Source organism: Notechis scutatus, chromosome 6 (genome assembly GCF_049901735.1).
Source record: "Notechis scutatus isolate UNSWTSFEM ecotype Mainland chromosome 6, rNotScu1.2, whole genome shotgun sequence".
Classification (NCBI taxonomy): domain Eukaryota; kingdom Metazoa; phylum Chordata; class Lepidosauria; order Squamata; family Elapidae; genus Notechis; species Notechis scutatus.
In genome coordinates, this window is record NC_142014.1 from 28,877,029 (window position 1) to 29,129,265 (window position 252,237).

A 252,237-nucleotide genomic window follows, 5' to 3' on the forward strand; every position below is an offset into this window, starting at 1 on the left:
AGCATACTTTCTTCTTTTTGATTCCTTCCCTCCCCCCCAAAAAAAAATAAAAAAAATAAAAAAAATGAGCATAGAGACATTTTCTTGTGTGGTTAATTTTGTGTAACATACCAGGGAAATATTAGAAGGCTGCATATGACTGTTCAGGATTGAGTACAGTGCTTTAAAAAATTCATTTTATGTAGAAGAATAGATACCAAGTCATTACAGAGGTTTATTTATGGCCACGGACCATCACTACTTTAGATTTTTAAATCATTTCTTCAAGTCTTCACGGACACACACACCCCCGTGACGACCATGTGCCCCAACACCGGGGCCCACGGACCACAGGTCAAAAACTACTGACTTAAAAGTACATTTCCCAACATAAATTCATTCTGAAATTAGTGTGCCCAGAAGCCGTTTTATCACGTTGTGAAATCCTGTTTTCACATAGGTGCAATTTGAAGCAGAGACCTTGACCTATGAGACGGAGATGGTAAAAGAACAAGCAACTTGTTACTTTCAGGAAGACTTCAGGTTTCTGTGTTGCCATGGGTTTCCTTTTTCAACATTTAACACATGCCATTTTTATTTTTCCAGCAACCAAGCCTATAATGTATATTTTTTTAAAAAGTGGTGTATTTTATTTTAATTTTATTTGGAAAGTGTAGTGCTCTGAAGTTGACTGTTTTTATGTTCAAATTGCTTTTTGGACCATTAAGTCTCTCTCTCTCTCTCTCTGTATGTATGTAAAGATAAATATCTTTTAAAAACGGTCTGACAATAGTAAAAATGAACAAAATAAAAGATAAATTGATTACAGAAGCTTTTGTGGCGTTTTGTTTTGCAGGTCAGGGCAAGTTTAATTTTTGAGCTGCTTGTTCAAGGTGTGGTCTCTGAAATGCAAAGGGTACCTACCTCATAAATTTTAATACATAGTCCTTGACTTATGACCACAACTGAGCCCAAAATTTCTGTTGCTGTGTGAGATATTTGTTGAATGAATTTTGCCCCCTTTTTATGACTCTTTTTATGACAACCATCGTAAATATGAGTCCATTGGCAACCGTCTAAATTTTGATCATGGGGATGCTGCAGCGGTCATAAGTGCGAGAAATGGTCATAAGTCACTTTTTTCAGTAACTGAAGGATCAGTGTGATGACTCAGGGCGTGACACAAAAGTAACAAAGTCACAAAAGTAGCATAAATTCCCTTTAATGCCTCCAACTTGGCCCCAGTGTCTAATTATCCTCAGCTGGATAACAAACTCTTCCAAAAACAGTCTACGAAGGGCAGAAATACAGTCCGAACTCAAAGTAAAGATAATTAGAAATTTTTAAAAAAATTAAACCACACTGAAGTAATTAACACGGCAGGCCAGGTTGATAAATTGCACACTTTCAAAGGATAATGCAGCACCCACAGTTGGGAGGACGCCAAAACCCAGATGAGGCTCGACCAAGATAATGTACGCTTTGCTTCTAGCAAGGAGCTATGTGCAAATGCCCCTCTTATATCCTGTTCTCCCAGCTATAACTAATGAAAGGGATCAGGGCCTTTTTCTCTCCCATAAGCCATGCTGCTCCCTTCTCCGTTCCTCCCTGCATGCCCTAGGATGAAGAGGGGGTGGCCCTGGGTCTTCCTCTGAATGACCAGCCGGACTGTGCCCTTCCCCCGTTTCTTCCACCGAAGCCACACTCCCACTCCCTGTCAGCTGCTCAATCTCCCCCCTCAGAATCAGACTCCAACAAGGGCATGACAGGTCACTAAATGAACTGTTGTAAGTCGAAGATTACCTGAACTCTGTAATATTAATACAATGCAAAAAGGAGAAGCTCTTAGAAGTATTACTGACTAATTCCCAGTTCTAGAATAATGTTGATTAGACCTATAAACTCATTTGATTCCCATAGCCGCTAGCGGTAAGACACTAGCAATCTGATCCATAGGGGGCCATTAGTGTACCTTCACAAGACTGTTTGCCAAGCCATTGGCTGACAGTGAATGAAATAAATTCATATTAACGTAATAAAAAGAGATTTTGTGCCGGGACTCAGAATTGACTTAGTGCTTTTGGGGGGAGGCCTAGGACAGAACAATTAGCTGAAAGCTAAGAGTGACCTGCTGGTTTGCATGCAAACAGGAAAGATTTTATAATTAAAAGTAATCTAAACATAACCACAAGCGGTGCAAGCAATTTTCTTCGGAGCCTGACACAGAAATCTCACATGCTCCAGGCTGCTGGTTTTCAAATATCTCTTTAGGAAAATTGGTTACTGGTCTGCTGGGGTCCTTGCAAAAAAAGAAAAGCTGTGGTGTGCAACCCAAATAACTCCAAAATGAGATCATCTCCACACCATAAGTTCTGGCAACCCCTAAATCCCTCTCGTAAAGCAGTAAATGTGGTGGGGTTTTTTTTTTTCTTCATTCTATCATTTGCATATCTTTAATGAAGGCAGACAAGCCCCTGTATCGTGGAGGAAAGGTGTTGCTTGCGAAAAAGAAATTGATTTAGTAACTAGCTGGATGAAAAAAGCAGAGCCAGTAGGCCGAAGTCTCCTAGGAAACAACCCCTGGATTTGCTGTTATCTTCAAATAGGCTTATAAAATTGGTCTCTCCTGGTGGTGCATAAAAGAGAGAGAGGTTGATGGGAGATAGAAGCCTGTGGCTGCAAATGTTGGATTATCAAATAATGAAGATCAATCTTCCATCTGAAAGAGTAGGAACAAAAACAGTTTATTTTCTTTCCCTAATTACCGAATGTTATCACATAGAGAATAGAAAGATGCGTATCTCCATAAGAGAGAGAGAGAAAACCCTGGATAGTCATGATTGCCAATATTGCAAAATATTTATGAAAAAAATCAGCACACAGCTACTGCAGAACAAGCCTGAAACAACCCCACGGACCATTTCCACAGATAGGGATTGCCACCATACACCCAACTTGCAGCCAGCGCTGTGTGAAATGCAGCACATAACTACCTTGGATGTTCAAATAATGTATCTGGCTCAAGTGATATATTACGAAGAGGCCTTGTCGTTACATTTCCACCCTTTGATGAACACTCCAGAAACATTAGAAGGATTTACCCAGGTAAGCATTGTGGGGTCCTTGGTGCTCTCTGAAGTTGGTTCATTGAGAACACTGATGATGTTACCTAGTTTGGTAATGAAACATTGGCAGGAAAACCACTAAGCTCAGAGAGCACCACCGTTAGTTCAACCCCAAGCTACACATTTATTCATTGATTTATTATTAAATTTGTTGACTAACCATCTTACCACTCTGGGAGGTAATATTCTCTTCTATTGGGTTAACCATTGACGATCAAAGGATTTTGGCAGAATTTTCAACAGTGAATTAAACTGTAAAAGACCAACTATGGGGCAGTTGATCCTGCCATACCTCAAAAACATTTCGGGAGCAGTAGAACGCAGCTGGCGAGATCTGCAAGTGGGCATCGCACAGTGCCCTGAGGCTACCATACGAGGACAAATTAGATCGTTTGGAAGTGGGAGATAACTTCCAAGGTAATCTACCAGATTCCCTGGTTGGATTGCCCCTGTGACTGTGTAGGACAAATGGGGAGGAAGCTAACTCCCAGATTGCAAGAACACAAGCGTGGGGCGAGACGAGGAGACCCGAACTCATTGGTAACCTCACATTGAAATGAACGGACGCACACTGAATTTCGCAGCTACTAAGCTGAATTTCGCAGCTACTAAGATTGTTGGCTGAGCAGGGACAAAAACAGCCGGGAAAATTATTGAAGCCTGGGAAACGGGACCATTGTCAGTTAACAGGAGTGCTGAATTACCGCCAGCCTATCAAATACCTAGGAGCCAAGGGTTTGGCAGCACAGGGAGATGACAGCCAATCACCAGCCATCAACACACCAATCAGCCAATAGGAAGGCACTACATAAACACGACTCACAGAACAGCCCCAAACACGTATTTCAGTAGAGAGAAATTCCCTGAAGATGGGCTCCAGCATGGGTCCGAAAGCTCAGAAGAATAAATCTGTGGTCTCGTGACTGACCCAAATTCGATCTCGCATCATTATCCTGGGACACGTATATTTGCCTTCATTAGTGAATAAACTTTGGTTTGAATTACGCCTATTGTCTGCCTGGACTGGTATGTCCTTTGCTAACCTATTAATTTTTTTCTTTGTTCTTTTGCTATTTTACTTTCTGTTGCTATATTCCCAGATAGACTTCTCACTGTTCTGTGATTCGAAGTAGTCCTAGAGATGTTCATGAAAGAAGCCGCTATTAGATACTAATAGTTCACAAACTGCTTCTTTTTTTTTTTTTTTTGCCTCCCACGGAGGGCAGCTACTTCAAAGCCCTTGTGGTGGCATTTGGTGGGTGATTAGGAAAGGCACACAATTGTCTTCACTTGTATTTTTGAAAGCATGAATGCCCTTTTTGAGATCACCAGCGCAGCTGACGAGAGCGTGTGTGAACGTGCCCTGCAAATCTCATCATCTTGCAAGGAAATTGAATTTCAGAAAAGGATTATTCAGTTAGGTGGCTTCCTGCTGGAGAATGATTCTGTATTTGAGCAACTTTCATTCCCCAAATTATATCACTGAACACTGACAAACTCTCTTGCATCGTATTGCCTATTTTTTTTTTTTTGATAACACACCTGGAAGAACTAGAGCAGGGGTCGGTAACCCAGGGCTCTGGAGCCGCATGTGGCTATGTGGCTCTTTCATCCCTCTGCTGCAGCTCCCTATTGTCGGTCAGCTCCACAATTGATAGGGTTTTTGGTAAGGATAGGTTGTGATGACCCAAAGGGGCATGGCACAAAGGCAACACACTCAGATAATCAGTAGGAGTCCCTTCAACTTTGTCCCCAATGTTCTGGTTACCTTCTGGGCTGGAGAAAAACTCTCCCAGGAACAGCCTTGGGCTGCAGAGAATCAAGTCCAAAACATGGTCAACAAAAAATGTAACTATAAGTCCAATCAAGGCAAAATGAGGCAGGGCAGGAGCAAGAATTCCAGATGTGAAGGCATGGCAATAACTCAACACAGTTGGAAAGATGCCAGGAACACAGATAACTACAGTCAACACAAGATAAACTCACGTTTGCTCCCAGCAGCTGCCACACTCAGCATGCATCTCTTTAAAACTCTCTTCCCAGGTATGGCTAATGAAGGGAATCAGGGCCCTTTCCTCCCCCGTAAGCCAGGCAACCCACGTTGCTCCCTTCTCCATTCCTCCCTGCGTGCCCTAGGATGAAGAGGGGCTGGGCCTGGGTCTTCCTCTGAATTCCCACTCCCTTGTTCTACCTCTTCCTTTCTCTGTCCAGCTGGACTTTGCCCTTCCCCAGTTTCCTCCACAGCCAACAGAGCCACACTCTCACTCCCTGTCAGCTGTTCGTCTTCCTCCTCAGATTCAGACTCTGACAGGGGCATGACAGGTAGAGGAAAAAGGACATCACGCTAGGAGGAGACTCTATGGTGGGTGAACCGGACTTCCGGTTGGCTCTAGAATTGAAGGGGGGCACTTCTGTTTAGGACCTTGTGGCTCTTTTGAGTGTTTAAGGTTGTTGACCCCTGCAGTAGAGTAATTGTTTAAAGAGCTTTTGGGTCATGTGTTTCCTTTTTTTAAAGTTCAATTCTGAATATATAACATACACAATGGAGCCCAAAATTTCTGTTGCTAAGTTAACCAGTTGTTAAGTAAGTTTTGGCGCATTTTACAACCTTTGTTGCCACGGGGTTAAGTCAATCACTGCAGTTCTTAAATTAGGAAGTTGTTGTGGTTCGTCGGCAGCCGGTGCAGATGGCAGTGGAATCGGACAGTGGGGAAGAACAGGGACCAGTCCAGGAGTCTGGGGAGGACTCAGACAAGGATCCTGCATCTGGTGAAGAAGTGGGGCCAGGACCATCTGAGAGTGGGGTGCTGACTCCGGAGCCTCCAGAGTCTGGCAGCAGCAAGGCAGAGGAACAAGGGGGAGTCTGTTTCCAGTGTGCGTGTGTACAGAGCTGCCAGAAGGCAAGAGCAGCTAAGACGAAAGGGGTGACTCGGGAGTAAGGCTTGGAGGTGATTGCCCCTCCCATAAAGGTACAAAGGACAGGCAAAGGTAGAGAAACCTTTGCAGGAAGCAAAGTCATTCATTCTGTTCGGATTAAACCCTGAAGCTCTGTGTGGACCTTGTACTTCGGTTGGTTTTTTTATAATTCATTTGGCATTCTAGTTGCTGGCAGCAATTCAAAGGAAAAAAAGGTGAATACTTATCTCGAAGGGACTGTTTGGGACTTATTACCAGCTGGGAATGAAAATAATTCCCAGCATTGAAATAAAACAAGAGTTGTTTGGACTAAGCGTGTGCTTAATTATGGTCTCAGGAAACCTTGGTCAGAACAGAAGTGAGTCTGGCTTGTTAGAAGACTGCAAAATGTGATCACATGACCCTGGGACGCTGCCAGTTTCATAAATCCATGCCAATGGCCAAGTGGCTGCATTTTGATCACGTGATCTTGTGGGGTGTGTGTGTTGCAACAGTTGCAAGTGTGAAAAATGGTCTTAGTTCACTTTCTTCCGGTGCCATTGTAACTTTGGTCACTAAATGAAAACTTGTAAGTTGGGAACTACCTGTAAATACATATTGCTTCTTTCCCATTCCCTTCACTAGCCATCCATCCCTCATCCTCTTTCTCTGAGTTTTCAGAAAAACAGTTTTTGGTTATTCCTTCCAAATTCTGCATCTGCCAAGAAGCTAAGACCTGTGAATTCCATAAGTAAGAATTACAACAGGTTGGTTTTCTGCTTGAGAAACTCCTAAAAAGAGCCACAGTTCAGCCAAGAATATACTCTGGGTGTGGATTGAATGCTTCGTTCAGCAGACCAGCACACTTAACATTTCCAATAAGAAACAATTACAAGTGTTCCTCAACTTATGACCACAATTGAGGCCATCCTTTATGCTGCTAAGTGAGACATCTATTAAATGAGCTTTGCCCCCATTTTATGACCTTTCATGCCACCGTTGTTAAGTGAATCACTGCAGTTGTTAAGTTAGCAACTTGTTAAGTGAATCTGACTTAAACTGGTTGACTTTGCTTGTGAGAAGGTCACAAAAGAGGATCACATTTATGACACTGCGACTGTCATAAATGTGAACCAGTTGCTGAGCCTCTGAATTTTGACCAGGTGACCATGTGGGAGGCTGCAACTGTCGTATGTGTGAAAAGCGGTCATTAGTCACTTTTTTCTGTGCTGCTGTAACTTTGAGCAGTCACCAAATGAACTAAGTCGAGGACTTTTCTTTAAAATTGATGTTTATTTGAGTGAGATGCTGGTACTTTAGGACACAATTTGAAAAACACAATTCTTTTAAGTCATAAGGTCTTCCAGATCGAAACCAGCCATCGAGTCTGCTACATTTTCCAATAACATGCTTCAAAGAGGACAAAGATAATACATAGCAATCTGCTCAGCCATTTTTTTCCTTTAATAAGATTTAGTATCTCTCCCTTTGCTTATCCGGTGGAGTGATATCGACAACACTAAATCTCTTCCTTAAAATCAGATAGGAAGCTCCTTTTCAACTATGGCTAGTCCAGGCTGACCCACAAGGAATATGGCACACCAAAGGCAGGAATGGTTTAGGAAGTGCCTACCTTGGCACAGAGGTTGTTCAAACAGTAAAAAAATAAAGCAGGCTGCCATTCCTGAGTTTACAGGCAACATGCTGTAACTCCAAAGAAAACGATAACAAATGTCAAAATCTCTTAAACCAGAAGATGTTCAGTATAAAAGCAAGAACTGGTGAATCCAATCCCTATCTAAAAGGAGATCTGAAATAGAACTATTCATGAGCATTCTTAAGACTCCAAATTTATCTTCTTCATTTCTAATATAGCATCTGATAGTCTAGGGGTTTATGATAAAATGGAAATCTATGGATCCAATCCCTCAATCTTTGATCCAATCCATTTACAATGGGAAACCTGCTTCTTGACCTATGAATAAAGAACAGGATGAGGCATGCCTCCTTCTCTTCCTTCTTGCATGCTTAATCATAGATTAACCAGGAAACTGGTTTAAAGATGGTTTAAAAACAAAATATCAAATGGACTCTGGGTGGGGCTCTTCAGTCATAATTTTCTGGTGCAGACATCGTTTAAAAACGAGGATTCCTTTCCTTCTGTTCCAAGCTCAGCTGAAGAGGACAAAATGAGCTTGCCAACTAATTCTGGCCTGCAGGAGCTCATTGTGACAGAACTGGGCCACTGTGTATTGGCTTTAGGAAGGGAAGGACAAAATGCAAACATATTAAGTGTTGTTTTCACAGAGGCATTTACATTAAACTACGTTAACCAAAAAATGAAAGAATTAGGAAGATATATAGTCAAGGCATGGAGAAAACACTTACTGAGAAAATAAAGTTGCTAAACCACCAGAGTGACAATGTTATATATGTTGGTTTTAATCGCTGTTATTATAGCTGCTTAATTTCCTACCGTTATGTGACACATGTATTTAAGTATCCCTCAATCTGTGTAATGAAACACAGCTGGAAAGTATGTATGTCAGATGGAACACATGAATTTAAGCTCTGTTCTTGACTGCACTGACAATAAATATGTACGATCGGGTGCAATTCCCCCCCCCTTTTTTTTTTTATCTGTTAGGCTGAGCTAGGCTGACCTTGCCAATATAAAACCGTCTGTTTTGGGAGACAAATTCTTAGTCGACAAAGAATTGCTATTTGGAGGCTGAAGGACTGCACTATCTGCTGGAATGTTCTGCCCTCCAGTGGCCTCTACCTTGCTAGTCGAAGTCACCATTTCAGCACTGTGGGCAGAAGACAGCTCCTTTTTACAGGGGCAGCTCTGGATGATGTCACACTGCACAGCTGCATTGGATTTTTCTACTGGCTCAGCACACGCATCTGTTTGAGACGAAGCATGGTGCTTCCCCTTATCGTTCATGTCTGACAACGCCAGTCCAGCTCTGTGCAACATATTCTTTCTCGGAGTTATGGCAGGTTGAATATTAGTTTTATTCCAGGGCCTGCCATCGAACTGGCAAACACATTCTGATCCTAAGCAGGGATTGCTGGAAGTCCTTGAAAAAGAGCCTTGAGAATCAGATGATGCTCCTTCATCACACTCCTCTGGTTTAGACTGTTGAAATAAATCGGAGTCAGTGTAATTCTTTGACAGCGGCCGATAAATCACCCTGGTTGTTATGAAACTATGTGGTCGGGCTTAGTTTTTTGGGAGGAAAATAAGGGGGAAAAATTCTGCCTCTTCCTACCAGCATCTATCAGTATCCATCTGGCTAGCGTCCTGTCAGTGTGTGAAAGAGTTGAGGGCTGTTTGGAAACTGAAACAGTATTTGCTGTTGAACAAGAGACAGCAAGGAGCCTGGGCGTGGCTTAGCTCAACTGTTCTGTACTAAAGCTGCTTGGTACTGTGAAACTAAAATTGAAACTGAAACTCCTCTCCTCTGCTTGTGTTTTGCATTTGGAAGAGGTTTCTTTTCAGGTGAGAGGGGGAGTAGAACTCCTTAGCATCAGAGCGTGTTAATAATAACAATATATGAAATATTAATGCTCTGATGGTCATTTCAAAAAATCCTTTCTTAGTGAGACCCTAGAAGCCAAGAGGAACATAGGGCCAAATTTCAAAGGCTTTACGGTTCTGGAAATTTTGTGATGATGCGTGAGGGGTATTTCGCTTTTATGTATATAGATAAATAAAAGATAATATAATAGAAGAGAACTGCCTGATGGAAAAGGAACGATAATATAATGGAAGAGAACTGATTCCAGCTTCAAAGCCCTGTCAATAGTTTGTGTTTTCCATTAACCCATTAAGTTAGCTAGAAGTAATTGTCGATGATGCTATTAGCTATTCCACTTTCATATGAATTATAGAGAGGGCTTCTATGCATTAAAATAATTTGCAGGAGGATTCAAAATCTGCAGTGTGCAAGTATTTGAACAACGGACTTGTGTAACTTCAAGGAAACTGTCCTTACCTCGTCAGAGGAAGAACTGGTATGTCTATCTGCTTGCTCTGAATAGGTGGGTGACTGGCTGCTTAACTGGGAATCATCACCTGAAAAACAACAACAAAATTGTTTAGTTTGTTTTGAGAAACTCTTAAACAGTAACACAGGTAGTCCTTGACTTAGAACCACAACTGAGTCTAAAACGTCCATAGCTAAGCAAGGCAGTTGTGTCATTCCCCATTTTGTGACCTTTTTACCACTGCGGTTAAGAAATCACTACAGTTGTTAAGTGAATCATGGAGTCATTGAGTGAATCAGGCTTCCTCCATTGACTTTGCTTGTCAGAAGCTCCCTAGGAAGGTTGCAAAGGATAATCCCAGACGGAATGGGCCAACTTGCTGCGGCCAACTCTCCAGAGCCAACTCTCCATAGCCAACTCCCTGCAGGATAGCTTGCCATGGCCAAGTGACTGCGGAACAATTTAACAATCCTGTCTTTAATTATTTAAAATAAATAAATACAATTATTTTAATTTTGGCCATTCACATTTCATTCTGTCCCTCCTTTTGCATCCTTTAATGATTCTATTCCACCATTTCTTTAATATTAAGGAAAAACTTGTCCTGTGGTGAGTTGGCTGTGGCGAACTGACCATGGCGAATTGTCATAAATCCATTCCAGGATCACAGGATGCTGCAACCATTGTACATATATGGTTATACACCATATATGTACAATGGTTGCAGCATCCTGTGATCCTGGAATGGGTTTATGACAATTATAAACCCATTATACAAGCACCCAAAGTCTGATCACGTGACCATGGGGATGCTGCAACAGTCATTAAGTGTGAGAACTGGTAATAAGTTGCCCTTTTTTCAGATACAGATACATATACAGATACAGATAATCAGAGTTGGAAGGGACCTTGTAGGTCATCTAGTCCAACCCCCCGCCCAAGCGGGAGACCCTACACCATTTCTGACAAATGGCAGTCCAATCTCTTCTTGAAAATCTCAACTGATGGCGCTCCCACAACTTCCGAGGGCAAGCTGTTTAATTGGTTGATTTTCAGTGATGCTGTAACTCTGAATGGTTATTAAATGAATGGATGTGACTTGAAGACTACAGAAGGTCTCTTTCTTTCTTCATTATTAAATATTAAATATGAAACCATTTAAACAAGATAGCAGTTAATGAATTTCAAGTTACAACTAACCGTTTTGCCTGCTTTGCTTCCAATGCTGGTCAAAGTCACTGTAAACTTCCTTATCCAGCTTTAAAAAAATTAAAAAGGACATTAGTATCATTTATTTTTAACAAAGCTACTTTTATTTAGCTTTTCTTTCAGGTCTTGGCATCATGATATAACCGATTTGCTGAAAAATGTTCTGTTGTTTACACCGTAAGACAGAAATAATTCTTTTATTTCTAATAATAATTACATGAAGGAAAGAATGCTCTGTTTCTCGGTGAATTAGTTTAACTACAGGTAGTCCTCGACTTACGACCACAATTCAGTCCGAAATTTCTGTTGCTAAGCGAGACAGTTATGAAGTGATTTTTGCACCATTTTACCACCTTTCTTGCCACAGTTGTTAAGTGAATCTCTGCAGTTGTTAAGTTAGGAACCCCGTTGTTAAGTGAATCTGGCTTCCCCATTGACTTTGCTTGTTAGAAGGTCACAAGAGGGGATTCACATGACCCCTGGGACTCTGCGACCGTTATAAATATGAATCAGTTGCCAAGCGGCTGAATTTTGATCACATGATCATGAGGATGCTACAACGGTTGTAAGTGTGAAAAATGGTCCTGAGTCACTTTTTTTCAGTGACATAACTTGGAACGGTCACTAAACAAATGTTTGTAAGTTAGCACTATCTGTACGCCCATTGCAAGAATAGATTTTTCTGATGTCTTCATTAATGTAATTACACAACCATTCCATTACGAGAACCCAATCCTACTTGGTTTAGGATTAAAATCTTATGAAGAAAACCCTCCCTTACTGGCACCTCTTACAATACTAGACAACACAGTATCAACAGTAGAGGCCTTCAAATTTCTAGGTTCTATCGTATCTCAAGACCTAAAATGGACACCTAACATCAAAAACATAATCAAAAAAGCACAGCAAAGAATAACTGTCTGGTTTGGTTCTGCAACCCAACAGGACAGACATAGACTCCAGAGAGTAATTAGGACTTCAGAAAAAAAACAATTACTACCAACCTGCCTTCAATCAAGGACTTGCATACTGCACAAGTCAAAAAGAGGGCTGTAAAAATATCTACAGACCCCTCACATCCCGAACATAAACTGTTTCAACTCCTTCCCTCAAAATGACACTATGCACTGCACACCAGAACAACTAGACACAAGGACAATTTCCCCCCGAACGCCATCACTCTGCTAAACAAATAATTCCCCCAACATTGTCCAACTGTTTACAAAGTCTGCACTACTATTACTATTAATGTTCTCATCACTCCTTATCACCCATCCCCTCCCACTTGTGGCTGTATGACTGTAACTTTGTCGCTTGTATTCTTACGATCTATATTGACTGTTTTCCTATGATTTGTTTGCCTATTTGTATCCTATGACTATTATTAAGTGTTGAACCTGATGATTCTTGACTCTTGACGAATGTATCTTTTCTTTTATGTACACTGAGAGCTTTTGCACCATGACAAATTCCTTGTGTGTCCAAATCACACTTGGCCAATAAAGAATTCTATTCTATTCTATTCTAAAATGGGTGCCCCATCTGGTTAGAAAGAAAAAACAGCAAATGTGTCTTTTATGCTTAGTTTACAAATGATCTTTTAGCCTGCAAAGGGCAGATTGTTTGGCGTCTGCTGTGTAGCTGCTGACTGCTCATATGTTTGCACGCAAATCAGCTCCAGAGGTTATTTGTTTTATATAACTCAGCCTTGTTCCAGTGGCAAGCTAACAAAATGTAAAACGAAATCAGAATGTAAAAGAGGTATTGAAAGAGTACAGATAAGAGCAACGAAGACAATAAGGGTTTCTTTTACAATTTTCTTGTAAATAGGAATAATTATTTTAGAAATAATTACAAGCAGCAGGGAAAATCGCTTCTCATCCAAAGAAGCTTCTTCAGCTCTGGACTGGATGGAAGGGTTTATATTCCTTGCAGACAGCTGGTGATTTGCATCCTTTTAGAGAGTTGTTGAGGCCACTTGGAGGTTTTATCTGTGTCCTCAGGGTCACTGAGGAGTGCAAATAGGTGTGGTCTGAGAACATAGACAAATCTCCAAGTAGCCTCAACAATTATCTTAAAGGATGCAAATGACCAGCTGTCTGCAAGGAATATCAATCTTTCCATCCCCCACCATCCAGTCAGAGCTGTAGAAGCTTATTGGATGAGAAGTGAAATGTCTTCAAAAGAAAAACCAGAAAGTCCAGTTGCCTCTTGATAAAGAAGTTTTGGGACACAACTATGACCTGGATGACTGAGAATCTCCATAGACATTTCTCTGAAGAACTTGTATCAAATTTTACCGTTTCATGCTCGAATATCTTCAAATAATCCATATCGGAATCTGAATGGCCTTTCTTCTTGCTGGAATATAAGCCAGATTTATTACGCTAGTTAAAATGATCAACGTTAGTGTACAGTATAGTTTAGGAAATGTAAGTAAATGTGGTAAGGATAATTCAATCATTGTTCTTAGCAAGCATTCATTAGGTATCTGACATCTTTTAGGACTAGGAAAATCTAATGATAGGAACCTATTCTAATATGTTCGAAGAATACAGCAGCCATGCCCAACCCCTGGGCCACGAACCGAACTGCAGGTGAGCAAGTGAAGCTTCATCTGCATATCTGTGGGATCTATGTTGTGCGTTAAACCATCCCTCCCCACCGCCAGTCCATGGAAAAGCTGTCTTCAATGAAAACCTGGTGCCAAAAAGTTTGGGGACTGCCACTTTACAGTGTAAAATATAGCACAAAAACATAACAGTAAAGCTGAGATAAATGCTTAGGCCCTGATCTAATACACAACAACGTATTTGCTTGCAGTAGCCAAATCTATTTTCATTTCTTATATTTAAAGCATTGCTATTTTCATCCTGGATGAAAATGTTGTTGTAGCAGAAGACCCAGTGTTGTCCTTAATACAACATACTAATGGATATCATTCAGGTCCCCTAACTTTTTTGTGGTTCAGGGCACATTATCCAGGCCAATTGCACAACGACTGCAAAGTTGCCTTAGAAAACTAAATCAGCACTGAAGAACAATTTTCTTGCATAACAGGTGCCGGTAATTGCTATCATAGATACGTCTCTCCTCAGCTTCTTTCTTTCTTTCTTTCTTTCTTTCTTTCTTTCTTTCTTTCTTTCTTTCTTTCTTTCTTTCTTTCTTTCTTTCTTTCTTCCTTCCTTCCTTCCTTCCTTCCTTCCTTCCTTCCTCTCTTCCTCTCTCTCTCTCTCTCTCTCCTCTCCTTCCTTTCCTTTCTTCTTTATTTCTTTGTATCCTACTTTTATGATTTTTACAAATAATTCAAAGCAGCAAACAGATCTTCTTCCACCGCTTAGTTTCCCCACAACAACAATCCTGTGAAGTGTTTTGGGCTGAGAGACAGTGACTGGCCCAAAGTCACTTAGTTGGCTTTTGTGTCTAAGGCAGAACTAGAACTCACTGTCTCCTGGTGATTGGCCCAAAGTCACCCAGCCGGCTTTCCTGCCTAAGGCAGGACTAGAACTCAGAATCTCCCCATCATTAGGCCAGTACATTAACCACTAAACTGGATCTCTTTATAATAAGCAAGTTGATAAATGTTCATCATAGAACTCTTGCTGATTGCTTTGACTGTAACTAATCAAAGCTAGTCACAGCCAATGAAAATAAAGACGAAGCTGTAATCGTTCAGCCTTACTTTGAAGTTTACCCTCAGCTGGGAAAAAAGGAACAATATTTTTAGAAGACAGAAATTCTGTGCATGTGGGCATAATAGAGCTGCTTTCCTGTAATCGGTGTTTGATCATGCTTCCCTCTTATCCATCTTATAAAAGTACTTTCTCATGAACTATGTGAAAAATCCTCATTCTGTAATACCATTCTTTATGTGAATGAAACACTTAAAAAAAAAACCTTACCTTTTCTTTAAGTAACTATTTATAGGTTTTGGTGCCTTAGTATATTTCTTTTGGTTTTTAAAACCTGCAAAACAAAACAAAGCAAAAATCTTAAAAATAAGTTTACATGATAACATTAAAAAGAAAACACGGTCCATAATTCAGTGGTGTGTTTTTCCTCCTTCAGCAATTTCTCCATTGATTTCATTTACTCATAAGTTTACTACCCCACTGCTAAAATTAAAAGGGAATCTCCCCCAATTTCTACAGAAGCATTTATTTTTTATCATCATTTATAGATTAAATCATAGCCATTTAATTTAACATGGTACTAATTAACCAGTTGGGCCCTCCATATTATAAGGCATGTTTTTAATTCTGCTTTCAAATATGCCTATACGTACACCAATGTTATTGGAGAGCCACCATCCCAGCCAAAGAGGAGGGATCAAAAAGCAGATTAGCATGGACTAATTATGTAAACACAAGAAGGCGAAGTCACCCTTATCTGGTCTCTCTTAGGCAAATCTGCCAGTGTGGGAACATTCCTGTATTATAGGCAGGGAACAATAAAGTGGCTACTTTGAACTCTACATTGATCTGATTATTGGTGCCTGACAGACATAGTCAAAACATTTTAAAAGATAAGGTCCTCCAACCTCACCTGGAGAAGAATGAGAACCAAGACATAAAAGGGATGGTATGGTTTTCTTCTCATTCAGGTTTTGTGGAACAAACAGGCTGATTTTTGGGATACAGAAAGAGATTCGTTTCACTAGGCTGAATCGTCAAGATCCAACCACAACTGCATTCTCTCTTTTCCCTGATTAATCACGGTTGCCATTTACACACTTGGGAAATCATATATACAGTATTGCTCCTATGGCTAGTGGTATTATTTGAATGCAATATATTGCAAATGAGTGCAATGAGGCAACATTTGAAGCCCATTAAATGGCTGGTATGAATGTATATTGTCGGTGGGGTTGGGAGGGTGGGACTTATTGTTTTATTATTTTTTATTATTTTTACTTTTATTTCTTTTATATTGTGCTTTTACGTCCTCGTAAGCTACCTTGAGAGTAGGCGACAATATAACTTTTTCTAAATAAATAAATAAAATACAGCCCAGCAAGACATCCCTGCAGCGTGTAACTCTTTTCCCACCCACATTAAATGCCTGCCTTAATAAAATTTAAAAAAAGAATTAATTAAATGTTAATCAATCCCTTAAGCATAAACCCTCCTCATTACATTTGCTAATTGCATTGTGGATATTTACCTTTATTATCAAAGAACATAGTAAGTTTTTGCTGATCAGAAAACTCTACAGGATTTCTTTTCTGGATACTGCAGTGTTTGAACTGATTCCAGTTTGGATTCTGGTTTATTGCATTTAACCTTTGGCTGTTAAGGGAGCAAATCATCTCTGGAGTAGTGAGAATGCTTGTGAGGTCCCTCTCAGCTGCACAGTGGATAGGAGGTATCATCTGATGCGTTTCTTCACCATCGTACAGGCTGGGTTTACTGAATATTTCATTTGCATCTCCAAAATCTGTGAATAGCTGGTCAATATGGCTTTTGTTAGCAAAAGAACAGTAAGACTGAGAAGAAGGAAACGCCAGAAATTGATTTTCTTCTTCAAACAAACTTGCAATTGGCTGGAAGTTTACATCTTGGTTAGTCTTCATCTGGTCATTTACAGTATGAAACAATGATATTTCTCCATTTGCTTGACTGTTTCCAGAATCCTTATCAGTGGAATAACTGTATCCTGGACTTGGGGGTTAGAAATGGTAAAATGTGAATTGCTGGTATGTTACAGACAGTATCAATGTATAAGGTTTTAAAATTTATTTTTTACTTAATATGAAAGACGGACTTCTTGCTCACATGACATTGTTTTGGGGTTTAGAATATTGCAATAATCTTAATATAGATTTTTATCCTTAAACAAAAACTGGAAATCTGAGTTTCCTATATTTTACTTGAAATATATTGTTCAATAACTGTGATTAACCAGTCGAACCACTGTATGTCACTGTGGCTCCATTAATGTGAGGAAAAGAGGGGTAATAAAAGTCACAGGAAATGAAATCAAAGCACAAAATACCTAATGAAACCTCTTAAGAGTTGGGAAATGTTCTGATTTGGGCCATTGCTCATTTTATACCTAATATTTTAAGCAAATCAAATAGAAGCAGCAATGCTGTATTTAATCATCCATTCATTTATCTGAATGTGTACATTTCAGAAAAAAAGAACTACCATACTCTGTCACATTTGATAATATTCTCTTTAATTTGATATTACTTAGGTAGTGCTCAAATACATTTAGCTTTAGGTACTTAAGCTCATTTGTAAACACGATAGTCCAGCGAAATGAACAAGATAGCTGGAAGATTAGCACAATTCTGATTTCTAAATCAGGCATGGATGCAAGTGTCTGCTTATTTTCAATAAAACAGGTCATTTTGGGAAGACTGAGGAGAACTACAGTGAGATAGATATAAGCTTGAACTGTTTCTTGCTATCTCAAACAATAGCATAAGATTTCAACAATCTAATTTTATATGTATGTGAAATAAAATGAAATAATAATTGATTAACCCCTGCTTTTCATAAGAAATTATAACTTTATTAAAAATTCACATGGAAAAATCAGTGCTACAAAGCAAGGGGTTTTCCCCACAAAAATGACACATTTAAAAATACTGTAACACAATTAATAAATAATCTATTTTTACCTAGTCAGTTGCTGGAAATATAAACCAACTGGTGCTTCTGAATCTGATGTAGATAATTCTTCTGGCCTGTAGGCTGTTGTAGAAAGCCAAAGGTCTTCTTTATTATTTAGTGGCCAAGAAGATCCTAACTCCTGTCAATACATTAGAAAAGACTTCATGACAAATTAGACATTTTCTAAGAAATTTATTCATTTTATAAACTTAACTTCAATGTTAGGAATATGTTTTTCTTTGGAGAAGAACTGGCCAACAAACAGTTTGTTCTTTTACATCATGGAACTGTCTAGTAATATACATTTATTTGTTTTACAATGCCTGTATTTTATTGGGGTCTTTTATTATACTGATGGATTTATATATCATTTTAGTATTGTTTTGGGAAGGGTGATTTAGAGCTATATAATGAAGAAGAGGCTTATGTTAAAAGCCTTCTATTCTACAAGCTGATGTTAGAATTGCTCTAAAATTCATTCCATAAATACAATCCCTTGTGTTACATCTGACACAGAGATACAAGTGATAAATCTTTACTGAAAAGACCTTACTTCAGAATGAACACTGTTTTTTTCATAGAGGTATTTTCTTCTACTATCCAAGATTTCTTCTTGTATCCTATGAAGAAAACAGATTAAAAAGCAAAACAAATCATTGGTGTATTAAAAAAAAACCAACATATGATTTATGCATTTTCAGGTAGAGGAAAATTTGTTTTGAAACAAATTTTAAAAATGTACTTCTGTAGGATAATCTTATTCAGGTCTACCTAGATTTAAGTCCTGTTGTCTCCAGTTTTAAATAAATGTGCATACAATTCTGCTAATAGTTAACAAATCCAATGCACCTTTAGATCTGATATAATAGGAAGAGTCTTGGAGTAACTTCAAGACTAACAACCATGTTGTGGTTCAAAATCCATTTTGTGAGAGGGTTATCTAAATTAACTATTGCATACATTGCCTGAAATATAGAAAGGAAACAGCATTTAATAAGCAGGAAAAAAGTTTTTATCAGTGCAAAAGTGAGCGAATTATCCTTTTATTATATTAGTAGTACAGACTAGGACAGAGTAGTAGTACAGTAGTACAGACTAGTTCTTGACTTACAACCTTTCATTTAGTGATTGTTTGAAATGACATGGAAAAAGTGACTTATGACCATTCCTCATACTTATACTGTTGCAGCATCCTCATGGTCATATGATCAAAATTTGGACACTTGGTGACTGACTCATATTTATGATGGTCATAATGTCCTGGGGTCATATGATCACCTTTTGCTACTTTCTGATAAGCAAAGGCAATAGGGGAAGTGTTTTATGTAGAAATTACATATTATGAGTTATACCTGTGGAAATGAAGAACAGGAGGGAAACCATACTTATCCGATATTTGAACAATGCAATGATTATGGGACAGTTATATAACTATATCTAATAAACATGTACTGTTTTTGTAACTTGTTATGTTCTAAAGTAAATGTCAGGCCTTTGGGTAGAACACGGGCCTGTACTTTTTGGCATAAGGATATGTGTAGGAGATACTAGGTTATCCTGACTCAAAAGGAACTGGTTAATGATCTATTGTATTACAGATGGTCATAACAGGACCATAACAGGAAGAAGAAGCCATGAGAATGAGAGTAGTTTCCAAGGACAAGGAAACAGGTATTACGCTACAATCATATGGGTGTTGCGTAGGGAGATACATAGCTTGGATAGCTTGTGAACCCAGGAAAGGGGCAGAGACTATATTTGAACCTGTATATAAACCCCAGCCCTCCTGGGAACCATGTCTTCTGCCATGAGCAGAATTCCCTTTTGCAAAAGCTTAATAATAAAGCTCTTGTTCACATGTCTCCAAGTTGTTTTTTGATTATTATCACAGGAAGCCAGATTCACTTTGCAACCATGGTACTAATTTAACAAGTACAATGATTCACTTAACAACTGTGGCAAGAAAGGTATGGAGTAAAATGGAGTAAAACTCACTCAACAGCTGTCTCGCTTAGCAATGGAAATTGCTACAGGACTACCTATCGCCTAAATGGGATGGTTGAGTAAGATAATCAGCAAATTATATGCAAGAATTTAGTTAGGAATGTATAGCTATTTTTTATAAGTTTCATAAAGAGAAATGAGGTTGAAAGTTCTGAGCTAGCAAGTTTTCATTTAACAACTTGATGCCCTGTAATCTACATTCTCATGAGCTTAGGAACATGGAAATGTTTGGAGATCTTAAACTATGTATACACTTATACTTATTATCTTGTAAACAATTGGCAAATCAAATAAATAAATAAATAAATAAATAAATAAATAGTACAATATGTACTTATGGATATCAACTGCCCTAAAGATTTCATTACCTTTCATCACATTTTTATATATTCACATCAATTTTAATGTAAGGCAATGCCTGCAAAAAGGAAATGATAACAGAAATCTTAATACTTTTAAGCATATGATTGGAAAATAGTCAGCGATGACATCTAAAAAAATTGCACCTGAAAATGTAGCATAGGAAAGAAATAAACGCATTTCACTAAAATGTAAAAAGTTGATATTTTATGTACCTGTGCTGGATGTCATCAAGGGACAACTTAGTTGGTTTCCATTCTGGTGACTTGGGAAACTCTACATTTTGTTTTCTCAAAGGAATTTGAGTTTCTCTGTTAATATCTACATGAATTGGCTTGCGAATATTCTCTGTAATTAAAATGAAGATTAGCAGAATTACAGTGATATACTGTATGTATATATGTATATGTATGTATATATATATATATATATATGATCGGTGTATGTATCGTTGGCCCGGTAGATTGGAACAACGATGAAGACAGAACTGAAGATGATGAATGAGACACACACAACACGAATAACAAGATCGATCAATCTATCTATCTATCTATCTATCTATCTATCTATCTATCTATCTATCTATACAACACACACACACACACACACACACACAGCAAGATGTTTTGTTCAGCATATTATCAGAACTGAATCCAAACTATTATACAGTTTTAATTCTCTCTAGCAATTCTATGAGTTACAGTTTTTTGTGAGAATTTCCACTTCCAATTACACTAGTTAAGTTGTAGTTTGGAGGAAAAATGCAATTTAAATTTGATGAAATGAATACTATAGTTACAGGGCATCTAGGACTTGGCAATGTGTCTTGTTTTTTGAAAGCTAAGCTGCATTAAATGCATTCTTAAACTTACCAGCATTTTCTTTCTTTGTAGAGATCTGATTAACAACGTAGAGATTGAGAAGGTCCAAACTGACAGCTGAGCTTTTTAAAGAGGATACTCCCAGTAGCTTCATCTTTGACTTAAGTTTTTCCTTTTCAAAAAAATCCTATTGCATTGAGAAGAGGCAGCAGTTATCATACAATTGTTCATATAGGACATTTTGCGTACCTATATTTTAACCAAGTTTGTTTTCTCTGTATATTAACAAAGTGTCTGTCTGTCTGTCTGTCTGTCTGTCTGTCTGTCTATCTATCTATCTATCTATCTATCTATCTATCTAATCTATCTGCATGGCAGGGGAAGGATACTGTAAAATCTCCATTCCTCCAGGGGAAGGTTACTGCAAAATCCCCCTTCCCTTCCCTTCCCTTCCCTCCCCACCCACTAACCTGCTTTCCAGCTCCATTCTCCTCTGCAGGGCAACAAAAGAAAACCCAGCCGATCATCTGGGATTCAGAAGGCAGACAATAGACAGGGTTGGGGCCAGTCAGAGGTGGTATTTGCCGGTTCTCCAAACTATTCAAAATTTCCACTATTGGTTCTCCAGAACTGGTCAGAACCTGCTGAATGCCACCTCTGGATGGATCCAAAATCACTCAGGATCTTACAGTGGATTATTGAGTCTGCCCAAATCTAGCTAAAAATCTGCATACCAGTGATTGTGAACAATGAATGCTTTTAAAATAGCATTCAATATATCTGAAAACAGCTACCATATAACTCCACTGTTATATATTAGGCAAACTTACACATTCTAGTTATAAAAACTATTATGATGATAAAAATGACGGTGATGAAGATTTCTGGATACCTTGAGTATATTTTGAGAGCTTACTTACCTTCTGTTTTCTTTTCTCTTTGGTAAGCATGATTCTTCGACTAGAAGTTGGAAGAGAGAAAAGAATAAGCTTTTTTAGAACAGTTTATAAAATTAATGAATGTACAGTATAATATTGACGCCACATTTATTCAGCCACTAAATCAGAAGGGATTATTGATTAAATTTCTTGCCGAATTAATTCAAAATTATGAAGACTTAAAATTAGTGGGGTGAAAGGGAAGATTCCAAAGAAGTGAGAATATTTGAATAATGATGTTAAACATTTTTGGACCTGTTCTATTTATTGCATCATTTTTTTCAGGTCTTCCCTTCCTTTATTGCTGTTACTGTTATTATTAGATTTTTGTCCCACCTTTCTCTCTCTTTCTTCCTCATCTTTATACTCAAGGGATCAAATATATTCTCAAATTAAATTCTCCTGCCTCCCATTTTCCGCAGAACAACAACCTTGAAAGGTGGGTTATGCTGACAAAGAGACTGGCTCAAAGTCACTCAGCCACAGACGTGGTACTCAGCCAGTTCTGACCAGTTCTAGCGGGAATTTTTAGTAGTTCAAAGAACTGGCAAATCCCACCTCTGACTGGTCCTGCCCCCATCTATTCTCTGCCTCCCGAGTCCCAGCTGATTGGCTGGGTCTTCTTTTATTGCCCTGCAGAGAAGAATGGAGCTGGAAAGCAGGTTAGTGGGGTGGGGAGGAAATGGGATTTTGCAGTAACCTTCCCCCAGGAGTGGGGAGGGAATGGAGATTTTATAGTATCCTTCCCCTGCCATGCCCACCAAGCCACGCCCACCAAGCCCACAGAACTGGTAGTAAAAAATTTTGAATCCCACCACTGCTCAGCCAACTTTCACAGCCTACCTGTTAATTACCAAATTGCCTTCTATTATTATCATTACCATTTTTCATCACATGTAATCCCTTATGATAAATTTATGTCAACTATTAGCACAATCAATATTGCATATTATCAGCATATATTATTGCAATCATCGTCACGTGTTAATTCACTATTAAATCCTGCATAGCGTTATCATAATTCATTATTCTATATCCCTATTTATGATGATTGGTTGGCCTGCACAGCATAATAAATATTGCACCTTATCTATGTTATAGTAATCATTTGCTATTAATATATCCATGACATCATCAGAATTCATTATGATTTATTTATTTGATTTATATATCGTCCATCTCAAGAATAACTCCAGGTGGTTTACAATTCAAAAAATATATAATGCAATTAAAATAATGAAAACATTTTAAAAACAATAAAAAAACTAAATATAAATATGACATGAAAACATTTATCTGAAATAAATAGGCATTTGTATCCCGATTTATGGTTATTGACTGGCATGATTACCATAATGCGGTAAATTCTGCATATTATCATATTAATTAAATCATCATTTGTCATTAATGTACACATAATTCATTATGATGTATTTATTTAGTTAATTATTCAATGTATACAGCCACCCATCTCAATCAATGACTCTGGATGGCTTGCAATTAAAAAAAAACATACTACAATGAAAAAATAAATAAAAATAAAAAACTAAATAAAAATTGTTTTATCCAAAATAAATAGGCAAATGTGTCCCTATTTATGGATACTGACTACCATGATTAGCATCCCAGAGCTTATTATCATCATATATTTTTATAAATACATAAATTTTAAATATCTGAGGTAAGGTTTCCACTAGTATTTTTGAGGAAAGGTAATATTAAAAAAAGAAGAAGGAAGAACTACTCAAAACATGGCTGTATCATCTCTAGCATTATAGTTTTCTGTTTTTAATTTCCTCATGATACTGAGAGATGCTCGGTTGTTTTTGGACAATTAACATTTTACAAAAATGTTGATTCTTTGGGATTTAGGACAGAGAAGAATATCCCCATAAAATAGACCATAATGGAGGCCACGAGGTGTTAATCTGACTTCAAAATGAAGAAATCTGATGCCTTCTTCCCTCATGCCAATATTTTAAAATATTTCTGGAATAGAAATAGAATAGAATAGAATAAAATAAAATAAAATAGAATCAGAAGAGGAAGAAAGGCATATTGGATTCATTCACGGCCTTAGATTGTTTGTGTCATCAATAAAGGCTGGATACAAATTAAATTAAAATAAAAAATAAAATGTAAAATAACCCAGCCTGGAAGTAGAGTGTCAACCTTAAAGCAGACAATATGTCCCCTCACAACAAAAGGGGGAACAGTTGTGTCATTGTGAGGCCTTTTTGGCGTTACTCACCGGGACCCCCCAACCCAGTTCATTTTTCCTTCGTCCTGCCAACGCCACCACTGACAGGAAGGCCACCCAGACGCCACGCCCCCCCGCCTGAAAAGGAGGAAAAAAGAGGAAAAAGAAAAAGAGGAAAAGGAAAAAGAGGCAGCCCTTGAGGAGAAATGTCGGCCCCCACAAGGGGTGACCACAAGAATGGCTGAGGGGAAGACTCTCCCAGGTGGGTTAGCTTCTTTCTGAACCCGGGGCCTCAGTGGGCACCTCGGGAATGAAAAATTATTAAAATAAAATAAAACAGAGGCAATGAAATAAGGAGCAAGATGGGTGGTGGGAAGGAAGAGGGGAAATAAAGATTTGGGGAAGGGCTTGCAAAAGCGAGGTGCGTCAGCCAAGTTTTGGCATTTGCAAGCAAAATCCCTCCATGCACATGCATAAAATTGCAAGGGTTGAACTCAAATCCCTGTTAATACCCTTCCCTGCCTTTGGGGTCCTTATGGAGAGGCTGCTGGCCCCCACCCCACCCCAGAGAAAATCCAGGGTCCCTTAAAGCCATCCCCCTTTTAACAGAACTTTAACAGATAATCAGAGTTGGAAGGGACCTTGTAGGTCATCTAGTCCAACCCCCTGCCCAAGCAGGAGACCCTACACCATTTCTGACAGATCCAGTCTCTTCTTGAAAGCCTCCGGTGATGAAACTCCCACAACTTCTGAAGGCACCTTCTGTTCCATTGGTTGATTGTTCTCCCTGTCAGAAAGTTTTCTCCTTATTTCCAGGTTGAATCTCTCCTTATTTATTTATTTATTTATTTATTTGATTTGCCAATTGTTTACAAGATAATAAGTATAAGTGTATACATAGTTGTGAATACATGAAATGGGTACATATAAGAAAGATAAAAGAAGAATAAGAGAAACAATAGGACAGGGACGGTAGGCACGTTGGTGCGCTTTATGCACGCCCCTACAGACCTCTTAGAAAAGGGGTGAGGTCAATAGTAGACAGTCTAAGGTTAAAGTTTTTGGGGTTTGGGGAAGAAACTACAGAGTCGGGTAGAGTATTCCAGACATTGACCACTCGATTGCTGAAGTCGTATTTCCTGCAATCAAGTTTGGTGCGGTTAACTTTGAGTTTGTATCTATTGTGTGCTCTTGTGTTGTTATGGTTGAATCTGAAGTATTCATTGACAGGTAGGACATTGCAATGTATGATTTTATATACCATGCTTAAATCAGACCGAAGACGGCGTAATTCAAGGTTTTCTAGTTCTAGAATTTCAAGTCTGGTGGCATAAGGTATTCTACAACGAGTAGAGGAGTGGAGAACTCTTCTTGTGAAATATTTCTGGACTTTCTCAATTGTGCTAATATCAGATACGTAATGTGGGTTCCAGACTGATGAACTGTATTCGAGTATTGGTCTAGCAAATGTTTTGTATGCTCTGGTTAGTAGTGTGATATTACCAGAGAAAAAGCTATGTAGGATTAGGTTAACAACTCTTAATGCCTTTTTGGCTATGTAGTTGCAGTGGGCTCTAGCACTTAGATCATTAGAGGTGAGTATTCCAAGGTCCTTTACAGAGCTTGGGTCATCAACAAGATCTTGACTATTCAGCTTGTATTTTATTTTCTGATTTTTTTTGCCAATATGTAAGACAGAGCATTTATTTGTTGAGATTTGAAGTTGCCATTTGTTTGACCATTCTGATACATAGTCAAGATCTCTTTGAAGGGTAGCAATATTGTCTGTGGTATTGAACAGCTTTACATCATCAGCGAAAAGAACGCAATTGCTTTTAATATGATCACAGAGGTCGTTTATGTAGAGTATGAAGAGAGTTGGTCCTAGAACACTGCCCTGGGGGACACCACTATTGACAGGTACTGGATTTGATAGGACGCTCCCGATTTTGACCATTTGTTGTCTGTTTGCCAGGAATGCTTCTATCCAGTTATTCAGTTGTCCAGAGATACCATAGGATTTTAGTTCCCATCCATTATTCCTTGTCTGGCCTTCGGGTGCTTTAGAAAAAGCACCCGAAGGCCAGACAATTTTTAATTTAATTTAATTTTAACTTTACATTTTTTAATGTAAAATCTGGGTGGATTCCTCCCCAGGGGCATGGAGATCTCTCTGGGGCTGGCAAGAGGGTGTGATTGATTCATTGGTCAGATTCCCTAAATGCCAATATGGCTGGAGCTAATCTCACCTACAGGGGGAAAATTGTATTTTATTTTATTTAATTTATTTATATTCCGCCTTTTATTATTTTTACAAATAACTCAAGCTGTCAGACATAACACACCTTCTTCCATATATGTTTGTGTATGTGTATGCATATGTATGTATGTTATGTTATTGTATTATTTATTATTATTGTATTATATATTATATTATAATCTTATGCTATTATGCTATTCTATATTGTATTATATTATGCTATATTGTATTATATTGTGCTATATTATGTTATAATATATAATATCTATTATATTATATAATGCTATATTATGCTAAAGTATATTAATTATATTATTTTTTACTATATTATACTATACTGTACTATACTATAGTATTATATTAATTTATATTACATTTATATTTATATTATTATATTTTTATATTTAATATATTTATATTTCTTATTTTATATAATGCTATATAATGCTGTATTATATTATAGTATATTAATTATACTATTTTATACTATACTATACTGTTGTTTTTTGTTATGCTATGTTATGTTATGCTATGCTATACTATATTATACTATACTTACTATACTATAGTATACTATATTATAGTATACTACACTACACTACGCTATATTATAGATGTGGAAGGCTCCTCCTGGAATAGGCCAGGCTGAATGCTGTCTCTCAGGTCAATAGCACTTGCTGGATGTTAATTTCATGCCTCTGGAGTTTTCATATAAAAATTCCCACTTGATTAAGCCAAATGAATGCATGGCAAAAAGTGTACAGGTGGTCCTTGACTTACGGCCATTCATTTAGCGACTTTTCAAAGTTACAACGGTGCTGAAAAAAGTGATGTATGACCAATCCTTGCGTTTACAACCATGGAAGTCAGAGGTGGCCTTCAGCCGGTTCTGACCAGTTCTGGAGAACCGGTAGCGGAAATTTTGAGTACTTTAGAGAACCGGCAAATCCCACCACTGACTGGCCCCGCCAACCCCATCACTTCTCTGCCTCCCATTGAGCCCCAGCTGATTGGCTGGGTCTTCTTTCGTTGCCCTGTACAGGAGAATGGAGCTGGAAAGCAGGTTAGCGGGGTGGGGAGGAAATAGGGATTTTGTAGTATCCTTCCCCTGCCATGCCCACCAAGTCACACCCACAGAACTGATAGCAGAAATTTTTGAATCCCATTACTTGGTGGAAATGTCCCCGGAGTCATGTGATCAGAATTTGGGAACCAGGCACTATTTATGGCGGCTGCAGCGTCCTGAGTCACATGACTGCCACCCTCCCAGGGGGCTTCTGACAAGCAAAGTTAATGGGATCATCAGCTGGATTTACTTAATGACCATGTGACTCACTTAGTGACTGTGGCAAAATTGGGCGGGGTCGCATGATGACTCACAACAACTGCATTGCTTAGTGACAGAGGTCAAAATTAGTGGTGGTAAAGTCAAGAACTCTCTGTAAGTTAGTATGTATATTGCTAAATCTCCCCACTGTCCCTATCTGCACCAGAGCTGTACAAAGGAATGGGTAAGATAGGAATAAAAAGAGAATTGTTTAATTGGATTTTTAAAAATTTATTTATAGTACTTTATAAATGCACTCTCTCCTTTCTTAGCTCCCGTAGTTTGGACCAGCCTGTAAAAAATGAAATACTCTGTTCTTGATGCTCCTGACTCTTCCCAAACCAATTACCCTTACCAGTGTAAGTTTTTCTTTTTTTTTTTCTTTAAATGCTGCTACACCCCACCCCCCAGGGTTTAATTTTTAAATAGGAGGAAGCTAAAGATCACACTTAACTGGCATCAATCCTTTTTTTTTTTCCAATTCCCATTAGTCGTAATTCTATTCCAAATGCAGGAGGCATTATTGATTATTCAATAAAAAAGGAAGGACAACCAAGTATACATGCTTACACGGCTGATTTCATAAACAGATGGAATAAGGAGGGCTTTATCTTTGATAACATTTTAAACAGAAATGCAGATGAAAAGGTAAAAAAATATGAGACAGGATCATACAGTAAATAGGATCGGCATGTATTCATTTATGCACTTATTTTGTAAATGAATATATTGTCCACCCCTAAATGACTTTGCATAGATTAAAAAATAGATAGATAGATAGATAGATAGATAGATAGATAGATAGATAGATAGATAAGAGATGGTAGATAGATAGATGATAGATAGATATAGAGATAGACATAGATAGATAGCTTGCTAGATAGCTAGATGATAGATTCTGATAGCTAATGTTGTGGTTCGCCAGCATCAGGTGCGGACAGCTGAGGTCTCTGACAGCAAGGACTCGGACAAGGGATGGAGTCAGGACTATCAGAGTGTGGGGTGCTGCCTTCAGAGTTTGGGGACTCTATCTATCTATCATCTACAGTATCAATATCTGTCTGTCTGTCTGTCTGTCTGTCTGTCTGTCTGTCTGTCTAAATATCTATCTCTGTCTATCATGTTCAGTGTCTGTCTGTCTATCTATCTATCTATCTATCTATCTATCTATCTATCTATCATCTATCTATCTATCTATCTATCCATCCATCCATCTACCTACCTACCTACCTACCTACATCTATCTATCTATCTATCTATCTATCTATCTATCTATCTATCTATCTATCTATCTATCTATCTATCTATCTATCTATCTATCTATCTATCTATCTATCTATCTATCTATCTATCTATCTAATCTATTATCTACCTACCTACCTACCTACCTACCTCTATCTATCTATCTATCTATCTATCTATCTATCTATCTATCTATCTATCTCTATCTTCTACAGTATCAATATCAATCTCTCTCTATCATCTACAGTATCAATATCAATCAATCTCTCTATCATCTACAGTTTCTTTCTTTCTTTTTTTTCTTTCTCTCTCTCTCTCTCTCTCTCTCTTTCTTTCTTTTCTTTCTTTGTGGCAGAAAATAAAAAAGCATGTTTCTCCTCCCCCAACGCTTCTCTGTTTCTGAGTTCTGAGCAGGATAATCCCTTGTAGCTTCTGAATACAAGGCTCCTAATCCCTGGCCGGAAATAAGCAGCTCAAGGGATCAGAAATCCATTGTATGATCAGGAAGAGGAAACTCTTATTGAAAGCAGAAAGACAGAGAAAGGAGGTTGGGTTGGTAGCAGTGGCAGATTTATCAGCTTTAGAAGTGTCCCAGAATCAGAAGAGTGGGTGATGATGACCCCTCTCTGTCTAATAATATACGTTGTATGATTTTTAGTCTTTCTGTACGTCTGCATTTTTCATTTATTGTATTGTATTTATAAGTCACTGAGCCACCAAGACTCTATTGAGGCAGGTAAAAATCTGATTAGAAATCATTAAAAATAAATCAGCAATGCATGTCGCTAAAAGTTTTTTTTTGTTTTAAATATGGTTTTACATTCTGTAAGCCGCCTCAAGTCGCCATGGGCGAATAGGTGACACTAAATTAAATAAATAAATAAAATAAAATAAAATTAAATTAAATTAAATACACTTGTCCGTTAGATAAACCAGAAGAAAAATATTTTCATTACGAATAATCAGATGAAACAATCTAGAGAGCTAGCTTTTGAGATGTACAGGAAGTCCTCGAGTTAGGATCACAAGGGGCCCCAAAATTTATGTTGCTACGCGAGAACAGTTGTTGAGCGAGTTTCGCCCCTGTTCTACGACCTTTCTTGCAACAGTTGCTAAGTGAATCACTGCTGTTATTAAATTAGCAACACGATTGGCCTATGAATCTGGCTTCCCCGTTGATTTTGCTTGGTCGGAAGGTTGCAAAATCACGTGACCCTGGGACACTGCGACCGTCATAAATATGAGCCAGTTGTCAAGTGTCCAAATTTTGATCACGTGACCACGGGTGTGTGTGTGTGATTCAACAGCCGTTAAGTAAGAAAAACGGTCAAATGGCCACTAAGCAAAAAGTTGAGGGCTTTTTGTGTTTGTGCGTTGTGTTAATCGGTCCTCAAATGATAAATTGACGAAAGGAGACAGGGTTAAGCTTTGACATGGATTCTTACTTAGCTCATTATTTAGCTCACAAAGCACAATAGATGTTTATATGTCTGCATCGTTTGCGAAAGGAAATATACAGATATATATCTTTTTTTTCTGATGATAATTATCACCCTGGGGTATTGTTAACACCTGAGCCTTCAGTGAACTATTTGATGAGAGTCAGAAGTTCCAGGTAGGTAAATGCCACGTTGTATTCATGTCAGAAATAATTGCTTTGTCCCGTTTTGTCCTGAAAAAAATCTTGATTTCCTAATTATTTCTTCCAGTCCCAATTTCTTTGATTGCAGCTGGACCAAAAGCACAGCCAGTCCTCGAGTTACGACAGTTCATTTAGTGACCATTCAAAGTTACAATGTCACTGAAGAAAGTGACTGATTATTATTATTATTTTATTGTGTTAAACATTTTATTAGGCTATAGGATAAGATACAAAATACAAAAGTCAGTAGGAAGGCAGTGGGAGGAAACGGGGGGAAGAGAAGTGAGGAAGGGTTTTTTAAAAAATTATTATTTATTTTTTAAAACTTTTTATTGGGTTATAAGAGAAGATACAAAGGAGTGGTGTGGTGGCCTAGAGGTGGCCCTCTCGCCTCACAATCAGGAGGCTGTGAGTTCGATCCTAGATAGAAGCAGATATTTCTCTCTGTGGGCACAATGAGAATATATCTGCTGAACAAAACTCCGCATTGGCGACAGGAAGGGCATCCGGCCACTAAATGCTCTGCTAGAGCCCAGACTCCACCCCGCAAGGAATTATGGGGTTGTTAAAAGAAGATGATGATGACAAGATACAAAATACAAAAGTAAATAGGAAGACTGAAAAAAAGTGACTGATGACCATTTTTCACACTTACGACCACTGCAGCGTCAAACAACTTCCCATCTTTTACAATGCCTTCTGGACTGACTTGCTGTCTGGAAATATCTGTGCCGTTAATGTGGCCTGGTACTGGGCTAAAGTGATATAAATCTATATTTTATTCAAGCTTTTCCATTTTTAAAATATTAAATTAATAAATAATTTCCCCTTTCCTAGTTCCTGCATTTCAGACATGAGACAAGACAAGGAAAGGCCAATCAGAACAAAGGATTACGGTGAGAAGAAACACAATCAAAAGGAATTTTTGAGGAGTCACCACTAAGATGGCCTTGTACTCACCGCTCAAGTCTTCTTTAACCTTCAGACAGGTGAGCCACCTAAGCCAGCTAAGTACAGGCTATGATTGAAGAGCCACCTGCAGTGGAACACAGAGGCCTTCCCTTGAGGGATCCTTGGTGCTCTCTGAGCTTGGTTGTTCTTTCCCAGACGTTTCATTACCCAACTAGGTAACATCATCAGGGCGTCCTCTGCCAACGTCCTCTGCAGCTGCTGCTGTCATCACAGAGTTACTTTGCAGCCAGGATAGATAGACAGACCAGCACCTGAGTCCAGCTAGGGAGCACAATTAACCAAGGGCTGTCATTCGGTCTTTCTCAACCTTGAAGATGACTGGACTTCAACTCCCAGAATTGTTCATTCAGCATGCTTTTCAGATTGGTGGACTTCAAATCCCAGAATTCCCCAAGTCAGGATGCTTCCAGATGGATGGACTCAACTCCCAGAATCCCACCAGCTAGCATCCTTTAAGATGGGGTGGATTTCAACTCCCAGAATACCCCAGCTGGCATGCTTTAAGAGGGGAGGACTTCAACTCCCAGAATCCCACCAGCTAGCATCCTTTAAGATGGGTGGACTTCAACTCCCAGAATTCCTCAAGTCACGATGCTTCCAGATGGGCGGCCTTGGAGTTGAAGTCCACCCATCTGAAAGCAGGCTGGCTGGACTTCAACTCCCAGAATTCCCTAAGTCAGGATGCTTCCAGATGGGCAGCTTTCAACTCCCATAATTCCTCAAGTCACGATGCTTCCAGATGGGTGGACTTCAACTTCCAGAATTCCACCAGCTAGCATCCTTTAAGATGGGGGTGAATTTCAACTCCAGAATTCCCAGAATTCCCCAGCCGGCATCCTTTAAGAAGAGGGGAGGACTTCAACTCCCAGAATTCCTCAAGTCAGGATGCTTCCAGATGGGTGGACTTACTTCAACTCCCAGAATTCCCTAGCATGTCTGCCTGAGGAATTCTGGGAGTTGAAGTCCACCCATCTTCGCGTTGCCCAGGCCGAGTAACCCAGCTGCAAAGCAACCAGGCGGGCTAGCTGGAAAGGACCCCGGGAGCCCTCCCGGCAGAAGAGGCAGCCCGCAGCTCCGCACGGCATCCGCCGGCTGGGGCTCTTCCCACGGCCAGGCCCGCCGCGAGTCTCAAGCAAGCCGCCCAGCTCTGGAGGGAGGGGACGGGGACCGGCGACCTTGCCCGGTGCAAGGCGGGCGGCCAATGAACGGCGGAGGTGGAGCTTGGCGGCGCTCTCCCCGGAGTGGGATCTTGCAGCCGGGCCGGGTTGCTTCCCTGACGCTTCTGCGGCTCTCCGGACGGGACGATGATCCCGGCGTTGCAAAGCGTCCCCGGCCGAACTGGACGCTGGAGCCGGGCGAGCGCCGCCAAGAGAGCGGCAGCTTTGCTGGCGGCGGCTTACGGGCTGAAAATCCTCTGGCCGCTGCTTTGCAAGCGGCTGCGGAGGCGGCGGGCCGGCTCGGTGCAACGGACCGGCCGGGCGTCGGAAGATGCTGCCGAGCGAGAGGAGGAGGAGGAGGAGGAAGCGGCTGGGTCGATGCACGGCCCCGGCCCCGCTGGAAGCCGAGCCTCGCCGGCAGCCAATGCGGAATTCCTCCGCCAGCTCTTGGCGTTGCGCAAGATCTTTTTCCCGCGGCTGGTCAGCGCCGAGAGCGGCTGGCTTTGCCTTCACTCGGTGGCGCTGGTCTCGCGCACCTTCCTCTCCATCTACGTGGCCGGCCTGGACGGGCAGATCGTCAAGAGCATCGTGGAGAAGCGGCCGCGGAGCTTCGCCTGCAAGCTACTCAAGTGGCTGCTGGTCGCCATCCCGGCCACCTTCGTCAACAGCGCCATCCGTTACCTGGAGTGCAAGCTGGCCCTGGCCTGCCGCACCCGCCTGGTGGATCACGCCTACCTGACCTACTTCGACCACCAGACCTACTACAAGGTGACCAACATGGATGGCAGGCTGGCCAACCCCGACCAGTCGCTGACCGAGGACATCACGGTGTTCTCCCAGTCGGTGGCTCACCTATACTCCAACTTGACCAAGCCCATCCTGGATGTGGGGCTTACTTCCTACACGCTCATCCGGACGGCCCAAGCCAGGGGGGCCAGTCCCGTGGGACCCACGCTGCTGGCCGGCCTGGTGGTCTACAGCACGGCCAAAGTGCTGAGAGCCTGCTCCCCCAAATTCGGAAAGCTGGTGGCAGAGGAGGCCCACCGCAAGGGCTACCTACGCTACCTTCACTCGCGGATCATTGCCAACGGGGAAGAGATCGCCTTCTACAGAGGCCACAAGGTAAGAGGACAAGAAGAGGGATGGACGGAGAGAAAGAGAGGGACCTAAGGTGGTTTTTGTTGCTGCTGTTGTAGTTCTTGGTAGGTTTTTCCCTGGAACGTCTGCCGGAATGGTGCGGTGGCCCAGAGGTGGAGTTCTCACCTCACAATCGATCCTAGGTAGAGGCAGATATTTCTCTCTGTGGGCACACTGAGAGTGTATCTGCTGAACAAAACTCTGCATTGGTGACAGGAAGAGCATCCGGCCAGTAAAAACATTCTGCTAGCACCATTCAGTTGCCCAGACTCCACCCCGCAAGAGATTGTGAGGTTGTTAAACAAAGATGATGATCTGGAACATCTGCTCAGAGCAAAAAAACAACAACAACCCACTGAATTAATGGGGTATCCTAGATCTAAAGCAAGGCTCTTCAAACTTGGCAGCTTTAAGACTTGTGGACTTCAACTCCCAGAGTTCCTGAGCTAACATGACTGGAGGAGGAATTCTGGGAGTTGAAGTCCACCAGTCTTAAAGATGACAAGTTTGAAGACCTCCTAATCTAATCTTATCATCCATCCATCCATCCATCCATCCATCTATTGTTCTATCTAATCCAGGGGCAAACTTTTTGGCTCGGGGCCTCATTGACTTTTAAAATTTGACAGACGGGCCGCTACCTGGTGTCGAAATGCCTGTCCTTACAAGTCAAAATCAAATGAATGCAATCATTCAATCATTCACATCAAACCTTAATTCTGTACCAATCTTGGCGGGCGGATTAAAAAGACCAACGGGCCGGATGTGGCCCTCGGGCCGTAGTTTGCCCACCCCTGATCTAATCTATGTATCATCCATGTATCTATCTATTGATCTATCTAATCTAATCTATCATCCATCCATCTATCTATTGTTCTATCTAATCTATATATCTAATCTATCTATCATCCATATATCTCTCTCTCTCTCTCTCTCTCATCTATCTATTTATCTAATCCAAGGGTCTTCAAACTTGGCAGCTTTAAGACTTGTGGACTTCAACTCCCAGAATTCATGAGCTAATATGACTGGAGGAGGAATTCTGGGAGTTGAAGTCCCCAAGGCTTCAAGCTGTCAACTTTGAAGACCTCCTGATCTAAAGCAATGCTATCAAACTTGGCAACTTCCAAGGTGTATGTCTGTGGAGATTCTCAGTCATCCAGGTCATGGTTTTCCCAAAGATGCTTTATCAAGAGGCAACTGGACTTTCTGGTGAAATCTCAAAGAAAAACCAGAAAGTCCAGTTGCCTCTTGGAAAAGCACCTTTGGGACTTTCAGGGAGTGTGGACTTCCAACTCCCAGAATTCCCCAGCCAGCGTGTCGAAGGCCACACAACTTAAAAGTTGCCAAGTTTGAGAAACGCTGATCTAGACAGAGGTTGCCAAATTGGCTCTTCTTTCTGCTTGGTTAACAATATTGTGGGGTGTTTTTTAAAATTCCTAGTAAAGTTCTCTGGAAGAGGGCAAGAGAAGGCAATCGTAGGTTAGAATTTGTTAGATAACACACACACACACACACACACACACACACACACCAAAATGTATTTCTTTTCTTTGCAGAAATTAAATTTACTCGCAGGATGGATTTCTGTTCTGTCAGCAGTTGTAGCTATAAAGCAGCTGTGTGGACTTTTGAGTGAAGAATATACTGTAATCTGTTATCTTCCTATGGGTACCCTACTGATTATTCTTCCTCCACCCATCACTGTGATTTTGCACATTAATCTAATGTAGACTATTTAATTTATTACAGAGGCTCTTTAAATCCTCCCCCAACCAATAAAGTCAGTGGACATCCTGTATCTTTTTACTTCAAGATGAACACTTTACTGAGCTGACTGCAGTGAGAATTTCTTTTTATGCAATAATAGTAATGTCATGTGATTTTAAACAGGGATATTCTATTATTTAGAAAGCTTAAAGTATTGAAAATAAGAGGAAAACAGTAAAAATTATATCAATACTGGACATCACTAATGCAAACATGACATTATTTAACCTTATCCAATGATTGTAACATTAAAAAAAGCCACTGTGTAGCATATCAAAACAGCAGCTATCAGGAAACGAAATACTTAGTATTAAGATCTCCATCGTATTATTACGTAGTATGTATGTCTCTCTCTCTCTCTCTCTCTCTCTCTGTGTGTGTGTGTGTGTGTGTGTGTTTGTATGGTATTCAGCTTTGTTCAGGTATTTTCCCACGTCATTATAGTTGTGCTTTTAAAGTTTCTGAGATTCTGCCGAAATGTTGCTACAACTTTAAAAGCACAACTATAATGACGTGGGAAAATACCCAAACAAAGCTGAATACCATACATGTAAGTACCTGCGAAAACTTAAGAAAACATATATATATGTATATATATATGTTATGTCTCACCTGTATCCACAGGTGAGAATACAAAGTTCCAGAGTTCAAAATATTCAAACAAGAACAAAACTAGACTCAAAAGAGTTAACTGTACTGTTTTCCAGTCCTTGGCAGTCTGCCCGGAATCTGTCTGGCACAAAGCACTTTGCTCCAAGCAAAGATTGAGAGTCAGCACGCCTCCTTAAATCCCCTGGATGGGCGTGTCAATCTCTCTAATCAATGTCTGGCTTGACGCCTCCTTTCAGATTGTGATTGACGTTTCAATCTTCTCCTAGTTCTAGCGTCAAGCCAACATCCGTCAGTGTCCTCGCTAGAAACCTCTGGCTCATTTTGTGGATCAGCTGCTTGCATGAACGAAGTCGAAGGTTCTGGAGAGGATTGTCTCTCCGACAATCTCTCATCCTCCTGGCTCACAGCTGTGTCCTCTGATAATTCACACTCCACATTCACAGCAGGCTCAAAGCTTCCATCTTCAGAGGTATCAGAGTCAAAACTCCCAGCAGGGTCAATCCTTCCAGTCACAACATATATATATATATGTGTGTGTGTGTGTGTGTGTGTGTGTGTGTGTGTGTGTGTGTGTGTGTGTTTATATATGTTGATCTACATTTGAAAGTATTCCTTCCACCCCCTAAAAATAATGAGTTTATTTGCCTCTGATAAAATGCTCATTGAGACTGATGGATTTCAAATCCTTTAGGATTGTAATATGTATTGATACCTAGAATATATGAAATGTTTGGATCAGATATCGTTAACAGATAAACAGATAATCAGAGTTGGAAGGGACCTTGTAGGTCATCTAGTCCAACCCCCCCTGCTCAAGCAGGAGACCCGACACCATTTCTGAAAGATGGGAGTCCAGTCTCTTCTTGAAAGCTTCCAGTGATGAAGCTCCCACAACTTCTGAAAACGACTTCTGTCCCATGGGTTGATTGTTCTCACTGTCGCCCCCTTACCTGCACTGTGCCTCACAGCTGATTTTTGGCCAGTTTGAAGCCTTTTTTGGCCTCCCAGAGGCTTGAGGAAGGTTCTGCAGGCTTTGCAGGCCGAAAACTAGGCCTGTTTTGTCACCTTTGGTATTTTCGGAAAAACAGTGACGAAATGGGCCTAGTTTCTGGCTTGCAAAGCCTGCAGAAGCCTTCCTTAAGCCTCTGGGAGGCTGAAAAAGGCCTCAAACCAGCCAAAAATCAGCTGTGAGGCATGCACATGCGCAGTGAGGTAAGTTTGCCTGCAGCTCGCGTGCCGGCACAAGTGGCTCTGCGTGCCACCTGTGGTACACGTGCCATAGGTTCGCTATCACGGTTCTCACCATTGGTGCAACAAATCCCAAGTTCAAAAGTATGGTGTGTCTTCTTATAGATGACATTCTTGAAGCATTCAGGGGTTTGATTTGTTTTTGTTTTGTTTAAATTCACAGGTGGAAAAGAACCAACTTCAGAAAAGTTACAAAGCTTTGGAAGAGCAGATTAACGTCATTTTATCCAAGCGCTTATGGTACATCATGCTTGAGCAGTTCCTGATGAAATACGTCTGGAGTAGCAGCGGCTTGATAATGGTGGCGGTGCCCATCATCACGGCAACAGCATTTGCAGACGGCGGTAAAAACCCTTGCCTTTTTATTTTGAATTTTTGTGAAATAGGAGCCTGGGAAGAAAAGGCATAGAAGAGAAGAGATCTCTTCTAATTTATGCCATAACAGGTAGTCCTCGGCTTAAAGCATCATTGAGCCCAAAATTTCTGTTCTTGCGTGAGACACTTAAGGGAGTTTTGCCCCATTTTGCAAACTTTTTTTTGCCTCGGTTGTTAAACAAGTCACTGCAGTGGGTAACCCGATCGTTAAGTGAATCTGGCTTCCCTGTTGACTTTGCTTGTCGGAAGGTTGCAAAAGGGGATCACAGACGCAGCAATGGTCATAAGTAGGAAGCAGTTGCCGAGCATTCTGAACTTTGATCACATGACCATACTAATAATCATAATAATATTTTATTGTCATTGTACGTATATACACAGTATACACATACAATGAAATTCACATAACACCCAGAGACCAGACCCAACACACACACACACACACACACACACACACGACAATCCCCAAATACCCCTCCACTCGCCAAAATTCCTCGCCCCCTAAAAACACACAAGCTCTTGTGGTTTGCCGGCAGCAGGTATGGATGGCTGAGGTTTCAGAGAGTGAGGACTCGGATGAGGGCCCTGCGCGTGATGAAGGGATGGGGCCAGGGCCATCAGGGAGTGGAGCGCTGCCTTTGGAGATTGTGGAAGCTGGCAGCAGTGAGGAAGAGGTCCCCGAGGAGCCTGTGCCCAGTGCATGTGCACGCAGGCTGCTTGAAGGAAAGAGCAGCTGCAGCAGCACGGGCGACTGAGGAGTAAGGCTGCAAGGCAGTGGCCCCTCCCTGAGAAGATAAAAGCCAGCTGAGAAACTGCAGTTCTTTGCAGAAGGCAAAGAAATTTGATACTTGAGCCTGGTGGACATTAGGAATATCTGAGTTGGTGTTTGGACTCTTTGATTTATTGTTTAGGAATCTGTTGTTCTTGGCAGCCTTGCAAAAACTTGGCAAGGCTTTTCCTTATTGGAGCTAATTAGTTGGACGCAGCCTTTTATCTGTGAAGAAACAGGATTCGTAAATGAAACAGTAAGAGGTTGTACTGTTACCTTTGTCTTGTGTTTACTCTCTTGGAACCCGGTTTGGGTCAGAACACAAGCACCCACACAACAGACCAAGTAATACTGTCCAAGAGCTCACTGATGGTGGCCCTTAATTTCATCGTTAAGTGCAATTATAGCTCTGGGATAAAAACTGTTCAGAAAAACGTGTGGTCCGAGTTTTAATTGCTCTGTATCTTCTGCCAGAAGGCAACAGTTCACAAAGATTGTGAGCAGGATGGGAAGAGTCTTGAGAATGTTGTGCAACTTCCTCAAACAGCGAGATACGAAGATGTCATCCAGGGCTGATAGCTGAAGCCCAATGATATTCTGGGCAGTTTTAATGATTCTCTGTAGAGCTTTTTTGCCCGCTACAGAGCTGCTCCCATCCCATGCAAGAATCCCGTATGTCAGGACACTCTCAATAGTGCTGCATTAGTAGGACAGAAATAGATGCTGAGATAGATTTATTTTCCTGACCATTCTCAGGTATGGGAGTACAAGTACTTAACAACCATGGGGATAGTACAAAGGTCGTAAGTGTGAAAAACGGTCATAAGTCACTTTTTTCCATGCTGTTGTAACTTTGTCACTAAACAAACTGTTCTAAGTCGAGGATTACCTGTAGTTACTGTTCCAATAAATTTAATACTAGTATTCTGTGAATGAGTTGAGTTTTAAACCAGTGATTATAACCTGATATCTTGGTAAGAGTGGAGGGTCTTTATTGTTTATTGTAATTTGGCAGATTAATTCATGCCCCTCACCTAACTTCCCCTGTGGTATGTGAACAAGACCAGGAAGTCAAAAAAGAAATCACCAAAATAAAATATTGAAAATATTGAAAATATCGCTTCCGAATGAAGGCGAAAATACGTGTCCCAGGATAATGTTGCAGGATCCAGTTGCTTCCATTGACTGTTTGTCTCTTCGATAGATTTGGACAATGGCCAGAAACAAGCCATGGTCAGCGAACGAACGGAAACCTTCACTACCTCACGAAATTTATTAGTTTCTGGAGCAGATGCCATTGAGCGGATTATGTCTTCCTACAAAGAGGTACTCCGTTAACTTGGTCTTGATTAATAGAAAGGGTAATATATTGTAAACATCATAAGACACTCCAAACATAAAGTTTGTATCCTGGGTGACTGTGAAAATGAAAACTGAACAAAATTTAAATTATGTTGTCAATCTTCTTTTAATGACCCCATAATCCCTTGCAGGGTGGAGCCTGGGAAACTGAATGGAGCTAGCAAGAGTGTTTAGTGGCCAGATGCCCTTCCTGTCACCAGTACGGAGTTTTGTCCAGCAGATATATTCTCAGTACCCAGAGAGAGAAATATCTGCCTCTACCGAGGATCAAACTCACAGCCTCCTGATTGTGAGGCAGGCGAGAGCTTCACCTCTAGGCCACCACACACACACACAGCACACACACACACACACACACACACACACACATATACACAGATACATACACACACACACACACACACACACACACACACACACTGGCCCATTGCTATTTGTGCAGTGTGAAAATTTCCACCAATTCTTCTTTCATCTTGTACTGGATTGCATACTACATGTGTAACCTTGAGTCACAGTAGTTCATTTAGTGACTGTCCAAAGTTACAACGGCACAGAACAAAGTGACTTATGACCATTTTTCACACTTCTGGTTGCAGCGCCCCCCTCTGAAGCAGGTTGTGTGCTGAAAATCCAGATACTTGACAACCGGTTCGTAACTTATGACGGTCGCAGTGCCCCCGGGCTCTTGCGATCCTCTTTTACGACCCGACAAATAAAGTCAATGAGGCTCACGTAACGACTGTGTTATTAAGTTAACAACTGTGGCGTTTCACTTAAACAACTGTGGCAGGAAAGGTTTTAAAACGGGAGAAAACTCACAACCAACGTTTCACTTAGCAACGGAAATTTGGGCCTCCGTTGGGGTTGTAACTCGAGGACTGCCTGGATTTCGAAGGATTTGAACGTCCGCAGAAAAGTTGTAGATTGTAAAGAAGAATTGGAAAAGAATTGGGGAGGGGGGAAAAGGCTCCTTAAACTTTCCAGGCTGGTCACCAGACACTGGCTGACCTCGCTTCCTCTTTGTAAGGTCAGTTGTGCCAAAATGAGAACGCTTATTCTTCGTTTGAGATGATCTATGGGGAGCCTGATCCCTCCCTCAGAAATTGTGCTGTTTTCTGCAGAAACCCAGGCCTGGGCACTCAAGCTAGACAACAAGGTTCACTAGTCACTTATGGTGCTCTTAATTCAATTGAAGCGGGGTGCCACGGAAACGGGATTAAGTGTCCAGTGGTTCCGATGGCCGATCTCCATCGTGTTTTTCCAGGTGCATTTTGTGCAACATTTGCAAAATAACAACAAGCATGGCAAAACGTTTCTCAAATCCAGTGACATATTAGAATAAAATGACCACTCGATTAAATAGACAATATTTTCTTAACTTCCTATAGGAGCATGAAAATTCACTTTTTTACAATTGGGCCTCTCTCTCTTTCTCTCCCCCTCCCTCTCCCTCTCTCTCTTCCATTCCTTTCCATTTCATTCCATTCCATTCCATTCCATTCCAAGGAAGCTTACTACATGCCCTTTTGCCAGTCACTGTCTCTCAACCCAACCTACCTTACAGGGTTGTTCTGGTGAGAGATGGGAGCAATATGCAGGCCACCTTGAACTTCTAACAACAGGAAGAATGTTGAATGAAAGAATAGAATGGAATGGAATGGAATAAAATAGAAATTAGAATAGGAATAGAATAGTATAGAATAGAATAGAAGAATAGAATAGTATAGAATAGAAGAATAGAATAGAACAGAACAAAATAAAATAAAATAAAATAGAAATTAGAATAGAATGGAAATTAGAATGGAACAGAATGGAATGAATTTTATACAATAGAAATTAGAATAGAGTGGAATGGAATGGAATAAAATAGAAATTAGAATAGAATAGAGAATGGAATGGAATGGAATGGAATGGAATGGAATAGACTAGACTAAGAATAGAATAGAATAGAATTGAATTGAATTGAATTGAATTGAATTCTTTATTGGTCAAGGGTGATTGGAAACACAAGGACTTTGGTGCATAAGCTGTCAGTGTACATAAAAGATATAAGTGATAAATCATGATCATAAAAATGCATTCATCATAAATCATAAGATACAGCACTTAGTGAAGTAATTTCATTAGATCTTATAGCTCAAGAATTTGTTGCTGCCGTTTATATGATTGGAGAGAAGTGCTGAAGATTATTTGTCTGCAAGCAGAATTTATTGCCATCTGAGGCAAGCAATCACTTCTAATCGAAGGGGAATTACATTTCCTATGCGTTTCTTGCTTTTCCTATAGCCAATTAAACTCTACTTTTCTTTGTAAAGTCAGAGTTCAACTGCTACATTTCTGCAGCAAAAGAAAGTGCATGAATAATTTCAAATTAATATTCTGCCCCAGAACCTGTCTGAATATTTTAATACCAATTCAGCCATCTAACTAATGGAAATATTGTACCGTATATTACTTTAATTGGAAACTTGGATTTCATGATCTTCTCTTGTGAACAAAAAAGTATTTGATGATGTATCAAGATGGGATTCAGAGATCTGCTTCAAAAATCAGATTACAAAACGCAAATTCAACACAAGCCTTTGCAATAATGAACAACGCATTTCTTTCAGCGCTCAATTCACACCACTTATCACTATGGCTTTAAAATTGTGATCGTTTGTTGTTTTGCAGGTGGCAGAATTAGCCGGCTACACTGCCCGTGTTTACAACATGTTTTCAGTCTTCGATGAAGTAAAGAGAGGCATTTACAAAATGTCAGAGCTTACTCCGGAACGGGAAAGCAACAACAAGAAAAGGAATAAAGCCAAAACATGCATTAATGGTCTCTTAGAAATAAAAGGTAATCGATACATTTCTGTTCCTTGATTTCTTTTTAATATTTTGCATCTGGGTAGAATTCAATGCGGAAATGGTGGGACAGCTTTCTATCATCTCTTCTTAAATATGGATGTTCTTTTTACTAGCTTTGTGCTACTTTTATGATTTATTAAGGGACAATCTATAAGTTCTCTGTCATTGGACAGTGGATCCAACAGGAAAGGAACTAATTAATGCTACCACTTCTAGCCAGTAAAATTGGCAAAGTTGACAGTTCTTTAAAATAAAAAGTTCATTAGCCTAGAGTGCCTTTGTCCAAAATAGCCAGAAGATATCCGAGCCAGAAAGGTAGATTAGTATTTATTTATGTACTGTCTTAGCAAGGAGAGGCCCTCATAAATACAAGCAAGGGACCCTTAAAAGGGTAAAGAATATACTATTCTATACAATTCAAACATCTATAGAGATTCTCAGTCATCCAGGTCATGCTTTTTCAGGAGGCAACTGGACTTTAGTTTTTCTCTTTGAAGATGTTTCTCTTCTCATCCAAGAAGCTTCTTCAGCTCTGACTGGACAGTGGGGAATGGAAGGATTTCTATTCCTTGCAGACAGCTGGTCATTTGCCTCCTTTTTCGAGGGTAGTTGAGGCCACTTGGAGGTTTATCTGTGTCTTCAGGGTCACCTGAGTAGTGCAAATGGTTCCTGTAGCCTGCAATTTTTCCAGCTGCCTACAAGGAATATCCATCCCTTCCATTCCCCACTGAAAGTCCAATTGCCTCCTGAAAAAGCACCTTTGGGATACAATTCAAACATACTGTATATTTTGGAACATGTTCTTTCAAAGGTTAGCATCATTTGACTCGTTGCTGATGGCTATTATATGAAAATTCATGAAATGTAATATTCTTAGGAGGATCTGCATGAAGTGTAGATCATAGCATGAAATGTAATATTCTTAGCATGATCTTGTTAATGCCTAATTGCATATTTATCAGATGTGTTTTTTTACATTATAATGAGGCATAATGAGTAAAGAGCAATTGAATGGGCTTTAATGCAGCATTAAAGCTTTGAACTCAGCCAATGGGCTGATTTCAGTATATGTGAGAGAGAGAGAGCAGCTGCCAGATTAATTTTGTGAAACATTGAACAGGGTAGGGTAAAAGGTCTTTTTAATCCAATACCATTAGAATAAATGAATAAATAAATAAGTGAAAGGCTAAAACATATCAAAAATGACTGCAGGAATAGGGTATGTCTAATTTAATGAAAAGAAGGACAAGGGGTGAGATGATATCTGTCTTCCAATATTTGAGGGGCTGCCCCAAAGAAGAGGGAGTCAAACTATTCTCCAAAGCACCTGAGGGCAGGAGAAGAAGCAATAAAGATGGAAACTAATCAAGGAGAGAAGCAACTTTAGAACTAAGGAGAAATTTCCTGACAGTTAGAACAATGAAATCAGTGGAACAACTTTCCTCCAGAGGTTGTGAATGCTCAAACACTGGAAGTTTTTAAAAAGATGTTGGATAACCATTTGTCTGGAGTGGTGTAGGGTTTCCTGCCTAGGCAGGGGGTTGGACTAGAAGACCTCCAAGGTCCCTTCCAGCTCTGTTATTCTGTTAATACTTAACAAAGCATACTATTACCATTGGTATAACGTTTTATTTCAGCTAAGGCCCATGCTACATCTGCCAACATTTTAAAAATAGCCCCACTGTGCTTGAATGCTATCTACCTGCCTTTAATACAGTCTCTGGGTTTTGAGGGTATGGGGATGAAGTCAATATACACTTTTAAATGAAAAATCAAAAGAAAGAGACTGTTTGGATGATTCAAATAAACATCCACGCAGACTTTCCCTTACCTAGTGGATATATCAACCTGCAGCTACCATCCATTTGAATGCACGATGACCATTTAAAAGCATAATGATCGATGGCAGATAGCAATTTGCAGGATCATCAATATGCTTCGTGCCAAGGTACTTTCAGGGCAAGAGGAAGGATGAGGAGCAAGAATGAAATGACAAAAAAATAAAAATAAAACCACGGTGCTGTTGTGAAGCAAATTCAGCCCTCTTTTGTACAACTCAACATTTCTATTCCTAAGCCAAGCAGTTGTTGAGTGTGTTGTGCCCCATGTGCATGGGTTGTGAGTTATGCATGGCTGGTTGAGGAATTCTGGGAGTTGAAGTCCATATGTCTTGAAAGTTGCCAAGATTAGAAACCCTGTCCTAGGGTGATATCAAGGGTGGAGTAGTTGGGCTTTGGAAATCATGAGATAGATAGGTAGATAGATAGATGGATGGATGGATGGATGGATGGATAGATAGATAGATAGATGGATAGATGGATGAAGGGAGGGAGGAAGGAAGGGAGGGAGGGAGGGAAAGAGAGAGGGGGGGAGGGAGGGACAGAGAGAGAGATAGAGGAGGAGGAGAGAAAGATGTATGTGGGAGCATGAATTCAGCCTAGTCTCTGCTGTTTTAAAGAAGCCTTGTCTTTTCCTAGGTTTATACCACTGGCTTTTGAAGTCCTACATGATGCTAGGAAAAGATTTGGCTGCTTGAAAAAGTTCTAGAAGGGCCTATGTTTGGACTGGCTATCTATTACTTCAGAATATATTTGCTTATATTCTGAAGCAAATTCTTAAAACTGAATCTGGAGTATTTTGTAGACTTATCAAGAATCAAGGGACGTGATGGCTCAATGGCAAAGATGCTGAGCTTGTTGATCAGAAAGGTCGGCATTTCGAATCCCCAGCGCCGTGTAATGGAGTGAGCTCTTGTTACTTGTCCCAGCTTTCTGCCAACCTAGCAGCTTTGAAAGCATGTAAAAAAATGCAAGTAGAAAAATAGGGACCACCTTTGGTGGGAAGGTAACAGCATTCCATGCGCCTTCGAAGGCGTTTAGTCATGCTGGCCACATGACCACGGAGATGTCTTCGGACAGCGCTGGCTCTTTGGCTTTGTAACGGAGATGAGCACCGCCCCCTAGAGTCAGGAACGACTAGCACGTATATGTGAGGAGAACCTTTACCTTTATCTATCAAGAATCTATTCTTTAAGTGTTGAATAAAACATGACACAAATATAACAGATTTGTAGTGATTATTACTTATCCTGGTCTGTTGGTCTATGATTGGTGGAAGTGGCTCTCTCACCTCACAATTCGGAGGCTGTGAGTTCTATCCCAGGTAGCAGCAGATATTTCTCTGGGTGCAGTGAATTATATTGTCTGCTGTGAACACGGCATAGAAGTCCAGAAGAGCATCCAGCCAGTAAACTCAGCTCCATTCAGTCCCCCCGATTCCACCCCAATGCAAGAGATTACAAGGTCATTAAAAGAAAAAAAAATGCTCGGTTTACAATGGAGACTGGTGCAAGTTCTTAACATAACCGAAGACTAAGAATCTTTTCCCTAATCCCATCTAGAATTTAGGATGGCATTTTCATGTGAAACTAACCTGGTAACGAAGGTCTGTTTGCCAAAAAAGCCTTTCACAAACCAATAATTTTCTGTCTGTGCCTGCGTGTCTGCTTGCTCTATTAACATACCTTGTGCTTTTTGTCTTTTTTTTTTACTTATAGGAAAAGTAATAGATATTGATCATGGGATTATCTGTGAAAATGTCCCTATAATTACCCCCAATGGAGATGTGGTGGTTTCCAAGCTAAACTTCAAAGTAAGATGCTATGCAGGAATCTTCTGATTGTTGTCATCACAGTTAGCACAAAACGAGCGCAGAGTTCATGTCCCATATGTTAAATACTTGGACAAGCATATGGAAAATGGGGAGATCAAGCAAGGTAGGCACAGCAGCTGGACGGCAGAGGCAGAAATGTGTGCAGGTAGTCCTCAAGTTACGACCCCCCAACATTTAGGTTGCTAAAGGAAACATGTTAAGTGAGCTTTGCCCCATTTTACGGCTTCTCTTGCCACGGTTGTTAAGTGAATCGTTGCCTTTGTTAAATGAGTAAGTGTGATGAGGCGGAGTGTAACACAAACGTAACAAAATCCAAATGTCCTTTAATGCCTCCAACTTGGCCCCACTGTTCAATAATTCCCAGTTGGAGATGAAACGTACTCAAAAATAGTCTTCAAAAGAAAGTAATACAGTCCGAACTTAATGAGAAGATAGAGGTGAAATAAAAAACCAAACAAACTACAATGAAGGAATTTCCACAACAGACCAGGATAAGTAATTACCAACTTCAAGGAGATAACAAGGCACAGTCTGTTGGAAGGACGCCAACTAAGATAACTTCAGCCCAAAATAAAACACGCTTTGCTTCTGGCAACGCTGTGTTTTAACCATCTCTCTTATATACTATTCTCCCCAGCTGCAACCAATGAGGGGGTTCATGGCCACTTCCTCTCTCATAAGCCAAGTTGTTTCCTTCTCCATTCCTCCTTGTGAGTCCTAGGATGCAGAGGGGAGGGGCTTGGTTCTTTCTCTGAGTGCCCAGCTGGCCTCTGCCCTTCCCCAGCCTCCTCCGGAGCCACACCTCCACTCCCGGTCGGCTGTTCCTCCTGTCCCTCAGAGTCTGACTCTAACAAGGGCATGACAGTAAGAGAGTTGTTAAGTGAATCTGGGTTTCCCCATTGACTTTGCTTGTCAGAAGGTCGCCAAAGGGGATCGATCGCATGACCCCGGGACACTGAGATCATCATAAATACGAGTCAAGTTTCCAAGCATCTGGATTTTGATCACGTGACTACGGGAATGCCTCAATGCCATTTAAGCTAAGAAGCGTAGCTGCTTCTTTAAAAGTATCCAGAATTGAGCTTTGTCATTACAACAGTGTAATATTTTGGGATGTAGTTGTAATGACCCGGGCCATGCCACAAAGGCAACACAGTCAGATAATCAGTAGGAGTCCCTTTATTACCTCCAACTTTGCCCCCAATGTCCAGGTTACCTTCTGGCTGGAGAAAAACTCTCCCAGGAACAGCCTTTAACTGTAGAAAATTCAGTCCAAAACAAGGTACACACAAACTGTAACTTAAATCCAAACAAACCAAACTGAAGTAATTAGCTTGAAAGGACAGGAGAAGGAATTTCAGACTTGAAAGCACAGCAAACTCACAAAGTTGGGAAGACAGATAAGCCACGACAATACAAGATAAAGTCACGTTTGCTCCCAACAGCTTGCTGCATGCAGCTTCCTCTTTTATATGCTGTGTTCCCAGCTGCAGCTAATGAAGGGAATCAGGGCCCTTTCCTCCCCCATAAGCCACGCAACCCACGTTGCTCCCTTTTCCGTTCCTCCCTGCATGCCCAAGGATGAAGAGGGGGTGGGCTTGGGTCTTCCTCTGAACTCCCTCTCCCTTGTTCTACCTCTTCCTGGCTCTGCCCAGCTGGACTTTGCCCTTCCTCAGTTTCTTCCACAGCCAACTGAGCCATACTCCCACTCCCTGTCAGCTGTTCAGCTTCCTCCTCCGAGTCAGATTCCAACAGGAGCATGACAGTAGTTTTCCCTGCCTTTACACGGAGACAGCCATTCCTATTCTTTTAAAAATAAACGGATTTGTTTGTAAGTAAAGTAGGAAGCAGTAACAAGATGCAGACTGTAACGCACAGTCCTGCATCATAAATTTATGTTTCAACGGGCAAGAATAGCTTGGAGGTTGATATTTATGTATAAGCTGATATCCATAATGGATGTCAAAGTAGAATTGGGTACCATGAGAGATACAAACGATGTATCGTGAAACGGTGTTTTGTGAAAGCTACTTTTGGAGATAATTTGTTGCTTTGGTGCACTTCAGTTGTGCTTGGATTTCTTAACACAAGATCCAGACTGGGAACAGGGACACAAAACTAACTGGATCTTAGGGGTGAATCTAAGTCACTGAACCAGCTTGTTCGGGGAGTATGTGTGGATGGTGTCAATCATCATCATGAAAAGGAGCCCAGGTGGAGCAGTGGTGAGAATGCAGTATTGCAGGCTGACTCTGCCCACTGCCAGGAGTTTGATCCTGACCAGCTCAAGGTCGACTCAGCCTTCCATCCTTCCAAGGTCAAATGATGACCCAGATTGTTGGGGGCAAAAGGTTGACTCTGTAAACCGCTTAGAGAGGGGCTGTAAAGCACTATGAAGCAGTATATAAGTCTAAGTGCTGTTGCCCTTCCTTCCTTCCTTCCTTCCTTCCTTCCTTCCTTCCTTCCTTCCTTCCTTCCTTCCTTCCTTCCTTCCTTCCTTCCTTCCTTCCTTCCTTCCTCCTTCTTTCCTTCCTTCCTTCTTTCCTTCCTTCCTTCTTTCCTTCCTTCCTTCCTCCCTCCGTCTTTCCCTCCCTCCCTTTATTCCCTTTCTCATTCTCCTTCCTCATGCGCAATGGTGAGAATGCATTATTGCAGGCTGACTCTGCCCTCAGCCAGGAGTTCGATCCTGACCGGCTCAAGGTTGACTCAGCCTTCCGTCCTTCTGAGGTTGGTAAAATGAGGACTCGGATTGCTGGGGGCAAGAGGCTGACTCTGTAAACCGCTTAGAGAGTCCTATAAAGCACTATGAAGTGGTATATAAGTCTAAGTGCTGTTGCTGTTGCTATCAAAAGCCAGGTGAAAATAACATCTCTCTCCAAAGTGATTGTGTCTCTCACTCCACTTTGCAGGTTGAGGAAGGCATGCATCTCCTAATTGCCGGCCCCAATGGCTGTGGGAAGAGCTCTCTGTTTAGGATTTTAAGTGGTTTGTGGCCCGTCTACGAAGGGGTTCTTTACAAACCACCTCCTCATCATATGTTCTACATTCCACAAAGGTTTGGATTTTTTTTTTTCTTACAAAACAGGGTCATAATAAGGGGTCTATGGCAGGGGTGTGATTCAACCGTTGTAACAACCGGTTTGGTGAGCGCGCACGCTTTGCTACTTTGCTTCGTGCGTGCGCAGAGAATTTGCTACTGATCTTCTCCAACAATCTCTGTGTGTTAAACAGCTGGCAGGCGGCAAATCTGCTGTGCTGCATGAATCAGCTGAGCTTGAAAAGCAGGATATAAAGCACAGAATAGAGCCAGGGTCGGCGCAACAGCTGATTGTCTGAGCGAACCGTTCACTCACAGCTTGTTCTGACCCAAGCCTTGTTCAAATCAAACAAACACAAATTGTTCAGAAAAGCAAACCTCTTTTAATGCGGCACTGTGAATTCTGTGCATTCACAGCCAAGTCTAAATGCCCCAGATAAGAGCAAGCCCTTTCAAGGTTGCGAAAAGTTGCCAAGAACAAACGACCAATGGCAGATCAATATCCAAAGCCAGAAGTTTCCAAAAACAATCTGGAGTAAGCAGGGCTTCAACGAGGACTCTGAGTAGAAAGAACTTCCTTGCTTCCTGCAAAGAAGCCAACCCCGAAGGCTGGCTTTTATCCCTTATGGGAGGGGCCATCACCTTGCAGCCTTATTCCTGAGTTGCCTGTGCTGCTTCAGCTGCTCTTTCCTTTGAGCAGTCCTGCACGCACGCGCACTGGGCACAGGCTCCCCAGGGTCCTATTTGTCACTGCTGCCAGACTCCGCAACCTCCGAAGGCAGCACCCCACTCTCCAATAGTCCTGGCCCCATCCCTGCATCACACACAGGTCCCTCGTCTGAGTCCTTGCTGTCAGAGATCTCAGCCATCCACACCTGCTGCCGGCGAACCACAATACAGCCGATCCTCGGAGCTACAGGTTCGTCTGAACCAAGCCGAACTGGTAGAATCCCACCCTTGGTCTATGGGCTACCACAGAGCTTAAGTTAGACTTCTCCACCACCCCACCAACACCACCTGGAACTGGCCACAGAGCCTTTCCAGAATAAATATTTCTGCTCTTTTCTGCAGCAGAGCAATTGTTGGTCATTTTGTTTTCATTCCCGTGTGAGCAGGTTGATTTCTAATTATAACCTCCTGCTTATGGAAATAAATCCACTAAGCTCTGCATTGGGTAAGCTGTGCTAATGGGTGTAAGCTAATTAAACCTAGTTGTAGTAACGGAGCTCTTTGAAATATTTAAGAGACCCTGCTGGATCGCTAGACAGAGTGGCTCACTGACAGTTATTTGAAGACCATTTCAATTATTTATACCTTAAAAGAATTGTGGAAACTATAGCTTGGCCTGGAATACTATTGAGCTAATTTAGGCGGAGAAAATAGCATAAAAGTTAAAAATAAAGAACCATTAGTAGTGGTTTTGTGTGTGTGTGTGTGTGTGTATAATATGATTTATGGATTTGAGGATTAAAAAATAAATATGAACTAAGTGAGGGTTTGAAGGGACGTGTATAAATCTAAGAGAGGCAGAGAATTATAAGATTGTCACTGTTATAGAGAAAAGCAGGAAGCTTGCCTATATTTTCTTCTTTACTTCTATCTTTTCTTTAGATTTGAGTCTTGCTGCGTTTAAAATTCTAAATAATAATAATAATTTTACAAAACACATCAAGAAATTATTATTATTGTTGTTGTTATTGTTATTATTATTAACGCTCGGGAAGTGTTCAGCTAGTGATTTGTGATATGAAATCCAGCATAGTTATCTCATTTGTTGTGTGCACTGTCGTTTTTTGTGAATAATAATAATAATAATAATAAAAATATAAAAAATAAATATAATATAAAAATATTTTTAAAAAAGTGAAAAAAGAAACTGAAGGCTTTATTTTGGTTGCTCAAGAACAAGCCTTAGCCACAAATTGCATGAAGGCAAAGATTCAGCATGTCACCACCAACAGCAAATGCCGCCTCTGTAATGAAAAAGATGAAACAGTTGACCATTTTAATCAGTGGATGCAGCAAAATTGCACAAACTGACTACTTCGACTACGTCATAACCAAGTTGCTAAAATCATTCACTGGAAACTGCGCCAAAAGTTTGGATTTGAGTATAGCAACAACTACCGGGAACATCAGGCTGAGAAGATTCTGGAGAATGAAAAAGTCAAGATCTTGTGGGACTTCAGATGGACAGGTAAATTTGGCCCACAACACACCTGGCATAACAATAGTTGAAAAGAAAAGGGTTTGGTTCATTGACATTGCAATACCTGGTGATGCACGAATTGAAGACACGCAGCAAGAAAAAAATCACAAAGTACCGGGACTTACACATTGAAATTGAGCGACTTTGGAAAAAGAAATCATGTGTTATCCCAATTGTAATTGGAGCCCTTGGAGCAATACCTAAAGGGCTGCCTCGCTATTTGGAAATCCTGAATTTATCAGACTTGAATACCCTGATTCTACAAAAAACCACTACTTGGAACAGCTTATATCCTCCGATGCTTCCTGAACAGTTGCTAGGTTCATGGTTAGGACTCGAGCTGTTGAGCTACCAACCATCCCCAACGGTTGTGAATCTCACTAAAGATTAACCAGTAATAAGAAGGAGGAGGAGGAGAAGGAGAAGAAGAAGAGGAGGAGGAGGAGGAGGAAGAGGAAGAGGAGGAGGAGGAGAAGAAGAAGAAGAAGAAGAGGAAGGAGGAGGAAGAGGTAGGGACTTGACAAACGAAACTTGGACAGTAGATTGTACCAAGGACATATTCCACCTGTATGGAACACAGGTAGTCCTCAACTCATGACTACAATTGAGCCCAAAATTTACGCTGCCAAGCGAGACAGTTGCTAAGTGAATGTTGTCCCGTTTTTGTGACCTTTCTTGCCTCCGTCGTTAAGTGAATCACTGCGGTTGTTGAATGAGTAACCTGGTTGTTAAGTGAATCTGGCTTCCCTCATACACTTTGCTTGTCAGAAGGTCACAGAAGAGAATCACATGACTCCAGGATGCTCTTACCGTCATAAATATGAGTCAGTTGCCAAGTGAATTTTGATCACATGACTCTTGGGAGGCCTCAATGGTCATAAGTGTGAAAAACAGTCAAAAGCTACTTTTTTCAGTGCCGTCATAACTTCGAACAGCCACTAAAGGAGCTGCTGTAAGTCGAGGACTAAGTGGCAATGCTTATAAATCCCTTTGATACATATAAATTCGTAATTCCCATTTTTATCCCCTTTTGCGACCTTCCGATGAGCCAAGTCAATGGGGAAGCAAGATTCACTTAACAGCCGTGGGACTGATGTAACAACTGTGTCATAAAACAGGACAAGGTGGTAAAATGGGACAAAATTCATTTAGCAACTGTCTCGCTTAGCAACCCAAATCTTGGGCTCCATTGTGGTCGTAAGCCGAGGAACTACCTGTGTTCTCTTCCATGGGGGATGATTTTTCTACATTTTTCAAGGAAGACTGTCCTCAGTGATTTAACCAAGAGAGTTACTGCAAGGGTGCCATGGAAGCTCTCTTGTCTTTTTTTCATGCACACAGTAAAAAATAAAGGAGCAACATTTAAATTATGGCTTGAACATTTTTATTCCAACCATCCTTTCCCTCCCACAGATATTCCACCAATTGCCAGAATGGAATCCAGAATAGAATAGAATAGAATAGAATAGAATAGAATAGAATAGAATAGAATAGAATAGAATAGAATAGAATAGAATACAATACTTTATTGGCCAAGTGTGATTGGACACACAAGGAATTTGTCTTGGGGCAAATGCTCTCAGTATACATAAAATAAAAGATACATTCGTCAGGAGTCGAGAATCATAAGGTATGACACTTAATGATAGTCATAAGGTACAATAAGCAATCAATCATACTAGGAAACAGTCAATATAGATCGTAAGGATACAAGCGACAAAGTTACAGTCATACAGTCACAAGTGGGAGGGGATGGGTGATAAGGAGTGATGAGAAGATTAATAGTGATAGTAGTGCAGACTTAGTAAATAGTTGAACAGGGTTGAGGGAATTATATGTTTAGCAGAGTGATGGCTTTCGGGGGAAAACTGCCCTTGTGTCTAGTTGTTCTGGTGTGCAGTGCTCTATAGCATCATTTTGAGGGTAGGAGTTAAAACAGTTTATGTCCGGGATGTGAGGGGTCTGTAAATATTTTCACAGCCCTCTTTGGGACTCGTGCAGTATACAGGTGTACATGTAAATGTAAAACATGTCAGGATTACAACTCGCTAGGCAAATGAGAGGCAACCTTTGAGAATTTTTGCTGTCTTAATTCGATTTATTGACCAGTTTAACATATTACTAGTAAAGCAACCAACCAACCAACAAAACATTTCTAAAACATATCCCCATCTCTACATTCATGACATAATTCCAGGCCAAAGGTATTCAGATGATCAGATTTGGGGATACCTAGGAATATTTATTAAAGACAAGAGGCAGTGTGGATTTGAAGAAAGAACCACTTTCAAATAGTCCATGAAAATTCTCCCATTCCTATCAACTTGGAATAGAAGACAAAACTGTATTTATTTATTTATTTTACACTTGTTTGCTGCCCACCTTGCATAGATATAGTTCCAAATCAATACGATTTTCTGTTTGGTGTGAATTTTCATTCAAAGGCATGAGATAAATTCTTCTTTACGGAAGCATTATTCTTCAGCCAGAGTTATCCCTGCTAATAAACTCTAAATTATTTCTTCTGTAAACAATGCATTGTTTTTTCTGAGCAAGTTTAGGAAACAACCGTCCTCAAATAATTACAGTATTTAGAAACGTGGCATTTAAAGCATTATCTGCTGCTCAAAGAACAGCAGCCCGAAATAGCAGGGTGGAGATGGGACTTCACACAAGGCAAGAGGGCAAATCCAATTATCTTTTTTTTAAATTTCTTTTCAGGCCTTACATGTCCCTGGGAACACTACGGGATCAAGTCATCTATCCCGATTCAGTGGATGACATGCATGAAAAAGGGTACCAGGATCAGGACCTGGAATTAATCCTGCAGATAGTTCATCTGAATCACATTATTCAGAGAGAGGGAGGTATGCATTTTTTTTCTGGAAAATCTGGCATGTCATCAGAAAGTTGGGATGGATGGATGGATGGGTGAGTGGGTGGATGGGTGAGTGGGGGGGTGGATGAATGGATAGGTTGGATAGATAGGTGGGTAGGTAGGTAGGAAGATAGGTGGATGGATGCTAGATATAGATTCTAGATAGATGAATAGAAATAGATAGATGATAGATAGATAGATAGATAGATAGATAGATAGATAGATAGATAGATAGATAGATAGATAGATGATAGATAGATAGATAGATAGATAGATAGATAGATAGATAGATAGATAGATAGAGGTAGGTAGGTAGAAGGTAGGTAGGAAGATAGGTAGATGGATGCTAGACAAAGGTACATTGTAGATAGATGAATAGAAATAATTCGACAGATAAATAGAGATGGGTGGGTGGATGGATAGGTAGGTTGGATAGGTAGATAGGTAGGTAAATAGGTAGATGGATGCTAGATAAAGATAGATTCTAGATAGATAAATAGAAATAGAGAGAGAGAGAGAAGACAGAAAGAAAAACAGACTGACAGATAGGTAAGTAGGTAGGTAAAGAGAGAGAGAGAGAGAGAGAGAGAGAGTGAGAGAGAGAGAGAGAGAGAGAGAGAGAGAGAGAGAGAGAGAGAGAGAATAAGTAAAGTTAGATAGATTGTAGTTGAAAGTCAAAGGCTATCCATATTTTACTCACGCAATAAATATTTCTTCATAGCCTGAGCCCCTTTTACGGTTTTCAGGGAAATCTTCCTTTGAGTTAACAAACATTGTCTTACAAAGGATGAAAAGAATTTTCAAAATAAACACCAAGGCCTTGTATCTTTTATGTGACTCTCTGAAGGGTGGAATGCCATGATCGATTGGAAAGACATCCTGTCTGGAGGAGAGAAGCAGAGAATGGGGATGGCTCGGATGTTTTATCACCGGTAAGCCTAATCCTTTGGTTTCAGTACAGATAGAATAGTCATTGGTTTAATGCCGCTGATAGTCTGAATAGCAATAGCACTTAGACTTATATACCGCTTCACAGTGCTTTACAGCCCCTCTCTATGCGGTTTACAGAGTCAGCCTATTGTCCCCAACAATCTGGGTCCTCATTTTACCGACCTCGGAAGGATGGAAGTCAACCTTGAGCCTGGTGAGAATCAAACTCCTGGCATTGGGCAGAGATTAGCCTGCAATACAGCATTCTAACCACTGTGCCACCAGGAAGGAGAATGAGAAAGAAAATAAGAGGAAGGAAGGAAGGAAGGAAGGAAGGAAGGAAGGAAGGAAGGAAGGAAGGGAGGGAGAGAGGAAGGCAGGAAGAAAAAAGGAAAGAAAGAAGGAATAGCAATAGCACTTAGATACCACTTTACAGTGCTTTACAGAGCCAGCCTATGGCTCCCAACAATCTGGGTCCTCATTTTACCAACCGCGGAAGGACGGAAGGCTGAGTCAACCTTGAGCTGGTCAGGATTGAACTCCTGGCAGTGGGCAGAGTCATCCTGCAATACTGCATTCTCACCACTGCGCCACCAAGACACCAAAGCAGCATGTCCCCACCTTGGCAAATTGAAGATGGGTGGATTTCAACTCCCAGAATCCCCCCAGTTATCCATGGCTGACTGGGGGGATTTGGGGAGTTGAACTCCACCCATTTTCAAAGTGCCAACGTTTAAAGACGCTGAGCTAAGAGACTTGATACTGTAGAGCCAAGGTAAGCAAAGCATTCACAACAACAGGATCCAAAATGAATGAGATCTATCAAATCGCCTCCTGGTGTGGAATTTCATTCAGAAAGACTCTGAAAAAGAAAGAAATGCAGGGGTAGCAACTCGGTGACCTTCGGAAACTGTGGACTCCCTCCAACAGGGTCTGGCATTACACAGTTGCCGTCTGCAACTTTCCAAGGTGGCTCCGTTACACAAGTGTGCTCTCAGGTTCAATTTATGGTCACATACTCACAGGCCTGGACAATTCCCACCCTCAACCCCAAATCAACTGAACACGGAGACACAAATGGTTCTTTAAAAATACACAGAGACCGAGTGAATTTAAAACAAGAGCAAACTTTTACTGATATATTTTTGTGTCTCACACACACGCATCCACACTTACCCATCATCCACTACTAGGCTGACAGGCACTAGCCAGAGGGATGGAAGCTGCCAAGTCTGGGATCCAAAAAGGACTCAAAAATAAAAACAGGGCAGACTTTAGGATCTCTTTTTAAACCCCAAGAGTTGGTGGAGAGCAGCTTCCCATTCAGGCTCAACTCTGTTGGTGAGACTTGTGGAGGGGCTTCCCATGTGCCTAACTTTTGTCACATTGTTCCGTTGAGGATTTGCTTCCTTTCCCTGAGGGAGCTTTTCCTGGGTTTTCTCCTCCCTGCTTCTGTGCCTTCATCACTTTTAGGTATGGTGGTGTTGGCCTTGTCTCACAGCTTCCCCTGGGCTTTATGAAGGGGAATGGGACAATTCACCGCGGCCAACTTACTACAGCCAATTCACCACAGCCAACTCATCACAGCCAACATCATGGCCAACTCATCATGACCAACTCCCTATAGCCAACTCCCCATGGCTAACCTGTCATGGCCAATTCACCACGGCCAACTCACCACAGCCAACTCATCATGGCCAACATCACGGCCAATGCATGACCAACTCACCATGGCCAACTCACCATGGCTAACCCGCCATGGCCAATTTGCACGGCCAACTCACCACGACCAACATCACGGCCAACTCATCATGACCAACTCATCACGGCCAACTCACCATAGCTAACCTGTCATGGCCAATTCACCACAGCCAATTCACCACAGCCAATTCATCATGGCCAACATCACGGCCAACTCACCATGGCCAACTCACCATGGCTAACCTGTCATGGCCAATTCGCCACAGCCAACTCATCACGGCCAACATCACGGCCAACTCATCATGACCCACTCATCACGGCCAACTCACCATAGCTAACCTGTCATGGCCAATTCACCACAGCCAATTCACCATAGCCAACTCATCATGGCCAACATCACGGCCAACTCACCACGGCCAACTCACCATGGCTAACCTGTCATGGCCAATTTGCCACAGCCAATTCACCACGGCCAACTCATTATGACCAACTCACCACAGCCAACTCACCATGGCCAACTTGCTGTGGGACAACTCACTGTGGAACAATTTAACAATTCTATTTGATTATTCAAAAGAAATTTAAAAAATATTTACATTTTTGCCATTGACATTTCATCCTGTCCCTCCTTTTGCATCCTTTTCTTTCATGACTCTCTTCCACCATTTCTTTGATATTAGTGTAACTCTTGTCCCGTAGTGAGTTGTCCTGTGGCGAGATGCCGGTGGCAAGTTGTCCCGTGTGAGTTGGCCACGGCCAGTTGGCCGCAGTGAATTGTCATAGACCCCTATGAAGAGCACTCAGTCAACTGAAACGAGGTAGTTGAAAAGACAACATTTCCAACCTATCTTCCTCTGGAGATCTGCCAGAAGGAAAAAGCAGGAGTTCTTAATGAGAAATACGTGGGTTGGAAACGGCATGGATTAAAAAAATAAGTCGTGGTACTAATGGACAGCATATTTATAAATTGAGTGGCCTTTCTTTGAGAGAAGATGAAACAGGATCCCTGTAGACTCTTACTCTGGCAATCCAGTTGCTTCCCTTGTGGCACCAGTAGAAAAGTGAAAAAAATACAGGTGGCCCTTGACTTAATGACCACAATTGAGCCCAGAGTTTATGTCGCTAAGGGAGACATTCGTTCAGTGGGTTTTGCCCCATTTTATGACTTTCCTTGCCATCGTTGTAAAGTAAATCACTTCAGTTGATTGGTAAGTTAGCAACATGGCTGTTACATGAACCTGGCTTCCCTGTTGACTTCGCCAAAGGGGATAGTGTGACCTTGGGACCAGGGGTGGGATTCAACTGGTGTAATAACTGGTTTGGTAAGCGTGCGCAGCGTTTGAAAACTCAGCGTTTCAGCTCTAATACTTACCTTCTACTGCAGCCCCAGTGAGTAAAACTGAAGCGCAGCAACCCACTCTGCCGTGCGAATCAGCTGAGCTCAAAAACAAGGAAATATAGGTCAGAGTGTTAGGATTCCGGCAGTTACCCTCATTTAAATCATGAGTCTCAAGCCAAACTTTCAAAGCTTAAAAAAGGATTTATTGGGAGTTAACATGCCGGCATTGCCTGAGTGTAGCCGACTCTGAGACACATCATTCTTGACCCAGGTTTCCCTCCCACCCTCTGGGTGTATCGTAATTCACATTCTCCAATGGGACACCTCCATAGCCAAGAGTTCTCAATCATGCTCTCTAGTTAGAATTTTGCACGGCAGAAACTTCGGTCACCTAGTTACTATCTTTGAAAACATTTGTGGAATGCAGTTTCGTTTTGCAAGCTGTCACACTGCTCCCCCCTCCCTTTCTGTTGGCAACTCGAAAAAGACCACAGAAACATTTTATGAGTTGACAAAGACTGGGGCGGGAGGTGGGGTGGACAGGGCCAAATGATCACCATAACTACCAGTTCACTCGAACTGGTCCGAACTGGTAGAATCCCACCCCTGCTTGGGATACAACGATGGTTGTAAGTATGAGTCAGATGCCAAGTGCCTAAATTTTGATGGGGATGCGGCGAGAGTCGTAAGCATGGAAAACAATCGCACGTCACTTCATCCATGGCCATTGTAACTGGTCACTAAACGAAAGACTGTAAGTCAAGGATTTACCTGTACGATATTCAGAGGAACAGCCAAAAAAGGGGAGGGAAATAATAATCATGTTTCTCGTCTTTGCAAGGCCGAAATATGCACTGCTCGATGAATGCACAAGTGCCGTCAGCATTGATGTGGAAGGAAAAATATTCCAGGCTGCTAAAAGTGCCGGCATCTCTCTGCTTTCCATAACTCACAGGCTATCTCTCTGGTGAGTCTGCATTTAAAGGGCAATACACACTTTCCTCTTCCCTGTCTTTCAATGGGGCATCAAATAATGGGGTTGATAAAGCCTCTGTTGCTTAAATCTTAAATATCTATATCATCTATCTATCTATCTATCATCTATCTATCTATCTATCTATCTATCTATCTATCTATCTATCTATATCTATCTATCATCTAATTATCTATCTATCTATCTATCTATCTATCTATCTATCTATCTATCTATCTATCTATCTATCTATCATCTATCTATCTATCTCTATCTATCTCTATATTTATCTATCTATAATCTATCTATATCTATCTTTATCTATCTATCTCTATCTCTATCTATCTAACTATCTCTGTCTCTATCTATATCTATATGTATCGATATCTATATTGATAGATATAAATGTGTGTGTGTGTGTGTATGTGTGTGTATACATATGTTGCAGCATAACTCTGGAAGGCCTTGAGCAATTTCAATCAAACGTGGTACACAGATGACTTGCCCTCTGGAAACAAATACTGTGGGGGTAAGACACCCCTAACACCCCTCGGGGTGGTTGTTCCTTAAAATGGATTCTACTGTACAGCACAGTGGACTTGCCATGGTAATGGCTTCACAGTACTCCAGTACTCCACAAGGGGGCTCCCTCTCAGCCCTCCAAGGAAACGTCAGGCAATGGGCCAAGTGCAATTTAAAAAATGAAACACCACCGTAGACAACAAACTCCCGAGCAGAGGAATAGAAGACTTGTGATGCTGTGCAAGAGAACAGTACAACAGCATGAGTCCCGAATACAGGATTTTCCTGTACAGGATTGGGATAAATAAAAACCCAGGCAACGCTGGGTTATCGACTAGTAAAGAAATGCACTTATTCCAGGTCCCGCTGCTCGATTTTATAGCGAGGATATTTTCTCTCTCTCTCTCTCTCTTTATTCTTTCAGGAAGTACCATACGCACTTGCTGCAGTTTGATGGGGAAGGAGGTTGGTGTTTCGAAGAGTTGGACACTGCTATCCGCTTAACTCTGAGCGAGGAAAAGCAGAGACTCGAATCGCAGCTTGCAGGGATGCCAAAAATGCAGCAAAGACTAAATGAACTTTGCAAAACCTTAGGGGAAGATTCCGTGTTTAAAACAGCAGAGAAAGGAGAATAAACCCTTTAGGTTCCTCCTCTCCCCAGCCCAAATAAATATACACATGCACTTTGGATCCTAAGATGCTACGATTTACATAGAGGATTAATTTAGATTTGCAAGGTTGACCCCCCCCCCCCGTTTGAACGGCCTTTGGATGGGTTGGGCTTCACCTCTTGTAATCGGTGCTATCGGGGGGGGGGATTCTGGGAGTTGAAATCCAACTGAATTGGCTAGAAACTGTATGCTTCAGAAAATGTGTTGCGTTGGGAAAGAAAAGTACTGTCGTAATGAATCTTAAGTGAGGTTTGTTTGTTTGCTCAGTGTGAAAATGGGTCTTGAAGGAGTGTGAAACAGTTCAAAGTGATTTTTCTTCTTTTTATCAAGGGACAACTGGGTTTTCTTTGTTTTTCCTTGAAGATGTTTCTTTGAACCAGAGGTCTCCAAACTTGGCAACTTTAAGACTTGTGGACTTCAGCTCCCAGATTTCTCCAGCAAGCATAGAGAATTCTGGGAGTTGAAGTCCACAAATCTTAAAGTTGCCAAGTTTGGAGACCCCTGCTTTGAACCTTCAAGGGAAAAAAAACCCTTAAAATTCCAGTTGCCTTTTGAAAAAATAAAATAAAATGCCCCTTTGAGACAACCATGAAACTTGGATGACCGAGAATCTCCTTAGAGGAATAGCTGAATAAAAAATTGTATGCATTATGAATATAATTCTTTTTATATACATATAATACACTTGCACACCAACACACCTACAGATTTCAAGGGCAATCTGTTTTAAGACATTTTTAAAAATAGAAACATCCCTCAGTTTATGCATTGATGCTAACGGAGACCTGCAGAGTTTCCCTACTAACAATTTTAGGGTTTACTAAATGCAAAATTCATTGTTCTTTGCTTTTATGGACTTTTCCCCAAATATGGCTCAATTTCTATGACCCTCTAGCTATTTACTTAGTCTGTCCAATTTAGAAGGATGTGTTGTGACATTCTTAAGCTGTCTTAACAACCGTTCATTTAGTGACCGAAGTTACAAGAGCATTGAAAAAAGCGACTTACGACCGTTTTTTACACGACCATTGCAGCATCCCCATGGTCACATGATCAGAACTCAGATGCTTGGCATCTGGTTCATACATGCATGACCACTTATATAAGGGAGTCTTAGTATATTTAGACGATATCCTAATCTATTCCAATGCTATGAGTACTCATATACGACTCGTGCAACAAGTTTTAAAAAAGTTGTTACAGGCATAGTTATATGTCAAACTGTCTAAATGTGAGTTCCACTGTAATCAGTTAAGATTATTTAGGATATAGGATTTCTGGTAAAGGGATAGAAATCGACCCAATTGCGGTCATAAGTTGAGGACTACCTGTAGGGACCTTTTACACCTGTTCTATGTCTGTTTCCTCTTCCTGACGCTGCTGCTTTGATGCGAGAATTGTTTCTACGCTTTTCGTGGTCGCATCCTGAGCCTGGCAATGTCAGAGCCATGTTACTCCATCATAATGTCATAATTTATCAAGGCATCATAATATTAAAGTCACTTGGAATAATATGACAGAAGGCAAAAGTCTCCCATCTCCCTTTATATTTGCTAGATTAATTGAAAGCTGGGCAGGTAGTTCTCAATTTACAACTACTGGGTTTTGCTGAAAATAATATTAATTTTTGCTCCAAAAGATGCATTAGGGCTTATTTTCAGGATAGGTCTTATTTTTGAGGAAATACGGTACTAAATGCATCCGTCTGGCTAACAATCTTAACTGGCTTATTTTTGGGGTAGGGCTTATATTACGAGCATCCTGAAAAATCATGCTAGGGCTTATTTTGTGGTTAGGTCTTATTTTCAGGGAATATATGGTACTAAATGTGTCTGCCTGACTGACAATCTTAACTGGGGCTTATTTTTGGGGTAGGGCTTATATTATGAACATCCTGAAAAATGTTAGGCTTAATTTCAGGGTGGGTCTTATTTTCAGGGAAACAAGGTACAATGAAGCCCAAAATATCTGTCGCCAAGTCAGACTTTTCTTAAGTGAATTTTGATCCGTGCAAGTTGGTAACCTGGTTGTTAAGTGAATCTGGCTTCCTTGTTGTCAGAAGGTCACAAAAGTTGACCCAAAAGTGTCTATGCCAGTTGCCAAGCCTCCGAATTTTGATCACGTGACCACGAGGATGGCTTCAACCGTCTTAAGTGTGAAAAACGGTCATAAGCCGCTTTTTTCACTGCCGTTGTAACTTCGAACGGTCCCTAAATGAACTGTTGTAAGTCGAGGACTACCCGTATTTCATAGATTCTCGATCCAAGGCTAGTTGTGCATTACCCTTACAGATTTTTAGGGTAGATATACTGTAGATACAGTATGCATCAGGTGCAAAATGAAATTTGCGACTTTTTATCGGGCGCGCCAGCATTCACGTTAATTTGCAAAACTGAAGCAAAGGATAAATTACAGACATTCCTCGACTTACAACTGTTTGTTTAGTGACCGTTTGAATGGCACTGGAAAAGAAAGTGACTTTATGACTGTTTTCCCCATGATTGTTGCAGCATCACGTTATCAAAATTCAGACCCTTGGCAACTGACTCACATTTACAACGGTTGCAGCATCCCTGAGGTCTTGCAATCCCCTTTTGCGACCTTTTGACATCCAAGCCAAATTCACTTAACAACCATGTTACTAACTTAACAACTGCAGTAAAATATTTCTCTGGTCTTTTAGAGTTGCCAGCAGAAAAGGAGGGGGGAAAGCAGTGCATTCCTTAAATCCTTCATAGATAATTGCTAGGCGGCTGAAGCTTCTGGCGCGCAAGATTATTATTGGAGAGCATGATTGATGACTCTTGTCTATGGATGTGTCCCATTGGAGAATATACATCCAGGGGGTGGGGGGAAGACCAGGGTCAAGTGTGAAATGAATGTTGTGTCTCAGAGTCGGCTGCACCCATGTTCCCTCCTAATAAATCTTTAAACTCTGAGAGATGCAGCATCGGAAATTTAGGACTTTGATACTTTAAAGTTGGATGTCTGCACTGTATGATTGTATCTTGTTTTATTCCATGTCTGTAGAGGTTGATCTACGAATGCCTGTTCCTTGCATTAAAGCTTTGTGGCATTTCAAACATGGTTAACCCAAAGAAAAATAAACACTCTTGCCTAATCAAGCCAGGATTTAGAAACAAAATTAAGCCAGCTTACAAATTTCACCTAAATAATCACGGATCATGTTGTAAGTCAAGCTTAAGGAGAATTGAGTTTTGCCAAGATGAATGAAAGAACATTCATTAGTTATAAACTTTTTTTCTTTAATTGAATGTATTTTCCTCCTTGATCATCTTATTCAGGTTTTTAAATGTACATGTTCTGAGACTTTTTGAATGTTGCTTTCAAGTATTATTCTATGTTCCTGTTTAACATTCTCATTCAAATTGGTAAGAAAATATATCTCGACCTAATCAAGGTATCAAACTGATTCAACGTGAGACCGAAGAGTTATTTGATCTCATCCCTAATTTGATGAAATGTGCTGAAGAATTGGAGTGTCGGTTAGCTTTATGAAATTAAAATGAGCCAATGTGACTTCACAATTAACAATTATATTTGTCTATAAAGTTTAATTGCATCAACAAACTTGATTGAATATGCTCTTGATAAAGTGGCATGTTTGGAAGCAATAAATTTTGCATGTTTTATTAAAGTTATAATTCTGCATTAAATAAATTATTTTACTTTGTCAAAGTTTCTCAGTTATTTGAAAAACACAAGATTAAAACATTTGACGATGCTTTTGCTGGCATGACAATTGAAAATTGTTGGCATATAACCTTGAAGAATACTGGATGCTTTCAATATTTGTTAAAATGAAGGTAAGTGTAGCAGTGATGTAAATTATAGTTGGACAACCTTTAGTCAAAGTGAAAATAATAGATATTTTTAAACATATGTTTTTTCTGTGGAAGTATCAACAAGAAGTCAAAGAAAAAACAGAATATCAGGGATGGGTGACTGTCTGTTTTATTTTAGCCACTGCTTAATCCCATTATAAATTGCATTTTCATGTCATGCAAACTAATTCTAATATAAGTGTTTTTCTAATATAAGCATTTTTCCAAGCACTTTTCCAATTCTACATTTTTGTCCCTTTCCCCACTTTGAGGTAAACTGATTTTGCATCCATTTCTCATTAATATGCAGATTTTTTAAAAAATTGAGATTTACATAGACAATTTTTTAAAACTGCAGATTTTTGTACTGCTTCAAGTATAGCAAATATGAATTATTTAGCTAATGTTCTGATTGGATTGTCTCACAAAACTCATTTAAGTCAATGAGTTAATCTTGTAACTTGAGTCGTCTCTCGGTCTTTCTCTTTGTCTTTGTGTCTTTCTCTTTCTTTTTCTTTATCTGTCTTTCTCTGTCTCTGTGTCTTTTGCCTTTCTCTCTTTCTCTTTTCGTCTTCTTTCTATCTGTCTTTCTCTTTGCCTTTCTCTCTCTCTCTCTCTTTTTGTCTCTCTTTCTCTTTGTCTTTCTGTCTCTCTCTGTCTTTCTCTTTGTCTTTCTCTCTATCTTTCTCTTTCTCTTCTGTCTTTCTCTTTCTGTCTGTCTCTCTGTCTCTTTGCCTTTCTCTCTTTCTCCTTGTCTTTCTTTCCCTTCCTTTCTCTTTTCTTTGTCTTTCTGTCTATCTCTGTCTTTCTCTCTCAGCCTTTCTCTCTTTCTCTTTGTCTTTCTCTTCTCTGTCTTTCTGTTTCTCTCTCTCTCTCTCTCTCTCTTTGCCTTTCTCTCTTTCTCCTTGTCTTTGTCTTTTCTTTGTCTTTCTGTTTATCTCTCTCTGTCTTTCTCTCTCAGCCTTTCTCTCTTTCTCTCTCTGTCTTTCTGTCTTATCTATCTCGATCTCTCTCTTTGCCTTTCTCTCTTTCTCTGTCTTTCTCTCTCTCTCTCTCTTTGCCTTTTTCTTTGTCTCTCTCCACTTGTCTCTCTTTCTTTGCCTTTCTCTCTCTCTCTTTCTCTTTGTCTTTCTCTCTCCAACAGACGGAGTTGAGTCTGCAGAAGGAATGGGACCATGGCAAACACCTCAGAAGGGACCTTCTCCAGTGTCTTGGACTGTAAAGGTGAGTGAGGAGGGAGAGATGAACTTTCAGGATTGCGAGATTCTCTTAATGTAACCTTACAATCAAGTTAGAGCCTTGTACTTCTGGGTAAGCTGCTCCTGTGCACTACCTCCCAAAGGCGACCCTAGGATGAGAGGTGGGATGGGCAGATCTTTCCTGACAGGTGACTGTGATTCCCTGGTCCCGTGTGAACCCCAGGCCTGAAGAGGAATCAGTTCTTCAGAGATGACCTTGACAGAATTGTTAGATCTCTCCTTATTAATCAGGACTATTGTTTGGATCAGGACATGGGTATCTTCCTTCCGTGGGGGTCCTCGGTGCTCTCTGAGCTTGGTTGTTTTCTTGCAGACGTTTAATTACCCAACTACCCTGTTTCCCCAAAAATACGACCTACCCTGAAAGTAAGTCCTTGATTGATTTTTTTACATATGTACCCAATATAAGCCCTACCCCCCAAAATAAGCCCCAATTAAGGTCCTGCCCACTCCAGAGTGGACAGATAAAAATTAATCTTGGATAGGGATGGTGGGTTGGAGCTGCCCCACTACTTACCTTTGGACAGTTGTAGCCAGGCCTTGCACACCCCAATACCTGCCTTGCTATCCCATTTCTTCTGCAGCCAGCAAGGCTGGCAAGGCTTTCTTGAAGGCCTCCGTAGCTGATAAGAAAGGTCTGGATCGATCCAGAGCTCTTATCGGCTGCAGAGGCCTTCAGGAAAGCCTTGCCGCCCGCAGAAGAAGAAGTTCCTGAAGGCCTCTGACAGCGAAAAGGAGGCCGGGGGCGACATGCGCAATTGAGTTAATCAATGGATGACGTTCCCTGAAAATAAGCCCTGGTGCCTTTTTTGGTGGCAAAAAATTTCTAAGACAGGGTCTTATTTTTGGGGAAACACAGTAGGTAACATCACCAATGGTAGAAGGGAGTAGGGTTCGCAGAATTGAGAAAGAGGAGGAGGGGGAGAGGATTGTGGGGGTCCTTGGTGCTCTGAGCTTGGTGATTTTCTTGCAGACATTTCATTATTCAACTAGGTAACATCACCAGTGCTAGAAGGGTTTGTAGATGGAAGAGAAGGATAAGGGGGGGGGGGAGGAGGACTTTGGGTCCTTGGTGCTCTCTGAGCTTGGCTGTTTTCTCGCAGATGTTTCATTACCCAACTAGGTAACATCATCAGTGGTGGGTTTCCAAATTTTTCCTATCACGCTTCTCCGAACTAGTCAAAATTTCCAAACTGGCTGAATATCACCTCTGAACATCATCAGTGTTTGTGGAGAGGAGGATAAGGATAAGGGGAGGAGGAGGTAACTAGGTAACCTCATGACAATGTTGGCTCTTCTGCTTCTGGTGGAGATCCCTTTGAACATTCCTTGTGTCCAGAAAATAACGTACCAGATCCCTTGGAAAGGGCCTTCTCCTGCACAGCCCTCAGATTGTGGATCAGGACCCTGGAGAGCGGCTCTTTGGCCTCCCAGCCAAGGATTTAAGAGTAGGTAGGATCAACACACATCTCTTTATCAAACTTCACTTTGAAATTGATATCTTCATTTTAACTGACTTTCAATGTTGTCCTTTTTTTTAAACCAAACTAAGCATTGTGATGATTTAACAAACCAGAGCATTGGTCTTGCAAGCTACTCTTCAGGGAGGTTTAGGGTGAAATTTAGGGCAACATTTACCATTTCAGTGATTTTTCCCAAGTTTAGGTTACTGGCGCGTTTATTAGTCGTTTATTAGTTTTGGTACATCGCCCCCACCAATGCTGTCATCTTTAAAAGGGAGGAGGCCAATCACCCCAGCTACTCCAACTTTTCCCCGCACACTGGCAGAGTGGCAATCTCTCATTGTGTATACCTCCCTCCCCACCATCCAGTCAGAGCTGAAGAAGCTTCTTGGAGGAGAAGTGAAACGTCTTCAAAGGAAAAAAAAAACCAGGAAAATCCAGTTGCCTCCTGAAAAAAGCACCGTTGGGACAACAACCACAACCTGGAAGAATGAGACTTTTAGCTATTTTGCAATTTGGGATGAACCCCCTTTGAATGGTGTGGGAGTGTGAACAGATTTCCAGAAAAAATTGCAGACTGCAGGAACCATTTGCACTACACAGATGACCCTGAGGACACAGACAAACCTCCAAGTGGCCTCAACGACCCTCTAAATGGATGCAAATGACCAGCAAGGAACCTCAATCCTTCGGTTCCCCACCATCCAGTCAGAACTGAAGAAGCTTCTTGGGGGAGAAGTAAAACATCTTCAAGCAAACAAACAAAGTCCAGTTGCCTTTTGAAAAAGCAGCTTTGGGACAGCCATGACCTGGATGACCGAGAATCTCCATAAACACTGAGCAACCTACTAACTAGTATAATTGGTGGGTAAACAAAACAACCACTTCACAAACGCAGGGCACAACATAGGAGAAGAAACCCATCAGGAAAAGATTCAGCAGTCCATTTGCATTTAATAGACAAAGGCCCCTCTTTTGAAGACAGCAAAGTCCACATTTTGGACAGAGAGGACCTTTGGTTTGAAAGAGGGGGTCCAAGAGGCCATTTATACCAAAATTGAACAGACTTCTCTCAACAGAGAGTGCGGGATACGAGATCATCTACCTCCAGTCTACAATATAGTCCTTTCAGCAGTTCCAAGAAGGCTCCACACCCATTTGCACCACTCAGGTGACCCTGAGGACACAGATCAACCTCCAAGTGGCCTCAACGACCCTCTTAAAGGATGCAAATGACCAGCTTTATCTGCAAGGAATATAAATCCTTCCATTCCCCACCATCCGGTCAGAGCTGAAGAAGCTTCTTGGGATGAGAAGCGAAACGTCTTCAAAGAAAAAAAGAATGAAAGTCCAGTTGCCTCCTGAAAAAAAGCAGCTTTGGGTCTTCCATTGTATTTCCAACTCTCCCACTTTGCAAAAATGCACTTAACCAATGTCTCACTTCGCAACAGAAATGTGGAGCGTAAGGTGAAGACGACCTGCATGTCTTCTTCTACATACATACATCTTGCTCCAATCCAAAAACTTAAGCTGGGTCTACAAGGGATTCACGTTGGGCTTAATTCTGGTCATAAGTCGGGGGGGGACTACCTTGTATTCTCTCCTGGTTTCCCAATTGCAATGCCAAACTGAGCCACCAGAGGGCTGTCCAGCTCTTGTAACAATAGCAACAACAGGATGCAATAGGGAGCAGTAGAAATGGGAGGGAGAAAAAAACAACAACCAGCAGGCGGACATGATAGGGGCTGGGAACGAATGAGTGGCACTGGTGGGCATGGGGGGCGGGGAAAGGTGGGAAAGCGGAAACTGTCAGGAACAGAAAAAGGACACTTAAAAGAGAAGGACAGGATGCGGGGTTGGTCATGCTACAAATCTATCATAGAGAAGCTAGGAAGAACTAAGCAGCCATGTTAGGGGGTTCTTGAGTAGAAACCATGCCGAGAGGGGAGCACCAAGCTGGAGGACTGCCATTGAGACAGGAAGAAGCAGATAGCCATGTTAGGGGAGCTGAATGGGAACCGGAAGAGTACTGTGAGCAACTGTCCCACCATTCCCATTAGGCTCTATTGAAGCGCATTAGCACAGAGAGCGGGTAACTTTTGCATCCATCCCACACTTCAGGGATTATTTCTGGGGACTCGGCTGTCATAGACTGTCATGTAACAGATAAGATAGCAGATAATCAGAGTTGGAAGGGACCTTGTAGGTCATCTAGTCCAAACCCCTGCCCAAGCAGGTGACCCTACACCATTTCTGACAGATGTTTCTTCTTTGCATGCACCGTTCGTGGTTGTGAGGTTTTTCCTCACCACAAGATCTCCAGGAATACGTTTCAGGATTTGGCCTTGAAATTATTTTTACTTCCCTGGCCCGCTTTGCATTGATTTGCACAATTTGCACCACCCCAAATTTCTTGAGTTGAGTTGCAACTGGCTGGATTAATTCAGAAAGCGCATTTGCTGAACCTCACTGCAAAGCAGGAAAGCTGTATTGTGGCTTAATGCGATATGCTAGTCTGGTCTAACCCAGTTCCTCGACTTTAACCAGGTTCCTTGAATCACCCGAAATGCCATTTTATTTGAAATATACAATTTCAATTTGTGAGGCTAGCAGAGTGGGAAGGGACATTGAAGGTCATCTAGTCCAGCCCCCTGTTCAAGCAGGAGACCCTATACCAGTGGAGACAAGTAGCTGTCCAGTCTCTTCTTGAAAGCTTCCAGTGGGGACAATTTCTTCTTCTTTTTAATAGAATTTTATTTCAGTTTTCCACATTTTAAAAACATCTTTTTTTTTAGTGAACAGCATGATTCCAGATTTTCACATTTCCATACAAACATGACTTTCATTGAATAGTCATCTTTCACATTTGGTTTCATATCTCACCATTACTTTACATATTTTCTATGACTTTTCTCAAATACTTTCCTCCAGCTTATTTTATACATTTTTCAATTCATTTCTTCACCTATTTCTTTTAACTTTAAATAACTCTCATAATCTTCACATTCATTATACTTTATACTTTTATCTGTCAGGTTTGCAATTTCATCGCGTATTCTTATTCAAACATTTCAAAAAAGTTTCCCGCCCAATTACCAATTAGAGTGTGCCACTGTATAGTTTATATATCATTTAATTAATTCCACTTTAAATAGTGGGGACAACTTCTGAAGGGCCTTGATTTCTGACCGCAATTCAGCCTAAAACTTCCTTTGCTAAGCGAGACCGTTGTTAAGTGAGTTTCATCCCACTCTATGACCGTTCTTGCCACCATTGTTAAGTGAAACGCCGCTAGTTTTTAAATTAGGAACACGGTGGTTGAGTGGCTTCCCCGTGGACTGGGCTTGGCAAAAAGTGATCACCCCTTGCAACCGTCATTAATATGAGTCAGTTGCCAAGAGTATGGATTTTGATCACGTGACCCTGGGGATGCTGCATTGGTCATAAGTGTGAAACAACGGTCATTTTTCAGAGCCGTTGTAATGCTAAGCAAATGATTGTAAATGGAGAACTACCTGTATTTTCGTGCCTATTGTCTAAAAACAATTTGGGAAAATTGACCAAAACAATGTATTTATCATTCATTTGTAATCTGCTTTTTTTTTTTTAGACAGACAGATTAATAGAGTTGGAAGGGACCTTGTAGATCATCTAGTCCAACCCCCTGCCCTAGCAGGAGACCTTACACCATTTCTGACAAATGGCAGTCCACTTTTGTAAGTGAAAACAGTCAAGGAAACATGCAATATAAATCATTTTAATTTGGTTCTGAACCTCATACCAGCAACTCAAGCAACTCAGTTTAGTTTAATTCTTGCTTTATATGTTTTGTTTTTAACCAAAATGATAGATTGTATAGTCCATTTCTTGTACCTAAAAATACTTATTTGAGTTCAGCACACGTGTACTCTGAACTAGTCCCGATTCTGTGGCTCAGAAATTAAAACCCTCGAGAAAAAAATAGCATATTCTTAATGTTTATTTTTTTTAAATTGAAAATAGAGAATACTTGCTTTGGCATCCAAAGACGTTATGTAGTTACTTCTAACATTTTGTTCCTCGGCAGATTTTTTTTTTCCTCTGGAAAGGAAAATGATGGAAGAAATGAGAAAAGCTGAGTGATTTACATTATGAAGAATGTGACATAAAGCAATTAAGAGAGTAAATTATATATAAAAATCTTGTGTGGAAGCATCTTCCTGAATTTGTAATTTCTATTTCAAATTCAGCATGAAAGGTGATAGGATTCTAATTTTTTTTTAAACTATTGCCTTTTTATTTTCAACCTAGTTCCTCCATCAGGTTATTTTTTTTTCCTTTATACCTTCATCAATTTTTTTCTTTCAGATTTAAAATCAATTCTAAAAATTATAATTCAGTGGGAAGGGAGGCTGCGAAGTTTGTGGCCAGCCTCCATTGTCAGCGTTTATTTCAAAGAATGCTTCCGTTATTCCACGCTGATCCCGCAGATATCTTTAGAAAATTTTAAAAGTCCACAGCTCTCCTCTCTCAAGGAAAGGAGGGAGGGAGGAAGGAAGGGAGGAAAGGAGGAAGGGAAAAAAGGGAGGGAGGAAGGGAGGCAGGAATAGCAATAACACTTAGACTTACATACCACTTCACAGTGCTTTGCAGCCTTCTCTAAGCGGTTTTACAGAGTCAGCTCTTGCCCCCAACAATCTGGGTCCTCATTTTACCAGCCTCGGAAGGATGAGGTCAACCTTGTTTAGCGTTTAGTAAATGTTAAAATTGTTAGCTGGAAACTATCTAGGCCACCATTAGCATCAATGACTAAACTGAAGGGTGTTTATGGTTTTTTAAAAAAATTTCTGAAAATAGATTGCCTTTGAAATCTGCGGGTGTGTTTGTGTATGAGTGTAATTTATATATATATATGTGTATGTATGTATGTATGTATGATATATATATAAAAAACACTCACACATAAACACTCCCATTTCAACATTTCAAAGGTGATAGATAGATAGATAAATAAATATATGATAGATACAGATAGAAATCAATAAAAGAAAATATTTGTCGCTCAGGGTTGAAATGAGAGATCCTTGCTGCTCCCTGAACTCGCTTCTTTTCTCGCAGACGTTTCATTACCATACTAGGTAACACCATCAGTGCTGGTAAGGAGTGCTGTTTGCTGTCAGTTTCAATAAACAGTGACTGCAAATAAATGATAAGAAATAAAGTAATAATAAACTGACAGCAAGCAGCTCTCCTTACTAGCACTGACGATGTTGCTTAGTATGGTAATGAAACATTTGCAAGAAAACCACCAAGCTCCACAGTTGTTGTTCTCCTCCTCCTCAAACCCTCCTCCCTCCTAGCTCTGATGATGTTACCTAGTATGGTAATGAAACGTTTGCGAGAAAACAAGCAAGCTCAGAGAGCGCCAACGACGCCTTACTACAGTATATGTGTCTGTGTATGTCTGTATGGTGCAGAGAGCACCAAGAAATATGTGCGTGTGTATGGTGCAGAAAGCCCCCAAGCCCCCTTATTATTATTGTGTGTGTGTGTGTGTGTGTGTGTGTGTGTGTGTGTATACACACAGAAACATATAATTAGGGGTCCTTGGTGCTCTCTGCACCACACATACACCATATATATCAAATTAGCATGCACAAGGTCCCAGATGTTACCGCATGATGACAGCTCCTCTTTCTAGATTTGCCTTGTGTGCAGTGATAACACTCTACCCACAAAGACAAGGCTGTTGGCAAGCTTGTTAGTTTCACAACGTTTAGAATTGTACCAGATGCCTAAAGATATATTTAAAAACTCTGCCCTGCCATGAAGACATGGTCGAAGCTGCTGCTGGGAGGGGAAGATTCTCCGGGGCTCATTTTGAACACTGTAATCAAGCCTTAAAAGATAGCTGAAGGCGTTCCACGCCCACGCAAGTCAACCACAGTGGAAAGAAAAGTTAAGAAAAAGGATACCGGGTCTTTGCTTGCGAGTCGGGAAGGCCACAAAAAGGCCATGAAAAAGAAGGTTTCAAGGGACTTGAGATTTAACTTAATTTCTGCAAACGATAGATATATCTGTAGCATAAATAGACTATATAAATATACTAGCTCGATACCCGTGGTTCGCTACGAAACTATGTGGTCGGGCTTAGTTTTTGGGGAGGAAAATAAGGGAAAAAATTGTGCCTCTGCCCACCAGCATCCATCGGTATTCACCTGGCTAGCGTCCTGTCAGTGTGTGAGAGAGTTGAGGGCTGTTTGGAAACTGAAACGGTATTTGCTGTGTGAGCAGGGAGACAGCAAGGAGCCTGGGTGTGGCTTAGCTCAACAGTTCTGTACTAAAGCTGCTTGGTGCTGTGAAACTTCTGTTCTATTCTATTCTATTCTATTCTATTCTATTCTATTCTATTATGGCATGCCTGCACACACACAACTGTGAATAAATCATAACCAGTAACTTCATATGGCAAGTCCTCGACTTACAACGGTTTGCTTAGTGACCATTGGAAGTTACAACGGCACTGGAAAAAAGTGACTTATGACCGTTTTGCACACCTACGACCGTAGCAGCATCCCCAACATTTGATCAAAGTTCAGATGCCTGACAACTGCTTCATAACACATGCAATGATTCATTTAACAACTGTGGCAAGAAAGGTTGTAACGTGGGGGCAAAGTCACTTATCCAAGGTCTCACGGAGCAAGATAAGTTTTGGGCTCAGTTGTGGTTGTAACTCAAGGAAATACCTGCATCTATGACGGCTGCGGGGTCCTAAATGTGACCGCCTTTTCCGAGAAGCAAAACTCTGGGAAAGCCAGAATCATTTAACAACCATGCTACGAATGTAACAAACATCATGGATTCACACAACAATGGTGGCCACAAACAGGGAAAACGCCACTTAACAATTGCCTTTCTTGGCAACGGGCTGAACCATGGTCATAAGTCGAGGACTACCTGTAGCCCAAGCATGGTTATCTTATACACATTCAACACCCGGTGGATAAAGATCTTTAAACACCATTTTTTATTCCTATTTTCTTGTTCTTATTTTCCGGTGCAGCGTGAGAAATTGGGAGTAGGATTTGCCGATGGTGCTTTGATTTTGGAGACAACCAATGAAATAGACATCCAATAGTTGTTTGCAGAAGAGATTCCAAGCTTTGCATTTGGTAAAGGATTCTTTGGGTTTTTTTTCCCAATTCCAATCCAGAAATGACTAGTACTAGAATACGTTGCCTTGGACTGAAATATACACGAGACTATTAGTAACCATGGGCGGGCTACGTAATTTGCCATGATTAATGGTTTACATATGCTCAGGAGATACACAGGAAAAGAAAACTAACAACAGGCAATGCATTACATCCCAGCCTTCAAAGAGTAATCCTTAAAAGCATTAACGGAGTCCACAAATACTTCCATATTTAGGATGAGTGAATATAGCACAACCTTTATCAAGATACATTCTTTTTTTAAAAACATTGTAATTTCCACCTAATTAATTGGGAATTGTGGAAATTAAAGGCAAATGCATCAGAAAGGGCACCATGTTTTGAGCTATTTCAATACAATAAATTTTTCCAATCTAATTCTGTTTATAACAAAAAAAAAAAAAAAGTATCTTGGTTTTTAGCCTGGTGCTTAACATCTAGAGCAGGGGTCTTCAAACTTGACAGCTATAAGACTTGTGGATTTCAACTCCCAGAATTCCTCCTCCAGTCATGTTAGCTCAGGAATTCTGGGAGTTGGATGTCCACAAGTCTTAAACTTGCCAAGTTTGAAGACTCTTGCACTAGAGTCTAAACCAAACTGGCAACTATCACCTTCACTTTCTTCCTCCTCCTCCTCCTCCTCTTCCTCCTCCTCCTCCTCCTCCTCCTCCTCCTCCTCCTCTTCCCCCTCCTCTTCTTCTCTCTCTGTCTCTCTCTATCTATATATCTCTCTCTATATATCTCTCTCTCAAAATACCCCTCATGCATTATCACAAAATCTCCAGAACCATAAAGCCTACAAACTTGAAATTTGGCCCGTATGTTCCTCTTGGCTTCTAGGGGCTCACTAAGAAAGGATTTTTCGAAATGACCATCAGAGCATTTAGAGTATTTCCTTTATTATTATTATTATTATTATTATTATTATTATTATTATTATTATTATTATTATTATTATTATTATTCTCTGATGCTAAGGAGTTCTACTCCACCTCCCCACCTGAAAAGAAATCTCCAAATGCAAAACACAAGCAGAGGAGTTTCAGTTTCAGTTTTAGCTTCATAGCACCAAGCAGCTTTAGTACAGAACAGTTGAGCTAAGCCACGCCCAGGCTCCTTGCTGTCTCCTTCTTGCTCACACAGCAAATACTGCTTCAGTTTCCAAAGAGCCCTCAACTCTCACACACTGACAGGACGCTAGCCAGATGAATACTGATGGATGCTGGTAGGCAGAGGCAGAATTTTTTTCTTCTTATTTTCCTCCCCAAAAACTAAGCCTGACCACATAGTTTTGTAGCGAAGCACGGGTATCCAGCTAGTCTAGTATATGCCAATATACTGAATTTCCATCATGTACTATTCATCTATGTTCTATTGATCATATTTGATTGATCTAGTCCAATCCAGCTACAGCAGCCTAAAATGTAATTTTACAACACTTTTCTAAGTGAAATTAATGTAACCTCTTCTGAATTATTATCTTCGATTTAAGGGCAAAAACACTTCGCTAGGACATCTTGTTATTCCCCATATATGGTAGCAAATTAAGACCCCAGATTTATTCTTAATTGTAATTTCTGGACAGCAAAGCTGTCCACCTTACATCCTGATTCCATTTCCTGTTTACTTTAAATAATTTCGCCTCTGCATCATGAAAAAAATCACGTCAGTTGGCTTCTTGGGAAGTCCGCCTATACTTCCTTCTGCGTCTCCAGGAGAAATGGCCAGCTGTTGCACTTTCAGAAGACAAAAAGAAAAAAGAAAAAAACCCAAACCCAAAACATTTGGAAAACTGTCAGCTGGATTCATGTTTGGCATCAATAAGATTGAATTTAAAAATGGTTTAGTATCTGATGCAATAGAAACCCAGTTGTTGTGGCTTAAACATCCATGATATATGTGCTAGTTTGTTGCGTGAGCCTAAAGTAAAGGTTCCCCTCGCACATACGTGCTAGTCGTTCCCGACTCTAGGGGCGGTGCTCATCTCCCTTGCAAAGCCGAAGAGCCAGCGCTGTCCGAAGATGTCTCCGTGGTCATGTGGCCGGCATGACTAAATGCCTTCGAAGGCCCACGGAGCGCTGTTCCCACCGAAGGGGTCCCTATTTTTCTACTTGCATTTTTTAACGTGCTTTCGAATTGCTAGGTTGACAGAAGCTGAGACAAGTGACGGGAGCTCATTCAGTTACGCGGTGCTAGGGATTCGAACCACCGAACGGCCAATCTTTCCAATCGACAAACTCAGCGTCTTAGCCACTGAGTCACCATGTGTGACTACCCAATTTGCAATCTGTAAAACCATGGGTAATAAGTCCTCGGTGCTCTTTGAACTTGGTGGTTTTCTTTCTGCAGATGTTTCATTACCCAACTAGGTAACATCATCAGTGTAGAAGGGAGGGAGATTTGCAGAGGAGGAGGAGGAAGAAAAGGAGGAGGAGGGGAGGGGAGGAGGGGGAGGAAGAAGAGAAGGAGAAGCGGTGGGGGGCTGTCTTGGTGCTGAGCTTGGTGGTTTCCTTGCAGACGTTTCATGACCCAACTAGGTAACATCATCAAACAAAACATCAGTGAAGGGAGATTTGGAGAGGGGAAGAGGAGAAGGGAAGGAGGAAGCGGAAGGGGAGTTGAGGGAGGAGGAGGAAGGGGAAGGGGAGGGGAGGGGGAAGAAGAGGGGAAAGAGAGGAAGGAGGAGAAAGAAGACAGTTGTGAGGCTTGGTTTGAGTTTGGGTGTGAGTTTGGTTGTGCTCTTGCAGACATTTCATGACCCAACTAGGTAACATCATCAGTGCTAGAAGGGAGTGGGATGTGTGGATGGAAGAGAAGGATCAGGAGACGGGGAGGAGGACTAAGGGGTCCTTGGTGGTCTCTGAGCTTGGTGGTTTTCTTGGCAGGCGTTTCATGAACCAACTAGGTAACATCATCAGCGTTAGGAGGGTTTGTGGAGGGAACAGAGAGGTGTTGTATTGTATACAGAGGAAGAGCAAACCTCACTCTCTTCTAGCATTGTTACCTCGTTGGGAAACGGAGCTCACAATTGAGCCCAACGTTTTTGTAGTTAAGTGAGACATTTGTTTAAGTGAGTTTTGCCCCGTTTTACGACCTTTCTTGCCGTCGTTAAGTGATTCGCTGCAGTGGTTAAGTCGCAACCGTCATAAATACGAGTCAGTTGCCGGGGGGGGGGGGTCTGAACGTTGATGGTGGGACCATGGGGAGGAACACTGCAATGGTTGTAAGGGTGAACAATAAAACCCCGTCATAAGCCCCTTTTCTTTCAGTGCCGCGGTTCAGTTTGAACTGCCACTAAACGAACTGTCATAAGTCGAAGACTGCCTGTGTGTCCCCTTTTAGACCTGTGCAAAAGGTGGGGTGTGACCCCAGAACGTGCATAAGAAAGAAACCAAGATCTCCTCCTGTGCATTGCATTAAAGCCTTCGCCTGCCTGCCAGGCTGACTGAAAAATGTATCGTTGGTAGCATTCACACAATACCCTTGACCCGGGTTGGCAGGGAACCTTCAGGACTGGGCTGCATGCAACAAGAGGGCAAAATCAGACCCTCAGGAGAGCTCAGCCCTTGTCAGAAATGGCTGCTTGGGCGGGGTTGGACTAGATGACCTCCAAAGGTCCCTTCCCGCTCTGTTCATCCGTGTTGTTCTTTCTGTTCTAAGGTTGAATGACAGATCTGGGAAGATGCAACCATCCCCATTTACAGCCTCCTTGTATTTCCAAAGGTTCTCTTAGCCTCCTCTTCTGCCCCCAAAACCTCAATGGTACATCCCAAAGCACTCGATCCGAAACCGTAGGACGAGCCCATTCCCAGGGAATCATTTACGGATGAGGGGGGGAGCAAAAAAGAAAAAAAAGGAAGCTCTCCCGCGGTACGGAGAGGAGGCGGGACTAAACGGCCGAGCCAATCGCCCAGGGCTCGCGGACCCCGCCGAGGGGGCGTGGTCCGGCGGAGGACGTGGGGAGGGCTGCGCCTGCGCGCGGGCAAAGCAGGCCAGCGGGGAGGGAGGGAGGGAGGGAAGGAGTGGAGGCGAGCGGGGTCGCCGCCGTTTCGTCTCTCGGCGTTGGCGGAGAACGAGCGAGAGGGCGGGAGGGGAGGGGCGGGGAGGAAGTCGGGGGCCCTCTTCGGGAGAGGGGGAAGAAGAAGGCTCGCTGAGGAGGGGCCGGAAGTCTGGGCGGCGGCGGCGGGAGCGGCAGGAAGCCGGGCGGCGGCGGGGCGGCTCCTCCTCAGGCTGGGTCGCCGGAGCGTCGGCGGAGGATGGAGCAGCAGGAGGAGATCCTGAGGCGCTTCATCCAGCGCGTGAGGGCCATGAAGGACGCCGCCGAGCGCCACGGGGAGGACAACTTCGCCGCCGACTTCATGGTACGCCGGGCTCTGGGTGTCTGGGGGGGGGCGGGGAGAAGGGCGGGGCTGCTCCCTCTCGGGAGGAAGGGGAGGGGGTTCCTGCGCAGGGATGCTCGCGGCCCCCCTCACCCGGGGAGGGAGGGGAGAAGGGGCGGAGGAGCCTGGCAGGAGGTGGGGGGGACGCCGCCTTTTGTGTGGCCCCGCCTGGGAGAGGCCTCAGGGGCGCCCCCTTCCTTTCCCTCCCTTCCCTTGTCCTTCCTTCCTAGTCTTTTCTCCTCCCTCCCTCCACCTTCCTCCCATCCTTCCTTTCCTTTCCTTTTCCTTCCTTCCTTCCTTTTTCTCCTTCCTTCCTTCCTCCCCTTTTCTTTTTCTCCTTCCTTCCTTTCCTTTTCCTTCCTTCCTTCCTTCCCTTTTCTTTTTCTCCTTCTTACTTACTTTCCTTTTCCTTCCCTTTCTTTTCCTTCCTTCCTTTTCTTTTCCTTCCTTTCCTTTTCCTTCCTTCCTTCCTTCCTTCTTCTTCCTTCCTTTTCCTTCCTTCCTTCCTTCCTTCCTTCCTTCCTTCCTTCCTTCCTTCCTTCCTTCCTTCCCTCCTTCCTTCCTTTTCTTCCTTTTCCTTCCTTCTTTTGCTCTCTATCTCCTTCCTTCCTTTTTTCCTCCCTCCCGCCCCTTTTCTTTCTCTCCATCCTCCCCTACCTCCCTCCCCTTTTCTCTCCCCTCCCTTTCTTCCTCCATTCCATTTTTTCCTTCCTCCCCCTTATCCACATCTCCTTTTCCTTCCCTTCCTTTCTCCCCTTCCCTCTCTTCCTCTCCCTTCTCCCTCCTTCCCCGCATTCTTTTTCCCTGGGGATTGCAGTTTTCATCAAGGTGGGCAGATTCACAGCCCCCCCCTTTTTTTGAAACCCTTCTTCTGGACTGGTGATGTAATTCTTCCTTTTTCCTCTTTCTCCACACCGGCCTCTGTGTGTGTGTGTGAGAGAGAGAGAGAGAGAGAGAAAGACTTTCCAGGTCCTGCCCACCATCTTCTCCCCTTGCTTTAATGGGGATGGTGGCCTTTTCTCTCTCTCTCTTCTCACTCTCTTTCCTTTTCCCTCCCTCCCTTTCTCTTTCTCTTTCCCACTCTCTTCTCTCTCCCTCCCTCCCTCTCTCTCTCTTTCTATCACACTCTCTTTCCATCTCTCTCTCTCTCCTCCCTCCCTCCCTCTTTCCCTCTGTCCTCCCTCCCTCCCTCCCTCCCTCTCTTTCCCTCTCTTTCTGTCACACTCTCTTTCCATCTCTTTCTCTCTCTCCCCTTGCCTTCACCGGCCGTATTTTCCTCATTAGATCTTTTTAAGGAGCCTGGCAGCCTTTTTTTAGCTGGTAGCCTTAAAGGGGCCCGGGCTTCCCCCGTATTTAGCCTAACAACTGGTTCCAGCTCCGTCATCTTTGGATGTATTTTTACATCCCCCCCACCAACCCCTTGGCTAGATGGACAGACAGGATGGGGCGACATCCGTTTGTGGATCGCGGGGCTAGTTCCTTTTAAGGATCGGTCCGAGGGCATCCTATGGAAGCCTGAGCAGAAAACAACCTGTGTGGAGAGAGCCGGCGCTGTTTTGGGTTGGAAACACAGACAATTTTCCAAGCCAGGGTCAAACCGATGGACAGGGGAAGCGGCTGCGCGGGATGTTGTGAAAGATCCAGGAGGCTGTCCAAAGTTGGGCCGGGTTTGAGGCCTGGGAAGAGGAAGTGGATATAGGAATCGTTTTCCTCTTGCTGATTTAGAAAAGCCTGGAAATAAAAAAAAAAGAAACTGAGACTCTTCTGGCTGAAAAAATCCCATTGTTCCTCACAGGGCAAATTAAAAAAAACAATAACTAGAAATCTAGGTTGTTTTTTTTTCTCCCCGGCATACTTTGAGGTTACCTTGGTGCACATGCTCTAAGCTGCTGTCAGACTCTTTCATAAATCTGGAATATACATCGTGAGGAAGTTAAGAATGTGATCCTTGTGCGTTTCATCAGAGCTCTTGCGCTTTGCATGTTGTTGTGAAACAAAGGTGCAAGTCCTTGTGTTCTAATAGGAGAGGATATAGTGAGAAGAGAATGAATGAAAGAGCTGGAAGGGACCAGGGAGGTCTTCTAGTCCAGCCCCTGAGCTCCTGCCTGAACCTATACAATTTCAGATAAGAGACTGAAATATTTGTCCTGGTTGTCTCTGAGCTTGGCTCTTCCCTGGCAGACATTTTATCACCCAACTACATAATGTCATCGGTGATAGGGAATAGGTGATAGGGTTTTGTTCAGTGGTGGGATTCAATTTTTTTTTTACTACCGGTTCTGTGGATGTAGCTTGGTGGGCGTGGCAGGGGAAGGTTACTGCAAAATCCCTCTTCCCTCTTCCCACCCCACTAACCTGCTTTCCAGCTCTGTTCTCCTGTGCAGGGCAACCAAAGAAGACCCAGCTGATCAGCTGGGACTCAATGGGAGGCGGAGAAAAGACTGGCGGGGCCAGTCAGAGGCGGTATTTTCCAGTTCTCCAAACTACTCAAAATTTCCACTACCGGTTCTCCAGAACTGGTCAGAACCTGCTGAAGACCACCTCTGGTTTTGTTCCCTGTGTACACTTGCAGGTCCTCAGAAATCCTCAGAATTGAGCTCAACGTTTTTGTTGCTAAGGGAGACGTTTGTTAAGTGAGTTTTGCTCCCAGTTTACCACCTGCCTTGCCACGGTTGTTAAGTGATTCTGGCTTCCCTGTAAACCGATAGGGGCTGATCCCATTTCCCCCGGGACACAGCAATGGTCATAAGTACGAGTAGGTTGCCAAGCATCTCAATTTTTGATCACGTGACCATGGGGGATGCTCCAAAGGGTGAAAAAAATGGTTCAAAGTCACTTTTGTCGTTGCCTTGTAAATTGGAACGGTCACTAAATGAACTGTTGTAAGCTGAGGACTACTTGTATGCTGCTTACTGTCAAAAGCTACGTAAATGAACCTGGAAATTGCAGGAAATCTGTAGAAATCGTAGCAAGATTTGATCCTAATCATGTCTGAAATACAGAGATCTTACCTTGTTGCCAGAGCAGCATATGCTAGAAAATAATTTTGATAGGAAGTTTGTATTTTTAATGGATGAATTTATACGGTGATGAGTATTTTTGAAAGGGAATTTTGTTTAGCCTCGGCACCTGAAATTTGCTTTGTCCTGTAAGTTACTGCAGTTGAAATGTAAGCTTTTGAAATATGCAGTGAATATTACATATTTTACTGTAATGAAAATTTTCTTTTTAAGAGACCTGCTACAAATAAAATGCCTTTATAATACGTCTTCTAATAAAGTAAAATGTAGTTTCTATTTATATGTGATGGGGGGAGGGGAAGAGGGCGAAATATTTATCTGTGTTGACTATCAGTTGGTTTCCAGCTGTATTAAGCTTATGCAGGAAAAATCTCAATTTCATGGACCATTCAGAGGGCTTGTCCATTAAATCCAAATTTATTTCTCTTACATCAGTTTGCATCAATTACACAATTATGTAATTGACATTAATGGCACTATTTGCAATAAAGCCTCTATTTAATGGACAGGTCTTTGATTTAATGGCTATTCATCCATGAAAAACAGATGAAGTTTTGAATGAAAGATTTATCTTTGACTGCAAAACTGGGGTCTGGTCTAACACATGGGGCTTGTGTTTTTAGTCAGTCTAAATTTCTAATATTCAAACAGTAAGATTTGGTAAGGTAGGTTTGTTCCCGTTTGCCTGCCTTAGGTAAGGCCCAAGGAGTTGAGTCTTCTCTGTTGCAGCTTACTCTCCAAGATTAGTCTTCTATGCTACTAGTACTAGGTAGTCCTCAATTTGAAACAGTTCATTTAGTGACTGTATATCTAATCATCTATCGGTCTGTCTGTATCCATATCTAATCTCTATATCTGTCAATATGTAATCATCTATCAGTCTGTCTGAATCTGTATATCTGTCTGTCTGTCTATGTCTCTCAATATCTAATCATCTATATATCAGTCTGTCTCTGAATCTGTCTCTCTGTATATCTATGTCTATCTAATCTATATATCAGTGTCTGTTTGAATCTGTCTTTATATCTAATTATGTCTGTCTATATCTCATCTATATATCAGTCTGTCTGAATCTCTCTGTCTTTATATCTGTCTATCTATCTATCTATCTATCTATCTATCTATCTATGTCTATCAATATCTAATCTACATATCAGTTTGCCTGTATCTGTCTCTCTGTCTTTATATCCATCCACCCCCTCTCTCCTCTTCTTTCCCCCTCCCTCCCTTTTCCCCCTCCCTCCCTCCCTATCAATCCACCTATGTGGTTTTCTGTAGTAGCTGAGATACAGGTTAGTCTAGGCTCCTTTCTGGCAGAGTTTGGGGGAGAGAAAGAAAGACTTCTGTTGCTTTCCTTGCATGCAGTCAAAAGCAGAAGAAGAAAGAAGTGGGCCATGTGGGCGACGCAACCTTGTGTTCCTGTGCAGCCTGGATTAATTGCTTTGGAGGTGACATTTCTCTGCGGACCACCAAAATGTTCTCACGGACCACCAGTGGTCCCCGACCCACTGATTGGTGACCACTGGGATAGAGCGTACGGCTTCTGTTGGGCTCAGTGATGGTCGTAATTTGAGAACTACCCACACTGGATGGCCTTGTCTTTTGCCATGGGGGTGGGATGTATCTCAGATTGGTAGTCCAGTTCAGCGCCTTTATTGCATTTACACAAATACCAGCCTGGAGTATCAAGAACTTCAGCATTAAGTGCTGATTTTTTTCACCGGCTCTGGGAACCACCTCCTTGTGTGGAAATTGGCCTTGGTTTTTGTTGTTGTGAGAAGGCTTTGAGACGATCTCAAATGCGCCTGGTTTTTATTTTTGTGTGTGTAAGACGGTTGTGTAAAAAGGATGTCGGTCATCCTCCCATTGTTCTCCTCCATTCTAACTTGCTGAAGTTCGCCGGATGTCTCCAAGAGTCTGTTCCAGTGAGAACATACAGTGTATTTGTTTTAGTTGGCTTTCGACAATCCGTGGCCCGTTCAGCTGCTCTGGTACTCCATAATGGCTCAATTTTTCTCGCCTGCATAAAACCTCCTTAACAGCAAACATGGATATTCAACGCTTGACGATAGACAGTCACGATACAACATGGTTGCTGGACAGTGGCTGCCTTGGGGGTTCCAGATTTTTAGCAAAGTTACTCTGGTTATTTGTTTCTCTGGTTATTATTTGTTTCTCGATTTGTCTGTGTGTGTGTGTGTGTTTTAAGTTTAAATTACAGGACCCCTTGACTCTATACAGGTAGTCCTCCTGAAAGATTTATCTGTTGTATCCTTGACAGCAAAATTAAGTTGGGGTTAACTGGGGGTTTTCTACATGGGCTTGTATTTTTAGTCAATCTAAATCTATATATATAAAAGCGAAATACCACTCATGCATCATCACAAAATCTCCATAAAGCCTACAAACGTGAAATTTGGCACTTATGTTCCTCTTGGCTTCTAGGTGCTCACTAAGAAAGGATTTTTCCAAATGGCCATCAGAGCATTAGTATTTCCTTTATTCTTATTATTCTTAACACACTCTGATGCTAAGTTCTATTCCCCCACCCCATCTGAAAGGAAATCTCTTCCAAATGCAAAACAAGCAGAGGAGAGGAGTTTCAGTTTTAGTCTTAGTTTCACGGCAGCAAGCAGCTTTAGTACAGAACAGTTGAGCCAAGCCACGCCCAGGCTCCTTGCTGTCTCCTTGGCTCACATAGCAAATATCGTTTAAGTTTCCAAACAGCCCTCAATTCTCTCTCACACACTGACAAGATGCAAGTCAGATGAATACTGGTAGGCAGAGGCACAATTTCTCCCCCTCCCCCTTATTTTCCTCTCCAAAAACTAAGCCTGGTCACATATTTTCATAGCAAAGCACGTGTATCGAGCTAGTTTCTAATATTCAAAAGTAAGATTTAATAAGAAAGGTCCACTCCAGGTTTCCTGCCTTAGGTGAGGCCCAAAGAGTTGAGTCTTCTCTGTTGCAGCTTACTCTCCAAGATCAGCTTCTATGCTACGAGTAGTAAATAGTCCTCAATTTACAACAGTTCATTTGGTGACTGTGTGAAGTTACAACAGCCCTGAAATAAAGTGACTTACGTCCGTTTTTCATGCCTCCCCAGGGTCACATGATCAAAAGTCAGAGGCTTGTCCACTGACTCATATTTATGACCGTTGCAGTATCCCAGAGTCACAGGATCCCCTCTTGTGACCTTCTGACAAAGTCAGATTCACTTACCCATGTTGCTAACTTAACAAGTGCAGAGAGTTACTTAAGAACCGTGGCAAGGAAAGTCATAAATTGGGGCAAAACCCGCTTAACAACTACATCACTTGGCAATCTAAATTTTGCACTTGATTATGGTTCTACCTTGAAGACATTGTTTAATATTTTGAAATCTTTCAAGTTCCATATCTTGCTTTCGTGTAAACGATAACGGATAGGACTTGTGGGTAAAGCCAAGCCTGAGAAAAAGCGAGGTGAGAATTCTCGCTGCCTTTTGCTTACGAAGCCTTATGCCACTCACAAATCTGCAGGGCCTTTTCCTAGACCAATAAATGCAGTTATTTATTTAGATCAGATCTCCAGTTTGTCATGGATTGGTGATGAAGAAGAACTACCGACTATCGTTGATTCATAATTTCTGCCCTGCCAGTGTCTCTGTCAAAGAACCTTTGGCTCACCACGATATAAAACTGCAATCCAGTTTGTATTAAATTTATACAGTATTTGCCGACAAAGAAATAAAGGGAGACTAGTATAGACCTACTTCAAGCTATTTAGCTCTCGTCAGCTAGACATACCCTTCCGGGATTTGAACCCGGAAGGGTACAGCTCCTGGAAAGTGGAAGCAGTATGCGCTTTCCAGAGGTGGACTTCACGTAATTTAACAACCAGTTCGCCAGAATTGAAAATGTGAGCGCGCAGCTTCAAGCACACGGCGATTTCATGCGCTTTCTTGGGCAGCCGCAGTGAATTGAGCGGGCGAGACGTGGAAATCAGCCGGGCTGTGGTGGCGGGGTGAGCAAGCGAGCCAGAGAGTGAGATATATAGGACAGGATAGCACTGGGGTGGGTGGGCCCAGCTGGTGGTCGGAACTACCGGTACGGGCGAACCGGTCCGAACCGGCTGTAGCCGACCACTGGATCTGTCCCATATTGCGTAGATCAGATTGCCCTGATAGGGAAAAAAAACACCCTCACTGCAATCCAGTTTGTTCTGGGAAGGACGTGTCAATATTTTATACGAAGGTTGCACGAAGCATCTGAACGTAACATCTGAGCATTGGGCCAAGGCTGCTAAGGGATTCAATGAGGGCCTGGATGGGAGGGGAAATGGGACCTGTGGGAAATGGGGGCAGTTGCTTGGAGACTTCCTGGTGATCACATATGTGGATAAGACAACTTCGCTCTGCGATTGTCAGAGAGGTTACCAGGGAAGACCTTGTGGGTAACGGATTCAGGTTTTGTGGAAAAAGGAGCTTGCTCGTGTCCATTTACAAAATTCCCTTTTTCGACTACATTGATTGGCCTGATCCAAGCAGTGCTCGTATCAGGGCTCTGGCATCCACTCCCATTCAAATCATGAGTCTCTAGCCACATTTCTCAGAGTTAAAACAAGATTTATTAGGAGGGAACATGCTGGCGCTAGCTGGGTGCAGTTGACTCTGAGACACATCATTCATTTCCCCCTTGACCCTGGTCTTCCCCCACTCCCTGAATATATATTTTCAAATGGGACACATCCATAGCCAAGAGTTATCAATCAGGCTCTCCAGTAATAATCTTGTCCACCAGAAGTTTCAGCTGCCTAGCAATTATCTATGAAGCATTTAAGGAATGCACTGCTTTCCCCCCTCCCTTTCTCAAAATGTTTTTGAGTTGACAGCTCAACTTAGAGGCCAAAATATCTGCTGCTAAGCTAGACAGTTACTAAGTGAGTTTGGTGCCGTTTTAACGACCTTCCTTGCAGCCGTTGTTCAGTGAACCCCTGCAATTGCCTAAGTCAGCAATACGGTCGTTAAGTGAATCTGGCTTCCCTATTGACTTCGCTTGTCAGAAGGTCACAAAAGGGGAATCGCAGGGCACTGCAACCGTCGTAAATGTGAGTCGGGCTGGCAAGCATCCGAATTTTGATCACATGACCCTAAGGGATGCTGCAATGGTCGTAAGTGTGAAAAATGGTCATGTTACTTTTTTTCAATGCTCTTGTAACTTTGAACAGTCACTAAATGAAATTTGTAATTCAAGGGCTACTTCTGTGTGCTTCTGTTTTTATTCTGTATTGATGTAATTTACAAAAATGTAAAGGAGGATACTCTTGGGGCTGAGTTTAAAATTTCTGCATTTTTGTCTAGTGTCCCACTGTATAAATGAGAGAAGAAACGGATTTTGTTATGCGGCGCTATTTCAGAATATATTCTCAGGCGCATAAATTAAGGCATTGTTTTAGCCGTCTTGCTGAACGTAGTTCAGTCAAACTTTCCTGTTGGCCTAGTAAAAAAATAGATCCTCTACTTTTGGAAGTTCCCTCATCCCATGGCAACCAGATGAATTTACATTTAGAAAAATTGAGGACAGAGAAGCTAAGGTGCAAAAAAATTAATGCTAGCTAAACAAGGATTATGGTAAAATACCAGTCAAAAAGGACAGCTATGAATTATTACTTCGGTTTGGGTGATACTTGGATGAAAATCTCTGAGAACGGGAAGGGAGGGTGTGTTTAATTTTATTATTTTGCACACTAAAGTGCAAAGTGTGGAAAGAAGTTGTCTGCTGCAGTCATCAGGGAAAACTACGTTCATAGTTGTCAGCGGCAAAAAATGGAAGATAAATTCTATTTTTGGCATTTTGTGGCGACAACACTGATTATATGACTTTGTGAGTTGTACATGGAGTGACAACTTGAACTAATTTTATTTAAATACCTTTCTTTGAATATGTGTGTATGCATGTGTGTGTGAATGTGAAAGAAACTGAGCCTTTACCTCGTGATACTAGAGATGTTGCAGTAGCCGTATAAATCACTGGCTTTCAGTCTATATATATATATCACGTTTCAGCAGAATCTCATCTGCCATCATCAGGCTTCTGTATTGTGTCTGTCTGTGGGTCAGACTTTTAACAGTGGTTTCAGATTTAAATTTGGGGCAGCCTATTGCTGTGCCAGAATGGTTTTTTATATATATATATAATATGTTTCTCTTGGCTTCTAGGTGCTCACTAAGAAAGGATTTTTTGAAATGACCATCAGAGCATTAGTATTTATTATTATTATTAACATTAGTCCAAACAGCTCTTGTTTTATTTCAGTGCTGGGAATTATTTTCATTCCCAACCCGTAATAAATCCAAAACAATCCCTCGAGATAAGCATCCACCTTTCTCTCTTTTGAATTGCTGCCAACAACTAAAGTGCCAAATTAACTGTAAAAAACCAACCGAAGTACAAAGTCCACACACAGCTTCAAGGTTTAATCCGAACAGAGCGAACAACTTTGCTTTCTGCAAAGGCTTCTCTACCTTTGCACTTCCTTTATACCTTATGGGAGGGGCAGTCACCTCCAAGCCTTACTCCCGAGTCGCCCCTTTTGTCTCAGCTGCTCCTGCCTCTGGCAGCTCTGCGCACACATGCACTGGGAACAGGCTCCCCTTGTTTCTTTTCCTTGCTGCTGCCAGATTCTGGAGGTTCCAGAGTCAGCACCCCACTCCCAGATGGTCCTGATCCCATCTCTGTATCGGATGCAGGACCCTCACTGGAGTCCTCTCCAGATTCCTGTACTAGCCCATGTTCCTCCCCACTGTCTGACTGCTGCCGTCTGCGCAGGCTGCCGGCGGACCACAACATTTTTAATCTGAATTAATTCTAGCGGAAAATGGATGTAGAGAGGGGGCATTGCAGATTCTTCCCTCCTCGACTCTCCGGGGGAATTAACCAAGACTGATACTTCAGTTGTTACTTCTGCCTTCCCATGCCCATTAGCTTCAAAACAACTCTGTGGATGCTTTTATCATAAATATTGATGAATATTCTGCAGAGTTTCTACCCTTGCTGATTATCTGGTCCAGGGGGACCTTATCTATGAACGTGTCCTGTTGGGGGGCTGCTAGCTGGATATATTGCAAGACTTCTGCCAATACATTCTTTTGATCTTTCCTGAATAAAGCATTTTTCCCTCTTGAAGTTTAATGAAAACTCACACTACTCTGAACCAGTACCGAACGTTTTGTGAGCCAGTGAGAAAACTTTTATCATTTATATTGATTTAAATATAAGCCAGACTCTTCTTTTTTTTTCCCAAAGTGGTTTTAAACACAATCAGGGCTTTGAATTTTCTTTCTTTTTAAAAAAATAAATTTTATTAAAGTTTTACAGTTTATGGGTTTTGAATTTTCAATGAATTCACACCTGCAGCTCTGCAATGGATTGCAATTCCCCTAACAAGAAGAAAGCAATTCTGTCTATTCTAGGATCCAATGACATTTCAAACAACAGTTTATAGGTAACATAATAAGATGGCCTTACTGCCCATAAGGACCACTCTTCATTATTACTAATTTTGGTTGGTGATTTAATTGTTGATTTTTTTTAATTGTTAGGGGTTTTTTAATGTATGCTGTCCAGATTCAAGATTTAACAGAATAACAGAATTGGAAGGGGCCTTTGAGGTCTTCTAGTCCAACCCCTTGTTCAAGCAGGAGACACTATCCCATTCTAGACAAATGGTTTTCCACTCTCTTCTTTAAAACAAACTTCCAGTGATGGAAGCACCCACAAGTTCTAGAGGCAAAAATACGATAAATAAAAAAATACCGTTAACAATCAGGAAATAAATAAAAAAATACCTAACTTCAAGCAAGTCAGCTTTTTAGTTTTGATTATCTGATAGGGTAAGGTGGGAAGAAAATTAGAAGAGAGAATTTTGTTTGTCAAGCATCCATCCATCCTTCCATTTGTGATGTTATCTGGCAGGTTTTGCAATATTCCTGTTCAACTCTTGTGGCTCTGGGGGAAATTGAGAGAATTTGCCCTGTCCTTTTTTTTTAAACAACCTGTAATTTGTGTAAAGCTCTTGAAAGGACACAACCCCCCCTTTTAAAAACTAAATGCACCCGGTAGTATGGACGATTTTTACGCCCACTTTTTTCTCTGAGACGCAAACCGCATAACCGCCTACACAATAGCCAAGCTTATTATCGCAGCAATTAAAACAAGGCAACAACCAACATCAAACACACACATTCCTCCTTCTCTCTTTCCTTGTCTTTGAACTCTTTTTTTGGCTTTTATTGCTCGGTGATCTCTGACTGTGATAATTTGAAATTGAGTAAGTCCGTGCCTTTTGCTGCGGAGCATGTGAAGAATTGTCACCTGTAATTTATTGCTGTCTCCATGGGACTCCAGAATTAAAATCCTTTAGGAATAAAGCAGATTCTTAAAATCTGAAGCTGCAGTGGGTTTTCCCTGTAATTATTAGTATTTTGTCTAACAAGGCAAGCCAAAGTTTCTAGAACCAAATAAGAGAGGATGGAAAGGATATTTTTTTTATTTTTTTATTTTTTAAAAATTATATACAACAGATCCATTCCATTTCAACCATGCGTCGATTAGGTATATTTTCATGTGCTTACAGTTTATAATTAATACTTTTCTTGTCAACAAAACAACAATAATCATATATCCCTATAACTAATATCCAATATATCTGTTTTACAATCTTTTCTTATTGCATTATATATACACATCTAATCCATTTTAATTTGTTTTATTCTCTTAACAAATTCCGTACCGTATAGTATTCAGATTCTTCTTTTTCGTTAATTTCCAGTGTTAATTTCTGCACATTGTGCAAAATATTTTTTTCAATTACTTTTCCCTCTATCGGTATCTTGTCACCTTTCCAATTCTGAGCAAATATAATTCTAGCTGCTGTTAATATACATGTATGATTAGATATGTTTTTTCTTTGCTATAACCTTCAGATACCATTCCTAATAAAAATATTTCAGGTTTCAAATCTATATGTTGTTTAATCATTTTTCCAACCATGTGTGGATTTTAGGAAAGGATGTTCTTGATGGCTCTGTGATAATATCTTAATTGACGGAGAAAGAGAGATAGTCCTCGTCTTAACAACCACAGTTGAGCTTAACATTTCTGTGGTTAACTGAGTCCTTTGTTAAGTGAATTTTGCACCTGTATTAAGGATCAAGGATTCTTTTCTGGTTGTCTGTCAAGACAGACAGACAGACAGACAGACAGATATATAAATGCTGTATTTTAAAATATGATAAATACACTCCTGCATGAACAAAGCAACTTGGAAAATATTATATTTATTTTCGGAGCAGTGTGTTTGCAACTTTGTAGTACAATCTTACAGAAGCTGATTTATGCATAAACATTGCAAATAACACTTTCTCTTTAGAGATAAATCCCTCCCTTTCTAAGAAATCCTTCCAAACTTTTCCTCCACCAATGAAATTAATTGGTTTAAGCAAAGAGATTCTTTCACTTGGGGAAAAGAGGGGTGGGGGGAGAATGTACCAGAAAAAAAGAAAGAAAATAAAATACCAAAGCTCCTTAAAAAATGGCTTAGCCATGGTTTGGTGAGCAGGAAGTTCAGTTTTTACAAATCTGTTTTTGGTGGCGTAATCCCACTGAATCCTGTCGGCGATTGCAAATGTACCGTATGGTTGGCTCCAAACATGTCTACTGCAGATTACCCCTCCAAATTGTTGGGCTTCTCTTTATTATGAGCGATCAAAAGGAATGTTCCCCAATTAATCTGGGAGAAAGTTTCTTCCCAAAATTAGACACGACTTTTCATTCTGTCCCTAGCAGTAATTGTGACAAGTGCCCATTTTTTTTCAGAAGCTGTTCTGTTAACTGCTTATTACTAAACCAGTCCTGTGTTGTTTTGAACACATAATTTGACCTCTGGTCCTAAAATACGAGGAGCCATTGCAACATTACATTCCTTTAATTTTTTTTTTTTTTAAATGCAGTATTCCACCCGTGGTGGGGTTATTGAAGTTGAAGGCCCCAAGTACAAGGGGGTTTTCTAGGCTGTTTGTTTAATCTCTGCTGAGCTCTGCCACAAATGGGCCTTTTGTAGGAAAACAACTGTTCCTTGGTGCTTAGCAGACGGCAAATTGGAAGAGGGCACATTTTACATGTTTTTGGCCATTAAGAGAGCTGAGTTTTTTAAAGGGTTTTATTTTTTATTGTTTGTGGATTGAGATTGTGACCTTAATAGTCTCATACATTAAGCTTGCATTTTATCTTCACTTTTTCCTTTCTTTTTCCTCCTCTCCTCTCTTTTCTCTCTCTTTTTTCTTCTCCTTCTCCTTTTCTCTTTCTCTTCTCTCTCTTCCTTCTTCTCTTCTCTCTCTTCTCTTCTCTTCTCTTCTCTTCTCTTCCTTCCTTCCCTTCCCTTCCCCTTCCCTCCCCCTCCCTCCTTCCCTCCCCTCCTCTATTCTCCCTTTTTCTTCTCTCTCCTCTCCTCTGTTTTCTCTCTTCTTTTTTCTCTTCTCTCCCCTTTTTTCTCTCCTCCCCTCCCCTCTTTTTCCTGCTCCTTTCCTCTCCTCCATTCATGCAGAAGGAAACCATATTCTGTCTTTAAGTGGAGATTCCAGGGTCATTTAGACCTGTTCATACAACTACTATACTCACCTGATCCTTTTAGATCAAGGCCCTAGACTTCGCCATAATGGGAGCCTCTGACTTGTTCTTTAGAAAGACATACCCTTACCTAGGAAAGAAGGTTTCCTTAAAAGCATTCAATCAAAGCCAAACCTAAGAAAGACCAGGCTTAAAATGCTTCCACCACTACTGCTTAACTCTCACAACACCAATACACTTTCTCTGGAGTGTGGCCTCCGGGGATGAGTCAGGAATAAAGCAACTGACAACAACTTTTAAGTATTTTATTGGTCTCCAGGAATTGCTAATAAAGAAATCGTTGATGAAGGGCAAGAGTAATATAAGTTCTACGGACACAGTTGTGGTGAATTACTTTCATAATTTAAGAAATTCTTTTTTTCTGGCACCTTCCTAACGGGCTAATGGGCTGTCCATATTTATGACCTTCAATAGTTCTTGGCAAGTATAAAAGTTGCTGCCTTATGCGAGTTACAAATTATTATTTTAACACTAGGTTGTTAAAGTTTAATTTGTTTTACAACTTATTCATGAAAAGTGTATTTCGTTTAATAATACTGTCTCTACTCCAGGTAGTCCTTGACTTAACAAACATCCATTTAATGACCATTCAAAGTTATAACTGCAAGAAGTGGTTTAAGAGTTAAATGATCATCAGAACATTAGTATTTCCTATATTATTATTAACACGCTCTGATGCTAAGGAATTCTACTCCCCCTCCCCACCTGAAAAGAAATCTGTTCCAAATGCAAAACACAAGCAGAGGAGAGGAATCAGGGAAGCCATCGAAATAGAGAAACACCCCCATAACATGAATAAATGGGACGATGCCTCCCGCCTACCAGACATCTGGAAACTAGCCCTTATCAACAAACGAGCCCCAGCCACGAAAAACAACACCGGACCCAAAACAACACATGATACCACCACCATTCTCCCTCACCAGACTCAAACCCAAGCCCATCCCATAGACGAAAGACAACCACCATCCAGAAACCAAACCACGGCTGCATCACCAGCTGCCACACACCCCGACCCCCAAACCAAGCAAACGGACACATGCCATGAACACATATCCAGGCCTCAAACTCGGAGCCAAACAAAAACCCAGAACGTCACATCACAACCACCCGCTCAGGATATCACATCACAGAACTCAGGAGGTTACACCACAAAACCTCGGGATGTTGCAACACAGCCAACGACCTAGGAGATTACAGCACAAGACCCAGGATGTCATAACAATAGAACTCAGAAGGTCATCACACAGCCCATGACCCAGGTCATTACGACCCAGGAGATTACAGCACAAGACCCAGGATGTCACAACAATAGAACTCAGAAGGTCATCACACAGCCCATGACCCAGGTCATTACGACCCAGGAGATTACAGCACAAGACCCAGGATGTCAAAAGAATAGAACTCAGAAGTCATCACACAGCCCATTACCCAGGTCATTACAACACAGGAGGCTGATGGACACACAGCCAATACCTCAGCCACACATGTTCTTACGAAAAAGCCAGCCAATCTGCAAACATCAACTACATCAACCAATCAAGAAATGACAACACAGCCAACCTCCTCACCAGTATATATAGGGAGACGGCAGTTCCGATCACACTTTGCTTGAACAAGCACGAAGCCGAAAGCACCAGCCTGAAGATGGCGAGTGGGACCTCGTCGAAACGTTGCCAAGATGCTCTCAATCTTACACGGGAAAAGACCCGAATATGCCAAGACCTGCATGTATGTATGTATGTATGTATGTATGTATGTATGTATGTATGTATAGAAATAATAATGTCTGTTGTAGCATTTTTCAATAGGAATTGTATCTTGTGCTGATTTGGCCACTGATTCAGTAGAAAAATAAAATATACAGATACGGAAAAGCTGAGCATTTGTGGAGAAAAATTAACGTAATGCACAATGTGTTTTATTCCTCATTCTACATGGTATTAAAAAGGGGTTTATTTTCACGATTGGAAAGACTTGTCCCATTTAAAATATTCTAATGCAGTTGGCAAGTAAGTGATAAATGTAGGTTAATTAATCTGTCTTTTGTAAAGACATTCCTTCAATGGGTTGTGTGTACAATGAGTGTACGAGAGGCTCATTTTATGAAACCAGCCTTTTTAGCATTTCCTGTTACGGCGTTCAGAACCACTTTGAAAAACTGGCTACTGATGTTAACGTGGGTGCCTAAAAGCCACTTGAGGCTGGATTTTGAGAAACAACTGCCCCCAATTACACAAACTGGATTAGGATTTCTCTTTACGTGCCTCAGAAATTTGTCTCAGGGTGCCTCTAGAAATGTTGGGTATGTATTCTCTGATGGAGAGAGAGATACAGTAAATAAATTCCACTATACGGTGGTGAACTTAATCTCAGAGATAACATTGCTATTGCGCTAGTTTTAAATCGGGAATTGTATTCTTGCGGTTAAAAATAATCCATCCTCTGTTCATATATGTGTCATTTTTTTCCCACCCTTCACATATCGTGTGCTTCACAAGCAGAACTCAAAATGGGTTTTTAAATGAATGTAATGTGGGAGAAAAGTTAGCTGTGTGCTGCTTTGAGCTGCTGGAGCAATGGCAGATGTCCGAGGAAATCATGGGATGGGACGTTGCCTGGATTCCCAGGAGGGAAGGAAAAAGAACATTCTAGAGCAGGAAGAGACAACGCAGTTGTGTGAGCGAAAGAGGGTGAGGACATCTCCTCCCCAATTGTTCCCAAACTACAGGTAGTCCTCGACTTGCGACACCAATTGAACCCCCCAACATTGTTGTTAAGTAAGACATTTGTTAAGTGAGTTTTGCCCCATTTTACGACATTTCTTGGCACAGTTGTTCAGTGAATCACTGCAGTTGATAAGCTTAGTAACCAGTTGTTAAGTGAATCTGGCTTCCCCATTGACTTAGCTCGTCAGAAGGTCGCAAAAGGGGATCACATGACCCGCGGATACCACAACCGTCATAAATATGAACCAGTTGTCAGCAATCTGAATTTTGATCACGTGACCATGGGATGCTGCAATGGTCATAAGTGTGAAAAAATGATCATAAGTCACATTTTTTTCCGGTGCTGTTGTAAATTTGAACAGTCATTAAATGAACTCTTGTACGTCAAGGATTTCCTGTATGTGCTTTATGGGGCTGATAGCCTGCTTTAGTTTGGCAAGATTCTGTCTATAAGTGAGGAACGGTAAAGAGATCTGCCTTTCTTGGTTTTTGGAGCCTGACCTACATGATGATGTATAAAATTCTTTAAGGTCTAGGTCAGTGATGGCTAACCTTTTTGGGCTCTTGTGCCAAAAATTGTGTGCTCGTGTGCCAGCATCCAGAAGGCAATGCGTGCGCAACCCCCCCCCCCACACACACACCTACACTGCACTTCCCCGCTGATTTTCGGCCTGTTTGAGGCCTTTTTTGGCCTCCAAGAGGCTTGAGGAAAGCTTCTGCAGGCTTTGCAGGCCGAAAAATGAGCCCATTTTGTCACTTCCGGTATTTCTGGAAATACAGGAAGTGATGAAACGGGCCTATTTTTCGACCTGCAAAGACTTTTCTCAAGCCTCTGGGAGGCCAAAAAAGGCCTCAAGCAGGCTGAAAATCAGTGGTGAGGTATGCGCATGCGCAGTGAGGTAAGTTTGCGTGCGGCTCACGTGCCAGCACAAATGGGTCTGCGTGCCATAGGATCACCATCACGGGTCTAGGTGTAAATGAGACATAAGTCACTTAAAATAAATTTCTTCTGCTTAACCTGAAAATAAACGTGTCCCTTTTACCAAAATTCATGTTGTCTGTTCACCAGCAATTTACTACTCTTGTTCTAGCAGTGCTTGATTGTTTATTTATTGAACTTCTGTTGCACAAAATAGTATTTATCATTTTCTTTTTTCTTTTTTTATATGGTTCCCCTTAGCAAACAATGTTGTATATGTTTTTGTGGCTTAGAATCTATGCCAACAGTTACAGCTGATAAAACGAGAGCTAACAATGCCGTAAAAATTCTTCTCTATTATTAGGCTTTACTGTATTACACGACTGCATTCCTCTTAGAAGCTCAGCAGATTGGAAAAAAAAGGAACAAGTGTCAGAAAATTGTGTACATTCCTGTATCTTAAATCTTACTCTCATTTGGCTCCAAGTTACACGGCCAATTTTTAATCAACAATAACTCTGGTCATTTGTTTCTGAACACAACTAACCAGTTGGATAGCTAATACTAGAATACTTTTTCCCCTCCCTGTATAACTCGTCCCTACTTTTGGAAATAAGTGGTTCATGGTGTGTATGTGTTTATTATGGTTTATGTAAATACATGGGAAAAAGTTGTAGAAGAAAGTAGAGAAAAATATTCCTTTTGAAGTACACACTACATGGAAAGAGGTTTTGGAGCCGTTAAATAAGTAACAATTTAGAATATTTTAATTATAGAGACTGAGGAGGTTGTCAACAAAATATAGAACAGAAAAGATCTACCCAACCATCACTGGGGAGAAAGAAGAAAATGTGAAAAAGAACAGATATAAGGATATACTGCCATGTAAGTCTGAATCTCTTTTCTTTTTAATAACTTTTCTATCTTTCTGTTAACCTTTACAGTGTTGTACGTAGGTGAATTAGTTGGTAATTATTTATAGAAAAGAATATTTTTTCCTAAGATGTTCCATCTGACTGAATTAATCCTTATTTTTCTGTTTGCCATGTTTGCATCTTCTATTTAAATACTCTAGTGGTTTTTTTTAAATATTAAGTTTCATAGCGAAACTAATGTAGCAAAACTTTTTTTTGAATCATCAAATATTGGTAGATATGCCCACCTAGTTTCAAAAAGTCACATTTCTTACAACTTAGGGAAAAAAGAGAGAAAAGCTGGAATGAATATTCACTGTGCACAGTATATAGTTTCTGATCGTATTTTATTTGAACGTACGTGATATTTAAGTGATAACTTCAAAGAAAGCAAGAACCACATTTGTGAACGTTTCACTAGAATGAAAATGAAAGTTTAAATATATAGGTAATAATTTCTGTTCTGTAGTATTGGCATTTTAAATAATGACGCTTGCCTTGTTTTTCTTGGCTGCTTTTTATCTTCTAAATGCAAAAAAATAAAGAACTATCTCTCTTCATTGCCTGTTGTGGCAGTGAAGTCCTTGACTTATGACCAGCCTTTTAATGACTATCCAACTGTTACAATGTCCTTGAAAAGATTATTGTACAAGCTTGTAAAGCGCTTCCAGCTGTCATAACGTGGCACGTCCTTACAATGTTATGATTTGCATCTTTACAGCCGGTTGCCAAGAAGGTTTGTAATCTTCTTTAGTGACTTCCCCGGAAGGTCAGTTGGGATGCCAGCACAGGGGAGGGAGCGGAGCTGAAATTTCCCATGGGTTGCAGGAATGGAGCTGAAATCTTCAGCCTGCTGCCACATAAAGGATTTCCCTTCATGCACAAGGAATGGGGGGAAACTTACTGTGGGGATGCAGGAACAGAGCTGAATTCCTGAAGATTTTAGGTCTGTTCCTGTAGCTCCTCCCACCCTCCCAAAGGATTTCCCATCTGTGCACGGAAGAAAGGAAATGAGGCTGTAGCAACATTTAAGATCAATAGGGCTGCCTGCTGGAAGGATTTCAGCTCCACATGGAGTTGAAATCCTTTGGCAGCAGCACTTCATCGGATTCATGACCTGGGAGACAGCTTAACAACTGCAACCAGAAGGGCCGGGATTGTGGTTGTTGAGCGAAGGAGTCACGTGTCCGTTTTGCCTAACCGTTTCTTTGCTCCATGGCTGAGATCCCGGTCTCAATCATATGTGTAATTTGAGGACTATTGGCACTTACACCTAGGTAAAGGAATTGAGTTGTTATTTAAGAGGACTGCCTATCGTTGGTATTTCTTTGCTAGCTTGCAATGTCATTTTTTCTCCCCAAAATCTGTTGTCTTTCAGTTGACCACAGTAGAGTTAAACTGACGTTAAAAACTCCCACCCAAGATTCTGACTACATCAATGCAAATTTTATTAAGGTATGTAATCATTTTTTTACCTTGGGTAACGTGTGTGTGGTTCAAAAGACTTGACTTAAATTTCTCCCTGGAGATCCATTTTTGGTATGGAAATATTGTGTGTGGTTGAGCTTGAATGCTAAGAAGCTAACCCCTCCCCTCCAAAAATACCCAAAACAAGTAAAGATGACCCCCGTAAACCATTAGTTCAGGAAACAATAATTGCCAAACTAATAGAGCAAAATTAGTCACAAAACCAAAGAAAACAAAATCTCTAATTTTAGCGATGTGCAAACAACCTGTTTAACTGACTGTGGTAACTTGGAACTGAATAAGAGGCTTTGGTTAAGAGATTTGAATATATTAGTAAATGAATAACAATCAGCTATTAGCATGTGATATGTTTGTTGCAAAGTACAAGCAAATTTTGAAACCTTTTTATTTCTGCCTTTGGAAATATAACACGTTAATCAAGAATTAACATATAATTCTTCTAGAAGGCAGAAGTAAATTAATGTCATTTGTTCTGTTTGTTTATATTGCAGAAGCAATCATGTGTATTATTCCTGCAATGGAATAGGATCCCCAAAGCAGCTTATTATTTTTCTCTAACAATTTTCTTAAGAATTATAAATGAAAAAAAAATCAAAGCAAATACTAATTACTGGTACTATAAAAATGCAAACAATAAAATACAAAAGAAAGTGTAAGAAAAAAGAAAGTGTAATTTTCCCCTTTACCCCGTAAGTAAATACAATTTTAATAGCATATCATCTCTAAATACAATACAATCTCTCAAAATAAATAAATAGAATAGATTATAATAGAATAGAATAAAATCCAATCCAATCTCTCTTCACCCCATAGCACATCTTTTAAGTAAAAAAACAAATCTAAACATTTTGTCAATCATTCATTGTCAGTAAAATGCAGTAATACATAATTTTTTTCTTTTAGCCCTGCTTGAATAAGCTGACTTTGTATTCCTTCTCAAAGTTTTTAAGGATCTTATTTTTTAATCCCTTCAAAAAAAAAAAAAGTCCCAGAGCTCTAGGTTTTCTGTTCATTTGTTTTCTTAAGCGAGAAATCATTCAGAATGTTAACATTCCTTTTCGTGTATCCAGTATGTAAAAAAATTCATTTTGCTTGTTATTCTTCAAGATTTTAACAGAAATCTTTTGTTTATCCGGTAAAGAAAGTTATCCAACTCAGTTTCCTGGTTCACTAGCAATGCATCTCCTTTAGGGAATACCCTACGTCATCCATCAGGTCCATTTGTGTATCTATGAGCAGCTTATATAATGGAAAATAGTTATTATGGGTTAGATTTTAGGGCTCTGGATCCTTGCATCGGTAAGCGCCTTTCCCTCAAAACCAGATTAGGCGATTCTTAATAGCGTCCCTTGTCCTTTAAATGAAATCTCAAAATTGGATGTTGGTTTTGTTGACTTTTTTAAAAAAATAAACTTTCAACTTTGGGAAAAGGAGGCCAATAGGAAGAGAGATCAGTTAAAGAAAACAATTCCTACGTTTTGCAGTCTGCAGCTGGGGGTGGGGTGGGGAACCATAATGCTCCCTGAGCATTTGGGCTGTAAACAGTGCTTTTTTTTAATGTGAGGGTTTGTTATGAACTGGTATTTTCATTAATAAAAATTGCTATTTGTCTAGGATTTCTTTACATGCTCCTTTCGGTTTGAAAAGGAGAGTTTGTTGACATTTTGCATCCATTTTTAAAAATTGAGCTACTTTTGATCGCATCTAGCCTGTTTCCCCGAAAATACAACCTACCCTGAAACTAAGTCCTAGCTTGATTTTTACATGTGTAAAAATCACCCCCCAAAATAAGCCCTAATTGAGATCCCACCCACTCCAGAGTGGACGTGTAAAAAGCTACGGTGGGGATGGGGGGTTGTGGAGCTGCCCTACTACTTACCTTTGGACAGTTGTAGCCAGGCCTCACACACCCCGACACCTGCCCTGTCTTCTGCAGCCAGTAAGGCTTTCCTAAAGGCTCTGTGGCTAATAACAGAGCTCCAGATCAATCTGTTATTGGCTGCAAAGGCCTTCAGGAACGTTCAGAAGAAGCTCCTGAAGGCCTCTGACAGCGAAAAGGAGGCCGGGGGCGACGCACACAAGTGAGGTTAGTCAGTGGATGGCATCCCCTGAAAATATGACCTGGCGTCTTTTTTGGTGGCAACCCCCCCCATAAGACAGGGTCTTATTTTTGGGGAAACACGGTATCTTTGGAACAATCTTGTTTGGACCTTTTTATGCATAAGAGCAATCTTCAAATGCACCTGGGTCTGTAATAATACTCCTGTGCGTGTTGCAATTTCAGGGAGTACATGGACCAAAAGCGTACGTTGCAACCCAGGGACCACTAGCAAACACAGTCCTTGATTTCTGGAGGATGATATGGGAGTACAATGTGGCAGTAAGTATCTTAAAAACAGATTGCTCTTGACTTAACAACAGTTCAAAGTTACAACGGCGCTGAAAAAAGTGACTTACGCCCGTTTTTCACAGTTGCGACCTTTACGACCATCCCCCACGGTCACCTGATCAAAATTCAGGACCCCCCCCTTGGCGACTGACTCATATTTATGACGGTCACAGCATCCCTGTGGGGGAAAGTATCACATGAATCCCCTTTTGGCGACCTTCTGACAAGCAAACTCAACGGGGGAGCCAGATTCACTTTGGCAGCCGTGTCCCTAACTTAACCGCAGTGATTCGCTTTACAACGGTGGCAAGAAAGGTCGCAAAAATGAGGCAAAACTCAATTGCCTTAAAAAAATTAGTTGCTTAATTTGCTTAGCAAAGGAAATTTTGGGCTCAATCATGGTCGTAAGTCCCAGGACTTCCTGTGGCTTTTAAGTCCATAGGGCTGAAATTTACATTGGAAGCTTCGGTTGAGTCTGTCATCTGCACCTCTATAACTCTCTGGTTTGGTTCTGCAACCCAACAGGACAGACACAGACTTCAGAGAGTAATTAGGACTGCAGAAAAACAGTTACTACCAACCTGCCTTCCATGGAGGACCTGTATCCTTCATGAATCAAAAAGAGGGCTGTGAAAATATTTACAGGTCTCTCACATCCTGGACATAAACTGTTTCAACTCCTTCCCTCAAAACGCTGCTATAGAGCCCTGCACACCAGAACAACTAGACACAAGGACATTTTCCCCCTGAACACTATCACTCTGCTAAACAAATAATTCCCTCAATACTGTCCAACTATTTACAAAGTCTGCACTACTATTACTATTAATCGTCCCATCACTCTTTATCACCCATCTCCTCTCACTTATGTCTGTATGACTGTAACTTTGTCGCTCGTATGCTTAGGATCTATATTGACTGTTTCCTAGTATGATTTGATTGCTTATTGTATCCTATAACTATCATTAAGTGTTGTATCTGATGATTCTTGATTCTTGACGAATGTATCTTTCCTTTAATATACACTGAGAGCATTTGCACCAAATTCTTTGTGTGTCCAATCACACTTGGCCAATAAAGAATTCTATTCTATTCTATTCTATTCTATTCTATTCTATTCTATTCGCTGATACAAAATGCAACCTACCCCACATGTATTGTATTGGCAGAGAATTTTGGCAATGTTTTGTATACACATTTGGTTTTTTTCCCCTTTCCTCCCCAGATCATTGTAATGGCCTGTCGGGAATTTGAAATGGGAAGGGTATGTATGAATCCCATTCGTTTCCTTGCCAAATTTGCTACGGGTGAGAATGAAATTAAAACTCAATGAAATGGTTTGATATTTACTTAGTGACAAAAAAAATCCCTAGAGAAGACCACAATTAGTTTATTAACTTCATTTACTGGTGTCTCAAGAGTCTGTTTTAAATCAAATAGCATTGAGTATTTTATTGTGCTGCGTAAATCAACCAGTTTATAAACATTTGTAAGGCTGAATTTTCAGACGCCAAGGCCAATCCTAACACTGCTCTGAAATTTCAAGTTTCAGAAACATTTAAATGTGAATAAACCAATAAAGTAGACTGTGAACTAAAAAGATTAGGAGGGTTTTATCCAGTTAAAGTCTAAAATGTATGCGTTTCAAAGTGTGCATATTTTAAAAAAACTGTTCATTCTATTATCAGAAAAAATGTGAACGCTACTGGCCGCTGTATGGAGAAGAAAGCATCTCATTTGGACCATTCCACATTTCTTGCGTAAGTGTTTTTATGATCGGTTGCCTTTTAATGAAGTTGTAATTTGTGCTTAATGTGCATAGTTGTGTGAACATTGAACACATAAACCTGTTTTGCATTCTTCTGCAGTTACATGAATTAGTCACTCGTGGCTCTGAAGTGCTTTTACTTTGAATAGATTAATGAGAAACAAAAGCATGGTTTTTTTTAAGACTTGGTGATGCTACATCGATACCTTGTTCAGACAATAAATTAGAATAAAAATGTGTGATTAATAATGGAGCATTTTCCCTCAAAATTATACTTCAAAATAAATTGTATCTTAACCTTATTCAGATTATAGTTCAACAAGAAATCATGCTATGGGTATCTCTTGACATTTCCCTTCTTGTCAATTTTGATGCAATTAGATGATTGGCAGATCTTCCTCCCTCCCTCCCTCCCTCCCTTTCTGCCACAGTTTGATGTTTTGCACAAACCTGGATAGACTGGTCAATCTGAGCAAAATTTACTGCTGCTTCCATCAAGCTTTATAAATCATGGTTTGTGGTTGACTTTTTGGCGAGTGTATGTAAGGCTAAGTAAAATTGGGTGAAATTTTAATCTGCCCTCTCTCTGTTTAGGAAGCTGAACAGGTCAGAGAGGATTACTATATTAGAACCCTGCTGATCGAATATCAGAATGTAAGTAGATAAAACACTCTTTCCCCAATCAAGCTAAACGTGATATGATGCTTATTTTGAATTGTTTTGTTTTTGACAGTTTTTGGCACTTTAATAGAACAAAGGAATGGCTCTCAGTTTGGGAGAGTCGGCAGGTAAATTCTGTTTAGCTTAAATTAATGAGAATTTGAGGATTTAGGAATCTTCAGAAGTTGTGAGTACTCCATCACTGGAGGCTTTTAAGAGAAGAGACTGGACAGCCATTTGTCTGGAATGGTCTAGGGATCTCCTGCTTGAGCAGAAGGGGTTGGACTAGATGACCTCCAAGGTCCCCTCCAACTCTGTTATTCTGATGGTCTCAGACCCCTGACAAAAGATTAAAATGTTCCCTTTTTGTTCTTTGTTACCTGTTAGGGTTTTTTTTTTCTTTTTCATTTTTATAAGCAGTTGTGCTTTTAGCTGTGCAGTGTCCCCCTTTTCAGCTAAAGGAAGTCCGAGAATAGGGCAGTGAGCTGTTTGACTTACTTATGTCCGATAGTTTGGAAGGACTAATGTAAAACATCCCATTTTTCATTTGGAAACAAGGCAGGAAGAGTCTGAGCAAACTGTTTTTAGCTAAAGAAAGGCTTAATGACTAGCAGTAATAGCCTTAGGGCAAAAAGCCAGTGTTAGTCACTGGTCTAATAATAAGAATGAAAAGCCCTAGTCAACAGCAATGGGGAGATGGTTCTTGATCCCACAAGGGTGATGGAAACAGAGCTTCCAAATCACGCAGAAGGTTCACATCAACCATCTGGATCCTTTTTGGGATCTTGGCTTTCAGACAATATGCCTTCCGTTACTTATTTTTTTGCATTTAAGGGGTGTTTGTTGCCATGTGAGGCCATCCGATGCCTTTTCCAACTGGATTTCCCTTTGTGATCAGCTCTAAAATACCTTGGAATCCGGACTAAGCTTGCTGTGGGTTTTGCAAATAGGATTTGGATCGTGTGTGGGTGTGTCCAACCTTGGCCAACTTTTAAGACCTGTGGACTTCAATTCCCAGGATTCCTCAGCCAGCATGAATTCTGGGAGTTGAAGTCCACAGCTCTTAAAGCCGCCCTTGATTTTAGATTTTTGATCTTGCAGATTTCCAGTGCATTAAAATCTAAAGTCTACAGAAGTTGAACATTAAACCTTGTACTTTTACCAAACGCAAGGTTATTTTTCCCCCCAAGTGCAATTCTTTATTTTCTTTAAAGTTTTAATTGATTTTCTATTAAATAACATTTCTTAGTGCTTAATCAAGGGTCTTCAAACTTGGCAAGTTTAAGACTGGTGGACTTCAACTCCCAGAATTCCTGAGCTAACATGACGGGAGGAGGAATTCTGGGAATTGAAGTCCACAAGTCTTAAAGCTGTCAAGTTTGAAGACCCCTGTATAAACATCGTGTTATCTGGGTATTCAATTTAATACAAATTTACATGCTTAATCTCCACCCCTTTTTTCCAACCATTGGTAAAATAAATTCCATATTTGATTATATTCTACATCTCCTTTCTGTTTAATTTTCAATGTAATAATTTATCCATTTCTGCACAATCTAGTATCTTCCTGACTATTTCTTCATCTGGTGGTATATCTTCATTTTTAATTTATTTTGATAGACTATTGCATAGTAGTATCCTAAATAAATAAAGGTATATAAGTTGGAAAGTTGGATTGCTTTAGGTTCTGCCTTTTCTCCCATTATTGTAAAACTCAATAGAAGCTCCAGTAGGTCTTCCAAATAGACCAGTCTTAGCAATTCACGCAAATATATTTATATGAGTTCCTTTAGTGTGGTACAGTTGCTCATCACTAATGAGAAATGTGAGAAAAAGCAAATTCTCATAAGGAACAGTTTTATAAATAATGCAACATTCTTCTTATCGTTTTAGGAATCGCGTAGAGTACATCAGTTTCATTATGTAAATTGGCCTGATCATGATGTTCCTTCATCCTTTGATTCTATTCTGGACATGATCAGTTTAATGAGAGAATATCAGGAACACGAAGAGGTTCCCATCTGTATACACTGCAGGTATGTTGTTTTTTAAATCAGGATTATTTCAGGAGTTCAGTGAGTCACAATTGGAGATATTTGAGTAGTTTTTCTTCTTGTTTATAATGTGGGAAGAGCATTTTCTGCTCCTTTTAATATTTTTAAAGAGTGATACACTGAAAAAAATCAAGTTCTACATATAAATCAAAGGAATATAAATTAAGTTTTATTAGCTGGGTGCCTTGGAAGGCCACAAAATTAGAAACATTTTTGGCAATCGATTTGTTGGACAGTTCGTATGTATTTTCTACCTATTTTATCCTTTGATAGTAATTACTTTATAAGAGTAATTGATAGCAATTACTTGATAAGGCGAGACGAGTGGCTAGAAGAGAAAGGGTGCCTTTATATAATTTGTGTGTGTGTGCCAGTTGAATGGTTCTTTTATATGTTTCCAGTTACTTTAAAAGCCATTTTTTAAAATGCGTATTTGTTTGGCTTGCAGCTTGTTTCAATTGTGAAAGGCTTAAGTGGCATTCTTCCCAACCGTATTAAATAAATTGAGCTAAAAACAATACAGTATAAATTAAGAAATAGTCACATAATACAGCAGGGGTGTCAAACTGGATTTTTTGGATTTTTTGGATCAGCATTGTAGTTGTCCTTCGTGGGCCGGCCGGGGGGAGGAACGGAGAGATGGGGTGACTGGCCTCCTGCAGCATCATGCCGGCCAAAATGGGGCGTGGGGGGGCACAGGTGGGGCTGGGGGCAGCCCTACCCATTTTCACTAGCCGAGGCACCGCGGGCCGGTCCTTTGCTATTTCCAGGCCAGTCCTGTGAGCCAGATGCAGCCCACAAGTCTTTAAGTTTGACACCCCTTTAATACAGGGTAGTATAGACTTAGAAGAATCACCAAACCTCAGTACGAGCCAATTTGGCCTGGTGGTTAAGACACCAGGCTAGGGACCAGGGAACAATGAGTTTGATTCCCGCCTTAGGCATGTGAATGGCTTGGGTGACTTTGAGCCAGTCACCAGGAGACGGTGAGTTCTAGTCCTGTTTTGGTTTGCCGGGCAGCCTGTGCAGACAGCAGTGGAATCGGGACAGTGGGGAAGAACAGGGACCAATCTGAGAGTCTGGAGAGGACTCGGATGAGGGTCCTGCGTCTGATACAGAGATGGGACCAGGACCATCTGGGAGTAGGGTGCTGACTCCAGAGTCTGGCAGCAGTGAGGCAGAGGACCCAGGGGAGCCTGTTCTCAGTGCATGTATGCACAGAGCTGCTAGAAGGCAAGAGCAGCTGAGACAAAAGGGGCGACTCGGGAGTAAGGCTTGGAGGTGATTGCCCCTCCCCTAAGGTATAAAGGAGGTGCAAAGGTAGAGAAATCTTTGCAGGAAGCAAAGTTGTTACTTGATACTTCGGTTGGTTTTTTTACAGTTCATTTGGCACTCTAGTATCTCGAGGGACTGTTTGGGACTCATTACAGGCTGGGAATGCACATAATTCCCAGCGTTGAAATAACACAAGAGTTGTTTTAACTAAGCGTTGCTTAATTATGGTCTCCGGAAGCCTTGGTCAGAACAAGTTCCACCTCTGGCATGCTGGAGACTTTGAGAGAGACCAGTCGCTCTCTCTCAGCCCAACCCACCTCACAAGGTTGTTGTTGTTGTGGGGGAAATCGAAGGAGGAAGGAGGAATGTTGGATATGTTGTCTGCCTTCAATTATTTGTAAAAGTAAGAAAGGTGGCATAGAAATAAATATTTTTTTTAAAAAAAGACAGAGGGTACAAGCTCATCACATTCCAACTCCCAAAGAGTTGATGGAGGGTAAGTATTCCTCGACTTATAACTGTTGATTTAGTGACTTGTGGCCATTTTTCTACACTTAGGACCATTAGCAGTGATGTACATTCGGGTGTTTGACAACTGTCTCCCTCCCCACCCCCCATTTTTTTTAAAATTTAATTATAAGAATATAACACGGTGTAGCCATTCTGGCATTACAATTGTTATACATATATATAAATGTCACTTCACCATTTACAATCCTCTTATTTGATACGTTGTTTACTAATTATTCTGATCATCATAGCTACTTATGTTCCGCCCTTGCCTTCTTCTATGCCGCCACTGATAGAATTTATTCCATGCTTCATAGTACTCAGATCCCCCCTTGTTTTTTAATTTCTAGAGTTACCCTATCTGATTTCTGCACAGGCCATAATTTTCCTTATTGTCTCTGTTTCTGGCGGTATGCTTTCCTTCTTCCAGTATTACGCATATATTATTCTAGCTGCCATCAACACATGTACTATTAGATAAATTAAATCCTTCCTATATCCTTCGGATACTATTCCTAGGAGAACTTTCTCACTTTTACAACGGGTTGCAGTGTCCTGGGGTCATGGGATCGCCTCCTGACAAACTCAGCGAGGAAACCAGATTCATTCTAACAACTGCGATACTAACTGAGCAAGTGCAGCGATTGGCTCAACAACTGGGGCAGGAAACGTCGTAAAATGGGGGCAAAGATTCATGGAACAAATTTCTCCCTGAACTACAGAAATGTTGGGCCATAAGTAGTAGCCATAAGTTGAGGACGACCTTTTGTGTGTGTGAGAAAATATATATTTATACAGATAATCCTCAGCTTACAACGGTTGAGTTTAGGGACCGTTCAAAGTTAGGACGGCACTGAGAAAAAGTGACGTATGACCGTTTCTCACACTTAGGACCGTTGTGGCTTGGCAACTTGACTCGTGGTTATGATGGCCGCATGTCCCAAGTTCCCACATGATCCCCTTTTGCGACCTTCTGACAAGCAAAGTCAACGGGGAAGCCAGATTCACTTAATGACCGGGTTACTGACTTCGATTCACTTAACAGCTGTGACAGAAAAGGTCGTAAAACCAGGCAAAACTCCCTTCACAAATGTCTCACTTAGCAACATCAAATGTCGGGCTCAGTTGCCATATCTTGAGGACTACCTGTATAACTGTATATCACAAGCATGGATGCACCTAGGTTGGTACGTCTTATAGCAGTGACGGCGAACCTTTTTGTTGTGGTGTGCCAAAAGTGCATGTGTGCCAGCACCCACAATGCAATGCGCCCTGCCACCCCCATGCATGTGCATGCAACACCCCCGCCCCCTTACTTGCACTGTGCATGCGTGCCTCCCAGCTAATTTGAGGCCCATTTGAGGCCGTTTTCGCCTTCCTGGAGGTTCATGGGGAGCCTCTGGAGGCTGAAAATGGGCCCGTTTTGGCACTTCCAGTATTTCCGGAAGGCCCATTTTTCAGCCTCCCGAGGCTGCAGAGGCTTCCCTCGAGCCTCCAGGAGGGCAAAAACAGCCTCAAATGGCCTGAAAATCAACTGGGAGGAGCACACATGCGCGGTGCAGGTGAGTTTTGCTAGGGCTCGCATGCCCACACAAATGGCTCTGTGTGCCACCTGTGCCATGCGTGCCATGGGTTCGCCATCACTGTCTTATAGTTTATTTTAATAGGTTAGAATTCCATATAACAGGAATTCTCTGATAGAACAAAAACGCAATACGCTTACAAAGGGAACATGTGGATTTTTTATTTAAATCTCCATCCCATAAAGTGTATGTGCCTCTTTTTTTTCCCCCTTTTTTTTTTGTTACAGCGCAGGATGTGGAAGAACTGGAGCCATCTGTGCGATAGATTACACATGGAATTTGTTGAAAGCCGGGGTAAGGAGGCTTTAGCGCCATCAACATGCTGGAAAAAAAACTAGGCCATCTTATGCAAGTGATTAGTAGCTTTTATAGAAAAGAAGAAAAATCAGTTTTGTTACAGCCAGGGGCAAAACTTGAAAACGGTTTGGAGGAAAAGCAGACGACTTAGCTGCTGTCGGGGGAAAAAAAAGGAAATTCTAATTGTTTGAAGTGTGCATGGGAGAGAGAGAGAGAGAGAGAGAGAGAGAGAGAAAAGAGGAGAAAGAGATGAGAGAGAGAAAGAAAGAGAGAGGCAGAGAGAGAAGAGAGACAGAGAAGACAGAAGAGAAAGATAGGAGAGAGAAAAGAAAAAGAAAGAAAAGAGAAAGAGTCGAAAAGGGAGAGAGAGGCAGAGAGAGAAGAGAGAGACAGGAGACAGAATAGAAAGACAGGAGAGAGAATAGAGAGAGAGAAAAGAGAAAGAGGGAAAGAGAGAGAGAGAGAGAAGCAGAGAGAGAGGAGAAAGAGGCGAGAGAGAAAGATGGAAAGAGACAGAGAGGGGGAAAGAGAGAAACAGAGGCAGAGAGAGGAGAGAGAAGAGAAAGACGAGAGAGTGAGAAAAGAGAGAGAGAGAGAAAATGAAGCCATTTGTAAATGCTTGATGGAACGTAATATAAGTTATGCTGAAATGTAAGTTTCTTCAGTGGGGAAAACAAAATCTCATGTTCTGTTGCAGAAAATTCCAGAGGAATTCAACGTGTTTAATTTAATACAAGAAATGAGGACCCAAAGGCATTCTGCGGTACAGACTAAGGTAATCTTGTCTTTGGGAGCCTAAATGAACGGTGTGGCAGGATGGTTTTTGGGGGGCAACAGCGTCTTTTCGAACGATCTAAGCTCATCCTTGTCTCTTTATCCCGCGCACATAGGAGCAGTATGAACTGGTTCATCGAGCCATAGCCCAGTTATTTGAGAAACAGTTGCAAAAATATGAGAGCTGTGCGGCGTGGAAAATTGCAGATGGCTTGGTATGTGGCTTGAGTCAGAGTTTTCTTTTCTTTTAAAATATTCTGAAACCATATCATTTCCATGAGTTGAGTTACCTTTCCTTTGTTTAGCCTGGTTTGCCTTTCCTAGTGAGCAAGCAGTTTTTGAAATGCTATGAGTGCCAGAATAAACTTCCAGCTCCGTTGGACCCGGTTAAAGCACAATTTTGAGTCCTGCATAACGTTAACCTTAATTTCCTCTTAGATTTTTTTTTTTTGACATTTCTCGTTAAGATCCTCCGCATGGCTCTTTTGAACTCGGCCTGCAGCAATTGTGTGATGTGATCTTTCTGAGACACCCAAGGTTTTGTTACTGACACAGCCAATGCTAAATAATCATCCAGTTATTTAGATGGGGGCTCTTCGAACATGGAAGCTTTCAGAGTTGTGGACTTCAACTCCCAGAATTCCCCAGCCAGGAATTCTGGGAGTTGAAGTTCACAAGTCTTAAAAGTGACCAAATTGGGATACTCCTGATTTAGATCACCCAACCTACTTATCTTACTGCTCTTTGTCTTGAAGGCCTCTTTGTGTAGAAACTGGCCTGGATACTAAACACAATCTTTAATTTGTACTTTGGGTTTTTTTGTTTTTTGTTTAAATATTTTATTAAACAAATTTATACAAATACAATAAAACCAAACATTCCACTTATCGCAACGTAAGCAAGACAGTGTTCACTCAATCTGACATCTCTCAGATTATTGTAGAATAACACTTACAGAATAACACTTAATATTCACACTTGTTCCATTAATATATAGCACAAAATTTCATCTAATTATATACTACAAACATAGTTACATATAGCATTACCAATTTCCATCATAGCTTTTTATTTGAGTTTAATTTGTACTTTGTATTGAGTAGGTCAAAATAAGACCAGGTATAGCTTTTGCCGTCCTTGCCTGGCTGCCAGTTTTCAATATTTTTTGGGGGGGAGGGACAAATTGCACATCCAGAACAAAGTTCAAAACGCACAGATCGGGTATGCTGTAATTGTCAAGGTATGTTCTGGTCTGTCTCTTTTTACTTGTGTTTGCTCCAATTTCTTAGATTCCTTTTATTTCAAAGGCAGTTGTGCAATATCCAGTTTCAGTGAGTAACACCAGCAAACCTCAGGCAGACAAAGCATTCATCGCTGCATTGGCAACGATTTGACTTTAGGAGCGACCACATGAACGAGTTCTTAATTTCCTGAATTTCTCTAGTCTGAGACATGAACAGTTGGAATTCCAAGGAAGGCTTGAGTCACAAGATAAACATGTTGATGCCATGCTGAAATTTCCCATGATGTTCTTTAATCCTAGGGAGTTTTAAAAAAAAAAAACTGAGCAATTTTTCCCGTGGCTGAGACTTTTTTTTTTCTAGAATTCCTCTGTCTCATCCACGCTGCTCCTGCATTGTTAAGTCATTTTCGCTTCTTGGCAGCAGAACAATATAAAACATACATACAGGTGTATATTTTATGTTGTTCCGCTGCCAAGAAGCAGGGTGACTCAATGACCTCAGTTGAGGCCAACGTTTTTTGTTTGCTAAATGGGATGGTTGTTTTAAGTGAACCTTGCCCCATTTTGCGACTTTTTTTGGCTATCGTTGTTTAGTGAATCACTGCCATTGTTCACTTAGCAAGACGGTTGTTGAGTGAATCTGGCTTCAGTGCAGACTTTGCTGGTCAGAAGTTTGCAGAAGGGATCATGTGACTACGGGGGGATAGCACAATGGTCATAAATGTGAAAAACAAGTTACAAGTCACTTTTCCCAGTGCTGTTATAACTTTGAGCAGTTACTAAACAAACAGTTGGAAGTCAAGGACTGCTTTATACTCAGATTTTAGTTTTAGGCCGGCCAGTCTCACCTTGTGTGGTGATGGGCAGCCTAAAACATTAATAAATATAAAATAAAATAATAAAATAAAATAGTAAAATAAAATGAAATCTTCTATCTATATATAAAAGTGAAATACCACTCATGCATCATCACAAAATTTCCAGAACTGTAAAGCCTACAAACTTGAAATTTGGAACATAGGTTCCTCTTGGCTTCTAGGGGCTCACTAAGAAAGGATTTTTTGAAAGGACCATCAGAGCATTTAGAGTATTTCCTATATTATTATTATTATTATTAACACACACTGATGCTAAGGAGTTCTACTTCCCACCTGAAAAGAAATCTGTTCCAAATGCAAAACACAAGCAGAGGAGAGGAGTTTCAGTTTCAGTTTCAGAGCAGCACCAAGCAGCTTTAGTACAGAACAGTTGAGCTAAGCCACGCCTAGGCTCCTTGCTGTCTCCTTGCTCACACAGCAAATACTGTTTCAGTTTCCAAACAGCCTTCAGCTCTCTCTCACACTGACAGGATGCTAGCCAGATGAATACCGATGGATGCTGGTAGGCAGAGGCAGATTTTTCCCCCCTTATTTTCCTCCCCCAAAAGTAAGCCCAACCACATAGTTTTGTAGCGAAGCACGGGTATCGAGCTAGTACAGAATAAAAACAAAATAAAATAGTAAAGTAAAATAAAATACAAAATAAAATAAAAAAATAAAACTTCCATAACATTTTGCATTCTGGTTTTGTTTCTAGAACGTTAACTTAATCTCTTGTTTGTGGGGGAGGCAGTTTAAAAGTCTTGAGTAATTAAGTTCCTCCGGCTCTTTATTCCTACGACAGAACGAAGTTAACGCCGAGAACGCCGTCGGTTCTGGAGACCTGGAGGAACAGGGTTCCCCTCCCCCGAAGCCACCTCGAACTCGCAGGTACCTTTTCAAATCAACTCTGGTTCAGTCGCTAGGGATCAACTCCATGGGGCTTCATTTCGGTTTTCCGTTGCTGCCTAAACTGGAGTCCAGGCCTTCTGCTCGGGATGGAAAGGAAGGAATGCGCCAGCCATCCTGTTGGGGAAACGCCCAGGCAAGCAGGGAGCAGGGCTCCCAACAGAGGATTCTACTAGATCCCTTGTGCAGCCACAAGGGATTCAGGATTGATCCATTCCTTCCGCTCCCCCACCCAGGCTCCATAGAACCTTAGGCAACTCTAGGTAGGTTATCCTCAACTTGCGACTGCAGCTCAGCCCAACATTTCTGTTGCTAAGAGAGGTGGTTGTTAAGCGAATTTTGCCCCATTTTGTGACCTTTTCAGTGCCCCCGTTGTTAAGTGAATCACTCTACTCTCGTTAAGTGAATCATGCTGATTACCCAAATCTGGCTTCCCCCCATTTGTATCTTTGGTGGAAGGATACAAATGGAGATCAGGTGACCATCATAAACACATAAAATGCCTAAATACATAGTTGCCAAGGGCTTGAATTTTGGTCATGTGACCCATGGGGATGCTGTGACGGTCGTTAAGTGTGAAAACTTAACATCATTGGTCACTTTTTTCCAATCTCCTCGTAACTTTGAATAGTCCCTAAATGAACGATTATAACTTGAAGACTACCAGTATAGCAATAGCACTTAGACTTGTATATTGCCCCATGGTGCCGCAGGGGTTAGAATGGAGTATTGCATTCAAACTTTGCCCACTGTCAGCAGTTTGATCCTGACCGGCTCAGCCTTCTGTCCTTCTGAGGTGGGTAAAATGAGGACCCAGTGTCAGAATTCCAGCGATCGCCCTTATTAAATCATGGGCCTTCAAAAAGCTTCAAAGAATGCCATATTGGCATGACCTTGATGTAGCCGATCCCGAGACACATAATTCACTGTCACCCATGACCCTGGTTTCCCCCCACCCCTCTGGGTGTATCATACTTTATATTCTCCAAGAAACACATCTGTAGCCAAGAGTCATCAATCATGTTCTCCAATTAGGGATTTGCACGGTGGAAACTCCAGTCGCTTAGTATATAATCTTTGCAAGATATGCATGGAATGCACTTTCAGTTCCAAATTGTTGCACTGCTCCTTCAGACTCCTTTCCTCCCCTCCTTTCTGTTGGCAAGTATAAAACGGGCACAGAAAATGTTTTATGAGTTGACACCCAGATTGTTGGGGGCAAGAGGCTGACTCTAAACCGCTCAGAGAGGGCTGTGAAGCATTGCGAAGAGATATATGAGTTTAAGCGCTATTCTTCCCTTCCTTTCCCTTCCCTTCCCCTCCCTCCCTCCCTCCCTCCCTCCCTTCCTTCCTTCCTTCCTTCCTTCCTTCCTTCCTTCCTTCCTTCCTTCCTTCCTTCCTTCCTTCCTTCCTTCCTTCCTTCCTTCCTTCCTTCCTTCCTTCCTGTTAGAATTCAGTATTGCAGGCTAACTCTGCCCTCTGTCAGAAGTTTGATCCTGACTGGCTCAAGGTTGACTCAGCCTTCCATCCTTCCGAGGTGGGTAAAATGAGGACCAAGATTGTTGGAGGCAAAAGGCTGACTCTGTAAACCACTTAGAGAGAGGCTGTGAAGCATTGTGAAGCGGTACATAAGTGCTATTGCTATTTATAGCCCTCTCTGAGCATTTACAGCAAGGGTCTTCAAACTTGACCGCTTTAAGTCTTATGGACTTCAACTCCCAGAGTTCCTGAGCTAACATGACTGGAGGAGGAATTCTGGGAGTTGAAGTCCATAAGACTTAAAGCAGTCAAGTTTGAAGACCCCTGGTTTACAGAGTCAGCCTCTTGCCCCCAACAATCTAAATCCTCACTTTACTCACCTCGGAAGGATGGAAGGCCGAGTCAACATTGAACCGGTCAGGATCGAACTGCTGGCAGTCGTCAGAACTAGCCTGCAATACTTCATTCCAACCCACTGCGCCACCACGGCTCTAATCTCTTTCATCTCATCCATGTGTGTCATTTACAGTCTTCTCTTATAATTATTCCTAGCTGCCTTGTTGAGGGTGACGTAAAAGAAGAAATCCTGCAGGCCCCTGAGCCTCATCCGGTCCCACCCATTCTAACCCCATCGCCTCCTTCGGCCTACCCAACCGTGACGACGGTTTGGCAAGACAGTGACCGATACCACCCCAAGCCTGTTTTGCACATGGTGTCTTCAGAGCACCCGACAGACCTCAACGAAAATTATGGTAAATCCAGGGACTATTCAGGGAAGCATGAATTCTCAGACCCCGCCGCCAATAAAAAGCTGGAACACAACTTGAGCTTCGAAATTAAGAAAGTGCCCCTTCAGGAACAACCACGCAGCTTCGATGGAAACCCTCTCCTGAGTCGGGGAAATGCACTTAAAATTAAAACGTGCCCGCCGGACGCAGCGGAGATGACCTTGAAACTGCAGGAGTGCGGCTCCGGCGATGCGCCTACGGAGCCCGTGCAGAACCCTTGCAATGAATGCAGTCTGCAGCCAGTCACTCCCATTGCAATATCCTCTCTGGAAGGACACCTGGGTCTTACTACAGATGCTCCGCCACGGCCAGACTGTTTGCCCCTTAATAAAGAGAAGGGCCACGCCATGTGGTCCTTAGAAGAGACTAAAAACAAGCAGCCCTTCTTTGAGGAGGCACCTTTACCCGTTTTATGTCACGAAGTCACAAATCTGTCCGTAGACTCAGGCGTGCCAGGTCAAAGGGACACCCCTCCCAGGGAACCGGCAGGCCGCTGCCACGGTGGCCCGCTGCCGGTTCAGGCCCCTCTGTGTTTCACCAATCCCCTGCACTCGGATGACTCTGACACGGAGGACAGAAACTCTGAGGGGGGCGTGGCCCATAGCACGTCGAATAGCGTCTCCGTGGCCAGTGCCACGGTTTCAGCAGCGACCAATACAGAAAACGCTGCTAGAAAAGTGTTGCCGATGTCCATCGCGAGGCAGGATAATCCGCCCCTAATGCATTCCGAACCTGATAAAGGTAAGTTGTGCTAAATTTTATGGGAATTAGGAAGGAAACAAAATGAAAGGAGAGCGAATTGTGCACACCAGGAAGTGGGGGGGGAGTGTTCATCGGTGCTCTCTGAGCTTGGTTTTCTTGCAGACGTTTCATTACCCAACTAGGTAACATCATCAGTAGTGGAAGGGAGGGAGCTTTGCAAAGAGGAGAAGAGGAAGAAGAGGAAAGAGGAGGTGGATTGTGGGATCCTTGGTACTATCTGAGCTTGGTGATTTTCTTGCAGACGTTTCATTACCCAACTAGGTAACATCATCAGTAGTGGAAGGGAGGGAGCTTTGCAAAGAGGAGAAGAGGAAGAAGAGGAAAGAGGAGGTGGATTGTGGGATCCTTGGTACTATCTGAGCTTGGTGATTTTCTTGCAGACGTTTCATTACCCAACTAGGTAACATCATCAGTGTTAGAAGGGAGTGGAGTTTGCTCTCTTTTTACACTAGTGGCTTGGCCTTTCCGTGTAGCTTGGGAGTATTTTTGGTGGTTCATTGATGAGGCTGTTTACTCTTTGTTTTGAATTAGTAGTTCCTTGATTGGGGTATTGTTTACTTCTTGATTATTGGCGTAGTGTTAATTTTGGTATTAATTTCTGCTCATCTGGGTATTGATTGCTGGTGAGGAGGTGTTTTGGTCTGTTTATTTCCTTTTTGGCTTTTCGAAACAAATCAGCAATCAACAGGCACATAGAAATAAACAACACCTACATGCCATTTGAATAGAGATGCCCACATTAGCCACTAGTATATAAAAAAGAGCAAACCTAATCAATCTGTCACCATATCAGATAACTCACGGCAGTTTATAACAGCAAAAAATAAGTGTACACAACCATGAACTGTGAAATAAAAAATATTTTAAAAAAGAAAATGTAAAAATACACCAGGTACAGGTTCTACCAACACAGGTAATTTGTACTAGTAACAACTCTCTGGAATAGCTCAGCTTTTACTGGTTTGTGGATTGATGTTAATGTCTTTGGGACTGGCTAGGGGGTATTCCTCCATAACGTGGAATGCACTTTATGTTCCATCCTTCAGGTTTAGGATAATCTCTCCTGCTGGGCGCTGAGCCCATGAGGCAGGATTGTTACCGCAATTCCCCTTCCTTGCCAGTCTTAAAACATGGCTAAATCCTTTGCTGATTTGTTGATTAGCTTGGTTGAAGGCCCATGTTCCTTTGCGATTAAATCATGATAGTTTTAGCTGTGAAGTGGTTATCTTACAAAGTGAGTTAGTAAATTGCACAGTAGCAACTATTACAGGCATTGCTCTAAAGCAGGGGGTCCCCAATCCCCCAGCCATGGCCCGGTACTGGGCTGTGGCCCATTCGAAACTGGCCCCACAAGTGGTGGGCGAGTGTGCACAAAGCTCCCCTTGTTATGCCCCTTTCACAAATGGAATTGCGCCAATGGTGGAAAGTTACCAGTTCGCACCGGTTCTAGCGATCTGGTTGCTCTGGTCAGCAGTTGGCTCCACCCTTTCCTGTCCTATATTTCCTTTGTTTGTAGCTCAGCTGATAGGCGCGGCAGAGTGGATTGCCGCGCCTCAGCTGTTTTACTCACCAGTGCTGACAGTAAGGTAAGTTTTCATGCTTAAAATTACCCATTTTAGAATGTTCCGTGCATGCCCACAGAACTGGTAGTAAAATATTTTGAATTCCGCCACTGAGCTGCGCGTGTGTGCACATGCAAAGCCCCCACTGCTCACACGTGAACCATCTCTCTTCTGCCCCCACCCACCCCCAGCAGTCCTGTTGCCGCTTCACCAAACTGGCAAAGTTGAGGAGCACCGCTGCTCTAAAGTTTATTTCATTGGTACTTGATAGAATCCCTTGCTTCAATATTTAAGCGGTCTGAATAAGGTTTCCTAGCCATTCTGCTCCCTGTCGGTTTTTATTCAACTCAAAACTCAGGTGCAAATGATGATTTTTCTCCCCTCTTGCCAGAAAGAACTCTGGAATTGCTTGTGCTTGCAAGTCCACAGGGTAAGTGTGTTTTTTTCTTTCTTGCACATGTACCAAAATGAGGGGCTGGGGTCAGATACCAATCTGTTGTGTGTGTGTGGAGGAGGGGGGAAATGACCCTTGCATATTCATTTACAGGCAGTCCTCAGCTCACAACCCCAATGGCGCCCCAGATTGATGTTGTTAAGTGAGTTGGCTCCATTTGACGACTTTCCTTGCCACATTTTGTTAGCGAATCCCCCGCAGTTCTTAAATTAGTAACACAGTGCTTAAGCGAATCTGGTTTCCCCGCTGACTTGGCTGGTCAGATGGCGCAAAAGAGGAATCAGCGACCCCAGGACACTGCGAGCATCATAAATGTGAATTGTCAAGCATCCGAATGTAAATCAGGCGGCCCTAGGGTCGTAAATCGGTCATAAAAGTGTCACGAGTCCCTTTTTGCCAGTGCCGTGGCAACTTTGAACGGTCACTAACCAACAGTTGTAAATCGAGGACTGCCTGGGTTTAGGTTGCTGGATGGTTGCTTCTGTTGAGTAGATCACCTGGGGAATGAATCTCTGTAGGCTCCCTCCTGGTTCAGCTGATCGAGCCTTTCCTGCAGCTACTGAGCTGGGAAAAGTTGACTTAGAAGCCAGAGCTCCATGTCTGGTCTCCAGAGCTCCATTTTGTTCTAAAATGCCATTGCTGATGTCTGCTATTGAGGTTATTTTTTGAATCTAGGTTTACTTTTTTTTTACAAATACGTTGTCAGGATTCCAGCAGTTACTCCAATTAAATCATGAGCCTCGAGCCACACTCCCAAAACAAAAAAGGATTTATTTGAAGTTAACATTCTACATCCGGCATTAACCTAGGCGTAGCCAACTCTGAGATATGTAATTCACTGTCACCCTTGATCCTGCTTCCCCCCCCCACCTCTGGGTGTATCATCCAATGAAACACGTCCATAGCCAAGAGTCATCAATCATGCTCTCCAACTAGATTTTTGCATGGCAGAAGCTTCAGTCATCTAATCAGTCTTTGAAGAAAATATGAATGGAATGTACTTTCAATTCCACACTGCCACCTGGTCTTTGAAAAAAAAAACCCTTCTTTCTGTTGTCAACTATAAAATGTGTGTACAAAATGTTTTATGAGTTGACATATGTGTTTTTTTAAATTGTTTTAGTCACAGCTTTGCCAAAAAGTCCTGCTCTTCTACAGTCGGCCGAATGGAATTTGTTACAAGATCAGAACACCTCCGAACAACCAAAATGTACAGTAAGTACGATAACACAGAGAAAGAATAGGAATAAGATACTTATGAGCCGCGGTGGCACAGTGGTTAGAGTGCAGTACTGAAGGCTACTTCTGCTGATTGCTGGCTGCCTGCAATTTGGCAGTTCAAATCCCAACAGGCTCCAGGTTGACTCAGCCTTCTGTCCTTCCGAAGTGGATAAAATGAGGACCCAGATTGTTGGGGGCAAGAGGTTGACTCTGTAAAACCGCTTAGAGAGGGCTGGGAAGCACTGGGAAGTGGTATATATTGCTATTGCTATTTTGGCCATTGGGAATACGCTGTCTGGTTTGTGTGTGTGTGTGTGTGTGTGTGTGTGTGTGTGTGTGTATAAATCATTGTTATTTGACAGCTTCCTAAGGAATCACTTGATTTACAGAACCAAAATGTAGTATGTAAGCTGTGGGGTTTTGTTGTAGGTAATTGTGCATACCAGAATATGTCTTCTGTGGAATAATCAATCATTACCACTTGGTTCTTGCTTTGGAATCTCATGAACGGAATGGAGAGGATAGTCTGTCCTTCCTCTATTGTGGAAACGTGTTGAAGAAGTTCCTTTTTGAATGTGTTTAAAGTGTTTTAGGGTGAAAGGACAGGAGAGCAGAGTTGAGTTAGGATCACTGCACCTTTAATCCAGCGATGCTAGGATAAAACGTAGTTTTCATGTGGAGTGGTGTTGGACTTCAATGTTGACTTGATGTCTAGGAAACAGCTTTCCAGGTGTTTTGCCAACATTTATGCCTGCACACTTCACAGGAAACTGAGCAGGGACTGACTAGGTTACTGTCTTTAAAGCTGGGTGTCTTGAAATCTATTTTCTAGATCAAGGGTCTCCAACTTTGGCAACTTTAAGACTTGTGGACTTCAACTCCCAGAATTCCTCAGCCAGCTTTGAAGTCCACAAGTCTTTAAAGTTGCCAAGGTTGGAGACTCCTGTTCTAGATCATGATCACTGTGACCTGTGATCATGGCAGATACTGGCCATTAAAGCCCTTTGTTGTAGCTTTAATTTCAAACATTCACCCATCAGTTGGCTCAACAACGAGGGCAGAAATACATAATGGGTGCTTTATTTTATTCTAGCTTGTTTGCAGGTACTTGTCTATTTTTTTTTTTTTGCAGATGTTTCATTATCTAGCTAGGTAATATTATCAGCAGGAGTTAAGTGTAGTTAAGTCAGCACATTGCCCCCAACATTCTGGGTCCTCATTTTACTGACCTCGGAAGGATGGAAGGTTGAGTCATCCTTGAGCTGGTCAGGATTGAACTGCTGGCAGTGGGCAGAGTCAGCCTGCAATCCTGCATCCTAATCACTGTGCCACCAGGACTCTTCTTCTCTGTTACTTAGTTAGATAACAAAATATCTGCAAATAACCAAGTTCAGAGAACACCAGGGACTCCATAGTTCAAAGCTGAGCTACAGAGATTCCGTTATTTTGGAATATATAACTCTTGTCATTCCAGTGTGTGCCTTTAGATCTCTTATATGAAACCACAGTTCTCATATGTACTTTTATGTTAACAGGGAATGAACATCACTGGGTCTTCACAGCTTGGTAAGCAACCTAAGAACTTACAGAATATACTGTTGCTAATCAAATTCAATTCAGACTGTACTTTATATATATATATCTTTGGTTATTCGGGTTTTCTCCCGCGTAAGATTGGAAGTATCTAGGCAACGTTTCGATGAAGTCTCATTCATCATCTTCAGGCTTCTGTCTTCAGCTCTGTGCTTCTCAGAGTGATGTGAGCTTGCAGCTGCTTCTTCCTTTTAACTGCTAGTGGGGGTGTGACTTGATTGGGTGGGGGCTTGGCTGTGTTCTGATTGGGTGGGGGTGTGTTCTCATTGGTTGGGGGTTTGGCTGTGTTCTGATTGGTTGGGGGGTTGGCCATGTTCTGATTGGCTGGAGGTGTGTTCTGTTCAGGTGGGGGCTTGGTTGTGCTCAGGTTGGTCTTAGTTACTGGGGGATTTGAGATATATATATAGTTATAGTTATAGTTATAAAACTATATGAAGTCTCCCAGGCTCAGATTAATTGCGTTCACTCAGATTTCTTATTATATTTGCATTTTAGTAGGCTTTCCTGTTCATTACTCATTCAGGACTCCTGGTTGTAGTTGGCATTTACAGAATAACAGAGTTGGAAAGTACCGTGGAGATCTTCTAATCCAACCTCCTTTTTTTTATGAAACTTACATTGACAAATAGAAAATTACATTCAAGTTAGCTATGAGATTTTTTTAAAAAAAAGATGAGCAGACCTCCCAATGACATCATTACACATACCCTCCACAGGAACCATTGCTCTAAAACTGGACATCCACCTATTTGAAATGGTAGAGGGTCTCCTGCTTGAGCAGGGGATTGGACTAGAAGACCTCCAAGGTCCCTTCCAGCTGTTCTGATTGAAGTTTCTTGTGCACAAGCCTATCCACTTTTCAGTGCTATCCATTTCTCTCAAAATTGGTACTTAACTTCCATGGTTACGGCAAGAAATGATGTTTTGCTTGCAGAAGCTCCGCATATTTTGTGGCTTCTCGTGTGAGATTATAGGATGTGCTTGAAATGCCTTAGTGTTTATTAACCAGAATTTTCCTTTGTAGGAAAGGAAATATTTTTGCAACCGAAAGGGATACATTTTTCAAAAAGCTACATTGTTCATTTGCACTAAATTTCACTAACCACCTTACTAGTCCAATGCGTTTTTTTACGTAAGAAAATTTTGCTTGCATGCAAGCTCTAGATATCTAGATATTAAAATCTAGATGACTGCAATATCTGGAATGTTAGATCTACGAATCAAGATATTAAAATTCAGCTACACTTCATTAATGGTTTCTTTTCTTACAGATAACTCAGAGCTGGGAGACAAATCTCCAATGGATACAATACCTCAACCATCTTCCACCAGTCTAACTCCTAAAGGACAGCCCTTACCAGAGATTGCAATTGAGACTACAGATATTGGTAAAGTGTTGATTACTATCCTACCCAAACCCCCGTCGAACGTAATGAAAAATAGCTTTAACCTTGCTTGTGTCTGTTACACAAGTTAAATTGTGCTGTTTTCTGATTGGCCTCAAAAGTGGGAGATGTTTAACATCTACGCCGTTTGCAGCCCAAACAGCTGCATCATGTTGGCCCCTCTGACTGTATCTTCTTGGGGGATGGAGTCCAAATAAACATACTAAATATATAGATTTTCAGAAAATTTTTAGGCAGCATTTAAAGCAGGAATATTGTCGGGTAATCAGTTACTCCAGGGGATAATACTTTAAATATTAGGTCCCCCCCATCAGACATAATAAAGTGAAATTAACCTGGATGTGGTTTAGCAAGAATTGGAATATTTGCTTAATTTTAGAAATCACTGCCTTTTAACAAGTCCTTCGTATTTTCCAAATAATAGTAAATGTAGCTTTTTCTTAAGATGACCCTATTATAGTTTTTAAGCTCCTCTGCCCTATAGACATTCAGTGAAAAAAATACTGATGTTCACGAGTGTGATTTTTTGGGGGGTTGGATTTATTAGAAAAGCCACCCATGTAAGTTTCTAAGTGAACAGATGTGTTGGGTTGTGCTGCTTCTGTTCCTTTTGTTCTTTTGGTTATTAACTTTTGGTTGAGGTCTCCTACACCTCATAGCTCTTTGAAAATTATACCATCAGTTAATAGCATGTGGTAAATTGGCTGAAATCGTGTGAAAATTTGTGAACATTTTGTTAAATGCATGTTGTTAGTGAGGTACTTCCTTTCATGGATGTGTTCTCCTTTAGGGTTTGGTAGCCGCTGTGGAAAACCAAAAGGACCAAGAGACCCTCCTTCAGAATGGACATGATGCAAGAACCAATGGACACATATTAAATTATACTGGAAAATTCAAGTGCCACTGAACAAGATTCGTAGTATTCCAACGCTTTATTTTTTTTGGAACGATCTGTGTACATATAGCTACAAATGGTACACTTTTGTATACATCTACACAAATATTAAAGATTCAAAATGGTGGATTCTATAATTCAAACTTACCTTTTTGCTGGGGCCATCAATCTGCCTTATTACATTTTTTAAAAAAGTATTACTTATGGTTTGTTACTTCAAGTATTATTGCCTTAATGTCTTTTAAACCTGTTAAAACATTGTTTATAGACATGTTAATATGGTGAAACTTTTGACAAATTTGAGTTTATGGACTTTTTTTTGCAAATGTTTGATTACCATGTACATTTTATTTTATGTATGTATAGGGCAAGCCAGGTATATAATTTGATAAAGCTGCAATCATAAAGTATTAACAGAAGGTGTAAGAAATCTCTGCATGAACTAAAGTTGTGTACCTTGTAAATTATTTGCCCTAATGTTTTAGAAAATAGTTTTTTTTAAAGAAAATGTTGGTGCACATTCAGAATTACAGAATAGCAGAGATAAAGATTGTAATACATTTTGTAAATTGTAAGCAAAAAGTTATTTTTATATTATATACTGTTTCAACTGTCAGTCCTAATTTGTCCTGGTTTTCATCTAGTCACTGATATTCCATAAGTGCCTTGAAAGACCAGATTTTTTAGCATGAACAAGTTACCTATAGAGACTAGTGTTATCAACATATTTGAACTGTCAGTAAAAGAGAATATTTTAAAATCCTTTAAGTTATCCTTTATATATTGTATTTCAATTTAAATCTTTAGAATTTTCAAAAGGAAAACCTTGGTAAGTATCATCAGGATTAAAATCATGACTAATAATGCTAGCAAAAGAGTTTTATGTAAACATTTGAAAGTACCAAAATTCTTACTGCATCACTTTTTCTCAACAAACTTTACTGGCAAATTCCAAAAGGCCTACCAATTTGTTTCGGTTTATATTGGGGATTCTTCAAGAAACAAATTAATGATTATTCATATATATTCTAGAACAGGTAGCATTACTGAAGGGCTTAAATGTCCTTCCAGTTATAAAATATTTTGTTCCAAGTCCCTTCCCTGCCCCTTTGATTTGCATGCTAAGTGGTCGCACCCTAAGAATAGCAATTAAAACTAGAGTACCTAGAGTAGACTCTTACCCTTATTCATTATAAGCCCATGGGAATTTCTGAAGGCTGCTAACCCTCAAAAAATACAATGGTCAAGATTTCTAAAATTGTTACTTGGGTTAGCAAGCCACCCTTTCCCCTCACATAGGTTGAACTACAATGTTCAAATTCTTTAGGAACATGTATAGTTCTTATATGATGGCATTTTTATTTGACTTTTGGTCTGCTGTAGTAGTTACTAACCTGATGATTCAAAACCAATTATTTTATTGAAATATCCAACAATGTGTATGTATATATCTCCCCCTCCCTCTCTCACACATACACACACAAAGTTGGAATATTAGCCTAAACAGAAAAGGCTATGTTGTGTAAGGAGAAAACAAGAGCAGAGTTTACAGAATATTACTAAGATGAAATACTCCTGTATAAATCAATGTGTCTCTGGGGCACTTAGTCTTTTGCTGGTAGTGGAAGATTGGGTTCTATCAACTATAATTTCCACAGTGGACTCAGTGAGCAAAGGACTCTGTGAGCAAAGCAAAGCTCAGTAAGCAGAATGGTTCTGCCACTGGAAGGACTGGCTTAAGCTACTCTACATGAAGACAGATACCTGAATTTAAGTGTACTAATACAGGGTGTGCCACATTTTGTCGCTGAAAGCTGTATTTCAGAAAATCAAAAGGGTGCTTAAAACCAACTTGGGTGCAGATGGTATATGCTATGACCAAGCAATGTGGGTTTCTTCCCTCAAAGTTCTTGTATTGAGGCTAATGTGCTTATTTTTTTTTCTCCAGCAAAACCCGGTGGGAGATCATGATTCCCTTTATAGCAATTTGCTGCTAAATTAGTGCAGTTCCTGCTTCCAGGAAAAAAAAAGGTATGGTGTGGGATCTCGATGTGTCTGTCCACCTAAGGATGCAACTGAGGTTTCAGAAGATCGTTATACGAGTTTTTAAAAACATTCATTGCTCGCTTGCCTCGGAAATATATTCTGGAAAAGCACAATATTGTCACAAGAGTATAGTGCATCTGTCAGAATAACATGCTAATTTATTTACCATTGCCCAAAGTCCAAGTAAAGGTAATTTAGTCTACCATTTTTACTGAATTTTCAAACAAGAATTAAAAAAGTTATTGGGAATATATTTACAGCAGTGCTTTCGACCCCATTAATTTTGCCCAAATATGACTTATGTCATCTGTTTTCCCCATTGTCCTAAAATTGGATAAAGAGAACCTAATTAAACAGTCAAAACCCCTTTCTCCCCATTTGCCTTGAATGCTAAGATAATACAGTCTGGAAAACTACCCAGTTCTGTTTGCTAACTTTTTATATTGGCACTACAGCTCAGTTTGAAAATATCCACTATTATACTTACAAAAATAACTCTTTTTTAGAATATGAAGCATACTAAAAGATGGTATCGTGGACATTGTGTGTTTAGAGCAATGTGCCTTTTCAAAAGTGTTGATAATAAAAAAATCTCGAGTTTTAACATTAAAATTACTTCCTTATGAATTACCATGATTAGCTTTAAATGATTCGATGTAATTCTTATTCTATTATTATTCTAATGCTGAGTTTCAAAGATATCCTCAAAACTTTTTTTAAACAAAAGGTTATTTTAAACAAAACTTTTCTTTAAGCACCATGAGTTCAAATAGTTCCTGAAAATGTACCAGAAATTTAAATTTAGTTACTACTGTTCTTACACTATTAAAATAACTAAAGAATGTGAAATTTAATCTTGCAACAAAAAACAGGGCATGTTTAAAAACAGGAATAAGAGGAAATAAACAATCAAGATTGTGAAGATTAAATAAAATATTGAGCAGTTGCAATACTTGCACTATTATATAAACACGACATCACAAAGCTTAGAGTTCTTGGAAGAATTTGTGTTGATGGACCATAAAGTGTATACGTAGGATTTCCAGTCTTTAATACTTCCAAATCATTCCTTTATAAATGTGGTGTTTTTGCAATCTGAAGGAAAATGGTGGTTCAGTACTCATTGCTTGATACTGTTCAATTTATTATGATACAAATCTTAGTAGATTTCACGTAACAATGAAAGTTTTGTAAAATTCTATAAAGTTTTACACAGTAATGCAGTTAATAAAAACTTGTATTATATAATGCCAGATTCATCTGACACATTTCCAAAAAAACCAGGAAATATTGGAAATGTTCATGTAATATAGTCTAATTTCCCAGGTCTCACTTTTCAGTTAATACATTTGTTCTGATAGTATTTTTTTAAAAAAAAAACCCGTTAAACTAGTTTGTCTGTTTACACAATACATTTCTGTCAAGGTACAACTTCAAGTTTATAGTTTTTTGTCTTGGTCCTTGAAAATTCAGCATATTTTTCACTTCAAACATTTAAAAAAGTCTTCTAAATCTCAACATTAGGGCTGCTACAACGGCTTCAGCAGGTAACATCCTACCTGAAGTCTCAAGTATCATTAATTACTTGGATATCTCAAGGGATCTTTAATTGGGTCAGGACCTTATAAAGTGGTTAACATCTATGGCTCTTACCCCTGGGAAGAAAAGCAAGAACAGGAAGTCATAGAACACAGAATAAGGAGGTTGGCAGGGACCTCAGAAATCTTCTAGTCTAGCAGTCGCCAACCGGTGGGCCATGAGAAAATTTTGGTGGGCTGCAGAGAAATCTCACCCCCACAAAGCAATTAATCCAGGCTGCACAGAAACACAAGGCTGCGCTGCCCATATGGTCCATGGGAACCCTCACTCCTTACCTGGTAAACTTGCCTGCTAAATTGCTATTTTTCCTTTTTCTGACCATCATCTGTTCTGCTGTGCCAGGAAATTTAAATTAGCTAAGAAGCAGGAAATGGTTGGACTTCTTGCTTTCTAGCTAGTCTTTAGATCTTCCGCTCAGCACAGCTGAACCTGCCTTAGGACTGAAGGTTTGCTTGCAAGCAAATTCAGTGCAGATTCAGGGGAAGCAAATTTGAGAGACTGAGCTAGCCAATGGCAGATATAGATCACTGAATGATTCTGTGAACAACTCAATCTGCCGGCTTTGCCTGAGTTTGGGTAAAAGTTGCTCTTTTTTAATAAAAAACTCAATATTTATATACATATATTTACATACAAGCCATGCTCAGCCAGTCATATGACCAAGCCACACCCACAGAACCGATTAGTGGTCCCTGGGATTTAATATTACGAGTTTGGTGGTCCCTGAGGTACAAAAGGTTGGCGACCCCTGTTCTAGTCCAACTCCTGCTTGAGCAAGAGACCCTGTACCATTTTAGACAAATGGTTGTCCAGTCTCTTTCTGAAAGCCTCCAATGATGGAGCACCCACAACTTCTGAAGGCAAGCTATTCCACTGGTTGATTGTTCTCACCATTAGGAAATTTTTCCTTAGTTCTAGGTTGCTTCTCTTCTTGGTTAGTCCTTAATTTGGGCCTTCTAATGGGGTGATCGAGGAGGGGCAACGGTTAGGTCATGTTGCTCTGGATCTCCAAACTTGTCACAGGTGAAGAGATAAGGCCATGTCTGTCTATCTGTCACCAGGGTGTCAAAAAAAGAAAAAAAATCCAAGAGGGCAGGTCAACATAGCTCAGGTAAGGTATGAAGAAGCTGATCAGCATTATTGGACAACCATTTGTTTGAAATGGTATATGGCTTCCTGCCTGAGCAGTGGGTTGAATTACAAGACCCCCCAAGATTCCTTCCAATTCTAGTTATTCTATTGACTTAACAGCAATTGTTACTCTGGACACAGGCCAATTCTCAAAGGCTGGATGCTCTATGGCCAAAGAAACAAAAACGCAAAGCAAGTCAGACTTATTTTCAGCCTGCTTAAAAGTTGCTGGCTATTTAGAGAAATTCTGGATGACCAATCTCAAAAAAACAAATCTCAAGGGCAATAGAGCAACAGGTGCACTCCCATTTCTACTGTCCCTGCAGTCCCCAAGACAAGCCCTTTATGGAAATGGACAGACCATTCAGGAAGCAGACTCAATCACAATGTTAATTTAGGGGACTTTACCTATGCATAAAATCTCTCAGTCCCACACCTTGCTAAGGGAGTTTTGAAAGAGGATGTCATCAGAAACTGACCCACAAAATTGAACTTGCTATAGCATGCAAGTTAAAGGGGCCATAGATACATAGTAAGCCTCAAAGTTTCAGGACACCAGACTGACCGAACTACATAGTAACTTGCAAATGCAGCCTGTACTATCCTGCCAAGATTTCAATGCAATTCTCAATTTCCATAGAAGAAGATCCATTATTGCAATTCTCAATTTGTATAGAAGGATCTTCTATTGCAGTTCTCAACATCTATAGGATCTTTTATTGCAATTCTCTATACAGAAGAATCTATTGCAATTCTCAATTTCCATAAAACGATTATTATTGCAACTTCCATCTTCTGCAATTCTCAACATCTATACAAGGTCCTTCTATTGCAATTCTATAAAACGATCTTCCCTTATTGCCATTCTCAACTTCCACAGAATCATCTTAAGCTTATGAGGGTTTTTTGTTTTTTTGCATAGCCTCGGCTAGCGACGCCCTTTCTTTCCAAAGACCGACCGAAGCAAGCGCGTCTTCTTGCTCTCACGTTCACTTAACGCTTTCCTTCAAAAAACACACACGCACTACATTCGCCCAAGGTAACTTTTACTCCGGGTCCGCGCTCCCCGGGCCTTTATATGTCAACCTTTCTTCCATTCACACGACGACGGCCGAAAGCAAAACCGGGCCCAGCGACGCGGTATATATTTTCCCCACCTTTGCAAAGCGGAAAAGAGTTTACGCGCTTTGCCGACGGAGCCGGCCTTCAAACGGCCCAATGAACCCTGGCCTTTTCCCTCACCCCTCTTCCGCCCAGATTCCTCCCCGCAAGCCGGCCTCAGAGGACTGCGGAGAGGCCCTTCACCGCGCTCTCCGGGCTTTTCCGGGGCGGGCCGCCGCCGCCCCCGCCGCTCCTCCCGCGGCTGAGGCACCATCATCGCCCAGGCGCCTCTTCAAGATGGCGGCCGCGGACGGTTGGGCATCGGGGCCCCTCCGGCGGGGCTCTGAGGAGGGAATCTTCTCCTGCTGGGGGATCTTTGGCGGGGACGGGAGGAGAAACCCTCGGCAACTTTCCCCTCAGCTCCGGCTTCCTCGCGTCCTGCCGGCAAGCGCAAACCGAGCCTCGCCCACCTTTCCCGCCTCATGCTTTCCCCTCACAGAAATCGCTTCAGCGAACAACCACTTCTTCTCTCCCTCCCTCCCTCCTTTTCACTCCCTTCCCGCCCTCGCGCGCCCCTCTGACATTGGCGGCGCCGGGCGTCTCTCCGAGGCGCGCCGCCTTCCTATTGGCCGCCGAAAGTGGCGCTTGAAACGCTGGGCCCACCCCCCTTCGTTTCCCCGCCCCTCCCGTCTCTCTCTCGCTCTCTCTCTCTCTCCCCAGCGACGGGCGCTGTGAGGTAAATAGAAGCAGATCGCAAAATGGCGGAGCTGCCCAGTCCCTTGCGAGGGGCGACGGTGGCGCCTCTACCGCCTCCGCCGCTGCCTCCTCCCTCGGCTCTGGCCGTCGACGCCCGCGGCGTCTCCCCGCGCGGGCTCCAGCCGCCGGCCGCCAAGCGCCTGAAGGGGGACGAGCGCGGCTTCAAGGAGGCCAAGCGTCTCAATGGCGAGGGCCACAGGCAGCCTCCGCCTCACATCCCCGTGGCGTCTTCCCCGGCAGGCCCCGCCGTGTGGAGCCTGGCCGCCTTCTCCTCTGGCGGTGGAAGCGGCCCGACCGGCGGCGGCGGGGGTTCCTTCGTCTTCCAGCCTCAGCTGCCCCCCAAGTTGCTTCTTCCGCCGCCTCCGCCTCCTCTTTCCCTCTGCCTGGCCGGCGTGGAGGGCCCCAGCGGGGCCAAGAGCAAGAAGCCCAAGGAGAAGCGCGAGAAGGAGAGGCGGAAAACCCTGCCCGGGACGGCGATGACGGCGGCGGCTCCTCAGGGAAGCGGCCGGGAAGAGAACGGCGACCTGAAGATGCTCCTCCAACAACAGCACTACCATCGGCATCACCATCGCCCGGGCGGTGAGGAAACACCCCCCTCCCGGACCCATAAAAAGGGGTGGCGTGGCTGGAAAATGGCCTTCCCCTCTGGGGATGGGGGGGGGGAAGAGGAGGATGAGGACAAAAGTGGGGCGGGCAAGGAAGAGATTGGGGGTTGGGGGGCTGGCCTGCACCCCGTTTTCCTATTGGGCCACTTGCGGGGGGGATGGTGGTGATGGTTGGGGCTGCCAGTGTCTCCCATTGCAAAGCCAGGCGGAGGAGGCCGACGGGGGCGTGAGAGCTGCCTTGCCTGGCAGCAGCCCCAATATAGGTGGGTGGGAAAGGCCCATTGAGGGTTGACACGTCCAGATCTGGGGTAACCTCTGCCCCCCCTTTCTGCCTGGGGAGTCCCAGGGCGAGATAAGTGGCCAGCAAATTGACCGAATAAATAAATATGAAGAGCACGGTGTGGAAAAGCATATGTGCCTACCGAGAGTCTCCCATCATCCAGGTCGTGGATTGTCCCAAAGGTATCCTTGCATATTGGGATCCGAAGAAAGGTCTGGGATAACAAGCCGAAATGTTTGCAAAGAAGAAACCCAGAAAGTCCAATGGCCTTTTTTTTTTTAAAAAAAAATATCAGTTTATAATATAAAATACAAAAGCACAAAAGGAAATAGGAAAATAAGGGAAGGGGGAAAGTGTAGGGCAAAGGGGAAAAAGAAAGAAAAGCCTTGACTTCAGACTCCCTTGGGTGCAGTAGAATAAGGTAATAATATCAAACCTAAACTTTTGACTTTTGCATTGTAGCATAGATTAACCATTTCTAGAACGACAAACCTGTCTGATTGGTAAAGGCCAAAATTGAAAGTTTCATCCCCCCCCCTTCAAGTCCAGTTGCCTTTTTTGGGGGGGAAAGCATTTTTGGAATTTGGAAGCATATGGACAGCCGTGTCCCCTAATTGTGCACTGGATGCTTTTGGGTTTAAAATACTATTTCTGGTGATCAAGAAAGGAGCGACTTGTATTTCTTGATATAAGATAGTTTAGCAACATCAGGTTTTTAAAAAGTGATTATTTGCTATTGGAGTCCACAGTGGTTTTGACATTCTAAAGGGGGCGTTTCTATAGAAGCTGGGAAGAGTGAACTTAAGTTCGGTGCTGTCTGATGTGAGGATTTAGCTGTATGAGAGAGGATGTAAAAGCCTTAAATTTTCGCTTTTTTATTCAGAAGTAAGATCTACTGAATATGCAGGTCTTTGTTATTAAATAAGTCTGAAGCTAGCTGGGGTTAGCTTGAAGAGCTGCTACAAATTTACCTTCAGTATGGATGCAACTGAGAAACCTTTTTCGTTACCACCGCAGCTTAAGGAATTTGGGCAATCCAACTGAACATTGCATCAACCTCAGATGAAAAGAAACAAGATTTGATACTTTTGAACTTGATGAGGTTTGAAAGTTTAAAAAAAAACTATAAAAATGGGCCCTGTAATGTAATCTTAAATAATATGCGTGCTCTTTTCTTTTTAAGTGGCAAAAGTTCCAAGAATGTCATGTGGATCCTTATACTCAATCAATTATTGTTGAACAGAAAATGAATTGAACCTTGTTTTAAGTTGATGCCAACTGGTTTATGCAGGTTTAAGTCAGGATGTTAATGGCAGCCATTTTAGCTGGAATAGAGAAATTGGTGGTAATTTTTAACATGTTAGGACGTCTTGAAATTCTGTACTTAAACTTTTGAATTTCCATCCAAATATTTCTTATAACTTTTCAATATGACTTGGCAAGGAGTAATCAAATTAGATGCTTTTGCCAAAGAGTATCCTAAGGATAACTTATTAAAACATCATGGTATTTATCAGTGAAACATTTAATATAGAATGAAATAAATAAGTGTTGACTAGTAATCATGTACACTATATTTGTATGGTAGTATAGTTTACCTAAGATTGTTTATCAACGTGAATTATCCATTATTCATCCTGCTCTTAATGCCTTTTTAAAAAACCCAGATTTATAGTAGAAAGGATGGAAAGGTAAAATTTCCTTCAGGGGAAAAATGCTTTAAAAAACAGCAAAATAATGTGAGGAAGGTTTTACCTTCCCATATGTTTCTTTCAAGAAAATAGTGAATGCTGCTTTATTGGTGAAATAAACAGATATGGGGAAGAAACATATGGTTCTCCTATTGCATCTGGTTTGGCTCAGTAAAACTATATACTCATGAAATCAAGTTGGAGTTAGAAATGAAATGTACTTTTCAAAAGTAAAAACACTTCTCTAACCTTTCCAGAGTGCTATTAATATTTTTAGGCTTATAGAAATCTAATCTGAATACAACAAATCTGCTGGCTTTTTAAATCATTACTGTTGTTTTGCATCTAGTAATGTTCAAGGCTGTTTGGAAGTTTTAATTTTAACAAGTCAGTGTTTGCAAAGCTTGCAAGAACAGGAGGTAAGAGGGGACATTGCTTTGAAACAATCACTGGAGCAATTTAAAGGAATATCACAGCCGTATGACATGACTAAGTTTTCTTTTAGGTAAACTGAAAAATAATGTAATGGTAAAACTTCTTGGCCTTCTCAGTATCTGTCAGTTTTTGGCAGGGCCTGCCTTCATAGCATAGGGCTCACCAATGAGTGTGTGTTTTCAACAGCTGCAACTTCTAGTTTCCTTGGCTGGATTTTACAGTGTGTAGGGTTTCTCTCACAGCATCTTTGTAGTGCTTGCATGGCCAGCCTCAAGGTCGCTCTAGTACTACCAGAGAGCAACTACGGTAGAAAGTCATAAGGCAGTCAACCATTTTCATGATACATCCATCCACTCATTTCTTCTGAGCTCTGATAACCAAAGGCTGAATGCTGGTGATCCCCATATTGGAGATACGATCCTGACAGTGAATGCCTAGGATGGATCAGAGAGGGTCCTTGTGAAATTTCTCCAGCTGTTTGATGTACCTTCAGTACAGAGTCCAGAATTCGGCATCCATATAGGAGAGATAGTACCACAGCTGTGTAGAGTTTCAGCTCTGTGGAGATACAGGTATTAAATCTTGATTGAGCACTCTAGTCTACAGCCCCCCAAGTGCCTGGCTGGCCTTGCTAATCAGTTCATCTAAAGACCCATTGCTTGAGCTGATGCTTCCCAAGTAAGCTGTTTACATTTGTCCTTCTCACCCTGACACACGACCACAGGAAAACAAAGAACAGATTGAATAGAATTGAAGTATTCTATTTTCTAGCTGGGGTGTGGATCACTTGTTCTGATACTGTGTTACCTATTGAGAACTTATGAATGCTGTATGGATAGATGACTATAGGCCACAACATGCTAGATTACATATTAACATGCACTTAGGTTTATTAGAAAGATTGATAGTTTCTTAGTAATAAGGGTATGGCCAAGGTGACCACTTAAAGTAAAGTAGCATTTCCTTTCACATTATGAGAAAGTTGATTATTTTAAAGTATTGTTGTCATTGATGTTTCTATCAACGTTTGCCAATTTTGTATGTACTATACTTAAGAACAAACCATAGAGAAAGTTTTGAGATTTTTAAACATGTCTCTGTTTATTTACCTGACATATTGATGTGCCAGGATGTTCCCAGCAAGCTTAGCCTGTGGTATCTTATATCAATCTAAATACCAATTAATCCAAGCAGTAAAATATCAAAACTAATAACAAGAATTAAAACCAGTGTCTTATTGAAAAGCGGGAAAGTTTCTTTTCAGGGTAGCATGAATAACAGGCCTTGAAGGATGCCATGTGTCCAGTAAATGCAACCCATTATTCTAAGCTCATAACAGTACTTGAAATTCATTGGCTTTGCTTGGATTACTACTCTTTTAAAAAGATCTTTCAGTTCCTCCTAATCCGATAATATCTTGCTACTACTTCCTCCAAAATATATGCTGTTACTTTAACATACTAATCTAAAAGAAGGCAGAGGAATCAGAAATGCAACAAGGACATTCAATTGAATTTTTAAGAATTTTTGTGCCGATGGAAAATGAGAAGATTAAGTTCTGATATGTTTTTATGCTTGTTGGATGGCCATGACTTTTTTTTTGTCTCTGAACTATTTTCCCACAGTGACTTGTCTGAAACTACAGTTTCACCATTGCTATCTCAAATACTTAATGTGAGGATATATTTGTCTTTAAATGTCTAGCATCCGACAAAAGAAAAGAAGCATCTTGTAATAGATGCTTTAGGAAGCAAATGTAGAGTCCTGCTATATTTTCCTAAGAATACATTCAATACCTGAGACATTTGTAGAAGGTTGTGGCCTATTTTATTATATTTTACATTTTATTTTCCTGAGACAAATCTCAGTTTTTTACCTTTACATGCTTAACTAGTTGGGTAGAAATTCTTGTCACATGTAAGATGATTGTCATACAGGACTTTGCATTTTGAAAAAAAAGCAGTTGAAGTTATATGGAAAGCAGATGCTATTATGCAGCAGTCTAAATAACATTAGATTTCAGGGAATACTTACTATTATGGCTAAGAGGAAACTACATCATTTCAAAACAAAGGATACATAAAATAGTTTAATTTTATATACAACAGTATGAGAATTTAGAAAATTTAAATTACAAATGTATTTCTTTCATTGAATGTAAATAAACACTTATGCATTTATTGTGGCTAAAATTTTACATTATTTAAAATGTTCATATATAGTCACTGCTTTAAGACTTCCAGAAGTTTTAGTCAAACAGTTGTGATTGAAGTTGAAGTTCAGCTTTGCTATAGATCTGTGGGACTCATAGAATGCTGCAGCCCTCAAGGCAAAAGAAATATAACAATATATCCTATTTTACTCTTGAAATCATCAGTTGTTCAGTGTTTGACTCTGAACATTTGAAGTTCAGCATGTGCAAGGGGAACTGGGACATGCAGGAAGGTGCTGATTTTTCTTTTGTTTACTCATCCAGTTTAAAACAGTAAGCAATCATTAAAGTCAAAAGTAGCACATAAGAAATAACATAAGGATACAATGTTGATCATACTTTGTCCTGTAGCAATTTTTGGAAAAGAGTACAAGTTAACATTTTAATAAATACCTAGATGGCTTAGGTATTTCTTCAAAGGCTGTAGACTTTTCTGAGTTCAGAATAGGCTTATAAAATCTATGTATTTGAAGTATTTGAAAGTGAATTAAATGTGTTTGGCTAGCAGTAGATTGCCTTGGACAGAGGAAGAATTGTTGTGACAGTGGCTGATCTAATGCCCTATGATTAGAACTCTTGATGCAGTAATTTCATATGCCTTTTGACAATGCTTCAACTTCACAAGCTGCCCTAGATCTCAGTGGCTTCTTTTATAGTCTGGTGTGGGATCCTCTTGGAAGTTTGTGCAAAAAGTATTTGCTTGCTAACAGAAAACCAATATAACATAACACCCATACTATAGGTGATCAAGGTTGTAAAAAGATTAAAATATATGATTAATTGGAAAAAAAATCAATCTAAAGATTAAAATTTCATCAAGATTACTAATAAAACTTCAAAAGGCTCATCATTTTATAGCTTCAGCAGATTATTCTGTCATTTTTATGTGTGTTATTATTTTAGGGATTAATTAGCTATTACAGTAGTATTTCTTAATTCAGAGTATTGGAATATTACTGTATGGTCTTTTACAACAGGAATTTGAAATATATTGGTCATAGAAGTTGTATAACTTTTAAAAGTTTGTATTTTTTATCTCTTAAACTGAAAGGTTAAGAATTATTACATTTTTCTATGCAAGAGTGGACTAAAAGGCTCTCAAGTGATCCTTAAGAAGTGGAGAATGTCAATTTACTTAGTAAATTTATTTTTTTGAAAGTTGCTACTGAGAGTAGAGTGCTATTTATTTATGTATTTGTCGATGTTTGTAGATGACTCCATATGATTCACTATTAGCTATTGGCCTCTTTTTTGAATACCAATAAAACTTAAAGGAAGGTCTTGCCAACTTGATTAAAAGCTTGAAGAGAATAATATTACAAAACACAAATAAGTGCTCCTTTTAAGGAAAAGGAGCTATTATAAGGGGGTGTATTAACTAGTTGATCCAGTTTTGAAACTTCTAGATTAAGCTGTTTTCCCCATCAGGATTCTGAATTGGACAGTTTTCAAGCGTTCTTGGTTGGATTGCAGTTGGACAGATTTATGAAATACTGACCTTTGCCAAACAGCAACTTCTCTTCTGTCAAGGGGATAAGCAGACTTAATTAGTGGAAGAGATATAAAGTAGATTTTTTCCCCTCATTTTTTTTCCTCAGGATATTATTAGGAATCTCCCAAACCTCAGTGTTTGTTTGGCTTTTTGAAACAAAAGGGATTATTGAACCAATATTTCAAAATAATGAGGAAGGGGAAATATATAATAACAATATATAATATATAATGACAATATATAAGGTGCTTTTCAAAAGACAACTGGACTTTCTTGGTTCTTTTCTTTGAAAGCATTTCATTTCTCATCTAAGAGCTTCTTCAGTTCAGAACTGAAGAAGCTTGTTGGATGAGAAGCAAAATATTTTCAAGGAAAAAAATTAAAGTCTGGTTGCCTTTTGGAAAAGCACCTTTGGGACAACCATGACCTGGGTGATTGAGAATCTCTACAGATATAATGACAAGGATATGGAACTCACATATTTTTGCATTCAGGGTATAGGCTTGGAAAGTTATTCTCAAACCTAATTTACCTGCTGTAAATTGGAACATATATTGGTCAGGCACTTTGGTTGAGGTAGCATGCTGAAGATTGTGAGCACTTTGCGTTTTAAAAGTGGTATGTTAATGTAATTTCCATTTCTTGTCACTGCAGTTGCATTTTGTGAAATTAAATTGTGGTTTTAAGAATAACACTCTGTAGATTATTAAAAAAAAACCTAAATACTGGTACATGTAAGAGAGACCTATAATATTTTTGCTTATCTTTGGAAACATTAGGAACAAAACTAGATGGCTATGATGAATCCTGGTTGTCAGTTTATTTCTGAAGTGTGGTCTGGTTAATTATATCTTTGTATTCATATACTGTTTAACAATAATCTGAGTGTCAAACACTCTAGAGTGAGAAGAAAGGCATTCAATTATTGATTTTGGAAGTTGTGCTAATCTAAGACCTATTTCGGTTCTGCTGCTTAAAACTGTAGTCCATCCCCCAGTCACTGCAAATGAATAATTGTGTCAATTGTGGGTAAATTCTTTTTAAAACTTTCTTATCTTTATTGAATATGAACATACTTCCTTTTCAGATGAAATAATCAGAGAGAAAAACACAGAACGAGACAAGGAAAAGCAGAAAGAAAAAAAGAAGCACAGATTAATGTCTGAAATAAAAAAAGAGAATGGAGAAATGAAATTATTTCAGAAAGGTGAGCACAATATTGTCCACACATGATGATAGTACATACATGAAAGAAGATTTTTTTAAATGAGTATGCTCTTAAATATTTTTAATTCTGATTTGTTCTAGTTTCTTTTGATAGGAGGCCGTATGACTTGTGGTTTTCATTTCAGGTTTGTACTTAAGACAAAGAGTATCATGTTTATCTAGTTACAGGTCTGAAAGCTTTTACTTACAAACAGTAATTTGAATACCAAAACAATTATGTGCGAATTAAAGGCAAGTGCATAATAATTGTCTGAAATGTGAATTTGTGGCACCTTTCTAGGATCGCATTCTTACATGAAACAAAATGTTTCTAAAATGGGTTATATATGTTTTTTTTTCTTTTCCTCTTCTGTTGGGTTTCTGTAACAGTGACCACAGTATTATTTTGGATTGCCTGTTAAATTGGTTTTCAGTTGTTGTTATATGGTGGCCTAGATTGTGCTTTGGAGATTAATTTCAGAATTAATCTGAAATTGGAAATTATTGGGGATGAAATTTGTGGGAATCTTTTATTCTGCCATACTACATTGATGAATTCATACTTTACTGCCATGAAAAATGCTTTGCAAAAGATAACCTAACAATTAAGCTGCAGATATTCACCCCGGAAAGCTCAACATGTGTATAAAGATTATTTTTCATGGTTAATGGCCAAATTGAAGATAATATATCCAAACTTAAAATGCAGTTAATCCTTTAGGATGGCAAGGAAGGGATGACTACTGTTAAATATGTAGTCATATTAGAGCTAAGAGCCAATGCAGCCACAGCCGCAACAAAACAAGGCACCATCATCTTACTTCCAAACTGAAAGTTGAAAACTATTAAATTGAAAATCAGTGACGGTAATATAATAATATAAATGGTCCAAACTCCTATGATTTACAAAAGACTCTGTTATATGTAGGTTTTATCCAAACATCAGACCAGTCCACCAAGCCAAAATCCACAAGTATTTGTTCATCAAGCCAAAATCTGGTAAAACATTGCTAATCTGGATAGAAGGGTTTAATTAGTGTTGGTTTTAACCCCCTAAAACCTTGACTGAGTCCATCTTATTTGAAAAATTAGTCTTACATGTTTTTCATTCTGTATGTGTGTACATTTATACCCAGCTGATATAAGCATGTAAGACAGCTTACAACAACAATAGAAAAAAATCTTAAATGCACTGAAATGAAAAATTGAAAGCATTACAATAATTGCAATGAAAATAAGTTAACAGTTAAAAACTTGATACGGTTGAAATATTGGGACAGAAGGAGCCAAATGAGCCTATTTGGAAAAACCTCCAGTAGCCTGAGAGCTACTTAGGAGAACAAGCCCTTTCTCCAGTTCACCAGGCAACTGAGCTTCTGCCAATGATGGAAGCGTCTTTTGAAGCTGCTCACTTGTGATCTAAATACAGGGCTGGTTCGCAGCAGGAAAGGCAATCCCTTAGGCCATAAGTCATTTAGGGTTTCCAAAGCCAATATCTTACAACATCTTTCATAACTTGGTAGATAATTGGCAGTTCTAATGCATGCCAGGATTGTGCTTTTATTCAGGGTTAAGTCCATATAGCAGCTGTTTTCTCACAGGTTGGCCTGGCAATAGAAGGCAGAACTTTGAGGCTGTAGAGTCCACCTTTGCTGAACCCTTGACTTCCTTGTGTGGGCTGTCACTTGAAAGACAGGAGGGCAACTAACTGCCTCTGACTTTCTTATCCTGCAGCAGCCAGGTTGCAGTCTCCTCTGATATGTCCTTATGCAAACAATACTTGGCTTAAAATCATCCGTTTAGTGATGATTCAAAGACACAAGGGCATTGAAAGAAGTGACATGACCGTTTTTTACACTTACCATCACAGCATCCCCTCATGGTCATGTGATCAAAAATCCAGGCCCTTGGCAACTGACTCACATGATGCTAGGATACGGTTGCAGTGTCCCAGCATCATGTGATGCCCTTTTGAGACCTTCTGACAAGCAAAGTCAATAGGGAAGCCAGATTCACTTCACATGTTACTAACTTAACAACTGCAAAATGGGGCAAAACTCATTTAACAACTGTCTCCACTTAGCAACAGAAATTTTGGGCTCAGTTACAGTTGTAAGTCAAGGACTACCTGTACCAATTCTGCCATCAAAATTTGTTCCCAGGACATGCTCCATTCCCCCAGGACTGCAAAAATCCAGATGACCACTACGTGGCAGCATGTTTTCTGTATTGCTTGGTCACCATTGATTGGCTTTTCTGATTTTCCACTTTCTCCCATCTCCTTCATACATCTCATAACACCATGATCAATAAAAGAAGGATTCTCTCCCATTGTGTCTGCATAAAGGCAAACACAACAACCTACCCAAGGAATCTGTGTCAAGAGTTTCCAGAAGAAACTTCTCCTCTGACAGCAGTCTCACTGTTACAGGAAGTAGATGGTGTAACTTTTGCAAACCTTTCAGCTAGTAAAATTTAAGCAATTGAGGTCCAGCAAAAAAAGTGAGAAGCATCTTTGCGGCTTCTCTCCAATAATTGGTACATGCTGATATTACTGTTTTCAGGTTTAGCCTGCAAAACTCCAGACCACTATTTGATGGTAGCGAAAAGATACGGAAACCATTACCTTTTTCCTGCCGTAAAGTGCTCATTGGAATATTTATTTAATCATCCATTATGCTACTCTGTCTTCAAGCGTCTTACAGATTTCTGAAACAGTAATGAGATAAGCTAAAAAAGAACAAATATAATGGTAACATTTCCTACTGCTGATGAAAAACTTATTCACAATTGCCTCCACCTCCCCTCCCCTCACCCATCACCACCATCAGGAAAACAAGAACAATCCCTCAGAGTCCAAGGACTCACTGAAGCAGCAGCCTAGTCTTAATGGCAACTTAATAGGGTTGGGTCCTGTCTGCCTTCAGGGGGATCCTATTCTGGAGAAGGGAACCAACCATTTAAAACAGCCGATTCCAGGAACCCTGCGGGTAATATTTGTCTTTGACTAGGAATCCCAGATCTTTTTGTAATCCTGACCTGGTAGCTTAACTATATTAATGATTGAAGGTAAAAGTGATATTGCTGTTCTTCAGGATTCATGTGTAGCATGTTTTTATTAACTTTGCAACTTAAATCGGTTTACAGTACTTGGTATATTATTGCACGGGATATTTTTCATCTTCATGTAGCTCCAGTTTTTGATAAATTAAAGCAAAACCCTTTCTTTCTTTCTAGACATAAAAGAAAAAGTGAAAAGCAATGCAGACGATCTACAGATTAAAAAAGTAAAGAAGAAAAAGAAAAAGAAACATAAAGAGTGTGAAAAACGGAAGCGTCCAAAAATGTACAGTAAATCTATTCAGACCATCTGCTCAGGATTGCTTTCCGATTTTGAGGATCAAGAAGCCAAAGGCATTGTGGATCACCACCATCACCATCATTTCAATGAGAAACATAAGAATCCCAAGAAGGACTCTGAGTCCAAGAGAGTGGACAACAGTGAGTTTCCCTTTGTCTCGTTAAAGGAGCCACGGGTTCAGGACAAACTACAGAGGTTGGATGCGCTGGAGTTCAAAGAGTTCATTCATGTGGAGCACCAGCCTAACGGAGGTGCCTCAGTGGTTCATGCCTACACGAAGGAGCTCTCCCACTTGTCTCCTGTGGAGATGGAGAGATTTGCAGAGGAATTTCTGGGCTTGGTTTTTAGCGAAAAGGAGAACTGCACCGCTTACTATGTAATGGGAATTGTTCATGGGGCAGCTACTTATTTACCTGACTTTTTAGACTACTTTTCATTTAATTTTCCCAATTCGCCAGTGAAAATGGAGATTTTGGGAAAGAAAGATATAGAGACTACAACTATGTCCAATTTTCATGCTCAGGTAAGAGGTTATCTTTCATATTTCAAAAAACATTTTGCTTCCTATTCAATGTGCCTGTTGTTGCTCCTTTTCTCTAAAAAAAATAAAATAAATTGGTTAAACAACACAGTCAGCTTTCTAAAAATATGTATTAAATACTAGTGCTTTTTCTCTTTACACCGTGTTATGTAGAGAACAAAAATGATAGCAGTAATATCTATTTTTGATAAGGCAAATAAAAAGGTCCTGTGAACTACCTGCTCACAATTGGAAATTCTGCCTTGTATTCCTTGTTGGCTCTGGAGTAGGAGGTGCTAGTTTTGTATATTCTGAATGTCTGTGGACCTTTCTGTTTCCATTAAGGCTGAAAAAACAAAACAAAACAAAAAATAGAATAGAAACAGTAGGGGAAAGAACAATTCTTAAAAATGGTTAATGAAAATCAAAGCAAGTCAGTGGCTATGGAAATTCTCAGTCGTCCTGGTCAAGGATGCAAATGACCAGCTTATCTGGAAGGAGTATAAATCCTTCCACTGCCCACCATCCAGCCAGATCTAAAGAAGCTTCTTGGATGAGAAGCAAAACGTCTTCAAAGAAAAAACCAGAAAGTCCAGTTGCTTCTTGAAAAAGCACCTTTGGGTCAAAACGAGTCATTTTGTCCAAAAGTGAAGTGGCTGCAGTCTTGTATATGCTTATCATGCCGGGACCCAGTGAAGCCTTGAGCCCACCTTAAGGTGTAGCTGTGTAACTGAAGGAAAAGAAATGCAACATATCTAACCCTTCCATTGCAAAATTAGAATAATAATAATGCTTGTTTTATGCCTGCAAGTGGACTCTGTGTAATAAAAAAAATAAATTATTGAGTTTTTCGTATATTAGTATTTGCCACTTGCCTATAAAGAAACATCCAGCAACGTCCCTCTTGATTAAAAGAATGTGGAGACGTTTAAAGCAAAATGGAACTGAAATAGCATGTGGTATAAAGCTATTTTCATGTTGCAGAAGCTGTATGGTATGGCTGATGTTTTGAGTTCTCCTTTGGACCACCGTTGTTTTGAAGCGTTTAAAATTCAATGTTAGGAGCAAGATTTTTACATGTAATTAATACGTTTTGCTGTATATGGGATGGGGGGAATAGGGAGGGAGGGAGACACAGAGAGAGAGAGAGAGATCAATATCAATAATCTTAATCTTTATCTTATCTGTAGTCTAAAATAGTAAAAGAACATAGATGAATAATGAAGTTCAAAATCCAATGTCAAAATATTCATTAAAGGGTTTAAAATATTTTCCAACTATGGAATTGGAATGATGATGTTATCATTATAAAAACATTTATGCCATCTTCAGAAGGAGTTAATTACATGTTTATACAATACAACGAACATAAGAAATACCTTAAAATGCAATTTGAAAGAGGCATTAACAAAGCAAGTTTAACAACCAATTAAGCTGTTTAAAGCCTGTAAAATAAAAATTTCTTGGCTGCTTATCTCAAAAGTATCAAGGCAGGGCCAAGTCAGATTGAAGGGCTGCATTGAAAAAAACAGTGTACTGTCGCCATCTGGCCTGCCTTTTCTTGTAAAGAACAGTTTTTCAATGGCCCCAGCTGTCAGGGCAGATTCTTTGGGAATAGATGGTCTTTCCAATATTCTTATCCCAGGAAATTTAAGATTCAGATCAGTTATATGCAACACTTTGAATTGGACTTGAAAACCATCCCCTAGCAAGCTATAAAAATTATTGAGTGAACACAACTTGTTCTATCCTCCTTTTGTATACTCCTTAAGGAGAGTTTCATGTAGAATATGTTACAGTAATTTAATTTGGGCATTGAATTACCCAGCTTTGTCAAACCTGGGAATATTCTCAGCAATGGCCATGCTGATTGAAGAATTCTAGAATTCCATACATGTGAAAGTGACTTATTGTAGAAAGCTGACCTCGGATATGTAATCATACACCCAGATATATATATTTTAGAGGAAAGGATGTAATAGCAATGGCTGGGGTTGACAACGGCATTCATAGTCACAGCAGCTACCTTGATATTGAGGTGTAATGTCCAGAACATATGGAAATCACAAATCTCATTCTTCACAGGGAATAGAACCCCAACCAGAATAACTGCTCTTTTTGTATGTATGGCCACCCAGTATTGATTTTTCTGTTTTGTCAGAATCTTAGCCTCTTTGTTAACATCCAGCCCATCTGTGGAATTATGATACTTTGTGTTGTTTGAAAAAAAAATAATTAAAGAAATTGTGAGGAGAATTATGTAAGGTGGAAAACTTTTGTAGAATTTTATGCCAATATCTACATTGTGATTTATTTTGGAGAACTAGCTCAAAACAACTCCTTTGAAATCTATTTACATATATTGCCTTCTAGGTATTCTTCCTGTGAAAAAGTTTGTATCAGTTTTGGCTTGTATCAAATACATGTTTAAATATTTGCAAGTTAGTTGCTCTCTTCCTTGTTTTCAGAGGAATTATATTATGAAACGAATATTGCTGCTAGGATGAATTAAGGGACTTTTTTGGGCGGGCGGGGGCGGGGGGGGAAACCAGTTGCACTTTTCACAAATTGGAGTAATTCATTTTCATTCATTCGTGCTCTATTTCTTGTTTGATTTTTTTTTAAATGAAAGTTTTGTATGTTTGAGGAATGTTGTTAAACTGTTTATCTTTTGGCAAAAATATATTGCTTATTATATTAATGAATGGAGGATTTCTGAATGACAAAGGGAGAACTCTATTCATATTTGTGTAGATGTAATGGAAAATGTGGGAGAGATGCTGGCTAGGAAATAATCAGAGAAGAGAGGCAGGAGCCCCCAGCTGCTTACTGTCAAAGGAAGAAACTTAGGAAGGATTTCCCCTAATGGATCAAGCGGCTCAAAGTGGCAGCCAGGAAGCTTGTACTTTCAGACTTGCAAGATTGACATCTGCCCCCCTAGGTAAACCAGACAGGAAACATGAACTGATTCTATTTTGTTGTAAGGCCACCTTGACAGAATCTTGCAAGTCTGAAAATACAAACTTCCTGCCAGCAATTTTAACTGCTTGATCCATTGGCGGGGGTGGTGGTGGTTGGTGGCTTCATAAGTTTCTTTTTTTTTGACTGTCCTTTTATTTATTTAGTTTTTTATCCTGCCTTTATTATTTTATAGAAGCAGGTATGGGGACTCCTGGCTCACTTGTCTGATAGTTTCCTAAGGAGAAAATATTATCTTCCTTCCCCAGTCATCCACACATTCCATTATAGCAAATTTCACAATTTTATCTCTTGCATGGAGAAGTAGAATTTCACTCAGTTCCATTGTTTGTATTAGAATATAATTTGCTGCTTGTTAAACTTGTTCATTTCATTCTTGCTCTCAAAATAGAACAGGTTCAGTCACAGCATGTGTAATCATTCTCTTTCTATATTTAGAGAGCTGAACAAAATGCCTGCTAGACTTAAGAGCAGAACTTCTCCATTCTTGATGCACCAGGATTCACTCTCCAACCATATCATGGACCCATTATAAAACAACTTGAGATTATTAAATTTTGAGATGGTACCTTTTAATGAATAATTAATTTAATTTAGAATGTACTCAGCTGAAGCTAAAAATAATACAGTGGCATAAAAAACTGTCCTAATTTTTTAATGCCACTATAATTTTACATAGTCCTATGCCCCAAGTCCTAAAACTAAATTGAGAGAACCCAATTTAAACAAATGAATCAAAACATACTTATTCCTGGATTTGAGAAAAATGATCCAAAGCTACATATTTGTGTATGACAAAAGTTATGTGAAATAAAGATGTAGTGGGAGTCACAACTCATTGTATCAGGTGATGTGACAAGACTTAATCCTCTCTCCCCCCCCCCCTCCAGATTTGGCGTTGAAATAAAACTTGGGAGGCCTCTGGAAGAAAAAAACACTACTATATCCGTGTTCAAAAGGTCCCAAGAAATCCTGAAATCATGAATTTAAGCCGTAAAATGGCTGAATGTGGTGATATGGTCTCTGATGAGGAAAGGTACTTTATCTCCCAGAGGTCTTTCATTTCTAGTTCCTTCTTTGTTTTTAATGAGGGATTCAAAAAATAAAAGTAAAAACCCACCCAAAATTACACTATAACAATACCTATGGCCATTTGGCTTTTGAATTTTGATAGTGTGATCGTGGAATATTGGTTGCAGATAAACAGGATTTTGAGAGAGATCGTATTTTGTGTGAGTCCTGCTATTCAGTAATTGCTGTTAAACCAAAGAATTGTTTAGTGCAATATAACAAATCAGGCTCCCCAGTTACTCTCCTGAAAATAATTGTTTGCATTTATTCGCAGAAGGAGTTGCAAGGCTGTTATGAAAAGGAACTACAGGTAGTCCTTGACTTATGACCACAATTGAGGCCAAAATTTCAGTTGATAAATGAGACATTTGTTAAGTGAGTTTTGCCCAGTTTTACGACCTTTCTTGCCTCAGTTGTTAAGTGAATCATTGCAGTTGCTAAGTTAGTAACACGGTTGCTACGTGGATCTGGCTTCCCTCATTGACTTTGCTTGTCAGAAGGTGGAAAAACACTGCAATTGTCATAAACATGAGTCAGTTGCCAAACATCTGAATTTTAATCACGTGACCATGGGGATGCTGCATATCACATCCTAAGTGAAAAATGGTCATATGTCACTTCCCCCACAGTGCCGTTGTAATTTGGAATGGTCACTAAACAGACTGTTGCAAATTGAGGACTACCTGTGTTACATTTAGGCTTTGTAAGTTAGGTGTGTGTCTGCGTATGCAACATGTCTCTTTTGAGTCTTAGAAGAAACGTATTGGACAAATTTCTCTGCTTTAGAAATCAGATATAATTTGGCATGCCAAGTAAGCCACTGTAGCCTAGTTCATACATAATACTAGGGCATAGATCATGGCTTGGAAACTAGAAAAACTAGACTCCCTTCATTTAGCGAAAACCAAACAAAGTACATTACAATTTATCAAGAGGTTAACTAAATCATTTTCTCACAATGTAAACATTTGTATGATATTGTATTTATTAAATGGCATTTGTTTTCATTACTTTCCCTCAGAGAGAGTCAGGGTGGTAGAAGCAGAATTCTTAATTCTCTCTCTCTCTCTCTCTCTCTAGAGAGAGAGAGAGAGAGAGAGAGAGAGAAAGAGAGACTTATCTATGCGGTTTTAGATTTCTCTGTTCTATTTATTGTCTATTGACACAGAATATATGAGACAATTAAAAGCCAATTAACCACTTCCTGACGAGCCAGCAACAAAGCATCAGAATATTGCCTCAGAAGAACTTTCAGTTGAGAAGGGGGAGGAGAAAAAGGAAGTGAAAACAGAATTGCTTAGCTGTGGAAAATCATTCCAAAACGGTCCCTCATTTTAGCATATGACAACAATGCATGAAATGGCATATTTACAGTAGCCTTTTAACTTCAAACTTTACACTAAAGACAACAAAACAGGGAGGGAAGAAAATGGAAACAAAGGGCAACAAATTAAATGGCACAGGTGGTCCTCAACTTATGACCACAATTGAGCCCAACATTTCTGTGGCTAAGTGCAAGATTTGTTAAGTGAACTTTGCCCTGTTTGACGACTTCTCTTGCCACAGTTGTTAAGTGAATCACTGCAGTGTTAGTTGTTGAGTGAATCTGGCTTCCCCGTTGACTTTGCTTGTCAAAAGATTGCAAGATGTGATCACATGACTCTGGAACACTGCAACCGTCATAAATATGAGTCAGTTGCCAAGCATCCGATTTTTAATCACGTGACCATGGAGATGCTGCGATCGCTACGCGTGAAAAGCGGTGATGCATCACTTTTTTAATGCTATTATAACTTTGAACAGTCACTAAATGAACTTGCAAGTCGAGGACTACCTGTATTAATCGCAATGCTCAGTGGAAATGAAAACAGTTCAGGGAGAGGAAAAGATAGTATTCCACTATTTAAATCAAGTTTTGATAAAAGTTCATGCATTTTTCTTATAATACTGTATAGCAAGAACAGACAAAATAGGGCATTAATTATATATTGCATTGAAATATATTGCATTTTCTACCATCTATAAATATACCTGAGTGTTTTGTGTGATAACTTTCCATACCATATGATAAATTCATGTTAAAGTTTTTATAATCACCACTGTGAAAACATTTGGCCCCTAGCATGCTTTTTGAGAGTGTATTTAATGTCATTTGTGGATGCAGTAAAATGTAATTTAAGAAATAATAGAATAAGCTTTAACTACATTTATTGGCTCAAAATTTTAAACCAAAATTGTTATAAAAATGCTGACTGGTTTTAAAAAAAAACCAGAGTGATTACTGCATTACTTACATAATCAGTGCCAATGTCTTTAATTTTAATTTGGATACATTATTTTCCACAATCAGTTTTAGAGCAATTATCTTGCAGTACACTTTAAAATGCTCAGCAAGTTAAACCAAATGGTTCTTAGCCTTTAAGACCTGGTCCATTAGACTGTTTTAATGATGTCCACTGTGCTAATTGAGTGTTCTTGTGGTTTTGGTTTTGTATCAGTAAGATGCCCAGAGTTTGTGGAATTGGGTCTGTATATGAATTATGCAAAATAAAGAGATTTAATCTCCCAAATATCTTCATAAATTTTCCTCATGCATTGTATGAGTTTGTGTATAAAAATATAGGGCATCCAACTTTGATTGCTGTATTAAAGTTGTCTATAGGGGTTTCTGTGGAAGTAGTATGCTTAATGGATTAGGACCGTATTTGGCTGCCAGGCTGCTAGTGAAGGGTTTATTGAATTTTGTTTGTGGGAATAACACACATTGAAATTCCCCCATACACACATATACATGAAAAAAAGCATTCTAAAGCCCAGAAAGTTGAATCTTTGACTAGAGAGATGTAAAAATTAGCACTGTTGCATTAGTGACAACTGTACAATCGGTTATTTTAGTGGGTTGAATGTAGGAACTCTGTGTGCGTTAGATCATCTGGTAATTTAAAAAACCATTACTGGATTGCTGACTATTCAGCTGAATAACCTTGAAAGTACAGCCGTGATGACAACTTGATTGACTCCATCATTCAAAGCAGTGTTGGCAAAAAAAACGTGAGAGCAACTTAGATGAGAAAGCATTTTCTGCCTCTTAAAAATGGAAATGCATTCTTGAAGTTATACCTTGACAGAGAGAAGTCATCAAGTAATAAGTAAAAGTAATAAAAAGTAAACAATTATTCTCAATAATTTTTTATAAAAATAGAATATTGTGTATGAAATATGAATATTTTCCTTTTTCAAAATTAAGAATATATTTGTCTGCTTTCTTTAGCTGACCTGAAAACGGAAATTGATACTATCTGATTGCTCTTATTTGCTACTTTTGTTTAAGTTTAATTTTTACAATAATGTATTTAAGATTATATCTTTTCATTAAACATATATTGATGTGGTAATTTAACATTGCATTTGACAGCAATTTATCTAAAATTATGTTGATTGTTTTGTGAACATTTAATACCAAGTACTGCTTGGGTTTCAGAAAATATTTAGGATATTTTTACATATTTAAATAATTTTGCACATTATGCTGGGTATAAGTAAACTGATGATTTCTTTTTTTTACTTTAATTCGCTTTTGTTCAGGTAAAAAGAACATATTCCCATGGTACATACAGAGCTGGCGCGATGAGACAAATTAGCTTGGTTGGAGCAGTTGATGAGGAAGTTGGGGATTATTTTCCAGAGTTCCTTGATATGTTGGAAGACTCACCTTTGTTAAAAGTAAGATGGAAATTAGAATGTGTTGGAACCTTTATTTCAAATAAAATCAATAGTTCAGTAATTTATTTCTTAATCTAATGAGAGTGTCAAAATAAATTATTTAAAACTAAGAATATAAATATATATATTTTTGTTAACTTGCATGCTACATTCATATTTTAAGAGCTTATACTTTAATTTCTTAAACTTCCGAAGCTCATAATATGTAGGTAGTAGTTTGTCTCTTGCAGAAATTGGCACATTTGCAATGCTCACCATTTTGATTTCAAAATATTGGGAATGTACAAGTTTCTGTCTGGGTTTCAATCTCAGTTCAAATTGAATGTTTCAATGCTTTCCATTAATCAAATTGCCAATAATGTTATCAGTTGTAGATGGATGCACAGTACTTTTTCACTTTGTAAAATAAATAAATAGTTTAAAATACTATCAGAAAATAACATAGATTTTAAACGCAAGTGTTTCATTTTAGTGTACTTTACCATGGGGGACTCTTTCTAGTCTGAAACTAGAAAGTCGGAAGGACAGTGATGATGGTCCCATCATGTGGGTACGTCCAGGAGAACAGATGATTCCTGTGGCAGATATGCCAAAGTCGCCTTTCAAAAGGAAAAGGTATGTTGTAATATCTGGTTGACTTTAATATTCAGTAATATTTAATACTCCATTCCAGGATTGGTGTAGCAGAAGGAGTGGCAGAATCTGGGAGGTAGAGTTAAAAGAGAGCTCAGTCTAGAATCCTATGTAGCCACAAGCAGACTAAGTCCAACCTCCCTTGAATTCCCTTGACTTTTATCTAACTCTAAACAGATACCTGCCATTAATTGAGAAGATTCTGGTGCATAAGTTATAGCAATACAACAGTTTAGTGGGACCTTCACATGTGGACCTGATCTTTCCTGTCTAACAATTGGCAATGCAGTGATTGTGTATTGTCAGTGTGTAGAGGGCACACCCTAAAGAACTGGTTTCCCAGTTATCGCATATTTTGCTCTAAACGGCAGCTAATGTCCAAAAAGAGATCCATTGTCAGATAGCTAATTAAAGATTCTGTTACTGTTAATATTCCTGCTTGGTTTCCCCACCTCTTACTCTTAAATATGCTATTTCTTGCCAAAGAAATAAATGTATTTAATAATTATTCCCTTTAAGGAAATAAGCAGGCCACATTTTCATGCAACATGTATGCCAAGTTTGATTTTATTTGGGTTCCCGCCCAATTATTTCAGAAATTGTTAAATAAAATAGATAAATTCATCAACCTAAAGGATGGGGTCCCTTTCCCCAAATAGTAAAAAAGAAACTTACAAGAAAGAGATGGAAATAATGGATTTACAAATGGAATTGGATGATCATTTAAAAAAATAAAATAAAAAAATGAGTATACAAATAATATATCAAAAGTATGATGTGAAAATTTAGGGTAAATCTTTCTGTGATTTAATTTCATATGTAAAATACTCATTTTTGTAGAGTTTGATCCAGGGTATGCTCATATCCATGACTCCAGCCTTAGTGTTTTTATTTAGTCATTAGGCAGACCTATCTCAGTGTTGAGAACTCTGCCTCAGGGCTCATATTTTGACCATGTGGTGGAGGTTCTTTTATGGAAAGGGATATTCAGTTATGGCTATGTTAATTAAAGAGTCAGGTATGGTCCAGTGATCAAGGTGTTGTGGTTTAGGGCAAGGAAAATCCCAGGATCTCATCCACTTTTAGTTATAGGAGCACACTTGGTGCTCTTTGTACTAATTGCCCTTTCTCAGCCCCTCCTACTCCATGGAAGAATTGGAAGAGGGTGTGATATATATGTGTTGGGACCGGGTTATTTGTAGGACTGTCTCTCCCCACTTGTTATTTCCCCATTTTATGCTGTGAGTGAAATTAAACCTATGAAGCCAAAATCTTTAAAATGTGACTTACGCGTACCCTTTCTGTTATTTTGCTTAAACAGAACTACCAATGAAATAAAAAACCTGCAGTACCTACCTCGTACTAGCGAGCCTCGTGAAATGCTTTTTGAAGACAGGACGCGAGCACACGCAGATCACATAGGACAAGGGTTTGAACGGCAGACTACAGCTGCTGTCGGAGTGTTAAAGGCAGTGCATTGTGGAGAATGGTATGTAATTGCTGGTCAGTTCAGGAAAATATCTGCAGAATACTAGACGTGTTTAGCAATGAGAAAATTGTCCAAAAGTGGGTTTTGATAGCATATTTTTTGAAGGGGTGTCCCACAGAAAAAGATCAAGTCTTGTTTTCTGTCCTTCAAAAGTGCAAAATATGGCACATGGATGTTATAGATAGAATATTTATAGCTCACGGTTGAATTGGGGGCTACTTGGTGTTCTCTGAGCTTGGTGGGTTTTTTGCAGACATTTCATTACCAAACTAGGTTACACCATCAGTACTAATAGGGAGTGGAATTTGCTCTTATTTTTATATCCTAGTTGCTTGCCCTGTCAGTACAAGAGCAAAACCCATTCCCGTCTAGCAATGATAAAGTTACTTAATTGGGTAATGAAATGCCTGCAAGAAAACCACCAAAGTCAGAGTACCAAAGGCCCCACATAATGATTTTTAATTATAGATCAAAGCAATTTTGGATTAAGGAAACATCCTATTGATAAGAGCAGGTTGATAGTGGAACCAATTAAACCAAGAGATTCCAGAAATCTTTTTCACTGGATATCTTCAAACATACTAGTCTGGGTGGTTGGATTAAATATCCTTTTCCCAGTTTTTTTCTAGATATTTATCAGTAGACATACCATTTAGTAAGAATTTTCATATTAAACAGCATTCAGCAGCATTTTGTTTCCCTATTTATCAATGGGGGTAATCCACACACAGTTATCTAGAAAAATGAAAATTATATCTTGATTGGAGAACTGCTAATTGCCTGTCACTTAAAGAATAGAAGAATGGGACAATAATATTTAATTTTTTGGTTTGAAATTGGATTATGTAGTTAGCAGTAGTAAAGCCTCCAAGTTCTTGTGACTTTCCATTCTCCGTGTAGTTTTCTTGATAATATTACTCTGCTTCTGTCTGTTTCCCTAACTAGCCAACAGCAGTAAGAATAATCTGAAGGTTTCTCTTCCCTCAGCATAGCTTCCAACCTCAGGCTGTGCTAGCCAGATGCTGCCCTCTACTGAGCCAGTGGCTTGTCTGACCTGTGAATCCTTACTGTTTTACTCTCTTCTCATAGCTCAGTATAAAAGTAAAACATTTCTTGAATTTATTTCTGTGAGTCTGTTGCTGAACTGTTTGGTTCTCTCCTCACTAAGAAACAATTGAGGGATGGTCCTGTTCAGAAACTAAACCCTAATACAAGAGGCAGAACTTTGGCATCGATTACTGCAATGTATTCCTTATGTCTGTTAAATTTAAATTTAAAAATATACCAAATGAGCTTTACTTCCACAGTATACTCAATACATGGGACAATATTCAATAGGCTTACTTTACATTTTGTACAGTTACAAAAACAATACTGCTGTATGACATTTAATTTTTTAGTAATTGCATATCGGAATCAACTTTCTTTTAGTTACAGAATACAATAAGAAAGCAAAGCCAACAAACATATACGGAGACGTACCTACACAGAGGGAGGGGGGAGAGAGAGTATTAGAGAGGGGGGGTATTAGAGAGTTGGGAAGAGGAGAAAAAGTACTTTTCTTTTTCTGATTGGCTTGAAGAAAATCTCCAGTTTTAATAATTTTGGAAATACGATGTTCCTATATGTTTTCCTCTTGAAGAGCATGTACAAATGGATAGTACCACTGGACATCATGATGGGATGAGAAACCAATGATAGAAATCATGTTATTGAGGTGGATCTCTCAATGTCAGTAATTTTATTCTGGGATTTCACAAGATTTCTTCATTGTCATCTTGATTTCTTGATCCGTGTAGTTTCTGCATTTCACTCTCTGATATCTCCTTCCTCTTAGTCACTATGAAATAGAACTTAACAGCTTTTTGGGTGGCTTTGCAGCATTCATGGCCTTCCAATCCTTCAAACTGCACTTATCAACATTGTAAGGCAATTTTTTTCCCTAATGAAGACATTTTATTTGCATTTTTTAAAGTTGTAAATTGATTATTTTTAAACATTGATGGAATTCATTAGAATAGCCATCCTTCAACTGTTTTACCTGTTTCATTTTCCAATATAGCTTGTTGCCTTTTCTTGATTGCAAGAATAGTTCATTGGCTGGTTGACCGAATTAAATATTAAATTTTTCAGCTTCATTCTCAATGTTTTTGTCTGATAGATGAAAGAACTTTCATTTGCTAAAGTGATGTTTTCAGCATCCTCTTCTAATCCTTCCTATTTTGGGCACAAAGAAGAAGAGCTATTTTTTAAAAAAAGATAATGTAAATTATACCAATCATACATCAGTGAATTGCAATATAGGATTGGCAAGTGGTCCGTGATGCCTTTCAGCATTACTGGTTGATGCAATTTGCATACTGCATTCAGCTGGGCACTCCATCTGTGATTGTGCAGCCCGATGCCAAGATCTTCTGCTGGCTGATTATTCCCCCCCCCCCCCCCTTCTATTCATCTTCCATCCTCAAATGTTTGAATGTTTTAGGAACGGTGCGCCAGAATAAACCAGACTCATCTGCATTGCAAATCCGACACAGTATGAGGCATTCATTCTGGGTGATGTTATGTAACCTATTCCTTAAAGCCTAACTTTCCTCCATTTGGACCAACATTTGCCATCTGTATGTTTACAGTTCCAAGATTAAACAGATCAACAAACATACAAATCTAGGTGTGCCTTTGCAGTTGTATTAGCTGCTAATTTTTAATTTTATTCCCCATAAATTAAGATCACCTGAACATAGTGCTCCACCACTGCTTCTTCGCTAAGTGGGGTTTCATGTCCCACTTTAAATGTTTTTTTTACCCCAAGTGCAATTTATGTACTGCTGTGATTTATATTACACTGAAGACATAATTCTGTACAGGTAGTCCTTGACTTACAACCACAGTTGAGTCCAAAATTTATGTTGCTAAGCAAGACAGGTGTTAAGTGAGTTTTGCCCCATTTTATGACCTTTTTTGCCACAGTTGTTAAGTGAATCATCACTGCAGTTGATAAGTTAGTAACCCGGTCATTACGTGTATCTGGTTTCCCCCATTGACTTTGCTTGTCGGAAGGTCTCCAAAGGGGATCCCATGACCTCAGGACACTGCAACCGTCATAAATATGAACCCGTTGCCAGTAGTCTGAATTTTGATTGCATGACCATGGGGATGTGTAAGTGTGAAAAATGGTCATAAGTCACTTTTTTCAGTGCCTTTGTAACTTCAAACAGTCACTAAACAAACTGTTGTAAGTCGAGGACTAACCTGTACAGCTCTTTGTATTTTTAAAAATAGTTTTGCTTAACTTGCTTATAAATATCTACATAGTAACAATGTTTAATAATCCTGAATGGCAACTTTGGTTATTTCTCCCCCCCCCACCTGTAGGGTTGAACAACCTCGCATAACCAAAGACGTAATTTGTTTTCACGCGGACGATTTCTTAGAGGTAGTTCAACGGCTGCAGCTAGATTTGCACGAGCCTCCACTTTCCCAGGTAACTGTCTCGATGGCCGGATGGTGACGTTTTAAGAACGTTCTGAATCTTGGAAAAGGGAATTTATTTTCTCTCTTTTTCCTTCTAGTGCGTCCAGTGGGTGGACGACGCGAAACTAAACCAGTTGCGAAGGGAAGGCATCCGATACGCCAGGATTCAGTTGTATGATAACGATATTTATTTTATCCCACGGAATGTTATACACCAATTTAAGACGGTTTCAGCTGTGTGCAGTTTGGCGTGGCACGTGCGGCTCAAGCTCTACCACTCGGAGGCGGAAAACCAAACTGCCTATGACACAGATTCCCCAGCCGATGGCGCGTCTCCTCTGACGGGACTTCAGACGGAGGGTGCCCCCCACCCCGTGGACGCCCACGCCTCCGAAGGAACCAAATTCTTAAGTAGCCTTCAGACTCAATACGTGAAACAAGAGGTTTTGGGCCCCCCACACGAACCCAATTTATCTCTCCGGAATCCCGAGGAAACCCTTCCCGCCGACCTTCCAGAAAAGACAGCGCCCCCCTCCAGCGCTGCAGAATGTGCGAAAGCGAGACTGGATCACGCTTACTTGACAGGGTGGAGACTTGAGACTGACCCGAACCCCGAGCCCGGCCGCAGATATTTACAGGACGCCGTGTGCCCCGGGGGCCATGTGGACCTGGACGACACGAGACAGAGGAGCTCAGCTTATCCAAGTCTGCCTGGCAAACCAGAAGATGATTTTTTGTGTTAAGTGTGCGCGTGCGCGTGGGCGTGCGTATATGTTTTTAAAGTACTTTTAAAATACAACGACACAATGTAAGGGAGGCTTTACATTCTGTGAGGCAGGATGTCTGTTTTTTTTTTTTTTTTTTTCCTGACCTGCCCTTGCAGCTGTTGCAGCATAAAATAGTACATGTAGCTTTGTAACATTCCTCAGTGCCTGTCCGTAACTGTAAACTGTTTGAAAGCACTTAGGGCCAGATGCACTGTAAACACTGCAGGTATAACATTAAAAAAAAAGTCTTTAAATATGAGTTGTAGGTTTTAGAATAGAGCTGACATTTAACATATATATTTTTTGTAAGATAAAGCCAGAATTCTTTTTGACAATTCCAGGCTTTTCCATAGAGCTTATTTATACCATTTTTTCCCCCTTTTTAATGTGTCAGCACTGTAGTGTAAATAGCTTTTTAAAAAACAAACAAAACGAAAACAAAAAAAACTTTTTAGTGTGATTTATATTAAAATGTGAGCCGCTTAATAAAGGTTCATAATAATTATTTTTATTTTGAAAAAAAAATCTCAGTCCTGGTAAAATAAAAAAAGGAAAATATTCTTATATTAAAAATGCATAGATGTATTAAGTAAGATAGAATTTGTTGTTGAATTTCACAAAATCTTACCTGGAGAAGAATAGGAAGGTTCATTTCCTTTTGGTTGGATGCTAGACGGTATATCGTACGAATGTTAGACTTCAGCAAGGATTGAACATTTGAGTACTCTTGACAGACATATCACTAAAGTGGAGTCCTAATGAGTGGCAAATCATAAATAAATACAAAAAAGAGGGTTACAAAAAAGAATAGTAGTACACTTTGCCAGTTATTTGAACAAAATATATAAGTAGATCATCTACTTAATCCCCCCCCCCCTCCGTCCTTTGGCTGGGCACTTAATTCTGTAACGGCAACAAGCAGATGACTAAAGACAGTTTTACAATAAATTTAAGAAAGGGGGTGGGGAGCATTTCATTTCCAACCAAGAATATAGTGCCGGATCAATGTGAATTTTCCTCATGCATCTGGCTAAATAAAGTTAGGAACACGCTTAGTTTAATTCCTTCTGTGCCAGAACGTAAAAGCTTTCCTTTATGTAACAGAACACAACAACAGTTCTCTCTTTCTGACCTCTTTTATGGCACAAACTATGACTTCTGTTATTCCCAGTGGGGAGTATAATATGAAAAATATCCAGTAAAATATCCACTCATCTCGTCAATCATTTTGAGCCTTCAGCTTTGCCATACAGGCGATGACTATCTTCGCAGCAGCCCTGGCCCCCACAATTTGGTTGAATACACAGTAAACCCTCGCCTTGTCATATTACTTGAGTTTCTTAGTTCGCGTTGCTGTAATTGTGATAATTTTAGAGATCAGCAAATCATTAGACTTCCTTTGTGGGTGGGATTGTTTTACAGTGAGGTTTAATAGGTGAGCCTGCATCCAATTGGTCAGGAAAGCTGGTACCAGAAAAAAGGGCTTGAGAGTCAGCTAGCCTTCAATGGGACCGGGGCGTCTCTTAATTTAAGATAGATCTGCAGTAGGGAATATATACTGCCCTGTCTCCATACAAAAGACACAATGAAAATACCTGGCTGGCGTGCTTTGCTATACTGAGTATACGTGGAACTGCCTGGGGTAAGTTTGGAGGCATACATTGCAATTGTAGAACCGTCAACATTTAAAGAAAAGGCAGATATGCAGAGAGGTTGGATACAAAGAGGGAGAATAATTCACCTGTGGCAACCAAACTTTGGGTAGAATGTTTGATTCTTGACCTGTTTAAAAAAAAAAAAAAAGCACAGCAGGAAAAAAAATGCCCTTGGACCTTTAAAACATATTAAAACCAGATAATAATAATTGCTGTGAAATTATAAGCACTCGGGAGGATTTCTAGAAGGCTCTTGCTATGAATATGAGTCAACATGGTTTTCTATACGAAGGGATGGTCATAGCCCTTTCAGATTGCTGATGTCAGCAAATGCCACTATTTTCGTGGTTTTTTCCTCTTTTTTTTTTTTTTTGGTACACAGTTTGATAAACATGTCTTAACAATGTCAGGCAGTTTCTGTTAAAAGGCTGCTTTTGTGTTTCCCCCTTTGAGGTTTATGCGGTGTGCTGAAAATGTTACGAAGTGCGGGAACCTTTTGTTTAAACCAATGGTTCACCTGAAACTAAGCTGTCATTGGATATTGTCATTTCTATCTTTTGTATGGCTATTATATCTGGCATGTAAAAACCCAGATGGCCCCTAGAAGGCAGCAACGAGGAAGAGTTTTCTAATTCTCTCTGCTGGCATTTAGTGCTTATCTCCCACGTTTGCATCCCAAATATATTAGCCTTAATCTTTCTTTTTGTTTTTTTCCTCCAGAAATATGTCCTTCCTAGTCTCCTTCCACTTACCTGCTTTGATTGATGCAACAACACATAAATGCTACTTTTTTTAAAAAAAAAAAAGTGCTCTGAGCTTCTTCATACTCTCCACCTCACTCTACAATTTAAGAAGAAACTATTTTCAATTTGTATAATTTAATCTTCCCCAACTAGGATCTGAATTGTTGGGGTTAGGTCAGTTATGACACCCTGCCCTCCCTCTAATTTTTTTTAACATACAAGTAGTCCTCCAACCTCCAACCACAGTTGAGTCCAAAATGTCTGTTGCTAAGTGAAATGCTAAGTGACTTCTGCCCCATTTTACAACCGTCCCACAGTTGTTATGACGCTGCAACCGTCATAAATACAAGTCAATTGGCAAGCGCCTGGATTTTGATCACATGACAATGGGAAGGCTGCAATAGTCGTAAGTGTGAAAAAATGGTCATAAGTCACTTTTTTTCAGTGCCAAATGGTCAGTAAATGAACTGCTGCAAGTCAAGGATTACCTGTATTATGTAATAGGCCAAGAAGAGCTTCAGCAATTAGCAATTGGGTTGGAGAGATTTATGCTTAAACATTATTTCCCCCCTGATTTTGGAATTTGAATAACAACTATATATAACATTCCCTGTTCAGTGAAATACAGAAAAATATGGCTTAGTGTTTCTGACAAAATGTAGGATTTGCCACATTTTGGTCCCCGGACCTATTGTTTTGCTGGAATATAATGGACTACAAAATTTGTTTTGAAGTGAAAAATGTTTGTACTATGCATCCTAGACAACAATAGAGCATTCCAAAACTTTTAAAATCATGGATTATGCTTAAAACTTGGTTTAATCATAGCATGCAAATCACATTTGCTTCATTGAGAGGGTGATGAATGCTATTGGCACTTCCTGATGAAAGAGTCCCATAACTTATTATTTATACCGAACCAGTCAAGCAAAATTGTAATTCTTCTGAAGAGTTGGGAAAGCATCTCTGGGTTATATCTAGACACTTACTACCAAACCGAATGGCTCTGGTCCAAAAGCCAGTTCCTTACTACCTGGTTAGTCAACTAAGCAATGGGAAAGAAAGAAAGAAGTCATAAAACATAAAAATCTACCTTCCAGATTTCTATCAATATAAACTTGCAGAAGCTAGAACAAGCAGGAATCAGACTGCGGCTGCAATATTCTTCCTGTTAACAGTTGCCTGTACGCTTCCTTCCAAAAATTCTTCTAAACATCCCATTAAAAAAAGGCCATGTTGCTTTGCTCTCAGTAGAAAACTAAAACCCTGCTGAGTTGCTACATTTTTCCTTCGTGGAATACTATTGGTGTACCTTTATCAAGAACAAACAACTCTGTTGAACAAAATAAGTGAAATAGCACATAAACTCATTGTCCAATGTCATTGAATATTTCATTGTATGTAAAGCTATGTTGAAGTGTGCTAAGCTGATTTGGCTTAAACATGGTTTAAATACGCCACAATGGTGGGATTTGCATTTTGCTAATATGTACAGAAACAAACCAGGTTAATATGATGTATGAATGCTGGGTGTGAATGGAAAAGTTAATAACGAGGAAGCAATATATTTTCAGAATATCTTATCACATAAGGTACTTTAATGTCAATTGCTCTTTTTTTTATTCATTGAAAAAGGGGAAGATTAGAGAAAATCTTTTTTTTACACAAAACTAGTCGCGACATGTCAGATTATATATATGTGTGTGTGTGTGTTTTATACACATGTATATAATACAAACATACACATATAATATACATACACATACACATATGTAGATTTGTGTGTGTGTGTGTGTGTACACAAAATTTTAATGAATTACATTGAACAATACAGAGGTTTCTCGGTGGAATGGGGCATTTCCACAGAAACTAGCAGAGGCATCTTGCACAGAGAGACCTCACTTGTCCAAACTGCCTCCATCACCGTTTTTATTTTTTTTATTTTTATTTTGTAGTATAACACAAAGCGGTTTCCACTAACTGAAGGCACCTCTTAGTTTTCCCTGGTAGCCTGCATCCGTTGATCAGCTGGCCTCTGTCACATTGAATTATGGTTTATTTAATAAACTGCAATTGGTTAGACTAAAATATAAATCTCAATGATGTATTAATATGTATCAAGAGTATGCACTATGGGCCTCATTAGGCTTCAAAACTGATTTAAAATCTAGCATGAGCAAAGCACATCTCGGCTGCTAATTAAAGCAGCTTTTCCTTGGGCTGCTGTGGGAGCCTGGAAGCTGTGCCTGCGCATGTGAATCAACTCATTAAAATGACCTTCAAAAGCAAGCACGTGGCTTAACGGTGGGGCCTGACCAAAATTGTGGCTGCCTTAATGAGGCTCAGGGAAGTCTTATGCTCAGGTGAGGTGTAAAGCACTGCCACGTCATTTTTAAAGCATCCGCAGCCCTCATTTTAACGTTAAGGCTCAAAACAAAAACCACGGGATGGCTTAATCCTGTCACCCACACGTGATGTGTAGCACGACGTAAACTTAGCATTTTTTTTTCCTCCAGAAAACGAGCCAATAGCCACCCTTCTGGACCATTCCCAACCTATGGTCCAGAAGATACTGATCTAGGCATGAAAATATTTGCAGGTTCATTAGGTAAAGACTTGTGACAGTATCTTGAGGCGAGCTCACTGCTCAGGAGTTCCTCCCATATAATTTCGAGGTGCTGAGTTGAAGGCCATTCTCGGCTTGGTTACTACTGTATAAGTAGCCTTGTACCTGGACAGGCCTTCCTTGCCATCTCCAGTTTGAAGAAACCAGTCATCTCCAGAATGAGTAAGGGGTAAATTAGGATGACCTGTGGGCCATCCTGGAAAACAAGTCCTGCGGTCAGGGTGATGTCGATGTCTATTGCCATTGTTCTGCTATCTTGAAAGAGGAAAAAGCGCTAGATCCATTAGTTGATGGTCTTCAACGGGTCAGCTTGGAAGAGGTGGCCATTTCTCTTGAGTTTGCTGGCATTTGTGGGGGGTGTTTTAATGTCCATCCTCCAGTTGTCTATGGAGATTCTCAAGTCATTCAGGTCATGGTTTGTCCCAAAGGTGCTTCCTTCTCCCACCCACCACCCACCCCCAAGAGGCAACTAGATTTTCTGGTTTTTCTTGGAAGACGTTTCGCTTCTCACCCAAGAAGCTTCTTCAGCTCTTCATTCTCTGCGAGTTGAAATGCTTTCATATTTGCTGCCACTGTTAATATCTTTCTGCTATGAACTCCTGGGGCTCTAAAAAGAGGCTATTATGAAGCTGTCTAAGGGAAGTGTCGTATCGGGACTATGATTCTGAATGATGGTTTCCCAACCCTCCAAGCTGACAATTATAGTATTCTGCTTATCTTTGATCAGATCCCCAAGCAGTGTTTTTTTTTTTTTTATGGTAGATCTATCAATGTCGGCCGTCTTTGTTGTGATTGATTGGGCCAGATCCTGGAGTAGTTTTAGCTGAATACATTTTCTGTCATTGTGAATGCTAAAGAAGAAATCAGGTGTAAAGTCTGCAGGGCTTGGTTTATGATTGTGATCACAGTCTGGGTACAGGCCAACTTTATATAGGTTTGATACGCTGATTTCAAATTTCTTGATCCCTTCCTCTGTAATCTGTCTGTTGTGATTGATATCTGGGAAAAGATTCTTTTAGTCACGACTTCCAGATGCAACCTGTCCCTGGTCTCTTGGCCTAATTCATTATGAATCCTTGCCTTTCTAGATCAGGGGTCGCCAACCTTTTGGACCTCAGGGATCACCAAACTCATAGTTCTAAATCCCACGGACCACTAATATGAATTTTGACTGAAGGTGGCTTGCTGATGTTGGTGGGAAAGTCGATCCTATATTCCAGAGCTTGCAGTAGTCACAGGACTGGCCCTTTGGTCATCCCAGAGCAGCTGCTCCTCCACCCGGGTGCACCGGCCTGCCATGGACTGGAGGAGCAGCTTCTCCGGGGTGACCGAAGGGCCAGTCCTGTGACTCCTGCAGCTCTGGAATATGGGACCGACTTTCCCACCAATGTCAGCAGGCCACGCCGGGGCAGATTTCGCTCCCCTGCCGTTGGTCTTACCTTCCAGTTCCTGGTTTGCGCTCGCCTGAAGGGTGGGGTCCAGCGGGTGGGAGGGCCATGTGGGTGGCGCAGCCTTGTGTTCCCGCGCAGTTTGGAATAATTGCTTTGGGGGGCATTTCTCTGGACCACCAAAATTTTCTCGCAGACCACCAGTGGTCCATGGCCCACTGGTTGGCGACCACTGTTCAGGATGGCGGCTTTGTCCATCAATGTCTCCCTAGTCAAAAGGTTTTTGGAATCTATGTTTACTATGCCTATGGCCCTTGTCTGAGAAATGATCTGCTACTGCAGTTGGGTAAAAACAGTTGAAAGCTGCCAGACCTGAAAGGGAACTGGTTATCAGGAGGGAATTTCAGATCTACTAGTTTGAGAGGAATTTCGAAATAAGCCTTCATTAAATTTACTGATGTCAACGGATTGGTTTCGTTGGATGGCTCTTTTAGCCATCCTAATAAGAGTCAGGATCTCATCCCTGAATCTTAAATTGTTTCACAAATTTGCTTTATAGGCCTGAGGTTTTGCATCCATGCTTGTCTTGGATGAACTGAAGACTTTCCTGTGCTTGTGCTCCATACTGATGTTTAACAAACAGCCTGTAGCTTAGATGGTTATTTAATGCTATCCCCTCATCCTTGTATGCTGTGATAATAGTAACGTGTCTGGCTGGCTACTTTGGAATCCTAGTTAAACTGTGTTGGCAGTCTCCTAACATGTTTTCACTCAGAATGGGTTGGGATGCAGGTGTTGTGGCCCACCAGTGGCCAGCAGAGCTGGCAGCAGACTCAAACAGTGAGGAGGTTGGGGAGGAACATGGGCCAGTCCTGGATTCTGGGGAAGGCTCTGATGAGGGCTCTGCGTCGGAGGCAGAGATGGGGCCAGGGCCGTCTGACAGTTATCAGCTGCCTTCGGAGTCGGAGATCAGTGGGGAAGAAGAACAGCTGGAGCCTGTTCCCAGTGTGCGCATGCACAGAGCTTCCAGGAGAAAGGAACAGTTAAGGAACAAGGGTCGACTCGGGAGTAAGGGCACAGGTGGACGGTGAATGGCCCCTCCCATAGGGAATAAAGTTTAGTTTAGTTTATTGTCATTGCACCTCGTACAACAAAATCAAACACCATCTTCAGTGCATATCATGACCATGAAAATAAACACAAACACGCATCCTTCACACTCCACACATTGAATAGAAAACCCCTAATATTGCATTCATATTGCATTAGACAGTATAATTCAATAGAGTTACTGCCCTGGGATAGAAGCTGTTTTTCAGCCTATTTGTCCTTGTTTTTATCATTATCCTGTACCATCTGCCAGATGGTAATAGTTCAAAAAAAGGGTGCCCAGGATGAGATGGATCTTTGAGAATGTTTTGAACTTTCTTAAGGCAGCGGGAGCTATAAAGCTCTTCCAAAGACGAGTGAAAGGGGAGTGGTGTTTGCAGGAGACAATTAGTTTATTTAATTAGGGTGAAGATTTGTTCCTGACTCCTTGCCAAGTATTTTCTGCTACAGTGTTGTGCTTGGAAGCTATAGGCCTGGCAACTCTCCAAGCCTGACAAGGTCTGTGGTTATAAATCACTGTTGAAAGACTGATGGGACTTTGCTGGATATGAATGATAGGAATTCACATTAGCCTAAATGGGTTTTATTGGGACGAGGAGTTTGCTTCGTGATTTTGTGAATCCTAGGTCAGAACAGCAGGTATGGCTTTGGGTTGGGAGTCCTTTACTCCAGATCAACACTCCCAGACCCATAAACCTGTGCCAAACCAGAAAAGTGTTCATATTCAAGTGTGGTAAGAGTGGTTCAAGCTAAGGAGAGAAAGAGTCGGAGAAGATTGGTGGGCATATTTCTTGCAGACCAGGTAGAAGAGAGGGGTAAATAAGAGGTTGAGACATGGCCTAATGCATCCCTTTTGATAAGTTTTAAGCAACTATTCCAGGTTTTGGGTAGTGTTTATTTTTATGTTCCAGGTATTGGGTAGCGTTAATCATCCATTGCACCTTCTAATAAACATACCTGATGACATCATAACATGCGTTTTTTTGTAGCCCAGCTGTGAAGCTGATTTGTAAGCTGATTTGTAAGTTTATGACTCAAGCCAGCCAAAGGTGGTTTAATAAACCCTGCATGGGACAATGACTCAATGCTGTCAGGAGATTTGGAGGTGGTTTTCCTGCTCGTGAGAGCTTCCCTTTTCTGTAATGATAATGAGAGTGCATTTGAGACGCGCTCCTGGTACTCTTAAGGTGAAATATAGGCATCCCAATCTATTTTATTTATTTTTATTTATTTATTGGATTTGTCAATTGTTTACAAGATAATAAGTACAAGTGTATACATAGTTGTGAATATATGAAATGGGTACATATAAGAAAAATAAAAGAATAAGAGAAACAATAGGACAGGGACGGTAGGCACGTTGGTGCGCTTATGCACGCCCCCTACAGACCTCTTAGGAAAGGGGTGAGGTCAATAGTAGACAGTCTAAGGTTAAAGTTTTTGGGGTTTGGGGAAGAGGCTACAGAGTCGGGTAGAGTATTCCAGACATTGACCACTCTATTGCTGAAGTCGTATTTCCTGCAATCAAGTTTGGTGCGGTTTACTTTGAGTTTGTATCTGTTGTGTGCTCTTGTGTTGTTATGGTTAAAGCTGAAGTATTCATTGACAGGTAGGACATTGCAATGTATGATTTTATATACCATGCTTAAGTCGGACCGAAGACGGCGTAATTCGAGGTTTTCTAGTTTTAGAATTTCGAGTCTGGTGGCGTAAGGTATTCTATAACGGGTAGAAGAGTGGAGAACTCTTCTTGTGAAATACTTCTGGACTTTCTCAATTGTGTTAATATCACATACGTGATAAGGATTCCAGACTGATGAACTGTATTCGAGTATTGGTCTAGCAAATGTTTTGTATGCTCTGGTTAGTAGTGAGATATTACCAGAGAAAAAGCAACGTAGGATTAGGTTAACAACTCTTAATGCCTTTTTGGCTATGTAGTTGCAGTGAGCTCTAGCACTTAGATCATTAGAGGTGAGTATTCCCAGGTCCTTTACAGAGCTTGGGTCATCAACAAGATCTTGACTATTCAGCTTGTATTTTATTTTCTGATTTTTTTACCAATATGTAAGACAGAGCATTTATTTGTTGAGATTTGGAGTTGCCATATGTTAGACCATTCAGATACATAGTCTAGATCTTTTTGAAGGGTAGTAGTATTGTCTGTGGTATTGAACAGCTTTACATCATCAGCGAAGAGAACGCAATTGCTCTTGATATGATCACAAAGGTCGTTTATGTAGATTATGAAGAGAGTTGGTCCTAGAACACTGCCTTGGGGAACACCACTATTGACAGGTACTGGATTTGATAGGGCGTTCCCAATTTTGACCATTTGTTGTCTGTTTGACAGGAATGCTTCTATCCAGTTATTCAGTTGTCCAGAGATACCATAAGATTTTATTTTTAGGAGTAGTTTGTCGTGTACCACTGAATCAAAGGCTTTGCAGAAGTCTATGTAGATTGCGTCTATTGCTTTGCCCTGGTCGAGTTGAGTAGTCCATATGTTTTTGCAGTGTAAGAGTTGCAGATTACAGGATAGTTTTTTCTGAAACCAAATTGTTTATTGGAGAGTAGGTTGTTTGTCTCTAAATGGAGGATGATGGATTGGTTAATAATTGATTCCATGACTTTACAGGTGACGCAGCATAAGGAGATTGGTCTGTAATTTTCAACTAGGCTTGGGTCTCCCTTTTTGAAGATGGGAATGACTGTGGCTTGTAACCATAGGTTGGGCAAGGAGCTGGTTCTGAAAGATCTTTCAAAGATTATGCTTAGAGGTTTGGCTATGGCAGCGGATAGTTTTCTTAAGAAGTAGGCACATATTCCATCCGGTCCAATAGATAGAGATGGTTTTAGGTTGCGTAGTGCTTTTTCAACGTTGTCTACTGTAAAATCGATATGTATTAGATCATTATTGTTGTCTGTGGTACGGCTAGGAAACATTGGGCATGATCCATTACTGTTTATAAACACTGAGCCGAAGAATGTGTTAAAGATGTTGGCTTTAATGGTGTCGTCGCTGCAGTCTTTACCATCAGGTCCTATCGAGGGAGGGATGGACCTTGAGTCTTTTAGTTTGTTGTTTACAAAATTGTAAAAAGCACGGGTGGAATTGGTGCTTAGAAGGTTTTCCTCTTGTTTAATGTGGTAATTGGTGCATTCGGTCTTTATCTGGTGGCATAAATTTTTATATCGGTTTTTGAAATTAGCAACGTGACCAGATTTGTTTTCCGCCAGAGTGATCTCTTTTTGGATTGAAGTTTCCTTATTGATATGGGTAATCTGCTTTTTGTTTTGTTTTTGGAGTTGTTGTTGGAACATATAGTTTGATGACTCTTTTGACTTCAAGTAAAAATATGTTGTAATGATCTTCAACAGTATTGCATCCAGTGAATAGAGATTGCCAATCGAGGGATGAGAGATCGTTATCTATAAGATCATAATTGCCTTTTTGAAGTTACAACTAGGGATGACATCGTTGTGGTGATTTTTGCGTGGACGTATGTTGAGACAAAAGTCAATCATATTGTGATCACTACTGGAAAAGGGTTCTTTGGTTTGTATTCGGTAAATTAAATTCAAACTATTGCAGAAGATGAGATCGAGGCAGTTGTTCAGTCTAGTGTTGTTGGTTACTAGTTGTTCAAGACCTAGATTTGTAATAGCATTGAAGAAGGTTGTGTGTATGATTTCAGTTGTACAATTATTTAGGGTCCAGTCAATATGAGGTAGATTGAAATCTCCAAGAAAGATAAAAGGGTATGGGCAGGATGTAGCCCATGTTAGTAGTGTATTTAGCTTGTTTATATGTTCGATGTCATAATCAGGTGCTCTGTAACATAGTAAGAATCGAATTGTGATATTTAAGGATAGTTCACAGATGATGGTTTCAGGAAGGGCAAGCTCCTGGGTAACTTGGATATTTTTTAGATGTAAGGATTTTTTATAGAATATAGCAACACCACCTCCTCGACGATTTTCACGATCTGATCGGTAAACATGATAGTCTCTTACTGTGGTAATGGAGTCGGGGAGAGATGCATTGAGCCATGTTTCACAGACAAATATAATGTCGAAGTTAGCCATGTTCTCTCGGAGAACAGGGCAGTAAACTGAGGTTAGAGGTATCCAACCCTTAGCAGCTTTTAAGACCTGTGGACTTCAACTCCCAGAATTCCCCAGCTAGTCCTACTGGCTGGGGAATTCTGGCAGTTGAAGTCCACAAAAAGTTGCCAAAGTTGGACGCCCACATGTTCAGCAGGCCAGCAGATGGCAGCCTTTTCCTGTTGCATTTGGACAAGGAAATGGCTCCTTGGATTGCAGGGGTCAACTCAAGCAACCCCTTCCCTGGAATTAGTTCAGTCTCCTCTCTTTAACAGGAAGTTAGTAATTCTTGAGAAAGGAGTTTTATTTATTTTATTGAAACCATGACTAAAGCGTGCTGACTTAAAAGTGAGTTCTTCCACAGACTGGGCATTTGTAGCACACTTTCTCTCGAGTAGAGCACCGGGCCTTCTAAGACAGAAATCTAAGACCTCCTGTTTCTAAATTCCTATGGCCTTCTTTGGCATTTCCTTTAAAACCATTTTCCTTTGTATGAAAACCAGGCTTATTCGCGTTCTCGAAGTAATTTTGTTTTATTAGTTTCAGCTTCCTGGCCTTTTCTTCTTGGGAATTTAAATTTATTTAGTGTTTCACCAGATTTAGTTCTCTCTTAATTGATTCATTACTCGGGTCTTTGTGCAATTTGGCTTTGAAATTTTTCAATTTCTCCTGTCTTGCGATCTGTTGCTTTTTCCTGTCTTTATTTATTTATTTTGCTGCATAAGCAATTGTCAGACCCCTCAGGTAAGCCTTTGTTGTGTCCCACAAATTTTGGATCGTCTGTTCATTCATATTGATTTCCAGAAATAGCTCTAATTCCTTCTTTATCATTTGAGTGTATTCTTTGTCCCTCAGTAAGGCCTTATTAATAGTCCATCTACCTGTCTTTTTCTTTCCTCTCCACTTGATTTTAATTGGATTATGATCGGCCCAGGTGTTTGACAGTATTTCCACTGTTTCTACTTTTTCCAATAGTCCTGGGTCCATCCAGATCATGTCAATCCTGGACCACGATTTGTGTGGGTCAGAAAAGAAGGTAAATTCCTATGGCCATCCCCTTTGGCATTTCCTTTAAAACAATTTTCATTTAGGCCTTATTTTGAAGAGACGGTTGGAAGACAAGATACTCATCTGCTGCAGTTAAATTTCTTTTGTCACCAAAATTAGGGGACGGGGAAAATTCCTTCATCTTTATCAGCTTTTTTTTCATTAACAGCCTGAAGAGATCTTATTAGCTGAATGGTTTATAAAGAACATCTTATGCCTGTTAGCTGTCCTGTAACCAATATTCTCATGTTTATTTTTTTTAATTAAAAAGCAAAACTTGGAGTAGCATAAAAATTGGGAGTGACCTAAACTGGACAAGATGGAATAGTTAAAGCTTGGTTGACATGCAGGGTCACATTTTCATAATGGCAAAAAATGAAAGATCTTCAGATAATTATAGAGAAAATGATAGAGGTGAACTGGTTCCCAGTTTGAAACCCTGTTATGTACAGCAACACAGAGGTGAGCTTCAGCAGGTTGTGACCAGTTCTGGAGAACCGGTAGCGGAAATTTTGAGTAGTTGAGAGAACCGGAAAATCCCACCACTGACTGGCCCCGCCAACCCCATCACTTCTCTGCCTCTCATTGAGTCCCAGCTGATTGGCTGGGTCTTCTTTTGTTGCCCTGTACAGGAAAACGGAGCTGGAAAGCAGGTTAGCAGGGTAGGGAGGGAATAGGGATTTTGTAGTATCCTTCCCCTGCCATGTCCACCAAGCCACACCCACCAAGCCATGCCACACCCACCAAGTCACACCCACAGAACCGGTAGTAAAAAAAGTTGAATCCCATCACTGGTTGACATGCAGGGTCACATTTTCATAATGGCAAAAATGAAAGATCCTCAGATAATCAGAGAAAATGGTAGAGGTGATACTTCTGATTCACAGTTTGAAACCCTGCTATGTACAGCAACAAACTGGTTTTTTATTACCCTTGTATACTGCTCAGTAACTTCTCTTAAATGGAAGCGTGTAACGGAAATACCTACAACTAAATATACAATCCTTTGTAAATGGAGAAGCATTTTAATTTTGGCTTAGTGTCAAAAGCTTCCAACAGTGATGCCGCAGTGTGCAAAAATTGAGCATTGGTGATCATTGAGTGCTTCTGAGGTTACTTAATACCGAATTTACTACTTGTTGAGGAAGGAAGATTGCAGGTGTAGTTTGGAAAGCAGAAAGGCCCAAGTACAACGATAAAATCTACAGATTTTGGTGCACAAAGAGAAAGAGAACCTGCTCGAATCCTTTAGATCTATTTAGCTGTAAAATCTGTCACGTCCTCTTCCAGATCCTCCACAAATCCAGGAATTTTTATGGGACTTAAAAAGTCCTACGACAAGGGTAGAAGTTACAAAACGTACCCCATGCAGTTCAATTTTATAATCTTTGAGTAATTTTACTGCTTCTTTCAAACTGATTAAAAAAAATATGCTTGGCTATGAAACCATCCATTTGGTCTTTGGACTGCTTTCCATTTTGCTATTGGAATTCCCCCCCCGCCCCCAGTCCTGAATTTAACTAATACCTCTGTAAATCAATTTCAACAGAAACTCTCGGTGAATATCTGAGTTACTCAATGAGGAATTGCCAATTGCTGTAGGAAGCCTGTTTCAGAAAATGTTTAAGTCATCCAACTTCTCTGGCACCGCAATGTGCAATTGTGAGTTGTGTACACAGGCATTTTTTCCCTCCAGTTCTTTCAGCTGCTGCCAATTCTCTTTTGCCCCTTTTCCCACCGAGGCAAGTATAATGGAAACTGGGAACTCCGAAAAGTTTCCCTAGGATGCAGCTTCTGTCTTAGAAGCGGGAAGGGGGCTGTTAATAATTTGATAGTTTGCACGGCGTAGCTGGGAAAGGCTTAATCAGCTCTAGAACTGATTGTTTCAAGTTTGTTACAAGCTACACACCAATCTCTACCTTGACCCAGTGAAATATGTTGTGCAATTACAGCTGAGTGTTCATTTTTCAATAGCAACTATACGTAGCCTCCATTGCTTTGTATCTAGCAGCAGTGTAAGGCCCACAATGTTCACAGGAGACAAATTCCACGTTGTAATATTTCATATCTGAAGAAGTGCTTGGTATCTAATGCTGCTAGTATCAACTGCTTTATAGTCGGTTGACTGTATGCAAAGAGGTGCTTGTCAGATGGAAAGCTGGCAACCCAGGTTTGAGACGTCAGCTCTGCGTGGCAGGGTGAGCACCCATTCCTTGCCTCAGCTCCTGGCCACCTAGCAGTTTGAAAGGATGCAAATTATCTTCTTTTAACGACCCCATAATCCCTCACAGGGTGGAGTCTGGCCAACTGAATGGAGCTGAGTGTTTACTGGCCGGATACCTTTCCTGTCACCAATGCGGAGTTTTGTTCAGCAGATTCTCAACGTGCCCAGAGAGAAATATCTGCCTCTACCCAGGATTGAGCTCACCGCCTCCTGATTTTGAGGTGAGAGCTCCACCTCTAGGCCACCTCGCCACTCTTTGAAAGGATGCAAATGCAAGTAGAGAAATAGGTACCACTTCGGTGGGAAGATAACAGTGTTCTGTGCACCTTTGGCCTATAGCCATGCTGGCCAGATGACCACAGAAAATGTCTTTGCACAACGCTGGCTCCCTCGGCCAAGAAATGAGCACCATACCCTACAGTCGGACACAACTGACCAGGGGTAACCTTTACCTTTAAAAAGTTGAGATTATATGTAATTGCCTTACTCTACTGCACAAAAAGGACCGTCTTTCCCCATTTATCCTACATTTTTCTCTTTCCCTTCTCCACTCCTTCCCCCCACCAATTATTTTTACTTTTTTTTTTTGATCATATGCAAGAATTTGTTCACCTCTTTAGACCCCTTTTTAAAATGGCTTTCTGTAATTTGGATGCCCCGAAGAAGTGTGGATTTAATTACTAGGATTATTAATATGTTGGCTAAGGGATTCTGGGATTGTACACACTGGAAAGATGGTAATTTAAGTATAATAGCTGAAATAACTGCAAAAATACTAAAGGTTCTGGTATACTGCTGTGTAATTGAAAATTTGTGTACCGTGACTAACTCTCCAGACACGTCGGACGCAAGAACTTAAATGTAGAAACCACAGAAAATATGAGGTGGTTTTATTTACAATATGTACATGGAAATTGGACGGCTCCGCTTCGCGTACTGAAGAATTCACGTCTTAACAGCTTGCAGAGCAAATACCTATTTTAAATTCCTTTTTAGAGGCAGTAAAGCTCGTAGCGGCGTTTGCTCAGGAAATGTTGGGGGGCAAAAAAAAAAGTTTAGTCTCTCCTTACGTAGAAAATATTATAGCCGAGTTCTATCATCCCTCCGATTAGCAGAATCCAAAGGGGAATAAAGACGTAATAAAGTTTCATGGCGGTAAATTGTTGCAGTTTTGCACAGAGGGCAAGGCAGAAGGCCAGCTTCAGAAGCATCGCCGTGAGGTACCACGCTTTCTTCTTGAGATTCTGAGAGCCGTTGCGAGGATCGTAGCCGGACTTGCAACGGCGAGCCATCTTCACGATGATCATCACGAGAAGAATGGTATCAAATATCCAAACCGGGATAAATATGAGAAACCAGTTCCAGGGTGCCTTTTCATCCAGTTTTAACACCAACATGATCAGGAACAGTAATGTAAAGAGCCATGTGAGTAGCACTCTCTGGGCCAAGGACATTCTCATTTAAACAGCCTTGGTAGGTCAGTAGACGGAACAGAAAAAGAGATGCCCTAGAATAAAAGGAAGAAATAAGGTGATGGGTAAAAACATATAAAAAGACCTTCTGCATATGTCTGCCCTTAAAGCGTTCTCTCTCTCTCTCTCCCTCCCTCTCTCTATAAAATCTATATCCGTGATGGTGAACCTGTGGCACGCAGAGCCATTTGTGCGGGCATGCGAGCCTGAGCCAAACTTCCTGCACTGCGCATGTGTGCACCTCCCAGCTGATTTTTGGCCCGTTTGAGGCCGTTTTTGCCCTCCCAGTGGTTTGAGGGAGCCTCTGCAGCCTTGGGAGGGTGAAAAAAGGGCCTCCCGGAAATACTGAAACGGGCCAGTTTTCAGCCTCCCGAGGCTGCAGAGGCTTCCCTTGAGCCGCCAGGAGGGGGGAGAACGGCCTCAAACGGGCTGAAAATTAGCTGGGAGGTACACGCATGCGCAGTGCAGGTAAGGGGGCGGGGGGTGTTGTACATGCATGCGCAGGGGGGAGGGGTGCATTGCATTGTGGGTGCCGGCATGCGCGCACTTTTGCGCACGAGCACTTTCGGCACACCACACCAAAAAGGTTCGCCCTCATTGATTTATATCTATATTATATATGGTGAATATTGTGAACTGGAAATTTTTGCTTTTATGAGTTCTATAAAACTGAACAGGACATTTCTACTTGTTTCATTTAATTCATTTGGCCTTGTAATGGAGATTATGGCGCTAGCAATAGCGCTTACACTTATATGCCACTTCATAATGCTTTCCAGCCCTCTCTAAGCAGTTTTACAGAGCCAGCCTATGGCTCCCCATCAATCTGGGTCCTCATTTTACCAACCTGGGAAGGATGGAAGGCTGAGTCAACCGTGCGCCGGTCAGGATCAAACTGCAGACTGTGGGCAGAGTTAACCTGCAGCAATGCATTCTAACCACTGTGCCATCATGGCGTCATTACCATAAAGAAACGATTTCCTGCAGGGACAGCCTCTTTGCAAACTTGGCAGCAGGGGGGCAGTTAAGTGTAGTGGTTAAGTCATTCGACTAGAAAGCAGAAGACCGTTTTAGGCCCACCTTAGGTATGAAAGCCAAGTGGGTGACTTTGGACCAACCCACCTCCCATGATTTTGTTGTGGGGAAATTAGGAGAAGGAAAGACTGCGGGTAATCCTTGACTTAGCACCGCAACTGAGCCCAACATTTCTGTTGCTAAGTGAAACATTTGTTAAGTCAATTTTGTACCATTCTATGACCTTGCCACAGTTGCTAAGTGAATCGCCGCAGCTGTTAAATTAGCACCATGGTTGTTGAGTGAATCTGGCTTCCCCATTGACTTTGCTTGTCAGAGGAATGCAAAAGGCAATCACGTAAGCCTGGGACACTTCAACCGTCATAAGTATGAATCAGTGGCCAAGCATCCAAATTTCGTTGGGGGATGCATGCAGTGGGGATGTGGCAATGGTCGTAAGTGTGAAAAGTGGTCCTTAAGTCCCTTTCTTTAGTGCCATAATAACTTTGAACAGTCACTAAACGAACTGTTGTAAGTTGAGGACTCCCTGCATTAGATGTTTGCTAACTTCAGTAACATGTAAAGTAATAAAGGGGAAAGAAAAATCCAAATTAAAAAGTAAGCTTATCTCTGATCATCTCAACTAAACCACTGTATCTCTAGTACAAGCAGACTAGTGACCCTAATTCTACGAAACTCAACTTTCCTGAGTGCTTTTAGCTTAGCAGAAGGCTTGGGGAGACCCTGGTTGTTACTCTTACTCTTTTGGAATAACTATACTGAGCTTCTTCAAATTTGGTACTCGTCGGGAATCAAGCTTTTTTTTTTTAATCATCTAGTGCTGTATTGTTTTGGAGAATATTGGTGTGATCCTTTAAAAGTACCATGGCCCTGATGGCAGATATTGAAAAAAGTACTGTATCTAATTAGCTGGAGAACTTAAAAAGTAGAGCAGTTTCTGCAACAAAAGTGCTCATGTCCATAATTAAACAGCGTATGAACTTAATGGAGTTGCTAAACTTACATATGGAGGAGTCTGTTGACTTACAACTGTTCACTGAGGGGCCAAACTTACAAGGGCACTGAAAAAGGGGACACGCCCAGTTTTCATACTTAGGACTAGCAGCATCCCCATGTTCACGTGATCAGAATTTGGGTGCTTGGCAACCGACTCACAGTTATGACGGTTGCAGTGTCCTGGTGTCCCACGATCCCCTTTTGCGACCTTCTGACAAGCAGATTCAATGAGGAAGCCGGATTGCCTTAACAACCGTGTTACTAACCTAACAAATGCAGTGATTCCCTTAACTTTGGCAAGAAAGATGGGAAGATGGGAGGAAAACTGTGTCTCGCTTAGCAACAGAAATGTTGGGCTCAATGGGTGGTCATTTTAAGTAGAGGACTACCTGGTACTACTAGCAAAGGATTACACAGCATGCAATGAACAATACTTAGACCCTGCTTAAGTATTATTAACCCCAGTAGAGTTCTTAGCTGTTACTTCTCTATAACAGATTTCAAACAAAAATTTTTTTCTCCCTTTCCAAGCACCTGACCAATCCTAGGCATTTTGAGGGGTCCTTGGTGCTCTCTGAGCTTGGTGGTTTTCTTGCAGACGTTTCATGACCCAACTAAGCAACAGCATCAGTACTACAAGGGAGAGAGGTTTGCAGAAGGGAGAGGTGGAGGAATATGGTGGTCCTTGGTGCTCCCTGAGATTGGCTGTTTTCTTGCAGACATTTCATGACCCAACTAGGTAGTAGCATCTGTGCTAGGAGTGGAGTTTGTGGAGAGGAGGAGAAGAGGAAAACCAAGGAGTCCTTGGTGGTCTCTGAACTTGGTGTGGGATTTTTTTTTTTGTGCAAATGTTTCATTGCCCACCTAGGTAACACCATCAGTGCTAGAAGGGTGTGGGGTTTGTGCAGAGGAGGAGAACTGTGGGGTCCTTGGTCCTTCCTGAGCTTGGTTGTTTTCTTGCAGATGTTTCATTACCCAAACTAGGGAAAATCATCAGTGCTAGAAGGGGGAGAGGTTTGTGGAGTGGAAGAGGAGGAGGAAGAGGAGGACTGCGGGGTCCTTGGTACTCTCTGAGCTCGATTGGTTTTTTTTGCAGGTGTTTCATGACCCAACTAGGTAACAGCATCAGTGGTAGAAGGCTTTGTGGATAGAAGAGGATAAAGGGAGGAGGAGAGAACTGTGGGGTCCAAGCTCTCTGAGCTTGGCTGTTTTTTTTGTTTTTTTTTGCAGACGTTTCGTGACCCACCTAAGTAACATCATCAATCGTAGAAGAAAGAGAGGAGAGTGGGGTGTGCAGGGAGGAAGAGGAGGAGGAAGGAGATGATGATGACCAAGGAGTCCTGGGTGCTCTCTGAGCTTGCTGGTTTTCAGGCAGACGTTTCATGACCCCAACTAGGTAACATCATCAGTGCTAGATAGTAGATAGTAGAGATAGATAGGTGATGGATGGATGCTACACGGATAGAGATGAATGGATGGATATAGAGATGGATGGGTGGATGGATATAGTTAGATATAGATATATAAGAGATAGAGATGGAGATAGAGATAAATAGCTAGATATCTAGAAATAGAGATAGATAGAGATGGGTCGATGGAGATAGATAGCTAGATATGGATGGATATAGATATATAGATAAGAGATAAAGAGATGGAGATAGAGATAGATAGATAGATAGATAGATAGAGGCAATAAAGGAGAATATTTGTAGCTCAGGGTTGACGTGAGGGGCCCTTGGGGCTCTCTGAGCTCGGAGGTTTTCCTTGCAGGAGTTTCGTGACCCAACTAGGGAACCCCATCAGGGCTCCAGGGAGCGCTGGGCCTTTTGCGGAGGCTGGAAAGGGACTCGAGGGGCGCAGGCGCAAAAAAAATAATAATAATACCCCACACGACGCAGCTCTTCCTGGAGGGGAGACCACCCTCCCCTCCATCCACCCGCAGAAGAAGGCCCGGACCCGCCTCTCCTTCTCACCCCCAGCCCCGCCGCCGCGCTTCGAGACCGGCCTGGGAACGGAGGGGGGGCGGTCCGCGGCGGCGAAGAAGGGCGAGCAAAGCCGACCGTCCGCTTCTCCCGGCCCGCGCCGGCCTCCCCTGCAGCAGAGCCGGGGCCTCAGCTTTGCGGTAAAGGCGGGAAAAGGCCGCGCTACTCACCCGCCTCAGGACCCCATGGGTGCCAGCCAAGCGACGCCGCTCTAGGACGGCGCCCACCTGGTCAGCGAGAAACAGAGACGGAAAGACACCGCCCCCCTCGGGCATTCTCGCACCTCAGGCTCCCCATAGGCCGGCCTTCGCTTCCTCCGGCTCTCTCATTGGCTGGGAGTGCTGTCCGTCAATCCCGCGTGCCGCCTCCCCTCTCCCTCCATCCCTATTCGACAAGCCCGGCTGCCTATCAGAGTCGTTTTCCTTGAAGTCCGCCCCCTCCATCCCCCCGCCCCCCACCTCCCCGCCGTCGCCGGAGCTGTCATTTCCCTCCGCCTCACGGGATCCCGTCCGTCAATCAAGCCCAGCCAGCCAAGCCAAGCCACCTCCCTCCCTCTCCGAATTTTTCGCCCAATCAGAGAAGGAGGAGGGGGGGGAGGAACTTTCAGACCACGTGAGAAGGAGGAGTTTTCGAGCCTCGCGGGCGCCCGGGAGTGGGAGGCGGGGCCCTCCTTTCGCCCCGCCCCCTGAAGGTGGAGGAAGGGGGCGGGGCGACCAGAGAGCCCAGATTGGCGCGCCGTCCTTCCACGGCGGCGCGCTGTTGCTGCTGCTGCTGCTGCCTTTCCTCCCCGCTCCCTCTCTCTCTCTCTCTCTCTCCTCCCCCCGCCTCGGGAGCGCGCGCACCCCCACGCCAGCCCTGGAGCCCGCGCCGCTCCCGCTGCTGCCCCTTCCCGGCTCTGCAGAGAAAAATTCTTTTATTTGGTGGTGGTGGGGGAAAGTCTTCCTCCGCCCGCCCTCCTGCCTGCCAGCCTGCGAAAAACCGGTGAGTGCCCCCCACCCCGTTGCCTTGCAGCTGGGAGGGGAAGGGGCTAGTTGAGGGAGGGGAGGAGGAGGAGGCGCCGCACGTGCGCGGGGATGCAAAGCCAGGGAAGGGTGCGGGGGAGGTCGTGGGATGAGGGGTGGGTGGGTTTGTCCTTGGAAGGACGGCACGACGTGGCTGGGGGGACTGCATGCCCGCCCCCCCAGAAATGGATCTCGGCTGCTTGGTCGCCATCCTGCAGGCAGGTGGGTTGCAGGGGTTCAGCAGATGGGGCTCTGCCCCCGCTTCCCCCCAAAAGGGGGGGTTCTGGACTTCCTTCCCCCCCTTGCAGGGAGAGCGCCCCCCCCAGAAAGGGGTCTCCGTTGCTTTGCCCTCTTTCAAGGAGGGGAGGAGGGCACAGGTGAGGAGGGGACTCTGGGCACCTCCTTAGGGCTGGATCTCGACTGCTTGGTTTCCCCCGGGAGGTGCGATGCAGGGGCTCAGGATTCTCCCCCACCCCCAAAAGGGGGTCTCGGCTGTCTTGCCCCCTTGCGGGGAGGGAGGATGTGAAGGGGGCTCTTAACTCCCCCTAGAAAAGGGTCTGTTGCTTTGCCCCCGTGCAAGGAGGGAGGAGGGAGGCCACAAGTGAGGAGGGGGCCCTGGGCGCCCCCTAGGACTGGGTCTCGGCTGCTTGGTCCCCTCGCAGGCAGGTGGGTTGCAGGGGTTCAGCAAAGGGGGCTCTGCCCCCTCCTCCTAGAAGGGGCTCTGGGCTTCCTTGCCCCCTTGTGGGGAGGCAGGAGGGGATGCAAAGATGGGGGGGGGCCTCCAGGAAAGAGATCTCGGCTGCCTGGGCCCCTTGCAGGGAGGTAGGAGGGGAGGGCACAGGTGGGGGGGGGGTCTCCAGGAGCCCTTAGTAAGGAATTCTCAGCTGCTTTGCCCCCTTGAAGGGAGGTGGAATGGGGGGCAGGCACAGTCAGGACCCCCGCTAGCAGCTTCTCTGCAACTACCTTGTCACAATGATCAGGAGCCCCCCCCCTCCCAAAAAGGGTTGCTTTGCCCCCTTGCAGGGAGGCAGGAAGTGAAGGCCCAGGTGAGGAAGGGGCTCTGCCTCCCCACCAGAAAGGGATCTCTGTTGCTTTGCCTCCTTGCAGGCAGGTGGGAAGGGATGCGAAGGTCAGGAGGGGGCTCCAGCCCCCCCCCCCAAGGAGGTTCTCATCTGTGCCCCCTTGCAGGGAGATGGAATGGGGGGAGCAGTCAGCAACCTCCCCCCCCCCAGCACCTTCTCTGCAATTGTGTTGGCACTCCCGGTTGGGCACCATCCTCCTTGGTGCTGGCCCTGACTACCTGCCTGAATTCCTGCTCAGAGAAGCAGCCCCAGCGTAATCCAGGTTTGTTCCAGCATGCTAAGCAAGTGAGACAGGTAGATCCCGGTGGAAAATCCACCAGGTTGCTGCTTCCTCCTGGTTTGATTGACTGAGTGAACCACTTGTGTTTTTGGCACCCTATCATTCCCACCTCTGTAATTCAGATTTTTTTTTTTTTTAAAAAAAAGAGAGAGATAGCAAAATGGAACTAACGGCAACGATCAGGAGTAAGGACCCACGGGAGGAAAATGGTAATTATGATTATGCAAACATGGCCTGTTTTGGGTGAAGGCAGGACGGGGGTTATTTCAGGAAGCAGGTTAAGCAAGATGTTGGGTGATTCCTCCTGTGTCATACCTCCATTGGGCCTGGCCTGGAAGCTCCTTTTCAGGGTGAGTGCCAGGCCATCTGTCGAAAGGTGGAATTTTCAAGCTTTATTGGTTTTAAGGGACACGGTGGCTGAATGACTAAGACACTGAGCTTGTCGATCCGAAAGGTCGGCAGTTCGGCGGTTTGAATCCCTAGCGCCGCATCACGGAGTGAGCTCCTGTTGCTTGTCTCAGCTTCTGCCAACCTAGCAGTTCAAAAGCATGTTAAAAAATGCAAGTAGAAAAATAGGGACCCCTTTGGTGGGAAGGGAAGAGCGTTGCGTGCGCTTTTGAAGGCGTTTAGTCATGCTGGCCACATGACCACGGAGATGTTTTTGGACAGTGCTGGCTCTTCAGCTTTGTGATGGAGATGAGCACTGCCTCCTAGTGCCAGAAATGACTAGCATGTATGTGCGAGGGGAACCTTTACCTTACGTATGTTTTAAAAGGAGGGTAATCTATCTTGGGGTGTCTGTCTTGATCTTCAGATGCTGAGGGAGAAGAGGTTATTGAATCCCCCCCATCTTTCGTCTGGTGGGAGTAACGTCCATGACTCTGAGAGTGACGCTTGCTGGGAACTCCTCTTAGGATTATCCTTGTAGGTAAGATCAACATGAGAGAAGTGAGCTCTAGAGACGTGAGGAAAAGCCCACTCCCCTAAGAGTAGCAGAGTGACAGAGGTGGAGGGGAACCTTGGAGGAAATGGTTATCCAGTCTCCTCTTAAAAATCCTCCAGTGATGGAGGACGCACAACTTCTTTGACCCTCCAGCGGCCAAATTGGAGGAGGATGAGGAGGAGGTGTGGGCGTCAGGGTCAGCATCCAGGCAACCTGGAGAGAGAGAGAGAGGCAGAGCCTGGGCCATCCATCAGCCCTCAGGTGGAGAGTCAACAGCCCCCAGATCTGGAGGTTGCTGATGAGGAACAGCTGGGTCCAGTGCCTGATGTGCAGAAAGCAAAGGAGAGCAGTGGAAATCTATGGGCCGGTCCTTGGGATGGAAGAACCAGGTCTGGAGGTGGCTGATGAGGAAGAGGAGGAACAGTTGGCTCCAGTGCCTGATACGCAGAGGAGAGGAGAGCAGTGGTAATCTATGGGCCAGTCCTTGGGATGGACTTGTTAGTCTGCCGTGAGAGAGAACCTTTTTGCTTCTCTCCTTTGATGAGTTTCCATCCGTTGCTTGTTGTCCTAACTTTTAGTGCTTTGAAAAGATCAGAAATCAAACTTGGGGCAAAAAGAAAAAAGAAACTGGCAAAAAGCTGCAGTCTCCAGAAACTTTTCAAAAAGTTTGAGGGCCAGGTAAGGTTTCCTCTGGTTACTGCAGAGCAAAAGAGAAACCATCACAAGTCATCTAGAAACCCGATCTCAGTAGACCAAAGCTTCAACAGAGCCAACGCTGAAAAAGGAGCTCAATTTTATTTATTTATTTTGCCAGGATGCTTATAAGCTGGACCGGTGGAATAGTTTTTAAATAGTGGTTAAAAAGCTTTTAACCAAAGGAAATGTGAAATTCTGCAAAGCAGAAATACAGCATCTTAAGGCTAACAGGCCTGGCAGAATGCATAATTCTTCTTCTGGGGAATTTTAAATATAACTAGCTGGATAACTGTGCTTTGCTGCAAAACTATGTGATCGGGCTTAGTTTTTGGGGAGGAAAATAAGGGGGGGGGGAAATTGTGCCTCTGCCTACCAGCATCCATCAGTATTTATCTGGCTAGCATCCAGTCAGTGTATGAGAGAGTTGAGGGCTGTTTGGAAAGTGAAAGAGTATTTGCTGTATGAGGAAGGAGGAGACAGAGAGGAGCCTGGGCGTGGCTTAGTTCAACTGTTCTGTACTAAAGCTGGTTGGTGCTCTGAAACTGAAACTCCTCTGTGTTTTGCATTTCTTTCCAGGTGGGGAGGGGGAGTAGAACTCCTTAGCATCAGAACGTGATAATAATAATATAGGAAAAACTCTAAATGCTCTGATGGTCAGTCCAAAAAATCCTTTTCTTAGTGAGCACCTAGAAGCCAAGGGGAAGATACGGGCCAAATTTCAAGTTTGTAGGCTTTATGGTTCTGGACATTTTGTGTTCCTCTTCTTTCTCTTCTTCCTTCTCCCCTTCCTCTTTTTCTTCTTTCTCTTCTTCCCTCTTCTTTCTCCTCTTCCTCCTCCTCCTCCTTTCTCCTTGAAGATTGTTTTTTTTCTTTACAAAATTAAAAGCTCGACACATTTACACTTTGCCAGTTTTCAACCCTTCTACCCCTGCTCACCCCAAGTTCCCCTCTTGCTCCCTCTTTCTTCCCCTCTTTTTGTCCTGATGGAAGGACTGTTCCCATCCTTTCATCCCCAGCTGCTTAAGTCTCTTCCCCTTCTCTCCCCCTCCATCTTTAACGCTCTCATTTCCTCCTTCCCCTGGACCGGGCTTCTTAGAAGCTCTATTTCTTCTGCGGTTGGAGAATTTCCTCCTTAGATTTTTCTCTACCGTTTTGTTACCATCCACACCTCTTCACTGTCATCCTTTTGGGGCAATCCCCATAGTGTCATCCTCCCTAGACCGATTTTTCTTTTCTCAGAAAAGAAACTACTTATGCAAATCAAAACTCCTCGCTGCTTGTCAGCAAAAATAACATCACAGTTCCAAATTCTTTCCCCCCCAAAAATTATCTGTCCATTACGCCCTGATAGAAAAGTCTCTGGTTATATCTTTATATTCCCTTCTGTATTAAGATGTGAATCCTGCTCCCAATATTGATGTTGTGTATGCCGACAGCAGCAAGAATATACTCTGTGCACAAAAAAATGGAAAGATGCTTTGATTCCCACCATGGAAAAAAATGGCTGCAAAATTTGATGGGAGCTGGCAGAGATGGCTAAATTGTCTGATTTGATTGAATTAAAAAATACAATTAATTTAAGATAAAAGTAAAGGTTCCCCTCGCACATACATGCTAATCGTTTCTGGCTTTAGGTTACAAAGCTGAAGAGCCAGCACTGTCCAAAGACATGGTTATGTGGCCGGCATGACTAAACGCCGAAGGCGCAAGGAACGCTGTTCCCTTCCCACCAAAGGAGTCTCTATTTTTCTACTTGCATTTTTTACATTCTTTCGAACTGCTAGGTTGGCAGAAGCTGGGACAAGTAACGGGAGCTCATTCCGTGACGTGGCGCTATGGATTCTAACCGCCGATCGACAAGCTCAGCGTCTTAGCCACTGAGCCGCTGCGTCCCTAATTAATTTGGCTTTTACAAAATTGGTAAAACCGCTTTGCTATTTACAATTCAACCATTTTAGTAACCGGGAAACCACTTCTGGACTTTGTGCTTGAGGTGGAAAAAAAATGAAGCTTGGGCTTCGCTATTTAGTTTGTTGCTTTGTTGTTATAGAAATGGCTACTTTATCATAGCATGTAAAAGTTGAGGTGGTATATTATTCTACTGCCCCAAAAAGAGTTGGAAGTCAATGTTTTTTCGTTCTTTTTCTTTTTAATACTACACTTTTTCCTGTTTCCCTTCTTCCACCCTTTCCCCCACATCACTCTGGGTTTTTTTTCTTCGTGCTTCTTTGTTGCATATTCTGACCAACAAATACAAATTTGTAACTGCTGCGGATCAAAACTTCAAGGGAACGTAGTGGCTCTTTCCATCTTCACGTTTCTTCTACACATCCTCAACATGTGACCACCATTCAGCATGACATTTCTGTAGCTCAGGGAGACCTTCGTTAAGTGGACTTTGACCCCGTTTGATGACCGTTCTTGCCTCCGTTGTTAAGTGAATCACTCCACTTGTTCAGTCAGGAAGGCGGCCGTTCAGCGAATCCGGCTTCCCCATTGACTTCACTCATCAGAAGATTGTAAAAGGGGATGCGAGCATCATAAATATGAACGAGTGGCCATCTGAATATTGTTCATTTAGCGACCGACCCTTCAAAATTACAGCGGCACCAAAAATGTGACTTAACGACTGTTTTTCACGCTTACAACCATCTGCAGCGTCCCCGTAGTCATGTGATCAAAATTCGGATGCTTGGCAATTGACTCATATTTATGACGGTTGTAGGAACCCCGAGGTCACACGATCCCCTTTTGCAACCTTCTGACAAGCAAAGTCAACGGGAAGCCAGATTCACTTGAAGGACCGTGTGACTAACTGAACAATGGCAATGATTTACTTAACACATTTGACAAGAAGCATCATAAAGTGGAACAAAGCTCGTTTAGCAAATGTCTCACTCAGCAACATACATTTTGGATTGTCCAGTCTTTTCTTAAAAACCTTCAGTGATGAGGAAGGAAGGAAGGAATCTCACAGAGTAGAGTAGAGTAGAGTAGAGTAGAGTAGAGTAGAGTAGAATTGAATGGAGGATAGAACAGAATAGAATAGAATTCTTTATTGGCCAAGTGTGATTGGACACACAAAGCATTTGTCTTTGGTGCATAGACTCTCAGTGTATATAAAAGAAAAGATGCATTCATCAAGAGTCAAGAATCATCAGGTACAACACTTAATAGTCATAGGATACAATAAGCAATCAAATCATACTAGGAAACACTCAATATAAATCGTAAGGATACAAGCAAGTTAGTCATACAGTCACAAGTGGGAGGGGATGGGTGATAAGGATTGGTGAGAAGATTAATAATAATAGTAGTGCAGAGTTTGTAAATAGTTGGACAGTGTGGAGGGAATTATTTGTTTAGCAGAGTGATGGCGTTTGGGGGAAAAAAACTCTCCTTGTGTCTAGTTGTTCTGGTGTGCAGTGCTCTATAGCGTCGTTTTGAGGGAAGGAGTTGAAGCAGTTTATGTCCAGGATGTGAGGAGTCCGTAAATATTTTCACAGCCCTCTTTTTGACTCAGGGTGCAATATACAGGTCCTCCATGGAAGGGAGGTTGGTGGTAATTGTTTTTTTCTGCAGTCCTAATTACTCTCTGAAGTCTGTGTCTGTCCTGTTGGGTTGCAGAACCAAACCAGATAGTTATAGAGGTGCAGATGATAGACTCCATAATTCCTCTGTAGAACTGGATCAGCAGCTCCTTGGGCAGTTTGAGCTTTCTGAGTTGGCGCAGGAAGAACATTCTTTGTTGTGCTTTTTTGATGACATATTTGATGTTAGGTGTCCATTTTAGGTCTTGTGATACGATAGAACCTAGAAATTTGAAGGTCTCTACTGTTGATACTGTGTTGTCCAGTATTGTAAGAGGTGGTAGTATGGGAGTCTACCACCATTTCTACAGTTTTGAGTGTGTTCGGTTCCAGATTGTTCCGGTCACACCACGAGGCAAGTTGTACAATCTCCTGTCTGTTTGTGGATTTGTCATCTTGAATGAGACCAATCACTGTTGTGTCATCTGCAAATAACTTTTGGTTAGCAACACAAATTTTAGACTTATAATAACTTTATTGTCCCTTTGAATGTAGACTAATTGGCGTACAGTGCATATATATATCTCTATGTATCTATAATCTTCTCTTATAGATGATAGAGGTATTTCGCTTTTATCTATCTATCTATCTATCTATCTATCTATCTATCTATCTATCTATCTATCTATAATCTTTTATACATAAAAGTGAAATACCTCTATCATATCTATCTGTCTGTCTGTCTGTCTGTCTGTCTATCTATCTATCTATCTATCTATCTATCTATCTATCTATCTATCTATCTATCTATCTATCATCTTCTCTTCTTTTATATATCAAAGCGAAATACCACTATCTATTCACTGGCGTACATTAAAATGAAATTTCGTTGCATACAGTGCATATATGTCTCTATGTCTGTCTGTCTATCTTTTTTAAAAAAGTGAAATACCCCTCACGCATCATCACAAAATCTCCAGAACCGTAAAGCCTACAAACTTGAAATTGGGCACGTATGTTCCTCTTGGCTCCTAGGCTCACTAAGAAAGGATTTTTTGAAATGACCATCAGAGCTTTAGTATTATATTAATACTAATATATTATTATATTATTATTATTAACCTGCTCTGATGCTAGGGAGTTCTACTACCCCTCCCCACCTGAAAAGAAATCTCTCCCAAATGCAAAACACAAGCAGAGGAGAGGAGTTTCAATTTTAGTTTCACAGCAGCAAGCAGCTTTTGTATAGAACAGTTGAGCTAAGCCACGCCCAGGCTCCTTGCTATCTCCTTGCTCACACAGCAAACAAATGTTTCAGTTTCCAAACAGCCCTCAACTCTCACACACTAACAGGACGCTAGCCAGATGAATACCGATGGATGCTGGTAGGCAGAGGCACAATTTTCCCCCCTTATTTTCCTCCCCAAAAACTAAGCCTGACCACATAGTTTTGTAGTGAAAGCACGGGTATCGAGCTAGTTTCCAATATATACTTCATAAACATGACAAAATAAATACAAATTTATGCCTAGACCCACGTATATGACAGCTCCCAGAATTCCCTCAATTCAACCTCCCTGAGATTGAGAACCATTGCTGTAGTTCATTCAATAATAGATACAGATTAACAGAGTTGGAAGGGACCTTGTAGGTCATCTAGTCCAACCCCTCCCTCCCGGCCCAAGCAGAGACCCTATACCATTTTGGACAGACGGTAGGCCAGTCTCTTCTCAAAAGCTTCCAGGGATGAAGCTCCCACAACCTCTGAACATGTGGCGAAGGCTGGAAACGAGACAAATCCAATACCTTAAATAATGGATCTGTAGCATTGCTTACAACAAAGTTCTGAGAGCTCTTTTACTAAAATCAATAATTTCTACTTCCTTCCATTAATTTCATACCTCCCCTTAGTTTTTACTTTATGGGGAACCTTGTTCGATGGATTTTATCTTATTTGGGCTTTTTCTGCTCCTTTAATTCCAGAAATGAGATCTTCAGGAATTTAAAACGTCTTCACATTCTTGTTTTTTGACCTTTATAAAGCAAAGAATTCAAACAGTCAACATTTTTTCCCCTCCTCTCTCTTTCTATTCTGGTTCAAGGAGGAATTTTGACTGAAAAACTATCGATTTCTGCTGGCTTTTATTTATTTTTTTGTTCATTTGTGTCAGTTGCCCCTCACTCTATATAATTCCATACCACCAGAAGGCAGGACAAGAAACGATGGATGGAAAGTAATCAAAAGAGAGAAGCAATTGAGCAGAAACTTCCTAACAGTGAGGACAGTTAACCGGTGGAACAGCTTGCCACCAGAAGTTGTGGCTGCTCCATCACTGGAGGCTTTTAAGAAGAGTTTAGACAGTCACTAAAATGGTATAGGTTCTCCTGCTTGAGTAGGAAGGCTGGACGAGAAGACCTCAAGGTCCCTTCCAGCTTATTGCTATTGCTATTTCTAATCCTTATTCTATTCTATTCCATATTTTTATTCTATTCCATATTTTCTTTTCTATTCTATATTCCATTCTTCTCTTCCATATTTTTTTATTGTATTCCATATTTTCTCTTCTCTTCTTTTCCATATTTTCTGTTCTGTTTTGTTCTGTTCTATTCTATTCATTCCAATATCTATTCTGTTCTACTCTACTCTACTCTATTCTCCACTCTTCTTTTCTCTTATATTTTTTATTCTATTCCATATTTTCTCTTCTCTTCTCTTCTCTTCTCTTCTCTTCTCTTCTCTTCTCTTCTATTCTATTCTATTCTATTCTATTCTATTCTATTCTTTCCAATATCTCTTCCATTCCATTTTTTTCCATTCTACTCTACTCTACTCTACTCTACTCTCTCAGATTGAGATATGATCTTCATATCTAAAGTCAGTTTTTGACTTATGACAGTTCATTAAGTGATTCACATTTCATTCTGTCGCTCCTTTGGCATCCTTTCTTCAATGATTCTATTCCACTATTTCTTTCATACTAGTGTAACTCTTGTTCCTCTGGCAAGTTGGCCATTGCATGTTAGCCATGTCAAGATGTCAATGACCCATGGGAGCCATAGTTCCATCCTTTTGAGTCCTGATGTGTAGGAACACTCGAGCAATTGAACTGTGTGTGAGTTGGATTTTGGCAATCCGAGAGGAGCTTGTTTTTCCAGGAAGAATTAAGTGTTGGGGGACAGTAAGTTATTGGAACGTTTCTTTCTAAAAATAATAGTTATATATAGAAATTCCGGTTGTAGTCATCATCCCTTTTTTTGACTTCAACGTACATTACCCCATTGATTATTATTTTTCTTGTGGCGTTTCTTAAACCATTTCAGGCACTGTGGGAAAATATTATTGTGTGTGTTTTCCAGGGTGGCGGCAGGCAAAAAAGGGCTGGCCAGAATTTCCTAAAAAACAAGGATTACGTGAAGGGAGAATGGAATCCCTTGTCTATGACTATATAATTTATGACCTGACATTTCAGCTTTTTTAGCCAAACCCAGTTCTTGTACGAGGAAGGTTGCCAATATATTACCACGAAAATATGTCCCGAATGAGACAAAAAAAAAATTGTTATTGCAGATAGTTTTGCAATAAAAATCTGAATTCTTATTTGGACACCGTTGTGGCTGGTTTGGCAACATTTTATAATCTGAAAGCAGGTTTTGGATACCATACAAGAAGGAGAGCTATTTGCGTGTTATTTATATTTAGAACGGATTCCGTAGGCTGTTCGAAAAAGCTTCACTTGAAAAAGTGGTAACAAAAAATGAAATGTGTTTACTTAACGCACTAATAAACACGGTAAATCTTAACCAAAGAAATTCAATTTATATATATATATATATAAAACAAGGTAAATATTTTTGTGTTAGAAGCCAGATAGCTTGGAATTCATTTTTGACTTGAGGGTCGGGCTTAGAAGGGAGAGTTGGCCATAATTTGAATTTTAGTGACGGGGAAAAAAATGTGTATTTAATAATGAACCTTCAGGGATCCACAGCTTTTTAGAACAAATATATAGGTCAGTGGTGGCTAACCTTTTTTGGCTCCTGTGCTAAAAATTGTGTGTTTGTTCTCGCACGTGCTCACTTGCCAGCACCCAAAAGTCAATGCGTACAGGGGGGAACGCCCCCTGCGCATGCATGTGTGACCCCTGCCACGTCCCTCACGTCTCTGTGCATGCGTGCATGGCCCCCACGCCCCCCCCACATGCACGCCAGATACCCAACAATCAGCTGGCTGGTGAAGGGCGGGTTTGCATGCGCAGTGGGGCTCTTCCAGGCAACCTTTCGCGTGCTGGCAGAACAGGCTCTGCGTGCCACTTCCAGCATGCATGCCGTAGGTTCCCCATCACAGATATAGGTAGTCCTTGACTTGCAACCGCAATGAAGCCCAATGTGTCTGTCGCTGAGCAAGACATTTGTTAAGCGACAGTTGCCCCCATTTTGCAAATTTTCTTGGCTCGGTTGTTCAGTGAAACGCTACAGTTGTTAAGTGAGCCGCATGGTTGTGGAAGTAATCTTTGTTGGCCAGAAGGTCGCAAAAGGGGAATCGCATGACCCCTGTCATGCCCCTGTTGGAATATGATTCCGAGGGGGAGGTCGAGCAGCTGACAGGGACTGGGAGTGTGGCTCCAGTAGCTGTGGAGGAAACTGGGGAAGGGCACTGTTGCGCTGGGCATTCAGAGGAAGACCCAGCCCCCCCTTCATCCTAGGGCATGCAGGGAGGAATGGATAAGGGAGCAACATGGGTTATGGGGGAGAAAAAGGCCCTGATTCCCTTCATTAGCTGCAGCTGGGAAAAAAGGATTTAAAAAGAGCATTTGCGCACAGCACCTTGCTGGAAGCAAAGCGTGAATTATCTTTGTTTGTCACCTCTTATCTGGGTTCTGGCATCCTCCCAACTGTGTGTGTTTTGTTATCTTTTGAAGTCTGCCCTGATTTATCCTGCCCTGTCTCGTTAATTGCTGCAGCGTGGTTTGTGTTGGTTTTTATTTATAATTGATATGTACTTTGGGTTCAGACTGAATTTCTTCCCTTTAAAGACTGTTTTTGGAGGAGTTTTTTCTCCAGCCAATGATAACTGGACATTGGAGGGCAAGTTGGAGGAATTGAAGGGACTTTACTTACTTTTGTGACTTTGTTGCTTTTGTGCCATGCCATGGGTCATCACAAGCCAGCTCCCAAGACAAAGGCAGCCATCATAAATAAATATGAAGCAATGGCCAAGCATCTGAATTTTGATCACATGACCAAGGGGATGCTGCAATGGTTGTAAAACGGTTATAAATCACTTTTTTCAGTGCCGTTAGAGCAGGGGTGTCAAACTTAAGGCCTGTGGGCTGGATGTCAACTCATAACATATTCCTATAAAAAAAAAGGAAGCAGGGAGGAAGGAAATCTGGAAGAGCAGTGCAGCAGTTTGAAAGCGGAAGTACATTCCAACTCTTCTCTTTAAAAGTCTGTAAATAAAATACCAGAGCTTTTGCCCGCGAATATATTTAATTGGAGAAAGTGAACGATGACACCCAGCCCGTGAAGGTGCTCAGTTGGAGAATCTGATTTATGACATATCCAGGGGAGAAGGGGGAAACAGGGTCACAGGATCTGTAAATTATGTATGCAAGAGTTGGCTTCATACAGGGCAGTGCCAGTATGTCGCCTCTAATAAATCCTTTGAAGTTTTTTGAAGTTTGGCTCAAGAGTCATGATTTAATTTAGAGCAATTGCTGGAATCCTGACACCGGATGTGGCCCATGGGGTGCTTAAATCTGGCCCACGGGGCCGGCCTGGAAATAGCAAAGGACTGGCCTGTGGTATCTCTGGCAGCATGCCCCCCGTGCCCATTTTTGGCTGGCAGGATTCTGAAGGAAGCTGTCCAGGGTGAAAATGGGGCACAGGGGGGGCCCTCATGCACCCCCCGCAGCCTCTTTTGGCCAGCTGGGTGATGCAGAGGGCCGCCCAGGCCAAAAATGGGGTATGGGGCGGCCTCACGTCCCTTCACACCCCGTTTTGGCCAGCAGGGTGCTCAGGAGGCATCCATCCCGTTTCTCCTGCCTCCTGGCCGGCCTGAGAACTACAATGCCGATCGGCCCTTGAAGAAATGCAGTTTGATACCCCTGGTTTGGAGCTCTGAACAGTCACTAAACCAGTGGTAGACCACGAGAAAATTTTGGTGGTCCGCAGAGAAATGTCCACCCCAAAGCACCCCCCCAAGCAATTAATCCAGGCTGCGTGGGAACACAAGTCTGCACTGCCCACATGGCCCGCCCACCCGCTGGCCCCCACCCTTCAGCCGAGCGCAACCTTACCTTGAGTAGAGCCACGCGAGCTAGAACTGGAGGGTAAGACCAACGGCGGGGGCGGGAAATCTGCCCCCAAGGTGGCTTGCTGATGGTGGTGGGAAAGTCGGTCCCATGTTCCAGAGCTTGCAGGAGTCACAGGACTGGCCCTTTGGTCACCCCGGAGCAGCTGCTCCTCCAGTCCATGGCAGGCCGATGCACTCAGGTGGAGGAGCAGCTACTCCGGGATGACCAAAGGGCCAGTCCTGTGACTACTGCAAGCTCTGGAACATGGGACCGACTTTCCCACCAACGTCAGCAAGCCACTGTCAGTCAAAATTCATATTAGTGGTCCACGGGATTTAAAATTATGAATTTGGTGGTCCCTGAGGTCCAAAAGGTTGGCGATCCCTGCACTAAACAAACTGTTGTAAATCAAGGACAACTTCTCTCTGCATTCAACTCAGCCTATCGTGCTCACCGGATGGTTTTTCAAATTCATCTTTGCTTTTCTGTAACTCAGGCTATAGATTCTTGAAAACTCCACACACTATTTGTTTCTCTTACAATATTTTTTTACCCTGTGTTGTGTTGTCCAAATTGATTACAACATTAATAATCCAAAATTTTTATTTATAAATTTATAAATATAAAGGGAACAGGAAAAATGTTAGCTGAGAATGATTGATGCATCCTCTGTATAATGAACACGGTTAGAGAGATAGACTTAAAATATTTTAGAACAGGGAAATTAGCATCATGGTTTCGAATCAATTCACAAAGCTGTTACTTGTGCAGACAAAATGCTGCTATTCATGGAACAGCTGGCAAAGGACACCAGAGGAGAAATGGGAAGTGCTTTTTTTCTAACTAGCGTTTGGGATGAACAGCCTTCTCGACCCTTGAGTGGCTTTCACCCAAAAAGCTGACTGTGAACTAAGGAGAAAAATTTGCTGACAGTCAGAACAATGAATCAGTGGAACAATTTGCCTTCAGACATTGTGGGTGGTCCAACACTAGAAGATTTTAATGAAGAGATTGGACAGCCATTTGTCTGAAAATATATACGGTCTCCTGCTTGAGCAGGGGTTGGACTAGAAGACCTCCAAGACTCTGTTTTCCTCCCTTCCCCTTCCTTCCTTCCTTCCTTCCTTCCTTCCTTCCTTCCTTCCTTCCTTCCTTCCTTCCTTCCTTCCTTCCTCATCACTGGAGGTTTTTAAGAAGAGGCTGGACAACCATTTGTCTGAAATTATATACGGTCTCCTGCTTGAGCAGGGGTTGGACTAGAAGACCTCCATGGTCCCTTCCAACTCTTGTTGTTCTGGGTTTTTTCCCCCCCATACAGTTTCCTAAATAAGATCTTGAATAGACTCTTATATGTAGTTGCAAGACAAAAAAAAAGAGGAATGGAAAGGTAATTCAGTTTGCATTAAGTTAACAGTGCCTCTTGAAATACAGATAGACCTCAATTTACGAACACAATTTCTGTGGCTGAGCGAGACGTTTGTTAAGCGAGTTTTGGCCCCGTTTTCCAACCTGTCCGTGGCCACAGTTGTTAAGTGAATCGCCGCAGTGGATCAGTCACGTGGCTCTTAAATGAATCCGGCGAATTTGCTGGTCAATGACCCTGGGACATTGCCACAATCATAAATAGGACTCGGTCGCCCGAACGTCCTCCATTTTGATCGCCTGACTGAGGTGCGATGGTCATTAAGTTTGAAAGACGGTCATAAGTCACTCGCTTTTGCTTCCGTGCTGACTTCGGTCACTAAACGGACTGTTGCAAGTGGAGGGCTTACGGCTTCTTCACAAACAGCCGGCTCACACAAGCATGAAAAATCCTAACATTTTCATTGTTTGCAAACATTTGAGTAAACATTTGACTTTTCCCTTTATTTGGCCAAGGGTTTGTCTTAATACATGCGAGTATGAGTAAGGCAAACAAAACCCAGGATTCAGCGCTACGTATCGGTTTATTCCGTATTAAAATGACCCATCTTTAGGAATGAAATTGACGCTACCGAGAAAAGCCCTGGGGCTACTACTACCTCTTTGTCAACAGGATTGTTGAATTGTTGGAGGCAATTAAACATCTGAAATAATAACAACAACAATAATAACAACAATAACAATAATAATAATACCCCTTGATGTTTAAATAGAGGAGGGATTCGGTTGTACCAACTTTGTGACTTTAGGAAAAAAATGAATTGTTTTTAGAACAATTTGATCTTGGTGCTGCACGTAGATTAAGAGAGGCTTTTGTTGAGTGGAAGGACAAATTAGAGAGACGCCCGTTGTCTTTGAGAAGGTTGTGTGCTCTCCAAAAACCAGTGCAGAATTCATTGTCAGCCCGTAAACTAAAAATTAAACGGGTAATGGGCTAAGGCCGTGATGGCGAACCTATGGCACGCGTGGCCAGAGGTGGCATACAGAGCCCTCTCTTTGGGCACACGAGCCATTGCCCCAGCTCAGCTCTGCCACGCATGCATGAGGCGCGGAGCGCATGCGGAGGTTGTACATACATGAGCAGGGGCGGGACGCACACATGGGGGGCACACATGCGCAGGGTGGGGGGCACATGCAGGGATTGCATGCACAGGGGTCATGGGTCACACATGCATGCCTGGGGGCAGGGCGCATGTTAAGTGAATGGCTGCAGTTGAAAAGGTAGTAACCTGGTTGTTAAGTGAATCTGGCTTCGCCCATTAACTTTGCTCGTCTGAAGGTCGCAAAAGGTGGATTGCATGACCCCGGAATCCTGCGAACGTCGTAAATATGAACCAGTTGCCAGGCATCCAAACATAAACTGTGTGAGTGTTGGGATGTTGCATCGGTTGTGTGAAAAACAGCCGTAAGTCACTTTTTTCAATGCTGTAACTTTGAACGGTCACTAAATGAACTGTTGTAAACCGAGGACTACCAGTACTTAACTGATATTAAGCTCTCCTAGGAGATAAGCAACATAGTGTAGGAGATGTCCAGGTTGAGACGGTGGGAGAGGTCAAACGTGTGATCAGTCACGAGTCCCTGCGCACCCACAAGAAATCTAACTCCAGCTCACCCTGAATTCCTTTCTATTCTTATCTCCCCCTCATTTCCCTTGACTGTTAGTTGGCCAGATTCTTGTAGAGAACTCAAGCTTGCAATAAGCCTTTACATTCATTTGAACTGCCTGAATCTCCTGATTTTCCCGGCACCCGACACATAGCTGTAGCGAAATTCTATTTGCAGTTCTTCATTTTGTAAAACAGGTAGTCCTCGACTTACGGCCGCAATAAATTACAACCAAAGTCGATGTTGCTAAGCAAGACATTTTTTCAGCGAGTTTTGCCCCCATTTCGGGACTTTTCCTGCCACATTTGTTAAGCGAATCACTGCAGTTGTTCAATTAGCCAAACGGTTGGATTGCCGTCTGTCAGAAATGGTTGCGGGGTCTCCCGCTTGGGGTGGGGTTGGGGTTAGACTAGATGACCTCTAAGGTCCCTTCCAACTCTGTTAAAATCTGAAATTGTTGACTTTTCTTGTTGGAAAGTTGCAGGAAGGGAGGGTTCACACGCCCCCCAGGACGCCGCAAACTCACTTAATGTCTCCCTTAGCGACCAAAACATTGTTCGTAAGGCGAGGACTACCCATAAAAGACTTAAGCACTATTGCTATATTTACCGGTGTCAGTTTCGACTTGTTGTATTACACAGCCAGGTGGAATTCTTTGAGGGAAAAAAGTGGTAGGATACGGATACCTTTGGCTGCAACGGTTAAGAGTTGTGTTTGTGTCCTTAAGGCTGGGCGCGATTTTAGCGGTAAGGAAAGGAATGTTTGGATCCAGCTGTCAAAAGGGAAGGCTTTCTGTGCCAGAGGTTTTTGTGCTGACTCCTGATTTCGCCACCTGAAACAGCTTCTCCCAACCCTGAAGATTTGACAGGAGCTTGAGTTACGATGCCAGACTTCCCAAACAGCATGAGCCGCAACCACGACTCACCACAAACATGGGAATTGCAATTTCCACGTATCCAGAAGGAACTGGTTTGGGGAACATCATCCCCAAAACATAACAATGCATAGTTTTTGCGGGATATTGCATGCAAATAATTTCAGAATACACAGTGGCAATGTTTTTTTAATCAGAAAGTTTTATGCAAAATAAATACACAACAGAAATAAAATACTTAATTTTACATATAATTACAGCGGCAAGGATAGCACTAGAAAAAAATGTTGGAAGTGTGATCAGATGCCAACGGAAAACTTGATAATCCAGAAAGTCTACAATTGCACTTAAATGGATAAACTTACCCAAAAATTAAAAGGAAGACTCAGAATATTATACAGTTTGGGAAACCTGATATAAGTGGATAAACGATAGAAACCAGCAACTAAATAGTTAAGGAAGGGAAAATACAAAGAGGTTATAATAGGAGTATTAACCAGATTCATGAAAAAAGTATTAGAAGATCGTTTGATAAGAACGTACTGTCTAAGTAATTAGAAATGTATATGTTTTTTGGGTTATTTTTTTTGGTTTAGTTTTTAACGAAATGTTTTGTAGTCTCTATATATCTTTTAATGTTTAATAAAGTTTTTAAAAAAAGTTTTGCGGCTGGTCCTTGACTTACGATCGCAAAGGGAACCCAACATTTCCGCCGCTGAGCAGAAAGAGTTGTTAAGGGAGTTTTGCTCCATTTTCTTGTCACATTTGCTAAGCAAAGCGCTGCATTGGATGAGTTATTCAACACGGTTGAACAACCCCATTTTATCACCTTTCTTGCCACTGTCATTAAGTGAATCACTTCCATCCTTAAGTTAGTAATATGGTCGTTAAGTGAACCTGGCTTTCCTGGAAATAAATTCTGATGGCAGAATTGGGGCAGGCAGTCCTTGAACTTAACCACCGCAATTGAGCCAACTCTTGCTGAGTTAAGTCAATTTTGCCCCATTTTACCATCTCTTGCACCGTCATTGAGTGAATCACTGCCTTCGTTAACATGGTTGTTAAGTAAGTCTGGCTTCCCCATGGACTTTGCTTGTCAAAAGTTCGCAAACAAAGGTCACAGGATCTGCGACCGTCGTAAATACGAGTCAATTTGCAAAGTACCTGAATTTTGATCACACCATCACGGGGAGGCTGCAATGGTCGTAAGTGTGAAAAATCAGTCGTAAGTCCCTTTTTCCCAGTGCTGTTGCAACTTGGAACGGTCACTCAACAAACCATTTTAAATTGAGGACGGCCTATAATTGGAATAGATGCTACCTGATTGCTGATTTTTTTTTGTTTTTGCTATCGTAAACTAACCTGGTCCTTTATACCCGGTATAAAATTCGCTCCTTACTCTACATTTTGAAATTCCTTAATGCTAACATTGATTTAGCCTTGTACATTCACGGCGCACCGCTGAATAAATATTCCCACAAGTTGCACAGCGTTCTTATTTTTTTTCCAAAATAAAATACTTAGCAGCTGTGTCATCTGCTGCTTATAAAGTAAATTTTCTTTTTCCTCTCCTCCATTCTCCGAGCAGTCAACCTGTTGCTCACCCACTTCTTCCCAGCCTCCTGATGCCTTTTTAAATTATTTTTAGCTTCTAACTCTTTGAGACCTCAATTGCTTGCGGCACGCGCGCACACACACACACAGAAAGAACGAAGGAGGTGTGCTTGGGAACAATTACATTGGCAAGGTGAGGCGGCAAAATGTGGGTTGGGTTGATAGATAATCTGGGTTTTGTTTAGTTTTTTGTACTTTTCTAAGAATAGAATTGGGTATGGAAATGCGCTCCCCAGGTCCTTAATTTATTTTTTACTAGAGTAGGAGTAGGGGAAGGGGAGAAGAGAAGAGAAGAGAATTCTTTATTGTCCAAGTATGATTGGACACACAAGGAACTTGTCTTTGGTACAAATGCTCTCAGTGTACATAAACAAAAATTTTGGATGTGAGGGAGGGTTGGTTGCACGGGATGAAAATTCAGCTCGTCCCCAGTTGTGGGATGAACGGAGGCCGCCAAGAACAGCCTGAGCCGATTATTAAAGAAGACTCTACATTTTCGTAGTTCACACATCCCTGTAGTGATGTGTTATCTTGTGTCTGGGGAAGTGATGTTTTTGTGATGCTTTAGACAGGCCCTGGGGAACATAAGTGGGACTTCTTGCCAGAAGCTCTCCACTCAATCACCTTCCGAAGGCCGTTCTCTGCGGGCACGAAATGTAGATTGGAGACGGCGCAAATAACCAGAAAATCACACTGGTTTTTTTTTCTCTCCGAATCCCTATTTTCTAGCAGAGCAGAAATCATTAGGACTGCACAGGTGTCTTAAGGAAGCTTATGGGGCATCCCAGGAAAATACGTGGGGAACATTTGTAGCTCTGGGTTGAAATGAGGGGTCCTTGGTGATTCGCTAAGCTTGCTTGTTTTCCTGCGGACGTTTGATGACCCAACTAGGTAATGTCATCAGTGCTAGGAGGGAGGAGGGTTTGAGGAGGAGGATTGAGGGGGTCCTTGGGGCTCTCTGAGCTTGGTTGTTTTCCTGCGGACATTTCATGACCCAACTAGGTAACGTCATCAGTGCTAGGAGGGAGGAGGGTTTGAGGAGGAGGAGAACAACAACTGTGGGGTCCTTGATGCTCTCTGAGCTTGTTGGTTTTCTTGTAGACATTTCATTACCATACTAGGTAACATCATCAGTGTGCTAGTAAGGAGTGCTGTTTGCTGTATATTTCAATAAATAACGGCTGTAAATGAATGATAATAAATAAATAAATGATTAACTGATAGCAAACAGCACTCCCTCCCAGCACTGATGATGTTACCTAGTTGGGTCATGAAATGTCTGCAAGAAAACCAACCAAGCTCAGAGACCACCAAAGGACCCTCGGTGTAGCCCTTTACTTCCCATTGTACTTGTCCTATTGATCACCGTTTGTGTATTTTCTGCCTAAGAGTTGGAGCTGAGCTGTTGTGGGGAGAAAGGATATAAGGAGACTGGCATTCATCTCGATAGGGTTCCAAGCCAGGTTTCATTGACAGTGCAGATCTTGTTTTTTTAGCAATGCAGCTGTTTATTGCAAAGGAAGATGGTTACTTGCTTTTTTTGGAAGCCCATCAGAGATCTGAAGTTCTCCATTCCTGAACAGGAAGTAGAAGGAGTTGACTGTGTTGACATAATTGGAAAGAAGAAACCTCAAACGCCCCAGAAAGAGTAAAGGGGGATTCTGAATTAAGAGTGGAACGGAATAAGAGAGCTGGAAGGGACCTTGGAGGTCTTCTAGTCCAACCCCTGGTCAAGCAACAGACCCCTAGACCATTCCAGACAAGTGGCTGTCTAGTCTCTTCTTAAAAACCTCCAGTGCAACTTCTGGTGGTAAGCCGTTCCACTGGTTCATTGTCCTCCCTATTAGGAAGTTTCTCCTTAATTCCAGGCTGCTTCTCTCCTTGATTAGTTTCCATCCTTGAAGAATATTGTGAAATAGAAACCCAATAAACATCATCTAGAAAAACAAGTAGAATTGTACCACACAATTGGCTTCATTCACCACATTTGAACTTGGATTAAATAGTCGTAGTCACAACTATCCTGTTTCCCTGAAAATACGACCTACCCTGAAAGTAAGTCCTTGCTTGATTTTTAACATGTGCGCCTGATATAAGCCCTATCCACAAAATAAGCCCTAATTAAGATCCCGCCCACTCCAGAGTGGATGGGTAAAAATTAAGCTAGGGTGGGGAGGTGGTGTATGTGGAGCTGCCCTACTACTTACCTGTGGACAGTTGTAGCCAGGCCTAGCACACCCCGACACCTGCCTTGCCGGCCCATTTCTTCTGCAGCCAGCAAGGCTTTCCTGAAGGCCTTTGGAGCTGGTAACAAAGCTCTGGATCGATCCAGGCCTTGCCGGCCACAGAAGAAGAAGTTCCTGAAGGCCTCTGACAGCAAAAAGGAGGCTAGTGGGGGCGACACGTGCAAGTGAGGTTAGTCAGTGGATGACATCCCCCGAAAATAAGACCTGGTGCCTTTTTTTGGTGGCAAGAAAAATAAAAAGACAGGGTCTTATTTTCAGGGAAACATGATATTAAAATAGTCGCTGACAACATTTGACGGATTAATTGGCCCTCCCGATTTAAGCTAAAACATCGTACTTGCCATAGTTGAAATTTTAAAGTTTAAAATTGCGTGTTGTCTTTATTTTCTCTGCAGCCTAAAATGACTTCGGTATAAATGCCAGAGAATGGCCTCCAAAGTAACAGATGCTATCGTCTGGTATCAGAAAAAGGTAAGAATTTTTTTTTTCAGTATGAAATGATGGTTTTCGAACAGATTATAGCCTGGCCTAATTACATTTAGTCCTCAACTTACCACAGTTCATTGAGTGGCCATTCAAAGGTGTCAACTCAAAAAGATTTCTTTTGTTTTTTAGAGTTGCCAGCAGAAAAGGAGGGGGAGAAGTAGTACATTCCTTAAATGCTTTCATAGATAATGGCTAGGAGACCGAAGCTTCTGGCGGGCAAGATTATTACTGGAGAGCATGATTGATAACTCTTGGCTATGGATGTGTAATGACCCGGGGCGGTGCCACAAAAGCAACAAAGTCACAAAAGTAGGTCAAGTCCCTTTAATTCCTCCAACTTGGCCCCCAATGTCCAGTTATCATCAGCTGGAGAAAAAAACTCCCAAGAACAGTTTTTAAAGGGAAGAAATTCAGTCCGAACCCAAAGTACATATAAATTATAAATAAAAACCAACACAAACCACGCTGCAGCAATTAACGAGACAGGGCAGGATATGGAATTGCAGACTTCAAAAGATAATGAAACACACATAGTTGGGAGGACGTCAGAACCCAGATAAGACATGACAAACAAAGATAATTCACGCTTTGTTTCCAGTATTGCTTCTTTATCCTGTTTATCATGTTTCCCCAGCTGTAGCTAATGAAGGGAATCAGGGCCCTTTTCTCCCTATAAACCCCGTAACCCACATTGCTCCTTTCTCCGTTCCTCCCTGCATGCCCTAGGATGAAGAGGGGGTGGGCCTGGGTCTTCCTCTGAATGCCCAGCTGGACTGTGCCCTTCCCCAGTTTCCTCCATAGCCACCGGAGCCACACTCCCACTCCCTGTTAGCTGTTCCCCCTCCCCCTTGGAATCAGATTCGAACAGGGGCATGACAGGCTGTATCCCATTGGAGAATATACATCCAGGGGGTAGGGGAAGACCAGGGTCAAGTGTGAGATGAATGATGTGTCTTAGAGTCGGCTGCACCCACGTAGCGGCAACTGGAGTTTCTTGTTTTTTCTTTTGAAGAAGTTTCACTTCTCATTTTCTCACTTGGATAAACCTCCAAGTGGCCTCAACGACTCTCAAAAAGGATGCAAATGACCAGCTGTCTACAAGGAATAGAAATCCTTCCATTCCCCAGAGCTGAAGAAGCTTCTTGGATGAGAAGCGAACCGTCTTCAACAGAAAAAGAAAAAGAAAGTCCAGTTGCCTCCTGAAAAAAGCACCTTTGGGACTAATATCTGAGAGTTGTTTTTGAAAAAATGAAATAATTCAGGTTTATCTTGTTGTTCTCTAAAGCTTTTATAATGTCTGGAGGCCGTAGGTGCAGTCTGGCAATGCTTTCCTCTTTATGCAGAAAATAACTTACCACTGAGCTCACTCACATGTTTCTAGTTTTTCAAATGTTACTGCAGAAATATGCATGGGTGTAAGTCATAGTGGCCTTGGGCACATTTATGAATATATGAATGCAGCCATTGTGTTGCCTTTCTGGATTCAGTTTACTGACTGGGGTTTATTTGTGTGTTTGAAGTTTTGGAACACAAATTTCAGCAATGCCTTTTTTTAAAGGGCAAAACGCTTTGCCTGTTTGTGTTAAGGCTTAAGGGTGAACTTGATGTTTAGCTCAGTCAACATTGCTTAGGTACAAATACAAATGATTTACTAGATTCCCTTGGTGGTCTCTGAGCTTGGTTTGTTTTCTTGCTAACACTGATGGTGTTACCTAGTTGGGTCATGAAACATCTGCAAGAAAATCACCAAGCTCTGAGAGCAACAAGACACCGACAGTCCTCTTCTGCTTCTCTTCCCCTCCACAAAACCCACTCCCTCGTAGCACTGTTGGGGTTGCCTAGTTGGGTCATGAAACGTCTGCAAGAAAACCACCAAGCTCAAAGAGCACCAAGGACTCTTTATTTCAACCCTGAGCTACAAATAGTCTCCTTTATTGGTCATTAGATTCCATTTAATGCAGCTTAGAAGGGAAATATTATAAAAAAAAATCTCCTGAGATTTGGCTGGTCAATTCTAATCCAGCCTGGCATAACTACATCAAGTTGTAGTTGGAGGATTCTTTACTCCTAGAAGTTTAAAACAAACAAACAAAAAGATTATAGGAAAAAGGAAGAGAAGAAAAACTTGCAGAAATTCTCCATTCAGGAGCTGGATTCTACCTCTTCTTAATTAGGGCCAACTAATGACTTTATGAGGCTCCCAATCCCTTAGCTAAAAGTCCTTATAGTGAATAAAACATTTTTATGTCACGAGTTTTTTAAAATGGCAACAAGTATGGCTGATTGATGTTGAAGGCATCATCCAGTGCCTTAAATTTCAATATAATTGCCTTCTTATTTACAACGGGTGATGAGACTTGAAAAACATCAATTAGCTTTGGTCCCCATGACAAAACCAAACAACTGATTTTTGCATAAAAATAGTTGAGCTTCTAGTTAACATATCCGGCTCCAAATTTAGATGTATTTAAAATATATTATTTAAAAAGTCTGCATAATAGCTTGTTGCATGTTTACCCAATAAAACTAAGACCACACCTAGAGCACTGCATCCAGTTTTGGTCACCACACTATAAAAAGATGTTGAGACTCTAGAAAAAGTACAGAGAAGAGCATCCAGGATGATTAGGGGACTGGAGGCTAAAACATATGAAGAACAGTTGCAGGAACTGGGCATAGCTAGTCTAGGGAAGAGAAGGACCAGGGGAGACATGACAGCAGTCTTCCAATATCTGAGGGGCTGTCACAGAGAGGAGGGAGGGTCAAGCTATTTCCCAAAGCACCTGAAGGCCAGACAAGGAATAATGGATGGAAACTAAACAAGGAGAGATTTAACCTGGAAATAAGGAGAAACTTTCTGACAGTGAGAACAATCAACCCATGGAACAGAAGTCACCTTCGGAAGTTGTGGGAGCGCCATCACTTGAGACTTTCAAGAAGAGACTGGACTGCCATTTGTCAGAAATGGTGTAGGGTCTTCCACTTGGGCGGGGGGTTGGACTAGATGACCTACAAGGTTCCTTCCAACTCTGATTATCTGTTATCAATAAGTCAAAGTTTTTCTCCGGGTAAAACCCCCCAATAATCTTAAATTAAAGCAGTAATCTGATGTTCACAGGGAAGAATGGAATACAGATACAGGAAGTCATCGAGTTATGACCACAACGGAGATTTCTGTTGCTAAGTGAGATGTTTGTTAAGTGCCACATTTTACGACCTCTCTTGTTCTGGTTGTTAAGGGAATCTGGCTTTCCCCATTCGTTCAACGGCAACGACTCACTTTAATAACTATGGCAAAGACAGATCATGAAAGGGGGCAAAACTCATTTAACTAATGTCTCGCTTAACGACAGAAATTTGGGGCCCAGTTGTGGTCATAAGACGAGGACTCCCTGTATTGTAGTAGTTCATTGGTCGATAAATCCACTGAACGTTTTATTCGTATTTTCTGAGGGCCAAAATGTCGATCAGGTTGATTACATCAATAGTTAGGTTAGGAGTAGAGACATCCACCTGGACATCAATTATACATTGATGCTGAAATATTTATTGTTTCTACTAGAAACACCGGAGTTGGTAAGTATTGGACTACACAGTGATACTCTCACAGCCTCTAGTTCAATGGACCACAAGGTGTTTGTCCCGAAGCTCGGGTTTAAATTTGGAAAGGATACGCATTCTTCTTTCCACCAGAAACTTACGAGACCAATTAATCAACACGTTCCCTAATTCTGACTTAACACAAACCAACTCCCATTAAACACACACAGACACACACACACAAGTGCAAGGGCCGATATTATGGCACTGTGGTCCTTGGTTGTATAAACAGGCAAAGAATCAAAATCACGTGAAGTATTAGTAAAGGTAAAGGTTCCCCTCGCACCTCCGTGCTAGTCTTTTCCGGCTGCAGGGGGGCAGTGCTCATCTCCGTTACAAAGCCGTAGAGCCAGCGCTGTCCGAAGACGTCTCCGTGGTCATGTGGCCGGCATGATTAAACACCTTCAAAGGTGCACGGAACGCTGTTCCCTTCCTACCAAAGGTGGTCCCTATTTTTCTACTTGCATTTTTTAACATGCTTCCGAACTGCTAGGTTGGCGGAAGCTAGGACAAGTGATGGGAGCTCACTCCGTGATGCGGGGCTAGGGATTCGAACCGCCGAAATGCTGACCTTTCTGATCGACAAGCTCAGCGTCTTAGCCACTGAGCCACCACAGCCCCTCTCATATTAGTACCGCTCGATAAAGCCTTAGTAAGGCCACACCTGGAATACAGCATCGAGTTTTGGTCACCAAGTTGCAAAAAAAAAGAAGATGTTGAGACTTTGAAAAAAGCGCAGAGAAAGAGCAACTAAGATGATTAAAGGCCTGGAGACTAAAACATATGAAGAAACGGTTGCAGGAATTGGTTATGTCTAGTTTAATGAAAAGAAGGACTAGGGTGACATAATAGCAATGTTCCAATATTTGGGGGGCTTTGACAAAGAAGAGGGATATCAAATTATTCTCCAAAGCACCTGAGGGCAGGACAAGAAGCCATGGGTGGAAGCAAATCAAGGAGAGAAGCAACCTGAAATTAAGGAGAAACTTCCTAACGGGGAGGACAATTAACCTGTGGAACTGCTTGCCATCAGAAGTTGTGGGTGCTCCATGCCGCTAGGTTTTGAAGAAGAGACTGGACAGCCACTAGTCTCGAATCATATAAGGTTTCCTGCTTGAGGGGGTTGGACTAGAAGACCTCCCAGGTCCCTTCCAGCTCTATTTCGATTGTTAACTACATCCTTTTAAAGGTTTGCCTCTGAGTAAGAGGGAGTAATTTGCCTGTTTTGGCCAAACCCTTCACTCTTACCCCAGAGTAATATAAGAATTCCACATTTTGTATCGTTGAAGAATAGACAAGTTATTAAATTCATTCTTTCTTTTTTTTCAAGAACTGTTATTATCTCTGTCCGGACCACTTCCTGCCTCTCTGCTTCTTTAAAACCCAACTTTCCTATGACAGCATCCCTCACAGTTCAAGGCTGGGCTGTGTCCTCCCCTTTCGGTTTCCGTTCATGGTTGTCGGGAGGGGGAAGGGGTGTGCCCCGGCATCCTCAGCCATGCTTCATGCAGGCAAGTGCCCGTGGGGAGAACTTGCTAGTTCTCTCTCCCTCTCTCTCTCCCTCATGTATTCTGGGAGGGCTGCAGAAAAATCAAATGTATAGACCAGTGGTGGCTAACCTTTTTCGGCTCCTGTGCCGATAATTGCAGAAAGCAATGCATGCTGGCCCCCTTCATGCCCCCTGTCCATGTGTGCATGACCCCCCCTCGTGCGCTGCGCGTATGCACATGTGCGCGCAATTTTCCCTTTGTGCACCGCACATCTGCACATGCATTCCAATGCGTGACGCATTCCCCTTGTGCGCAATGCACATGTGTATGGCACACATCTGATTCCCACATTTCTGGCACATGCGCCTGCGCATGATGTGCACAGGTACATGGGGCACAAGGGCCACACACCCATGCGCACACAATTTCCCAGCGCACCCCATGCACCTGTGCATGCGTGCATGATTCCCCCCTGCGCAGGTGCATGCGATGCACAAGGGGAATGCACACATCTGTGCATGCGCACACAATTTCCCATCGGACCCCATGCACCTGCGCATGCGCACATAATTCCCCCTTGCGCCCCACTCATCTGCACATGTGCGTGCGATCCCATCACATGCAGTGCATCCCCGTGCATGCACATGCGTCTCCAGTGCCAGATACCGCGCATGCACAGTGTGGCTTTTTGGGGCAACCTCTCGTGTGCCTGGGGAAATGGCTCTGCGTGCCACTTCCGGCTCGCATAGTATTGGTTCACCAACACGGGTATAGACGGTTAAATGAGCTCCAGAGCTAGAGTAACTAACGGAACATCGTGCCTCCAGAAATTGTGGGTGTTCTAACACTGGAGGTTTTAAAGAAGAGATCGCACAGACATTTGTCTGAAATGGCGTACGGTCTCCTGCCTAAGCAGGGGGTTGGACTAGAAGACCTCCAAGGTCCTCTTTCTCCCCTCCTCTTCTCTTGAAGAGATTGGACTGCCGGTTCTCCAAACTACTCAAAATGTCCGCTACCGGTTCTCCAGAACTGGTCAGAACCGGCTGAATACCACCTCTTCCCCGAGGTCATGTGATTCCCTTTTGCAGCCTTCTGATAGCAAAGTCGATGGGGAAACCAGGTTCACTTAACAAACCGTGCTACTCACTTAAGAACTGTAGTGATAACAGTGTGTCATAAAGGCCATGAAATGAGGCCAAATTCACCTAACAAATGTTTTGCTTAGCATTGGAAATTTTGGGCTCAGTTGAGCATGACCTGTAATCAGAGAATATCTCAATTACAAATGTTATATTTTATAGATAGATGATAGATAGATAGATAGATTTATAGATAGATGATAGATAGATAGATAGATAGATAGATAGATAGATAGATAGATATAATTTGTAACTGAGAAATTCTATATATATACATATACATATGTTCACATATACTGTGTATATGTATATGTACACACGCACGCACATTTGGAGAATTCAGGTGTGAGTTTGGGCTTATTTCTTTACTTCCTGAGGTTGGCTGGCTTTATGTTAGTGTGTTTCCTTGTTTAATTTTTTCTACTGTCTCGCTGATCTTTCCCAGGAAGTTTTGTTATCTTGTTCAGTAGATTTTGTTACCAAGAAACAAAACAAAACTACTGAACTGAAAAAAAAAATCTGCTGAAAAGATTTGTTGTTATGAGCGGTCTGTTTGCCTAGTGTTGAAAATGCTCGCTTCCCATTCGGAAGGTTGAGAGTTCAATTCTAGGTAGCAGCAAATGTTTCTCTCTCTGGACACAAAGAGAAAATATCTACTGTGAACTCTGTGTAGGTGTCAGGAAGGGCATCTGGCCAGTAAACGCTCAGCTCCATCTAGTCATCCCGACTCTAGGGGATGACAGGATCAAAAAAAGGAAAGGTTTTCCAGTAGTTTTTGTTATCTTTCTGTGTGAACCCTGTTACAGATTATTTAACTGCCTGTGTAGATTTCAGAGTTCATACTAGATCCATCCCCTTGTAGCTTACCAGATGCAGAATTTTCGTTCCATCTCTTACAACACCCGACATCTGTTCCCTATTGGAGTGAAAAGGCAAAAAAATAATAATGAAAAAAGGATTCAATAGAAAAGGAAGGCGAATGCTTTAATTAAAAAAATACGGTAGAAGTACTTTTTTTTTTTAAAAAAAAGAAAGGATAATGTGTAGAATATGCCGTATAAATTGTACTACCTTTAGAACCTTTAGCCTGTTAAGGAAATTTTTTTATGAAATTACGAAATTCAGTAGGACTAAACTGAAATATAATGTTCATTTGCAGCCCGTGTGGTAAACCACAAGTTTCTATTCTTCCTCCTTTCTCTAAAAGATAACAGTCGTAGAATGGGAACTCGTGGTGTGTTTGTTCAGCACGGCACATAAATAACTTGCTAATGCTTGAAGTGCCTCTGAAATGGTGGTAATCCTTCAGTTTTTACTATAATGAAATTCAGCACAGAAGGAGATTCAGAACTGGCTTTCATACATTATCTAGCACTCCTGCAATTGTTTTATTTCGCCATCTGTAACACCAGGGTGTGGACCAATAGAATAAATTGTTATTTAGCACAGTCTTGAATTCTTATCTAGAGAACAATCTGAGAGCAGGTCTGAGAGAGGTAGGATCCTGGAAGTATACAGTTTACAGAAATGTGTAGATTCTTCTATTTTTATGTATTTTTTTCTATTCCTGTTTGAACACAGTCAGAGCACGAAATAATGTTTTTTATTATTATAGACAGAGATAGATAGATATAGATAGACACACAGACAGACACAGAGAGATGATGGATGGATAGATATAGACATGATAGATAAATAGATTAGATAAATTAGATAAGACAGATGATAGATAGAAAGAAAGATAAATAGACAAACAGACAGAGAGAGATGATGGATGGATAGATAGATAGGCAGGGAGAGAGAGATGATGGATGGATGGATGGATGGATGGATGGATGGATGGATGGATGGATGATAGAGATGGATGGATGAATGGATGGATAGATAGGCAGGGAGAGAGATGATGGATGGATGGATGGATGGATGAAGGGATAAAGGGAGGTTGGGAGAGATGATAGACTGATCCTACTGCACAGTAAAACGTAGCAAATTGTTTTTATTCTGAGGGCTGTCGTAGTAGGAGCAATGCTTAGATATTTACTTCATTTATCCAGGATTAACTAAAAGTACTATATTCGGGTGTACTGCCCTATCTCTACTTACTGTAAACCACTTCGTTGAATTCAGTTGATGGATTATGTTTCATCAGGTTGCTTTCCACTCCCAACAACCACACAGATAAATTTTCTCAAGAAACAGCACTGGGTCTTTTAAGATTCCTAACCATGTCACTCCTTGGAATGCAGTCTCTTGAATTTAGCAATTTTCTAAGTCTAGTGTCAGGACTCTGTGACAATAATAGGATTGCTGTAATTGTGGCACGGTTCATTTTTTTGGGGGGGGGGGGGCAATGTAGAAGATCTGTTGAGAAATGCTATTCTCGACTTCGGAGTCCAACCTAAAATTTTCTCTCTCTAGCACCGTTAACTCTGAAGCCCAGTAACATCAACTGGGTGCTGCCACCTATTGAAGCAGTGCAGAAAATGCAGAAAAGACATTTTATAACTCGTTTATGATTTGCAACACATTTAGCTGGGAGTCATAAACTAAAAAAAAAAAAACACTGTCGTCATGCTGTTGAAGCATAAATGTGATTTATTCTCAGCTGTTCTGTTTAAACAACTGTTAATACGGGCAGTGCTTCAGTTTGTAATTGCTAAACTGGGTTGTTTTGTTTTTTTAATTTTTAAAAGGCAGATTTAAATTAATCAAATGTATTTAAGCTGGTTCATCTCTTTGATTTGCAGCTTTTTTCCTCCATGTAATATGTATGTATATGCACAGGTGCGCTGTTTTAGATGTCGTGCCAAATTTGCATACTGCAATGATTCAATATTTTGCCATGCCATGTTTTAATTAAATCCTTTTTTTTCTCCTTTATAGATTGGGGCTTATGATCAGCAAATATGGGAAAAATCTGTTGAACAAAGAGAAATCAAGGTACATTTCCAGACTGCAATCCTTTTTTTTTATAGCAATACATTCCTTAATAAATTTGTTTTATATTGGTTAAAGCAGAGTTTTTAAGCAAAAACTTCTAATCTTTACAATGATGTTTAGCATTGAGTATTATTAGCACTATTTAACTGTTCTCTAATCTTATGTACAACCAATACTACATTTGATATTGGTCAGTTCAGTTTTAAATATTTGCATGCTGATTTTCCTGTTCTGGTTAATGACCACAATAAGCTTTTTCAAATTCCAGTAACACATTTAGAACTCCCTTTTCAAATAATGTGTTTTATGGAAATATTTGCAGACGAATAAGTTTTGAGCAGCTTTCTTTATTAACTTATTGAGGAAGTCCTATAAAGTTCTGAACGTGACTTGCAGAAAATTATTTGGAAAAAAAACTTCTTTTGTTTTGTTAAGAAAGCGGTAGGATTTAACACGCTAATTCTTACACATCTGCAATATTTTTAGTAGTTTTAAATCAATGTAAAGTTAGAACAATTAATCAGTGGAACAACTTGCCTCCAGAAGTAAATGCTCCAACACTGGAAGTTTTTAAGAAGAGATTGGACAGCCGTTTGTCTGGAATGGTGTAGGGTTTCCTGCCTAAGCGGGTTGGATTAGAAGACAACTCTGTTGTTCTATTCTATTCTAATTCAGTTTTTTTCTCCTACTGAGATGAAACTTTAGCACAAGAATCGGGAAGGGGAGGGGAAGTTAAAGGATTGGGAAATCTGTATGTTTTATGTCCACTTGGCTATAAAATGGGTATAAACAGTACCACACTTTGCTGCTGTGGGGTATCTTCTATAGAAGCTCCTAAAATTGGAGTAGAAAATTTACATTTCTCTCGCTTTAAGAAATCCAAACACTGGCAAAATCCTGCTGTGTTTAGTTTATGTTGCATTAAAACTGCTTGTCATTTTATCCTGCACTCTCTTCTGACTTTTTGTCAGTTTTAGTTTATTGTCTTCTGGTTGTGTTTATAGTTCCAGTTCACTTTTCATCCTGTTATTCTTTTGAACAGTTTATTAAATTGGTAAGTACGCGATGGTGGCCGAAATGTGTATTAAGCAAGCAGCTTCTATAGATTAATGGTCTTTGCATCTAAGCCTCACTAACAAAATCCCCTTATTATCCGCTGAGCTATAAGCAAACGTTTGAATATTTAAGAATCAATAATAATAATAATAATAATAATAATAATAATAGTAATAATAATAATAATAATAATAATAATAATAATAATAATAATAATAATAATAATAATAATAGCAATTTAATTTCTCTGAAAATGTCTCGTTAAACATCTGAATAAACGTAAAGCATAGGGTTACACTATTAAGTATATTTTCAGTATTTCTACAGTTTTCCAAAGATGCATGAATTCTATGCCACAAACTTAAATCTTCTGTGGAGACAGTTTAAAATTTTGGGATCTGATCCCAGATTTTGACTTTAAATCGTGGTTCTAACATAGTGTATCTTTGGTACAATGGAATTTAGACGTACCCTTTAATGTCTTCACCGGAGCTCAAAATAGTCATTTTATTCTGGGGGAAAAAATCCCTAATCTTAAAAAAAAATATTGCCAGGAACAAGTCGCAACAAATTAATAATTAGCCTTTTCTGCAGTTTGAGCTAAGAAGGGATGTATGTTTCTTCTCCTTACTCGGTTAAAGAGAATTTTGCAAGAGTTTCTAATTTCTGGAAATGCTTATTTGGTTGGAATTTTCCATACTTTGAGTCAATCTACATACAAAGAGCTTCAGAACTTACCCCTCCAGGGAAGAAGAAATGTCAGTTCTGAAACTCTCCTTCTAAAAGATCAGCAAATTTAGAACAACACTATAGCATTTTATTGTTTACTTCGTTTCACTTCCTGTCATCCAAAAAACAGGTGTAAAGGAAGCTACGCAACCTAGAAAGTGGTTATGTTCTTGAGTCCAGAGTCTGGCCTGATACAGTGATGCCATCACACCTGTCTTTGCTCTATATGTTCCTAGATCATCGTCCTGGTTGAACAAATTACTGATTATGTCATTTTTTAAAAAAACCAATTCTGCTTTTAAACTAAATTATTACAGCTTGAATAACTTAGCCTATATTAAATCTGCCCATTATTATAATCACTGTAGAGGTTATCTGGAGGCATCTCAAGAGGTTTTGCCTCATTTTTCTTCGGATTCAGAAGGTAAAGATCAGGGACATACGATTTGTTTCTTTTCCTTCTTTATTTTATCAACTTTTCTCAGCTATTTCAAATCAACCCAGCTGTGCCATTTCAAAAGTCTGTCCTTTCGTAGCTTTTTTGAAAATAAATAAATAAATCCTGTCTTTTCCCACCTTGGTTAGACATAAAATATGTGGCTCTTCCCACCAGGATCTACGCTGGCTTCCTAATCCAGCTTTTCTCTTTGAGAACGTCAATGTTTATGTCTTTTGTTGGTTTGTTGGTGTGAAATTAAGCCTCTGTAGACTTCTCAGCTTCAAAGATAGCCCAAGAGAAGTCTACTCCACTGCTTGGGAATGTGAGTGTGTGTTGTGTACCTTCGCTGTTGTTTTACCAGTTTGCGAGCTAATCATTTCACACCTCAAAATTAGCAATAACGGTTGTGTTCCCAAATCAATAACGGTCCATAGTTGCCAAGCCCAGCTCTGTAAAAGGATCCCTAGTTTCAACATTTGGCTAACATCAAATTTCACATTCTCATTTTTTTAAAAAATGGAATTGAGGGAAATGCAACAAGTTGAGTCCAGCCTTAGAAATTTAGCACCCCATAAAAAGTCTGCAAGATGTGGTGGGAAAAAAAGTCAAACTAGCAACCCATCACAGTGTTTCTTTGTCTGCGTGTGGTTCATGAGTGGCAGAGGTGAAGAAGCTCGCCTCTCATTCGAAAGGTTGAGAGTTCAATCCTAAGTAGTGGCAGATATTTCTCTGCTAGGGCGCAAAGAGAAAATTTCTGCTGTGAACTGCACGTAGGTGTCAGAAAGGGCATCCGGCAAGCAAATGCTCAGCAACATCCAGTTGCCCCAACTCCACCCCAAATTAAGGGATAACAGGGCCGTAAAAAGAAAGTGTTTCTTTTTATTGCACATGTGGTGCATCTAAAATGGAGTGTAGCGTTCACACCATCATGGCTGCCATCTTGAATTTTTTGACCACATTCCATGGATTACCTGTGATTGCTACATTTTTTAAAAATGGTGTAGGGTACTGATTGGAATGGGACGAGAAGACTTTTTGGAAGCTTAATGGCTTGTTTCAGAAGGCAGGGCCTTCTTGACAGGGTCAGAGATATTTTTTGTAACCTGTTGCCTGCCTGACAGTGGTTACTCCTGGCAAGCAGCTCCTTACTACTTGCATCTGCCTGTTCTTCTTTGGTTGTTTGTGGCTTACCTGCATGCTGCCAGGGGCAAGAAACCAGGAGTCAAATAGAGTTCACAAGCACTATAGGTTTACTTAATTCTACCTGTACGTAATAATATCTCAAATACTTTGCCATCAGAGAGGAAAAGACCCTGAGAAAGATGGAAGGCAAAAGGAGAAGAGGCTGGCAGAGGATAAGAATTTGAGCTAACTCCAAGGACAAGGGGAGCTGGCATGTTGCAGTCCATGGGGTCGTGAAGAGTCAGATGTGACTTAGTGACTGAACAACAACAAAAATAACACAAGAATTTGAACGACTAATGGTCAAGGCGTATTGACATGAGACAAGAGTCAACAGACTTGAAGGGGAGCTGGACCTAGGGGGTGTAGAGACTCAAAATTGATGCTAAGTTTGATCCCATCCTTGGGCTCGGCCTGGTCATCTCCTACACATCCATCAGAATAAGGATGCCATCCAATGGAATCCAGTGGGAACCAGCTAGGACAGTGGCGGCTAACCTTTTTGGGCTCCTGTGCCAAAAATTGCATGCATGCTTGCATGCTCGTGCTCATGTACCAGCACCCAGAAGGCAATGTGCCCCCCCATACTCCCTATACAATCCCCCCTACCCTCCGCCACCCTCTTACCTGCACTGCACCACACAGCTGATTTTCGGCCAGTTGGAGGCCTTTTTCGAGCTCCCAAAGGCTTGAGGAAGGCTTCTGAAGGCTTCTGCAAGCTTTGCAGGCCAAAAACTAGCCCCGTTTTGTCATTTCCTGTTTTTCTGAAAATACCGGAAGTGATGAAACGGGGCTAGTTTTCGGCCTGCAGAAGCCTTCCTCAAGCCTTTGGGAGCCTGAAAAAGGCCTCAAACTGGCCGAAAATCAGTTGTGAGGCATGCACATGCACACTGAGGTAAGTTTGCCTGAAGCTCATGTTCTGGCACAAATGGTCCTGCGTGCCACAGGTTTACCATCACGGAGCTAGGAGAACAAACTTGATCAGGTCTGTTGAAATAAAGAATGGTTGCAGGAATTGGGCATGGCCAGTCTGGAGAAAAGAAGGACTAGAGGAGACAGGATAGTGGTCTTTCAGTATTTGAAGGACTGCCACAAAGAGGAGAGGGTCAGCTCATTTTCCAAAGCACCTGAAGGCAAGACAATGGATGGAAACTAATCAAGGAGAGAAGAAAGCTGGAATTAAGGAGAAACTTCCTAAAACTGAGGACAATTAACCAGTGGAACTGCTTGCCTCCAGAAGTTGTGGCTTTTAAGAAGAGACTGGACAGCCACTTGTCTGAAATGGTAGAGGGTCTCCTATTTGAGTAGGGGGTTAGACTAGAAGACCTCCAAGGTCCCTTCCAGCTCTATTCTGATTGATTGATTGATTATCTAGCAACAAAACCACGAAGGAAGGAGATTAGATCTCCTGATGGACGTGCAGTCTTCCTTTCTTTTTTCTTTTTAAATATATTTTTATTAAAAGCTTTTTTTTTCTTGATGTAAAATACATGTAGAAATAAGGAGAATGGAAAAAGGGAGAAGGAAATAACGTCAGGATAGAAGGAAAAAGAAGAATAAGAGGCCAGTGACTTCTGACTTTTTCGGTGCAATAACATATTTTAATAAAGTAATAATATCAACTTTTTACTTACGCACAATAGTACAACTGCCTGACATTTCTATAGCAGGAATTCATGTAATTGTCAAAACCCAAAGTCTGATTTTTATTTTGGTTTTCTCTTTCACGCAAAAATGCCAGAAACTGCTTCCAAGTTTCCAATAGCCACAAAACTATTTAAATTGTCTAATCAACTTTGCCATCTCTACCAGTCAAAACTTTCCTATCTTTGCCAGTCCAGGTCAAAATTTCATGTTTCTTTTCTCTCTTTCATACAGAAAGAGAAGCCCAGAAGTGGCTTCCCAGTAACCACAGAAATATGTATATTTTTGTCTCTAATTAGCACAGTCAACTTCTCCATCTTTACCAGTTCTATCATCTTTTCAATCTATTCCTCTATTATGGGTGTTACAGCTGTTCTTTCTTAAGGCAAGAGAAGGCCATACATTAATTGGGATGATGATAATGTAGCAGAAAAATCAGAGAATTTCTTTTTTTTTTAATAGCATGTGGCTCTTGAATTTATTTCCATTGCCATTGATAATCTATTCCAGTTTTCTCTTTCCTAGTTAGCAAACATCATTTAGATCTCTCTCTCTCTCTTGTGTAAGTTTTAACTCCAAAATAAAGGGGAAAAAATGAGGTTTTTCTGTATTGTACTAGAACATGCATGGACCTGGATTCTGTGTTTAAATAATCAAGAAGGCATTATTGCAAACATGAAAGCTGCAGCATTTTGTGGCAACCAAACCATAAGTTAAATTATTCAGTGTCCTGTTTGCACTGAATATTCTATTAATCTGTTTAAACTTTAGTTAACCCAAGAAGGATGAATGTCTCCATCTAAAAATAGATATAGCTAACCATGATTCCTCTGACCATGTTTTCCAAAATGAAAAAGAGAGAGACTTAAATAAAACAGAGCCAGGAAATGAAAACGACAAGCAATTTTTGTTTAGCCTCTCTTTTGCAGTACATTTTTGACATGAGAAAATCGGTACAATTCTCCACTGGCGATTGGGAGTCTTAAATAATAATACAGATAATACAGACCACGGTTGAGATGGACTTAACAGTATTTTGCACTTTTGTGGATTCTGCTTTTTAACAGTGAATATAGTAAATTATTTCAATTATTGGGAGTGGTGTGGTGGCCTAGAGGTGGAACTCTCGCCTCACAATCAGGAGGCTGTGAGTTCGATCCTAGCTAGAGGCAGATATTTCTCTCTCAGCACATTGAGAATCTATCTGCTGAACAAAACTCCACATTGGTGACAGGAAGGGCATCCGGCCAGTAAATACTCAGCTCCATTCAGTTGCCCAGACTCCACCCCACAAGGGTTTAACAATGATAATAGTAAATTATTTCAATCTGCTTTTAATAGTAAGATAGGCCCGAACTGAAAAGTGGTTAGAGAAAAGAGAAGACAAAGGGATGTGTGACCTTTCCAACATAATTGGAAGTGTGAATTATTTTAGTAACCAGATCTCTGCGCCCATAATGACCAATGTAATGAGGATACATTAATGGAACACCTTTGTGAGAGCTAAGAGGAAGGAATACAATAATGAAGTTAGCCATTTGCCACGTAATAAGACAGATAATTTTTTATTAGCTAGAACTGTGGGCAATAGGTGAAAACTAGAGATTAGTAATTAAGGCAACAAGACTTTAAAAATAACCTGCCTTGTAATGGTTTGAGGTAAGACATGGGAAGATTGATATGGATATTAAGATGCGCCAAATAATTGATAATTATTTGCTACCAGGATATAGCAGGAGAGAACAAGAAGTCAAGTATTCTAGATAGATGTGGGGGGCGGGATGTTATTTCCAAAGTCATGATTTTTGGGAATTCATTGATTAGATTAAAAGGACTCTGACTTACAACACATCTAGTATATGGTAATTTATAGTGTAAATAATGGGAGTGCTTGATGATAAAACAATAACCTCGATTGAAAATATGCAAAATATTAGCTGGTGTTAAGACAGAGAATTTTCTTAGTTGAAATGAATCTTTTGAGATGATTCGCAATCATGAATTTTAGAAATTGCCACTTACTGCAAGTGGAGCCGTTGAATTTTTCTACGGTATCATGTTTTACTACATCACGAAGAACCTGAGAAATTGAGGAGATAGAACTGATTGCAAAAGAGGAGCCAGAACAAAATAAAACCAAGATTAAAATGTTAAGCGGGAAAGATCAGGTCCACGCACGAAGGTCCAGTGAAACGGATTTATTGCTACTCATGTCTATGCAGAAGAATCAGCTAAAGCAGGAGCCCTCAAACTTGGCAACTTTAAGACTTGTGGACTTCAACTCCCAGAATTCCTCAGCCAGCTATGCTGGCTGAGGAATTCTGGGAGTTGAAGTCCACAAGTTTTAAAGTTGCCAAGTTTGGAGACCTCTGAACTAAAGGTTAGCACTTGTTTGGAATTAGATAAGAGTCAATGGAAATCAAGGGAGGTTAGACTTGATTCACTTGTGACTACGTAGGGATTCTAGGCTGGTTCCTCTTTTGACTCTGCCTCCAGGTTCTGCCATTCCTGCTCCTACAGCACAGGCGTCAAACTCAACCCGTTACGTTGCCATCATATGATGTATCGCAACATTTTTTGCCTTTGCATAGCTGGAGGAGGCATGGCCTGCACATGATGCCTCTAGCCTGCGGGCCGCCAGTTTGACACCCCTCTGCTACAGGAATAATATTTCAGCTATTTGGAATCACATTTCAGAGAAAAAAACATCCAATTTACTTTTTGGGGGAGATGGAGGGGGGCAGAGGGAGAACAGCCCACTGAAAAAAGCCCATGGAAACTGTTTCTTCCCAAGTCTGCAAATTTCATTGGTGGTGAGAATGGGGGACTCACAGTAATATTAGGGGAGATTGAGGATCTTCCCCAACATTTGGAAGGATGTTGGCACTTGGAGATCTGATGGTGGGAAGTTAAGTTTCCTATATTAGCTTAATTGGTCACTGCAGTACCTGAACTGAAAGTCATTAAATTAGTCAGATATCATAACATTGTAATCAATATATATAAAAGGAAAATACTACTCATGCATCATCACAAAATCTCCAGAACCGTAAAGCCTACAAACTTGAAATTTGGCACATATCTTCCTCTTGGCTTCTAAGGGGCTAAGAAAGGATTTTTCCAAATGACCCTCAGAGCTATTAGTATTTCCTATATTATTATTATTACTAACACACTCTGATGCTAAGGAGTTCTACTCCCTCTCCCCACCTGAAAAGAAATCTCGACCAAATGCAAAACACAAGCAGAGGAGAGGAATTTCAGTTTCAGTTTCATAGCAGCAAGCAGCTTTAGTACAGAACAGTAGAGCTAAGCCATGCCCAGGCTCCTTGCTGTCTCCTTCTTGCTAACACAGCAAATACTGTTACAGTTTCCAAACAGCCCTCAACTCTCTCACACACTGACAGGACGCTAGCCAGATAAATACTGATGGATACTGGTAGGCAGAGGCAGTATTGTTTTCTCCTTATTTTTCTCCCCAAAAACTAAGCCCGACCACATAGTTTCGTAGCGAAGCATGGTTATCGAGCTAATGTGATTATATTTTCTCTTAATGGTATCTTAATTGCCTTGAATTATTGATCAAAATAATAAATTTAAAAAAATCTAATCAGGTTGTTAAGTTTCCTAACTTGTGGCTCTGCACAGATCTGAATTATTTTACACTGCGGGCGCTCATCAGATAGATTTCAGATCTCCCAGAGGTGACCCGTCTTCAGCATTCGGTGTAGTAAATATCGTATTTTATACTCTTGTAGGGTTTGAGGAACAAGCCAAAGAAAACTGGGCATGTGAAGCCTGATCTCATTGACGTGGATCTAGTAAGAGGTAAGGCTTGGTCTCCTCAACCGGAGATGTAATTTCATTCAATAGATACTTGCTTCGTTTTAGTGTTTTTAATGTTCTCTTATTTTAGCGGGCAGGTTTTCTTCATGGGGTGAAACTCCCTATTGGGCGGAGAGGAGTGGGATTTTGGTCAGGTGCAAAGGATTGGGACCATAGGTTAAGTTGCAATTCCGAAAGATTTACCGCTCAAGCCCATTCACGAGGATCAACGCTAAATTGGCGCGAGATAAGAGTTAACAGAACTCAAGGGAGTTAGATGCTTGTGGCAACTTAATGATTCTAGGCTGATGACTCACTTAACCACCCAGTTCGGCCTGCTCTTCTGCAGATTTTCGGTAATTGGGAGCTGTTTCCTAAATATCAGCCCAACATAGCCTGGTTCTTAAGATTGAAACCGTTTATGCTTCTCTGCATCTTATCACTTTTCAACTTGCCAAAAGAACTGTGGGGGAGGTGGGAGGTGAGAAGGAATGTGGGAGGCTTCAACCGTGAGAGCCAAGTTCCCACCAAGGACACTCCTGCAAGGACTCTCCTTCAGCCAAGACATGAACTGTTCTCAAAACAAAAGAACGTTTAATAATTGGACAACGTGATCTCATAATATATAATATTCAATGTGAATGTTATTATATTACCGTATATTACAGTATATTACCATATATTACTGTATATTATCCTATATTATTATATTATATTACCGTATATTGTATTATACTACTGTATATTATATATTATATTATTGTTAATTATATTATATTATATTAATATATTATCATATCATATTATATTAGATACTATCCCTGTATTATAATATATTATTCATATTATATTATTTATATTATATTATTTATATTATATATATTATATTATTTATATTAGATTAGATTTTATATATTAGATATTATTTATTAGATTATATATACAGGTAATCCTCGAATTACAACAGTTCATTTAGTGATCATTCAAAGTTACAGTAGCACTGAAATGACTTATGACCATTTTTCACACTTATGACCGTAGCAGTATTCCCCCTAGTCACGTGATCAAAATTCAGCCGCTTGGCAACCGACTCATTTTTTTACGACGGGGCCACGTGATCCCCTTTCACAACCTTCCGAGAAGCAAAGTCAGAGGGGGAAGTCAGATTCACTTAACAACCGTCTGACTGACTTAACAACTGCAGTATTCCCTTCACCCCTGTGGCACGAAAGGTCGTAACATGGGGCATAGTTCGCCTAAGCAACGTTTCCCTTAGCAACAAAAATGTTGGGCTCCATTGTGGCCGTAAGGCGAGGACGACCCCTACTTATCAATATATTTATTTTAAAAAATGTTTTTTTAAAATTAAGAATATGTTTGTGTGTAACCAGGTCATTGATTCTGCTTCTCTTTAGGGTCGGCCTTTGCAAAAGCAAAACCAGAAAGTCCCTGGACCTCCCTGACTCGAAAGGGAATTGTTAGAGTTGTTTTCTTTCCCTTCTTCTTCAACTGGTGGCTACAAGTGACATCAAAAGTTATATTTTTGTGGCTTCTTTTCCTTTATCTTCTCCAAGGTACGTCTGGATGACAACTTTCTGCCTAAGACATAACGGTAAAGGTTCCCCTCGCACATCCACGCTAGTCATTTCTGGCTCTAGGGTGCGGTGTGCTCATCTCCATTACAAAGCCGAAGAGCCAGCTGTCAAGGCTCCGACAATACACTCCCATTCAAATCATAAGTCTCTAGCTGCATCTTTCAGAGTAAAAGAAAATTGATTTATTAGGAGTGACCATGTTGGCATTACCTGGGTGCAGCCAATACTAAGACACATCATTCATTTCACTCTTGACCCCGGTCTTCCCCCCCCCACACCCCCGGATGTATTCTCTAATGGGACACATCCATAGACAAGAGTCATCAATCATGCTCTCCAGTAATAATCTTGTACGCCAGAAGCTTTGGCCGCCTAGCTATTATCTATGAAAGCATTTAAGGAATGCACCACTTCCCCTACTCCCTTTCTGCTGGCAACTCTAAAAGACCAGGGAAATATTTTTTGATTTGACATAAAAAAAAGAAGTTTGACAGGGTAATAATAATAATAGCCAGTGGTGCGATTCAACCGGTGTAACAACCGGTTTGGTGAGCGCACTCTTCGCTTTGCGCGTGCTCTACGTTTAAAAAAGCCCATTTGCAACTGATTTACTTACCTTCTACTGCAGCCCTGGTAACTGAAACCCCTTTGCCGTGTGAATCAGCTGTGCTAAAAAACACCAGGAAATAAAGCACAGGAAAGAGTAGGGGCGGATGGGTGGGGCCAAATACTCACCGGAACTACCGGGTCTCTCGAACCGGTCCAAACCGGTAGAATCCCACTCCTGATAATAGCCCAGACTTCACAATTGTTGATGAGGTGGTAAGTCAAGGCCTACCTGTAATGCTCTCCCCTTTTTCTCTGGTTGAACGATGAATGTCTTCTCCATTTGTATCCTCTCTTCTTCTTCCCCACAGTGGCTGCCATCATACTCTTCTTCACGATACAAAGCCCGCACAACATACCTCTGACGGAAGTCATCGGCCCGGCATGGCTCATGCTGCTCCTTGGAACGGTGCACTGCCAGATTGTCTCCACAAGGACCCCCAAATCCTCCACAAACACCGGCGGGAGAAGGAGGAGGTATATTTGTGGTGGGCCTGGGCTGGGTTTGTGCAGGTCTTTGCTTTAGTTTAGTGGTGGCTAACTTTTTTGGGCTCCTGGGCCAAAAATTGTGCACGCGCTTGCATGCTCACACTCACGTGCCAGCACCCAGAAGGCAATGTGCGCTCCCCACGCCCCCTACTCATGCACGCGCAATCCACCCACCCGCCCTGCTCCGCCCCTTTACCTGCACTGTGCCTCACAGCTGATTTTCAGCCATGCGCCTCACAGCTGATTTTTCGGCCTCCAAAAGGCTTGAGGAAGGCTTCTACAGGCTTCTGCAAGCTTTGTAGGTCGAAAACTAGCCCCGTTTAGTCACTTCCTGTTTTTCGAAAATACCGGACAAAAAGACAGTAATGAAAATGGGATTATTTTCTTGCTTCAATTAACCAAGCCATTGTTCAGCTGTAAACATACCCAATGGGTAAACTCTGTCCATGCTATGCGGCTAGTTAATTATCTTTACAAAATACCTCCGTTTACAATTTCAAGGAAATTAAGGAAAGCAGCACACTTGGAAGTGCATCGCGAAGGGGATGGCTCTAGCACGACCGATAACACCCAGGAAGGATCTGTCCAGAGTTACGGCACCACCACCTCTTCTAGTCTTGGCGCTGTCTTCAAGGAACTGTGGCACGCTACTTTCTTTTTATCAGGGTTGGTATATTTTAAGTCAAGCCTTGGTTTGTCTTAAATGATGGACTGTTCATTTCTCTAACATCATCCTATCAAAATTTGTTTGAGTCCCCCGTGATTTTGTTTTCTATACTTCACTTGGAGACCAGTAGGAGAAAAAGGAGGCAGCAGGTTCTCAAAGTCCATGAAAATATGTTGATTCTGTTCTAAACCTGCTAATTATTTTTCAGTTGAGTTTCTTATTTTAGTGCATTTGTTGTTAAATTAGGGTTTTTCGGTCTCCGTTAGTTCCAGCAGGCGATAAAAGACAGTTTGATCTAGTGGTCAAGGTATTAGGCTAAGAAGCAGGAGGCTGTGAGTTCAAGTCCCGTCTTAGCCATGAAAGCCAGCTGGATGACATTGGGCCAATCACCAGTTGATGGTGAATTCTAGTCCCACCTTAGTCATAAAAGCTCGCTGGGTGACTTTGAGCCAATCACCAGGAGAGGGTAAATTCTAGTCCTGCCTTTGTCATGAAAGACAGCTGGATGATTTTAGGCTAGTTACTCTCAGCCCAATCTACCTCACGGGATTGGTGTTGTGGGGAAAACAGGAAGAGGAAGTTGTGTTAGTTATGTTCATTAGCTTGAGTTATTTCTAAAAATAAGGAAGGCTGGATACAAATAAATAAGATTCACCTTTGTTTTGCTTTTCCTTAACTTACTTATATCTATTAAAGAAGTACACTACCCTTGTGTCAGGGAAACATTAAACATACATTTAGAAATGAATAGATTGCAGGAAGAATTTCTTTTGGGTTTTCAGGTTCTGACTGGTTAAAGCAGTGGTAGTCAACCTGGTCCCTACCGCCCACTAGTGGGCGTTCCAGCTTTCATGGTGGGCGGTAGGGGTTTTGTCCCCTACTTTATAAATCACCATTACTGTGGAACCGGTGGGCGGTTAGAGAAAATTTTACTATTAACAGATACAAAAGTGGGCGGTAGGTATAAAAAGATTGACTACCCCTGGGTTAAAGAGTGACCTATCAGAATCACTTGGATCTATCTATCTATCTATCTATCTATCTATCTATCTATCTATCTATCTATCTATCTATCTATCTATCTATCTATCTATCTATCTTATCTATCTGTCTGTCTGTCTGTCTGTCTGTCTATCTATCTATCTATCTATCTATCTATCTATCTATCTATCTATCTATCTATCTATCTATCTATCTATCTATCTATCTATGTCTATCTATCTATCTATCTATCTATCTATCTATCTATGTCTATCTATCTATCTATCTATCTATCTATCTATCTATCTATCTATCTCTTATCTATCTATCTGTCTATCTATCTATCTATCTATCTATCTATCTATCTATCTATCTATCTATCATCTATCTATCTATCTATCTATCTTTACTTCACCACAATTGAGAATTACGTATGTTGATTTCAATATAGGATAAATTGTAGGGGTGGCACAGACATATGATTCATTTTTTTTTTTTTACTTCCACCCAGCACATTATTTCATTACGCATGGCCATACCATTGTTTCACATTTTGTAATTTTCTTTTCCAATATGGCGTTATGGCTAATCAGTAAAATATCCTCATCATTAAGAATTATTTCATCATCCAGAATTATTCAGCTGAACTGATGTTGCCTTGATTATTAATTTTTTGGTGTAAGTTTCCCTCTTATTCAATATGTAGGTCTTAGCTCAGTGGTGATTGAGTGAGATTAAAGATTTCCTATGTTTACATAGGCAAATTTACGCATAATGTAAATATTGCCTCCAACTACATCAGGGGTGTCAAACTCACATCGTCAGGTGATGTATCATGACTTTTTCCCACTTTGCTAAACCAGGTGTGGGCCTGGCCAGCGCGTGATGCATCCAGCCCGCAGGCTGCGAGTTTGACAGCCTTCAGCTACATCATTGGCAACTAGGTTTATATATCCTAAATCAATAATTAATTTGTGACAGTTTAATAGCACACGTAGTATAAATTAACATACAGTATATTACCATGTTTCTCTGAAAATAACACCCTGTCTTATATTTTTTTTGCCACCAAAAAAGGCACTAGGTCTTATTTTCAGGGGATGTCATCCACTGACTAACCTCACTTGTGCGCGTTGCCCCCAGCCTCCTTTTTGCTGTCAGAGGCCTTCAGGAACTTTTTCTGTGGTCAGCAAGGCTTTCCTGAAGGCCTCTGCAACCAATACGGGAGCTGTGGATCGATCCAAAGCTTTGTTATCAGCTTCAGGAAAGCCTTGCCAGCTGCAGAAGAAATGGGCCGGCAAGGCAGGTGTCAGGGTGTGTGAGGCCTGGCTAGAACTGTCCAAAGGTAAGTAGTAGGGCAGCTCCACCCCCTCCCCCAATCCCCACCCTAACTTAATTTTTACCCGTCCACTCTAGAGTGGATGGGATTTAACTAGGGCTTATTTAGTGGGTAGGGCTTATATTGGGCATGTGTAGAAATCAAACTAGGACTTACTTTCAGGTAGGTTTTATATTCAGGGAAACTGAAATTTTTATAATATAAAAATTGTATATTATAAAATTATAAATGATATATTACTTAATATAAATACATTATTCATAATAAATATACTGTCAGCTTTTATCCTAAGAATTTTATTCTTGCCTTTTTTTCTCTTTGCATGAAAGGGAAATGGGATTGGGAAATAGGATCAGGAAAATGTCTTTACCCCAATAATACCTACTTCATATATTTGGTTTGCCTCTAGAGCAAAGAAAGCAAAGAACTCCATAGACAAATCCACCGAAACCGACAACGGGTATGTTTCCCTCGATGGAAAAAGGACAGGTAGAAACAACGAAGATGCTTTGCAATCCCATGAGCCCCTGCCTGAGGCCGTCCGAGCAGAAGAACCCAGCTGGAATATCGGAACTGCCCGAAATACATACAACACTCCGAATCACAAGGTGAGTCCTTTATTAGGGGACTGGAGGCTAAAACATACCAAGAACGGTGGCTGGAATTGGGTATGTCTAGTTTAATGAATGAGGGGGCTGGATGGAGTCACTGAAGCAGTCGGCGTGAGCTTAAATGGACTGCAGAAGATGGTAGAGGACAGGAAGGCCTGGAGGAACGTTGTCCATGGGGTCGTGATGGGTCGGACACGACTTCGCAACTAACAACAACAACAGAAGTTTAATGAAAAGAAGGACTAGGGTGATATGATAGCAGTCTTCCAATATCTGAGGGGCTGCCGCAAAGAAGCTATTCCCCAAAGCACCTGAGGGCAGGACAAGAAGCAATGGGTGGAAACTAATCAAGGAGAGAAGCAACCTAGGAAAAATTTCCTGAAAGTGAGAATAATTAACCAGTGGAACAACTTGCTTCCAGAAGTTGTGACTGCTCCAAAACTGGAATTTTTAAAGAAGAGATTGGACAAGCATTTGTCTAAAATGGTATAGGGCTTCCTGCCTGAGCAGGGGGTTAGACTAGAAGATCTCCAAGGTCCCTTCTGTCTTTATTTTGTCTTCATGATATCAGACGCTGTCTGTGAGGGAAGTGTGCGGTCTTTCAGTTGGGCAGATAAATAAATTTAGGACAGGAAGAAAGTAATGATGCAATAGAAACAGGAATGAGTAGGGTCTAGGATGGGTGTCAGCAACCTGTAGCTCTGGAGCTGCATGCGGCTCTTTGGGCCCTCTGCTGTGGCTCCCTGTTGGGTGAATCCACCACTGGCTGGCCCTGCCCCTCGCCCTCCCCTCCCAGTCACTCCTCGCCTGGCCTGAGAAGGTAAAACACAAAAAACAGAAATGAGGGAGGGAGAGAGAGAGACTCACAGAAAACACTGGGAGCAACAAAACCTGGGTAGGTGTGGCAGGTGAGGTCATGTGACTGGGTGGGAGTGACGTTGAGTTGGCCACACCCACCCAGGTTTTGAGGCTCATGGGGTTTTATTTTCTGTGGGAAACAGGTCCAAATGGCTCTTTGAGTGTTTAAGGTTGCAGACCCCTGGCCTAGGAAGAAAGCTTTCTGCTATTGTCTTGGCGTGTGGAATATTGTTCCCCTGGAGATGAAATGGGGCCCCAGTCTCCTTGCCTTCCAGAAAAGAGTTGGACCAGGGTGGCCTTGTATGGGCAGCTGAGAGGACCACACAGCCATGGGGTGGGTTAGTACCCTGAAAGCCCTCCCTTCGCCCTTTAACTAACTTTAATAGCTGGCTGCAGAAGGAGTGGAAGAACTGGGGGTGGAGTCAAAAGAGGAATCAGCCTAGAATCCCCTATGTAGCCACAAGCGAACTAAGCCCAACCTCCCTTGAATTCTGTGATCTAACTCCCAAGCAGGTGCTGTTTGTTGAGAATACTGAGTAGCAGTTAATAAGTCTTAACTGTTGTGGATCTTTCACACCTGACCCCTTCCTTTTAAATTTTTTAGCTTTTGCATATTTATAGTTTTAATGGTTTAATGCCTGCACCCGAAGTCCCTTTTTGGGTGGTTCAAAAAACAAACTAAAATAAAATAAAATAAAACAGTGGGCAGGGGTCAAGTCCGAAACAGGCATGTTCCCAGACACCTAGCCTGTGAATGTGTTTTGTTGGAGGATGTGATTTATGACACACCCAGAGGGGCACGGGAAAACAGGGTCATAGGTGATAGTAAATTACGTGTTTTAGAGTTGGCTTCATACAGGTTAGTGCCGGACTTGTTGCTCCTACTAAATCTTTTGAATTCTTTTGAAGCTAGGCTCGAGGCTCATGATTTAATTAGGGTAATCCTCGGAATCCTGACAGCAGGATTTTCTCCTTTTATCTTTTTTTTTCCTTGAGTTTCGGCTGTACTTTTTAAAAACATTAAACATTTAAACTGATTTTTTAAGACTTACAATTAGCATCTCGAGTCTAAAAATGGCAGGTAAGGAGGTTCACAATTAAGGGCAATTGATCAGTAGGAGCTGCTTGGCTATGGAGTGCAGCCCAATTTTCTCTAGAATTGTATATTAAAGTTGTATGCATTGTTTGAGATAAATAAAATGTGCTTTTATTGATAGTAAATTCTTCTTCGGTTTAGGACGGTCACCGAACAATGACAAATATATCGGACGAAGTTTCTAGTGAAGAGGGGCCGGAAGCCAGCTACCCTTTACGACGGAATGCCGAACGCCCTTCCAGCGATTGTGCGTTTCGAAATAAGAAATCTCACCATTATAAGAAACATTACCCTGTAGAGGTAACAACGCTTTTGCATTGTTGTCGAGTAAAACTTTTAAGGACATCAAATTCATGGGTACTTTTGGGGCGTGTAAAAGCCGTGGTGGTTAGAATGTAGTATTGCAGGCTAACTCACCGCCCACTGTCAGGAATTCGATCCTGACCGGCTCAAGTTTGACTCAGTCTTGCATCCTTCTGAAGTGCGTAAAACGAGGACTCAGATTGTTGGGAAGTAATTTGCTGACACTGTAAACCACTTAGAGAGGGCTGTAAAGCACTGTGAAGCGGTATATAAGTCTAAGTGCTATTTGTTGTAGCCTGCCTGCGGCTGATGGAGCTGTCAGCAGAGTCGGACAGTAGTGAGGAGGTTGGGAAGGAACCTGGGCCAGTCTTGGAGGCTGAGGAAGGTGAGGGCTCTGCATTGGAGGCAGAGTTGGGGCCAGGGCAAGCTGGCAGTCATCATCTGCCTTCAAACTCGGATAGCAGTGAGGCGGGGGAGCTTCTGGAACTGGTTCCCAGCCAGTATGCGCAGGGATACTAAAGACAAGAACAATTGAGAAAGCAGGGTCAACTCAGGAGTAAGGCGGAGATGATTGGCCCCTTCCATAGGCCATAACAGAAGAGAGAATGGGACGTGAGCTTTTGCAGGAAGCAATTAGTTTGTCTGGTCGATTCAAGCTTTTAAAAGTTCTGTTTGACTCTGTGTCAAGTTTGGTCTTGCCTTGCGTTTGGCCATTCGTTATCTGGCCGCATTCCAAGTGTGATAAGGTGGGTGTTTATAAACATTCTCCTGAAAGACTGTTTGTGAAGCCTTGCAGGCTGTGAATGAACATAATTCACAGCCGTGGAAATAAAAGAGGTTTTGCCAGGACTAAGATTGTATTCTATGCTGTCATGCCCCTGTTGCAAGCTGACTTGGAGGAGGAAGCCGAACAACTGACAGGGAGTGGGAGTATGGCTCCATTGGCTGTGGAAGAAACTGGGGAAAGGCAAAGTTTGGCTGGGCAGAGCAGGGAGAGGTAGAACAAGGGAGAGGGAATTCAGAGGAAGACCAAGGCCCACCCTTCTTCATCTTAGGGCATGCAGGGAGAAATGGAGAAGATAGCAACGTGGGTTGTGTGGCTTACGGGGGAGGAAAGGGCCCTGATTCCCTTCATTAGCTGCAGCTGGGAACGCAGTGTATAAAAAATGGCAAGCTGCGTGCAGCAAGCTGTTGGGAGCAAACATGACTTTATCTTGTATCGTCATGGCTTATCTGTGTTCCTGGTGTCTTTCCAACTGTGTGAGTTTTGCCATACTTTCAAGTTTGAAATTCCTGCTCCTGCCCTGTCAAATTAATTACTTCAGTTTGGTGTGTTTGGATTTTAAGTTTCAGTTTGTATGTACCTTGTTTTGGACTGAATTTTCTACAGTCAAAGGCTGTTCCTGGGAGAGTTTTTCTCCAGCCCGAAGGTAACCTGGACATTGGGGGCAAAGTTGGAGATAATAAATGGACTCTTATTGCTTATCTGACTGTGTTGCCTTTGTGCCACGCCCCTTTGGGTCATCACATATGCTTTCTAAGGAAGCCTAGATCAGAACATTATTACTATTTCCCCAGCCTGACAGAGTGGAGGGATCAAGTTTAGAACTAGCCTGGAATCACTGCACAATCACAAAACTCCTAGGGCTGACCTTCCCTAGCTTCCTTGGAGCCTTATTTAATTGTTCCCAGGTTTAGGCTGTCAGATCGGGAAGATTCCTGTATTATAGGCTGAACATAATGAAGTAGTTGGCTCAAACTGTGCACAAATGGGTTGGGCTGTTCCTTCAATAATCTCCTTATGGCTGTTCCTGTATTCTTCAGGATGTCCCCAAATCAGGCACCAGTTGCAGCTCGAGGTGTTCAAGTTCCAGACAAGATTCAGAAAGCACCAGGCCAGAATCGGAGACAGAAGACGTCCTGTGGGAGGATTTTTTGCACTGTGCCGAATGCCGCTCATCCTGTACCAGCGAGACCGACGCAGAGAATTCACAGGTCAACTCTTGCATGAAGAAGGAATACAGAGATGACCCCTTCCATCCGGTGAGTAGGAGAATAAATGATACAACAGGATAAACAAGAGTTGGAAGGGACCTTGAAGGTCTTCTAGTCCAACCCCCTCCTTAGACAGGAAACCTCACACCACTTCAGACAAATGATTGTCCGGTCTCTTCTTTTTTATTATTTATTGTTTTATCATAAAAAATAGAATACAAAACAGAGAAACAAAACAAAAGCGTACAAACAAAAGCGATGGGAAAGTGATGAAATAATTTTAATATTTAACATGTAGGATCAACTGTGGCTGGGTGCTGAAAATACCGTATTTATCGGCGTATAACACGCACAGGCGTATAACACGCATCTTCATTTTAAGGGGGAAATTTCAGGGAAAAAAATTTAAAAATTCTGCCTGCCTGCCTTAGTTTCTGGTTGTTTGGGAGCAGCTTCGCTGAGAATAATAACTATTCGCTCTTTTACTCAGCCGAAGCTGTTCCGATTCAACCATTAACGAAGGCAGGCAGGCAGGCAGAACTGAGCACTGCGGGCGGGCGGACGGGGGGGGTGGGGAGAGGCGACAGGAAAAGCCCCGCTTCTTTGAAGCAGTTTCTTCCTGTGCTGGTGGAGGAGCGAGAGAGCAACTGAGAGAGCTGACCCAGAGAGAAGGACAGGCTTCGGTTGCTTCCTCCCTCCCCTTCTTTCATTTGTGTCCTTGATCCCCGATCCCAGCAGCATTCACCGAAGGCTTCTTAACATTATATCGGCGTATAACACGCATACATCATTTGCCCCCTATTTTCAGGGGGAAAAAAGTGCGTGTTATACGCCGATAAATACGGTATATATATAGATACACACACAGAGACAGACAGACAGACGAGAGAGACAGAGACAGACGGACAGACAAAGAGAGATAGAGACAAAGACAGAGAGAGAGGAGAGAGACAGAGAGAGAAAGACAGAGAGAAAGAGACAGAAAGAGATATAGAGACACAGGAGAGACAGAGAGAGACAAAGACAGTGAGAAAGAGACAGAGAGAGACAGAGGAGAGACAGACAGAGAAACAGACAGAGAGATAAGACAGAGGAGAGGCAGAGAGAGAGAGAGATTTTGTTGGTGTGTGTATGTATGTATGTATGTATGTTGTCCAGTCTCCTCTTAAAAATCTCCAGTGTTGAAGCACCCACAATTTCTGGAGACAATTCGTTCCATGGATTCATTGCTCTAACTGTCAGAAAACTCCTCCTTAGTTCCAAGTTGCTCCTCTCCTTAGTTTCCACCCATTGCTTCTTGTCCCTTCAGGGGCTTTGGAGAATAGCTTGACTCCCTCTTCTTTGGGGCAGCCCCTCAAATATTGGAACACTGCTGTCATGTCTCCCTTAGTCCTTCTTTTCATTAAACGAGACATCTTCGTATGTTTTATCCTCCAGTCCCCTAATCCTCTTTGTTGCTCTTCTCTGCACTCTTTCCAGAGTCTCAACATCCCTTTTATATGTATATTTATCTGGAGCTTGCCAAATCCGTCCGAAGCTATAATTTTTGCTTGAGTGTTCACCTGCTAGTGACCATGTCACCATTGTTATTGCTGTTGTTATGGCTTTACAGAACCTTTTATGGCCCCTTTTTAAAAATACACATATTTTTGGCAGGGTCATTTGCCCTGGTTCCATAGCTCGAACCCCGGGTTGGAGAAAGTTAGCGCCATTGTGTGGGAAGGCAACGACTGCAAAAAGGCAGATATGTCCGTGCTCGAGATCAGTGGCATGATCATGAACAGGGTAAGTCTGGAGTTTTTTTTTTTTTTAAACTTCTAAAATTTGCCCCAATGAAAGAAATGATGCTTTTAAATGGCTCTAATGGAAGTCTAAGAAGTGTGGCTGTTTCCTTACATTTTAAGAGCTGTTGGGGTGTACTAACTTCTTGCTTAAACTGGCCGCTGGGAGGTTTCAGCCCCAAAATGAAATGCAAAATGTGAACGGAGACTCCCTGACTCGATGCCCAATCAATTTTTTTTTTAAAAAAATTGACTGAAGAAGTTACTTGGATGGGTAACAAAAGTCTCAGTTAAATAATCTTTAGTCCTGTTGCCATGATTTGACCTTTTTAGACACTTTTGGCCTGGATAATGGAATCTTCGTTGACATTCTGCAAATGCTGTTTAATGAGGATAGGATACATAGGAAGGGGAGGGAGAGAGGAGGGAGTTTAGGATACGATAGGGGATGGGGAGGGAAGGGAAGGGAGAGGAGCAGGAGAGGAGGAGAGCAGGGGGAGGGAGGACAGGATACAATAGGATAGGGGTGGGGAGGAAAGAGGGGAGGGAAGATAGGATAGGGGTGGGGAGGGAAGGGAAGGGAGAGGAGAGCAGGGGGAGGAGAGGATGTGATAGAGGGTGGGGAAGGAATGGAAGGAAGCGGAGAGGGATGGTGGGGGAGGATAGGACAGGGAATGGGAGAGGGAGAGCAAAGGAGACTTTATTTAGCCAAGTGTGATTAGCCACACAAGGAATTTGTCTCCGGTGCAGAAGCTGTCAATGTACATGCAAAGCAACAGGGTAATAATAATCATAATATACCAATGCCAATGTTCTCATTTTAGCTTTTACACTTTCATTGAGCCGAATTCAGATTTCCTTTTCATGCATTGAAAACCATTTCCAGAACAGGGTTTGTTAAAATGCACACTATTACCGTCTCGGCGTTGTTTTTGTTTGTCTTTAGGTGAACAGCTACGTTCCAGGAATCGGATACCAGGTTTTTGGCAATGTGGTCTCCTTAATCCTGGGATTGACGCCGTTTGTATTTAGACTTTCCCAAGAAAAAGACCTGGAACATCTAGCCACGCATACGGCTACCGAACTCTATGCTATTGCCTTCGGGTCCAATGGAAACATCATGGTGATAGCCATGGTTATTGTGTGCTTTGTAGTTCGTGTTTCCCTGGTGTGGATATTTTTCTTCCTTTTATGTGTGGCTGAGAGGACTTACAAGCAGGTAAGCCTTAGCACCAACCCCACCTCCAAAGCTCATTTTTGGGGAAAAAAAATTGACATGCTGGAATTTTCTATGATCTCTGCTATGCTTACGTCTTGGATATACTGTTTCCCAAAAAATATGACCTACCCTGAAAGTCCTAGATTGATTTTTACACATGCGCCTAATATAAGTCCTACCCCCAAAGTAAGCCCTAATTAAAATCCCACCCACTCCAGAGTGGATGGGTAAAAATTAAGCTAGGGTGGGGATTGGGGGAGGGGGTGGAGCTGCCCTACTACTTACCTTTGGACAGTTGTAGCCAGGCCTCGCACACCCCGACACCTGCCTGGCCGGCCCATTTCTTCTGCAGCTGGCAAGGCTTTCCTGAAGGCCTCTGGAGCTGATAACAAAGCTTTGGATCGATCCACAGCTCCCGTATTGGCTGCAGAGGCCTTCAGGAAAGCCTTGCTGACCACAGAAAAAGTTCCTGAAGGCCTCTGCCAGCGAAAAGGAGACCAGGGGCAACGCACGCAAGTGAAGTTAATCAGTGGATGACATCCCCCGAAAATAAGACCTGGTGCCTTTTTTGGTGGCAAAAAAATTATAAGACAGGGTCTTATGTTTTGGGAAACACGATAGTGCACTGTCTCTAGTGCTACTTTAACATGCTTATTTATTATAATGCATATTCTGCCCTTAAAAAATATTTATTTCCTAGCATGGCTTGTAATTCAGTCATTGAAAATAGAAATTCTTAAAATGTCCAAGGGTTATCTGGCTACAGCTATTATTATTGCATACGATTATAGGGCCGGTAAAGATAAAATATCTGACATAAGTCAACTCACAGTGTAAACAGTGTAATTAAAGGGGAAAAAAAGTACACTTAGAAAGCTGTATCATAAACAAAACATTTCCCAAAAACAAATTAATTAGTGAAGGTCACCTCCCTTGCTCCTTTGTACAGGTATAATATAGGTATTAGCTGGTTCAATAGCCGTAACTATGAGAGGTGATCTTGGAGTCCTAGTGCAGTGATCCCCAACCTTTTTATGCCGGCCCGGTACCGGCATCAGCTGGGCGCGCGCCCGGCACCGCATCAGCTGGCGCCGCCATCTTTTGGATGAAAAGTGCCCGGTGACCTCACCGGAAGCACTTTTTCATCAAAAAGATGGCACCACGCTCGGTGAGCTTTTCCGGGTAGAAATGGCTTTCTACCCGGAAAAGCTCACCAGAAGGGCGCGCCTATCTTTGATGAAAAATGCTTCCGGTGAGCTTTCTACCGGAAAAGCTCACCGGAAGCACTTTTTCATCCAAAAAGATGGCGGCGCCAGCAACCAGCGGCCCGGTAGGACTTGTTCCGCGGATCGTGCGGTCCACGGACCGGTGGTTGGGGACCCTGTCCTAGTGGACAACCACTCAAATAGGAGCCAGCCGTGTGCAGCAGCTGCCAAAAAAGCCAATGCAGTTCTAGGCTGTATAAACAGAGGGATAGAATCAAGATCACGTGAAGTGTTAATACCACTTTATAAGGCCTTGATAAGGCCAAACTTGGAATGCTGCATCCAGTTTTGGTTGCCACAATGTTAAAAAAAAAAGATGTTGAGACTCTAGAAAGAGTGCAGAGAAGAGCAACAAAGATGATAAAGGGACTGGAGGCTAAAACATATGAAGAACAGTTGGTGGAATTGAGAATGGCCAGTTTAGAGAAAAGAAGGACTGAGGGGCCCAGGATAGCAGTCTTCCAATATTTGAGGGGCTGCCCCAAAGAAGAGGGAGTCAATTTATTTTTCAATGCACCAGAAGGCAGGACAAGAAGCAACTGGGTGGAAACTAACCAAGGAGAGAAGCAACATAAGAACTAAGGAGAAATTTCCTGACAGTGAGAACAATTAATCAGTGGAACAACTTGCCTCCAGAAGTTGTGGATGCTCCAACACTGGAAATTTTTAAGAGATTGGACAACCCCACCCCACCCAAATGATATTTCTGGCCTGAGAAGGGGGTTGGACTAGAAGACCTCTATAGTCACTCCCAACTCTGTTATTCTGTTCTGTTCTTTGCAACAACAACAAAATCAATTTAAATATTGGTTACTTATGTCAGCAATCCGTTCTTGTAAACCAGGCCTTGAGTTAACCCATTCGTTATTGCAGAATAAGTATTAGCACAAGCAGATCCCTTGTGTGCCTTTTGAGGTCTTGGGAGATTCCTGCTATGGGGGATCTAATAAAGAAAGAAGCATCCTTAACACGCAAGAATCGGTAGGATAAATAATTATGGTTTGCATTCTGCTTTTCCACCCTGAAAGGAATCCAATGAAGAATGTCACTTGTTTCATTTCAGACTCTTTTATGTTTTACAGAGATTGCTTTTTGCCAAACTTTTTGGTCATTTAACATCTGCCAGGAGAGCTCAGAAGTCAGAAGTACCTCATTTCCGGCTAAAAAAAGTCCAGAATATTAAAATCTGGCTTTCCCTTCGCTCCTACCTAAAGGTTTGTGGTTATTTATTTATTTCAACTTCTGCCTAAATTCATGCCATAAAACGGTGGGGGCTAACCTTTTTGGGCTCCTGTGCCAAAAATTGTGCGTGCGCTTGCACTCACTCACACACTTGCGTACCAGCATACAGAAGGCAATGCACGCGCCTCCCCACGCCCCCTGCGCACGCGTGTGCAACCTCCCCACCGCTGCCCGCTTACCTGCACTGCGCCTCACAGCTGATTTTTCGGTTGGTTTGAGGCCTTTTTTGGCCTCCCACAGGTTTGAAAAAAGTCTGTAGGCTTTGCAGGTCGAATAATAGGCCCGAAGTGACAAAACGGGCCTATTATTCATCCTGCAAATCCTGCAGAAGTTTTTTTGAAGCTTCTGGGAGGCCGAAAAAGGTCTCAAACCAGCTGAAAAATCAGCTGTGAGGCACGCGCATGCGCAGTGAGGTAAGTCTGTCTGCGGCTCGTGTGCTGGCACAAATGGCTCTGCGTGTTACCTGTGGCACGCGTGCCATAGGTTCGCCATCACGGCCATAGGAGATACTATTGATGCAGCTGAGGCTTAAACTGTCCCTTTGTTTTCCCCCCACACACACAATGTAGGCAAGTTGTTAAGTGACTTTTGTCCCATTTTACGACCTCGCTTGCCACCACTCTTAAGTGAATCACTGCAGTTGTTATATTAACAACACGGTTGTTAAGCGAATCTGGGCTCCCCCATTGACTTGGCTTGTCCGAAGGTCATAAAAGGGTGTCATGTGATCCTGGGACACTGCGACTGTCTTAAATACGAGTCACTTGCGAAAGCGTCTGAATTTTGATCATGTCACTGCAGGGAAGCTACAATGGTCCTTAGTGTAACAAAATTTCAGTGCCGTTGTTATTTTCAGTGGCCGCTAAATGAATGGTTGTAAGTCCAGGATTACCTCCGGGGGTGGGGTTCAACCAGTATAACAATAGGTTCAGTGAGCGTGCACTTTGTGTTTGCAAACCGCCCATTTTCATCTCTAAAACTTACTTTCCGCTGCAGCCCCAGTGAGTGAAGCAGCTGAGTGAAACAGCCGCGCAAATCAGATGAGCTGCAAAACACGGAAATAAAGAACAGACTAGGGCAGGGGTCACCAAGCTTTTGGACCTCAGGGACCACCAGACTCATAATTTTAAATCCCGCAAACCAGAGACCCTGGGAAAATCCCAAAACAAGTCTACAGGAAAATTCCCCACCCTGTTTTCCTACCAATTGATCGTTCTTTATTTGGGATCGCAGGATACCATCTCCAGCTCTGTTCTCAGGGGGAGAGAGAGAGAGAGAGAAAGACTTTTGGCTTCATGCAAGGAAAACAGCAGAAGCAGCAGAAGTCTTTCTTTCTCTTTCCCAAACTCTGCCAGAAATGAGTCTTTGCCGGTGCAGCCTCTTGGAGCAGGATGCCTTGCGGATGCCAAAGACTCATTTCTGGCAGAATTTGGGTGAAGAAAGAAAGACTTTTGCTGCTTTCCTTGCATGCAGCCAAAAGCAGAAGAAGAAAGAAGCAGAAAGAAGCAGCCCAGTGGACAGGCGGGGCATGTGGGGCAAGTTCTCCCCCTCCGCCCTTTCCCCCCTTCCCTCATTACCTAGTGTTGTATGCAATGCAAGCCTTGTGTTCCCGTGGGCCATGTGTTTGGCGCAGCTTTGTGTTCCCACGGGCCATGTGGTTGGTGCAGCCTTGTGTTCCTGCACAGCCTGGATTATCGCTTTGGGGGTGACATTTCTCAGCGGACCAACAACATTTTCTCATGGACCAAAAGTGGTCCCCCGGCCCACTGGTTGGCGACCACTGGAGTAGGGCAGGGGCATGTGGAGGGGGCCAACTAATCACTGGAACAACCGCGGTACAAACCGGCTGAATCCCACCCCTGATTACCTCTGTAGAATTAAAGGCACAATAGAATGCAAAATGGGTCAAAAAATAGAGGTCTTCATCTTGCACTGGATAGACAATGGCCAGAACGATGATGATGAAGAAGAAGAACCGACGAACTGAACCCTGCAGCAAACAATGCACTATGTTGTACGCACAAGTTACCAAGTTTGCTGTATATTAATAGGAGGCCAGGTCAGCTCGTTTCCCAGGTTCTACGACAGTTTGTTCATCCATCCCACACTCACCGTTTATTTCTATTTACAGAGACGAGGTCCTCAGCGTTCGGTGGACGTCATAGTTTCCTCTGCTTTCTTGTTGACTATTTCTGTGGTGTTTATCTGCTGCGCACAGGTAAGGAACCTGATGGGAACTGAATTCCTTCCGGTTCAAAAAAATCGCAGTTAAGAAACCTAAGTAGAAATGTTCCTCCGTGCCTCCTCAGATGGACATCACAGGCCTAAATGCATCCAGAACCCCAAAGCAAAAGTAGATTCAAACAGAGGTGTGGTTAGCTGGATTAGTTGTTTTTCAGCCTTGTCAATCAATCAATCAATCAGAATAGAGCTGGAAGGGATCGTGGAGGTTTTCTAGTCCAACCCTCTGCTCCAGCAGGAGACCTTATACCAGTGGTGGGTAACCTTTTTGGGCTCCTGTGCCAAAAATTGTATGCGTGCTCACGCTCGCGTGCCAGCACCCAGAAGGCAATGCTTGCGCCTCCCCATGCCTCCTGCACATGCGCGCGCAACCCCCTCCCCACACCGCCACCCCCCCCCTTACCTCCACTGCACTTCATAGCTGATTTTTCGGCTGGTTTGAGGCCTTTATTCGGCCTCCCGGAGGCTTGAAAAAAGCCTCTGCAGGCTTTGCAGGATAAATAATAGGCCCAAAGTGATGAAACGGCTTGCATGTCTACTCAGAGATAAATCACATTAAAATTGAATGGATCGATCCATAGGGAAGTGAAGATTTCACAGGATTGCAACGGAGGTCGTTTGTTTGTGAATTTTATTTGGTGAAAGATAACTTCGGTGCTGATGGAGAATTAACCCCTCTGTTTTGTTTTGGTTTTTTGCCTTATTTCAGCTGCTTCACGTCCATGCGGTCTTCCTTGACTGCCATTATAATTGGGAACTTGTCATATGGTGCATTTCCTTAACCCTTTTCCTTTTGAGATTTGTGACACTCGGATCCGAAACAAGCAAGAAATACAGCAACACATCAATATTGCTTACTGAACAGGTGAGAACTTTTACCAAATAAGACTTAGAATAACTGTACAGCCCTCAAAGAGTCACCACCTCCAATATACACTATGTAAACATGACAAAATAAATAAATAAATAATGCATGTACTCATATATATTCCATGATGCAGAAAAACAACGCAGTCTTGTTCGGATGTATACATGTACGTGGTGAGAAAAACAAACCCTGCGAGTTTACAGATGGACGGCATAGGGAACAAAGCTATTCCAGAATCTGGAAGTCCTGCTAGAAATACTTCAAAACCTCCTCCCAGAGGGGCGCAACAGAAACAGGCCGTGAAGTGGGTGTGTGGGGTCTCTAACAATGCTTCGAGCTCTAAGCACATAGCGCTTATAAGCAGTATCCTGAATAACAGGAAGCAAGCTTTCTTTAATCATCTCCATTGCCCTCACCGCTCTCTGTAGGGACTTTCTATCTGAGGCACTGCAGCCACCAAACCAAAGAAGGATGCAGTTTGTTAAGACGCTCTCGATTGTGCCTCTGTAAAAAGTGGCCAGGAAAGAAGGAGAAAGATGTGGTCTCCTCATCCGACGCAGGAAACGCAGATGCTCAAGATGAGGAGGCCGTGTTTTTCTCCTTCTGTCCTGAATCCCTGACTCATTCAGAAAGCAGTACATTGCAATTCTGCTTACAGTAGTTAACTTTTGGAGTCAGTTGGGTGCAGTGGTTAAGGCGTGTAACTGGGAGACCGTGAGTTCTACTTCCACCCTGGGCAAAAAGCTGGGTGACTTTGGGCCAGTCGCTTTCTCTCAGCCCTAGGAAGAAGCAGTGGCGAGCCACTTCTACAAATCTTGTCAAGAAAATAGCAGGGACTTGTCCAGGAAGTCTCTGAGAATTAAACACGACTGAACAGAAGGAAGAAAAAGTGAATTCTGAGTAGATATGCAGATGATTTGATAGAACATTTAAAAAAACACATTCAATTTGATTTTCATTTAAGGCTTCAACAAATAGGAAACAAAATACTGTATATCTATGGAAATTCAGTCATCCAGGTCATGGTTGTCCCAAAGGTGTTTTTTCAAGAGGCAACTGGACATTCTTTGTTTTTCCTTGAAGTCGTTTTGCTTTTCTTCCAAGAAGCTTCTTCAGTTCTGATTTCTGACAGAACTTCTGACAGAACTGAAGAAGCTTCTTGGACGAGAAGCGAAACATCTTCAAGGAAAAACAAAGAAAGTCCAGTTGCCTCTTGAAAAAGCACCTTAGGGAGCTAATAACTGTAGTTTTGATGCTCTGTCCTTGAAATTCTCTCCCTTGGAATAGAAGTGTCTTATAAGTACCAAAGGAAAGACTTTTATTAAAAACCTTTATTAAGCCTGTCAGCTCATTGTCTTTTGTTTAATCATTTTCCCCATTCTTCATAAATTCCTGTCTGAATTTAAACATTAATTTAATTTGCTTCATGAATTATACATCGCCCCGAGACTCTTGGGCTGAAGAGCCGGGTTGTTTATATAAATAAACATTTTTTAAAAAAAATGAAAATGAAAGATAAACACTATCCTTGTTTTAAAAACTGTACTACTTGAGGTGATTGTTTGTTTTAAGTGACACCCGTTTCTCCTCCCTGGGTTAGATAAACTTGTACTTGAAAATGGAAAAGAAGCCGAACAAGAAAGAAGAACTAACATTGGTCAACAATGTTTTAAAACTTGCGACAAAATTATTGAAGGTGAGAATTTTAAAAACGGAAACGATTTTGGTACTGATAAATGGATCGACCAGTTCCTTTTGAGATTGATGATCTCATTCCCCCTTTGTAGTTCTGCCAGTTCTCGGATTTAAATATATTTAAATATATTTCAGGGACGCGGTGGCTCAGTGGCTAAGATGCTGAGCTTGTCGATCAGAAAGGTCGGCAGTTTGGTGGTTCGAATCCCTAGCGCCACGTAAGGGAGTGAGCTCCCGTTCCTCGTCCCAGCTTCTGCCAACATAGCAGTTCAAAAGCATGTCAAAAAATGCAAGTAGAAAAATAGGGGCCACTTTGGTGGGAAGGAAACAGCGTTCCGTGTGCCCTCAGTGTTTAGTCATACTGGCCACATGACCACGAAGACGTCTTTGGACAGCACGGGCTCTTTGGCTTTGTAATGGAGATGAGCAGCGCCCCCTAGAGCCGGAAACTAGTAGCACGTATGTGTGAAGGGAACCTTTACCTTTAAATATATTTCCTCTTTCCAGGAATTGGACAATCCCTTCAGATTATATGGATTGACAATGAATCCTTTGCTCTACAATATAACACAAGTTGTTATTCTGTCTGCCGTTTCGGGTGTAATCAGCGATTTGCTCGGGTTTAACCTAAAGGTAACTTTCTCAATTTTGCCCTTAATTTATCTTTAACTTCCACAGGTTTTTTTTTTAAAAAAAGGTAACCATGATTCTCATTTATAAATATTGAAAACGCCTGTTGTTTTAAAATCATTGATTTGTTTCAGTCCCTAGTACCTGTTCTTTTCGGAGTGATATGAAACTATGCCGGCAACCATTGCATCGTATTATGAAATTTCTTTAATTTCAGTCCTAAATATTGATATGAATGTCTGGATACATAGAATGGTATTCCAGAGCTCGGGCTTAATTTTATTTATTTATTTGTTAATTTAGTTGCCTCCTGCCTCACTTTAAGGCTGCTGTTACAGCCATAAAAAGGAAATGAAAGGCATGTAAATAGCAGTAAAATAATAGGACTCACAAAATAAACAATGAAAAAAGAAACACAAGAATGAGATTGGACTAAGCTTTGACTAACACATGATTTATAATTTATTGCAATATTTATTGCTTTAAGTGGAAGCCATTATCTGCATCCTTCGAAGCTGTTAGATAATAGTTGGCTGGCTTAAATGATTGATCAACTTTCAGTGATAAGATTTTGTGACTTTTTCCAAGTGGGACTTTGAAAAAGAAAGCACTTTCTCAGCGTAATTGTATGCTTAGATTTTTCTATTGAGATTGTAATTATTCCCTCAACTCACCTTTTATAGAAGAGACTGTTTATAGTTTGGGGTTGAATTGTAGGGGCCTTGGTGTTTTCTTGGTGATTTTCTTGCAGCGTTTCATTACCCAATTAGGTAACATCATCAGTGGTAGAAAGGAGCGGGGTTTGTGGAGAGGAGGAGGAGGAAGAGGAGGAGAAGGAGAATGATAACAGTGTTTGTTGCAGAAAATCAAATCCAGAAAGCACATACAGATAACTGATTTAGTAGAATTCGTTAACTTCTTTATATACATAATAAGACATGAAATAAATTTACAATACCAACAGCAGATTTTTCCAACGTTGTGGAGAAGAGAGATTGTAAGTTCTTAGTTTCAGTTCAGCAGACAGACAAAACCAGATTTGTTTGCAGCTGCAGAGCTCAAAGCTGCAGAGCCACGCCCAAGCTCCTTCCAGTTTCAGTTTCCAATTCAGCTCCCATTGGCTGATCTGTTGCCATGCCTATTCATTGGCTGACCTTGTTACCATGTATCTGCCAGTTCATGAATATTCTGACAAATGAGGAGAAAAAAAGGGAGGATGAAGAGAAAGGAGGGGAGGAGGAGGAGAAAGAAAAAGGGAGGAGAAAGGAGAAAGAGGAGTGGATGGAGAAAGGAGGAGAAAGGGAGGTGGAAGAATAAGAAAAAACGAGAATGGAGAAGGACAAAGAGGAGGGAGGAGGAAGAGGAGGAGGAAGAAGAAGGGGGAACTGTGGGGTCTTCGGTGCTCTCTGAGCTTGGTTATTTTCTTGCAGACGTTTCATTACCCAATTAGGAAACACCATCAGTGCAGAACTGAGGTTACCTAATTGGGAATGAAACATCTACCAGCGCTGACAGAGCAAGTCACTCGTATAATTGGAGAACAAACCCTACTGTCTTACTAGCACTGATGAGGTTACTTAGTTTGGTAATGAAACGTTTGCAAGAAAACCACCCAGTTCAGAGAGCACCAAGGACACCCCCCCCCCCAGTAAGGAGCATTTGTTCCTTGCCAAGTTTCTATTGTCTTGGCACAGGTTCCATCCTCTGATTGCCAGAGGAGGACAAGTACACCACAAACGGCGGAACGATGATCCATCTTTGGTTTTACCACTGTTTCTGATTTCAGCTTTGGAAGATCAAATCCTGACCCTCTTCCAAGATGGGATGCCCACGTTGTGCTGAAGAAGACAACTGACAAAAACTGAACTGCCTCCGCGCAATGGCTGGATTCGCAATTTCTTTACGGACAACTTCGGAGGGAGAGAAGAAGAAGAAGAAGAAAAAAAAATACAAAACCCCGAAGTGTTTACAACTGGCAATCTAGTGCAATCTGAATATTTATTTTACCTTTTCGGGTTTTTTTTTTTTTTTTTTTTAGTAAACTTTTGTTTTAGTTGACAGTGTGTTTGGTTCTGGATCTTCAACGGGCTTTGGTTACCAAAAAGGTCAATATTGTGAAAGAATGAAAGCCCCTTTTTAAGCTCAAGAAGTTCTGGTTACAAGCAAAGTGGCGCAGAAGTCACTTTCTCGAATAAAGTATTACCAAGTATTTAGAAAGTTTTATATACCACCCTCGAAAAGGGGGTCGTCGGCGCACCAGCATATTGTCGGTTACAGTAGAAAATTACGCTTCCTGTAACGATAACGCATTATGCCGGAGAGCTCATAGAAAGGAATAAAAATGTGGAGGTTTTTTTTGGGGAAAAAAAGCATCGATTCAAAATCCAGCAGCTTTCTTACTCAAGGGATTCCAGGATCCATAACGGGAACTGTTGTTTCAACATAGACCGAATCTCAACAAGGTGTTACTGAGCAAATCAACAAGTGCTCTTTCACGATGTTTCCTTTTTTTTTCTTTCTTTTTTAGCCGAGCAATAATTGTAAACTGTTACTACACTGTAAGATATTTTGATAAAAAGTAGCCGTGGTATTTATTTGAAAACGCGGAGCTGTTTGCCCAGCTCTCTGCCGCTGTATGTGCACTTTTGTGGTTATATATATATATATGTGGTGGGATTCAGCCGGTTCGGACCGGTTTGAGTGAACTAGTAGTTCCGGCGATTAGTTGGCCCCACCCACCCACCCCTGCCATAGTCTGTGTCAGTATTTTGCAGCCTAGCTGATTTGCCCAGTACTATGGATTGTCGCGGCTTAGCTCTTTTACTCACTGGGGCAGAAGGTAAATTTTAGAGCTAAAAAATGGACGGTTTTCAAATGCGTGCATGCACAAAGCCCACGCTCACCAAACCGGTTGTTATACCGGTTGAATCCCACCACTGTATATGTGTGTGTGTCTGTGTGTGTGTATGTATACACACACACACACATAAACTAAACAGGATATATTATGGTGCACTGTGGGGCGATAATCTTGCCTTCGCGATTGGGCAACAAAACTGTGTGTATGCTCAACCCAAACATTGTTCCCCCCAACAGTACACCATAGTATATGTGACTTATACCACACAGAGGCTTTTAAAGTGAACTTCTTAATAAGGTGTGTGTGTGTGTTTTTAAATTATAGGATGAAACGCCGGTTTTTCCACCCTGTTCCTAACCCCTTCCCAGCGTACTTTGGAGTGAGCATATTTTTTTAAAAATCAGACTGCGGATTTTAAAAGTTCCCAATTTGAAACTGAAAGCACGGAGAGAAAAAGATTTTCTTCCTCCTTTTCAAATACACCACAGACTTAAATTTATTTCCGGTGCAAGGAAGAGCCATTGAACTGGGTTTGCTAAATAATATAAGCAATTGTGGATTATTTCAGGAACAGTCTTTCCTGACTCACGCACATTCCCCCAAAAAAAAAATATTGAATTCCTGGGAAAAATAGTAATAATTCAAAATTCCCTATTTTGCCTCTGGAGGAAGTTACAGTACACTGAACTTCCCAGCGTACTTTTGGAGGGAATAATATTTAAAGATCGGGCAGTCTTGACTGCAAAATTAAAAGTTCCAACTGTGCATAAAATGTCAGGCTCAATTTATTCCTGGCTCAAGGTAGGGCCATTTAACTGGGTTTCTATAATTTTCTAAAGCTATGTATAGGTTTATATATATATAGACAGTATTAGTCAGTTTTGACTTTAGTGGTAATATTAGTAACTAGTGGTTAATTATGCAGAGAACAGAGGTGATACCTATAATTGAGTTACCTTGATGTGCACAGCTCTGATCTATTTGGAGGGGGGTGGTAGAGAAAATTCTAGTTGTGTGCCCGCTGACACCTCTGGGTTTCTGTGGTTCAGTTGAGAGGTCAACACTGTGCACACCATAGTTGTTTATGACAAGTTGCCACTCCATTAGGTGAGTTCAAAGGCTATATTTGCTGGAGGGCAGCTTGGGTGAAATTCATGGCCTTTGCATAAAAGTCCATCAGTGTCAGGCAGCAGCTATACCAAATTTGAATCAATAAAACATTAAATTATCTAGTTTACAGGTTAAATCGATCGTTTATTTGGAGCAAAAGGATCTGTTGATTAAAAAGAGAAAAAAAATGGCTGAGAACAAAATTTTTGAGAAAGTTGGCTTACATTATCAAATTGTAATCAAGTAGGGAAAAGATCCTGTTAGATTAGGTTGAATAGCTCTGGAAGATGCTGCATTTCTCAGCTGATCCCTAGGAGTTTAAGAGTTTTAAAACGTAGTTATTGTTAAATGTGAGTAAGAGAAAATAATGGAGCTGAGCACAAAGAATATGTAGACAGTCACTTTCCTCTGCAGAATTATTACAATTGATCTTGTGTGGTATAATGTATTTTTATATATAATGTAATGCAGACATTTTGTATTTTATTGGTTGCTGTACTAATGACCAAAGTATTTTCTGTTGTATTATTGTTTGTTCACCCTTTCCCCCACCCTCAAAAGAATGTGTTACTAGAGCTTTAACAACATGCAATGTGTAATTTATCATGTCAAATTTTGACACACACATGACCTGTTCTTCCTCATTTGTGTTGTCTGATGTTTCAGGTTATGTTTAGTAATTAAGTCTATTTTATATATGTTTTTCTCTCTCTCCAAAATACGGTACAGGCCTACGTAAAAAGCTAAATTTTACAAAGAATATATTTTAAGAAGAAAAACAAAGCAAAACTAAAGAACAGTATGAATTTGAGGATGAGTTTGCGTAGCGATCAGAAATCATTTTTCCATTCTGCCTTACTTTTTTTAAAAAAAAAAGAAGAAAAAAAGAATAGATGTTTTCATAAGGAAGCGTTTTGGGTTTTCTCTTTTTAATAATACTGAGTACGATCTCATTTGAAGGCAACGGTTTTGAGTTTTGAGCAGAAATTTGATAGTGAGCATACCATACCTCTGCAATTTACTGGTATGCTGGATTGTTGCACTAATTATGGCTAGCATTGGCAGACTTTTAAGCATGAGAGCTAGCAGGTAGGAAATGTGTACCTCAGAATAATGACAGGTTTAAATTGTGCCATTAGTCTATCAAACCTACATTTGAGAAGCTAAGCATACCTTAAACATCCCTTTAGTTGAGGGACAGCGGTAAAGAGAATGTGACAAATGTTTAATTGTTGACATGTTTGTAACTGGCAATGTGCTGAAGCTTGAAATAAAATCTGAGGCTGATGGTATAAATGCTGAGTGTTCCTTTGTGTGTGTTTTTGCTATCAGAGTTTTCCTGTTGTGCGTGAGCAGTTCAGATCCACACTAGAAGGTCCAATTAAACTGATCTGTTGATTTACAGCCTCTGGACAGGATTCTTCTAGAACAGGTGTCAGTCGTGAGATGCCGGGAGGCCCAGGGTTGCCATTTTGGCAGGGGGGGAGAAAGACCGAGCGGGGACTGAGAGGCCACCCCGCACCAGCCACACCCCGTACCTCCAGGGGACTGTGAGGCCAACGAGAACGATCACTACAGCGCTGCTTGGATGTTCTAGCAGCTGCAGCGGCTGAGGTGCGTGCCAGCCGGAAGAACTGAGAGGCAGAGCGGGCACCTGTGCACCAGGCCTGTGATCGGCATGCAGTGCTATTCTCGGGGTATGTGCAGGGCAGGGCGAGGCTGGGTAGAGTTTAAATAGTGGCGGGGAGCACAGGGTAGTAGCCCTGACTTTATTTCGCTATTATACTTTGATTGGTGATGGTCAATTTTTGCCATTAAAAGTCCGCAACGAAGATAAAGCCATTGGGAACCAGGTTTGTCTTGGTGTTTGTTTCATTGGCTTACAGAACCTGACAACAGGGGTATCAAACTTGATTTCATTGAGGGCTGCATCAGGGTTGTGTTTGACCTCAGGGCTGGGGTGGGTGTGGCCAGAGTGGGCGTGGCCTGCTCAATGTCACTTGTTGGGGGTGCCTATGGTGGCCTAAGTGCTCTGCCAGTGAAAATGGGCTCTTGAGCTCCATTTCCAGCTGCGACAGGCTCCTGCAATCCTCTGCCATGGCCCTCCTGGGCTCCGTTTTTGTTGGCAGAGGGTTGCAGGAGGCTGTCACAGCCAGAAATGGAGCTCAGGAGCCCATTTTTGCTGGCAGAGGCACCACGGGGCCCATCCCTCACTGTTTCCAGGGTGGCCCCATGGGTGGCCAGATCTAAGCACCTCGCCTGCTGGATCTGGCCTGTGGGCCTTGAGTTTGACACCCCTGTTCTAGAACTAGAACTAGAAAATAACTAGAGCTACAAATAAGACATAGAGCTAATTAGAACTGATAATTTGCATCTGGTTAGAGTTAGATAAGGGTCAATGGCATTTAAGGGAGGTTGGACTCAGTTCATGGCTACGTAGGGATTCTAGGCTGAGCCCTCTTTTGTCGCCGCCTCTAGTTTCTGCCACTCCTCTTACATTTTCTCATGGAAGTTCTGTCTTTCTTCAGATTGGTTTGGATCTTCCTTTTTCTCTTTAATTGCCGCTAAAAGTCTTAGTGCGCACAACCAGAGGACCATCTTATTGTCACTTTTTAAAATGGAGACTTCTTGCATCCCTCCAGATTCTCTAAGGCTACACTTTGTGGAGCCACGCGTTTTGAGCATTTCATACAAATATTCCTGATGCTTATCCTATGCCAACCAGGGAACTACCCAGAGGTGGTATTCAGCAGGTTCGTGGCTATGCAACGACTCAAACTGATGACACGTTTAACTCTGCCTTCCAGCTCTGTCTGCTTTTCTACAGTTCCTGAGCCAATCCCTTTCCACTCATGAAAATGAAAATGGCTGGGTTGAACTGGAATATAGCACTATATATAGCTGGAGTGGGACATAACCGAATTCATTCATTGGCCAAGTCATCATCCAGCTCCCTAAGGGATGATCTAGATGATCTCTTAGCTAATTTTGTTCATTCTCTCAGACCTACAAAAAGAAAAGAACTATTAGAAGCATGCAGCGTGCTTGATGTTCCCTTTCTAATTTAAAAAGGGATACTCAGGGCAATCAAGGAAGAGAACCAAATGTTTTCTGCCTGTTTAAGTTGCTTGTTTGGACACAATCCCTTGATTCTACTTTAGACTATTTGTTCGGGCCTCCGGTGATCATAAATCTAATTCTGGAAAGAGCTCCCTTTAAAAAAAAAAAAAGAAAACAAAATGCAATGGAACCCAGCTCTGTGTCAGGACTACACAACCTCCACAATTGTGCCCAAAATTTCTGTTGCTATGCAAGACAGTTGTTAAGTGAGTTTTATGACCACTCGTCACAGTTGTTAAGCGAATCACTGCAGTTGTTAAGTTAGTAACACAGTTGTTATGTGTCGTGCCCTTGTTAGAGTCGGACTCTGAGGAAGAGGAGGAACAGCCGACAGGGAGTGGAGGTGTGGCTCTGGAGGTTGTGGAGGAGGCTGGGGAAGGGCAGAGGCCAGCTGGGCAGTCAGAGGAAGAACCAGGCCCATCCCTTCATCCTAGGACACGCAGGGAGGAACGGAGAAGGAAAAAAGTTGGCTTACGAGAGAGGTGGCAGCCATGATCCCACTCACTAGTTGCAGCTGGGGAGAATAGTATATAAGAGAGACAGTTACAACACAGCGTTGCTAGAAGCAAAGCGTGTTTTATTTTGCACTGAAGTTACCTTGGTTGGCGTCCTTCCAACAGACTGTGCCTTGTTATCTCCCTGAAGTGGGTAATTACTTATCCTGGTCCATTGTGGAATTTCCTTCACTGTAGTTTGTTTTAGTTTTTTATTTCACCTCTATCTGCTCATTAAGTTCAGACTGTCTTGCTTTCTTTTGAAGACTATTTTTGAATAAAAATAGAATTATTGAACAGTGGGACCAAATTGGAGGCATTAAAGGACATTAAACAGTGGGACCAAACTGGAGGCATTAAAGGACATTTATTTACGTTTTGGATTTTGTTACGTTTGTGTTACACTCCAGATCATCACATTATGTGAATCTGAGTTCCCTATTGACTTTGCTTGTCAGAAGGTCGCAAAAGATGGATTATATAACACCCCCAGGACATGGTACAACTGTTCTATAATATGAACCCATTACCAAGCACCTGAATTTCGATCATGTTGTAGCCTGGGGATGCTGCAACCTTAGAGAAACCTTACTCTGTTCTGAAATATCACTTGTGATTCTTTGATGCTCCCCTTCTCGTGCCACGAGGTGGCTCTGTGCCTCACCAAACAGCTATCTAGAGCTGGTGAGGCTTGCCAAGAAAATTCAGACGGGAGGAAGTTCTCAAGATGCTGTAATGTTGAAGTCCGTGAAGAAATTCCAGTTCCTCCCATACTACCACCTCTTACAATACGAGACATCGCAGTATCAACAATGGAGACCTTCAAATTTCTAGGTTCTATCATATCTCAAGACCTAAAATGGACACCTAACATCAAAAACGTCGTCAAAAAAGCACAACAAAGAATGTTCCTCCTGCGCCAACTCAGAAAGCTCAAACTGCCCAAGGAGCTGCTGATCCAGTTCTACAGAGGAATGATGGAGTCTGTCATCTGCATCTCTATAACTGTCTGGTTTGGTTCTGCAACCCAACAGGACAGACACAGTCTCCAGAGGGTAATTAGGACTGCAGAAAAAAACAATTACTACCAACCTGTCTTCCACTGAGGACCTGAATACTGCACGAGTCCAAAAGAGGGCTGTGAAAGTATTTACAGACCCCTCACATCTGTTTCAACTCCTTCCCTCAAAACGACACTATAGAGCACTGCACACCAGAACAATTAGACACAAGGACAGTTTTTTCTCCAAACACCATCACTCTGCTAAACAAATAATTCCCTCAACACTATCCAACTATTTACAAAGTCTGCACTACTATCACTATTAATCTTCTCAACACTCCTTATCACCCATCCCCTCCCACTTGTGACTGTATGACTGTAACTTTGTCGCTTGTATCTTTACAATTTATATTGACTGTTTCCTAGTATGATTTGATTGCTTATTGTACCCTATGACTATTATTAAGTGTTGTATGTTATGATTCTTGACTCTTGACGAATGTATCTTTTCTTTTATGTACACTGAGAGCATTTGCACCAAGACAAGTTCCTTGTGTGTCCAATCATACTTGGCCAATAAAGAATTCTATTCTATTCTATTCTATTCTATTCTATTCTATTCTATTCTATTCTATTCTATTCTATTCTATTCTATTCTATTCTATTCTATTCTATTCTATTCTATTCTATTCTATTCTATTCTATTCTATTCTCCACTGAAACATTTTGTGATTAATGTCACACACTCCCAATTGAGGAGACTTCAGTTAAGGTAAGGGGTCTGAAGGACAAACCTTACAATCAGTGGTAGGATTCAAATAATTGAATCTGCCCTAATGATTTCTTCCAACCAGTTCACACAAACTGCTCAGAAAGTTAACAACCGGTTCTTCCAAACTCATGTCACTTTTTTTCAGTAACGTAACTTTGAACGGCCACTAAATGAACTGTCGTAAATCGAGGATTATCTGTATTTTACCAGTTTAGATTTTGCTTGGTGCTTCAAGGGCTGTGTAGATATTTTTTTACTTTGGCCACTGTAGCTAGGGCACAACATTAAGCAAGAAATACTAAAATATAGCTGTAGTCTTCAACTTGCAATCATTCATTTAGTGACTGTTCAAATGTAGAGTGGCACTTTAAAAAGTGACTTCAGACCGGTCCTTGCACTTATGACCACTGGGGCATCGCCAGAGTCACGTGATCAAAATTTGGGTATTTCGCAACCAGCATGGCGACCATGGCAATGTCCAAGCATCATGTGATCAACTCTCCCAGCTGGAGAAAAACAAGGAAACATTAAAGAGGAAAGCCCAAATCGCTTAACAATGTCATGATTCGCTTCATGTCTGCAGCATTTCCCTTAACAGCAGGGGCGGGATTCTACCTGGTCGGACCAGTTCTATAAACCGGTTGTTATGATTCGGCCCAGTTTGGAGAACCAGCAAATCGTGCCACTGGCTGGCCCCTCCCCTCCCCTCCCCGCCCACTCACTCCTGACGTGGCATGTGCGCCATCAAATTTGCCTGCTAAGTTGCTGTGCCAGGAGATTTAGATTAGCTAGAAAGCAGGAAATTGTTGGATTTCTTGCTTTCTAGCTAATCTAAAAGCAGAGCTGAACCTTCCTTAGGACTGAAGCTTCTATTTTTCAGTGCAGACTCAGGTAGCAGATTGCAGAAAGATAGATCTCTAAGTGAACCTGTGATTCTGTGAGTTGCCCACCTACTTTGCCTGATTTGGGGTAAAAGTTGCTCTTTTTCAAATAAAAAATTAAATATTTACAAAAATATTTACAATATTTACATACAAGCAGCGGTGGGATTCAAATTCTTTTTACTACTGGTTCTGTGGGCGTGGCTTGATGGGCGTGGCAGGGAAAAATACTGTAAAATCTCTAGTCAGAGGTGGTATTTGCCGGTTCTCTGAACTACTCAAAATTTCTGCTACCGGTTCTCCAGAACTGGTCAAAACCTGCTGAATACCATCTCTGCATACAAGCCATGCCCAGCCAGTCACGTGACCACCAAGCCACACCCGCAAATTAGGCCACACCCACAGAACCGGTTTGTTAAGAAATTTGAATCCCACCCTGCTTAACAACTAAGTCAACAGATTCCCATAACCGTTCAATAATTAACAACAGTGGCAAAAAAAAAAAATTGGTCGTAACACTGGCTTCATAAATCATCTCCCATAGCAACATAAATTCTGGTTCCAGTTGCATTCTTAAGTCGAGGATTACCCAATGGGTTGCTGGTTTTTTGAAGTTCCCAGTGTGGTAGTCCTAGTCTGATAATTGAGGGATCATTGAGGAAAAGATTTGAAGCAAACTGGTTATGGCAATGCAAAAATGCAGCTGAGGAGAAAGACCAGTTTTGGACGCTCGCATGGTTAGAAGGAACTTAGGGACAGAACTGAGGTAAAATTTGATGGACCCTACAGGATTTTTAGCTTCTTAGAGCGATATTTTCTTCATCCCCTTGCGGCAATGTCCTTCCCAGGACAAAGAGACAGTGGAATGTGAATAGAATAGAATAACAGAATTGGAAGGGACCTTGGAGGTCTAGTCCAACCCCCTGCTCAGGTAGGAAACCCTATTTGGAACAACTTACTGCTCTGACTCAGCTCCCCAAACACAACAAACCCTCTGACGCGAACTCAAAAGATTCCTTTATTAGGAGTCCTGGCAACCCCCAGCAAAATGTTTCACTCTCAATGGAGGCTAACAAGTCTGTCTGACTGGAAGATGAATAATTGTCTGCCACATCTATACCTATCCGCCCCCTGCCTTTTATCCCCAGAGCTAGGGTGGGGCTTCGCTAGCAGCGGTGGCTCTTCTGTTCCAAGGACTGGCCCATAGATCTCCACTGCTCTCCTCTCCTCTGCCTTCTGACCATCCGTGTGTCATGCACTGAACCCAGTTGTTGCTCCTCTTCCTCATCAGCCACCTCCAGACCTGGGGGCTGTTGACTCTCCATCTGAGGGCTGACGGATGGCCCAGGCTCCGCCTCTGTCTCCCGCTCTCTGCCAGCTCTTCCCCCTTGGAGCTCTCAGGTTGCCTTGTTGCTGATCCTGACTCCCACACCTCCTCCTCCTCCTCTGATTCGGCTGCTGGAGGAGCTGGTGGCTGATAGCCCAAACACTTGCCTCCATGTTGTAGGTGCTCCAACATTGGAGGTTTTCAAGAAGAGATTAGACAACCATTTGTCTGGAATGGTATTGAGTTTCCTGCCTGAGCAAGGGGTTGGACTAGAAGACCTCCAAGATCCCTTCCAACTCTGTTATTCTGTTCTTATTCTGATATGCTGAGTTTGGAATGCCTGGTGGGCAGGAAGAATGCAAAGGCGGACCCTCCCTAGCAGTTCAGAGTATATAGACTTGGAACCATTTGTTTAGTTAACTGTTCAAGTTACGGCATTGGGGAAAAGAAGTGACTTATGGCCATTTTTCACACAACTGTCACAACACCCCCAAGGTCACGTGATCAAAATTTCACAAATGATTCCTATTTATGACGGTTGCTGTGTACCGAGATGATGTGGCCACTTTTGGTGATCTTCTGACAAAGGCAGCAGGGAAGCCAGATTCACTCAACAAATGAGTAACTAACTTAACAACCGAAGAGGTTCACTTAACAACCGTGGCAAGAAAAGTTATAAAATGGGGCACAGTTCTCTTAACCACTGTCTTCCTTAGCAGTGGAAATGTTTGGCTGCATTGTGGTCATACGTTGAGAACTATCTGTATTTATAGCAATGCAGATAATTGCTTTAGTCTGGCAAGATTCAGTCATGCGCCCCAGTATAGGAACTACTCAGAAGTAACTCCACAGGTTGCTCATAGTCTCTTGGGGGCCCATAATGAATTACACAGTATAAACAGTTGGGAAAAAAAGATTCTTGGATATATATTTTATTTGAGTGGTTTAGAATATCATACAGTAAACAAGATTTCTGTAAAAGTTAATTTATCCATAGTGGTGTTTCATAAAAATAGTTGCTCACTTACAGCTTTTCTGTGACTATTAATACATGGAATTATATTTATAGCAATAGAGCTGTACAAGGTAAATTCACAGCTAACACTACACAGAAATATTATCTGGAATGGGGTTTAAATGATGCCTTCACAGGTTATCAATTACAGCCACATAAAGCCGTGTGATCCACATAAGAGATGCAAACTGAAGTTGAACAAGAATCTCAATTTTCCCCATCTTTGCTAGAGAAGTCCTGTCTACATTTCAGGTTTAATAAATTAAACAGCAAATTCTGCCAAATATCTAGGCTGGGAATAAAGATATAGCTCTCTCTATTTCTTTAATTAATATATATATAGACAGATAGATATTCTATTTTGTAAACAGCTACATATCTTTGTGCTTTCTTAAAAAACTAGAACGGGACAGGTTCTTAAATACGCATTTTTGATTTTTTTTTTCTCTCCCAAGGTGCAAAATCCTTTCCTTCTCTTCAATCAGATTTAGTCTAAGATATAAGAGAGCTCCGTGGCTCCCAAAGAAAACAAATGAAAACAAAGGTAGATTAACTGATTGTAGATTGAGCGGAACTAGAAATACGGGGTTTTGTTCAGTGGTGGGATGCTGACAGTTTAAGAACCGGTTCAGTGAGCATGCGCTAAGGTGCTTGTGCGCAGCACTGAAAATGGAGCATTTAGAAGCTCAGCTGCCTACCTTCCTGTGTCGCGCGATTGAGATGAACTACAAAGCGAAAAATAAAGAACAGGATAGGATGGGGGCAGATGGGCGGGGCCACCTGATCATCGGAACTATCGGTTCACACGAACCAGTCTGAACCAGCAGTATCCCACCACTGGTTTTGTTGCTTGACCAAGATTCAATCTCTTGTTTACGGCCCTGATCAAATCAACATTTCTCCTGATCGTAAAGTAACTGGATTCTGCTCATCAAACAAGGTTACTTCTGAGAAATAATAGGAGGGTTTGCAAGGAAAAAAAATATTATATTTTCAAGTTCGATAACCCTTTTGTCTGAAAAAGAAAATTATTATCGAGTGCTGCTGCTTTTGTTTCTATTGCTGTTGCTTAAAAAAAAAAAAGGATTTTTTTCAGAAATTAGGAAGATTGATTCACGGAGCTCGGGGAACAAGCCTACACTTCATCGGTTGTGCAAACAAAATATTATGATGGCACTGAAGACATGAAAAAGACGCAGAATATGGAAGGAAGGAACGCGGCGTTGCCTCGTGGGTTTCTATCATAAAAGATAGGACTTTTGTGGACATCTAGTTTAGACTTTCTAAAGTGCGATGGGGAGTAAAATTCAAAGGCGGGCCTATTCAAAAGACGTTGAATTAGTATTTAGACAGTGGTGAGTTCTTGCAGGAGACCAAGGCTGTTCTGATAGGGAGGGGAAAAAAACTGCTTTTCATTTTTCAAGAATCACTCTCTTGTAGTGGTGATCTAGCAGTTGTAGTTTGGGATCCCTCCTGTGAAACCGAGGTCAATGGCCCCCAAACATTTGGGCACCAGCGACCGTTTTTTTTTTTGTGGAGTTTTTCCCGCAGGCCAGAGGATGTGTGGTTTTATGTGCTACTTGCATCCCACGGATGGGACTTCGCTTGTTTACGTGGACTGGTTTCTGGACTGTTGTGGTCCGGTGCCGGTCCATGGACCGCAGGGGGGGGGGAGTTGGGGACCCCTGACCTAGGTGATATTTGGAGATCCAATTCTGTGGGTGGGCCTGTCTGGGAAAGGAATCTATCTGAGGCTAGGTTTCTGAATGCAATTCCACCCTTAATTTCTCGGTGTACAGAAAAATGGCGGGTTCACAAAATGGACGTAGAAATGATTCTGCTTTAGCTAATTCACTAGGGTGCCTCATAATGAATTATGATACTAACATTGGACAGATTTGGTTCTTTGTTTTTTCCCCCCCAAAGTGTTAACAGT

General features: G+C 41.5%; 7 protein-coding genes across 18 annotated transcripts in view; 4 read left to right on the plus strand and 3 right to left on the minus strand.

Moving 5' to 3' along the window:
• Window positions 1-7,288: 7,288 nt before the first annotated feature.
• REDIC1 (regulator of DNA class I crossover intermediates 1) lies at window positions 7,289-32,395 on the minus strand. 2 transcript variants are annotated; one of them, XM_087967816.1, is made up of 13 exons: window positions 32,337-32,395; window positions 31,576-32,006; window positions 21,927-21,966; window positions 21,058-21,193; window positions 20,401-20,533; window positions 18,375-18,441; window positions 17,830-17,960; window positions 16,365-16,861; window positions 15,104-15,167; window positions 13,502-13,562; window positions 11,193-11,250; window positions 10,001-10,080; window positions 7,289-9,141 (listed from the first exon to the last, which is right to left on the minus strand). In XM_087967816.1, the coding sequence occupies exons 3-13, from the start codon at window positions 21,954-21,956 to the stop codon at window positions 8,653-8,655; spliced, it is 1,746 nt and encodes a 581-aa protein (XP_087823942.1). In that variant the 5' UTR covers window positions 21,957-21,966; window positions 31,576-32,006; window positions 32,337-32,395; the 3' UTR covers window positions 7,289-8,652. The 2 variants fall into 2 exon arrangements, with proteins under 2 accessions (XP_087823942.1, XP_087823943.1); XM_087967817.1 differs by lacking the exon at window positions 32,337-32,395 and adding an exon at window positions 32,103-32,194.
• A 29-nt stretch (window positions 32,396-32,424) lies between these two features.
• On the plus strand, window positions 32,425-60,789 carry ABCD2 (ATP binding cassette subfamily D member 2). The gene is made up of 10 exons (XM_026677235.2): window positions 32,425-33,866; window positions 37,675-37,855; window positions 39,860-39,981; window positions 42,691-42,859; window positions 46,427-46,521; window positions 49,452-49,597; window positions 54,510-54,655; window positions 55,514-55,598; window positions 59,478-59,603; window positions 60,556-60,789. The coding sequence occupies exons 1-10, from the start codon at window positions 32,892-32,894 to the stop codon at window positions 60,764-60,766; spliced, it is 2,256 nt and encodes a 751-aa protein (XP_026533020.2). The 5' UTR covers window positions 32,425-32,891; the 3' UTR covers window positions 60,767-60,789.
• Window positions 60,790-78,722: 17,933 nt separating this feature from the next.
• PTPN12 (protein tyrosine phosphatase non-receptor type 12) lies at window positions 78,723-123,923 on the plus strand. The gene is made up of 18 exons (XM_026677167.2): window positions 78,723-78,926; window positions 97,056-97,164; window positions 98,572-98,648; window positions 100,966-101,061; window positions 102,296-102,334; window positions 102,759-102,830; window positions 103,433-103,492; window positions 105,392-105,534; window positions 109,148-109,214; window positions 109,915-109,992; window positions 110,108-110,206; window positions 112,897-112,982; window positions 115,032-116,008; window positions 117,983-118,021; window positions 119,169-119,260; window positions 120,802-120,832; window positions 122,131-122,247; window positions 123,056-123,923. Exons 1-18 carry the CDS (start codon window positions 78,822-78,824, stop codon window positions 123,115-123,117), a joined length of 2,349 nt encoding a protein of 782 aa, XP_026532952.2. The 5' UTR covers window positions 78,723-78,821; the 3' UTR covers window positions 123,118-123,923.
• Window positions 123,924-128,858: 4,935 nt separating this feature from the next.
• RSBN1L (round spermatid basic protein 1 like) lies at window positions 128,859-155,982 on the plus strand. Its single transcript, XM_026677165.2, has 8 exons — window positions 128,859-130,372; window positions 137,596-137,715; window positions 140,952-141,598; window positions 149,231-149,368; window positions 149,841-149,983; window positions 151,323-151,490; window positions 154,866-154,974; window positions 155,063-155,982. Exons 1-8 carry the CDS (start codon window positions 129,796-129,798, stop codon window positions 155,705-155,707), a joined length of 2,547 nt encoding a protein of 848 aa, XP_026532950.2. The 5' UTR covers window positions 128,859-129,795; the 3' UTR covers window positions 155,708-155,982.
• Window positions 155,983-171,504: 15,522 nt separating this feature from the next.
• Window positions 171,505-176,415, minus strand: TMEM60 (transmembrane protein 60). Of its 2 annotated transcripts, none has more exons than XM_026677164.2 (2): window positions 176,287-176,415; window positions 171,505-172,138 (listed from the first exon to the last, which is right to left on the minus strand). In XM_026677164.2, exon 2 carries the CDS (start codon window positions 172,089-172,091, stop codon window positions 171,687-171,689), a length of 405 nt encoding a protein of 134 aa, XP_026532949.1. In that variant the 5' UTR covers window positions 172,092-172,138; window positions 176,287-176,415; the 3' UTR covers window positions 171,505-171,686. The 2 variants fall into 2 exon arrangements, with proteins under 2 accessions (XP_026532949.1, XP_087823944.1); XM_087967818.1 differs by lacking the exon at window positions 176,287-176,415 and adding an exon at window positions 175,381-175,516.
• A 416-nt stretch (window positions 176,416-176,831) lies between these two features.
• Window positions 176,832-242,985, plus strand: PHTF2 (putative homeodomain transcription factor 2). 2 transcript variants are annotated; one of them, XM_026677163.2, is made up of 18 exons: window positions 176,832-177,097; window positions 198,104-198,179; window positions 207,307-207,363; window positions 216,172-216,241; window positions 217,654-217,812; window positions 218,751-218,916; window positions 219,430-219,594; window positions 222,325-222,523; window positions 224,622-224,780; window positions 226,608-226,826; window positions 228,435-228,563; window positions 229,506-229,778; window positions 232,126-232,257; window positions 234,417-234,503; window positions 235,236-235,391; window positions 236,995-237,090; window positions 237,597-237,722; window positions 239,506-242,985. In XM_026677163.2, the coding sequence occupies exons 2-18, from the start codon at window positions 198,135-198,137 to the stop codon at window positions 239,524-239,526; spliced, it is 2,259 nt and encodes a 752-aa protein (XP_026532948.1). In that variant the 5' UTR covers window positions 176,832-177,097; window positions 198,104-198,134; the 3' UTR covers window positions 239,527-242,985. The 2 variants fall into 2 exon arrangements, with proteins under 2 accessions (XP_026532948.1, XP_087823945.1); XM_087967819.1 differs by lacking the exon at window positions 176,832-177,097 and adding an exon at window positions 197,250-197,272.
• Window positions 242,986-250,202: 7,217 nt separating this feature from the next.
• Window positions 250,203-252,237, minus strand: part of MAGI2 (membrane associated guanylate kinase, WW and PDZ domain containing 2) — a 585,270-nt gene continuing 583,235 nt past the window's right edge. For all 9 annotated transcript variants that reach the window (XM_087967823.1, XM_087967826.1, XM_087967821.1 and 6 more), the window contains one exon: window positions 250,203-252,237. This exon is cut by the window's right edge and continues 1,337 nt beyond it. The gene's annotated coding sequence lies outside the window, so the exon portion shown is untranslated.

Coding starts and splice junctions, on each gene's coding strand:
- PHTF2 (XM_026677163.2), top strand. CDS start 198,135: ATGGCCTCCAAAGTAACAGATGCTATCGTCTGGTATCAGAAAAAG. Junction 207,364..216,171: donor TTGAACAAAGAGAAATCAAG/GTACATTTCCAG, acceptor ATACTCTTGTAG/GGTTTGAGGAACAAGCCAAA. Junction 234,504..235,235: donor TGTTTATCTGCTGCGCACAG/GTAAGGAACCTG, acceptor GCCTTATTTCAG/CTGCTTCACGTCCATGCGGT.
- ABCD2 (XM_026677235.2), top strand. CDS start 32,892: ATGATCCCGGCGTTGCAAAGCGTCCCCGGCCGAACTGGACGCTGGAGC. Junction 39,982..42,690: donor TTATGTCTTCCTACAAAGAG/GTACTCCGTTAA, acceptor GTTGTTTTGCAG/GTGGCAGAATTAGCCGGCTA. Junction 42,860..46,426: donor TGGTCTCTTAGAAATAAAAG/GTAATCGATACA, acceptor TTTTACTTATAG/GAAAAGTAATAGATATTGAT.
- PTPN12 (XM_026677167.2), top strand. CDS start 78,822: ATGGAGCAGCAGGAGGAGATCCTGAGGCGCTTCATCCAGCGCGTGAGG. Junction 103,493..105,391: donor TGCTGATCGAATATCAGAAT/GTAAGTAGATAA, acceptor TTATCGTTTTAG/GAATCGCGTAGAGTACATCA. Junction 109,993..110,107: donor ATTCTGCGGTACAGACTAAG/GTAATCTTGTCT, acceptor CCGCGCACATAG/GAGCAGTATGAACTGGTTCA.
- RSBN1L (XM_026677165.2), top strand. CDS start 129,796: ATGGCGGAGCTGCCCAGTCCCTTGCGAGGGGCGACGGTGGCGCCTCTA. Junction 130,373..137,595: donor GCATCACCATCGCCCGGGCG/GTGAGGAAACAC, acceptor CTTCCTTTTCAG/ATGAAATAATCAGAGAGAAA. Junction 149,369..149,840: donor AAGACTCACCTTTGTTAAAA/GTAAGATGGAAA, acceptor GTTTCATTTTAG/TGTACTTTACCATGGGGGAC.
- TMEM60 (XM_026677164.2), bottom strand. CDS start 172,091: ATGAGAATGTCCTTGGCCCAGAGAGTGCTACTCACATGGCTCTTTACA.
- REDIC1 (XM_087967816.1), bottom strand. CDS start 21,956: ATGCTTACCAAAGAGAAAAGAAAACAGAAG. Junction 17,961..18,374: donor AAAACAGTGTTCATTCTGAA/GTAAGGTCTTTT, acceptor ATGTATTGACAG/GAGTTAGGATCTTCTTGGCC. Junction 9,142..10,000: donor CCAGTTCTTCCTCTGACGAG/GTAAGGACAGTT, acceptor TTATTTCAACAG/TCTAAACCAGAGGAGTGTGA.